Source organism: Scomber japonicus, chromosome 5, assembly GCF_027409825.1.
Source record: "Scomber japonicus isolate fScoJap1 chromosome 5, fScoJap1.pri, whole genome shotgun sequence".
Lineage (NCBI taxonomy): Eukaryota > Metazoa > Chordata > Actinopteri > Scombriformes > Scombridae > Scomber > Scomber japonicus.
In genome coordinates this window covers 18,462,280-18,707,133 of record NC_070582.1, presented here as the reverse complement: position 1 = coordinate 18,707,133, position 244,854 = coordinate 18,462,280, and the positions used below count along the sequence as shown (strand labels likewise).

Below are 244,854 nucleotides of genomic sequence, written 5' to 3'. Positions count from 1 at the left end.
GTGAATTGATGAAGCAAGACAAAATGCAGGTAACTTAACAGAGAGAAATCTGAGAAAACAATATTACAAAGACTCTCAGAAAGAAAAAGGACGTGGGTGCAAGTGTGTGTGTGTGTGTGGGCTAGGAATGGACATGGCTATTTTAACTGTTCCTGTGAGTGTATGAAGGTAAGCATGTAAACAAAATACTACTAACACCACTTCGGTCAGCACTGCTGTGAATAATAGAAAGATGGAAAACAAAAACAAAGGAGGAGAAAAAAAGGACAAAGAGATTTTCTTGTTTCTTGTAGGTATTCATCTTGAGACCCTTGCCCTGATTTAACTCAAACAAGTGAGGAAATACAGCTTGCCTCTCTTTTACTGTGGAAATTTAGATTGTGGTTTAATAATTGAAACTACTGTCTTATGGAATAAACATATGATCCAATATTTTTTTGTTCATTCAAAATATGAACAGATTTATATTCTTCTGCTAAAGAGGAATACATATATGTGCAACTTGGAATACAGGCACATAACCTACATCTATCAATGCTCCCAGAGACACCCCACGGTGCTGTGGGTGAACTCTAGTGCGCGTTCTGTTTGGGGTGTAGTGGGATGTAGTTGGGAATCCCTGCGCTTTAATCCATTTCGGCTTTTCCACACTGCTCCCGGCCACCTTATCCGTAGCACTATCTGTTTCTGTGTGAGAGAAGCCGACTCTTGTTTACAGCAGAGAATCCACGGAGGAGCGGAGACCCACAGCCTGCTTTAACCGAGGGCGAACCGTAGGATTTCAGCCTCTGGATATTACGCGCAACGGGAGTTTTTGGTTTTCTCTCTTTCTTTTTTCACGAGGATAAAGGCAAATACGAGAAATACTCTTAAAGGGCAACTCCTTGGACATATTCTCCCTCCCACCCTAGCCGAGGTCGTCTAGCTGGGGAGCTGGAGACCCATTCTGTTGCGTGGCACAAGTCTGGTATTTTCTTTCAGCTGCAAATCCCGACTGAAGGCAAAGATAAATCCCGACCGGAGGAGCTGGAAAATTGGGTTTGAATAACGACTTCTCTCTCCGGGGCCAGGACAGCTTGGTGGAGATCGGGAGCTTGTGCTTGGCTGAATGGCATAGGCAAAAAAAACGTTTTTCATTCATTTTTCACCCTTGCAGCCACCACCCCTGTGGATCTGGACGCGTCCACCCCCTCCTCTTCTCCTCCTACCCTCACACGCAGTCATTCACACGGGGGATTCTTGCGAACGTTCATTTATTATGGTGGTATTCCTGTAGGCCACTAATAATAACATCTAGTCTGTTATTTTTATTATCATTACCAGGCCTGATCGCACTGTGCGCGCACTGCTGTTTTCAAGAGATGGAGACTGAAGATGGGGATTACCATCATTTATCCAGTAAAATCACTGGCTTGTGTGCCATACCAGCCGACGTCAAAGTATCTTGTGATTGGCAAAAATAGCGAACTGTTTTAGTATTTTTCTTCTTCTCTAAAGGAATTCCCTGTTTTAATTGTCACACACACATTTCTATATATTTTTATAGCGAACCCTGGTAGACAAGCAGCCACGCATTTGCAGGCTACCAGAGAGTAGCCTTTTCTGGGCTACAGACGCATTTATTTTTCCTTTTTTATATTAACGCTCTCCCTTTTTAAGAGCTGGTGTCAACAACCTCATCATTTCATTTCCTTTTTTGTCCTTGCCTTTTCTTTCTTTTCTTTTCTTTTTTTTTAAAAGAAGTGAATAATGTTCAAGAACATGAGATCTGATAAACCTATGGGTAGCCCGACCTTGTTTTGGGGTCTGATGCTGTCTGCCTCCACCATCTGCATATGGTCCACATATGGAGAGGGTGAGTATTTCTTTTTTTAAATGATACTAAGTAGACGTTTTTTCAATCAAGAGGCCTTGAAATGTTATTGTAGCCCAGTTTATCCTCTTATAAAGCAGCCTTTAGCTGACTGTTTTTCTGTTGTTTTTTTAAAACTAAAATCTAAAAATTTAAATAATATTTTTTCTTTCAACTGAATATCCATGTTTTAAGACTTTGTTATTGAATACAACTAACCTGATGAGCTGTAGCGCACAGACGTGTGACTGGTATGTTATATACTATATTTGCTGAAGAAGACCATGTGGTAGCTGCCTTCAAAATGTGAACGCAATAAGCCCAAATCTGCTTTTATTATGCTCAATATCACGTGATGTAACGTAGTAGTGTTGTTTCTTTAGGAACCAAGAGGGTTATCAGACAAATGTCGCCATAATCTTCATGTTAGACACGCAGAAAGCAGAGGATGAAGCCAGGGAGCAGAGCTGAAGGTTACTACGACCATGTGGCCATTTTGCATGGCGTCGCTGCGCATGAACAGCCTGAACCAGACTAATCTTTACTTCTTAAAAGATCATACTGTCATAAAAAACAGGAGCAGGCTTTAAATATTATGATGCAGCTGAATATCATTGTAAATAGTCACCGTGATAAGGAAAAATGCTTTTACATTTTCGGAGGTGCATTCTTTACGTCCAGACCCTTAAAAAAAAGTCCAACTACGTAGTAAGTATGATTTGTATAGGCTGTAATTATGTGGTTAAATTATTGTTAAGGTTTTAAAATACAGGTGAGTGCCCAACCCATTTTTAACGCCATGCTACTTTCCACACACAAATTGTTTGGCACACTGAACAAGAAAAAATGACAAAACTTTTCAGCTTAGTCATGATAGCATATAAATGTAAAATATAGGAAAATAAACATATTGAAACAACAGACATTATATTATATAAATTGTTATAATATATATATTCATTTTGAAACTCATTTCCCCTGCAGGGCTTTCCTTTTAGTGTTTCAGCATTTAATTGTCAGCTATAAAAAAAACCCCAACAAAACAACAATGTTCATATTAATAATTCCTCATTGAATTTTCTGCAATTACAAGCTCTATTCAAAGTAATCGTGTGTGTAATCGTGCAATATGATTTAAACTTCTGCCCTGCCCTGGCTGTTATCTCAATGTTGTTTTTTTATGTTTTACAATTTAAAATGGCTTAATAATATTTCAGTGAGCATATTTAAAAAGCTTTTCTGATCTAATCTTAGGTAATCTCATCTAATAGATTGTAAAAGCAGAGCAGAGCTTTCTATCAATGCTGAAACAGAGGAACAAGTGGAATCAGTGATGGTTGCTTTGCTTTTACGTTGGTCATTATCGTCATTACAATTATTTGCTGTAACTGCTGGTTGATCATATTATTGGCTTTAAAGTACCATTCACTGTTTTAGACAAAGGATACTACAGAGAAAAAGTCCTTTCTGTATTATAGAGGTGTTTTAGTAAAGTCTTTCTATTTTTAGTTAACTTTATAGCAGTAAAAATCATTTGATTAGTTTTTATGATATTTTCTAGTTAAAGCAACAACAGGAACATGGTTTACATCACCAGAAAAGTGAGCTTTAGATCAAAACGTTGTTCTTAGTTCTTCTGGATGCATTTTTGTTCTAATACATCTACAATAACACCACATCAAAGTAATGATCCTTTTTGAAGTATTAGATTTGTAATGTGGTAATTTGACAATATGAGGCTTTCTACCTTCAGCCCAGAGACCCAGAGATGATTTTGGTTTTGCTTTACACAGGTAGTGTGTTAGTTTGCATTTGGTGTTTACGTCACTTCCTTTTTAATCAATGGGACGGTGGAGACAACTTGACATGGGAAGGAGACATGAGGAGGACCTCTCTCCTATTTCTTTGCACCCTCCTGAGCTTTTGAGACACCCATGAACGCAGCTGGGGGCTGGGAGACAAGTGGTTGCTTTCAGATCTTGACGCTCTGTGGTGTATAATGCATCAGTCCTTCCAGAACAAAGAGTTCACATACTAAGACCACCGGTGAATATAAAGACAGGGACCAGTTTATCACTTGGGGATGTTTACTTCACTGGGCTGTTGTGGCTCAGAATTTCCAGCTTCTATCATCACTCAGTGGAAAATCACAGATATCCATTAGGGGTTGAAAACTTTTTTTTTTTGATAATCTATCCACACCAATAAAGTGTAATTAAGCTCCCTTTTAACTCTCACCACAGTAAACTTTCCATGCCATGGCTTCCAAGCATGCAGCAAACAAGTCTCTAAAAGGGAGAGGGAGTATGAGGGAGATGGAGACTTGGTGTTTGGAAATAGAACGTGCAAAAATACACTTGCCAGAGAAACAGACTTGGTTTTGTTGATTGGAAGAGTGGAGAGTGTGTGAACTGTTTAATTGGCTTTTGCTGTTCACACCAAGCGGTCTCCTGTATGGACTGATGCGCCCCTCGCTTAACTTCATCACTTGGCACTGCTACTATTAGAGTTATAAATAGATATGTCACCAGCAACACTGGCGGCGCAGGGGTTGTGTGAGTACAGGCACCCTCTGTCCCGTTCCATGAGGGCACACCAGTGTTCCTGTTCAGTTATTTATGAAAGGACATGTTGCTCCGGAAAACTTGAATGGCGGCATAAATAATCAAACGTCAGCAAGCATTGTGTTTGACAGGCAGCCCTCCTACTTTTCCCTCTGGGGTATGGTATGTTGCAGCATAGTGCTCTATGTCGTGACGGGGCAAGTGGCTCAAATATGACTGCTGTCACTCTACTCCAAGGTGCCCCACTCCATCTTGTGACTAAGCCTATATACAACCCCCCCCCTCCTATCGCTCTCTCCCTTCACTATGCTTTCCCTTCCCCCATTCCTGGATGCAGGAATGCCTTGTCTCACCCCTGGTGAGTAGGTGTAGCAAGTGTTCATGGCCCTATGGTGTTTGTGTGGGCGTGAGTTTATTGTGCAGCTTTCTGCATACTGCAGCAGGACCCAGCGTGACAGCCTGAGTCAGTGGCGTGCCCCTGTGTAAGGATGTGAAAGTGTGTCACTGGGCTAGTTTGTGAGAGTGCAGTCAAATGCTGTCCTGCAGCTTCTCCAGGCTGCCAGCTGAGGTTTACAATGCTTAATTAAACACTTTATTTCAAGTGGCCCGTCATTGGATTTGCTCAAATGCAGTCTCTGGCCAACTGCACATACTACATCATCATGGGCTGCCGGTTTAATGGCCCGTGGAGTATTGTACAATTTGTGAGATGATTGTAAATGTTAGCCCTGTTAATGGATGATGCGTGCTGTATCAGTTGAAAGCTGTTCATCAAGAAATGAATCTGTATTAGAATTAATCAGCCAAAGATTATTATTGTCTGAGGTGTTTCCAGAATCTTAACAGGAAACGTTTTGTGTTGTTTCATGCCAATCATTCAGTCATGACTTGGTCAAATTAAAGTTTCCAAATAAGCTATTTACTGTATGCATTGTAGAGCACAGGCACTTATAAAGTATAGCAATATAGCAGTAATGTCATGAAAGACAGCAAGTAGATTTGTCTGTATCCTCAGATTAAGGCATTATTCTGACAATATAAATGCTTTTGTCTGATTACACACTAAGCTTACAGTCAGTTTAGCATCAATTTATGCTTCATATTTCAATTTACTTTGTTTTTTATGGATTTTATTTATTTGCATATATGCCAGATGACATGAAGTGTAAGAGTGGCACAACTAGCAGCTGTGGGAAAAATATTTTTAGGATGACTCCAAAAAAGGGTTGAAACAGTTAATAAAACAATCACAATTTAAATTAAACCAATAATAGCCTTCCATTTTTTTTCTCCTATTCTTTTTCGTTTCCTGTAGTTTCTCCACGCCTCCCTACAGCTATCAATCAAACAAATAATCCTTTAAAAAACAACCTTTTTGTTACATTCAAACAGTCAACTTGATGTTAGTTATTTAAAGTGATCAGGTTATAGTGAGCATGTAAACCCTCCTCTCCCTCTGACGGTGGGGGGAGACTTTGTGTGAGAGTTGTTATGATGGGAAGTGTAGTGTTACTGTTTGGGGTTTTGGTGATATCTGAGCCACAGTGTTTGAAGTAAGAGTCCACTGAGGGGAAGCGGCCCACCAGACCGCCGGTCAGATGACTTCCAGTATGCTAGGGATTAGGGCCAGTTGATGTGGCAGGTGTGAGGGGATATGACCGCACAGTGACCAGCTCCCTCAATGTTCTGACTAGAGCTGGAGTTTAGTGGAAGATTTTTGGTGCTAATTGTGCTTATAATGGTCCAGAATTAATACATATTCCAAATATGATACATGTCTTTGTTTTTTAGAGTGAATACTTTGCCATGTGCCATCTACATGCCTCCTAAATTAAAGCAGGTGCTCTGTGATTGCCCATAAATTGGAACTAAATGCGAGGACCAATTAGATAATCCAATTAAACTTAATTTAAGAAGCTATTTACAGATATGTTGACACCTTAACTGTGCATTACAAATATTACATAACAATACACTAGCCTTGTTTTTTGACATCAATAAATATCTTATAAACAAGAAATTGTCAGTATTCAGTCTATTAGTTTTAATATGATTTCAACTGAGAAAAAAAATCCACTTTAATACATGGAGCTCTCTGTGCTACATACTAATATAATTAAATGAAGCACCAAAATGATTAGAAGTTTTATGAATGGACAAACTAATCATTTAGAAGGTATTTTTAAATCAGAAATTGATTAAAATAATTTCTCCATTAGGAATACTAAACATTTCCCCACATCTTCCTCTATGTGAACTTGTTTCTTTTTCTACTTTATATTATAATAAGTAATGGAAATAATTATTAGTTGCTCCCAGCACATTAACAACTCTACTGGGGTCATGAGAGTTTTAGGCTGCCAAAAGTGTGTCACAGGTCAGAGGAGGCTGAGAAACACTGTCCCTAAACTAATCCCGGGATAGAGGAATCTTCCTAATTACCTTCCTGGAGTTTACAGCTGGATGTGTGGAAAAGGATACAATTATGTGTTTTCCCACAATGCTCCGTCTGTGGCCTCTAATAAACAGCACGACGTGTGGTCTGAAATCCCAGACTGTTCAATGTTATGTTTTTGTCAGCTAAAACTCAGATTATGTTCATTTACATATACAATCAGATTATATTTGAAGTCATGGCCATTAGCCTTGGCTTAATTTGCCTAGATTTACAAAGGGGTCAGTGTATGACTGTGTGTGTGTGTGTGTTTGTGTGATGACATTTCAGCAGAGGGCCAGGGCAAGGTTTATCAATCATAAACATGAGCCGATGGATCCCATTACATTGTGGAGATATGTGTGTTTACTCAGCAGTGTGAAGAGCAAAGAGAGACAGGAGGGAGAGACAGACACATTTATGCAGGCTTATCCCTCCTCTGTGGACACATCTGAAATCTTTGCATCACTCCCAGGCCATTATTTCCGGTTCTTTAATTTTGTTTCCACGTCTTCCTGTTTATGCAACGATGAATAAAGGGTTTGGTATCTTAAACCTTATTCAAGCATTGTTGCCTACACAACAAATGGATTGACTGGAAAGAATCAAAAGCCTGGAGGCTTAGTTTGAGGCAACTTCCCACTCAATCCTTTTCCAAGGAAGTTATTCGAATTTTTGGTACTTAACATGACTAAAGAGTAGAACAAGAGAATCACAAAGGAGTTAAAAAAAAAAAAAAAAACCCTTTCAATTTTTTTTATTGGTACTTCCTTTCTTTTCTACATTTTTGAGTATAATTCATTTTTTTGGGTAAAGATAGAACACACAGGAATATGTTCTTTGCATTTACAACTCCCAGATATACATTTAATGCAAAAAGCAGTTTCTTTTTGTCATGGCTTTACACCAGTTGGCCTCAGACAGCTATGCTGGGCAGAAACCTTATCTCTCCCTCGCCACAGTATCTCTTTGCTCCCCCCCCCTCCATTCTCTGGCCAGACGCCCCCTGATTTTATTAATGCCCTCATCAGGAAGTGGGGCCTAGAATTTCTCTTTACTAACAAACAAATTAGTCTTTGTATTTGAGTGGCTCCACCCCCCTCCTCCCTTTCTCTCCGGCTGCTGGAGAAGCTGGAAGAAAATTCTCAATGAAACAAAGAAGACATGCAGCTCGATGGCTCACAAGTGGAGCCCAGGGGCATTTGTGTTGATTGTAGAAAGCAAATACTATTTTCTACTGGAGTAATCATTTCCGTTCTAAATTTGGAGAAGTGACACACCCTGACAGGAGCAAAGATAGCCCATTCATCCTGATAAACAATGCCGCTTCTTTTTTTTGATGGAATAATCTGAACAAAGAACGTCAAACATAGGCTTTTTTGTCTCTGCTGAAGTGGGTTTAATTTACACAGAGGCATTTTAAGATTATGTACACATGCTGTTTGAATATATGCCAAGGAGAGGTCACAAATCCAATTTTGGTGTGTTTTCTGCAGGCATTTTTTCATTATATTAGTTGTCTGATTATTTGGCTCATTGCTTTATCGGTAGCCATGGTTAAACAGCTGCCTTGCACATTCAGGAGTATAATAAAGGGAGGAGGTCCACGCAGCAAGTACACAAATTATTTACTAAAAATGACTCACCGTAAACAAACTACATATTAATAGTTTAGGGATAGGTGCTGGGTGCTAAGAAACTGTTGATGCTAACCTAAACTAATTGTAACATGAACCAAGTCTAAACTAAACTCAATCAAAACCCAAATCCATTGGTGACACCAATCCATGAATTGAGGTGGGAGGGGTCAGACCATCAGGCAAAATCTGAAAAGACAACAGTGAGGATAGCAGACAAAATAAGTGTTTTTACTGCAGAGGTTAGTCAATGGAGCCACCAAAATGGAGCCACCAAAACTGCAGTAATACCTGACTAGCACAAAGAATGGCATTAATTCTTGTTTGGTTGCTGTCACAGGATATTACTCAATGGCCTTCACCTTAGCCTGGACAAGACAAACTTCACCCTGGCCTACAACCTTATCCAGATAGATCACTGGGGCTTTAACAAACTCACATATGTTTTATTGACAGTTAAATTTGCTTCTCCAGTCAAATACTGCATGCAGATGTTGAACATGAGCTTCCCATGTGTCGCTGAACACAACATCATCATCCAAATAAGCTGCACACCCTGTCAGACCAGCTAACACCCTGTTCATAAGGTGCTGAAATGTTCCTGGAGCGTTTCTCTGCCCAAAAGGCATTACAGATCAAGAAAACAATTCCCATGGTGAAATGAAAGATTGAATTTCCTTGGCTTTGCTATCAGTGGCACCTGCCAATAACCTTCAAAGGATCTAGCTTAACCACAAATTTGCATTTCCCGCCTGATCAATGTAGTCCTCCATATGAGGCACTGGATAACAGTCAGCATTAACTTTTCTGAAATCTATGCAAAATCTGTCTGACCCATTAGTCGTATCTGCCAACAGATGTGGCCCAACCAGAGCATGCTGGTTCTGCTATCCCATGTTTTATTATGTACTCTACCTCCTTTTCCATCTAAAGGCACGACTCTGTATACAACTATGTCAATCTAACAGGCGTGACATATCCTGGCTGGATCAAACCTTACATTTGTCCTTGGAACGTGCCTCACCACAAGATTAGGTGGCTCAAGGGCAACTCCTAGAGACTTACAAGTTCAAGGAAATGAACTTTTAAACTGTTCCAACATCATTGAACCATCCAAATCCTCATAATTGTCTATCCTAATAAGCAAGGCAAAATGAGCCAAAATATCTTGCACCAATTTGACATTGCTTTGCTCGTCCCCTTTCTTTTAGTTCCTGAACTGCTTCCTGTATGCTTCAGGAAGCAGTTCATATGCTTTTAGAACTGCACATTTAACCTTAGTATAAGCACCACTTTCAGTAGAACTAACGGCAGAAAATGCTCTCTGGGCCTTGCCTGTGGTAACATATTGCTCCATCAAAGTTTTATGACTAACCAGCCATCCTCTAACCTCTGCCACACACTCAAACAATGCAAAAAATGTGTGTGGGTCATCAACTTTAGGTAGAATCCACAAGTTCTCAGCAATATCAAAACCAGTTTACACACCTGTAGTTTCACTTCTTCTACTCATGGCAATCAATGACTTATGTACTCCAATTTCATTTGCTCTACTTTTACCTCCAATGCTACCTCAACCCTTATTCATCCAACTAAATCTGTAATCTCTCATTCTCTATTTTTGCTCTTTCCTTCTCTAGTTGCATACACTGTTCAAATGACAAAGTCTTACCAAAAAGCTCTGAAACTATTGGAGCCACTAGAACGAGAATTACCTCTAAAAGCCTGGCAGATACAGCTAGCCCCTCCACAATGCCCCTTGCTCAGCCTCTCTTGGCACCTTTTCAATTTTTTCACCAGCCCAAACATTCTGCCAACTCAACTAAATCTGCCTTTGTAAACTGAGTTTAAGTACTATGAGACAGTCTTTTTAGAAACTCAGGGACCAAAGTATTACTATGCTCAGTATAAATGTTTAACTACGTCAGGTTGACTACACAGCCAGAGTAAAATACATTAAGCACACATCCAAAAAACAAAATAAGGCAGTCTGAGTCACACAATACACAGCCACAGGGAGACTGAGTAATTATGGAGCGTCCCCTCCTATCTGCCTAGAACAAACTGACTAACTACACCCTAGTCTTCATGTCCTCACTGGCACTGGGTACTTGTGGATCTAAAAACTGTCTGTATTGGGGAAGACCAATTTCCCCAGGCAATACTACAGGGTGCTCCTGAACCAAATGCTACTTACCAAATGGACAACACACACGCACAAAAAAAATCACCAGTGAAAACAAAAAATCAGCCACTTCTCCTTGTGACCTGATTCCTGCCACCACCTATATAGGGGAGACACAAATGGCGCAGCTACCCAGCTACAATCATCCCCGACCGTATACTGCATAACCCACACTCACTGTTCACTTTGAATACAAAGCTTATATGCAAGTTAATACAATTGAGAACTGTACTGTCCCAAACCCTACTTGCTTAAAAGTTGAATATGTAGAATATTTATTAAAAGCTATATTTTTTTAAAAATAATACAGCCACGGGGCATTTTGAGGGGTACAGAATGAAAGTATTGCTTTTCCATAAAAAAAAATATTTAGTCTGAGTTAATATTTTTAAAATGTTTTGACGGGTTTGACAATGACGTTCTGTGTACACTGTACCAGCCAATTAGCGGCAGGAATTGCGGGTTGCCAGGGTTATCTGTTGTTCCGGCACAGCTACTGTAGGCTGGCACTGGGTGAAATGGAGTTGTAAACAAGCAGAGCCGTGTTGGACTTACTAAAACCAGCGTTTTTTGCTCTCAAGTACAACTTTTCATCACAAAACTTCGAAGGTAAGACAGAATATCTGTTAGTCACTGCTGGTTCACTGAGTTTTTAGCGCAATAATAGTGGTATTGTTGAACTCGCCAGGGTCTTAGCTTTCATATGAGATGCTATTTGTTTGTGTACCATGAAGTATCAAAACGGTAGAAATGGAAATGTGGAGAGTGGGTTGACTTTCTGACGCTATTCGGATTTTGATATTTGATCATTAAAGACCGTGTAAAGTGAAAATATATTTGTGTTCTGAGTTAGTCACATCACAGACAGATGTGTTATTAACCATCCTTCCAAATTTGAATGCTAGAAAAATTGTCTAAGTATGTAAAATTATCTTTTAAAATCATGAAAAATCAAGCACTTCTCTGTGCTGCCAAACGCTGGGGGCGTGTCTGCTGAAGGCGCTGGAAACACACCCACGAGCGGAAGGGGGCTGCCTCCGTGTAACATAGCAACAGTAGCAATGGACGCTAGCGCTAACAACAGCATTGCAGTGACCCAGCCCTACATGTTTGAGCCATCAGAGCCAGATACTGACTCGGAGTCAGACAATGAACATGCACAATCTCGTGCCTCACAGTCTGCAACAGAATGGTAATGTATTTCTCCTATTTATGCAAGTTAGCAATATGTATTACTGACTATGGGAGTCTACAGTTAGCTGAGTTAGCCGCCAAGCTAGCAACCGAGTTACGCTCCCACTGACTATTATAGCCTAGCAAAAACTTTAGGGTTTCATGTAATGAAGAATTGTGATTGTTTTGTCTGTTCACAGATTAAACAACACTTGACTTTTATTACTGTTTCGTTAATTTAATTACTCCTTTTGTTTATACCTAATAAAGGTAGTACTAGTATTTGTTTTAGAGTGTAGTGGGTGGTAAACCCAAGTAAATTCAGTTTGTCCAGCTTTGAAAGGAGGCAGTTTACTCGTTTTTTCAGATCACATTATTCAACAAATGTGGGGAAACGCATTAGGTAACTAATTAGACTACAAAAAAGTAAAATATAACACTAGCCAGTTTCACTTAGTCAGTTACTTACTTGTGTCTTCTGATTAATTTGTGGATTGCTGAATGTCATCATTACATCACACAGGCTGAATAAGACAATATGCTTCAACTGATTAGGTCATTTTGCTGAACCAGGCTTCATACTGAACGGACAACTGAAATGGTTAACATTTGTCACACTGTGATTAAAAATGTACTTGTGCAGGTGCACATGTGGAGAATGCAGAACAATGCCCACAGAGGTTGAACATGTCTGCTGCAAGGAGCTGAATGCTGTATGTAAATGAAAACTGTTTTTCACAATAATAATTCAAATAATGAATACATAAGCAGCAGCATACTAGATGTCTAGCACTAAAACACCTATTACACATATTCCTATAGGTTCAGAGTAGATGTGGAGAGCTGCCTGAAGAGCCACGCTGCATGACTCTTCATCCAGGCTTGGCTGAAGAACCCCTACTCCCTGCAGAATGCCCTAAACATTTATCAGGCAGATCATGGACCACTGGCGGAAAAGGAAAGATTTGGGTAACGTAGACAATATAATAATTGTTTTACTGATTTCGGATATTTATAAATTACACTTGTGTTGATCAAATGACATGCCTTTCAAAGAGAGGTAAGGTTTAGTACCCGGGAATAAACTTACATCATTTATACAATCATATTATAGTTAACTAATGTATACAGTGTATTTCATTTACACTTAAAGCACATGAGTGATGCTTGACTGTATCCATTTTAATCCTTCATCTTCCTGAGCTATATATAAACTCTCATGTTGGACAGATAAATACTGGTTCATTCTTTAGCTGTTTTTCACTACATAGTAAATCAACCAACATGTACATCACCTTGATATATAGATGTATAAACTGAATGCACATGATTGGACATTTATACAAGCAATCATAGGTTTATTATTATTATTAATTCTGAAAATGTAGCTGTGTGGTCGTGGAAATTCTTTGGAATAAAAAAACTGCTGTCCATTTTCTTGTCCATCCATTTAGCCAATATGATGAGGTAGACTGCAGGTTGATGAATCAAACTCATCTTCCGAGGTCCCAATCTGTAAGACATGACAAAAAATGTGGAGGGAAAGGCTTTTGTTTATTACATCAATCAAACAAATAAGTTCAGTTTGGTTTGGGATAGGTTCTTCTAAAAGACAACACATGTCAATAATGTTTTGTGAAAGACAGCTCCAGTGTCAAATTTGATTACACAGAGGACAACATACCAAAAAGAAACATACATAAAAATATAAATCAAAGTATTTTTCTACATTTTTTATTACAGGCCTGCTCGCTATCTGGCCTACAGGAGTTTTGTGTCCTGGTGCTGGGGATACCTGGGAAAGGACAACCGGGTTGTCATCCCCTCCTGTGTTGTCCTCCGCATTCATCAGGAGTACCCTGATGAAGATGGGGAATACACAGGTTTTAAACCTCCCCTTTAGATTGTTTTATTATTTATAGTTTATTGCTTGCTTATATTGTTATTTGTTTATAAAATGTGTCCAATGTAAAATAAATGTATTATTGAGTAATGATATATTTGTGTGTGTCACAACTTACTTCTTTTACAATGGAGGCTGGTGGAGCTCTGGTCCTGAGATTGGCTGAGGCAGGAGTAGGCTTGGGCGGTATAAAGGTGTTGCAGTATACCAAGGTGCTTTCTGAGTGCTTCATACTGTTATAGTGGTTTAATTTCAAATGTTTTAGTCACCACGGAAATTAGTCTCCAGAAATGTGTAATAAATACCATACACTAAGGTAAATGTCTGGAAGCTATGAAGGCTTGAAAAAAATATATATACCGCCCAAGTCTAGGCACAAGGTAAGTCACAGGAACAGTGGCTGCCAGATATGCTGGAGGAAGACACTGAGACCTGTACATGGGAAAAGAAAACAGGAATAAGGAAAAGAGACATTAGGCTGTCATCATGACCACTGCATACATACACACAACATACCTCGTGGGTACCTCGGAAGCCACTTTGACGCTCATTTTAGGTGTCCCTCGGTCCATGTTTTACATTACACACAAACGTAAAACCTCAGTCTACATATAATTCCTTGTCATAGCTATATTGGTGCACATAAAATATTACCTGTCGGTTATCATTGTGTTGTCGGATGGATGACGCTCAGGGAATAAGGCCAAATTATGTCACGATTACATGCATGCTAACATTACACGGGCATGACAGGGTGCATGATTTAAAATCACTTTCAGGATTTGCACATTCAGCAAAATGCATTTAATTGCCTAAATGTACAGTATTATAACTTATAAGCACATAACGTTACTTACACTCTCTGACGGGCACATAATGCCGGTGGCGGTGATGATGGCACCTGCTGTCGGCGGGATGGGAGGATGTAAGCGGTGAGGGAGACGGTCGGTGGCGGGCTGGTGGCGGTGATATAGGCACCTGCTGCCGGCGGGATGGGAGGATGTAAGCCGGGGAGGGAGACGGTCGGTGGCGGGCACGTAATGCCAGTAGCACCTGCTGCCGGCGGGACAGGGGACGTAAGCCGGGGAGGGGGACGGTCGGTGGCGGGCACGTAATGCCAGTAGCACCGGCGGGACGAGAGGACGTAAGCCGGGGAGGGAGGCGGTCGGTGCGGCACCTCTAACCAGACACAACGGACTGCTCAAAAATCCAGACTTCCAGTGAAGATGCACACACGAGGAGGCGTCATGACTAGTTAGCTAGCTGAAAATTACTGTAATTGATGCTATCCAAAACGCGAGAGTGAGCTGGAAAACGACTGAGGCTAATGCGCTGAATGTATTTATACTGCAGCAGCAGCAGGGGCGGGTTTATGCTAATCTGGGCCGCGTTACGTAACGCGGCCCTGATTTCAGACCCGCCTACTAAATCCTGACACAGAAATCTGGAAACACAGTTTGTGAAGCCTAGCTCCACAATTCAAATCTAAATGGTTGAAATGCTTTTTACACCTTTTTTAGAAATACATTTATGACCTATTTAATGTGTTTAGAAGAAAATGTCTGATTTCACTTTACACGGTCTTTAACCTCTTAACGCACGCTGTTCCGTTCACGGGACGGGACAGATGTTCGGAAGTAGCCACACGTTCTTCTGAATGTTTTAAACACCAACCCTTAAACATATATATTCATGCCGTACATAGTTGGAAAGCTTAGATTGACCTGATTCATTCAAGACCACTCACGACTTATATGGTTGCTCACAGCCGTAATAGTATTAGCGATTAGCTCGGCTAGCCCCTGAGCTAAGTAAGAAAAGCTATAATGCCTACATACCTTCAAAGTCTTCCCTTTATCCACAACGTTCATCTTATGACTCAGGACTTTCTGTACAGCTCGCCAAGTATCCATTCTGCTGAAATATGAAATCCGTTTCCTTCTAACCGGAATACTTTCCTCAATATGTCAACATGTATTTAGTCCAACACGTAATGTAATAACACAAATAACAAACCATATACGGTCCGTTTACGTCATTTCCTGACCTGCACGTGACTAGATGTTTACGACCGTGAGCTTCTTCTGCTTCTGACGACACCACACACAAGCCAATCAGTGCTTAGGATTAGGCAGTAGATGCAGAGACATTGCTGCTACTCCCACAATGTAATGTACCTCGGTGGTTTCAAGTCAGTTACAGCGAGGGTATGTTCGCTTCCTGTTTTCAAAATAAAAGCACCAACTCTATCGTTATGGTTTTCTTAATAATAAAAGGCAACGGGTGTTTTATTTTGTGAAAATGACCGGAAGTGCGTTACTCGCTACGGCTAACTTGAGCGGCTCCGAATTCGCAGGAACAAAACTTTAAGCAGATGTTATTTGGACAAATTAGCGTCACATTGTGGATCTAAAGGGCTACTTTCTCACCTAAAAAGGTTAGACATGTGGATAAAGTGGTACATTTACAGAGTTAGAGCTAAAATAATATCCACCGGACCTGGCAACCCGACTGCTGGAATTACTTTTTGGTTGTTGCGACTACGATTTCGAGACATTAGATGGCGTTGTTCTGCTCATTCTACATATTCTACCTTTAATTTAAACATAATGAAAATTGTCAGTGTGGCTCTCCCAACACAATTACACTAAACTCATCTATAACCACCACTTCTTATGCCTGGTTCATTAAAAAGCATGACACAGGTGCAAGATCCACACAGGAATAGCTTAAGTAAACAAATAATCTATTAAAGACCGTGTAAAGTGAAAATATATTTGTGTTCTGAGTTAGTCACATCACAGACAGATGTGTTATTAACCATCCTTCCAAATTTGAATGCTAGAAAAATTGTCTAAGTATGTAAAATTATCTTTTAAAATCATGAAAAATCAAGCACTTCTCTGTGCTGCCAAACGCTGGGGGCGTGTCTGCTGAAGGCGCTGGAAACACACCCACGAGCGGAAGGGGGCTGCCTCCGTGTAACATAGCAACAGTAGCAATGGACGCTAGCGCTAACAACAGCATTGCAGTGACCCAGCCCTACATGTTTGAGCCATCAGAGCCAGATACTGACTCGGAGTCAGACAATGAACATGCACAATCTCGTGCCTCACAGTCTGCAACAGAATGGTAATGTATTTCTCCTATTTATGCAAGTTAGCAATATGTATTACTGACTATGGGAGTCTACAGTTAGCCGAGTTAGCCGCCAAGCTAGCAACCGAGTTACGCTCCCACTGACTATTATAGCCTAGCAAAAACTTTAGGGTTTCATGTAATGAAGAATTGTGATTGTTTTGTCTGTTCACAGATTAAACAACACTTGACTTTTATTACTGTTTCGTTAATTTAATTACTCCTTTTGTTTATACCTAATAAAGGTAGTACTAGTATTTGTTTTAGAGTGTAGTGGGTGGTAAACCCAAGTAAATTCAGTTTGTCCAGCTTTGAAAGGAGGCAGTTTACTCGTTTTTTCAGATCACATTATTCAACAAATGTGGGGAAACGCATTAGGTAACTAATTAGACTACAAAAAAGTAAAATATAACACTAGCCAGTTTCACTTAGTCAGTTACTTACTTGTGTCTTCTGATTAATTTGTGGATTGCTGAATGTCATCATTACATCACACAGGCTGAATAAGACAATATGCTTCAACTGATTAGGTCATTTTGCTTTACCAGGCTTCATACTGAACTGACAACTGAAATGGTTAACATTTGTCACACTGTGATTAAAAATGTACTTGTGCAGGTGCACATGTGGAGAATGCAGAACAATGCCCACAGAGGTTGAACATGTCTGCTGCAAGGAGCTGAATGCTGTATGTAAATAAAAACTGTTTTTCACAATAATAATTCAAATAATGAATACATAAGCAGCAGCATACTAGATGTCTAGCACTAAAACACCTATTACACATATTCCTATAGGTTCAGAGTAGATGTGGAGAGCTGCCTGAAGAGCCACGCTGCATGACTCTTCATCCAGGCTTGGCTGAAGAACCCCTACTCCCTGCAGAATGCCCTAAACATTTATCAGGCAGATCATGGACCACTGGCGGAAAAGGAAAGATTTGGGTAACGTAGACAATATAATAATTGTTTTACTGATTTCGGATATTTATAAATTACACTTGTGTTGATCAAATGACATGCCTTTCAAAGAGAGGTAAGGTTTAGTACCCGGGAATAAACTTACATCATTTATACAATCATATTATAGTTAACTAATGTATACAGTGTATTTCATTTACACTTAAAGCACATGAGTGATGCTTGACTGTATCCATTTTAATCCTTCATCTTCCTGAGCTATATATAAACTCTCATGTTGGACAGATAAATACTGGTTCATTCTTTAGCTGTTTTTCACTACATAGTAAATCAACCAACATGTACATCACCTTGATATATAGATGTATAAACTGAATGCACATGATTGGACATTTATACAAGCAATCATAGGTTTATTATTATTATTAATTCTGAAAATGTAGCTGTGTGGTCGTGGAAATTCTTTGGAATAAAAAAACTGCTGTCCATTTTCTTGTCCATCCATTTAGCCAATATGATGAGGTAGACTGCAGGTTGATGAATCAAACTCATCTTCCGAGGTCCCAATCTGTAAGACATGACAAAAAATGTGGAGGGAAAGGCTTTTGTTTATTACATCAATCAAACAAATAAGTTCAGTTTGGTTTCAGATAGGTTCTTCTAAAAGACAACACATGTCAATAATGTTTTGTGAAAGACAGCTCCAGTGTCAAATTTGATTACACAGAGGACAACATACCAAAAAGAAACATACATAAAAATATAAATCAAAGTATTTTTCTACATTTTTTATTACAGGCGTGCTCGCTATCTGGCCTACAGGAGTTTTGTGTCCTGGTGCTGGGGATACCTGGGAAAGGACAACCGGGTTGTCATCCCCTCCTGTGTTGTCCTCCGCATTCATCAGGAGTACCCTGATGAAGATGGGGAATACACAGGTTTTAAACCTCCCCTTTAGATTGTTTTATTATTAGTTTATTGCTTGCTTATATTGTTATTTGTTTATAAAATGTGTCCAATGTAAAATAAATGTATTATTGAGTAATGATATATTTGTGTGTGTCACAACTTACTTCTTTTACAATGGAGGCTGGTGGAGCTCTGGTCCTGAGATTGGCTGAGGCAGGAGTAGGCTTGGGCGGTATAAAGGTGTTGCAGTATACCAAGGTGCTTTCTGAGTGCTTCATACTGTTATAGTGGTTTAATTTCAAATGTTTTAGTCACCACGGAAATTAGTCTCCAGAAATGTGTAATAAATACCATACACTAAGGTAAATGTCTGGAAGCTATGAAGGCTTGAAAAAAATATATATACCGCCCAAGTCTAGGCACAAGGTAAGTCACAGGAACAGTGGCTGCCAGATATGCTGGAGGAAGACACTGAGACCTGTACGTGGGAAAAGAAAACAGGAATAAGGAAAAGAGACATTAGGCTGTCATCATGACCACTGCATACATACACACAACATACCTCGTGGGTACCTCGGAAGCCACTTTGACGCTCATTTTAGGTGTCCCTCGGTCCATGTTTTACATTACACACAAACGTAAAACCTCAGTCTACATATAATTCCTTGTCATAGCTATATTGGTGCACATAAAATATTACCTGTCGGTTATCATTGTGTTGTCGGATGGATGACGCTCAGGGAATAAGGCCAAATTATGTCACGATTACATGCATGCTAACATTACACGGGCATGACAGGGTGCATGATTTAAAATCACTTTCAGGATTTGCACATTCAGCAAAATGCATTTAATTGCCTAAATGTACAGTATTATAACTTATAAGCACATAACGTTACTTACACTCTCTGACGGGCACATAATGCCGGTGGCGGTGATGATGGCACCTGCTGTCGGCGGGATGGGAGGATGTAAGCGGTGAGGGAGACGGTCGGTGGCGGGCTGGTGCCGGTGATATAGGCACCTGCTGCCGGCGGGATGGGAGGATGTAAGCCGGGGAGGGAGACGGTCGGTGGCGGGCACGTAATGCCAGTAGCACCTGCTGCCGGCGGGACAGGGGACGTAAGCCGGGGAGGGGGACGGTCGGTGGCGGGCACGTAATGCCAGTAGCACCGGCGGGACGAGAGGACGTAAGCCGGGGAGGGAGGCGGTCGGTGCGGCACCTCTAACCAGACACAACGGACTGCTCAAAAATCCAGACTTCCAGTGAAGATGCACACACGAGGAGTCATGACTAGTTAGCTAGCTGAAAATTACTGTAATTGATGCTATCCAAAACGCGAGAGCGAGCTGGAAAACGACTGAGGCTAATGCGCTGAATGTATTTATACTGCAGCAGCAGCAGGGGCGGGTTTATGATAATCAGGGCCGCGTTACGTAACGCGGCCCTGATTTCAGACCCGCCTACTAAATCCTGACACAGAAATCTGGAAACACAGTTTGTGAAGCCTAGCTCCACAATTCAAATCTAAATGGTTGAAATGCTTTTTACACCTTTTTTAGAAATACATTTATGACCTATTTAATGTGTTTAGAAGAAAATGTCTGATTTCACTTTACACGGTCTTTAATGATAACTCAGTGTAAGCAAACAATTGGTCACAACTAACATAATCGAAACCCAAACAAAATCATGCTGCCTTAAAAGCATCAGCCTTCAAGGAGGTAGAGGGGGGCAGCCATCTTGGAATAATCCAGTGACACCAACCCAAAATTAGGTGGAAGGGGTCAAACCATCAGCAAGAATCTGGAAAGAGGAAAGCAGAGGCAGGCCAATACAGATACTGTCATGAAGCCTAGGGGTGTTACAGTGTTTTGACAAGGATCAAAGACTTGTATTGAAGACATGCCTGTTTGTTTCATTAGACAAGGCCCTGTGATAGTGTCACTCACGGCAATGGCATCCTAAGTCTCTCTAAGAACATAACAGGTTTAACTGAGGAGCTCATATGTCAAGGAATTTCCTGTGCTGATTGTTGAACCGTCTTTAACACAGTTCAAAATAATATGCAACCTGTTGTTACAAAGTGCGCCCTTTTTTGTAATTACATACACAATTTATTGTTTGATAAATCTTCAACATGATATATGGTTAGGGAGTTTAGGTTTTGTTTGTTTTTGTTTTTTTATCTGTTATGTTTTCAGCTTTTTGGCTGCATTTGCATAGATTCCCAACCAGATGTACTTGTATTGTAGGGGGGATTTCTACACTTGAGGGTAGATGTAAAGATTTTGAATTGAATAACCAATTTAAAAAAAAAAACAACTGATTTACAAACATAGTTAACAGTAGTGGACATATGGTTACAGTATATAATTGGAAGTAATGGATAAACAATTAAAATAGCTAACAGTAATGGATAAATAATTGACAATTTCTGAATACAAACTTGAGCAAACCAACCATAAATATTGATAGTTCAAATGTATAAAAAAGTGTTAAATAACATCCAGTTTAACATAAAATCTAATGAACACTGTTGGAACATGACATGTGGTGTGGATGAGGGGCACTTGAGTTCATCTGACATGGCTGCAGGGTACATCAGATAAGAAGCCACTGCATTAGAACACAGCCGTTATGATAATACTTCTATCATTGATTCCCACGTAGTAATTGATAGGTACAGTTAAAGAGAGAGTTTATTGTCATCAATAATAAATGGTGTCTTTTGTTGTTTGTGTGTGTGTGTGTGTGTTTGTGTGTGTGTGTGTGTGCGTGTGCATGTGTGTGTGTGGTGTCAGGGATGCTTTCAGGCGTGTGGTTTCAAGTGTTGTTTTCCGAGTACAGAGGAATGGCTTATTCAAGCGCTGGGGTTATCTGAGGTGACAGACAAAACATTTTGCAGAGGAATGCGGGGTTTGAATCTGATATGACTCATGCAGAAGGTGTATCAACATTTTAACTTGTGAACCTCCATGTGAAACTAAATAACAATTTCCTTAATCATCTCTATATAAAAAATGCCCCCCTTGTTACAAAAAATAAATGTGTGTCACTGCAGGCCATCACTCAAAGCAAACACTAACTTGTGAAAGTAGATATAATGTTAATGTAAAACTATGGTATCATGGCACTGTACACTGTCTGGTATTACCTGTATGGATGACATGTCACCAGCTAAGCATCTGGACAGGATTATATGCTTCAAGAAGACTATTATAATTAAATATTATAAATTCAAAATGATCTACATGCTAATCTAACACAGTACTGTTGTATTCCCCACCAAACACTAGTACATTAATTTCTTATATATATATATATATATATATATATAAATAAAGTAAAATAATTCTTTAATACTTTATTGCATACTGTACGTAATGCTTTTTTAGATCACATGTTTCCTGATTGAGAGATGCAACCTCATGTGTCTCTCTCTCTGTGTCTTCCAGTCTGTGGTCCAAGTTTCGACATCCGAAATGAGATCAGCGAGTTCAAGCGGCTGGAGAACTGCACGGTGGTCGAGGGCTACCTGCAGATCCTCCTCATCAACGACAAGACCAACAACATCCACCAGGAGGTCTTCCGCTCCCTCTCCTTCCCGAAACTGACAGTTATCACTGACTACCTGCTGCTGTTTCGTGTCTCGGGCCTGGACAGCCTTAGCGTACTCTTTCCCAACCTGAGTGTTATACGCGGGCGCAATCTCTTCTACAACTATGCCCTGGTGATCTACGAGATGACCAGCCTAAAGGATATCGGCCTGTACAACCTGAGGAACATCACCAGGGGAGCCATCCGGATTGAAAAGAACCCTGAGCTCTGCTACTTGGACTCAGTGGACTGGTCTCTTATTATGGATGCTGAGTTCAACAACAACATTATCAATGGGAATAAGAAGGCCAAGGAGTGTGACAATGTCTGCCCGGGCGTCATGGAGGATGATGCCCCTTTGTGTCGACAGACAACGTTCGGCAACAAACAAGAGTACCGCTGCTGGACCTCCAACCAGTGTCAGAAAGGTAACCTGAATTCTATCTTGTTTATTTTATACTCCAGCCCAGAGGAGAAATGTGTGGAATGCTGCAAAATTGGATGTTTGCTAAATTGAATTTAATAGCGGAAATGTTTGTGCGATATTTTGTGATACAAATACAGTAAATGCAGATGTGTCTTTGATCTACGTAGGTGGTTTCCAGTCTCACAAACATTCTGAAATTGTGCATTTCTTCACCAGTGAACAAATCCCATGAATCTATGCAGTGTTTTTCCTTCATTTCCGTCAGGCTGCAGGATTGTCCACGGGCCAGTGCAAACATTTCCTCTCTGTTCATTATAGAGACCTTGTCTTTAGATCAGGCTATTTCTGGAGTGAGGGATGGTTGCAATATAGAGCACCAGGTATTAGAAAGGCATACTCAGTTGAGGTTAAAGTTGCTCTGCCAAGAAATGAGCTAGTCTACCTGTCTGGACCATGTCAGTTAAATATTTGCCTTAGGGACTTTTTGCAATTTATAAAAAGGGGTATATTGAAGAATCTGGGGGAGGGTCATCCTTGTTTAACTTTGGTTCTGCAGTAGGGTCATACATTTTTTAAAACAGTTCAGAGGAGGGTCATATCATTAAAATTTAAACACCTCTCAGTCTTTTCGTTTGAATGAATTCAGTTTTGTGTATTTGTTGCTTCTGATTAGTTTGTCTCAGTCATCAGTGCAGTATTCAAAATCAGGGTAACATATATCCACTGCTCTTTTCCCCCAGATTTCAGAGTGAGAGACAGACAGTGTGTGCTTTTTGATTGGAAAAATTGTGCAAGCTGTCATCTTCAAAGCTACAGTAGAAGGCAATTTGAGGCTTTGTAATATACTCTCACAGCCAGGTTGACACAGAACAGACTAAGAGAGCACAGATCTGTTGATTAAATTTTGATAGTAATATCACGTTGCTTTCTGACCATTTTTATGGTTTTGTGTCATGCTTCTCACCCATCATTTTTCATCCAGTTATTTTAGAATGATCAAGCTTTCTCAGGCCATCCATGCATTATTTTAAACATTTTTCTCTAGGGTGCAAGAGGGCAGGGTCATAAATAATTTTTTTTAAGGTTTCAGGCTGGGTCACATACATAATTCTTCAGATACAAAAAGCACCATTGATGTTTTTATTTGAAATTCAAATTCCTTCACAGACAGCACACAATAAACAAGCTCTTTCTGAACAGTTGAAATTTCAATCATAGTAATTTAGAAAAGGTAGCTGCCATATATTTAAATACTTAATGATAGTGATAGTTAACATGCAAAGAAAATTCAGTGTGTCCTTATAAGAACCCTCAAACTATGCAGTATATAGTTTAGTGTGAAGAGATTTGTTGATTGTGATCCTTTATCTTTTTGCTGCTTTGTTGTGTTTTGTGTATGTGTGGGTCGGAGGGTGACGTTGGTGCCACAGCTTCAGCATTTCAGCAATTTTCAACATGTTGTTGTACTTGAGAGCGACTGGCAGTATGCTATTCTCTCCTCCTAGAGTCTATATATCCATACCATATCCCATATCAGTGCTGAATCAGAGATAGATAAATATTTTTGTCTTGGTGAACTTTCTGTTCACTGTGAGCTTCTCTTTGCTCTCATATGTGTGAAATAACGGTGGGAAAATTTTCTCTCAGCCTTTTTCAATTGAAGACCTGTGTATAGCTCCCATGGTCTACTGGGAGACTCAAACACCACCCTCCTCCACCCCTCTGGGACCCTCAGAACAAATAGTGGTAATCAAGCTTGCGTGCTTTCCCTAGTGACCACCTCTGCTTCTCTAGAACAGCTCTGGTGTTTACTGTTGTGCCTCTGTTTATTCGTGAATGCACTGACCTCATGCACTTATTAATTTGCTTGATCCATATACAGTTTAAAATGTTTAAAAAACAAAACTTGTTCAAAGCCTATTTTCATATTCACAAAATGCTGAAAGGTACAGTCATCTGTGGCATTGGCAAAACAAATCTGGCAACGACCTTTAAGTCACGTCTGCAGATACTATGTAGCGCTATGTGGTGAAGTGCTCTGTTGTTCTGTCACGTCACACTTAAGAGGCAGCGCAGGAGTATTGTTTGAACCAGTTCACTTCTCTCTGAGGCCCAGGCTGAGGTCAGGCTGAATACGTTCATCTAGAAGGCCTTGAGGTCTCAAGGCTGCAGATAAAGGCTTTTGGATCAACACAGTGGAAAAAAAGGAGGAGTTACTGAAGTAATAATAGGACAGAAAGAAGCTTGGTGATAATAGCAACAGAGCAGGTCTGTGATGTTTGTTAATACTGAAGGTTTAATGCACAGATAACATTTCCCACCATTTCTAGTAGACCTGATGTGTCTTCCTCTCTTCCCCCCTGCTTAAGATTCTTCTCTCCTCCCTCCACCTTCTCTGCATAATTGCCTTGTTTTTCTCCAGTACAGATGTTCCTTCAAGGGCATGCAGTGGTTTTTTAGTCAATACGGTCCGGTCTCCTCTTTAATTACGCTACATGAGGAGGGAGTGCTGTCTGCCTAGCAGCCTCTGGGCCTCCTAGTTCCTCATGGAGCGACAACAAAACTCCTCTTTCCACACGTTTATCCACTCACCAGATACTGTTTCCCACAACAGTTTGGGGGGTGTGAATCAGCCCTCTTAGAGATGCCGGACAGATTAAGCCAGGTTAATGCTGTACTTGTGGCTGGGTGGAAGAGAGTGGGAGTGACTGTGAAGGGAAGTGCAGATTGGAGCAGAGGTTCTGGGTACTTTTTAGTAGCAGGCAGCGATGCGTGGAGAGGCCCCGACTGAGGAGATATACGAAGGAGGAGGGGCACTGAGGGGAAATGTCAGACAAATGTCAAGTATACAAGATCAACTGCAAGCTCTTGGAGAGTTGAAAAAAAAAAGCTCTCCTCCCCATCCCTCCCCTTGTTTTTCATCTCTCCTCCTCCTCCTTCTTCAACCCCCCTCTCTTCCTCGTAAATCCTCCCTGCCTTCCCTACCGCTGCTTTGTACACATTTATCCGTTTCTTCCTCTCTTGCGCTCTCCCCTTCACTTAGCCTCAACCTGGATCTCATCCCTGATTGTCCTTGTCAGCTGTTCTGCTGGTGTTTCCTCCTCTATTTTCACCTCACTCTTTTCTGCAAGGCTTATCAGGGGCTGTTAACAGCTCCGGCTGTCACATACCTCTGTACTGTTTACTTGTCGGAGGCATTCTCTCATCACTACAGTGGTGGCCAACTGGCTTGTTTAGTCAGGCCCTGGATCCTTTGACATCTTACGCTGTTTGCTTTGAGTTTTGGGGATCTCATGACTAAAAAGTGTCTGGCCTGCTTCAGATAGTCCTCCTCAGGTCTGTGTTTGCTGCAGACAGGCATGCCTTTAGCCATGGAATGGAGCCAAAGCTAGATAGACAAGAGGCTTTTACAATTAGGCAAACAAGCAGAAAAGCATTCTGCTGTGTCCAGGCCCAGTCTCAGGGCAGGTTTGTCTTCATAGCTCCACAGGGAGGCACACACTCACACACTCGTTAGTCCTCACATAGCTAACATGTCTCCAATATGTGATAGAATATTAGCTTACAGTATCAGTATCAGTACAGTAATCTTCTGCTACCTAATTTTAAGGAACGTCATGTTCCATGTATCCAAGTCTGTTGATATTGATAGACAGATGTCAGAGTTCAAGTTTCCCTCTGTAAGTTAAATGAAAGAAAACTTTAACATACTGAAGCTGCCTTTGTTTTTCTGAATAAGTGAAACTGACTTGTAACTGGGTTGACAGTGGTGTGGTGTCGGTTTGCATTTTTAGCGTGTGAGCTGCAGTGTTGTAAGGTGAAATTTGACGTAACGAGTCCCGCTGTCCTGCTATGCCACAGACAGGCTGTGCTCTGTGTGTCCTTGTACTGAACCCAGAAGAAACTCAGCAGTGCTAAAGCATTTTGGAGCCCTGGCAGTTAGGAGAGCTCTCCGCTGACCCGAGAGACTGTTGCATTTAATAATGTTTACTCCCTTCTTGCCAGAGACCCACTTGATATCTCTGGTCTGAGTGCTCTGACCTAAGCCCACTTTGCAGCGAGGGTACAGAGTATTTTTTTAGAGGACAAAACTATTGGGTTAACTGGTTCAGACGGGTGGACAAAACTTTATACCTGTTTAAGATCAGCTCCACAGTTTTATATTTTTTGTAGTTTCTTCTACTGCTTGATTTTTGCTGGCAATTTTCAAACTTTTTTAAAATTGTCAATAAATCATATGAAAAGGTCAAAACCAAGAAGCATAAACAGTCTACTCCATCTGTGGCACACATACCAAATTCAAAACCAAGTTCTTACTAGGGGACAGTAGGAAAATCTATTTGTGGAAAGTATATCAAAATACTTAAATAATGGCCACTCTGAATTTTGAATTAAAAGCTGCTAAACAAAACTACAGCCACCAAATGAGTGAATCTGGAACAGGCTGCTAATTCTTATTGAAAAAAACACTCATGTAAGTGTGATTTTTTTTTTTTACTCACAGAACTCACAGATTTGGTGTGCCAGCAGGTATTTACAGCAGTACAGTGCTAACATAAAAAGTATATGGCACTCAGTAATAAGTATATCAGAGTCTGGTTGCACAGACGACACTAAGAAGAGTAAGAAAATATAGAAAATTATCACAAACAGGGTTCCTCATACAAAGTAATACATATTTTACACATTTTCTTTACTTGTTTTTGTGGCTCTCAATGCTAATGTATTTAATTGAATGAATTTGAATGATATTGAGAAGAAAATACATATTAATCAGATAGAAAACAGAATGCAAATCCTCATTTTCTCACCTCAGGCATTTGTAAATTGATTTCTTGAGCTTCTACATAGCTCATACTTCTTGTTGTCAAGATTAGTTGTAGAAAGATCGAACGGTGTAGAAATGATGCTCTCTTTGTGCTGGCTAAGAGCTAGATTTATTGACACTTAAGGTATAAAGAATGTATGTTAAGCTGGATGGAATGAGACTGCCCCTTCAAGTATATAAGGTAGAAATTCCTGCTGGCTTAGTCATTGCAGTTCTGAGGGGATAAAGAGGGGGAATACACAGCACAGGCTCTGTGTGCAGACTACGTGTGCTCAGCCATACAGAAACTATTTGTAGAAGGAGCTAAACTGATAGTGATGGTATTGATGCAAGTGTGATCTATTTCATGTTTTTCTTAGGAGGGTACTTACACGATGGGCGGAGTATATGATCATCTGCCAATCCTTTTTGTTTACCAAACATCCCCGATGCTTGTCCCACAAATATGTGGTAGCTTTTGATTATTTAATGGTTTTTCTGACGCTTATTAAAGTCCTGTAGTTATAGCGACAAGGAGCAGAAAAAGGCTCATGAGAGTCTGGTGCTTTCCTGGGGGCACACTCAGCACCATGACTCAGTGTCCATACATCCGTTGTTTCCAGCCAGCATGAACTACTCGCCTGCGCTCTGCTCCATTTTGTGCAAAGCTTAGGCAGTGTGCCAGAGTTAATGCCGAAAAGATGGCACTCATGTCGATCAGGGTCATTCGTTCCTGCCATCCCCCATCCAGCAAACTAAAGAAGGAATCATCAGATCCATCGTCTTCTCTACCGCTGTGCTAAGATTTTCGGGCTGTTCAGTGAGTGACCACTAAATTGGGTTTGTGCATAGTTAGTACCCAACACTTCTACACATGTGCAGTCTGTATGGCTAAGGTTGGAAGAATCTCTCTTACACGTCATCCTCAGTCCGTCAGTTAACTCAGGCACTGTGTGCATGTGTGCACGCCCTTGTCTCTATTATTTCTTTGGAGGACTGGGCACTATTGATTCACAATGTTACAACTCCATGGCGTCATGGCAGTCGTTGGTTCTCTTTGTGTTCTTGGATGCTCACTGTTTTTTTAAACAGTGGTCCAAGACAAGAGACAACAGGCTTTAAAGAGGGGTCTGTCTGTGTGTGTGTGTGTGTGTGTGTGTGTGTGTGTGTGTTTCTGTTGTCATTCTTCAACTGTTGTTCTTGCAGTTATGGTATATACCTTCATGGGAAAACTTTTTATCTTTATTTAGGGACATCAGTTATCTACATTTATATAATGATGCTATTATGAGTGACTCATAACACAATCATCTTTTTTTTACACTTTTATTTTATATAAAGGGAAAGATAGACAAACATTTTTATAATTTTAGTGAGTTACTAGTATTAAAGAAATAGTTCTCATTTTGAGAACTATTATTTGCTTGTTTATATCTGTCTGATAAATATAGATCTACAGCTAGGAGATGATTAATAACAGACTGTAAGATGGCTCTCATTAATATATTTTTTATTTAATCTGTACATAAAAATTTGGTGCAAATATGGTTTGTGGTTTTTATGTCACTCTGCCCAAGAAACAGCCAGGAACCCCTTTAAAACAACAACCTTCTCTTTCTCTTTTCATTTTCTGTACAGGTTAAAAAATGAGGAAACATTTTAATTAGTGAGTTTTAGAGGTGCTGATCACAAGTTATTTTAACCTTTGGACAGAACCTGGCTAGCTGTTTGCCTCTGTTTCCAGCCTTTAGACTAAGCTAAACCAGCTGGCTGCATTTGTATAAACAGATAAACAAGCAAATACGCATATTATTTATAAAATGTAAAATATTGTAGCAATGCAGTAGAGTGGTTGTCTAAAGTCATCTTGGCAAGAAAGCAAACATGCTTATGCAACTATTCCTTTTTTAAATAAAAAATCTTAGATTTTTAGATTAGATTTTTTTTTTCAATTCAGAAAACTGCAACTTAATTGTTTATATTTGTGTGTGTGTGTCTGTCTCAATACATTTCATCGACATCTCTGCACCCTCCCTCCTTCTTCTCTCCTCTCCTGGCCTTTGCCACATTTTCTCCCATCTAGGTCACATTCATAAATGTCGTTCTCAGGAACTGTTAGCAGCCGATGTTAGTTTATTCACCCAAAACAGAAACCGTCTTCACTCAGTACCCAGAACCTGAGCGCTCTTAAAGCAAGGGGGAAAACTCTGTTTGGTTACAAATAGTTTTTCTGCTCAATTGGTTTTATTGGTTGCCTTTGGACTTTGAGAGGCCTGGAGCACGAGTGGCAAGTGTGATTGGTCAGAATGGAATCCTTTTTGCCTCATGCTTTAATTTGTTTTGAGTTCCTCCCAAACGCAAAATTGTAACATATTATATTTGCCTCACTGCTTGAGCAGAGTGTGGTGAAACTCATGAAAAGCCACAGACACGTGTCAACTGCCATTGCTAACTTTTAATGTTACCAACAGTGTCTTTCTTGGTCTAATTTCAATTTGATTGCAAGTTAGCAAAGTTCATTCATGATGACATAGTTATACAGTGTGTTATTGTCCATGTATGAACAGCAGGCCTTATTCTCAATTGATGGCTGGTGCTGTGAGTTTATCCGACTCCTGTCCTCTGTGGCCTACAAAGGACTCCTCTCAAAGCACTGACAGATTGGCCTCTTTTCCTAGGTTTACTCTCATACACTTGATTGACCAAAATAGGACCTGTGTGTCATGCTGCAAAGAGACTTGACTGACACACTTGCACTCATATCAAAACACACAGGCACTCATGCACACTCACACACACACACACACAAACTTCGCCTCTCTCACGTGCCATCCCTCTTCGTTTACAGAATTTCCTTGACTTGTGCCCACCGTGACTGTGCCTGCTGTTTTGGTTTGTGAATATAAGTGTGCCTGTGTAAGTGTCAGCCCGGTGTGTAGTGTGTTTCCAGCCTGCTTGATGTCTAGTTGAGCCACCCAGTGCCTCTGGTGATAGGCTGCCTGCTGCCTTCTGGCTGTACAGCTCGGAAGCGGTGACTCATCCTTTGCTCTCAGCACTCATTCATAAATCTGTGTGAATACTATAACTTCCTCTCCCTCTGACAGAGCTGTGGGGCCCCCTGGCTCTGTGGTAGGCTCCCCTCAGTCCTGCTCTAAATGACAGGAAGGATGAGGGCTATCTCCGCCTCTTAGTAACGCCTCTTAGAGAGGTGAGAGAGACGAGGGCCCACGCCTGCTGCCTGTGCCTGCCAGTGGCGCCTGAGTCGTGCCTCTGTCTGCCTCCGTGCCTGCCTGTCCCGGCTCTATCCCTCCATATAGTGCAGGCCAGACCAGCCATTTACTCACTGCTGGGCTGGCTTGGCAATGCTTCCTGTGAGATAATGTGCCATGCCTGCAAGTAAGCTCTGAGAGCACAGGTTAATTCCACAGAGGAAAAAAAGAAATCTCCTGCTGACAAATCTCTCCTGCAGAGGTGAGGATGTACACTGGCATACCACAGAGAGAGGAGAGTTTCCTGCTTTGCCAGAATAGTTAGTCGGGTTTACTGAGGTCACAGAAACACTGCTCCTCTATTTTCTTCCCCTGTTATGTGTGTGGTAAGGAGGCAAAGGGGGGGAGGAGGGGGTCGGGAGGATCTGATCCCCCTACCTTTCCCTCCACACATGGCTGAAATGTGTGTGTTGTGTGTTTCTTTGAAAACAGATCCACTTCCCAGGCAGGGAATGTGCGTGTGTGCAGATGTGGGATGTGTCTTGTTTTTAAAGCTTTTGTGACCAAGTGGTTCAAAATAAGCTGGCAGGTACATACTAAGTCTGAATAGGGATACATCAACAGGGATAAAGTTATTGTACAATAACTAAAGGAGAGTTGTTGTAATAATGATAACAATAATAATAGTAATAAGTTAAATTTCACAAACCCAAGGACGTTTTACAGAGAAAAACAAAAATCAAACAAAACAGATCAAAACAAAACTAAGCAAAGAAAGAGGAAGAGAAATATTCATTGAAAAGAAATGTTTTTAACTCATACCATTGTATCCTGCTTAGCTAAGGATGAGTCATGGAGCTAAAGGGTGTGTTGTGTGTGGATTTTGTGTGTGCACTATCTATAAAAGAGATATCATGCAGGCCTCAGCGTGCCAGCGGTGTTTTGCCGCCTGTTCCTTCTTTGAGCATGTGCACAATGAGGAGATGAAAGGGCGTCATAAAATTACAAAGGACATTTCATGAATTACACAGCTAAATGAAATGTCTCTGACATCCACACACTTCCCCTCAAACCCTTTCTTCAAACTCCCTGTAAGCCAGCATGAAGATTGACGTTACATTAGTTCCAAACAAAGTTTTAATCATGTCAGCTCTTTACAAATCTTCCCCCATATAGCTTTCAGTGTCAACAATCCATAAAGCAACCTGGCTTGTCTAATGTCATTACTCTGCATTCTGTCAATGACTAAAAAATGACCTTGACCCTGTCTTGTGCATCCCCTTCCTCTCTCTCCTCTGCTTGTTTGGGTGGGATCCCCAGGGCCCAGTGCAGTTGTCAGCACGCAGCCTAATGGGCACAGGTGGCTGGGGCTCCTCTGCCTTCTCCAGCCCTCTTGGCATGGCACTCTTGGCAGGCCGGCAGCTCCTTGGCCGGCCGCCTCAATGGGCCACTCCAACACAGCAATCACCAGTTGGTGCTTTGTTAGCGTCGGGGTGGCCCAGGATGAAATATGGCTCCTCCTGTAAAGAAATCCAGCATCATGTGAAGTGCCACCGATGAGCTATGCAGTGACGGAACTATTGTATTTCTTCTTCCCTCAGACAAGGACGCGCATGTGATTTCATTCATGACTGCTCACAAAGTGATGACACGTTGCTAGGTCATCCCTGGTCCCCTCATCACTGGCCAATATGGAGCAGAGTCCGAGTGAAAGGAGGGGGATGGGGTGATGGGCTTGGATGAGGAGAGACTGTACAGCTGTACTGCACCATGCAGCAGTCAGACAGCGGCTTGTTACTGTGTCAGATAAATATAGAGGTCTCTGGAGCTCCACACTGCAGCTCTATCTGTGCTTGCTGCTTGGAGGAAGGGAAAGGCTGCGTCACCTGGGAGCTGCCACTATCCTCATTCATCCTCGCTAAATTGGCTTTAGACTCACAGGACATTAAAGATTATTGTGACTCTATGGTGGCAGATAGGGTAAGCTGAGGTGACAAGACAATTTCATCACTGTTTTCCCGTAACACCTCAAGGCGTACACTGTACATGTCAACACAGTGCTGAGCCATAATGAGATCATCAGACAGATTGTCATTTAGGCTTAGTGATTTGCTTGAATACATATAATTATGTAAATAAAATAAAATAAAACATAAAATAGCATGACATGTCTCATAAATATGAAAGAATCAGATTGATAGTGAAGATGGAAAAAAATAGGTTCCAAGACAAAAACTCTTTATTGTGTAAAAAAACTTAGGTAACCTTTTTAGTTTTTAAAGGATCAGCTCACTCAAATGGCAAGAGAAACAAACAAAAAAACCCAAAACAAACCAAAACATTTTTTTATTTACATCTAGTAGCATGTGCAGGTAGTTGTGTGGGTAGTTTTAGTTAGATGTACCCAGGTTTTGAGATAACAGTTTGATGCACTTCCATTGTGTTGGGACAGAGGCAAATATCTCAAAACCTAAACATATCTACCAAGCCAAACTATTTACATGGCTACATAGTACTAGAGGCAAATATTATTTTTGACCTTGGAAACAGTTGTTACAAAGAACATTTTCAACTCATGATTCTCTTACTGGCTTTTTCCGAGGCTCTGGAGTGGTTTTGTCAGATGTTTTGTTTTGGGGTTTTTTTTTCATTTTGGTTTTGACTCTTTTTAATAAATAATTTGGACAACATGTTTTTTGTTGAAACGATAACACGACAAAATCATATCGTCACAATACAGTTAAAAATTAAGGATGACCACCCAGCACTAATTAAGGCCTACTGGATGTACAGTATGTTTGACCATCCCCAGTGATGACTCTGCTGTTCAATGATGAGCTTGCTTACCAGCTTTAGGAACTGAATTGACCCTTAGTTTGTGTGTGTGTATATGGTGTGTGTGTGTTGGTGTGTGTGTGTGTGTGTGTGTGTGTGTGTTTTTGTGTGTTTGTGTGTGTGTGTGTGTGTGTGTGTGTGTGTGTGTGTGTGTGTGTGTGTGTGTGTGTCTTGATACTATGCATCCTCCTGTGGTAGACTGGCTTCCCGGGTCTGCTGCTGATTTAGCAGAATGGATGGTTTGATGGGGGATGGAGGTGGAGGTGCATTAGCACTCCTTTCATCCGTTCCATCTTCTTGTGTCTGATGAGAGCACATTTTGTTGATAAGCGTCCAGCAGGCCCTTTGAAGTCCCAGTCTGGACTCGTCCCCCTTCAGTCCAACGTCATCCCCGACCACCCATTCCCATTAGCGCCTCAATTACAGAGACAAGGCTTGTGGGGCTTGTTTGCACTTGAGTGTGCGTCAGGATTGGCATCTCTCTCTCTGTAGCTGTCTGATAAACATGACAGACACTAGCCCACAGCCTGCATGTAAACACCGCCCATTCTCATTCATATTTTATTACTCACACTCATTTGCCCAATGCAGCCTCTCCTCTCTTGGCCCACGCTGCGGCCAGCAGCTTGCTTTAGCTTTTGTTCTGTTACACCCCTCAGATGAAAATGCCATGACTTGCTGTTGATGAGTAAGTCAAAATTCAGCAACCCACCATACGATGAAAAATACATGAGTCAACACTTGTGTATTTGTTGTGATCTGTATCTCAGCCATCTCCAGCAGTTAGACACTGTTTTGTCCTATATGGACTTTCCAGACCAGACATGTACTCGCTTGTAAAAAGCTTGTTTTTGCATTCCACCTACCCCCCTGCATAATATATGGTATTATCTTCCAACCCTTTCCTTTTCTTCTCCCTTCCTCCCTGTTGGGTAATGACACTGATGCTCCTGTGTAGGAAAGCTCCTGGAGTTTTATCCAGCGTTGACTTTGTGTTGTTTTGTGAGCCGGTAACAGAGGGACCGCAAACTTTTCTGTTTATCTGCTGTTTATGCTCGTAGCTACAGTATGGGCGCACATTGAAAATATCTGTTTTCAGTGGCCAGGAATGATGCCATAGTGTGGTATGGAGGCAGAAACATAGAAACAGATGCATGGTCCAATTTAAAAACATGACAGTGTAGTTCTTTCTGTACAAGAAAACAGCACAATGAACTCTTTTACATACAGCCAAATGCGACATTGGTGGAGCCCCTTTTTTGTAACCTTTAGTTAAAGTTGAGAGAACTAGGAAGTCTTTTGTTCCTATCCTTTTGTTCATGCTGTTTTTACGAAGGCAGAACTTTTTTTGCCACTGCCTTTTATTTCCTGTATGTTTTGTTTACCGTGCAGGGTGAAGAGTTGTTGTTTTTTTTCTTCATTGTCTCGTTTGAATGCAGCAAACTAACTTCCTATTTAGGAATAACACAATAGCTGAATTTTAATCTGAATGGTTGTTTTGAAATATTTACATTCCAGACATGCTTTTAACATTTTTCTGTTTATAAAGCTTTATCCAAATCGGATTGCAGTTCATAACTCTGTTTGAGAGCTCAAGCACAAAAGACCAGTTTTCACCACCATAGCACGACCTTTAGTCAGCAGCAATTTTTAAGGAAATGAAAATAACTCAACATACTTACTGGTACTTACTTAAATTGATATACTCTACATTTAAATGTCAAAATGTAACTTCAGACGCGTGTCATACTGGAAACGAATCAATGTCAGGGTAGTGTATCCGGAAAGATGTGTCATTGCCTGTCGGCATGTGTATGGCATGTACTCTATGTACTGTATGTATGTGTCTGCATGCTTGTTGCGTGCTCAGACACAAAGTGGTTTTTGTTCCAGGAGCTGTGGTATTGTGACGCTAATGTCATCTGCACTGCAGACTACAGTTTCCTCAGGCTCCAATTTATTTTTTCTGTTCCCGTACTTCTGCTCCATAGCTTTTTTTAAATGAGTGACTAATTTTGCTTACATCCAAATCATTAAGGAGTGTCATTAGCTTGCCAGAAAGCCAGTGATCGAAGTCCAAAGGCCATTTGCGCTATGCTACACAAATGGACAATTGTAAAAAATGATCATCATTAGATTGAACATGAAACAAACCCCCACTTATATATATTTCATTTATTTGTTAAACACATGTTCTCTCTCTCCTATGTCTGTTTGTGCTTAAAAAGTTGTTTTTCAGAGAAAATTAATGTGAGATGAATTTCATCTTAACCAACTGCATACAAGCCCACAGACTATATTTTAACATTGAGCATGTATTGACAGAAACACAGCTGACCCATAACAGGTTTTGAGAGTTCTGGATGTGTGTGGTCCATTATGAAAGTTGATAGAAGTTGATTCAGTAACAGTTGAGTAGACATGGCGCTTAGCTTGAGGCTAAACAGAGAACAGATGACATCCACAAGCCTGATATGTCCGTGTGTGGTGGAACTGTCGCTGCCTAAAGCATCACATCACAACAAGCTCTGTTCACAGGCTAGTTCAGGGGAATTAAGATAGATCCACCTCACTGTTCATGCTACATGGTCTGCACAATGCCTAATAATTCAGTTTTAATTCAAGCAATTAAAAATATGTAGTGATGGGAAAATTGCAGGGACTACTGCACTTTTCATACATTTAACCAATATATTGTGCTGCATTTTGCTGACATGATATAATTTATAGCCTTCAGTCTGTTTATATATACTCTGAAGAGTTGTTCTAGATTGTTTTGGATTATATGGAGTGGTGTAATACGTGGATGCTACAGTATGTATTATTTACTTCTGTTTAATAAAACACAAAATCTAATCTAATTTATATAAAATTAAATAAGCTGTCTGTTGTAGTTATCAAAAAATGGACAGGCTTCACGTCATTTGTATATTGCAGCAATTGAAGACAAAAGCCTATTTTTGGTATCAAATCCATCATTTCACATTTGACAAATTGACATTTGGAGCACACTATCAAGTTTACTCTACCAGTTGACCCTCACCTGGCAGTAGTCTCGTTCCCTGACACATTATGACTTTGTACGTACATGAGAGCAATAGAAAAAAAGAGTGTGGGAAGTGGAGAAAGTGTGATGCAAAGTTCATTTTATCACTGAGGTGTGGAAAGGTCTGTGAATTGCAGCATTAGCGCCGGAGAATCCATAACTCATCTTGAAGTACGGCGATGAGAGCGGTGGGTTCAGGGGGAGCACTTCGTTGAATCATTATGGATTATGGCTGAAAATGTGAACCCTTCCTGGCAGATTCATGTGATGTTCAGAAGCAGGATTCCTCTCTTTGTGCTTAAGGACAGTCCTGAGTGTACAGACTGAGCGGATGAGTCAGATTGTAAGCTGCTCTGGGTTGGCACCATTGGCATGACTGGCACATAGAAGAGCAATTAGATATGCTAGACTCTGTTCTACTCTGTGTAGCGGTGGTATTATTAGCATCCTGTGCCTCTGGAGGCCTCCTGGTCATAAAAACAACCCAGCTGCCCCTCAACCTGGTGAGGGGCTGAGGTACCATATAGAATCACAGACGTGGAATGCTCTTGAAGTTTTTACACCTTGTGGTACACTGGCCAGTGTTTTAATTAAGTGAAAACCTAAAGTGGCTGGTGTAATTACACACATGTTGGCTCAAGTAAAAGAAATATTTCAGACCACCAGGGACGCTTTTGACTTTGACCTTTTCTAGTCATTGCTTCTGCTGCTACTTTAGTTTAAGAATTAATAACACTTGGAATTTGGGGTTTACCATTTTTTTTTATGTCAGTAAGGGAATTAAGCTCTAGTTTGTGCGTGTTTTCTTTTTTTAAATATTTTTTTTTATTTTGTGAAAAATCGACTTTATAAAATGTCACTAGCCCACTGCTTAGCACTCAATCTGTGTCCGCTCCGTTGACAAATCTTAACACTGTATATTTAGATCAATATAAGCGATCTCTTACTACAGTATTTGTTTCCATTCAAGCCACATGGCAGCACACACTAGCCTTTTGTGATTTTGCATTGGAGAGTATGGTATGTAAATATCAAAGGGGGTAGCTATTTCCTTGCATGCAGGTACGTGCTCTGCCCAACATGCTCTTTGGGACTGCCATGGAGACATACACCTCTGCATTCAGCACGTGACTTTGTGCCTGCGGGTGTCAGAAAACGCTGCACACAAGCATGTGTTTAAACTCTTGGCTCCAGTGCAGTGGGAGGAAGTGGCCTCTCGGGGCACAGCAAAGAAAGGAAGCTCGGCGGCCTCTTTTTAAGTGCAACGACGGAGACGCCGCTCATGATTTATGGAGTGAGTATGAGCTGGGCGGGTCATGTCCTGCCAGAGAGGCTGGCTACTGGAGGAAGAGAAGGAGAGGGAAAAACACAAGAGTGAAAAAGAATTGAGACAAAAAAGAGAAAGGCGGAGGTTCACATAACCCCACCCAGCCATGAGGTCACATCCACACTGACATCTATATAAGACAAAGTCAAGATCAAACAAGTCTGTCACCCCCATGGTCCCAGAAATAACCCCACAGCTCTGATCTATGACCAGGCCAAGTGGTAAAGCTTCCCCTCAACTATAATCACCACCAGCCTTGGCTGCTGAGAGCAGAGAAGGAACTAAAACATAACAATGTAAAATGTTTGCCTGAAAATGGGAAAACTTGTCCTTGGCTGTATCTGTTTTTGTGTGGGTTGCATTTGTGTGCATATGTTTGTGTTTGACTGACTGAACTGTGGTATAGGGCTGTCGTGTGAGAATGACACACAGAGACACCAGTGAAAAGCATCTCTGTGTCTGTCATGTGTCTGTAATTGCAACAGAAGCATTGTTCTGGGAAGTGCATTTGTCTGTGACATTATTTCTTTCCCTCTCCTTTCTTTCTTTTTTTGTGTCAACGAACTGACACACCCATACCAGGAATCTCTGGTGGTTTCACTGACTTTAACTTTCTCATGTAAAGACTCACCCACTGAATGGCCCAAATTAGGGTTATCATGCTTTAGATTGATTCAGGAAATTGTCAACAGGCCACTGTGGGGATGGTCTGCAGCATGGCGTTTTTTCTGACATAGCTCAATGGAAGAGGTCTTGCATGTCTGGCTTTGTGGTGGAGGGGGGCTGTGTGTGTTTGTGTGTACAGACGTGGAGTAGGGGTTGGGGGGAGGTGGGGCCTAAAGAAACAACGGGGACTGCTCTTGGGTCTGTCGCCTGTTCCCTGTCTCTTGGCAGTAAACTTGATCAGTGAAGAAAAATACACGCTCTGCCTTTACAATGCAGGCCTTTGTCTCTGGTCGGCATCGGAACCGTCAACCATTTTAGAAATAGTTTCCAGCTTATTAAAACACTTCCAGACTGTGACTGTTGAACCAGTGAGTTTTCCAGTTAATTGCTTGGCATCCTTTCTCATCCTAGGTCTGTCATGGGCATCCTCAGAGAGTAAAGGCTTTCTGATTGAGATTACAATGCAGAGGCTGATGTTGTCATCTCTCTGCATGGAGGAGGATTGGCAGAGCAGCTTTGATCTCAGACTAACAGGCACACATGTGCTTTATTGTTCCAACTTTCTCAACTTTTTTTCACATCTCCACCCCCTTGCTCCCATGTCTCTAATGGACTGTGAGGATCATAAATGAGTTTGAGTGAGGCCTTGTACCCTCATCAGTGCCCAGAGTCATTGTTCTAACTGAGCTGTGCTACTCAGCATAAATGAATTAGCCTTTTTGTGCCAAAGGCCTTACACAAATGGCCATTAATAGTCAGTTAGTTTAGTTTGGACTATCATCTAAGTCAGTAAAATCACAAACTATGTTAGGCAATGCAATCATTCTAATCTAGAGTCATTCCACTTTCTGTTCGTATTGGATACACTGGACACATCTGACATGGGGCTACTTGGATTACCACCCAAGTCAACATAGCTCCTTGTTGTTTTCTAAATTGACAGGGGAATTGGGGTTAAATCGAGAAAGTAATTAGATTTCTGTGTTGGAATATTGCATATTGTGCTTTATTTAATCTGAGTATCGGTTATCATTGCTGCTATCACCTCTGAATTGATCCCTTCGTGGTAATAGGTGCATGGCCCCTCTGTTATTGGATCCAACACTTTTAATTGCCTTTTCTCTTTGTTAACTGCTCCCCTCTCTTCTCTTGCCGGGTTGAAGGACCATAAATCTGCTAATTGAGTTTTCAAAAGTGTGCTGCTCCATTAAATCCATGGAAGAAAATGTCTTGACCAGAAATAAACAACAGCATGTGTTTTTGAAAAAAGGCGGCAGTGGCTCAGGAGGTAGAGCGGGGTTATCCACTAATCAGAAGGTTGGTGGTTTGATCCCTGACTTCTCCTGTCCGTATGTCGAAGTGTCTTTGGGCAAGATACTGAACCCCAAATTGCTCCTGATGGCTGCGCCAGCACCCTGCGTGGTAGTTTGCTGCCAGTGGTGTGTGAGTGTGTTTGTGAATGGGCGAGTGAGCAGCAGAAACATTGTAAAGTGCTTTGGATAAAAACACTGTATAAGCAGCTATTTACAGTACCATTTATCAAAAGAAAATACTTAATACTTCAAATACTTAATACATTAATACTTCACTGACTCATTTTTCTGCTCAATGAAATATTCAAAGCCTTGACTGGTCACTAGTGGCTACTAAGGTCCAACAATCAGTTTCTGATTACTGATGGACTTTATAGTTTTTTACACATTTCATTGTTGAACTCTAAACACTGCCAGAATCTACCTCTAGCAAATATTTTAAAAAAGAAAAATCAACATTTACCTCTTCTCTGTGAAATGAGGTTTTGGCAGAGCTCTTGAGCTATGACTGCCCTCTAACAGCCCAGGGTTACTTAAGTTCAGTCTTGTGGCTAGTCTCCCTGCTGGCATTCTCATTGCATACTGAAGATTCCTCTGTCCATGAGAGAGATAAGGAGATATAATTTTAATGAGGAATGGGAGGATACGCAAGAGGGCAAACAATGGGTAGATTCTGTTAAAATGAGCCAATTGGTGTTGACTCAGGCTTATATTGTCTTACTTATTATCATAGTATTTTTCACTTGGTGATGTCATGTCTGCCCCATGAAAATGTCTGTTGTTCTTAATGCCCAGTATAGGCCTTAGTTAAAGCTTGTGTAATACGCAGACAGTGCTTTGCTTTAAATGCTTTTGTAGGGCACAGCATGCGGGGGGTTGTTCTTTTCACTGTCTGACCCTCACAGGGAGAACTGGAAGAATGCCTATTGTTTCCTCATCACTTGCTTTGTCTGATAAACTCTAGACCAACTCTATGGCTGAAAGCTGTCAACACTCCATCACCATATCTCCTCCCTGTGTTCTCACCCAACTCCCGTTCCCTCCTTTCTTCCTCATCTGTCCTCCTCCTCATCCTCCTCCTGCTTTCCCTGCTGATCTTCATAAGAACAGCTGCCGAGCTGGAAGACCTCCTCTCAGCCTGTGGGCACTGTTGCCCTGCTTACCCAGGATAAAAAAATGCCTCAGTCTGGACAGGGATTACATAAAAGACTACTGTCTTTGCTGTCAGTACAGTTCATTTCCACTGTTATAAAAGGATAACACCGGTGCCTTTATGTAATGTCACAGACAGAAAGAGGACATAACCCTTGTCCTCCTAAAAATTTCTCAATCCACCACCTCACAGCTTGTTCAGTTGTGTGGCTGCTCAGCTGCCTAACTTTCCTTGTAACCCCCATTCATTGGATCAGTTCGGTTACACTGAGTGACTCATTACTTTTTCCTTGTGTCATTTTGCTCCAGTATACCACCAAGTGGAAAATATGGATGGGTCCTCCAAAGGCTATCACACTCTTTTCTTTGTAGACACCAGAGCTTTTGGAGGCTTTGTAAAAAAGGATGTTTGGCATTTTGTGCAATGCACCGGGCTGGTAAGAGTCTAGGGAAATGCAACTTTTATTCAGGTTTAGCACAACCTAGTAATCTCCATTTAGAGACCTGTTCCCACCATATTTCTCAGTATGTGTTTATGAGGTTACCTAAGGCAATCAAAAGGGACACAGCTCAAATTAAGAATGCATGACGGTAAGTGATCCGCTGAAACGTCACTTGCACTCAGCTCAGCTTCTCCAGAATGAAGTGTTTAGCCTCTAAGACCCCAACAAATCTGAGCATATTTAGAAAATTCCACTCCCTCTTAATTCCTCTTTAAGCTAGCAGTGATTAGCCAATGACATATACAAAGCAGGATTTCTATTATTTTTCTCTACTTAGGTAGTAATATTGAGCTGTGTTGTAAAAGGCCATGTTAGGTTGGTACCCGGCACTGCACTGCAGTCTACATGGGCACACTGTTAAGTGGTGTCACTTTTACTGTAAATGAAATATTATCTATTCTCATGTTCTCTGCTGATGTCACACTACCCCGTGTTTGAACTGGTTCCAGTTGAGCACATCAGGCGTAGTGTTACCCCTTTTCCACCAAAGCAGTTCCAGTGCTGGTTCTGGGCCAGTGCTTAATTTGGAACCGGTTTTCCTGTTTCCACAGACAAAGAACCAGTTCCCGGCCAAAAACGAACCACTTACGTTAGGGGGCAGGGGGCGGGGATATTGAGACCAACCACAACAAACAAGACCACAGTGAATAGATAAGGAGTGAATTATCCCTTCAACATTTGACTGATGGTGAAAATCAGACACATTTGCGTTGTGACTTAGCTGTGCTCTGCCGGCTAACGTTAGCTTACAACAAAGGCTGCCATAACCATCTCAGTCCTGTCGAGCAGCACAAATACGTTGTATCTGTCGGGTTTGGATGCCAATGAAGCCTCGTAGAGCCAGGGGCAACAGGTGTACAAATGTGTAGTCTGCCATAGTTGTTGTTGCTTCTTCTTCTTTATATTATTGGTGCTTCGAAGTTGGCGTGAGTCTTTATGGGAAAACAGCAACGTAACTGATGTATACAGTGACGTAATGACCTGGCTCCCTAACCACCGAGCAGTGGAAAAGCAAATTGGTTCTCAGCTGGTTCGCTGTTGAACCAACTGTGCACCAGCACCAGCCCAGCACCAGCACTGAAACTGCTTTGGTGGAAAAGGGGTATGTGTGTGGGCTTGGCTCAAAAGCTATATGGAGTGCTGATGGTGTCTATATGAAGTCTGTGATGGTAATTGTCCAGCTGTAGTGCTGCTGTTGCTTTTGGCTTGGTCACCTACATTCTTCCCTAACCCCAGAGATATACGATCATGTTCTTTGGATGTCATGCCACTATGGCATCTACTACAAGACTACTCACTGTCTCTTGCAGTCAGTGCCAGGTTGCCTGCCTTTCTGCAATTTCCCTTGACCACATAGCCAGTCCTCTAGTCTAAATAAAAAATTAATAGTTGAAGATATCTCTATCTTTCACATGCCTCAGTCTCCAGTTTCAAGTATTGTGTCTGTTTCATCACAGAATTTGATTAATGGGCTCGAAATCAGGTCTACTTGTGGGTCAAGCTCAATTAAGTATGTTGAATTCCACACATTTCTACAAATGTTTAGACTGTTGAATCCTTTGAAGTCCCTGCAGGGTTGACAAGAAGCTTTTCTGTTCTCCTTGTGATCCGACGATAAGTGGGATGGATGCCTTGGAACCATTTCCCTTGTTTAAATCTGTAACTGGATTAGAGGTACCCTCTGGATAAAGGTGTCATAACGATACAGCACTGCTGCACAACAACACATGCAGTCAAACCCTACCTGCATTTTCTCCTTCATAGTATGCATGCCGATGTGATTGGATGACAGTGAATCTTAAGATCTCCCAGATGTGTAGGTGAGGCCATGTATCATGGCTGGACACCTGTGGCTGCTGTGACACAGGTGTTCATTGCACCACTCCACTGTTGTGTGCATGTATCTAATAGTGTGACCATTTCACAGCTCAGCCCCCCATGGAGAGATAACGATTGAAGGGAAAATGTGTGTGTACAACAGTGAGGGAGTGAGAAACTGTCTCTCCTCTCTGGAAACAGGCCAGAGTCCTCTGGGCCTTCCCTGACAGCTTCAGGAATCTAAGAGCCTGAGGTGGAGTTGTGTTTGCCTAACGGGGACTCACCTCTGAAGAAAGGGGAGAGCAGGAGACCAGATGCAGTGGGTTAAGAGCCCGCTGCCATGTTGCATTATAAGCTTAATTTAGAGCAGTAGACAGTGGGAGCAGAGGGACAAATAGCCCATCAAGCATGGCCCAAACTGAAGCAGATTTTAGGTGTTTCTGCAAATGTGTATACAAGCACATTTACGGACCAGCACAGACACACTTTTCCCTCCTATGCACAAAGCAGATCCCTGAGCTATCAAAGACAATTAATGTAGTCATTCATCTTGCAGCACTATCTGGTTAACACCAGAGGAAATGTAGGCCGGGGAGGGAGAGCAGGGGGGCAGATAGTACACTGATGAGAGAGGTCTAACAAACTCTATCCCACTGAGTGAACCTGCTCTTTGCCAACCTCTAATGACAAGAATGTGGAGGAAAATGCAGTGCTGAGGCAGAAGCACACGCACACTACAGGATGCACTCAGACCCAGACCCACTCATTACTGATAGTTCCAGTCTGTCATGTCAGAGCTGCAGCATTGTAAAATACTCTCTAAATTCTTTGTAGTAATAAAATCCAGTGCAAAATAATGCACAAAGCTGTGATGTTTAAAACATGTGAGCCTTATTCTAGGTTTTGTATCTTCAAGACACTGAATCCAAGAGATAAAATGTTAAAATGATGCATAATGTTAAACGATAAAGATCCATATGAAAATACAATGATAACAAACATATAACTGATAACTTGATTACCTTTCTTATACACTTTGATGTGTCCTTGCACTGCAGAGGTGTGAATTGGCGCAAATAAATGTGTGTATTTAATCCTCTCAGGTTTTAACGGGGGAAGCTAAGCACAGGTTCTTTGCTGTTGTTGTGATTTGATTTTGGCGGTTGGTGCAGCAGATGGGGAGGGGTGACCGGAGGTTGGAGTACATTTGGTTTTCCCTCCCTCCAGTGGGTGGGTGTGTGTGCGCGAGGTGCTCTCTAGTCTATCTTCAGGCAGACAGACAGCTGGTCAAACAGGCTTAGGAGAGCAGTGGGCAGTCTGAGCTTTGACTTAAGCCCATTAGGCCCTCTTTACTCCTCATTGGTCAACAGCCCCAAGTTCAAAACTGTTTTGATGGTATTGGGGACTGGGTGCCAGGTGGAGCTCTGTGCTCTTTTGACCATACATACATTCCTGCTGTGACGTCTAAAGCCAACAGATATTCCAAAGAAATCAGAAAACATTAAAGTCTATGTAAAGTAAGAATAAATATGTGTTCTGAGTCTGACATACCACAGAAAAGTGTGTTGTTAACCACCCTGGCAAATTTGTAATGATTAAAAAAATTACTAAATATATGAAATTAGGCTTCAAAGTTGTGTAAAATTCAGCCTCTTTCTCTGCTCCCAAACACTGTGGGAGTGGCCGCCCAGTTCGCTGAAACCAAGCCCCCTACCAAGTGTCACCTGTCAATCAAAGTCACCACCTCTACCAGAAACATGCACGCTACTCTGAGAGCTTTCTGCTGCTAACTCAGCTGCTAGCCCGGCAGCTAGCTCGGCAGCTAACTCAGCAGCGAACTCAGATAACTGGCTAACGGTAGACTATAATAGTTGTAGTGTGCGCTGAATGTATTTATACCTCTACAGCAGCAGGGGCTGATTTGTGCTTATCACCGCTGCGTTACGTAACGCAGTGGTGATTTTCAGACCCACCCACTAAATCCTGAACACAGAAATCTTGAAACACAGTGTGTGAAGCCTAGCTCTACAATTCAAACCTAAATGGTTGAAATGCTTTTCACACCTTTTTTAGAAATACAGTTATGACCTATTTAATGTGTTTAGAAGAAAATGTCTGAATTCACTTCACACGGTCTTTAACGTTTTCATGTTTTGCCCCGTGCCAGAGTGTCTTCAGGGCTATATGTGTGTATTTTTTTGTGATTCAGTCTGACGGGGTGTGCTGTGAGAGTGTAGGGTCCCCCTCACCCACCCCTCTGTTTGTGCACTGTTGTGCGGTTGTGTCGTGTAGCACGTAGGCTTATGGAATGCCGGACCCTTCTCCCGCTCCCCTCATGGCGGGTGGCCTGGGCGGGTGGAGCCAGCAGAACGGGTACCAGGAAGGTGCAGGGGCGACACAGTGATTGATGGAATGCGCTCTGGAGTTGGCATTTGTGTGTCTGTGTTTGTGAGACAGAAAGAGAAAGATTTCATTTCACAGAGAAATCTACTTTTTTTTTTTTAACCTTTTGAGACATTTCTCTGTTTTTCATCCAGTCAGAAAACTCAGTTAGCTCAGAATCAGGATGTAATTTATTAACCAATATGATACAACACTAGCCATGGCTGTCTTTGTTACCCTGACCTGGTCAGAGAAAACAACACAGAACATTGTATTACACAAGAAGCACAAGGAACAAAGGAGAATATTGACTTACATGAAGTCCTGATTTTATTCCAAGAAACCTGTTTATCCAATCTGACATGACATTGATGTACCCCTGACTGGTGAAATGATTTACTTTTATTGCTTTCTCCTTTGCCATCTGTATCACTTCCCTTTAAATACAAGCCAGCAGCTGCTGGTCAACCAGACAGTTCTATTTTATTTGAACACTGGCCCTACTGTGGGCACCGGGAATGCCTCAGAGTTATTTGAGAGCAGACGCATAATTATACCATTACAGTAACAGTGATGCTTGCTGTGAAAAACTGTTTCATTTTGCTTAGTCTAATCAAAACTAATCTCAATTTCTGTTTTGGGGGGCTGTGACATCCGCATCTTGCTCTCCTCCTCTCCTCTTTCGTGTGTGTGTGTGTGTGTGTGTGTGTGTGTGTGAAACCGACTCATTCAGTTGCCCGGTCAAAGCACACATGTGCTGACGTCACACGGGCTGCTTGTTGGCTGACGTTGGTGTTCAGAGTTTAGCCATATCAGAGGGGCTAAAGGGCCCCAGTCAATGTGCCTGCCTGGTAGCGCAGTTCACAATGGCTCCTGTTCAGACCTCACTTCCCACAACTGCAAACAGCACCCATGTGCAAGTATGTGTGTGTAAGGTAAGGTAAGGTAAAACTTTAATGTCCCGGTAGGGCAATTTGATTTACAGCCAGTAGTGAATGAATACACAAACAATAAATGACAACACTTAAACAGCATAAATGTACAGCATACATCCCACAGAACACCCAACAACATTCAAGACAGAGCAACTTGACCTGGCAATCAGTGCCCATTAAGAGCAGCTATAAGTAGATGGAACAAAGGAATATCTATACCTGTGCAGCATTTGGGGGGAAGCAGCTGAAACTTGGCATGTTAAGGGTGCAGAGGGTCAGACACAATGAGCCGAGCCTTAAACATGAGCTTCTCCTCATGTAGCTGTAGAAGATTTATTAGGCTAACCAGTAATCGTGTGTGTGTGTATGTGTGTATGTGTGTGTGTGTGTGTGTGTGTGTGTACGTCCCTGCGTCAGCTATCTCATGCCAGACATATCTGATGCAACAGTGGATCAAGGGATCAGTATGTCATTTCTGAGAATACTCTTCCCTATCCGTATCCCTTCAATGTGGAAGAGGCATAAGTGTGGGATGATGGAGCCAGATGTGAGTAGATTAGCAGCTGTCCACAGCCTCTGCTGTCTGCTGCGTCATGTCCAGTGGCTGTAAGAGCCTTACTTAGACAGAAGGACAATCACAACAAGCAGTCACAGGGGGAGAGGAGAGGGACCATGAACTGATAGACAGACGAGTACCTCCGTCATTCTAACTTATTCTGGAGGGAGATATCGAGAGTCTCCTGCCCTATCTTCCCTCACTAGTCTTCACCTCTGCATCTCAGGGAGCTAAGCCTGGGGATTGATGATGTGTCATTGGATCCTCTAGTGGATCAATGGGCTCATAGCCCACTGGGGGCTGGCTACTGGCAATCCATCATCAGGGGTCACAACACATTTAGCCCTGTCTCACAAGCACTCATTGTCATTCAAGTGCCATGTTCAAGCAGGGGGGTTCGAGGAGAGCAGTGCTAAGTTATGTTAGTTGGCTTGCTGAGTGGGTCGCAATTTAATCTTTGAAGCCTATGATGGGGCTGCGACCTTAGCTTGTCAGAAGAATGATTTTTACCTTAACCACTTCATCTAATGACTCACCCATGCAGCAAGACCAGGGTCAATGAAATATTTATATCCTAAGATAGCTCCAGAAACAGATTCAGTCACCACAGTTCTTTTATTTGACCTAGATGTGTGTTTCTTTTTGAATGAGTGTGTGTTTATTTACATGTGGTTGTTTTTTATATTAAAAGAAACATTCATTATTTTCACTCTCTGCTACAACAGCCAATTGTGCTGCAAATATGTGCCCTGTTGTTACACTTGAATGCAATCTCATCTTTGTCCTTGTCATAGTGGCCTGAAGTAGCTGTCTCTGAAATGACAGCACAGTAGCTCTGTAACAACAGAACTTCCGTTGGGTCCAGGCTGCCACCTTTCAGTTGTGCTGCTGTCTGTCCTTCCTCTCACATCTGGATCCAATAGGAGCGGCTTCCTTCTCTGAAGGAGGGACACATATAAATAGCAAGGCAGCTGTAACCACACTATGCAGCACAGCCTGGATGTTAGTCCATTCTCACTGGTCCTCTTTTGCACTGCCAGCTCAGATATGGTGTCTGATGTTGCCATCCCCCTGCACGTACTATACCCCACCCCTGTGTCCCTCAACTCCACCTCTGATCCTCCGATCCCTGGGCTGTGGTGTGACTGACGCACGTACGCTCACTGCTCAGCGCACGTCCACACAGCTCTGTGCCCATCTGTGGAAAGTTTGAGTGGAGTGGGGCCAGGACTGAAAAACAGGCAGGCAGAGGGTGGGTGGTGGGTGGGCTGAAGGTAGCCTGCGTGGGCTGAAGCCTGTGGGCTGAGGAGGGGAAATGCAATATCCTAGTTGTAGCTGAACAACTAAATGTGCTGCTTTCATGAGATGCAAAACACAGTACCAATAGTAGTACAGGGATTATATAATCAGATCATACCTTTTCTTCTACAGATATATATAGTTAAGTCTGGTGTCCTCATTTCAATGTATGATGTAGAAAGAAGAGACGTGCCATCTGTGAGGAGCTATATGCAGCACAGAGTAAACCATGTGGTTAACTCCTATCCCAAGACTGACCCTTGTCACTGTGTCTGCCCTAAGCGTGTGTATGTATATGTTTGTGCATGCCATTGACTGAACACATGCCCCTTTTTGTATGGCATATATGCTTGTCCTACCACAGAGGCCCAGGCCCAGCCCCACCCTCCCAAATTAAAACTCCTTTCCTTCCTTGTGCCCTCGTCTGCTTGGGTCTGCAGCAGCAGGAGAGAAGAGAGAGGGATGGATCGAGGGGGGGAGGAGGCCAAGTCTCTTGGTTGAGTGAGTTTTAATTTGTCTGCTTACAGCAGAAGACGCTGCAGAGTGGCGTAGTGGGGGGAACAGATGCATTAGTGCTCGTGCACTCATTCACCTCAGACTAGATACACACACCTCCTCCGCACATAAAAGTACACACACAGTGACACCTATTATTGCACCCAGTGGTGTTATCTGAATGGTTCTGGCACTGTAGTCTTTGTTTTCTCCCCTGAATTAAAGCCTGGTGTGCAGTCACTGTCTGATTGATCAGTTTATAAAACTCTGTGGCAGGCTGGAATGAGCTGCTCACGGACACAATCTATTTGTTCTGACTCATTTTGTCGCTGCTTTGACTGTCCTGCACAAGTACCACCTTGCAAAATGTTTGGGTATAAAAAAAACGAAAAATCGCCTCCTATTTCTAGACTACAAAGAGTGGGGGGGGGGGAAGCAAACGTTACAGCAATGAATCTCATGTTGCTTTGAAAGCATGCCTCGAGAGTCTGCATGTGTGTGTGTGTGTGTGTGTGTGTGTGTGTGTGTGTGTGTGTGTGTGTGTGTGTGATGTGGTAAAACTGCAGAAACATGGAGGTTGTGTTCCAGGGATGGAACTTGAGAATGTCCCCGTTCCCCTCTCGCTGGCCTCTGAGGAGGAGCCACCAGCGCTTGCTCCTGCCCCCGCTCTCCTCTGCGCCTGCTTTCCCCTTCCAGACGCATAGCTTCAGTTTCCCTCCCAGGCCATGAGGGTATCAGGTTTGTTTTGGAGGGGAGGGGAGGGAGGGAGGGAGGGAGGAGGAGGAGGAGGAGGAGGAGGACGACGAGGACAAGGATGAGGATGAGGAAGGCTGGCAAATGTGAGGAAGAGAATTAGGCAGACAAATCTCAGCATTGGTGAGAGATTGAAGAGTTTACACTGACAGTGAAGGGCACATGGAGAGATGGAAAGGAGGAGGAGGGGGGGCGGGGGAGGAGGGGGGGTAGAACAAACAAGTCCCTCCTGGCCCGTTGCTGCCCCTGACCCCTCATCCATAAATTCCATGCCAGCAGCTGGAGTTGTGAAGCGGCCATTTTATGAATGAGGGTGGGAAGGAGAGACGGGGAGAAATAAGGAAGGAGAGAGAGAGAGTGAGAGGGGAGGCGGGTCAGGTTGTGTGTTGTGTATGTGTGTGGGTGGGTGAGACGCGGCTCAGAGGCGCTTGTGGTAGAGTCGGTTATGTGTATGTGTGAGTGTGCATGTGTGTATGAGAGACTGTTCAGGCTGAGGAGGAGCCTGGGGTAGGCCCACACACATACACTCTTGCCTCTTCACAGGCTTTGTGTGTTTGTGTTTTGTTCATGCCTCTGCTGAGACACTGTGCAGTCTGGAACAAAGGCCCAATTTGGGCTTTGCTTCCGCCCGAGGCTGCTCGCTTAGCAGCCACGGCAGATCAGTCCACAGAATCAGGAGTAACAGAAACACCGCAACAGTTTTATAAAGTCTTCACCAGCTTCACTGAGAGAGACTCTTCTTGCTTTTGAGTTGCATTTGTTTATCTGGGAGTTGGGGATTGTCTGTAAACATTGTTTTTATTCTCCCCGGTTTTCCCAGTCGCACCATCTAATCTCCCCCACACTATTATTTCATTTAAACCTTCTAGTAAATACAAACTTTTTTTTCCACTTCCAAATAATCACAATACCCAGGTTCCTTCTTTCCCACAGAGAGGGTTGTTGGCGAATACATATTTATTCACGTATTACTTTCTAAAAGAGTTTTGATAGACACTGTTTCTGTTGGTAGCAGAGACTAAACCCAACAAAACAAAATCGTACAGACACCTCTTTTTTCGTGAAGACTGTCACATTCTTCTTTTTGTTGCCTTTGAGGTCACAGAGAGTGTATCCTCTGTTCTCCTTTGCTGAGGCAGTATATTGCATGGATGCTCATGACAAGAGGCGTTGAGCTGCCAAGATGTATTGATCCCTCGTTCCCATTGCTGGGCCCACTTGCGTCTAAACTTAAACCGCAGACACAATGCTGGCACGGTTGTGGGTCGCTGTGGGGAGTTAGGGATGTGCGGCTCCATTTGATGCGTGATGGGACCAGAGGGGGGGTTCTTGTGTCAAGGGAGACGGGTTGAACGTTTAAACCTGATCCACCCTTTTTACTTATATTTCCCACAGTGCCGAACTGCTATCCAAATAACTTATGACTGTTGATGAATACACCAACAGGACCTTTGTGATGGCACTGAAGCAGAAAAGGGTCGGTCGCTACAGAGACAGTGTGCGTGAAGAGATGACACTTTGATTATGCTTGTTTGTATACTGGCTGTAATTTAGTTTAAGTTTTATGTTTGGTGGCTATGTTTCAAATTGCTTCCCTTTTATTATGAATAATTAACACAAGACTTAGATAGCTTACTCATGTATTATCAATAAATAATCAATTGCCAATATTTATAAAAGCCAGTCAGCCTACGTGAGCAAGGTCAGGGATAGTGCAGACTCTGCATTGTCATGGTGATCTCAGCCCCCAACTGTCATACATACAGCTGTAGGTAGCAGGTGCCATTAGGCAGTTGGTCACTCAGTCAGTCAGTGCTGGTCGTGTAGCACTGCAGGTAATGAGAGCTGACAGAGTGACAGCGCAGACAGGAGGACATGCTGTCACTGCGGCTCAGGGACACGAGGACATCCTCTGGTGTTGTTTACTCCTCCTCATTGCGTATATTAACTCTACTTGCTGGCCTTTTCCTGCTTCTTCTTCATTACCCCCCCTTGAGGGTATGAAAAAGGAGAGCTAGGTGAGCTCACTTGCTCTCAGAGCAACTCTGTGAACTTGTGCCCCCCCCCTCTAGAACAGGCTATGCAATAATAACATGCCTCAGGTGTGTCTGGCATTGCTGACATGTAGTAGGGATGTGCTCCTGCAGGCAGAAATGGCAGAATCCTCCTTTCATCCAGAGCTCTATGTGATACTGCCACAAACTCTGATATAGTGCTGAAACAATCTGCCATTTAGAAAGTGGATCAACAATTTTGATCAGTTAAAATTATTTATAAAAGCTTTATATTAGTTGAACTACCTCGTTGCAGCGATATCATAATCTCTCAAATAGTTACTCAAGTAACCAGGAGCTACACTCTTTACTCTTAATTTTGTTAATGAGACTTAATTACAACAATTAATTAATATCTGATATAAACAATCAATAATATTTTAAAACATTTGGTAACACTTTATTTTATTCTTCTGTAATTTCCTATTTTCAGGAAGTAGTGAAGGGAAATATGAATGTCTGTGAGACAGCTGCTCTACTTAACCCAAGTAAACATTAATTCATCAGTATTTTATTATTGGAAACTTTTTTCATCATATTTGTTGAATTCTAGGTTTGCTGACCTTCTGTGCAATGACTAAAAGACTCTTTGATCAATTAAATTAAATTAGTTGTAAGTGTACCAACTGAACATTGCTTCTATCCTTTCCAGAATACTTTTTGAAAATTATTATAAAGTAGTCTGAAACTACGGACCAATGAAATGAGCAGATGACTCAAAAATCATTAGTTGTAGACAGAACTTTTGTGTTACTATATGATTGCTACAGACTCCTCTACGGCCTTTTCATAACCTCTTACTGTCTGAGAGCTCGGCAGAGTACAGTGAGGCCCCAGAGCAGTGGGCTAGTTAGGATAGCAGATAACTGTTGTGGTGCAACAGACTGTACAGGACACACACACACACACACACACACACACACACCAACTCCTCTGAGAGGGTCAGGGCAGAGTAATAGTAGCTCTAATCAAACCATCACAAGACAAAGCAGTGCTTGGAAATTTGGCCATGGAAAAAGGCCTGGAGTCAGAGCCAGCACTTTGATGGCTTTCTTTTGAGTGGTAGTTAAAGGATATGGTCTCCTGTTTCCTGTGTTTGCTTCGTCTCGCTGTGTGTGTTTGATTGATGGCTCATTGATTGAGCAGCATGCTCCCATTCCCTCTCTCAGCCAGCTATCTGTCCCCTGGCTGTCTGTAACCAGCCGGCCCAGCACTGGCTGTTAGAAAGTATGTGTGTGTGTGTGTGTGTGTGTGTGTCTGTGTGTGTGCACATTCATGTTTGTCTAAGTGCGTTCTTGGGGAAATCACTGATCTAGCAGGTGTGAATCCTCCTCTCACTCTGATTTCTTGTCATGGTCTAGATAAGGTGTAGATAAGGTGTAGATAAGGTGTAACTCAGAGAAATATTTAGCACCTGTTCATGTAGTTAAGAGTTAAGATAATATTATATTAAGAGTTTAAATGTGACAAAGGGCTCTTTGTATCATCATCTGCACAGCTTTTTGGTGCAGTTGAGTTTTAGATGCACAAGTGTCCTCTGCTTGTAGGCGTAGGGATTTTTTATGAACCAGTTCCAGAGTTGCAGCAGTGCTACCCTGAAACAGTAAATATAGCCCCGGGCCTTCCATTTGTTACAGTTTATGATGTGCAATTTGGTGGCTTTCAGACCAATAATAGTTAACAAGACATTTATGAAATAACTCCAACAAATTACTGCATCTGGGGACTGCAGGGATACAGTAGTTCTAAAGTAAATATAGAGCTGTGTGTGTGCAGTGTGTGCGACTGGTGCAGTGTCCTTATTCTGCAGGTTCCTTGTATGTCAGAGGAGTAGAGTTATTTCTTAATAATAACATAAAACTGAGGGAAAGTGGTCTGTTTCAGTAAGAGTGAAACTGAGCTGGAGGAATGATAATAAGGCTAAAATATATATTATCATGAACAAGACATCAGACTGTGAAATTATTATGAAGATTGTTTGTTGCACTTGGGGTACATACTGGATTTCAGGTGTGTTCTGTGTGTGCACTCTGTGTCAACTTGTATGTCATTTATTGCTGATGAGATGCCTTAGATTTTGGGTCATAACAAGAAAAAAAAAAGCTCCTCAGACTTGTTTTTATGTTCTCAGTGGATGTGTGTAACATGTCTGCAGTGCAGCATGCCTTTCCTCTGAGATCCCATGGCTGAGGCCCCCTGTTGGTGCACTTCACTGGTGCAGCCGGGACCATTAAGTTGTGTGAGACAGGAAGACAAAAGCATATTTTTCTGGGCAGGGGGCTCCAAAGTGGGTTTCAGTGTTGCGTGCCCCTTGTCTATGTCCCAACTGAAGGAGAAAGTTGTCCGTGGCCTGGTCGAGAGAGAGAGAGAGAGGGAGCGAGGGAGAGAGGGAGGAGGGGGAATATCGCCCACTGTTTTCAAACTGTGTCTCTATGTCTCCCCTGACTGTGAGTGTGCCACAGCATTTCACAATGGAGGCCATTGTTTGTTTGGGGGAGAAAGCGTGGGTATTTTGTTTCAATCATTTCTGGAAGTCTTATGTTTGACACGGTGGGGGCTTAGCACTTCCTGTGGTTGGAGGCAGGCTTGTTCTCTGTGCCCATTTCTCTGCCTCTCCTCTGGCGTCTGTCCTCTATGCCCTCTGTGTCGTCTTTTGAAGGCTCTAATTTACAACATGTTCACACCTGTGGAGGCTTGCAATTATGTGGGTCTGACACATGCTGCAAATTTTTGGATTACCTTCATAGTAGGACAAACAAGAGGGGATTGAAGGAGGTTTTGTGCTCTGTCATGCTGGCCTGGGCTAAAGGGTGTTTTAAAGGGTCTGGTCTTTTATGGAGTCCATCCAGAGCACAGCAGATTCTTCTCCATCTGCCTCAGTGCTAGCAAACCCCTCTGCCCCGTCCCTACTCCTCGCCGCAGCCCCCTTGATTCCTCCTGCAGTGCTGCGATGACATTTCACCTCTCCTATGTGCACTGACTCCTCCTTAATCCGACTAAGAGCTAATCTCTCATGGGGAGCTGTGTGGATCCTGGACTGAAACACTGTATCTGATTGTCACAGAGCAGAGGAAGGTCAGCTGACTGGCAGACTTACACATCAGTTTGCACTTCTGTCACCTTCCCTCCATCGTTTGCCTCGACCCTCATCAGATATGGAACACCTGTCTGGAACAAAGATCGATCCCTGTGAGACCTCCCCAAAGAGCCACATCCCTCTGTTAAATGTCTGTTTTAATACGGTGGATAAATAGATGCACTGATTTCTCTTTTTCTTCCAACACATCCTTTTTATATTAAGCAATTATTTCACAATATGCCTCTTCCTAGGGTCTTTCTCTCTTTCCCTTTGAGCATCCTTTTTGTGTCATTACTGGAGAAATATCAGCATGTTTGTGAAGCCAAGCTGGTAATTTAGTGAGCTGTCTCCTAGTAAAAATGTTAACGCTAGACTTTCACAATAAGATATCATGAAACAGAATACAGCAACCGAACTCCTCTCTTGCCTAGTGCCAATTAAGAAAGGCTTGCTAGAGGCAAAAAAAATCCTACCATATGTGTGATTATATTTGTATGTGTCTGTGTGTGTCTCATTCTGCTCCATGCTAGCAGACCACACACTGACCCATCAGAGCCCACGTGGTGGACATTAATGGTAACCAAGTGTGATGTGGCAGAGGGAGGAAATTATGAAGGGTACACTTTGCAGCCTTGCGTGCATGCCATGTCCTGTGAGTGTCACAAACACAGCATGTAGTTTCCACACACCTCCGTGAAGAGATAAAGAGAGAGGGTTTGGGGGGCGGGGGGTGGGTGGGTGGGGGGGGGTTTAGCCAAGCCTCATTACTCTGTGTACTATGGTTCTTTCGTTCTTCTTTCGTTCCTTCTTCCCTCATTTCCTCTTTCTTCCCCTCCTCCTGAACAAGGGTGGCCATGTGAGCTGTTGAGGTCCCTAAAAGGGGCAAATGAAGCGGAGTGTTTGTGCGTTTGTGCGTGTGTGCGTGTGTGCGTGTGTGCGTGTGTGCACGTGTGCGTGTGTGTGATGGAGAGACAGAGAAAGAGAGAAAAAGTCTGGTTGAGTGGAGGGAAAGAGAGGAGGAGGAAAAACTGAACTCTCCACCCCTCAGAGTAGGTGAAAAATGGGGATAGAACTATGATGTCACCGTCAGCCAATAGGAAGTGTGGGCTGGGGACTGTTTAAGGCCCGTCAGCTGTCCTGCTCCATCCACATCGACTGCCCTCTTCTGCTGTTGGTACAGTAAGGGCAGCCACGGCTTTATCCATACTCTGCCCCGTCTCTGGCCTTTGACCTCCAGCCTCTGGCCTTTGTCCTGTGCCCATAGAATTGAGCCCCATACTCCCAGTCTCACGGTCCACGTATATCATATCATGAGCCCAGCTCTGTGTAGTTGATACTGTGGCTGATTTGCCACCGAAACCCTGCCTCTAAACTAAATATGGTAGAGATTAGATTGGGGGCCTGCAGTCTGTCACTTGTATGGTTTCCACGCTCTGACTAGAGTGTTTGTGTTTGAGACTGAAAGTGAATGGGAGACCTACGTCATGGTAAAATCTGATTAACACTGAAACTTAGGCTGAAACTGAGGAGCTGTGTCTGTGCTGAGACTGTAAGCGAAACTTACTGAAGGTGACGTAACCCCTAGTTTGTTCAGAGATTTGTAAACAGTGACGTTTTTTACACTCCACTGCACAGGCTTTGAGCAACTGCCATATTTGGTGCCGTTGTTACCCAATTACTAATGAGGACAAGCTATTACAAGTTCACTGCATACTGAAACATAATGCCTTTTTTGTATTATCTTTGCACACAGTAACCTATACCAACTGTTTGATTATCACCTTTGTTTCAACCACTTGGAATGAAGGAGAAGTTTAAAGTAGTATAACCACGACATATATTCAGGCAAAGTCTCTGGTGTAAAAGGATCAAGTGAAAACCAGTGCATTGTTGATTGCTGGTCCTCTTTGGCCTTATCAGTGTGCAAACATGAAAAAAAGGCTGCAGTAAGTGCCTTTATTCCTCTGTGAAGTACCTGTAAACTGCAAGGTTTTATCTCCCTGAGCAAACAAGCAAAAGGTTTGTGTATATGTATAAGGGAAAGGTAAACCACTGACAGGCTTCTTTTATGTGAAATGAAGCTTTGTATACAACAGATACCGGATCAATGCCTTTTTACTATGATACCATCTGGGAATGTGGTATCTTATCAGACCATTACACTTGAAAGGATTAGCCTAAAGTCTCAGCAAAGGCTCTCCAGTTGGAAAGAATAGTCTCAGTGTCCCGTTGTAACAGATGTTAAGGCACAACTGTCCCTGCTGAACCCACAGCTTTTCCTTTTTAAGGAACGAGTGCAGCCTCACAGAAAGGATACTGTGTGTACCCTCAAGAAACTCACTGTGAAAATGAAATGAAATGAAGGGAAGAGGAAACCCTAAATCCAGATGTCATATTTGAAGTGGCTAATTGGACCGTACAGAATGTCGGGCTCCACTGAGGTGGCAGACACTGAGGCGTACGTCCCAGAGAGAAGAGGGAGATGCACTGTAGAGACGGGCTGAGCAACAGCATTTCACCGCAGTCTGACTACGTGTGCCAGCAACCAGCCACTGTCACCTGAAAGACAAGGAAACTTCAGTCAGACAGAGACTGCAATGTAAGCCATTATGACAACCTATCATATATGATACACACACAAAAAACTAACACTTGCACCCACATATAAAATGTAACCAAACGTAGTTTCAGGATTTACAGTCCACAGGCTATCAGCCTAGTAATCGACTAATGGCCTTCTCAGTGTTTGCAAAGCACTCCATTTTAACCTGGTAGGAATGCTTGCAATGAACACAAACGTTTCCCTATCAGCTTTTTAGCTCAAGGCAAATGTTGCTATGCTTAATCAGGATTAGGGTCTCCTTGAAGTCAATGTGAAATAAAGATGTGTCATTTTGAGTCCAGACGTCGTACCAACAGGGAGAATGTATGCCGGATGTCGTGCCAGGACGAAGTCTGGGCACTGTGTGCTGCAAAGCTGCAGATGGTCATCTACAGAAATAGGCCTTGGCATCTGAACCACTACTATTCTGATGCTATGATGATGACAGGCTAAACCAAGTTTGGGCAAAGAGTAAAAATGTTACACAAACCACTTCAGATTGTTGCTCGTAGCATTTCACAGGTAGTGTAATGCAGGGATCACATTTTTAAAAAACTAAGCTGTGGAATACATTTAATGTGTGAGAGTCAACATCAGTCCATATGGCTGGAGGTTCTCTCTGGGTAGCTGCCTGTCAGGGGATAGGTGGGTACACAGCCAGGTGTTAGACTGTGTCTGCAAACATCCAGCACCTGGGACAAATGAAGGAGCAAGGTGTTAATTTCACATGTAAAGTTTTTTTCTCTTCCAGCATTGTGTAGTGAAGCTTGTGTTTTATAAAAAGCATGTTCAGTTTATACACCAAGCATTAGTCTTCAGTGATTATTTTCATGAATGTCTCCCCTACATTCAAAAGAGGGATTAGAGGAAGGCTGACGGGATGTGAGGGCTTGACACGTTCTCACTAACCCCAACCAGTCACCCAGATAGCAAAACAGCCAACCAACACAGCTCACCAGCCAGCCAGCACAGCACTGCCAGGAAACACACTGTATTTAATGAAGCAGATCTAGGAAGTCGAGTATTTTTAGAAGCCACTTTTAGTGAGAGGAAACACCTCAGAATCTGTGAAAAAAAAAACATTGCCAGAGTTTTCCCTGAAGTTTTTTTTCCCATGCTAATGTCTTAAAGTCTGACTTGACAATGCAACTGACACGATGCCTGTAACTGGCAATATGGTGTGGATTGTAGTATTTTCCTTTCTTCAAATGACCAGATCAGTATCAGAAATGTAGCAGGTGATGGCTTTCAGTGGGTAATAAGACAGAAAACATCTCTTTAACAACACATGATTTTTTTCACTATTTTTCTTTTCTTTTTTTCTTTTTTTGCCTTTGTTAGACAGTTATTGGCAAATATGCCAACAGAAAACTAGAGGAGGTTATGACATGCAGCAAAAGTCTCTTGCCAGACTAAAACCAGAGATTTGGTGAATTTGTGGCATGCACAGTAACCATTTGACTACAGGGATGCTCCAAAAACACCTGGTTTAAAAGGGAGTTTTTTCTTGCCACTGTCGCCAAGTGCTTGCTCATGTGGGAATGTTGGGTCTCTTTAAAATGAAAACCTGAAGAGTACGGTTTAGAACCTGCTCCATCTATGTGTAAAGTGCCTTGAGATGACTGTTGCGATTTGGTGCTGTACAAATAAAGATTGATTGATTGAGATGTGATGATAAAAGTAGAGCTCCAGTGATGCAGTGCAATACATTTGTGTGATGGCTTATTGAGCAGGTTAATGCCACATTTCAGCAAGAAAAAAGATAAAAAGAGAGAGGCAGAGTAAAATCTCATCCTGTTTTTTTACAGAAATCATGACAATTACATAAAATCAGTGAGTGCTCAGAATCATTTAATGTGTAAGATTGCCACAGAGGCTTGTCTTTATGCTACAAATATGACTCCAGGGGTTCTTCTGTCACGGAGCTGGGAAGTTAGACCAACAGGGATTCATAAGTTCAGTGTGGGCCCAGACTCAGTTCTGGAATTTGACCTCACTGATCATTTTTACACACGACTGTTCAGACTCTCCCAGAAGTTGCTATTTTTTTCAAGGGATCTGAGCATGATTATTTGAACTGTTATGAGCCTTCATGTCCAATTTTTCTTTCAGTATCTTTCTGCACATGCAACAATTATTCTTTCAGTAATTGTATGTTGTGTCCGTTTTAACAGACAAAAGTGAAAGAATGAAATAGTGAAAAATTCCCATCACAGTTTCTCAGAGACCAAGGTAAATGTTTACCTATCATATAAAAAATGTTCATAACCAGAATAGGGGTTTATCAGGGCTATTTACTTTTATACGATGCTACATAATTACACTGAACATTGTATGTGGTTGTGCTGGTCAAATACTCGTTCAAATGGATCTTCTTACCCTCTTTTTTCCATTCTTGCTTCCACATGTCTCTAATAGCTCTCAGACCATCCTTTACCTCTTCAGTGATAAAAACACAAAGTGTTTTCATATGTGACGGTGCTGCATACCTGTGTCCTGTTACTGAGTGCAATCAACAACAAAGCAACAACAACAGCAGCAGCAGCAGCAGCAGCTGCTGCAGAGTAGACAGAGGCCTGAGGGTAGAAGGAAGGGGTGTGTGTGTGTGTATGTGTGTGTGTGTGTGTGTTGTTGTGACTGAACGCGAGTGAGGGGAAATGCCACGCATGCCTGAACACACAGACCAGCACATAGTTGTGTGAAAAACACATTGCTGGTCTTTAGTGGGCATGGGAGTGGAAGAGACCCAGAAACACTGGAACGAGGAGGAATGGGCTCACACACCTTTGTGCACAGGACTGAACAGAGATTTAGCCAAGCTTGCCTGAGCCAGGTCTCTGCGTGAGAAAATCACATCATGACAGTGTGCAGCGTTCCCCTTTTACAAAAAAAAGAAGCTCTGATCAGCAGAACACCCGATCTTGCAGAACACGCACAGTCAGACGCACTCTGAAGAGGTGAAAAACACCACTTTAGATTAGATCACTTGAGACTCTATCGCTGCTGCAGTAAGACAGCCCTGGAATCTCTGATGTGGTTTGTCTTTGGCTGTGAGTGGAGGAAGCATCCTCTCTCTGGTCGTCTGGGCTGATGTGGTTTAAACAAGTGTCTGGAGTGATCCAAAGGGGTCTCCCAGGGAGGATCGGGTTGCCGGATGAGGATGTGGCCTGATGGAGCTCAGGGAGCTGGGGGGTCGGCCTGCGATCTGGGCTGCAGCAGCCCCTGCTAGGCCTGCCTTCTGCTACTGTACTCCTCTTAAGCTACCTTACTGTCTGCTACTGCTCTCAGCTCTGTTAACCCAAGCTTACCCGCACTGACTCTGCACAGAGTAGGAGGCATTGCATCCCTACAGTGCAGTGGATTACTATAGTGTGCAGGAGAGTGAATACTTCGGTAAATGGAGGTGATGTAGAGATAAATTTAATCATGTCCTATTGGCGCTATGGCCTCATTTATATTGCGAAGCAGAGGCAGCCAGCATGATTGACACTTAATGTGCAGCCACTACAGTACCCTCCTTCATAATCATGCAGTAAAGCTATGTGGTGGTTCTTATTTTCCTACACAAACTGAAAAAAATGCAGATTTTTACTTTACTATAATTATAATCTTGCATCTAACTAAACTGTCTTGACAAGCTTTACTTCCAACAGAACACTTTAATTACAATTTCAGCTCCTGTATAGCCCATTCATCTTGGTATATTAAGTGCCTTTCCAGTTAAGGGTCAGCAGTGTTTACAGGAATAATTTTAGTCAGGCTTGTTGTTGAGTAAGTGACATCTGCACAGGTTTTCCCTTAACTTATGATTTCTCTGAATCCGTGGAAAAGCCATGCTTAATCACTATGGTTACGACTCCCCCTCCCAATTCCTGCTCAAGAGAGGACTTGTTTACCATTTCTGCTCCAGACTCAATAACATGTCAATCATCAGGATTAGAACCTCCCCTGCCTGCCTGCCATTGGTCCAGCAGACAGCTCCCAGTTTAACCCCCACCCTCTACCCCCTCTCCGCCATCCCTCCTCTCCAAGCCCCACTGTGAATAATGAATGATTTCCCAACTGTCTGTCACGCTTCCTACTTATCTTCAGTGACACAGGGAAAACATACTGCGCTTTGATATGTTACAAAGATTTAAATATTTCATGTTTTATTAGATCTTTTTTATTTAAAATAGTTTTAGCTAAGATTGGTTTGGGGACATTTGATCAGTTTACCAAATTTCTTTTTTTATTTTCACACCATACTTCATTTTCAGAGGTGGCAGTGGCGTGCTGGCAGTAAACGTGTCGCCAGCATCCCAATGTAAACAGTGTAGTAGTCTACTTACACAGCGTGCTCTCTAGCACACTGGACATGACTTGCATTCAGATGAGAAGCAGTGCTGCACTGCAATACTCTTCCTCTCAGGCACCAACATTTTTATTCAATAAGTGATGCATTTGTTGGAGAATCCAACTTTGAACCCTTTCACTTGTCCTCCTACCACACACACATGCACACACATAGGGGAAATAAACACTCTCCAAAGCAGATTTGTTGAAATCAGGCCATCTTGTTATCTGATTGAAGCAGTTTTTTTGTTGATACTGACTGTGGGGAGAAAGGAGGGGCAAGGCATAGTTGAAGGGCTCTAGGTCACATGACCCTGAACCCCCCCTTTTGCATGCTCCGCTTTAAGAAGGCAAGGCCAGGAATAAATTTAATGCTTGCTGCCTCTGTTGCTTTGCTGCAGGCTCACATCATTTTTTTTCTGCCTGAAAGTGGTACTTACATCTTTGCATGTTATGTTTAAAAAATTTCAGCTATATGCTTCTCTTTTATTATCTCACATCATACTTCATGGTCATGTTTGTGGCCAGAATGCCCTCCTCTTCTCAGGTTTCTGTGTTGTTGCAGCAGAACAAGGGATTAACATTCTCCCCCTTGAATCCTCTGCAGCCTGGAACATTCTGCAGATTCTTCACATAGTCCAGTGACTGGAGGATACCTTTTGAACAAAAAACAAACAGTGCACGGCACTTGTCTGTCTCTTGGCCTGTTGATGCCTCCTCCTCCCCCTGCTCCTGTATTTAATGGCGGGTGGAGGGATGCACTAGCTGCTCTGAAGGAGACTCCTTGGTGCTGATTGTTGTCTCGTTTACTACTGATGAGATGGACCCAGCCACTCCTCGTGTCGCAGTGCTCTGGTGAACAGAAGGGGCAGGCCGGCGGTTGGCTATGGTGTCTGACCTTACTGTTTGCTCAGGGAAGGAGCAGGAAGGAGGGGGGTTGTGCAACTACTGTATGAGAGGGACAACATCATAAACCTCCCTACCCCCACTCTTAACAGTTTGACTTGTTTGACTTTGCAGACTTATTTATATTATAGCCAGTTTATTTGTTCTCTGCAGCTTTGTCTTTCAATAATTGCTTAATGTGATACAGCGTATAATTCAATTTGGTCCAATCCCAATCTTCTGATGTGTCTTATTAGTTCCTGCTCATATTAAACGTCCACTCAGGAGACTACAAGGATGATGACGACTTATCTTAAGAGGAGCCCCTTGTTAGGTAGTCCCTTTCCTTTGAAGTAGTGGAAACCCACAATGCCCTGCATAGCTATGTGTGGAGAGCAGCAGCGTGGAAATAGGGCCGCATTAGGAGCATCTATAAATAGAGGATTGTATCCTTGATACCATGGGTTGTTTGGTCACACAGTGAAACCGGGTTGACTTATATGGATTTAATCCCCCCCTCCTTGCACTTTCTTCTAGTGGAAGGTATGCATGTTTGGAATTTCTCTTCATTGAGGAATCTTTTAAAATCATGCAAGGAAGGGACCTCCTCCAATAAGGCTCATTAGAGTTTGCTTTGGCTGCCCCCTTTTGGTAGAATTCCAAGAAAATGAAGCCTTGCTGTTTCTCACTCTTTTTTTTCTGTTCAGTCTGCAAATGTGCTACAATGATCTGCCTGCTTTCACCACACTAATGTCCGCATCATATTTCCAGTCAAGTCACAGCTTTTATGCGAGAACTTGTGTGTGTTGGCATTTGATGTTGTAGTTTTAAAAAAAGATCTTTGCCATTTCTTTTGGACTAGATCCAGAATAGTTAGAAACACACAGATGATGAAGTACTGCAGGAACAGTCAACTCCTGGTGTGGCAGAACATGTAGCGTAAAGCTATACATGGCACAGAAAAGGCCATATAATGAAATACTGTACTCACTCATGCTATCAAGAAACACTGTAACAGCTGTATAGTGTCTGTGTCTGTTTTTATCAGGAAACAATTCTTGGAAATTCCTGAAGGAATATCCAAAATTTCTTTAAAGGAAATAGATGTTTCATTTTTTTCCTTTTGTCATAGAATCTTGAAGGAATTTTCCAAACAGACCATTTCGCCTCCTTTGAACTACTGGATTTAACTAAGTGCGAAAAAAGAATGACAAGTATTTGAGAAACTGTCGAGTCGGGATGGTCATTCCCCTTGTGAAGCAAAACTGGAGTTGGCACCGTGGGAGTGTGTGTTTGCTCTGCAGCATTGCTGTGGTGTACTGTCACGTTATTAACCTACACAGATGTTTTGTAAAGCAACATGAAATATTCATCAAGAGATTAGCTTCGGAGCCGGCTTCATTTCCTTGACTGATTCACAAAGCGAGTGCTCTGACACCCGCATTTAATTTAAAAGCAAATAAACAAGCAGAGCTTCTTTCCCCTCTCTCTTGCATGTGCACACATGTTAGACACATTCTTCAAGTGTACTCTTATAAAAGTGTGTGTTAATAGGATAGCTCAGATGAAGACATAGATGACAAGGAAGTAATATGTGTAGTTTCGGAGTCTTGCAAATTATAATAATACACATGAAAGAGACTGATAAAATGTGTGTGTCAGTGTACTTTTTGTCTGGGTGTGTATGGTTGTGTGTGTGTGCACATTTCCTTCCAGCTCTGGCTTTGCACCAGGAGGCGGTTGCTAAGGAACCAGGAGTGCTGTGCCTCTTATTTCAGTTCAGTTCAGTTCAGTCCAGCGTAGTTCAGTTCAGCTTTATTGCCCCTATGGGGAAATTTGTCTTGTAGCAATAACAAAGAGCATAACAACAAATAGTAAACACTTAAGGCCCCAATATACAAACAACACAAGGTTGGGGGAGGGGGAGGGGGGGCAGGGCTTTACTGTCTACGTAATTTCAAATAAGGCTGAGTTTTGCAGGAATTACTGTATGATAGATTTATTATCTGTAACTCATTTTCCCAAAAGACACATGAACCTCAGCCTTTTCCCAGAAATGCTCTTGTCTTGCCTAGAGCAGCTTTTTATCTATACAGAAACTCCTCAACCAGGGAACAATCAGCGGCTGAAAACACCTTGTCACCAGGCCATTCATACAGGTTCTCCAGGTGCTTTTTCTATGCTGTGGACTCGTTTGAAACTAGGACAGCCCTACCTGCAGTGTCTCAAGATTAGTTAGCAGTGGGAGTCATCTGCTTTCTTCTCTTTACATCTGCTTTTCGTGTATTGCTTCTCTATAAATAAGCCACAGTAAAAAAAAAATGCTTTTGAACATTAAAAACAGACGCCTCCCATGTGTCTTTTTTAAATTGTGTCACTGGTAATTTAGGTGTAAGGCAGTGGAGTGATCATAAGCAGTTGGTAAACAAGCTAAAAACAAGCACCAATCTAATCTCCTTGTGTCCTGTTACCTATGACCTATTATTAAGTACTCCCAGGTGTCTTTTTTTGGTGGGGTGTTTGGACATATTTACTCTTTAGAGACAATGACTGACACATTAATGGTCATTTTGCAAGCTCTCTGAGATAATTTGTCAGGAGGTAAAATCTGACAAATGTCTGTCCCAAGCCACTGGAAAGTGCTATGTGTTATTGATAACACATTGCCATGGGTTTGGGTCCCTTACTGATGCTCAGCAAACAATGAGACACTTCTATTATTCATGTTGCTCAAGCTTAATTTGAAACACCCCACACAATCATTTTTTCTGTCGGTATTCTCACAGCCTGCAAGGACGTGCAGTAGTTTGTTCTTAGAAGCTGCAGTGATAGTGGGAGTGAGGGTTTTGTCTTTTCCACAATTATATAGCAAAATATTCATAACATAACAAGATAGATTTGGCTTAAACAACTCAATGATAAATCTGCTACCATTAATTTGTTTTTCGCATTGCTGTCAAAGAACAGATGATACTGCTGGTGTGATGACATTACAGATGATCTAATTAAGTAAGGTCAGCTCTGCATTTTAATAAAACAGCTGGCACAGACTTTCCCGTGACAGCTAAACATTTGTATTATTATTACGTATTACGTTATTGTTGTTAACGTACCTAACAATAATACATCTTTATTATCCATGCCTGCTTTTCATCATTTTAATATCTTCACATTCTTCTTCATTTGTACATGACATTTAAACCACAGTCTGGGTTTTATCAGCATTAATTTAGTGTCTTTTTGACCCTTATCATCCTTGGTTTTGTTGTAATCGTGTCCAACAATGCAGACTGTTTACACCCACCCAAAACTGACCTCTTCCCCATCTTTCTGTGTCTCCTCCAGTGTGTCCAGACCACTGCAAGCATGCCTGTACAGACAAGGGGGAGTGTTGCCACAGCCAGTGCCTGGGCAGCTGCACTGAACCCAACAACGACATGGCCTGCTCTGCCTGCCTCCACTACAACCACAATGATCGCTGTGTCCCAGACTGTCCCACAGGCACTTATAAGTTTGAGGGCTGGCGCTGTATCACCTTGGACACGTGCTCCCAAGTGCACCTGACAGGCGACCCCCACTTTGTCATCCACAGGGGAGAATGTATGCCCGACTGCCCCTCCGGTTTCACACGCAACGAGACTAATCGGTAAAGACGTACCCTTCACTTCTAGTTTAGGTCCTGATGATTTGGATATGCCGTGCCAGATGAAACACTGAATGTACAAAATATCTGGAAGAGCTCCTTAAAATGAATCGTTTTACAGTGTCAATGATTTCTAAAATATTACTCTTTAATGTTTGGTACTTTACTGAAGTGAGGTGTTTTAGGTTGAATTTGTACGGGATCATAACCTGATCTTTTACACAGAAAGATCCAGGAATGCTGTTATATTTTCCTAGCTATTGTTCTGTTAAAAGCAGTGTTGTTTCCCCTCAGTATTCACTGACACTAAAGCAGCTTGTGTTCACTGTGCATTTCTGAATTATCCTTAAGCTGAACTTCACCTGACCTGGCCCTTCACAGGTTCATTTCTTAAAATAGGTCTCAAACTGGAAGGGCTAGAGGTTAAGAGTGTGTTAGATTAACTTTTTAGATTTTAGAGACTACTACTCAAAGGTTGTAAGAAGAGACTCAGCTGAAGTGTCTTAACTGTCCACATTTCCCCCACTTGACTTTTATCTTTGTTTGATATTAACTTAAGATAAGACAGTGTCTTTTTACGTAATTTTCCTCCCTGTTTGGACTCATCCATTCCCAAACTTTCCATGCCGACTCTCTGTTGCTTTATATTTTTTGGCCATAACACTGCTGTTTTGTCTCTGAGGTCAATACAGTGAGTCACACTCTCACGAAACAGAGTTCAGATGAGGGCCCATAAAAGATTAAACTCTCAGTGTGAGAGGTGACCTTGTATCATGCAGTAGATTTATTTGCCTGAATCCTTTGGAATGCTTGGGAGCTAGGGAGTGGACAAATGATTTCAGGGTGAAGTAAAAAGGTTCACATAAGATTTAGCTCACAGTTTTCTACTTTTTTCCCCCTTGTCTCCTCCCTCTCATTCACTCCTTCCCTCTGCCTCGGCTGTCTTCAGTATGTTATGCAATGCCTGCAATGGCCTATGTGATAAGGTCTGCTCATCCCCTGTCATCGACTCTGTGAATGCTGCTCAGTCCCTGAAGGACTGCACTGTCATCTCAGGCAATCTGGACATCAACATCCGCCATGGAAGTGAGTGCAGCTATGCAGCAGTGCATTGCTTTTAACACCACACTTACTATACATTTAGACAATGTAACTTTGCTTAGTAGACCAGAGTATACTGCACCCCAGGAAAACTACATCAGCCACAACTAAGCAGACACAGTAGTAGAATTTCACTAAATAAAATATTTAAAGGACAAGTTCACATTTTTAAAGTTTTTCTTAAGTCAGGTGCCCAAGAAGAAATCATTACTCCTGTTCATACTGGTCATTAAGAAATCCCTTCATAATGTACTTAAAATGTAATTGATTGGGGGCAAAATCCACAGTCCTCCTGTACAAAAATGTATTTAAATGTTTATTTGAAGCTAATACAAAGCTGCCCAAATTAGTCAAACCAATATCTTCAAACGTCTTTTTAGTGCCAAATTCCCTCTTCTTGTTGTTATCCTTGTGTATCTGCTTTAATTGACTAAATCAGATGGCTGAAGTCTCATTATCTTCAGCCTTTAAAGACACTTTTGCTCAGAACGATGACTGTGGATTTTCTTCCCCAGCACTTAGACTGAAAGTGAATTTTGGAGGGGATCTTCTGTTGGTCTGTATGAACTAGATGAATGATTACAGCAAGAAAACCTGTGTCAGTTTTAATCTGGGCACCTGAGTATTGTTTTAAGACAGACTTGACAACTAAAAAAATCGTGAACCTATCTTTTAACTTGGCCACAATCTACTGCATAATCCTTTACTGACTACAGAACTTTACTGCACCATGTTGCACTTGACCACTGTGCCCCTATTATAATTACTGAGACAGACAATAAAGCAGAAGAGTCTGCTGGTCTAAGCTGCTGGGATGCACAGTGACAGCCACAAAATCAACATTACATCGGCTTCCTGCAGTCTAATCTAATTATCCCATTATGCTATAATGCTATTTATTTGTTCAGATGACAATGTGGCTCACCAGCTTATCTCCACATATGATCAAGCTTATACACATTACAGTAGTGCTCAATGGAATATCTGCATTAAGAGCTAGTCTGGTTTAGTAACTGTTGAGGTCCATGTGGATTTTTTTAATGTGGCTTTTTGCTGTTTTGTATCTCTGTGTGTGTGTGTGTGTGTGTGTGTGTGTGTGTGTGTGTGTGTGTGTGTGTCTCTGTGTTCGCACGCGTTTATCTCCTGTCCCCAGATAACATAGCGTCTGAGCTGGAGAGCTTCATGGGATTGATCCAGACAGTGACGGGCTATGTGAGGATTCGACACTCCCACGCACTTGGCTCGCTGTCCTTCCTCAAGAGCCTGCGTTACATCAATGGGGAGGAGCTCATGGACAAGTATGGCTTGACTGCGCTGTTTGTCTGCACTTTCTGCCTGTGAATGTATGCATGCGTGTGTGTGGTAACTGGGGGAATTAGAGGACATAAGCAGACCACAGCCCAGCAGGGAGTTTGCCACCAACATTTCATTGAAGTTACATAAATGTCAGAGTGAATTCCTGTTGAATGAGTGTGTGCCATGGACATTGACATAAATGGGGAAATCTAAATATAATCTTTTGGATCCTGTGTCTCGTGACACTGCTTACAGATATTTCTCTGTCATTTTAAAAATGATTCACAAGGTTATTCTGACAGGCCAGATAAGTATGTGTGGCTGCATAGCTGAATGGACTGCCTCAGGTCCATCAGTCCCCTCTTTAAAAGGGATATCAGCAGCAGTCTTAAAAACTTTTGGTAGTGGCCAATGGGGTCATGGGAAAGTCTATCTTCCCTTCTTGTTGTCATTTCTCCTAGTGTAAAGTTTCACTTGGGGGAATGCTGTTGAACATGGCAGGCATTCCCGTCAGTCTGGAGGTGCTCTTCTATGTCACTTGGATTGCTGGAGCTCAGAGTGTTGGCATGACACTGTTTCTGTTTCATATCGTTTGTAGAAAGCCCTGCTCATTGTCGGATAGGCACAGAAATCTGAACTCATGTGATGTTAGTGTTCAACGCTGCCACCAGATGGCAAAAAAGCTATTTTTAGCCATATATTCCTGACAACTCCAGCTTCCATGAAACATGTTCTTATTCAATAAAAACACTTTTTTTGGATCCACATGAGACTATTGTAACCTCCTCCTGATCTCTTTCCACTATCAGAATATACTCATTCTCCTCCATCAACAACCAACACTTGCAGTACCTGTGGGACTGGAGTCAGCACAATCTGACTATTCGGACCGGACGTCTGTTCTTTAGTCTGAACCCCAAACTCTGCATGTCTGAGATCCATGAGATGTGGAAAAAGACAAACATAACGGTGAAGCCACAGGAGGGTGATTTCCGCAACAATGGTGAAAGAGCCAGTTGTGAGTATAATCATGTGAACTTTGACACATTTTTGTTGTGAGTCACCTCAAATGAAACATTCAATCTGTGATTTTTGTATTCATTCATTCAGTGTATCTGGACATTTAAAAAGTCATAATATGTTTAATTTTGTATATATGTCTCATTAAAGGTCATGCTCTGTCTCAACAGGTGAAAGCCATATGTTGAGGTTCTTGTCTAACAGCACAACAAGCTATACAATCAGGCTGACATGGGAGCGCTTCGAGCCACAGGGCTACAATGACCTTATCAGCTTCGTAGTCTACTACAAGGAGGCGTGAGTACTCAGAAGGAATCCTCCATACCACAGTACCGTATCATAAAAATAGCTCTGCATTGGAGCTGGATGAAACGTTTTTTTAAAATGCAAAAAACATGTTGGACATTCAGAATTTTCAAATAATTTTATGAAAACAACATCTTAGATGATCATGCCTGTCTGGTTTTGCATACTTTACTTCAATTGCTACTTACACTTCACATTACTGCAAGCCCTTTTCCAATAAGAAAAAAAGTCAATTTTTGAACTTTTGGATTTGTTCTGCCTTCGAGGCGCTCTGATTTCAGATGACTTATCTTTTAATTCACTTTAATGGAAAACAAATAACCAAATTTACATCATCCATGTCTGCTTATTGTTTGAGATCTGGGTTTGATTACCTAACAGATCTTCATATTGAACTGGTACAAAGCAAAAGAAATGGCTGCTCGAAGGTTGGCAATCATGCAAAAAATTGTGGGACATGCTTTGGGAAATACAGAAAGAATTGCAAATAATGAGTTAATATATGCAAAAACGTTCAAGATCATGTGTTCAAACATAACCTAGTATGTGTTTTACTCATACCAAACAATCAATTTTAATATGAGTAGATTTCTTTTAAAATCAATATCACAGCCATGTTTTGTGTCTCTACCAGCCCTTTCCAGAACATCACAGAATTTGATGGGCAAGATGGCTGTGGCTCAAACAGCTGGCACATGGTGGATGTGGATCAGCCTCCAGATAAAAACACAGACCCCAAAGTCAGTCTTCAACACCTCAAACCATGGACCCAGTATGCCATTTTTGTGAAGGCAATTACCTTGCAGGTGGGGGACAAACACATTACTGGTGCCAAAAGTGATATAATCTACATTCGGACACGTCCATCGCGTAAGTCTGACCATCACTCTGTTGGCACCAATACTGTAGTTGTTAATTAATGTATTTCTGATGCCTTTCAGTCATTACTGTACATAACCAGCTAAACATTTTAATATAACAAACCATATAACAATATTACTTTGGTCCTATTGCAGTGCCGACTATGCCCAAAGACCCTCGTGCCTACGCAAACTCCTCAACCAAGCTGGTGGTGAAGTGGTCACCTCCAGTCTATCCCAACGGTAATCTGACCTACTATCTGGTCCGCTGGCAGCAGCAGCCTGAGGACAGGGAGCTCTACCAACATGACTACTGCTCTAAAGGTTTGAATCACTCATTTTACATAACAATCAAACCTTATTTATCGTCTGAGCTTTTCTACTGAGACTTTTCTTGTCATTTAAACAAATAGTTTGAGATTTCGGGAAATGTGCTTATTTACTTTCTTGCTGAGAGGTAGATGAGAAAATTGATACCACTTTCCCATCTGTACAATTGATATGCCACAAACAGTAGGCAGTTAGTTTAACATCTGTACAATAATCTGAACAAAAAAAAATGAAGTGCTCAAAAATAAAAAGTTTTTTTACATTAAGGACAGAGCAATGCCACATCTTTCCCCATCAATCTTCTCAACCAACTCTCGCAAGAAAGCTATTAAGTCCTAACTTCTCAAAATGCTATACTGTACCCATAATACTGAAACATGACTGCATACAGGAACTTAACTATCCTGCTTTTTGCTGAAACAGAGCTGGGGGTCCCAATCCGGATCCCAGCATCAGGATTCTCAGAAATGGAAGAGAACAGCAAGCCCACCAAGTCAGACCTGTCAGGGGCAGATAAAGGTCCGTGCTGTGTTTGCCCGAAGACACCTGAGGAGAAGGACCGGGAGAAGGATGACCGTGTCTTTCTGAAAGTTTTTGAGAACTTCCTTCACAATGCCATCTTTCTGCCAAGGTATAGTAAACACAGACAGAATAGAGCCTCAAAGTGATCTCCTTAAAATGTTTACAACATCATAGAGCTCAGCCTGTTTGTGTTGATGTGTCAAAATGTGGAATGAGTTTGTGGCCCATGTGCTACGACGACTCTGACGGGATGCGAGCATGGGGTGCGTAGTTGGACTTGACTGCCCGCCTGCTGGGCTTGGCCCTTTTGTTGGGTGGTGCAGATGAGGAGACATGCTGAGCAGGATCCAAAGCCTTCTTAGCACTCTTGTGGCTTTCTGTTGCCGTGGCAATGGTGGCACGGAGGATGTTAGGACCGAGCAGGCAGCAATTTAGGCAACACAAACAAACCCAGGAGAGGGAGGTGATTAAGGAGTCTGAAGGGCCTAGTTGGGCTGCACACTCTTAGCTTCTTAGGCTTTTGTTCTCCACAATAGCGACTGACATCTGTGTTGTGTTATCATTTAACTTGCTTGTGGCTATGAATGTTTCACTGTTTCGAAGACTGCAGCTTTATTCTCCTCCTGCACTCCTTTATTTTCATATAGACAATCACACACGATCTATGCGCAGATGTGTTTGTTAAATTGGTGATCTGTTTCGCGGTGTCGTCCATCACAGTGCAATATGGAGAGCTTTAATATACTTGTGGTTTCTTACTAAGAACACTCAGCAGGTATATCATAAATCCATATTTTTAAACGATACCACTGAGCCCCAAAGTTCACTCATTCAAGCAGCAATATGGTGCCCTTCTGCTTTCCAACCCAGTGCTATTGTAGAATTGGATCGATATATCCTTGGAGAAAGAATAATAAAACATAGCTTACTGTTGCAATTTAACTCATACCCCCCCCCCCCCACACCCTCCTCCACTTCCTCCTCCTCTCTCTGTCTGTGTTGATTTGTTATAGTATGGCTGTCTAGGAAACAGGCGGGTGGCAGGTCTCCGGGCCCGCAGCGAAGGGCTCAGCCTGTGTATGCACAGACTCTCCACTGTAACAGAGCCGGCATTATTACACACCACTCCAGGGAAATGGCTCCAAAATGGGGAGGTTTTTTCAAAAGTTCAGGGTTTAGACCCGGGGTGAGGGGAAAGAGGGCAGTTGAAAACAGAAAGAAGAGGAAATGTTTTCCATTCTGTCCCCCTCCACTCGGCACTCCACTCTCCTCCTCCCCTTGCACGCTCTCTTTGTCCGGGCCTCTTTTTTTTGTGTGTGTGTGTGTTTTTTCTTTTTTTTTCTGGAGTGAGACAGCTGCCAGGAAATGTACAGTGAATCCATCTGGAATTTAAATGAATGAGGGAAGAGCCTCATCACATTGGCTAGTGAACACTAGAAGACAAACAGAAAAGTAAGATAGGCAGACGGATTTACTGGAGGAGAGCAGGATGGCTGCCAGGAGACGTTCTGGTACAATCCAAAACCTGTTATCAGCTGACTGGAGCATTTATTTACTGTAATCACCTGCTGCTGAAACTCATGATAAATACACACAGATGAATTGATAAGGACTCTGGGGAAGTTGCCTCTTTTAACGTCATATCCAGAGATCTGCAATATTGCATGTGTTACTGCAACAAAGGTGCTAATAATGTGCCCTACTCACTACCAACTGAATGTGTAGTCACGGCTTTCCTTGCGTAAAAGGTGGATCTTTTTTTAGCAGGCGAGGTCAGGACTCTAATTGTAGTAACTCACTAGTTATAAGGTCATGCTTCAGTCAGCTGAGGAGCTTTCTCACAGGACTGCCCTGCTTAACCCAACGCTGTTATGGCACAGTAGATTAGAGCTCTCAAGTTCTCTTTCTGGCCTTTGCCACCAATTATCAGTGTGGTCTATCCATATCTATTCCTCTTGTGGTCACTTATATTACAGCAAATTAGTCTAATGCATTTTTGTCTTTACATTAAATACCACTGTCAGATTATATTTTTGATATATTGTCAGTATAGTTTTTTAGCACAAGATTTTGACTGCACCACACCAGTCATAACTGTCAGAGAGGAATGTTGACATGTCTGTGCGAACTGGTCTTTCCCACGGATCTGTCCATGTCTCTCCACTCCTCCTGTCTGCTCAAACGCAAAAAGATAAACCTTTGCAAAAAGATAACCTTTGCTTAGTTAACTCTGCATTTTTAAAGGCCCAGTTGAGCAGAAACAATTAATCAACTGATGGAAAAGTAATCGACAGCTCTTTTGATAAATGATTAATTGAATTGTTTCAGTAATTTTCTTAAGCAAAAAATCACTTGGCAAATGTGAGGATTTGCAACTTTTTTGTCTTATTGTATGTGATTGCAAATTGAATATATGTGATTTTTGGACTGGCATCACCGCAGGCTTTAGGAAAGTGGAATGGGCATTTTTCACCTTTTTTAAAAAAAAAATTTTTTTACATCATCTTGTTCCAAACAACCCCTCTGTAACAGCTCCATGTACAGTAGATCACATAGGTTTGACAGGTAACTGTTAACTGTATGGTAAGCATACCCTGTGCCCTGTGGCATCTGTTGTGCCTCTGCTGCTGCCACAGTCACAGCTGTCAGCACCTCTTTGCCCTCAGTAATGACAATGTCCAGCTTCAGACGGCTCCACAGCTGCACGACAAGACTGTGTGTCCATTCCATTCAAAATTGGTCAATATGATTCAACATTTTTGTTGTTTATTTGGATATGTTGGACAGCAGGTTTCGTTTTTTTTTTCTTAGTCTGGAAAAATCTCTCTTGTTCTCTGTCTGTCCACCTCACTATGGTCTGTCTGACCTCATCCTGCTACATATCTCCCCAGGGAGTAGCATGCAGCATCTGGACACACAGCACACACACAGTCAAAACACACACTCAGTCTGCCTGGTCGAGTGAGACGATTCGGCTTTGTGTAAAATGCTTTTGGGAGCCATAAACAGGCAATTGTAATTTGCTTCAATGGGATTTCCAGGACATTCCTTGTAGTGTTTTGTTTTTCTTCATCATTTTAACAGTGCTCACTTTATTTAAAACAACTTCATCATAGTAATTGCATTGATTTTTCCCTCTGTATTTCAGACCTCCAGATCGTCGACGTAGAGACCTTTTTGGTGTGGCTAACAACACTCTGATGCACAACGGTAGAGGGAACACCACCCTTGGCCCAGGGGACAACAGTACAGATGGCATACCTCCTATCAGGGAGTACCCCTTTGCAGAGGAAAAGAGCACCGCAGAAAGCTTAGAGATCCCCAACCTGCGGCCCTTCACTGTCTACCGTATTGACATCCATGCCTGCAATGAGGAGGTGGGGCGCTGTAGTGCTGGAAGCTTTGTCTTCTCCAGGACCAAACCAGCAAGTAAGAAAAACACTCATCTGGATACAACCTTTGATGGAAATGATCGAAGCATCGTCATTATAATATTTTTAACACTGTATGTGTGTTTCCCAGGTAAAGCAGATGACATTCCTGGAAAAGTGATCTATGAGAAGAATGAGGAGGTTGAGGGTTCAGTGGTGCTGCACTGGCCAGAGCCCGCCAAGCCTAACGGACTCGTCCTGATGTATGAGATCATGTTCCGTCTGGGGACTGAGGTGAGTTGGCAGGAGAAAATTAAAAGTCTTAACTGTCAGCTCATATGGCATAAACCCCAAACAGGACACTCCATACCTGAGTCTTTTCTATCCCTCCCTCTCAATAATCACAAAATATTTGTTTTTCTTTCAGCCTGAAAAACCTGAGTGTGTGTCACGTCAGCAGTACCGTGAGCACAGAGGGGCTCGGTTGACCAACCTGGGCTCAGGGAACTACTCTGCCCGTGTGCGCGCCAAATCTCTAGCAGGGAACGGCTCCTGGACGGAGAGCGTGTCATTCTACGTACCTCCACCCAAAGGTAATGCGACATGTCTCACACATTAAATACTATATTTACTTGATTAAAGTACAAATTACACATTTAGTCTTTGCTGATCACTTTTATTGTTCTGCTCTATCTGACAGAAAAAGATGGTGTTGCGTTCTACGTGATCATCATAATTCCCATCTTAGCAACACTTTTCATTGCCATCCTTACCACGATTCTCTTCTTTGTCAACAAAAAGAGGCAAGTACTTACATGAACAGGCTCATTGCCAAACTAAGTTACTTGATTGTTTTCATTAACATTCCCCTGTGGTAAAGAGAAGACTTCCGATAGAGAGTGTATATATACATATATGTATTATGTATATACACCATCCACAATCAGAGCTGGCTGCTGGCTAACTGAGATGTGTTTGTGTCAACAGGAATAGTGACAGATTGGGGAATGGAGTCCTATATGCTTCAGTCAACCCAGAGTACTTCAGTGCTGCTGAAAGTGAGAGCCATTTTAATGCAAAATTTCAAATAACTATATACATTACATTGCAATGTGTGTACATGGTGTTGACCTGCTGTCTGCTGTGTACTGCCAGTGTATGTCCCAGATGAGTGGGAGGTACCAAGGGAGAAGATCAACATGCACAAGGAACTGGGTCAGGGCTCCTTCGGCATGGTGTATGAAGGCATCGCCAAGGGAGTGGTCAAGGATGAACCGGACACGCGAGTGGCCATTAAGACAGTCAACGAGTCAGCCAGCATGAGGGAGCGCATTGAATTTCTGAATGAGGCCTCTGTCATGAAGGAGTTCAACTGTCATCATGTGGTAAGAGGGACAGAAAAGGGCCTAACATGTAAATCGTCAGGCACCTGAAACTAATGTAAATAAAACATCACAGTACGGTTATAAATAAACCAACACACAATTACATTGAACACAGTCGCAAGTCAGGCCTTTCGATTATCATTATTTCATAATTAATCTGCATAGATGTAGAGAGAAAGAGGCTAGCAGGTCACTACTCAGGGAGCTGCAGCCTGAGGCAGGGCTCAGCCTCCTGCAGATTGTGTACATTCTCTCATCAGCGTGATCACAGCCTTAATAACTACGTTAAACAGATGTGCTTAAGATTTCCCCTTTGGAAAGCTGCAGTTACAACCTTTTCATAAAGTCTGGCTGCTAAAAAGCCAAACACTCTATTATTAAATTCAATTTGAATAATTAAAAAGAAACGGATTAAAAAAAAAATTCAAAGCAAGTTAAAGACATGCTCTTTTCTTTTTTCAGAGTTGAGTTATGCCTGCTGACCTGTGCTATATTGTGTTTGGTGTAGGTGAGGCTGCTGGGTGTGGTCTCTCAGGGACAGCCAACCTTGGTGATTATGGAGCTGATGACTCGTGGAGATCTGAAGAGCCACCTGCGCTCTCTTCGCAAAGAAGTAAATCTCGCTCTCCCACACCTACATGCACCTTTCCACACACTGTATCCATCCCTCACTTTGTAGTATTGAACTGAAGAAAGCTGAGAAAGATGACATGAAGACTGTGGGGTTTTTTGTGCCCTTTACCCTTTGACCTCATCTCTTGTTCCTCCACAGAATTCCACCAGCCAGGTCCTACCCCCACTTAAAAAGATGATCCAGATGGCAGGGGAAATAGCCGACGGCATGGCGTACCTAAATGCCAACAAATTTGTCCACAGAGACCTGGCTGCCAGGAACTGCATGGTAGCAGAGGACTTCACTGTGAAGATCGGAGGTAAGTCAAGTTAATATGATGCCTCCAGCCACCCCTGGTTGCTCTGTGCTGAACCAACTCTGCTGGCCTGGAAAATAAGTACATGGATTTCAGCAAGTGCCTGAGGCAGTTAATGTCGATGGACAGAGGGAGGGAGGAGGTGAGAGAATGGATGAGCTCTCAGGAGCTTCCTCTCCCACACAGAATGAGTGATATTTAGTGGCTTCCCCAACCTCTGTTTTTGCTTTTTTTCTGCAGATTTTGGCATGACCAGAGATATTTATGAGACAGATTACTACCGAAAAGGAGGGAAGGGCTTGCTGCCTGTCCGTTGGATGTCTCCAGAGTCGCTGAAAGATGGCGTGTTCACTACAATGTCTGATGTCTGGTATGAGAACACATCACTCTCTTATATACACACACACACACACACACTCAGAGAGCCTGCATTATACATGTATAAACCTGCCCTAATCCAGGGGGCTTGCAAAGTATTTCAGAAATGTCTGCATATTGTGTGTGTGTGTGGATACTCTAAAACAGTTCATGCTGTGGAGTCAAAACTGCAAAAACATACAGATCACGGCCCATATTTGTAACGACATTCTTTACTTAGCAGTTAGAACATGCATTTCTTGTCGTCTATCATTTCTGTGTATGCCATGACAGCTAGTAGTACTTCCAAAACTGTCAAAATCTTTTTGTTTCTAGCGGGCTCCCTGGAAATTCTTCTCCTCATGAAAAAATATTATAGCAAAGGATAATCTTTTTTTTCTCCTGACACCTTTTTTTATGCCAGCTTTTGGAGAAGTCTCAGCATTTTTCTATCAGGCGCAATATTATTGTGGAGAAATAAAAGTGTTTACTAGCTCCCTTGCAAGTTTTTGTTTCCCAACTCCAAGTGTCCCACGGGTCAATCCCAAAGAGTGGGCTTAAACTGCTCCAGATGTTCTCAAATGAAAGGTTACAGTGCCAGCACAAACCCACCTCCACATTGCATACTATATCATCCGCTTTGATGTTGTACAGACGAAGTTTAGTGTAAGATGAACCCATTCCAGGCTCCTTAGGAATCCATGAGTAGGTGACTTTTTTTATTTAGTTGATCAAGAAAAGCTGTCTGAATGTGGCTTTGTCTGTCAGTGCAAGACTGTTTCAGCCAGTTATACGCAGTGTTGTAATAAGGCTGTTTTAAAGTCTGTGGAGTGTACTCTCAGAACTCATGCCAGTGGAGAAATTATGACTAGCACGAGTGAACAAATATTGTGGTCTTTCTTAGTCAAGTTAAGAATTTCTCCATGAACAGTTTCATAGCAACCTCATTGCTAGGGGGCTTGAGGTAAAACTGAGGAGACGTTTACTGTAAATACTGTACTAAGGCTTGTCCTGCAGTAATGAAATCATTACAATTCACTGGCTGGTACACTGATACACAACCGACATTATTCTTAATACTTAATACAAGTCTCACATAGTGTTGATAAATGAAAGAGAAGTCTCTTTTGAGCACTGATTCTTTGTTTTATCTCACGTCATTCTCTAATATCTTCTCCTCGTTAAAATGATTTAACAGGTTACTTATATGTGTAGATAATGTAAGAATTTAAGACTGCAGTATTTAAAAAGTGTAATATATTTTTATACGACACAGTTAGAATGTGCTTTACACGGTTGAAGCAGGATTAAAACATTTCAGGGCTGCAAAAAGAACCATATCAGTATTTTTTGCTAATTTCATCAAAATATTTTGCCTGTTTTCGAAATAAATAGGAAAGTGAAGAAACAAAGAATCTTGCATCTTTTGACCACTTATGCTCACTTTATTTTATATTATGTATATATATAGATTTCCATCAGGTAAAATTGATTACACTTCTATTATACTCATTATCCATTATTATATGTGATTCCATTATACTATCCATTGACTTCTACCTGCTGAAGGTCTGAGGGCTGAAATGTCATAAATGAGCAACAGTCTGCATACTTGTTTGGTTCCTCAGTGTTGGTGTGCAAGAACATTGTCATAAAATGCAAAAACACTGTTTTATTTAGATGTATTAACATGAATAACTGTCCATGGTGATGTGAACTGACAGAATTTTTAAACCTTTCTACAGATGCTAATAAGAGGCTAAAACATAAGCATATTTTATAAATTTGTTCTCATCCCTTGCAACAGGTCATTTGGTGTTGTGCTGTGGGAGATCGCCACATTAGCAGAACAGCCTTATCAGGGCATGTCCAACGAACAAGTGCTGCGCTTTGTCATGGAGGGAGGGCTCCTGGATAAACCTGACAACTGCCCTGACATGCTGTAAGTCTTTGTGTATCTGTGATCAATAACTGTAATTTTGCTGTTTTAGGTCCTTTAATTAATGCTGCAGCACCATTGAAGGATGTATTGTTTTATCCTCTACTGCCACGTTCTTGCACTATGTGTGTCCCATTAATATTTTGCCCGGTGTCTATTTTAAGTTGTGGCTCTAAGTGTGTAGCATATCATATGGTGTGTCACTGAGGTAGAGCCAAGATGAGGCCTGACATTAACGTCACAGGTTAAATGTGGGCCATTGACGACATGGCCCTGGTGGTCAGCTGGCATTGAGAGGACTCCTCACCCATCTGCCTCGGCCCATAGAAGGGATGCCACGACCCGTGTGTGAAAGATGCCCCTCATTCCTGCCGTTACCAAGGGCCATGATGACGGAGATGGTGTCTGTCTGTAGGCAAAGGGAGTGAGAGAGACACAAAGGATTCATTAATTCATTTATAATTCATTAATGAATCACCACAGCTGTTAGAGAAAACACAGCATAGCCCGCTTGTCTGCGTATGGTGCTGCATACCGGTATATGCATGTCTTCTCTCCCATTCTGACCTCAATAAGAAGGCATTCTGCTCTCTCCCCTCCCACTCTCCACAGCTGACCTCACCTTAGAAAGAGCGTGAGTGAAAAAAAAACAAGGCTAACTGTTATGCAGACACAAACCTCCAGTTTCTATGGCAGCCTGACTGTTTTGCCCTGATTACAGGAGTGTGTGGATTGTGTTACAGAGGTGGTGGGTTTGGGGAGGTGGGGGTGGGGGTGGGTTGCCTCCTGGTCTGTGAGAAACACACAGGGAAGTTAGGCTGCTGCTGGTCGCCTCTGGTATAGTGACTAAATGGAGATTTCCAGAAGGCTGCTAAAGTGTAGTGAACTCCAAAGTTCACACTAAGCCTGGATAGACAGATACAAGAAGAGGAAGTGAGCAGGATAACAGAGAGAGAGAGAGAGAGAGAGAGATTAGATCATATTTGGAGAGCTTTGAATGCCTCTCCCCTGTACGGTCTTTCCCATGGTCAGGTAACTGTGGGTCACTGATTGGATTACCCATGTTTCTGTCTCGAGTTTCCTATAGACAAAAGTGCATTTTCTCTTGCAGGGTTGGAGCAAAAATGAATGACAGACTCATATTAAACATCACAATTTATTGTGGAATGTGCAGTATCACTTACAGTGCTATTATACATCAAGGTTTCACCACACTGGGGACACTGAATGTGTGAAGTTGTGCAGTTCTGTTGCAAGATTCGAGATGCGAGATTCCTGTTCAAATGTATTAAACCTCCACTATTGATGTTTGGAGACTGCTCTGCTCTCACACTTGGCCTGAATATGTCTGTTTCTGATTTGATCAGTTTTTCAAGGTCTTTTAGTCTATCTCTTAGTCTGGTGAAATGTTGGCTATTGTCCAGAGCAGTGCAGATTTTTGTAGAACTGCCTTGACTGCCTCCAAATCCCATTTTGAAAGCAATATTGTAACACTTTTGCAACTAGATATTTGTTGGTAACACTCAGCATTTAATGTTTCAAAATAAAATTGCATACAAGGTTAAGCTCAGTTAGTTATTTGTGCAGCATATTTGGAAGATTTATATTGCCTTTAATGTATCAAATAGAATAAACAGAATAACAGAATAACAGAATAAAGGAACTAACATGATTTGAAATTAAGAATGTAAACATATAGTATAACACAAGTGTATAAAGGTTGTGGTTTGACCCGTCTCTCATGCCAAATTTTTAGTGTCTGTAACACTGGGAGTTGTTACATGTTGACCAGTGTTGCTAACTGATGATCTTTCAAGTATAAGTAAATGTTGCCTAATGGCAATAGCATCTGTCTGTGCATACCATGATTGGCATGATGCTGACAAGAAGTCAGGATTTACTGCAGTGTTTGTTTTCTAAATTTGCATCAACAAGCCTCATGCACAGCAACAGATGGCAGAGGGCTGAGTTTTCAGCAGGGCTATGCAGACAGGTTACTCTGGAGCGTTGGCCCAGCTCCAAGCATTACACGTCTTTTTCACGGGAGGTCTCACTGCCTGGGTTTGGACATCTGAACGTCAACTTTAAGACACTTGCTGCGCCCATGAAAAACAAGTCAGAGCAACCCCCCTACTGCTTCAGAGTATGAAATGAGGCGCGTGCTTTGGAGAGCTCTACCCATAATTCCTCAGTGCAGAGAGGAGCTGGCACCCAGCTGCAGAGGCTGATGTAGACTGAAAAGAGACCGCTGGGAGTGAGGGAGAGAAAGAAAACAGGGGAGAGGGAACAGCAAGAGTGGAGGAGAGATGGCTGAGGTGTTTATGTCAGTGGGTCTTAGAGTATTCTTAGCTTGTTTGTGTATAATTGAAGTTGTGGTGTGTGGTACAGCACCACACAAAACTGTAATAATTCTCCCTTTTATGATGTTGTTTTGACATTCCCATAGCTCGGCTGCTGGCCTGGCACAGTAACCTAACGCGTGATTTACTGTGCTGCTGTGTACATGCTACATCACTGATTTTAATCGGCAAGTAGTAATGTAGCAATGAATCTAATATATGCAAACTTCAAATGTCTCAATTGAACTTGACATTAAAAAATAAAAATATTTAAAAAATTAAAAAATAAATATATAAATAAATAAATGAATATATATATATATATATATATATATATATATATATATATATATATAAATAATACGCATGCACTTTTGCTGTCCACTATTTCACAGAATTTTTGTTATCGAAACATTTTACTGGATGCCATTAAATGATATTGCTTGTTTTCCTAGGCTGCCTGGCAACAACAAATCTCATTGCAAAACATTACATTCACACCCACTTGCACAGGGAAATGTGAAATATAATAGGTGGGCCTGTTACTGTGAATGTAACACTTGTTTTTATTGTTTTTTTTAAATTACATCTGGTTTTACTACACTGAAAAGCACAGAAGGATCTCCAAAAGGACAACAAGGAAGTGAATCAAAGCATCAGCAATGTACTGTAGTTAATTCATTTAGTAAGCTGCAGTATATTTGTCTAATTTACTGTATACTATGTAATGTCCCATCTGCTGTTTCTCTTTCAAGATCAATATAGTTAACCTATTAAAGTGGCAGGGAGCAATGTCATGTGCTTAAACCAGTGTCTGCCACCTGCTGGTGAGAAAAAGAAACAAAAAAACAACTTTATTTTTAACCAAACATGAAGTCTTCCCACTCTTAAGTTTTACAGTAAAGTGTGTGCTTTTTTTCTCAACTCTGTCTTCACACAATAATAGTTAATGTTTGTGGTAATTGTTCCTCCTGTCCATACTGGCTGTGAAGTGATCCCCTCCAACACAATCACACAGTAGGATTTGGGGGACAATATGCACAGTCCTCGTTCTGAAACTAATGAGAGAGCCAAATCATGTAATTTAGTACAAGGTTGCAGTTTTTTAGTGCTAGATTCCACCTTTGTGTTACTTGCTGTCTCCCTCAACTTTGCAAGGAAATATTGTATGGGGATGTACAAATAGGGGATTTTGTACTAAAAACTGCATGTTTGAAAGATACCTACCTGATTGGCAAACTGTGACTGCTGAAGTCTGTGCTAAAGAATACATTTTTACACAGAAAAAGACTGAGCAGTGGAGTCGGCAAGTATGGAGAGGAGGGATGATTACAGAGGAAAATTACCCTTCCAATGGTCATATGGTACACTTGTCCATCAAAAGTATTGAATTAGAATCCAAATGCAACCTGTATTTACCTTTCAAACCATTTGTACATCACTTGCAGATTTGAGCTAATGAGGATGTGCTGGCAGTACAACCCCAAGATGCGTCCGTCCTTCCTGGAGATCATCAGCAGCATCAACGATGAACTGGATCCTCCCTTCAGGGAATTGAGCTTCTTCCACAGTGAGGACAACAAGCCGCCGGACACTGAGGAGCTGGACATGGAGGTAGAAAACATGGAGAACATTCCATTGGACCCTGCATCCACCAGGCAGCCCTCTGCTGCCGTTGCCCCCTCGTCGGGGTGCACGGGAGGCACACCGCCTCCTACACAGCAGTTATCACCCATGCAAGGCCCTAGTACTCCATTGCTAGGACCTGTGTCTCCCTCTTCCCCGGGCCCGGTGGCCTCAGCCTTGGCATCTCCAGGCCAAGCCTTGGACAAGCACTCAGGACATGTGTCAGCCAACGGGCCTGTGGTGGTGCTGCAGCCCAACTTTGATGACATGCAACCCTATGCACACATGAACGGGGGCAGAAAGAACGAACGGGCGTTACCACTGCCCCAGTCGTCAGCCTGCTGATATCAGCCCCCTGTGGCCAGACCAGCCCTTCCTCCTCTTACACAGGGTAACACAAACCTCTCCTCCATCTCTTAAGGAGGGATGGGTGAGGTAAGAAATGACATTCTTCTACTGTGTGCCAGTAGATGGTCTCTCCACTCCTTTAAGGTCAAACATAAAACTCTAAAAACTAAAGAATAGCACAGAAACCTGCTAAAGCATTTGGAGTTTGATGGCTCAGACTCGACACTGGGGAACTCCTTCCTGTGCAGCCTGTATTGTGGTCTTTGTTACATAAGTCCTTCAAGAAGCAGATCAATACAGGCATTTATCCTGACTTACAGATTTAGGAAGACATTCATTTTTTTAGCATATCTGCCAGCAAATCCAACAGAAGAGCACTTTTTTTTCCTGAAGATTTCAGAGAGGATGTTGTGGATATCCAAGTGTGTATTTATACAAACACATGATTCTCTCTATAACATGGTATAACTCCATTTCTAAAAAGACTTTCCATCAAAAGACACTCTCTCCATGAGCAGGCTGGCTCATGTTATATGAGGATTTCTCAATTAAATATTTTGGACTGATATTGTTTTGTTGATATTTCTGTGGTTGTAGATCCTGTCAGGAGTGTGTCAAAATGGAAGAGGAGGGCCTATTGTGTATCTGCCAAACTATTGCCAAATCAAGCGTTTTCCTCAAATTTCATACAGGTCTGCCCTTCTTGTTTAGGCTGTGGTTCAGAGTTGGAGTAAAAGTCTGTCTGGTTAACTGCATCCTGGAGCAGCTGTGGTGTGTGTTGTAGAGTCATAACAAGACAGACTACAGTGTTTCTGTTGAGATGTGCTGCATTCACACTTGCAGTCAAATTTCTCTCAGAATATGCTGGATCTGCACTGGAGGTGGAATAAATCTAGCAAGCCTTGTGATACAAGAAATACATCATTTCCATCAGGTGTAATACATAAATGTTAGAAATATCAAAGTAGGCAGATTTGAAATGCAACACCTGACACAATATTAGAATGACTTGATGTGAGGAGGATTTCTTTGAACAACGGGATCACTTATTAAGTAGAAAAGTTAGTAGTAAAGTTTTCAAATATCTTTTAATAAAAGGTGAAACAATTAGTCAACTAAGCATTAGTTTCTTTAAAGAAAATGTAACTACTTTTCAAGCAAAACTGCCAAAATGTCACTGGCTCCAGCTTCTCAAATCTGAGGATTTACATGATGGACATGTTTGGGTGTTTGTCAAACAAAATAACCAACTTGAAGCCACTCTTTGCTATTTTCTGACAGACAATTTACAAATAACTTGTTTTGTAAAATAATAGTAAGAGTAATAGTAATATTCAGCCCTGTATTTTCATATGATATTTGAAAAGCAAGAGCTGTTTAAGGTGTTGGGCTTGCCAAACTTTCTTTAGTACGACCCAAATCTATTCAGATTTACCCGTTTGATTTTGTAATATATCTGAGCAAAGTCTGACTTAAATCTGCCAACTCTGAATCACAGTCTCAGTCTCTTTGTTTTCAAAAAAATCCAAACTTAACAAAAAAAAATCCAATCTCACTCTGCAAATCACTGAACTTCACAATCAAGGGATACAACTTTGCCTCCACTTTCATTATATTCAACCTTTATATGTCATTTATTGGGTGTGCATTTCATGTGGGAGGTGAACATCGTTGGCTGACAGCGCTGTTCAACTCAAATGGCACCAAACAGAACAGAATCTAAGACCTGAGATAGAAAATGAGAAGGCGTTGGATTGTTAAGATTTTAGTAGCCTAGAGACAATTTTGAAGACACAGCTGGTCTCTTTTAGAATAGTCATTCGTTTCTCTACATTTCAAACACATATAAAGGTCTTACAGTTGTATTTTAGACTGCAGGATCGTTTTTATACACATCATTGGTTTGTCACTTTTTTAAACCTTTTTACGGTTCAAAATGTTTGCCTCTATGTCTGTACAGAACAAAGCTGCTATTTTATTCTTTTCCTCTTTTGGATGTTACAGTATATATATAAAGAAATCCTTCAGGTTTGGTATTTTATGGTCTCCACTACAGTCCATTTCTTATATCCTCAAATTCTGTTAAAAATGAATAAAACAACAAAAATAAGATGATTTAGATATAAACTGTTTTTTTTCTGTTATCCCAGAAGGTTATCTGTAACACTACATTTTGTTCATTGCCTTTTATTTTTATGAAAAGTTTCCTTCTGTATTTGTTTTGTGGATGTCTATATTATTATTATTATTATTATTAATATTATTATTATTTGGAATGGACACCTTAGCTCGATGTGTGAGCGTGTACTTTCTGCACCCTTTTTGTACTTGTTGTCTAGCACTGCGCCTAGCATTGCCCTCTAGGTGCGACTCAATCTCAGGTCAAAGTAAAGGCTTTGCTTTCTCCACACATTCTCATGATCGTCCTCTACTTGTCTCCCCTCCTCCCCTATCATGCTTTATTGAGTCCAATAGTGCCCTCTCTCCTTCCCTCTGGCCCTTCACTGACCTCTACAGCATACTGTACCTGTTCCCCTTCTGTGCCTCCTTTTTGAAGTCAGGATTAGTTCCAGCGCTCGAGATATTTACTTTATACCAGATCTGGTATTTTAACCCATCCATTTCCTGCCTCCTCTTGAATCAGTAGGGCTAATTGGGTTGTCTTGTTTACCTTAATTATGCCAACCATCTCTCATCCATCTGAAATCAGAGTTGTTGTTTTTTTTTTTTAATGACTTCAACACTCTTAAGCGCAATACTACACCACTTCAGCTAATATTGACATGTTACTTCTTCAAAGTGAGAACAGGTCTTATTTGTTTGTCTTCATAATCACTGCTTCTGAAAACCAAATAAAGGATGGGTTAAAGTCCAGAGAAGGGAACACATTTCAATGTTATGAATAGGAAAAGGTCTTAAAAAATGGAGGCTGAATAGTGAAAAGTGTTTTGAAGGATTTCTCCTCATCTTTTTGGAAATGTTGCTTGGTGATTATTATTATTATAATTATTATTATTTTTTTCCTTTCTTTTAAGTTTTTTTTCTGTAGGAGTGTTATTTATTTATTTTTTTATTTTCCTTTTGTGATATCAGTTTAAATCACTGTATAAATGCCCCATGATTCAGTATAAAGTTGGATTTTTTGTATGTATTTTCTTTGGTGTCATGACTGGGGGACTTAAAAAGGTTTTTTTCCCTTCAAGTATATATCTACCTCACTCTTTTTAAATATATGTATGCGTATGGAAAACAAGTACATCTCACTCCTTCTCATCGGCTTGTACAGAAACCTCATCATCTGGATAAAGTCTACAGGGTTCTAGTTAAACCTCACAAAGCGGACTAGAACAGGAGATGGAATCTCTGTGTGGAGGTTCAGCCCAATGCTTTACGGCCTTGTGATTTACAAAAAGTACGTTTATACCTCTGAGGATACAAATGAAAGATCTGCATGTTATAATAGAGGCCTTCAGTACAGTATGGTCTCGTTCTCTGCAGAATCAGTTGAAATGATCTCCATATTTATGTGAGAAAAGATTACATAATTATGACAACTTAAAGTTTATGTTGACAGGATATTTGGCAGTGTTTTGTGGCTCGGAGCAGGTGCAGTTCAGTGTGAGAAATGAGAAGAGGCCGGGGCACAAATCCAACATCAGACATTCCATCTCTGCTGACTCCCAACATGCTGTCACAACCTCAAATCCTCAGCAGACAGAAACCTTCATAGTCTAATCTAAAAATGCATTTATATAGAAAACGTAACAGTCATAATGGGGAATATTTAAAAAAGGGAAAATATTTTATTGACCTCCAAAATTCATTAGAGGGGTTTTTCCCCAATCCTTTACCTTTTTTTTTTTTTTTCTTACCATTTACTTGCAGCCTGTAATACTGCAAGGTTACAGTACCACTCCTCCACTTCAACAACTTAAGTGTATTCCAAACATCCAGAAGTAATTCAAAAATACATTTTGTTATGCTAATGGTCAGTAATGTGAATGTAACATGGATATTTCTGTACTTTCTACACAAAACCTTCATAAAGATAGCATTAACTCCAACTCTTCAACTCTCAGTAAGAACTGATAAATGGACTATTTCAATGATTTGTCAGTCAATGTTGGAATCAAAGCAGCAGAAGAAACCTTGCTCTTGTCACAAGGATAATTACAAATAATCTTTTTTTTACCCCATAAACTCACTGTGGTTTATATTAATATCATCATATCTCCTGTCCACATCTACCTGCTGAATGCCACGATGTTACAGCTCTAGTGATAGCTCAATTCCGCTACCATCAGGGTGAATCTCTTTGAGATTTTCTGTCATTTTGAATCACTCGTAAGTAAGCTCTACTTACAATAATGCTGCTGGTTCAAAGAGTCGCCTCAGTGGATCTTATACTGTCATCAAAAATGTTGAGTGTAAAGTTGGAAAAAGTGATAATTTTTTACATCTTGAAGCTTCTAATAAGACCTCATTTCTACTTTTTACTCACAGAGGCTACATGGAGAGCGCTGTCTCGATGCATGGGCTCCTTGGCTGGAGATAAAAATGGAAAATTCAGCAAATAATTTGATAATTACATGTTGAAATGATTTCAAAAGCAATAAAAAAAAATGTGACTATGAACAGGCCACTGGGTAACTTCTAATGTGAAATTTGGGTGCTCAATCAAGGTTCTTCGCAAGCATTTTATCGGTGCATGATTTAAGAGGATAAAAATCCAAGTACACATCTTTTGGTTGAAAAACAAGTCAGCTGCTGAAAATCACTGACAGGCAAACAGTTAAAGTAGTTACTTAACATATCTGCATTTCTTTTTTTTCCAGTTTGAATGTATGTAATGATGCAGGCATTTATGATATATTTCAACTTTTTGAGTAGACACTACATTGACTTGTTGTGAGGTAAATTACTAGTTACCATTAAATCACAAACATGTCAGAACTACAGCATTTAAAATAAACACATGGACATATATAGAACAGGGATGTTGCCTAGATTACGGGTAGTCATTGTTAAGTGTAAACAACGCGACTAGAAAAAGATGATAGGTTTGAGTTTACAGTTTCAAACTATTTGCTTTTTTTCCCTCTTTTTTTTTTGCGTTATCAGATTTCCAGCATAAATATACAGTAAATAAACAGATTCTTCTTAGTCATTGTTATCATCTTGATACTTCAGAATGTTATTCATGCGAACGTCAGGATAAAGAGGTTCACATGAATAACTGCAATTATAGGTTTAAGGTTTATCATTATCATGCCGCTGTTTTTATGATTTGCATTCCTATACCTTCAGAAGGGGGCCTTGGTCTACTACTATTACTTTTATTAACTTCTACAAAATCTCTGTGTTCATTACCTGATTGGGGAAAGAAATCATCAAACATTCGCTACACTCTTGTCTTCTTTCAAGTTCTGTATCTGAGGCCTCAAAGTTTTTTCACACCTATAGCTGAGATGGTGTATTTTTGACATGCCATCTCCAAATGTGTATCTGAGAATTTCTTGTATTTTCTTTTTTCTGAACTTTTGAATAAATAAATGAATGAGGACTATGACTCTGCTATTTTATTTCCCTTGAGACCTGTGTGGTGTGAAAAAAGGTAATATATTAGAAGCTCTAACACACTGTGACTAGTAGCTTGAGGAATCAGTTGTCATCACCTCTTCTCAGGCTGTTTGTGAAGGGCCCTCCAGCTGGCCAAGCATGCTCTGAATGATGCTCTGCAGAAGAGGTACCAGTCTGTCAGCTGAGGCCAGGCTGCCAGATGAGGGTACATGGATGAGGGCCGCTCTCCTCTGGCCGTGATACAGTGAGCAGTAATATGCAAAATCACACAGGTACCTGAAAGGACATAGAAAGCACTTTCTCAAAGTCTTTAGAGGATCTGTCAACACACTGTAGAACAGTTGCTTACCTGCCAGCGTCTCTGGAATAAATTACATCCATCCCTGCTTGTTTGAAGGGTTTGGAGACAGCCCTCATGTTAACAACCGAGTCCAGTTTCTCCGGCCCTCCTTCCACACAGCAGTGACTCTCAGGACAGAAGCCACACACGTCTCTGTCTCTGTATCCACTGTTCTTCCCTGTTTGCTCTAATATGACGACTCTGGAACCTCTGGCGATACCAAGATGAACAGCAAACTGCAACACACACAGATACAGAAGGTAATGTGAGATATTCAGCTTCACATACCTTAATCAGAGAGTATTTGTGGGTTTCAGCACAGAGCCCTAGGTAATTGTATTTCCGAGAATTTGAGTTTTAACAACTGGTAAAGAGTTTACATTCAATTAAAAACTAACTCCACATATAGCCTATTTTATGCTCTGGTTCCATTGTTTTTAAACTAAATATGTTTAAAAGGGAAAACATTCAACAAATTAATAAATAAAGGATTTATAGATAAAGAACTATCTGGGTGAGAAACTAATAATTTCAGTATTATTTCTAAAATTATGGCTTGAATAAAAAATAAGTGTAGACCTATTTTACCTTTGGTTTAAGAGTTTGCCAAATCTCAGCGATGATCTGCTGGGTTTTGATGTAACTCACTACTACCTCCTTGATGTAAACATTAATCTGCTCTCCCAATCCGACCAACTTCAACCCCTTGAATGAAGAAATATTAGTCATTTTGAGTCTATATGGCTCATAGCAGACTTGACGACACGTTATTTATTTCAAGAAAACATTACCTGTGCTGCCTCCCAGCTTGGGTTCACTAAGAACTGCCTGAAAGGACCAAACCCTTACAGACATAAAAAACAAAAAACAACTTGACTGAAAACAAACAAACAAACGAACAAACAAACAAACCGCTGGTTTCAGAAATTGGTATTAAAGAGCAAAGTCGTGCTTTACCTGTAACGACCACAGTCTCGCTTCCATTCATGACGCAGTAAGGTTTACACCGCCAGAAAGAGAGAACAGACGCTGTTGCGCATTTCTTAGCTGGACATTAGAAAGACGACAAACCTCATTTTGGTTTCTGCAACTCGTGTTTTGTCCGCTTGGTGGCGCGATTCTCCGACGAATGAGTAAGACCGGTGGGAGACGACGCATTCAGGGGCCTCCGGTAAATTCCACCATCCAACTCAATTTCCAAGACAAATCGATGCACATTTTAAATAAGTGGACATCGCGTTCACTTCATTTTTTATTTTTTACTATTTATGACTATGCATGTACTCACTGCATTGCTTTACACTTTATTATACTTAGTGTCTTTGGACATACATTACAGAGTATTTACATATCCGACAGCACGCAAATGCATCATACCATATGCCAGGGACACGGACGCGCTTGGGACGATCCGCTAAGGCAGGACCAGGACCCGCCCTCCTCCTGCACTTGTCAAAGCGCTCTGATCACAAATTACATTACAGTTTGCCGACAGACTCACACGCAAATTACACCGGGACCTGAACCATAAAGACGGAACTCCTTCTTATTATTAGATGCCACAATGCTGCCTTTCAAGAGAACATTTGAGAGCGAAAAACACCAGCTGAAGGAGCTCAACAGCAGACTTGCCAAGTACCTATCCAGAACCAAGGAGCTGGAACAGGAAAATGAGCATCTTATAGCCGAAATAAATAAACTCAGGCATGTGAAGACGGCGGAATGGGAGCCGAAGTACAAGGCTGAGCTGCGGGATTTGAGGAGAATGGTGGGGCAGATCTCGTTTGAAAAGTCCCAGGCTGAGATGGAGAGGGAGAAGCTATGGCGAGAGTTGCAGATGGTCCAGTCTCTGTGCAGCGAGCAGACTGAGGTGTGCAGGGAAGTCAGTGGCGAACTGAAAGGCTGCGAAAGTGAGCTTCACCTCGCTCACAAGACCAACAGTGAACTCCAGCAGCGTTTATTTCAACTAGAAAAAGAGTATAACGGTTTAGAAAATGTGCACAAGCAAGAAATTGACCATTTACGACGTCAGGTGGAGTCCTGTGTGGTACCCATCATTACGCAAAGTTATCGCGGGCCTCCGACGGCCTCCTTGGAAGAGGTGGAAGAATATGCACGCGGACTGTCCGAAGGATGGATTGAAACCTTTGAAATGTACCAACAGAAGGTGGAAGAAATGGAGCAGTCGATTCAAGCGGACCAGGCCAGGCTGAGTGACCTGCAGAGGGAAAAGATGCTGTACGCCTCAGAGTTAGACAAATTACGCACAGAGGCGGAAAAACAAGGCAAGGTTCAGATGCATCTCGAAAATCAACTGATGCATATGCAGGAAAAAATCCGTGTGGACTTCAGTGAATATCAGGTGAGGAGAAATCTATTATTACTGAGGGAGAACAGATTTATATACCAAAGACCGAGTTGAAGCTAGAAGTCAGGTGATTTGTTTCAACTAACCTACAAGACATTGGAAAACGTGCAAAACTGTATGAAACAGAATAAATACCCACTTACAGCGCTGGGCCTTGGGAGAGGGGAGAGGCTGCTCCCTCGGTGTGCCACACCCACTGTCTTTAAGGCACTGATGGAGCAGTAGCAGCCGCTATAAAAATGATGAAGTTCAGTCTGGATCAGTCTGATTCTTGGAAATTAATATTAATATAAAACTATATATGATGTGTGGCATACAACAACATAAAAATGAAATAGATGTTGGACAATCAAATAATATGACATTCCTCCATAATAGTAAAGGGATGCCTATCAAGTTTGTGTTCCCATATGTGCCAAAAGCATGCATCTCTCTTCCAACACTTGACCTAGGAAAAAAAGGATTGGATAGCCTGATGGCAGCCCCCCCCACCCACCCACACACACACACACACACACACACACACACGCACGCACACACACGCACATACACACACACACTTCTTCATGGCTGCTAGATTACACCAGCCACTTAAACCAATTAGCTGTCAGACTGACAAATCCCTTTTAGTCTCCTTATGATGGAACCACAAGCAGGTCATCCACTTGCAACACTGCTCAAGTACTGTAGGATTGCTTTCAATATTGTAACAAAGACACATTTAGCACAGGTTCACATCGTTACAATTTAGAGTTGATCATGGTTGATCATTTCTTTTGGAAAAGGATCATGCACAAATCATGAAAACAGTCACTGGATTAAGCAGTGCAAATGATTAGTACAGTCTGTTAGTGGCATCAGATATGATTTTAAAAAGAATGTTCAGCCAGATGACTATCTTTCTTTTTCTATTAGACTGAAACAAAAGTAAGTGGTGGAGACACTGAAGGCTGCAGTAAAATAAAATGTTTAACAACGAAGCTGAATGATTATAGTATTTTTTTTGTTTAATTGCAAGAACAAACAAAAAATAATTGAGACACAGACTTGTGAAATTACACTGTGTGCAAAGTGTTAATTTACTGTCTTTTCCCCCCCAGATGATTATTGATCAGCTGGAGCATGAGAGGAACATAATGGCTGACACTATGGCACAAAAGATGCGAGAACATCAGCATCTTCTTCAGGTCAAAATGGATTTGAGCATGGAGGTGGCTTCCTACAGGTGATCATATTTATTCTATCAGTTTTCCAGTCTAAAAAATGTTTTAATCATGCCTAATAAAAAGACAACAGTTCTACATGCCTTGTAAAAGCAGTTTTTATTTAATTCATTTTGGGAAATTTAGCCTTTCACTAGACTGTCGACCCTAGAGAGATGACAAGAAATGAGGGATAGACTGGCCACACAGCAGTTTATGGTCTAAGAATTGGTTCTGGTGTCTGGTTCAAGAAGTATGTCCTCCTCAAACTGTCTTCAATGAACAAAATGGTGCTGAGCTCAGTAATGAAAAATGGGATTATGTTTTTTTATTATAATGATGAAAATACATTTTGAAATATGTGACAAGAAAACAGCTTTTTGTCTGGTTAAAAGGCTGCAGTAATAGCTATCTTTTCAGTGATATTACAATGTGCTTGTTCAAGCAAACCCTGACTCCCTACATTTACTCTTGGTTTGATTAGTGATAGTGATTAATGCTAGAGATTAGAGATGTACTGATATCAATATCAAATATCAGACCAATGATAACTCACATAGCTGGATCGGGTGTCGGTGACAATAGGACGATCTTATGTTGGATATATTATATGAAAATAAATAATAATTCAGTAAATTTGTATCTATGTATTTTACAAAGTTAGAAAGACCAATGTTTAAGTCAAGCCTGATGTTGCCATACATGAAAGAAAGATCCCGGTCTCCTCCACACAGTAAGACATACAGTTTATTAGTTATACACTGGTATCGGATTGTTACTTGGTATGAGCAGATACCCAGGGCCCAAGTATCAGGACTGGAAAAGTTAAATCGGTGTATCCCTAGGGGAGCTCAGCTGCTTGCTTCCCTTCCTTGTTTGCCACAAAGTGCTTTCATCTCAACTCTCCCCCTTCAGTTCAGTTCTCTAGAAATAAGTTGCTCATTTACTGTCTTATAAATATAGAATATAAACCCAGTAGGGTTCTGAGATCTACTGACTCAGGTCAGATAGTGGAGCCCAGAGTTCAAACTAAACATGGTGAAGCAGCTTTTAGCTGTTATGCTGCACACAACTGGAACAAACTACCAGCAGAACTGAAATCAACATGTTTAAATCCAGTTTAAAAACACTTCTCTTCTCCTGTGCTTATGATTGAGCTCTTTTAAAGCACTTTACAATTTAATCTTTCATTTGCACTCTATGTCCTTTTAATGATTTTAAAGTAAATCAAATGATAATTTGATGCTACAACCTTATATTTAATGCTCTATTCTGCCTATTTCTCTGCACTTTGTTTTTATATTTATTTTTTATTTTTTTATATTTTTTATTACTATTAGTGGGGTGGGGGGGGGGGGGGGGGCTTAATTGTATGTTTTAATGTTTGGGTTTTATTTTTATTTCTCAAATTACATGTTTTTTGTTTACAATTCATACTGTTAAATGCTTGTTTTATGTAAAGCACATTGAGTTGCGTATGAAATGTGCAATATAAATAAAGCTGCTTTGCCTTATAAAAACAAAACAGATTTTAATAGGTTTCTTCAAACTTTCTCTGTGGTTTATTTTAACTGTACAGGAAGTGCAACAAATTATGTCTGGCATTTCATATCCTGTTTTAGCTTGGCATGCCTAGTGGTCATGCTCCTAGCACAGCTAGATCATATGTGCTCACATAGTAACAGACTATTTTTATTGAAAGGCAAAGTCATTTACAAAGATGTTAATAAACATATTCTTTAACTTCATATTCTTAAGTTTATATGGAGTTGTTAGGCACATCTGGTTCAATTTGAATTATTGGAATAGACAGAATACTTTCTCAGAGACGTGGCAGTGGCATGTGTTTTTGTATGTGTCACGAGTCAGCTTTTGCTTTGGGATTCCTACGGAAGTATGGACAGCCCCACAATGTAGCTGTTATTTTTAGGTCAGTCTTTTTGAAAGCACTCTCCGGAGAGGTTGTTTCTTTTTGAGGGAATTTGGTTTGCTGTTGTTTGTTTTGTTCAGTCATAGTCAAGAAAAGGTGAGGCATTTCAGCAAATTACTACAAGGTGTTTATTAGATGACAGTGGCTTGTTATGTTCATGATGGTTATTACCCTATATGGCCAGGTTCTGGGTTCATACCGTCTTGTAAGCCTGATGCGTTTAGTTTGAGAGGGTTGAGATGGCAGAGCTGAATGATGTACAACGTCTTGTCAGGTATTTGTCTTCGATCATTTTTTATATACATGGGAAAGTAATTATTGTGGAATGGGAAAATAAACAAACAATTTTCTATGACTTATTTGCCCTTGTATTCAAGTATTTTGTCTTTTGTTTTGTTTGTTCAGGGCTCTCCTGGAAGGTGAGAGAGTAGGCCTGCCAGATGCTCACAGGAGGGTGAATCAACAACAGAGAGAAAGAATAATAGGTACTGTATTGAAATTTGTTCTTGTTACATGTTGATCAAAATAGTACGATGTAAGAAAAGTTTGAAATTATTTGTCTGAGGGTTTAATCAAACATATATAAGTTTAAATTGGAAATGTGGCTCTTTCATGCTCTGCCTCAGATATCAAGATGCCTTCCCAAACCTACACTCCAAGACCACTCACCTCAATCAGACAACACATGGATATCAGATACACACACCCAGTTTCAAACCAGAGGAGATCTCCTGTGCCTCACTCCGGGTCCATTAGTCCTTCGAGGGTCATCCCCATTTCAGTCACAGCCCGAGCTCAACATCAGAGTCCCGCATCCAGAAGGGACATGATCTCATTCACCAAAGCCAGGGCTGCTGCTTCTGCCCCTGCTCCCACTGCTACCAAAGATAAACAAATTGGTCAAAATGCACAGAAAAAAACAGAGGAGAAATATGTTAAAATCACACAGGCCTCTCAAGTAGAGAATAAAATCAGTTCCGTCAAGTCCTCTAGTGCTGATACCACATCAGTGAGAGTGGTGTCACCACCAATGATGAGCCTGAGCATGAAAACTGAGACAGAGAACAAAAAGAAAGTGCCAGATGAAAAAGAGAAAGGTGATGTTTGTGATGGTGCGTTCAAAGCTAAATGGGAAACACCATCTATGACAGGCCCAAGTGAGAAAAAGGTATTAGACTCAGTGTCTGTTGAGGAGATCATTGAGAAAGTGATAAAACCGGCTGGTTTGGAAGCTAAAGTTTGCTCCTCTGGAGAATCAAAGGTAATCTATCATCTGGAGAAAACTGAGCAGGAGGATGGCACAATTAAGACACAGATTGTGCTGGAGTCCAAGGTGGAAGAGGACCTGGATATCTCGGAGGATTCTGCCCTGGATGAACTACTGGGCCAAGGGGTGAAGAAGGTGTCACTGGAAGACATCAAGGACACAGCAACAGGAAGCATGATCAAAAGCCTGCTGAGTGGCCTACAGGCAGGTGAGAACCTGACAAATAAGTCTGTCAACGTGGAAATTATTGAGGAGCCAGTGGAGTCTTTCAGTGATGAGGAGCATGAGGTTGAGCAGAAGTCCAGATCTAGTTCAACATATTTCCAAATTGAGGAGCTAGAAAATGTCCCTCAAGTCCAGAGTGATGATGCTATTAAAACCTTAATGAAAGAGACAGTCCATTCCCAGGGTGGATCTGTTCAAGTTCAAGAGATCTCTAGGGAGAGTGAATCTCCATATTTCTCCCATGACCAAGAGCCTGATGAATACTTTGTCTCCACACCAGATGACAACCTTTCTGAACCTGAGGATAGTGGTGGTATCACCTCATATGGCCATTATGGTGTTGTGGATGACCTGTCAGATGAGAGGTATTATCAAGATGAAAGTCTTCCACCAAAGAGAGTGATTGTTGAGGAAAGTGACGAATACAAGTTCATGTCAGGTGATCACTCCTTTGTCAAGGAGAGTATTCCAGAGTGCATCATTGAAGAAGAGATTCGTGTTTCCCCAATAGTGCAGGAGTCAATGCTTGAGGTCCTGAGAGGGGACACTATGGAGCCTAAAGATCAGCTGAAGGGAGCTTTAGAGAAGTTACAAGGCTCAGTGTCAGGTCCACTGAGAGAGGAGTTGGCTTTCTTCACAAAAGTGAGTGGTGAAAATCCACAGAATGTGGCTGTCGATGTCAAAAAAGTGCAACAGTCGAGTGACAATGGAACCATGACTATTGTGGCAGAGCTGAATGTCTCTCAAACACTAGAGGAATCTGGGCTTTTAGACACAGGAGATGATCTATCTGAAGAGCAGATCATGGCAGCTCTAAAGTCTTCTAATGTTGAGAAAGCCTTCCAAGGTGGGGCCGGAGGAGGGTACAGCCTCAGAGTTTCCAAAGAAGAGGATGCTGCATATGGAGAAGAGTTTGAAAGCTTCACTAACAAAGAAGAGTCTGCATTTGAAATAAGCGAGAAACATATCAAACTAGGGCCATCAGAGAAGTCCTTCACCTTTCCGATGGATGTGCATGGCAGTCATGCTGAGGCTGCCTTAGAGCAGGAGCAGCAGTCTAAATTCTTGGAGACCCCAGTGAAGAGTTCTCATGAGAAAAGAGTTGCCACAGTTATCCTTGAAAGCCCAACCGATGATTAAGAAAGTTTTCAGTGAAAAATGTTTTCAAACTCAATATTTGCCAATGTATCACTTCAGTGCACACATAGAGCTTGTTCTGATGCAACAGTCACATGGCATTAATGCTGGTTGCATATACATAATTTTGTTGCGCTCTTAACTTACACCTACTGTACAGTATGTCACCCAATATTTTGTGTTCATAACTGCTCTTAATTAAAACTAAATTCAATTAATCAAGTAAGCATAGTAGATTGTTACATATTTTGTGGTAATTGAGGCGGTGCTACATAGTCAAAGATACACAATGCCAACTAATAAGGGCTAGCTTGAGTTAGAATTGTAATATCTAGCCTACATTGTTTTTCTATTGGTAGAGTATACAGATGGAGTGTACTGCTGGTGTGGGTTAGCCTTTTTATAGTTTGCAGTATCTTTAAACTGGTTTGTTAATGCTCTCTAGATTTCTCTATTTTTGTACTAACCTGTGCTGTACAGCTTAAACATCCTGTTCTGCAGTCCCTAGCTCCTATCACCCTGACCATCACATCATGGCCTTTTTCTATTATGCTGTTAATTTAGTTGATTGATTTCTTTGAAAGGGACAATGCATAATACTTACATTTCTGAAAATATGCCAGAGTTAACCAAAGGCTAATCTTCTGTAGTCTATATTTAATGCAGATGAATGTCTGACAGTTGCGAGTTACGATGTGCTGTGTACAGTATTTTAAGGTTGCAGGCTTAATTTTTTTTCCCACTTATGGACTGTTACAAAATGGAATGATGTTAGTATACACTGTACACTAGAAAACGGCAGGTTATGTTAACCAGATGACACTAATGTTAACGAATGTAGTTAATCTTATAGTGGAGGAAAATATACTCATGTTTGCTGAGGAAGTGGAGAAAAAGATGGTAATTTGTCTTAACAAATACTGCAGGTTTTTGAACACGGTAGGGGTAGAGTGCAAGTAAATGTGGCACTTAAAAGTGGCTGTCATGTAGAATAAACATTTATGTATTTAGGATTTACCCTTCATCACAAATAAGTATACATTATATATTTTTAACAATTGGAAAAAAACTGCCCAATATATAATTATTATATATATAATTTATATACAATTAAATTTATGATACATGAAGCTACAATTTTCTAAAAAAAAAAAAATCTATATCTTTACTTGGTATGTGTCAATACCATGTTTTCATTTACCCAACAGTAAATATTTTGACCTGAACACGTGTAAGGAAAATATCAGTTTCAAAGGCAGGTGGTATGACGCAAGAAAGAACAGAAGGTAGAACATTTATGAACGAAAAATAATGCAGCGATAGTGTTATCAAAGAAAACATAATCACATCTGGGTTTAATGTATGTCTTGTCTAAAAGCTGTTTGCGTGTACACATTGGTTTATCACAGCTTTGACTTGAAGGATTCACCTTTGCTCTGACATAAGAGTGTGTTGATGACCACTACTATTTTTGGATCATCAGCTTAGTGACACTGAGTGTTCACCAGGGTTTGTTGTGTTCTGTTCTAGTTGCAGATGCAGAAATCTTCCAATATGATTACAGTGTGGTTACACATGTTGCACGGATGCATAATTTACACTTACACTAACTACTGAGCACGGTCTTCTCAAATTGCCTCTTTGGCACTATCATTTTTTGAAAAATCGTGAGTTGACAATTAGCATGTTAATTGTAAATCCATAAAATGAATCAAAATGAAACAATGTTTTATTTTCAAGTGCCCACACAGCATATTTTCATACATTTTTCTGGTCTGGAAACCAGTAATTCGAACAAAAAATAAAAACACCAGTGTACTTCAATTGTAGCTAAATAAGGACATTTTCTGTTAGACTTTTTAATATGCACAGTATGTACACAATGTAATCTGGATACTACTGTTTATGTCATTTCATAGCATTAACATATTAGTGTACATGAGCATACAGAAAATCTACTTATGAATGAAGATTGTTTAATGACTGGGTGTTTACCCTGGAGAGCCCAACATTATTGTTTTTATTGACATAATGATTTACATTGAACAAATAACATCATATCTTTTTCTGATTAAGATTCTTTGGAAATTGTTTCACATGGTAACATAATTAAAAACTGCTGTGGGAATGTTTTCTGAGCATGAGTATTTCTTTAAAGTCAAGTTTCCATTTCATCTGTACAAAATGACAACCAGATCATATACTTCCAGTGACAAAATTTGAGCAATTCTTGAGCAAGACTAATTTCTTGATATGAGTAGGTCTTGGTCCAAACCATCAGGATTATTTGAGAAACATAAAAGAGAGAGGATTATTTCAAGAGTTAGACATGCTACCCTCTTTTCCACTGGATGGTAGAGCTGAAAACATGTGAGATTTTGTCTTCCTTCTACCTTGCCTCTGCAGGCTCTCGGCCACCTCTGGTACTCTGCAAAACATACAGAACATGGTTGCATCACTGAAACAGAGAATGTATGTTATGTTTGTTCTTCCAAATCAATTTGACCTCTAAATTCATCAAAACTATTTAATAACACCTGTTGGTTGGCAATTTATCATTAGACAAATCAAATGCCTTGGTCTTAATATAATTTAAAGGTATTTTAATTAATGACAAATATAACAATTTTCTGCAGATTTACCGGGCCAACATGTCTGCAGCTTTTTGTGTAGCTTTTGTCTTCTTGTGCTGAGGGCCATACAGCAAACTCTGGATCTCCAGGCACTAAAAGAAAAAAAAGAAATTAAAAACAGCAGAGTGAGTGATCAGTGGAAGATGAGAGGTGCAGCTTCATACTCAGAGGGGAATAAACACTTCCTAGCAACATGTGAATGCACTAAACATCCCAAAATAACCACTGTAGCAGACCAAGGTTTAGATAACACCTGTGCTGACCAATCGGAGTGTTGAGTCAACAAGGGAGATCTCCTAGATTTATTTTGAGGGCTCTAAACAAATAAGACAGTAACCTGAGGTCGTAAACTCAACAATTTAAAGACACAGTTTGTATCACTTTCCACTCAACATTTAGTTTGCTGAAACCAAATGACATGAATGAGCAATGACTACTTAGCTATGAAAATATTACCAAATTAGACAAAATCCAGAAAAGTCTATATTTTTACACTAGAAGGACGTGTGATTATACAACACCCACAGTCATGCGACAGACACGATAAAAGCCTGCCACCCATTCCTACAATCATCAGTAAGAGATTTTCATTAATGCCGGGAAAGAAGTAGGTAAAAGTTTCCTGCCTCACCAGGAAAAGTTAAACACTCCATAATCTGGAACAGATCCATCTGGCCTCTTGGATGTTTTCACTGTTGCTAAGGTTGATGTAATGGAAGATGTTTTTTTTCCTCAGCGGCACAACTAGAGGAAGGGGGAAATGTCAAGTGTGTATCTGTGTCTGTGCCATTGTTCTCTATGTTTTGGGTTTTTTCTGTAGGTCTTATGTAATATATACTATATGAACCAGCTTTCCTTTGGAAAAGTTGCTCAATCGGTGTGCAGATGGTGTCATGATGACAGCAGGGAAAAAAGTCCTGGCATATCTGCTCTGTGTCAGAGTACTTCAGGAAAGGTTAATAGTCAAATGTAGTGGAGAGAGTGAGACTTGATTTACTCTGTCACACTGAGACCCCCTCTGCACTTAGCTGCAATAACACAGCAACAACATAGCAACCAAGCTTCTTTACTTTCAGGCATGTCAGTACTTGCATGAAAAAATCCCCCTTTCGTAATTTAGTATGTTTGGTCGGTGGTAGAATTGACCTCATACAGCACACATATGCAATCATTTATGGAAAACAAATAATACTCATTACATAAGGAATAAAGTTAAGCACTAAAAGCTCTTGAGATGGAACATTAAATCAACTGAAAGCTGCTGTTTATTTAGTGTATGTGTGCTGAAAGACATATGCATGCCACTTCTTCTGTTTCAAAGGACATAATGGCATACAGCACTAATTGGGGTCAGTGTCCCTTTAATTGACAGCAGTTAGCTAACAGCCAGTCTCTCTTGAAAGCTGTGTTACCCATCTGTCAGGTTCCATCCAGCCTGAGGAAACACAAAGTCACTGTGTGATATTGTACACCAGGGAGGACGACTCTGCACACCGCACCCTTCCAAGATTAGCATGCGACTCTGATAGCGTTGAGCCTTTAGAGAGGATGGCGGAAATAGCTCATCTCAATATTACACGGACTCTTTGTGTGTGTATTTTGATCAAAGCTCTCACCCTATGACTGGTATAGGTGGTCTTACTCCATGACTCTTGGCCTTTAATAAAATCCTCCTAAATTCCTTGGCAGGGAAATGTCATTTTGGATGACAGTTACTACTACTCTGTCCAGCATTTCTAATACTAGTGCAGTGCCCATGCAAAATCTGTTTTTGCGTGTGTTTTCTCTGTTTTGTTGGTTTGATGTGTTTAAATGCTCATTGTTACAATTACACAACAAAAGTTCAGTTACATTTTTATTTGAACATGGTAGAACGCAAATACTGATACTGACAAAATGACACAATAAATATGGAAAATTGAACTACATAGTTGTATAACAATTGACAGTATATGACATATAGTGCAGTGTAGACAGTAGTATACAGTTAATCAAGTGGTATGGTTTATAGTAAGGATATGTGCATGTGTATTAACAGTAACATTATAAGAGCAGATTAAATATGGACATAGAGTATGAACAGTATAGACAGATATGTACAGATAAGTGCAGTGTAGTAACAATAACATTTTAAGAGTATATAAGAGAATATAAAGAGCAGTAGAATATGGGTATGCATAAATGTATTTACGGCGATTGGTCTAACAAGCAGCAACACAGAGCTATCAGGACACTTTGCTCTCACACGCGCTGCATTGATAGTCACATACACACGCTTGCTCGATCCAGATTCCGGGAGATCGTATCTCATTTGCAGGCGTCAAGGAGCCGCTATCAATATGCGGGAGAGTTGGGATGTCTGGGTGTGTATTTACTACAAAGTATTCTGGGCTATTCGAAGTGTTTTCAGTTTCATCCATTTTTTTGAGGGTCTGAAGTGTATTTCCCATTTTAGCTGCCAAAGCTCCGCTGTCTTATACCCTCTCTTACTCTGGTCCTGCGCTGTGCTCAGTGTGCTGTGCGAGAGGGGGAGTGGCCAGCGGCTAGAGCGGCAGCAGCAAATGTATGCTTCTTTTACCGATATATTTATCTATATATTTTACATTTCTTATCCAAACAATGTCAAACTTGGCACTGCACTTACTCGTGCCCGTAGCAAGACACCCGTTACATTTAAAATCAATCGGATGAATGGTTCGAGAGATATGCGAATAACAGACGTTCCTGTCATTTATAGATAGATGTATTTACAGGTTGTAACCAGGATGTGATTTGTGATTACCTTTGTCATGGTCCCGTGAGCCTGCTTCATTCTTCCATCACTCATTTCCACACTTCCTATAAGCTGAAGGGTGTCTGCTACCTCAGCACTCAAATCACCAAATGTAGATTTCTTTGAAGTGACAGAGGCTCTCTGGATCTCCACACATCTCTGTATAAAAAACAAGTTCAAAACATCAGCAGGCAGACTTCCACCCTTCCTAGCACGTGGAATCATTCCCTTGACAATTACAAACTCTGACGAAATGTTTCCATGGTTCTGCTCTAACGACAAAAAATGTGTTAATACTAAAAATCAGATGTCTGATGATACACTGTGCCTGAAGAAAATCATTGTGTGTGTGACATAACCTCTTGCTGTCCATTGAGGAGGAGAAAGCGACAGAAGTCATCCTGGGCAGCGAGAAAGGCTGGATCCTCCACACCTACAGAGTTCTGGTATGAACTTAGGCTCTGCTCAAAGTGGTGACTTGCAGAGTCTACACCAGCATGGAGAAAACACACACATTATGCATGTTAACTTAATATATGGCATTAACTGAAAGAATAACTGATAAACAATATGGACATAATAGTTTCCCACATGAACTCTTCCATTTTCTTAGTGTCCTGATGTTATGCTTTACATAAATCTACAGATCATACATTTAATCTATGATTGTTGACAGGGATGATTCATATTGATATGGCTGAATCTAGACATGTCTTCAATACGGTTATTATGAGTCTGGTTTCCGTAACCGTTTCCATGTAAAAGAATTTGACATATAGGAAGACAGTAGGTGATTCAAACCCTAATTAACCCCTTGTGCCTATCACTCAGGCCTAGCTAGCGTCTGAACAGACTCACCATTGTGGTGGGGCTCTGCAGTTGCAGAAAAGATGAGGGCCAGGCTGTGAGAGATCTGAGCCCTCTCTAGCTCCTCTGGGCAGTGACTCATAGTAATGGCATGAGCCTAGTAGAAACAAGCCAGTGAAATAAGACAGATAGCACATCACCAAATAAGAGGTGTAGGAGCATTACCTGACAACATAGCTTGACATTGTCTTAAGCTGCCTTGGTTGTGTATGCTGTACTTGAGTTTTGTGTATGATGTATAAATGATGTTCCCCTTGCCTTAGAGAGATGCTCTATTGCTCTGTCCAAATGACCCATGTCCTGTTCAATGGCAGCCATGTCCCTATAGACAGAGGTGGTCTTTTCTGGCTTACCACAATCCTTAAGCAATTGCAGGGACTTCTCACACTGGCTCAAAGCTTCCTCTGGTCTGTTCTGTCTCTTATGGACCCTACAGAACAAAAATAACATATAAATAGGCAGGCTGTCAGCAATGGCAAGATGTACATAAGGACAAGTCAGTCTAGCCCACTACACAGTTGGCAGGGTAGTGAAAATTGGCATTACATTTCTCCTGTAGTATGTTGAACACACTCTTCACAATAAAATGTCAAAAAGAGGGGAATGTGAATAGACTTTTAAAATGTCTGCACACATTAATAAAGACTTTATTTTATTATTAGCTGTATAAAGTATACACCTATAAGTCTGTTAATTCATTACTATAAGCCTGTTTTATATAACTGAAGTAACTTGTTTGGTTTCTCGCCAAAGCCAGTGCCTGCAGAGTGGTGAATGCTTTGGCTGATGGCTGCAGTTGGAGTGCACACTATAATAGGGAAAGCTTGCACATGGCCCTTTATCTGTTTTTGGTTACATCCTTTCACCAGTCTCTCTCCTCTGGGACTGAAGGTTACACAGCTCCTAACCCTTGCATTTTAACTAGAGCCTCTCTGAGTCTGACAAATAACTCCTGCAGTGCGTTTAATAACCAGTGTGTCTATATTAGGGGACGTTCAGTGGAAACCACCCGAGCAAAGCTGAAAATCTAAGCATGGTCATTGATGAGACATGGGTAGCTCAGATTCCATCTACATCAACAAATTCCACAGACTGGTGACAATTAAAGGAAAAACATGAATGTGCAGGTGCTTCCACACAGGGCACAAGAGGTCACTGAATGGTTTTGTAAATGTGGTGAATACTATGCCAAATCTAAACCCAGCTGAATACCTATGATAGATTTCGGATTGATATGTTGGACAGCACTCTCCACAGCCGTTGTCAATACATGCATTTATGCAATGAGGGTATATGTTCTGGAAAAACTGTGTTTATCCATCCATTAGAGCTCCATATACATCAAGACAAGGAGCCCAAAAGCTGTTCTGCAGGCTTGTGGTGGCCAAGCACCTTACTAAGGCACATTAGTCTGGTGTTTCCTTTCATTTGTCGCTTATATGTGGCACATGCTTCCTGTTATTCTGCTTTGAATTGCTTTAGCTACTAAAGAGAAATCAGGGTGGGCGAAGGAAAGTGAGAGAGAGGATGTAACCATGGCTGCATTATCCACTGCGAGGACACTGGATCCATCAGGCAACTCTGCGAACAGCTTCAAACCATCTAATGGACTCTAAATTTAATTCAGCTCTCCAGTCAAGGAGATGGCCTGTTTCAGAGGGCACTACTATACCATCTCTAGTTAACATTACTGTCACACAGCAGTATAGGAAACCTCTTTCACAAATAAGTCTTCGCAAATCCGCACTGTTCAGACTGTAACTGTACGTGGTTATTTGGACAACTGATCATTTATTTATCTATGGAATAAATGCTGCAGTCAATTTGTTACAGCATGCCATTTGATTTAAGGCTTCATCCAAGGTGCCTTCTAGTATCATGAGTACATACAGTAATTTTAGCACAGACAGCCTCTCTGGAAACCAAAAGTCTAAGCTTGTTAGTATTCTATCATACTTGCATCCCTGGACCTTACAAAAACATTGTGATGGCCTTATTTCTTTAAATTTTCCCATGAATCCAAGATTATTCTAACATGTCATGATGTTTAGATATGGAGTGCCCCACCCGTAAGTGTTTGTAAGGCTGACACTTTAGGTCCTTTTAGGGCAGCACCAATGGCTAGAGCTGAGTTACATTCCAGCATGCCTTGAGTTCTGCCATTCTGCTTGCATCGACAGACAGACACAATACCCTCTATCCTCTCATTCACTCTACATCCTTACACACTTCCCGGCAGAGCAGTAATATACCACATCCCACTGAAATCTACTAACAGTCCACAAGGCAGGGAATTATTATAATTAAGGATTTGTAGAAGTGTTGCCAAGCAAGCCACACAGCCCTCTTTTGTAAATGTTTCCAGAACATGGTTGACGTAAGTTTGCTCAGAGCTTTCACTTGGAAAATGATACAGTAAGGCCAAGCCAAAGTGAAAGCAGCAGGACAAAAACACAGCAGCCTGCTCCAAGAAATTTGTGTGTTGCTTTGAATTTGACCGAATAACACTCAGAGTGAACTTTTTATTGTGAGCTTCAGGTGGAGTGAATGAAAATTGGGAGTAATCTAGAGTATGCACAAGAATACTAAATACCATGTTCAGGCATCATCTAAATCAAAAGCCCTGCAGGTTTTATTTCAGTCGTCTAATCAGAGACTATTTTTTTTTTTTTTTGGATTATTTTATTTTCAGTTTTGTATAATATACCAACAGTATAGACATAGATACAACAAGAGAAAAAAAGAAAGATACAGCCCCCCAACCCTCTCCACCAGGGGAGGAAAAAAAACAAGAATAAAATAAAATAAAAAAAATAAAACAACAACATACAGTCAGTGTGTGAAGTTAGTACAAACAACTACATTAAGTACTTGGTGCAGGAGATGGATCGATATGGTCTAAGTATGGCTGCCAAATTTTTAAAAAGGTGTCATAACGCTTTCTGAGACAATATGTGATTTTTTCAAGAGGGATGCAATTATTCATTTCCAAAGACCACCCATCAATAGAAACACGGGCATCAGATTTCCAAGACACTGCAATGCATTTCTTTGCCACACATAGGGCAACACCCATAAATTTGAATTGAGCATTGTTAAGAGAGTCTCGAATACATGTAAAGTTTCCCAATAGACACAGTTCAGGGTCCATTGGAACATTGACTCCTGTGATCTTGGTTAAAGTGGAGCAGATATCATTCCAGAAAGGCCTCACTTTAGTACATTGCCAGGTACAGTGCAGAAAGGAACCCACTTCCGTTTTACATCTGAAGCACTTATCTGACAGGTCATTTTTGAACGAGTGTAGCTTTTCTGGGGTAAGATAAAGCTGATGTAAAAAATTATAGTTAATCAGTCTATACCGGGCGTTGATAGTAGCTGATGAGCTGTTTTGACATAAATCTGCCCATAACTGCTCATCAATTGCAACATTAAGATCTGACTCCCATTTCAGTCTAGACTTATGCAAGCCCGGTTTCTGACCCTTATTCATCAACAGGTGATACATTTTAGAAATGAATTTACATGTGTTCCCTTCATAGAGAAATTTCTCAATATCATTCATGACAGGCAATATCATTTCAGGGCCTAGATTAGCCCTCAGGAAGGATCTTATCTGAAGATAATCAGAGACTATTTTGATTGAAATTGGAGTAATTGTAATGAACCACCTTTTTTCGAAAGAAAACTAGCAATCTGTGGATCTTGATAATCAGAATACTACTAGTATTTTGAGGGCTCATTTTTTGTATTTCGGTCTGTGAATCCAGTAAACAGCCTCTGTATAAACTGAGGGAAGTAAGGCCACTGATTATCTCAACAGCAGAAACTCCAGAGATTAGTTGCATAAAGTTAGTTATCAGAGTGCAGTTCAATTAATATGATGCATGAACAGGAAAATTAAGTAAGAGTGGAGAAAATATGGAAGAAATTATACACACACACACACACACACACACACACACACACACACACACACACACACACACACACACACACACACACACACACACACACACACACACACACACACACTCTCTAGCAATACAGCTTTTGCCTCCTTGTAAGGAATATCTAATTTGGCTGATTACAAGTGCACACCTTGAGTGTGAACCTGAAACTGAAGCAGAAAGTTTGGACCGGGATCTATAGGAGAGCTGAGCTTACTTTATTGTTCCAGGCTTTGGTGGGAACATTCCCCTCCACCACAACAGTGTTGACTGACAGAGCTTTAGAAGCATGCCAAATTCTTAGTCATCACCTAACAAAAGAGATTTAGCAAGCTTACACACTAGCCAGAGTCTGCACATTTTTTCAATTACGCATATCATGTCAACAAACTGACTCTCTGAAACAGACCAAGATGGCATCATCTATGAATTCCTTTTAGTGTAGCTCACCTCGGCTGCTGATAAGGTTTGTATATGTGCTGCAGTACTGCTTCTCTTAACCTCGCTACTGCATTTGTTTTAAGGCAAAGCTTCCTAATTAAAGTCTAAGAGTAGAAATATAAAATCAAAGCTTACTTGTAGGATGAAGCCCTGTGTTAAAACAATGCCACTATGGACTTAAATAAAGATTTATAAGAATGATATATTATCCCTTCTAAAACTAAGAAAACAACAATATGTATTTTCTTACATTGTGAGGATGTCAAATGTTTTTAAGGTGACAAGCTTGTATTTTGACTTTATGTTTTTCTCAATTCAACAAAGCTTATTGCACATGTGATATTTGCACTATACCCACATACAATATATGTGAGCATTTCTTACTCAGTTAGAATCTACGGTTAATATTTAATGTATCAGGACTGACAAACAACAACAGTATAAAAATAAAGACATTAGTGGGGTGATCTCAACTGAGGTAAGACTACACTCCAATTCCTGATTGAGCTTCTAAATCCAACCACAGTGATCTAAGTTATGACAAGTAGCTGCTATTTTTTATGTTGCCAGGCCACAGTTCCGGTAACATGTTATCAATCTGTCTTGCACTCCGTGTCTGTGCTTGGTGCCTCTACCATGATCGTCTAATTCTTTAACTTTTTCTTTAGCATGTAGTACTACCCTTGGGACCTTTGTTGTCAATACCACTATTAGGTTACAAATGCATATTTTGAAATAGGAAAACAAATCAATAATATGTAAATGATAGAGGGAGTAAAGTAAATAAAGTGACTGACATTGTGTCTGTGGATCAGGGGAAGAAAAGGCTTTGCAATATTTCAAGCACTGAACCATACAGTGAAGTGTGAGATGAGTGAAGATCATAATTAGGGAGATGGCAAAAGGTAGGATTAGAAAATATACACATAAAGCAGAGGAAAGTAAAAAAAAGTAAAAAAAAAAAAAAATTTAAAAGAGCAGTATGCTTCTCTCCCATCTGTGCCTCTGCTTGTGTAGTGACTGGATGGACATGCAGAAACCCCACCCAGCTAGTCTGTAAGCATCACTACAAAACACCCACGCTTACTGCTGAGTGGACTGCACAATAACATAGGGGAAAACCCTGATTTAATATATTGTGTGGTTTCCAAAAAATATAAATGAATGTGCAGGATATATCGCCATCTTGTGGTCAAACATTGATCTCTCAGAAGTACTGTTGCTCAAATTAGACTTAGTTACCACGTTTTGCAAAATGTGATAATATTAATATCATTTAGTTGTAACAAGTAACGTTAATGTAAAATGCTCTTCAGTTATACTCTGAAACCTAACTGGACAGATGTGACCTCTTACCATTTAATGGGGTGTGACGGCCCCAGATCATTTATCTCAGCTTGAACATGATACTATATGTCAGAGGAAATAAATAGAGCAAATGACCTGATAACCAGAGAGCACTCCTAAAAACCAAGCCTTCAAACCTCTAATCTACTGTATTACTAACCACCTGGTGAATTTACTATATTATACAAACAAAAGAAAAAGAAAAAATATAACATAAAAAATATGTTACACTACTATACCTAGATAGACCAGTGGAGATCTCCAGTTCAGACCTGATCTTCTCTTCCTCACTGATTCCTCCGTGTTGATGAAGCTCTTCAATAATTTGTTTCGCTTCCAGATAAGATAATTCTGCCTCCTCGAGAGTTGAAAAGAGTCAAGGACATTGTCTATTGCCACTAAATGCAACATGCTACATCTAGTCTGTTTCTGAGTTAATATTAATAAATCGATCCCACACCTTTATTGTTAAACACATAATGGCAAGGATATTTAGCAGCAAGCAGTGCAGCACCCCCCTGTGTAAGACTTATGCTCAGCAGACATGAGAGAACCTCTAGTTTTCCATCTCTGCAGGAGGAGATGGAGGGGCAGAAAGTCAACAGCTCTCTGGCCAGCAATGAGTGCTCTTGGCCCTGCAGTCCCCAACCTGCATAGACAAAGAACAATTGTTGAGTTTGACATCTAAAGATAATATTAAAATTTTGTACAAGGTGAGGCAAACTGCCATAAGTGGCCATAACAGCAGATGCCTGAATTGTTGCTACATCACTTAAACACTGCCATATTCTTTGCATATTGGTCTTAGATGGTAATTTACACTGTACTCGGTCTTTCTGAATTTACCTTTAAACTGGAAATATGCTTTAGCCAGTCTCGCATGGGCCTGGGCTAGTTTCAGGTGTCTATCCCCATATACCAGCCTCGTCAGTGCCACACAACGCACCAGGTCCTGGATGCAAGCATCAAACTGAATGGATAAATGTCTGTCAGTATCACTTGGTAGCCCAATGTACCATGCATCAATATACCACATCAATAATACTTCAATAGATTGCATTTATATAGCACCTTTCTAGACTGGTGGTTAACTCAAAGCGCTTTAAAATACGTGCCAACATTCACCCATTCACACACATTCACACACTGATAGCATGCTGTGCCAACCTGCTCATCAGGAGTGATACAGGGCCTATGTTTCAATGCTCACCATTTACACACAAACACTACTGAGATCCATTTTGGTGTTCAGCAACTTGCCCAAGGGCCCGAGGACTGGACATGTCTAGAAGTGAAACACTGACCTTTACCACCTAGCACCCCCTCTTAAAAAAATATCATTCACAAGAACTTGTATAGGGGTCAACGTTACTTTTTAACTGTTTAACCAGAGATTTGTTTCTCTAATGTCAGTTGTGTGTACAGCTGAAATTATTAATCTATAATTGATTAGTTCACCAATATAATATTAATAAACAATTTAATAATTGTCATTTAAGTAATTTAACAAGCAAAAATAGCAATCCATCTTTTCAAACTTAAAGGGTGCCGTTTTTCTTTTTATATCATCGCACACTGCAAATTGCAAATCTTTCAGTTTAGAAACTGTGTTGGACATTTTCCACTGTTGAAATTTGATGAACAAAATATAATTTCTTGAGAGACATATTAGTTTCAGCCATATGTGCACTCTGTATAGCTTATAGCCTATTTATGTATATGCATCAGCCCTGTAAGCAAGACCAAAATCTGCAAGAAAAGCTGTAAAAGCACTGTACATCTGAGCAAAACTGAGCGAAATCTGTCACTATACTTTACCCACTTGTTGGTTATCTTCATGGTCTTGAAATCTGCTTTCAAAGTGTCTGAGCTTTTCTTCTGGAGTCATCATCATAAATTCCTTCCTAGCACATCCTATTTGTGAGGGACTCACCACACCTGAGTCACAAGGAGAAAACGCCTCCATGCCCCTGGTGTTGCCTCCCATGCTTTCAGGGTACCTACAAGTTTGTTCAAACAAGGTATAGTAATAAATTAGTATTTAGTAACAGCATACATTTTAGTAAACTATTATTTAAGGCTACTGAAAACTCCACAAACAAGCGCAGCGCTAACCCTAACACAAGTGTAAGTTGAAATCACTTACGACTCAACAGAATCGGATGATTTGGGTCGTATTTTCGACACACTGTTGTCATCATCATCCATTTTTACAACCAAACAGTGTGGAAAGCATGAGATTTAACACAGTCTATGTAGCTGATCCATAACCAGCAGTCTGTTTTCCTTAAAGACCGTGTAAAGTGAAATCAGACATTTTCTTCTAAACACATTAAATAGGTCATAAATGTATTTCTAAAAAAGGTGTAAAAAGCATTTCAACCATTTAGATTTGAATTGTGGAGCTAGGCTTCACAAACTGTGTTTCCAGATTTCTGTGTCAGGATTTAGTAGGCGGGTCTGAAATCAGGGCCGCGTTACGTAACGCGGCCCTGATTATCATAAACCCGCCCCTGCTGCTGCTGCAGTATAAATACATTCAGCGCATTAGCCTCAGTCGTTTTCCAGCTCGCTCTCGCGTTTTGGATAGCATCAATTACAGTAATTTTCAGCTAGCTAACTAGTCATGACTCCTCGTGTGTGCATCTTCACTGGAAGTCTGGATTTTTGAGCAGTCCGTTGTGTCTGGTTAGAGGTGCCGCACCGACCGCCTCCCTCCCCGGCTTACGTCCTCTCGTCCCGCCGGTGCTACTGGCATTACGTGCCCGCCACCGACCGTCCCCCTCCCCGGCTTACGTCCCCTGTCCCGCCGGCAGCAGGTGCTACTGGCATTACGTGCCCGCCACCGACCGTCTCCCTCCCCGGCTTACATCCTCCCATCCCGCCGGCAGCAGGTGCCTATATCACCGGCACCAGCCCGCCACCGACCGTCTCCCTCACCGCTTACATCCTCCCATCCCGCCGACAGCAGGTGCCATCATCACCGCCACCGGCATTATGTGCCCGTCAGAGAGTGTAAGTAACGTTATGTGCTTATAAGTTATAATACTGTACATTTAGGCAATTAAATGCATTTTGCTGAATGTGCAAATCCTGAAAGTGATTTTAAATCATGCACCCTGTCATGCCCGTGTAATGTTAGCATGCATGTAATCGTGACATAATTTGGCCTTATTCCCTGAGCGTCATCCATCCGACAACACAATGATAACCGACAGGTAATATTTTATGTGCACCAATATAGCTATGACAAGGAATTATATGTAGACTGAGGTTTTACGTTTGTGTGTAATGTAAAACATGGACCGAGGGACACCTAAAATGAGCGTCAAAGTGGCTTCCGAGGTACCCACGAGGTATGTTGTGTGTATGTATGCAGTGGTCATGATGACAGCCTAATGTCTCTTTTCCTTATTCCTGTTTTCTTTTCCCACGTACAGGTCTCAGTGTCTTCCTCCAGCATATCTGGCAGCCACTGTTCCTGTGACTTACCTTGTGCCTAGACTTGGGCGGTATATATATTTTTTTCAAGCCTTCATAGCTTCCAGACATTTACCTTAGTGTATGGTATTTATTACACATTTCTGGAGACTAATTTCCGTGGTGACTAAAACATTTGAAATTAAACCACTATAACAGTATGAAGCACTCAGAAAGCACCTTGGTATACTGCAACACCTTTATACCGCCCAAGCCTACTCCTGCCTCAGCCAATCTCAGGACCAGAGCTCCACCAGCCTCCATTGTAAAAGAAGTAAGTTGTGACACACACAAATATATCATTACTCAATAATACATTTATTTTACATTGGACACATTTTATAAACAAATAACAATATAAGCAAGCAATAAACTAATAATAAAACAATCTAAAGGGGAGGTTTAAAACCTGTGTATTCCCCATCTTCATCAGGGTACTCCTGATGAATGCGGAGGACAACACAGGAGGGGATGACAACCCGGTTGTCCTTTCCCAGGTATCCCCAGCACCAGGACACAAAACTCCTGTAGGCCAGATAGCGAGCACGCCTGTAATAAAAAATGTAGAAAAATACTTTGATTTATATTTTTATGTATGTTTCTTTTTGGTATGTTGTCCTCTGTGTAATCAAATTTGACACTGGAGCTGTCTTTCACAAAACATTATTGACATGTGTTGTCTTTTAGAAGAACCTATCTGAAACCAAACTGAACTTATTTGTTTGATTGATGTAATAAACAAAAGCCTTTCCCTCCACATTTTTTGTCATGTCTTACAGATTGGGACCTCGGAAGATGAGTTTGATTCATCAACCTGCAGTCTACCTCATCATATTGGCTAAATGGATGGACAAGAAAATGGACAGCAGTTTTTTTATTCCAAAGAATTTCCACGACCACACAGCTACATTTTCAGAATTAATAATAATAATAAACCTATGATTGCTTGTATAAATGTCCAATCATGTGCATTCAGTTTATACATCTATATATCAAGGTGATGTACATGTTGGTTGATTTACTATGTAGTGAAAAACAGCTAAAGAATGAACCAGTATTTATCTGTCCAACATGAGAGTTTATATATAGCTCAGGAAGATGAAGGATTAAAATGGATACAGTCAAGCATCACTCATGTGCTTTAAGTGTAAATGAAATACACTGTATACATTAGTTAACTATAATATGATTGTATAAATGATGTAAGTTTATTCCCGGGTACTAAACCTTACCTCTCTTTGAAAGGCATGTCATTTGATCAACACAAGTGTAATTTATAAATATCCGAAATCAGTAAAACAATTATTATATTGTCTACGTTACCCAAATCTTTCCTTTTCCGCCAGTGGTCCATGATCTGCCTGATAAATGTTTAGGGCATTCTGCAGGGAGTAGGGGTTCTTCAGCCAAGCCTGGATGAAGAGTCATGCAGCGTGGCTCTTCAGGCAGCTCTCCACATCTACTCTGAACCTATAGGAATATGTGTAATAGGTGTTTTAGTGCTAGACATCTAGTATGCTGCTGCTTATGTATTCATTATTTGAATTATTATTGTGAAAAACAGTTTTTATTTACATACAGCATTCAGCTCCTTGCAGCAGACATGTTCAACCTCTGTGGGCATTGTTCTGCATTCTCCACATGTGCACCTGCACAAGTACATTTTTAATCACAGTGTGACAAATGTTAACCATTTCAGTTGTCAGTTCAGTATGAAGCCTGGTAAAGCAAAATGACCTAATCAGTTGAAGCATATTGTCTTATTCAGCCTGTGTGATGTAATGATGACATTCAGCAATCCACAAATTAATCAGAAGACACAAGTAAGTAACTGACTAAGTGAAACTGGCTAGTGTTATATTTTACTTTTTTGTAGTCTAATTAGTTACCTAATGCGTTTCCCCACATTTGTTGAATAATGTGATCTGAAAAAACGAGTAAACTGCCTCCTTTCAAAGCTGGACAAACTGAATTTACTTGGGTTTACCACCCACTACACTCTAAAACAAATACTAGTACTACCTTTATTAGGTATAAACAAAAGGAGTAATTAAATTAACGAAACAGTAATAAAAGTCAAGTGTTGTTTAATCTGTGAACAGACAAAACAATCACAATTCTTCATTACATGAAACCCTAAAGTTTTTGCTAGGCTATAATAGTCAGTGGGAGCGTAACTCGGTTGCTAGCTTGGCGGCTAACTCGGCTAACTGTAGACTCCCATAGTCAGTAATACATATTGCTAACTTGCATAAATAGGAGAAATACATTACCATTCTGTTGCAGACTGTGAGGCACGAGATTGTGCATGTTCATTGTCTGACTCCGAGTCAGTATCTGGCTCTGATGGCTCAAACATGTAGGGCTGGGTCACTGCAATGCTGTTGTTAGCGCTAGCGTCCATTGCTACTGTTGCTATGTTACACGGAGGCAGCCCCCTTCCGCTCGTGGGTGTGTTTCCAGCGCCTTCAGCAGACACGCCCCCAGCGTTTGGCAGCACAGAGAAGTGCTTGATTTTTCATGATTTTAAAAGATAATTTTACATACTTAGACAATTTTTCTAGCATTCAAATTTGGAAGGATGGTTAATAACACATCTGTCTGTGATGTGACTAACTCAGAACACAAATATATTTTCACTTTACACGGTCTTTAAGTGTTGCCGTTGGATACACTGTAGCTAATGCGCTGCAAACAACCGCTGCTACTCCTCTATATTGTTTTCTTGGGAGAATTAAACGTTTTCTCTCAAAATAACACTGCCCTAGATGATACACTGAAAAGCTTAATATACAACTCTGACCGAAGCTGTAGCTTAATCAGGCTAGGTTTTGTAGTGAGCTCCACATACGGAACTGCGTTTATTAGTAACCATGGCTGGGAAAGCTAGTCTTGAAGGTACACCATCCAGTTGGTACGCAGACGGAAGCGGGGTGCATTCAAGAAAAACAAGTCTCGCATTGAATTTACAATTTCCTCCAATAATAAAACAGAAATAAATAGACTAATGCTGAAAAATAACTCACCCCCCTCTCGGCTATTAAATGATACACTTTGTACAGCTTCCCTTTTAATTTTGCAATTATGAGTTCTTGTTCTTGCGTTGTTTTAGACTTCTGTAAAGTCGGTGATTGAAATGAAGCTTGGTGTCATCCTCATTTTCTTTTTGGTCGTCAAGGCTGGATTTGTAAAGCTAGTAACTGCTTTGACAGTCTCTCTTTAATAAATGCGTACTCTGGCCCCGATAACCTCATTAATCTTGTGCTGTACGTGGGCAGACACAAATGCTACTGTTCTAGTGGGACAATTTACACAATTTACATCTTGGTACAAACACACACACACACACACACACACACACACACACACACACTTCCTCAAGAGGTGTATTCCATTGTGACTACACCTCTTACTACTAACTTTCTTACTAAAAAACTAGTGAAAAAAATATCATTATTATAATTATTATCAGTAGCAGCAATAGAGTTCGTAGTTCATAGTTAAAAGGAAGCACTGGCACAAAATATATATATACCTTAAAACCAGGATTTTTTTTCCTCAACACATTAAGGGTACTTTATGTGCAGTTCCTAACACGTTTTAGACATATGAATTGTGATATTCTGCTAGTGCCATAAGGTGTCAGTATAGTAACACAGGAGGAGTTCTCCCATATATGCTGTAGGTTTTACAGTTGTACTCAAAGGATAATTATAATATTGAGCTCCTGGTCAGTGTTTGGCCTCTCTTCAGGCCATGCACCCTTCAAAGTGTTTTTTTTTTATTGATTTTGACTTATTATTATTATTATTATTATCATTATACTATTATCCAAATTGCATTTTCAGTATTTATCAGACCATGTATTTCATTTTCTTGGAGTTTTCTTAGACCACCAAAGATGCAACTTATGGTTACTTACTAGTGATGTGCTTTTGATGTTATGTGATAATTTATGAATAGGCAATGCTCACACGTTACAGACTTGGTGAGCTATAATCAAAAGCATCATCATCAAAAGAAGAAAACATGCAGCGCTGTCAGTCAAAACCAAAACCCTCCTATAAAGAAACTGCACCCACACTTTCTCTCTATCCTTATTGGTTAAAATATGGGAGTGGTAACAGTGACCTTAAAGTTGTTCAAAGTCAGCTGCTAATAGCTCATTAGTTTTAATGGGAGGCTGTTAAATGGACTGAAGTCACTGTGGTACACAGGTTCAGAGGTACCACTCAGATGAAACGGTAAACAATGAACCTGAAAGACGCTTCTCTATGTTTTTTTAACCCCAAACTTAAAAAACAAAAACAAAAAAACAAATGTTTCTATAGTATTTTCTAATTGTTTGTCTTAAATTACACTGCCAGATATGAAAAATGATTAGGCTTTGTCTTCTGTTTAAATCTACTGTCAATACAACTGAATAAATATTCTACAAAAACAGGCTTCCCCCTCTATTAAGTTGTTTATTTTGTAAGAAGGAGTTTACATTCTGTTTCACTGCTGTACAATGTTTTCCATTTATATAGGGCCTACAGTTTTGCAGTAATCAAGAAAATCTGAATTGCAAGTGTATGTGGAGATAAGGAGCTACAAGGCTTTTCAAGTAAAAAACAACAAAATGAATACCGATAGCGAATACATGTGTTCACATCATTCTGTACTTTCAGACACATGAATGCTATATGCCAATAGCGAGTAGAGGAAATGTACATTTCCTTGTGAAAATATCCTTTCTTACATCAGTGCCCAAAATCCATGCCAAATAAACAAGAAGTAACGTCTCTGTGGCTGCTTTGAGAAATTGGTCTCCAGAGACAGCTTTCTAGGTTAATTTATTCTGTATCGGGCTGGCAGTATGTGTACTGTCACCACTTTTAAACTCAGGGCAGGGCACATTTTGTGTGCAAGACTGCCTAAGATAACTTCTTATGTCTCCTTGGGATGGCTGCTGCCGGTTGATTCTGGCAGGCCATGAGACAACCCGTTTATTTGTTTGTTTGTCCCGTGAGTTTTTGGCTGGCCGTTCAGGGCTCTCTTTGGCCCAGGTCCCTGTTGGGCTTCTATTTCTGAAACCCAAGTGGCTCTTAATGAAGCTGGTAGGGTTGGCATGGGCCCTCAGCAAACCCAGGCCTGATCAGACCCTTCTTCTTCTGCCTTGGCAGCCACACTCCATTTGCTCCCTCTGGCTTCCTAATTTAGTAACGGTGGGTAAAAATATGCGCTAACGAACAAGGTCTGGTATGTCAGGCAGGCGTCCAGAGAAGAGGGAGAGAGGGGAGGGGGGTGTGGAGGAGTGTGTATGTGTGTGTGTGGAGGGGGTGTTTTCACAGCAGGCTCCTAGTGACAGGGGTAGAGTCACTCAGACCTCTCTGACATCTGTGTGTTTGTGTGTATGTGTAGACATTCAAGGGAGTATGTGGGGGTGGTTGATGAGGGGTAGAGAGTGAACACTTAAAATTTCTCACCCTTGCCAGACTCCATTCAAACACTTCTAATCATTCTTCTGTTGTATTCAAGCCCCTCTGTTAGGGTACAAAGCAAACCTATACAATGGAAATGTATTACAGACCTCAATTATCAAAAGACTTGAATTTGCTATTTAATGGTGCTCATACCATCAGTTTTAAAATATGTTCTCCACAAACAGTCATAGCATAAACTGAACAATACAAACTGTCAAAACACTTTTAAAAGTGATTTTCTACTGGTATTTATCCTCCTCCAGTGTAACTTGCTTTGTCTTTTTATCTCTCATTTTAATTAATCGTGATGGCCCCTTCCATCTTACTTTATGGAAAATTTCTGCAGATGAGTAAAAAATCCAGGTATTAACAACTCTGACAGCTATAAATAACATTTGGGGTTTTATGCCATGTTTTTGAGTTGATCATCATGCTCGCTGTGAATTATTTCTGCACATTTGTTCAACGTCTGTGATGGTTTACTGTGTATGTAGGGTAACCCTTTACATGTAAGATACAGAGCATACTGTGGGTATGCACAAGCCGTACAGCCAGCGGAAGAAAAACATGTTTTTAATGTATGTTTACTCTATACACCTCAAACTTTCAAAGTTCTCCATTTTCCATGGACCCATTCCAGCAAACATAAACAGTGAATAACTTTGTGAAGCCATCACTTTAGTGAAAGACACAGGAGAAGTGGTACCAGTAAACTTTCTTGTAATCATACAACAACTCTAAATATTTAATTCTGCTTCATTCTTTCCTCATAAAATAACATGCGTGCTCAGAAATGATGCCAACGTTTTAACCCTAACAATGCAATGTGTTGGTAATAATACAGTTTAATTAATTGTTTCGTAGCCTGGAACGTACACTACCTGAACCAAGTCCTGTGTTTGAAATTACTCCATTTTCATCTGTCAAGAACACTCGACCATAGAGATCTGCCCTTAAGCACTTTAGCACTTGCCCTTCTTGTTCACAGTTTAAGAGGCTCATGGAAACCTTGTCAACTTCACTTGTAAACCCAGAGTTTTTGATGAAAGCAGAAAGCCTCCTTGTATGTTGGAAGGTGGCAGCAGCAGAACACTACATCAACAGGCACAATAATAGATGTACTGTTACAGTAGATTTTTATCACTTCATTTAAAAGAAACCAAACCAAACATCACACGATTAGTAACCAGTGTCTTGCTTGTAGCTGTACATGTAGAATTTGGGTAAAGTCCCCAAAGTTGTTCTATGAACTTTCGGCACTGTGTGGTCACACAGGGTAGGTAACAAACCGCAGCTTGTGCTGGAGCTGTGTTTGCAGCGTACATCATGAACTCAATGGGTGGTGAGACTCAGTTCACTGAACTAAATGAAAATGAAAGAACTACACAACACAATTAGAAGTGATTTTTTATTTTTTTGATATAATTGTAATGCATCACTAGAAATTTAAATTCATAACTTGTGTATTTCATATTGTTTTAATGTTTGTGCTCAGTTAAGTATTTTTCACATTTATACATTTGCAAAATTATCTCACCAAACTAGCAGTTTCATTGAAAGACAGTTTGATGCATGATTGTTCACATTTAGTATTGGGCTAAAAAAGGTAGATGAGACAAGTTATTATCATGTCTTAATGTAAAACTCTACTCAGCACAGTGCTTTACTTGTCGACGCAGAGATATGCCACTCATGCACATCAGACAAATGATTTATGTGTCAAATTCTCTGGCAAATGAATGCTTATAATCTCTACTCTTTTTGGGGTCACATTCAATCAGCAAAAATCGTCAGTCATATTATTTTCATGCTTGACAGATATGTCACAGTTATTTGTTAAAACCACAAACTAGCACCTTTCATTTATACAGCTGTCCCCACTTCCTGTGTTAGTTAAGCCACAGACACCCATCCCTCAGCGATAAACATATGCCCCTTGTCAAAACAGTTTAGAGTAAGCGCTGATAGTATAGATGGCATTTAGTAAGAAATATACAGTACAGTACAGTTTATACAGTATATTCTTAGATTATGATTCATTAAATAGTCATTAGTCATTAAATAGTATTCAATTACTGACTATGGAGCATTCCATAAGTTATAATCACCTATCTGTTATATTCCTGTTTTATATTTGAGAACAACATAGTTCATTTATTTTCAAGTGAAATTCCAAATGTAGGAAAACTGGCACAATCCTATTGCCGTTAGATTGTATAAGTGGTTTACCACTTTAACAAAGGTATTATATTCTGTCTCACAGCAAATATGCTAATGTCTTCACAGCTGCTACACTTCAGATAAAGCGTGTTATTCACACATAGAATAAGACATGTGCTTCAGTTCTGTAATCAAAGTATTTGTGCAAGTAGTGCTGCTGTTGAGAAGTAAAAACAAAGCCACACACTTAAGCCAGGCACCCCTTTCTCTGAACTGACTGAAGCTGTCCGCAACAAAGACATGATAGTTACAGGACGATAAGATAAGCTTTCTTTCCATCCAGCAGCATCGTTCCATGCCAGTGCTTTGTTTAACAATAGTTTGGCATTCAAATTTGAATTGTATTCTGCTATAGATTTAGAAGGCTTAAACTTGTGTTTATCCTTACCCAAACCTTGGCCTAATTTGAAGCATATGCAGAAAACAAATCTACTATTGTTTTGCCCCTAATGCCTCTTCTCTCCTTTCTATTCAATGTCAAAATCAAAGATTACGGAGAGCTTCGGAGGTGATATTGCCATTCTTTGCTTAGACAATGGCCCTCTAAACCAATAACTGTGTTTTGTGTGCTGACAGCATGTACATTCCATCATAATTGCAGTTTTAGCAGTATTGTGACAGGAAGATATGTTGCCAGTTGCCCTGCAATCAAGCTTTAGCTTCTAAAACATGGATCAGCAACTGTCTGCCAAACATATCCAAAAAGATGTTGAGTGGTTTTTCTGTATCCCTGTACCCTGAAAACCAAAACACACACTCTCTCACACACACACAGAAAGATAACACTGCCAAGGACAAACTGCAAACGATGAGAGGATGGTGCAGCTCCTTGTCCTTAGCACACTGTGCTTCTGCCTTGTACCCTATGCTACCTTGGTGTAAACCAGAGGAAAAGCTGCAAGACCACTCACTTAGAGTCAGAGAGTTAATTTTGCTTACTGTAGAGGGATAGGAAAACCTAGGGAAACAAATCTTTCACTTGTTTCTTTAACAACGTGTAAAATGTGTGACATCTCTTGTGGAAGAAGAATAATACCAAAAGACTCTTTTTTGCAGTTACTGTATGAAACATTAAAACATTAAATGTTTTTATATTAGTTTACATAATGTAAAATCTGAGATGCACGTTTAATGTCCAAATAGTAAATAATGTTTCAGACTCATTTTTCCAACATCCCAATAAGAAAAGCTTGTAAATATGGCACTTTCTGTACAGTCAGTGCACTTTGAGGAGGATGCTGAGTGCACAGGAAATGTATCCCTTCTGTTTAAAGCTGAAATGATTTTCTTAGGTTTAAGACCTGACCAGAACATTAAGTTAACCCAGAGCATCACGAATATGGTTCATATACAATACCAATATCAAATGGGCTTTTTTTGACTGTGAATGTGAATGAGAGGCTAAATGTCTGCCTGTGGTTCTCTGACCTTTTTGGCTCCTCTTCTGACTTGGTTCAGGTAAGTGCTGGATGTGTGATGCAGTGGTATCAATAATGTAAGAAAGGCAACCCCCCTCCCTCTGATGGCTATGTGGGTCAGAGGAGGCTCTCGGTGGATACATGAGATTGATGAAGAGCACCGGGGAGAGGTTCGGAGCACCTACCTCACAGCGGCACAACCAAGGCTGCTCCCCCTGCACTTGTTCCGTGGCCCCCCTCCTGAGCAGCACCGCCTGGCGCTCTTTAAATGACCTTCAAATTAGCCTTATTTTTCAGGGCTCCAAACCCTTCAGGGACCTTCTTGGACGGATGGTGGGTCTTGTTCTCACTCCTCCCCTGTTTTTTTTTTTGTTATCCTCCTGTTGACTACCATGAATTAGAAAACAGCAGAAGAGTAGAGTTGTGTAGCAAAGGTGACTGATTTTCTCTCCTGTTGTGTCTCTGATGTAATCAGACAATTGAGCTGTATTTTTTGATTATGCAATTGCACACACACACATACACATACATAAACCCCTTCATTACACCCACACTTTCAAATAATTAATTTGCCACACATCCTAATTTCAGCAAACCCATGTAGTGTTTTTTGGGGGGGGTTTGTGTGTATATGATGGTGTATGGGAGTCACAGTGGCAGCCTTCTTCCACTACATCACCGAACAACACTGTTGAGCCATCCATCCATCACTACAGCTGTGGTTTATGTACACACAGCAGGTCATGCTGGTCCTCTGTCCAGGCATGATGCAGAGCTCTTGATTATCCATTTGCATTAAGAGAAACACCTCACTCTAATGGAACTAAATGACTCAGATGGCTGCAATTTGTAAGGCTATGCGTTGCTTTTGGATGGAATGGCGATCTGTAAGGCTTTGATTGATGAGCTTTTTCAGTCATTTTCAGGACAATTTGCTCACAATTTAGATTTAGACAGATTCACTAATCTCATCTCTCAACACCTGTGACAAAATGTGGAGGACAAAGAAGCTCCTCACAAACTCACCTCACCTATCAACAAAAATTTGCAGCAAATATAGAAACAATCATGTGCACTCACTCAGGCTGCTAAACTGTTAGTTGATGCTTAGCTAATATTTAAAACGTACCTCTTAGCTGTGTGCACAGTGTAGCATAACAGCCTTAAAGGTGACCTCCTACAGGACAGGCATATGTTGCACCCTTTTGGGAAAAGCTTTGACTTTTGTTTCGGTTTTATTACACTGGGGTGACGCCTTATTCTCAAGAAGACAATACACCTCCACACAGTACTGGCATTATATATGTTATGTGCAAGTAGCAATTTGTCATGGAAAGCTTTTTAAACTCTTCTTTTTTTCACCAACATTTTGAAGAATACTGTATGGAAATGTTTAACTTGTGTAAAGATAATGTAGTGTCTATACAACAATTACGCCCTCATCACATACCTGTATTAAAACATCTTTTTCACGATAAATATCACTGATAAAGGTAAATAGCCACAAAATTAGGATCAAAATTTGAAGCTGTCTTTTTTCTCTTCAGGTTCACCCAGCTTTCTCATGACAGTCTGCCAAACATTTGGAGCTAATTCTCCAGCTATCGTGATGGAAAATCGGCAGACGGGATTGTAACTCATTGCTCAGGCAGTGAGAGAGTTAGAGCAAACATCAAGGGGAATCAAGTTGGAAAACATAATAAGTCATCGTGTTAGCTGTGGAGTGAAAGAGATGGTGTGAAAATAGACAAGAGGACAACCAGAGGTTGGGCATGACTGATGGCTGGTAGGATGGGGGCTTGTTGCTCCAGAAGGGCAAACCAGGCCTGATTGATTGGCTAGTATTTCAGAGAGGCCCCCATGCCCATGTGCTTGCGATGCTGGAATGTTTTGGTAGCATTTGGTAGGAGTAAAGACAAATAATGAAAAGCAGCCAATGTGAGATGAAAAATCACTGAGGGTGAATTAGGAGAATGAGGGAGTAGCCATGCTGGTATTAATATTATTAAAGCAGAATGAATACTGTTCAGCTCCTGAATGCTACCATATTTTGTCAGTCTTTAATTTCAAGGAGAAATGAGCAGATGTTTCATGAGTAAAACTCAGTCTATTTCAAATCGGGTTAGTCTGTTTGGCTACTTTTATGTATGTAATTCAGATATTGTAAATTGATTATATATTTTCAATAGAGGCGAGCAGTAAAAAGAAAATGAATACATCTCAAATCATCTTTTTTATCAAGAGTTACAGCAATTTAAACAAGACAAAAAATCTTCAGCCGTGCTAGCAGCTCTGCAAAAGTGAGGCTGTTCTGTAGTTTTGCAGGTATTTGGGTATTTGGGTTATTTAAATTGATTTATTCTCAGCAGGACATGAATTTGTAGCAATGTATCCAAACGTTTTTTGAGACATTTCACTCAAAACCACAAGTATTGGTACAACTTGAAGACGAGTAAGGGGATCACCATTATGAGTCATTAAGAGAATGAAAATTTAGTGCCAATCCATACTGTAGAAGTATTTAACTAGTTAAGTAAAACTTTGACCGACCCACTGGTGGTGCTGGAGGATAAGTCAGGATCACCAGTCATTAGGATTCTTCCTCTAGACATCACATATGTCTGTACTATATGGCTATCCAATGACTGTGGAAACTTTTCACTAAAAACATACATATCAACCTCATCTGATTGTACTGTAGATAAAAAGTCAGTATAAATTGCATCATGAATCTGTATAAATGTTCATGGCAATCCATCCAGTATTTGTTGAGATATTTCAGTCAGAACCGAAGTGGTTTACCAACACCTACAGCCCGACATTGCCATCCTTACAGAAAAAGAAATAAAGCTACATATGGAGAGAAACACTAACCTTTACATTCCTCCCAACTGATTAATTTTCTTTAGCAGCACTCCTTCATTATGGTGTTACAGAGAGAGGCTCATTGTACTTTGAGGGTTTTACTGCATTAAACTTCATATCTAATCTCCCCAGTCTCTCCTGACTAGTGCATGGCTCAGTTCCATGAACTACAACAGAAAGAAACACTTACTTTTGGAATGTGCTTCACTGAAAAGCTTTTCTTCATCTGGATAGTGGGATTGCTGTTTCCTGGCTGTCTAATATCTATCCAGAGAGGTTATTACAGAGAGAGGGATATCATGGTGCATTATCCACAGCCATATAAAACAATCATGGAAATGTACTGAGCACTTTGTAAGAACATGACCAGCTGTTTGGCGCTTTTAAAGGAGGACAGAGGATACATGCTGCTTCCACGTTGCGCTTTTCCTCTGCTTTTGCCTCTTTGAACCCACTTCAAACATTAGTCAATGTGTGTCTAGTGTCATGCCAGCCATGTGGATGGCATATGCTAACATTGCAACTGGGCTGGCTGGTTATAGGTGTGTGTGGTGACCAGTAGCTCGTGGCTAAGTCCCTGAGAAGTAACTTTGATGTGAGGTGGTGAAGAGGTGATGACTAAGGTAAACGTGTATATGGAAACAATTCAGACGAAAGCAGTGTACAACAGTAGCCACATGAAAGGCCCCTTTGTGGGGCTTTGCTACCTTACAGATGGTCAGCTTCCCTCGTCCATTAAATAATAACAGTTCCTCGATCTCTCACTGGGCCAGATGTTCTGAAGCTGAATGATGCTAAATGGAAACAAATCAGCCAGGCTTTACTCTTTAATTGAGTGCTGGAGTGTTTATTTTCTTTAGACTGTCATTAAAGACTCCAAAAATTGAAAAAAAACCTAAACTCTGAGGGCAGATTAGCCCATTTAGCACCTCTAGACAGCATTTTCCACATGAGACAAGTCTTAAGTGCAGTTCTGCTGGTGGTAAGACTTCCACACGGGACTGGCCGCATCTTTAGTCACTCCTTATTTCTGCCCTGTGATTTTGCACTTAAAGGCACCCCTTGTAAAAGCAGTAGTCGCAGGGAGGTCGCCCTGACATCTTTATCATAATTGCCCTAAATACCCCCATTAGAGAAGCTAGCCAGTATCCTCAATAACACTAGTCATCCCTGGTAGCGCTGGTGCATCTAATTGCCTAGGCCTTTTTTGAAAGATTGCCTGACATCAGCACGGCTCCCTATGGGCTGGCCCTCTTCATTCTCTGCCCAGCAAAGCATATCGTTATCGCAGCCAGCAAAGAGACCCGGCCTCTCTGCTCCTGGATAATTAACTGTCTGGCTTAACTGCATAATGGAAAAAGGAACATTGGAGGTATGGTAGTTATTCAAGCAGGCCTTGGAGAGAAGAAGTATAAGACAATACCAGGGTCATCCATGCTCGCCATTTTTCAGTGGGATGGGTGATAATGTAGAGGGATAGGAAGTCATATTGGAGGCAGAGACTGGATATAGAGGATTGGTTTCATATGATAATTAGGCCCATATGCTAATTGCTGAGGAAGCTTGATGAATCTCCACTCCAGTGCTGGAAATCCTATCAGCTGTCCCCAACGTATCCCACTTCAAAGATTCGCACCATCTTTACATAGCACTGAATTTGCTCTGTCTCTATATGCTTCACAACAACAACAGGCCCTATCATTGTGTACCCCACCTATGGAAAAAAAACAGAGGAAACAAGAACAGCAAGGGGAAGTAAAGGGGTGTCTGCAGTTGTTTGACACTTACAAGTCTTAGTGAAATGCATGCTGCACATCCTTGTGAGTGTGTGTGCGCAAGTGTAATTAGAACACGGTAGGCATGTGTTTGTCTTTGTGTTGTTGTATGGTGGAGGTATCAAGGACAAGTGCATTAATGAGCACCTGGAGAGGAACAGCTTGTGTCTCCTGGTTAGTGTGACCGCGAGCAGGGCGCAGACTCCTTCACTGACTCATATGACGTGACTGATGGAGGGGGAGGTTTCTGTCAGATCTGGGGCACTCCCAGGAGCTGCAGTTTGTCTCGGCTGACAACAACGCTCACCAAAGGGCCCCCCGTCCCACACATCAGCTGGATAGTTGAGAGAGGATGTTGTCCTTCCCTCTGTACTTAAAGTCATATTGTTATTCCTCTCTTAAATTCTTATATCTTCTCTTAAACATGCATCTCTTTCAGTATTATTTATATCGGTTGCATGTTCATGACATGGATGGAGATAAAACAAATTAATCAACACTTTTAGATCAAAAATTTAATGAACAAGGACTACTATCAACATTTTGGCTTACATGATAAAATTTGGTGGCTGCAAAACAGCTGGATGTCTATAAACTGATCTATTGACACAGATGTTTGCTCTGTATTCTAAATCATCAACATTTGAAATACTTTTTGTTTTAATCAAGTCAGGCAGTCAAAGTCAAACCATATCATCATGATATCTTTGGTCAAATAAGGATGAAATAAAATATCTCCCAAATGTCATATAGATATTTTGTGAATGGCAAAAGAACAAAGAGGTAGAGTCATATACTCAGTTACATATGGATTGAACAGGATGCATATGAGACCAGAGATATGAAAGAAAGCAGCTGGAATTTAGAGTTTGGCATTGCTTGAAAGTGTGCTGAGATACTGAGTCCAGCCCATAACAAAAAAAAGAAAAAAGAAAAAAGAGAGCATGCAGTCATCTATGCCACTTTACAATCATAACACTGTGTTTGTGCTGTGACATTGATAATAGCAGTCTTATTAGATTGGCTCTGTGGTTTTACATGGCAGTACTAATAGAATTACATCTGAACTGCTAATAGCATTACATTCATTCAAGTATCTCACACCCTTTTCAATGCACGAAACAACAGTGTCATGTCTTGCACCTTTACTCACTAACAAAAATGATAGAATATGTGCATCAGGACAAGCATCCATAGGTATAAAGTGATATTGATAGCATTAGCCTGAATTTGCTACAGTGCAAGTATGAATGAATGACCTACTCATATACAGTACAGCACTTACTAGTGCTACAACTATCTCTCATTCAAGTTGTTTGGTGAATGGCAAGATACTGATGCTTAAAAGTTCATGCCTGACCTTGGAAGCAACAGCTGACAGCAAATGATCACTATAAAGATCACATGCTGGGTTGAAACCTTCCAAACAGCTACTAAATGATATTTGTTGTTAAGGTTAAGGGTTAGGGGTTAAGGGTTAGGGTTAGGGTTAATTCACAACCATTTTTTGTGTTCACCAAACTGAAGTTTTACAAGTTTCTAGTCACTGATGGGTTTTCCAGGTTCCAGTCTGCTGGTGACAGAGCTGTGGATTTTATAGATACAATGGCCCTCAACAGCCTTAAGCACATGATACTCATTACAGTAGAGCATCTCTTCAACTATTAGGAAAAAAATGAAGCTTGGAAAATTGGAGCAGCATACCACACAGTCTTTCTATTCTCTGTTACTTCTTATTGCCTGCTTCTAGTGTACATTATTCAGCACATTTGCCTTTGGTGAGCTAAAACACTGAAATAGGAAGAAAAGGTTCAAGGTGTGGAGATTATGCTCTGAGACAGCCTTTGAACTAAGTTCTCCATCCAGTCAGACTTACTTAGAAGTTGAACCTACTACCACCATTCTGAACACTAAGAATGTTCACAGACTTGATAAGGTTATCGATACAGTCCTCCCAGCAGTTTCTCTATTGAAAATCCCCAGCCGAGCCCGAGGGGACATTCGTGCCTGTGTTGCAGCTGCCCATGTTTACCATCCTCCACCTCAGGCTCTTTCCGCTGAGAGAGAGATGCTGGCTAGGGTGCAACTCTGCAAATCCCACCTGGATGTGGCATTTGTAATAAACAACCTAAGGGCATGGCTGCCACCCTTTCTCTTTTCACTCCCAGCGCTCCTCTTCAAGCCCCTTCAACACTGTTCACAAGCTCCCCAGCAGCCTCTAATTTGTCTCTTGATTAATGCCGTATAAATTGCGGTGTGTTGTTTTTTATGTCACTCCATGGGTAACACGTGACATGGCTGTTTCACCGCATGCGTCTGCACTCTCTGTCTCTCTCTCTTTCACACACACATGCACACTCACTCTTCATCACAGTGATAGCACATGAGGGAGAAGATATAGTTATTCAGGGAATTATCTGCCTCATTGGTGCCATATCTCATCCCGTGCTTTTGTGCCAAATGGCCATGTTTCCATGGAGCCTGCCTGTGTTTACTGTGACGTGCCATGGCAGGGCCCTTTCTGGTACAGAGGGACTTAGCGCACAGCAGTGGAGGGTATTTCAGTCCCCGTCTGGAGTTTTGGGGCTTACTTCCCCATCTCTCCCCTCTCCTCCCACCTGCTCTCCTCTCTGTTTCTTCACTGGGTGCCTGTGTGGCTGTGTGCTGGTGCTCCTGGCCTTGTTCTTAGACAGACAAGGCTAATTGAAAGGGAAGGCTGCTCTCTGCTGATCAGCTCTGACAGCAGTGTCTTGCCAGAGGTGGGTGTGCCACCCCATGCTGAGAGTTTTCACAGCAAAATAACAGTGCTGTTGTGAAAAACACAGACCGTGCCACGATTACACGGGCAACTTGCCAAAGGAGCCAGATGAATTTTGCGGACAGAAGAAAGAGGGGAAACCCACTTTGTCTGCTTTACGACTTCAGGGAGGAGAGCTGTGCCAGCGTTTAGTGAAAACTCTAACAGGCGTTCTCTCATTTCATTCAGGGTTAAATGAAACCACATCTTTTTTTTTTAAAACAATGCTACAATGAATGGTCATGTTTGATCACAGATGTACAGTCTGTCATTTGTGTTGCTTTCCAATGTTACAGAAAAAATGGAACTGTTCATCTGTAATATTCAGTGAATAACTTGCCCCCTTGTCGTCAGAACTCCACTGAAGTTAGAACAAAAAATAAACATACTAGAAGTTTAATCTCAGCCTCGGGATTACAGGAATAAAAAATGATTTCTCTTTGGTGAAAAGACTAATATTTACCTTATAAATGCCAGCCAGCTACATGTTTTTGGCCATGTATTTGTGGAGCTGTAATGAGATGAAGGCCAAGGGCAGAACTATTGTGTAGTGTATTAGAAAACCGATAATAATATATATTAACTTAGTACTGTTCCTGTGAATCCGAGTTTGATTGTCTCATTCCAACATATCATTTTCATTTGCTCCAGGTTGTCAGATAAACAGCACCTCTTTTAAACTTTTCTGTGCTCTCTCACTCCGCTTGCAGGTCCTTCCCACTGCCCGTATCCGAGGTGCCACAATCCAGTGTGACTTGATGCACCAGGACAGGCTGGGACCCCTCAGCAGACCCACAGTGGACAGCTGTGATTACTGCTGACAATAATTTATGGTCCCCTCTGATTGAAAACATGAGAGCTGGAGATAGAAGGGCTGGTGCAGAGTCAAGGCACCACCTTAAGATATAAAACTGAGGCCGCAGCTGCTGTCAGAGGCAGGACTCCTGCCAAGCTCTGCAGGCCTTCTGCCCATCCAGACAAACACTCATTTTGCTCTCTTTTCTCTTCCATTATATTTTCCTTTCTCCTTTTCTTTGCCTGGTCTAAGTCCAGTCTTCCTCAACATTGTTTCTTTTATCATTTCTATCTTGCTCATACCTCTGTTCTTCTCTATTTTTAAGCTTTAGTATAAATGTCCATCTTAGCAAAAATGTAATATGTAGCAATGCTGTTTGTAATAAATGTGAAATCAAAGAGGAACAAAGATTTATCCACCCTGGCTGATCAAGAGTCTCTACAGTGAATGTTTCCAACCCTGAGATTACCATGCTAATCCTAACAATAGCACTGTGCAGCTGGTTTGAACAACTATCTGCACCATTGTTTATGTTGTTATCCCTGCTGGATTGTACTCACGAGGAGAAACCATTTTTGTGGAATTGCAATTACTATTCCAATGACATATCCAGGGATGAAGATCCTTTCCTCTGAAATTATGTTCTATTTACAAAGAGGCCTTGGACTAAAGTGAAGGGGTAGCAAAGCTCTTGCGGATATGAAACCGAAATTTGAAAAAAACCCTAGATTGAATTGAGAAAGATTTAAATGGAATCAGATGGGATGAAATCTGAAACACACTTGACCAAAAGGATTTGCTTCTAAAACATTTGATCACAAATTAGATTTGGGCAGAATTTAGTATACGCTCATATGTAAAGTAATGCAATCTTATACACATTTAGAAAAAAAATCATTATACATTTAAAGCACTTTAAAGCTACCACACCCTGGTAATATTTATATCAATTGGAAATGTATTGGAATTTTGTTTACCAACTGCAACAATATACTGTTATGTATGTGAAGGGACTTTGTGTGCATAAATATTGTGTGCTATATATGTCGAGTTTCACCAATGGCTAAGTGCTATTTTTGTCCGAGTGAGTTCTAGTAAAGGCTTGTTCAACATACAGTATTCCTCTGACTCTCTACAAGTGTGTTGGCTACCTGTCTGTTTAAATAGCACCTCAATCTAAGGACGGAAAAAGTTTCCTCTCAGAGCACAATGGTTTGCAACAGCCTCCAAGTTATGTCAACAAGAGAGGGACTGGAATGCCCCCAAAGTCAAGGCGTGCTACTTTGTTGGTGTCCAAAAAAATTAAAAAGCCTTGATTCTCATGATTAACAAAACAAAGGATAAACATGTATGGAGAAATACAACAATATCCTATCAATGAATATAACAAAGTGAAATTAAACAACCAACAAACCAAGTTGGAGCCTTGTGATAGAATGGCAACATGTTTAGTGTATTGTGTACCTTCGTCCAGTGTGTGCTCAGTTGCTTCAGCCCCTCACTACCCTGAACAGGAAAGGCTGGTATAGAAAATGGATAGATTAAGGATACCAAGTATAGAGCATTGCCCTTGAAAAGTGGGAAACACTCACACACAGAATCCCACCATCATCATAATACAAAAGGTTAAAATAAAATCAACATCATTATGAGGCAAGGACATATGGCCTCAAACTGAATGTTTCCTGGGTTGTTTGCCCCCATTCGTTGGGTGTGTTGGGTGTGATACCAATACCAATCTATGATGAGAACAGAGTGGTGACATATCTAAACAGTGCTATCTGCACATCATGAAGCCCACATCACACTGTTTAATATGTTGTGTGTTTCAATTCTGCTGTTATTGCTCTCTATGAGCCACTATATCTGCTGCACCAATGCTTTGCAACAGGACGATCAATACAGTACCATTGGCACTTTTGAACAATGTCTTGCTATGATTTGACAAAACTGAGCGTGACCCGCACTGATGGATCTCTGGAGAGTGGGAGGAAACCGTATTAACCCAGATGAACACAGGAACTCTAAACTGAAGGGAGCGGGATTGAGAACCAATCCAAGGACTTTCTTGATAGCGCCAGTTTATGACCTCAGACAAATAAAAAATAGTCATTATCAAGAATCCTTGGAGCTCAAAAATAAATAAGACATTCTCCACTGTTAAAAGCAACTATTTTATTCATACATTTTTAAGAAAGTTTTTTTCTCAGATTTTTTGCAAGTTTCTTTTTTTCTCATGTTTGGCTTATTGATACTCTGGGAATGAGAGGCTGAATTCTGATTGTTTGTTTTTAAGATATGCTATACAAAAGCATAAAATAAAACAGTTATATGAATACTGAATATTTTTCATACAATCAGTAATCAATTACTTGAAAAGAAAATAGCATTGGTGTTCTTTCAAACAGAATCCACTTTGAATTTGGAGTCATTTTATGACCTGTTTACACAGTCTTTCTAATATGATTATGCTGTGTTATAAATCATTACATGCACAGTTTCTTTGTGGTGTGGGTCAATCTTTGCACCTTACATGTCTGAAGATTGCTTTTTCTTATTTTTTTATAATTACCGTTTGCCACTAGGTTGCAGTTATTAATCCATCCTTCTATTGTGACTGACAATAATTCTTGCACTTTGTCCCAGAGACACCACAATCATTCATCACTCTGTCACCTTTCACAGGGGAACCAGTGGTGTCCATTTATCCACTGGATAAACAATTCTGACTCTGGAGTGTATGCACATACCACAGCAGCCATTACTATGTATGATAAACTAGGAAAAAAGCAATGAAAAACACAGAGAGAAATAAACATTGGTAATTTAAACTTGTTAGAATGGTGCAAGATAACATATTAATGATATATCAAATATCCATTAGACTATTACAGAAAAAAGAAGATTCAGAAGCCAACATTATGGCAGAGTTGCAGATTTTTCATGATGGTTGTTACCGGTTTGCTTGATGTTTTTTAGCTCACAGAAGGCTGATACTATCAGCCTTGCTATCTCTTTTTCTCTCTCATCTCTTTCTCTCCCCCTCCGCCTTCCTCGTTCACATTCACTCTCTGCCACCTGCACACACTCACATACGCACACATCGATGACATAAAAAGACTGCTTTCTGATGAATAAATTTGTATATTTTAGAACCTATCCCCGTTTCAGCAAGTATTCTCCAGAGGCCCTGCCTTCTTCTCTCCCGAGTTCCCCTGCAACCCAGTGGAGTCATTAGTCTGCTTGCTGTGTTGAACTCTTTAATCATCTGTGTGTTACATAAAAAGAGGACTATTCCTCAGTGACACACAACGGCATGCTCAGCTTGGTTGGGGCTTGCTTTGATGTGTATAGGCTGTTGTGTTGTGTCTGCACTATAGGCTTCTTCAGACTCAGTTTTTCCATTTCTCTGTAGAGGTGAGATAAGATGTCAGTCTTCCTCTTGTTTCAGTAAAGACGTGGCTGCAAGTATAGTGTTTGCTACTAAATAGGAGCATCAGGCCTTTGTAGACATACTGTATGTCCTACTACAGTATGTCTACAAAGTTTCTTCGTGTGCCTATGGAGCTTGGATCACATAGATTGTTCCTGTATGATGAGTATGTTTACATCCCCTGTGTTAACCAACACTTTTCTGAAGAAACCAAAACAAAACAAAACATGTTAGCGATACAGTATATGGATATGTTGAAAATGGCATACAACAGCAGTCACTTATAAATTATTTTTCTGTGTGAATGTAAGTAAAATTTAATGTACACACACACACACACACACACACACACACACACACACACACACACACACACGCACACATACACACAATATACATATACATGCTGCATCAGTGTTCCATAGGGACAGAGGCAGGCGCCTGGTGCCATGGTATCAGGTTGCAGGTCTGTCAGACACAATGGTGAGGAGTTGCCCTGCAGCTCGGCCTGAGAGGGCAGAACAATGGAGCCGCAGCGCAGACGGAGCAGCAGAGGGCACGTCGAGCTGATCTGTCAGCCTGGCAGAGCTGCACAGGCTACTCCAGCCCCGGACCCTCTCCTCACACATACAATGGAGGGTGGGAGGTCAAGAGCACGAGGAAATGGAGGGGAATTCCCAGCATGCTGTGATAAAATGGAGCCCTCTATTTTGGTGACTGGAGGAATAGGACAGAGTTAGGCTACACCCAAAATACATCGTAACTTTCAACAATTACAGTGAAGTCATTTCAGTTGGTCAGCATACAGCTGAATATAATCAATTTAAGGGTCAGTGGTTCACACTCTTGGACCACTGCTCATTGCTTTTGCATTTAAGTAAATTACTTGTCTGGCTAACAGCTGAACTTGTACCATGAGGCCTTTTCCATGTTGTCTTCATGGTCATCAAAAATGTACAATGTGGTCATAAAATACATTTTGCAATTTAAAAAAAGTTCAATAAAATGCACTTCCTGAATTAATAATGGAATACTGTTTAGCATTTGTGGTGCACATCTAAAAACAGTAGGCAGCACAGTGTGTTGAAAAATATATAAAAAATATTTGAATCAAATCAAGCCATGACATCCAATAAAGTAGAGTGTGTCTGATCTCTTACACTTACAGGGAGCGAGAAAGGAAGAAGGATATCACTTTAGACTTGTCCTGCTCTGAGTTTATACAGCACAGCCTTTTCTCGCCTTTTATCTATTAAGCACGTACACTGCCCCAATCTGTTTAGGGGGACTTGGCGTTTAGTTGGAGCTGTGTTGAAATAGAGGTCCTGAAGACTGCTGCCCTCAGAGTGGTGACTAAAGGGGGGCTAGTGAAAGCCAGATTTTGTTAAAGCTCTTAATAAGGCACAGTGTGATATATAAGCCCGCAGGCGGCAAAGCTCTGTGTGCAAACACTTCAACCACTCCTGTGATAGGGCAATCTGTGTATGGAACAGCGGATGGCCTAACAACTCTGTTATTTCACACGCGACCCTATTTGGCCTCTCTGATATCCTTAATTTGGTAGCTGAATTTGATATAGTGCTGCAAATATTTGCTTAGGCACACATTAACTCTGTTTGCCTGGTATGTTACGATAAACAAACCGCAATGGTGTACTGAATGTAATAAATGTTAAACAGTAAGCGCAATTATATACTTCACATATCTGGCCCTCCACACTGAAAGCGTGCTTTGTGGACTTGCACTCTATTTTGACAGATCGTTATTCCCCTTCCTGACCACCTAGGGTTACATTCAAAAATTAACTGTTTATGAGATGCCTAGGGTACATGTCAAAATTTAACTCATATTTCAGTGTGAAGAAAATATAGATTTTGACGTGACAATTTCACAGTTAGGGAGCAGAGCATAGGCTACATTTAAATACAGGGAAAACTGATATTGGTTGCAGATCTGACATGCTTTAGATAGATATGCATGCCATAATTAATAAGGTTATTGTTTTAAGCTTTGCTCTGCTTCCTGCCTTGCCTCTTCATTTATTTTACTTATTTTTTTATTTTCTGCCCCCACCATTACGATATATCCAAGGCAATGGTGTATAATAACATACTAATATATATATTTAACTTTAACTATCTTTATACACATTTTTTCAAAACACAGTTACAGTGCTTTACATTTAAAAAATCATGCTTGCTAATGTGAGTTGATGGTTATATCAAATCTTTATCTCCTCTGTGAATTTAATTTTTCCACCATTACACCAAGTCTTTCAAATGCACTTTTCTTCCTGCCATAGTATCATCTATCACCCCTATTAGGCCAATAAAAACCAATAAAAATAACAAAGATGAAGTTTTAGTGTCAGAAGGTTTGGTCCACTTTGGCTATGGACATTCAGCACTCATTGCATCTAAAACTATTGTGGAGATTACAGGTACAGTAGTTAAACATTTCCCTTACCAACACACTCTTAGGTGTTTGTTTTTTGTAACGGATAGACTTACAGTTTTAATGGTATCTAGCTCTTTTTACTATGAAGGTTGAACACACTTGTAAGATGCTTTACTCTAAATGTATACAATGTAAAGCCAACCATGTTTTTTCTTAATGTTCATCCTACACTCAAAGATTAACTACTCAGCCCCCAAATAAAGACTGTCTATATTTAATTCTACTACCTCAGATTCCAACTCAGAAAGGAAGGCATGTGTGAGAGATCGGAATTAAGTGGGGCATCAGAAGTCAGCTGTATTTGGATTATAAGTCAACATGCTTTCAGCCATGCTACCTGCTGATTTAGCTGTTTCTTCGTGAGGATAGTGAATGATCTTAATCTTGTATATCCAGGTAACCTTCTCTGAAGGAGGAAGAGTGCAAGAATAGTGTAGACATTATAGTCAGGCAATGTCTAGATAAAACCAGAGCATATGAATGTAACTACTCATACATACGTTTATGATCTTTAGGCTTTATAGTTTTCTTTCTTGAGTGAATGTTAGGGATACTAACACATGACAACTATGAGTTTGTGCAGAAGAAGATGAGTGAGGGGTAACCCTGTTTTAATTGTAAGTTCATATCTTTCTGTGTGAATACACATATACCCTACTGTTTCAAAAGGCAAAGGCTGTTTCTCTTACTTCTTGATAGTTGCTGTAAAGTAAGCTTTTCTCAGGATGGTGACAGCTTGCAGCACTGGTGTGAGAGGAGGAGAAGACAAAGCACTCTGTACTCTGAGGCTGTGTGTGATTAATGACAGAGGTGTGTGTTGCAGTGGGCACCCTCGAAGCAGCTACAGATCAGTCTTCCTGTAAGACAAATCTGACACTCACCAACCCACCGTCTCACCTGCTACCCCCTCACCACCATCAAACCCTCAGCTCCTCACAGCCAAGTGCACCCAGCACGACATCACACTCATAAATCATCCTAAACAAAGCATGTTTAATCTGTGACGCGCAGGCCTGACACGCAAATTTATTACCTGTTGTAGGAAAACTGTGTGTGCCCCACTGAGTCAAGCCTCTATTTACCTTTCAGAAACCAGTAAAATATTGGAAAGACAAAGTCTGCAACAAAGGAAGTTGATGATGGCAGTGTCTTTCAGGCTGAATTCAGGAGACAAAGCCCTGCTTTACTCCACCATCCCACTGCCTTTTCATGGTGGATGACATGCTTGCACGACTTCCTCGACTGCACTTGCCAAAAAGATTTAGGGATTTTTCTCAAGCACATTTGTAAAACATGAATACCAAATTATCTCTTGTGGATTAGAGTTGGATAGCTGCTCTATGCCTGGTGTGAGTCATAACGCTTAGGGAGAACTGGGCACCTACTACCTACAATTGTGTGATAGAGAAGGTTTTTAGAAATCAGCCATGCAGTAATAGAGCATTGTGAGGGAATATGCATGTAATACTGTGCTCAGTTCAAAGGCAGCAGTGTAGTAGCAATTCACTGGATGTGATAGCAAAAACAAAAGTTACTATGAGGAAAAATGTTCAAGTCTGTTTTAAAAAAAGAGGACTACTACACATATATTTCAGCCTGGTTAATGTTAACATATCAGTTAAAAAAAGTCTACAGAAATAGGATTTGGAGCGTGGAACACTGTCTTCTCTAAATGCTGCCTGCAGGTAAACAGTGACAGTACATCCAGATATCTTTAGTCTTCTTGCTATACAGTCTGACAAAATAAATTACAGTAGCATTAGTTTGATGTGGAAACATAGCGAAAATGCCAGGGAGAACTGGCTGAAAGGCAGAAATTAAAGTGGTCTCTCCCACACATTCCCTTTGGCAGACGCTCTTGATCCTATTCGTCCTCAACGTGTCTTTATACTGTAAATGGTGGGAATGAGAAGTGATGGCACCTGCTGACTGGCTTTGGCAATGTCAGATACTCACACATACACACACATACGGAAACATGCAATCATCGCTTATGATGCAATCATCAAGTAAGAAAACCTGTGAATTACGCAACTGTGAAAAGTACAAAATGATTGTTTTGCTTCATAGAATATCAAAGTTTTCTCTCATGTAACAACAGGAATTTAGAAATGGCTCTCATTTGGAATATTTTTTTCTTCGAAGAAACTCACACAAATATGTTTGTAAGTCAATAGCACTCAAAAGTAATGGAGACACCTGACCATTCTCTTGAATGAGAAAGTGTATCCAAACCTTTAAATGGTACTGTTTGTAATTCGCTAATATCACCTAGTAACTCATGACATTGTGAATTATTTGAGTCATTCCAGGTGATTAATTAAATAATACTTGAAATTAGGGACAAAATGAATAATGGCAAGAGCAGTTTCATTCCTGACCTTGTTCAATTTTTAATGAGCTCAGTACAATGGAGACTGCATTTTATAAATCGAGCTATAGGCTTGTGTGAATATTGGACATAATTAAAGAGCTTGTGTTATTATTGGGATCTCTGTAAATCTGCAGGAGAAAAAGGGCTCCATCAAGCAGACAAGGCAGGATGGATGTTTGGGCTACTACACCTGGCAGTTAGTATGTGTTCAGCAGTGTGATACACAGAGAAGAATACATTAAAAAACCCAAGAGACTAGTAATCTCAAGAGAGATCATCATCTCATCGGAAGGACCTTTGTATGCTGCCGTTTTCTATCTCAGAAGGAACACAGATACTCCACAAAATCTACTACAGTGTCAAAGTTATATAGAAGTGAGATATAAACAAGAGAAAAACATCACATCACTCATTCCTGTCATTAAACCGGTATGACAAATACGCTGCATTGTCTTGATTTACACAAAAACATTTGACTACAGTTGACTATGAAAGCTAACTGGACACCTTCCTACTGACCCACATTCACTGGAGTTCTCATAACTGTGTGTTATCTGCTCCGCTTTCCACAGCGAGCTGATATCATTTTCATTTCAAGTGTCATTCCTTCGCATTAACAGTTGTGTGCTATTCTATGCTATTTGGAGCTGGCATGCCTTGGTTACTTTTAATTACAGTGGGTAATGAGAGAAGAGATCCAGACTGTGAGACATGGAGTATTTTTAGATCTTGATCTTGATTATCTAACACATAGCTGCGGTCTTCTCAGATACGACTTTGTTGGAAGACTTTTGTACCATCAGTATGATTAAAACTGCTGTGGATGGAGAGTTTTCGTACATTTGTAATTAATCAATCAACATATTTCTAAACACTTAATGTAACAACCCTTCAAAACTTGCTAACACCCCCCTCCCAAAAAAAAAATTTGGTTATGTAGGGAATTGACGCTATAGAGTATGTAATGAGTATCATTAGATTATCTCAAAAGTCTCAAATGTGAAACTGCTGTATGGCGTTTTTTAGCAGTGTTTATCCCCTGACTGAATATGCAGTGAAAGGAAGATTGGTGAAGGGTGTTGAGGGCTTTTCAGAGAGGCTATTTTAATGAGCCTCAGATAATGAAATGTTATTTCAGAGCTTGGCGGTCAGATCTCTGTCTCAGAAAATTGTGTGACTCAGTGGTCTGTTTGTGCTTTTCTCATTTACAGAATAAACATCTATTTCTTTCCTTGCTATCATATTGTGGATCAAACTTGACTTATATAGCCTAATAAAGCTTGCTTCATGAGACGCGTGTTTTAGGCCCCTTTTTTAATTGGAGAGAAAGAGTGTCTGGGTCTATTTGTGGTCTGGTGCAATGTTGGAAATGCCAGCTGTCGTGCATCAAAGCCCTGCTGGAACAAACCGTTATTTGACATATCCCCACAACTTGTTGAAATACATCACTTACTATGTCATACATTAAGTTTTCCTCCTTAATTTAAAAACACTAATTAAATCAAGTTTTGATAAAACACTTTAACGTATAATTCAGTCTCTTACATTTAGATACATACATTTTAAAAAGTTGGCCACTACTTAAATAATATAAATAATTAATTGTACCACTAAAAGCATAGTATCAACCATAAATAACATAAGCTTGTGATGATTTTCCTAAAACTGTTCACTGTGTTGAAGAAAATGACATATTTCCACACTTGTGTGATAGGAAGGAAAATTCCTCAACACCTTCTGGAGTTATGATTGACAGCTGTGGCTGGTCCAGAGAGCCCAGAGCCAAGCCCCATCACATAACGCATGCCCGACATGTCTATGTCCATCTGGGGTCCTACCCTTCAAACCACAGCCCCCCTTACTCTCTGCCGGCAGAGAGACCAAGGGACAAGAGGAGGAACAGGGTGTGAAGTCGGGCCTCTTAGGGCTCGAAGAGGAAGCATTCAAAGCCAGCTGGTCTGGCTTTGAGGTAAATCAATGGGCAGAGTGAAACAAAGGCAACAGACAGAAAGAGAAGAGTTGTAGACAGCAAGAGATAAAGAAAGTCAACAGGGAGAAGAAGTGGAGATTGGATCAGCAGGTTCTGTGAAGGCGTTTGTGCAGCAGCAACAACAAGCAGGTGAGAACACAGGTGTCAGGAAAGGTCTTGATTCCTTGCACATGGAAATGGATGTCAATTAACACTAATGTATTGTCAAGTTTGATTCAGGTGTTTATAATGAATCCAAGATGAGAGTTTAAATCTTATGTGATGATCTGGATTTACCACATACAATGTAGCATCATGCTCAAGTGAGACTCATTAGGATGTAAATCACTACCTTAAAGTTGGTTGTACTTTTCCTAGCAACACTGTTTTTTTGTTGCTGCCATCACTTTGGGAAGATGGGAGGGGTGTGTGTCGACACAAAGATGCTGCTCAGGGGGATGCTGAGAGCAGTTTGGATCCACACTGTTGTCAGTTGGCATCAATCTGAACTCATAAACAACTGCAACAAGGTAGAAACTTTACTGATGGAGAACAGGTGAAGACTGTTTCTAATTGTTGTTTTTTTGTCACAAGTATTGTTATACACTGAATAATAAACAGGAATGAGCAGAATAATGTGTGCATGTGTATAGCTGGAGTTGAAATCCTGACTTGTATTAGGTTATTAGAATTCAATAATACATTAATGTGAAATTAGTAAAGTTGAGGAGCGCTAATGCTAAATAGAAATATGTACATTTCTGCAGTAAAGAGCGGACTCAACTAAGAGATTCATTGAAGTGTACTGAAGTGTGTAGACTAAATATGTTGAGAGAATTGTAAACAGGGTTGCAATCATTAACATACCCTCACATGATGTTGAAGTAGTATTAGTGATAGGCCCATGTCTTAACCTGTAGATAATGAGAAAAGGGGTGAGTGCTGAGTTTCAGAAAGCCAGTTATATACAAATAATACAATAATATATTTTATTCAATAGAGTGCTTCACATGGTACTCAATGATGCTTTTACCAAGCAGAAAAACACATTACAAGCAATAGAACATCTAAAACTACATTACGTAGCAGGGGAGATTAAATCAAACATTGAAAAGGTGAGTTTTGAGTAGTTATGAATATGTTCTGGGAGACTTTTAGGAGGGGGTAGAGGCAGCAATTGACAAAACCTTGTCAACCCAGGTCAGTTGCTTTACAGAGTCTGGAGTAGCGAAAACAGTGATCAGAGTTTTCTTGCAGTTTTCATTAAGTGGCATCTCTCTAGGTTGCTGTCAAAATGAATTTGGTATAATTGTATACAAGCATGAAAACCATTAGATTAACAGATGTGATCAAAATAAATGTGCCTCTTTATTGTGAAATACAATTTGCCTGATCTCTCATTTGGTACGGTTGAATGTGCCATAATGTTGCTAAACCATTGACCGCAGAAAAAACAGTTAGCCAACAAAGAAATAACAAACATGTTGCTGTAAAACAAAAACTGTGCATTACTCTACATACTAGCTGCTATACTATGGCATAAGAAGATTGGTGAAGAGTGGTGTATAAGTGTGAAACAGATAGGAGTACTATAAATCAATCTTTACTGTAGTGAGAACGATAACAGTATCCTTTTGGTTTAGTATATTTTACATGTTTTTCTGTCTCTTTGAATGGACATGTACTGTATGTGTAATGTACACATTCATTTAATCTGGAGTCAGCTTCAACTGGCACAGATCATAAAGAACTAAATGACTCTTATACTGTTTATGTACTGTTCTGTAAAAACATGTTGTGTAATTTCTGTGTGCCATAATTGTCCTTCTGGAGCCTGAGTTTGCACACTGAAGCAAAACAGGCTGAAGCAAACTGCAGGAGGAGCCAGCCTACATTGCCTCGTGTGGCCATAAAGCACGCCCTCATATAACTTGGACTGATGCATGACTGAGAGCCAAGAGCAGGACAATGACATGTCCAACTAAATTTAATATATTTCATGCAACTATTGTTTAAATTCTACCAACATTACAGTTTACTGTAAGAAATGATGACACAAGAAGAATGTAATAAATACATTTAACTTATTATACTGTATATACTGAAGTATGGTTAGTAATAGTGCCATCAAATCACTGATTTTGTTTACACAGAAATCAATTGTCTTGCCAATTTTGAAGCACAGAAATACATCTGAGGATATTCAAAACTTAAAGAGAGTTAACCTGGTGCCAGTGCAGTGCATTTCAAATATCACCTGAGGTAATCAGTTATGTGTCTAAGAAGTCCTGTGACCTGACTGAGGAGGTAATGTGATATAGAGGCAGTCATTAAAAAGCAAAATGCCATGCCTTGGTCTAGAGACAATTAGTAGCCTAATGTGTGAAACTTCTGTGCAATTTTAATTACTCCTCTGAGCCCCCACTGACACAGTACCAGGTAGCAAGCAGTACTGGAAGAAGGATTAAAATCCTATACTTGGCAGGATACAAAATTAACTTTTTTGTCTACTTGCCAAATGGCTAGTGATTGTTCAAATTTTACCGACCACTCAACAGATTATAGTTGTTTTCTCAAACTGGTGTTCAAATCTATCGCCGACTTGCATATTTTACCATCATTAGCGACTAGTGCCAATTTTGTGGCCTGGTACTACTATCAAAAGTGAAAGTACTCATTCTGAGGGCATAATAAGTCCCTGTCAGTGTCATTTTTAATTATTAGGATATTATTAATTTTAATTATTATTTGGCTACTGATGCACTAATGTGTAACCAGCATTTTGACGTATGGTAAAGGTGGAGTTAACCTTAACCACTTAAAATCCTGTAAGATAAGCAAAACATCATTTTCCAAGATCATCTTAGAATTTGTATACATTTTAAAAAGTAAAATATTTTCATCTGAAATATGGTGGCATTAAAGTAGAGTTAGGTTTCCAATGCTGGATACTTGCACCTTTTAACATCAGTAATAGCTTTAAATTAAAACATGTAGCTCCTAAACCTGGTCATGTGCTCACTGTGTTGGGAAGTAACTAGTTGAATGCAACTATGTTATGTTATTGAATTACAACATAAATGTAACTGTAATCCGTTACAGTTACTGAGACAACATGCGCAATTGAATTACAATTACTTATGAAAATGTTGATGATGATAACAAAGGAGGTAACATCTGAAGTCAGACCTTAAAGATTTAGCTTACAAGGGTTTTTTCCTCATTTTTAAATATTTAACCTGTTACTGAATACATTTATTTCTGTTTTTAATTCTTTGAAATCAATATTTTATAGTATGTAAATAAATCATGACTGATATTCAATAGGTACATTTACCCTATAGATGTAAACAATCGTTCGAAAATTAGAAAAGTAATCAAAAAGTAATCAAATGTAATAAGTTAAACTACTTAAATTAAGTGTGCTAATTGAAATAGTTACATTACTCATTACATTTCAAATACGGTAAATAGTAATCTATAACCTGTCACATTTCCAGAGCAACCTTCCCAACCCTGCGTACCTATCCCATTTACATTTAACACATAATCGGACAATTGGGCCCGGTTTCTATCACACCTGCCTCCAGACGCCAGTAACAACAGTCCAACCACCACACCTCCTCTGATCCTGCACATACACGTGATACGCTCATATGTGAGTCAAACAGGTCCCACCTCCGTCCTCTAATTGGCTTCTTGACAGACGCTGCGGGCTCCTATTGGATGAGGGAGGTGCCACTAAAACAGAATTCCATCGCTGTTGTCTTAGAGATATGACGTCAAATATATCTAATGTAATGAAGCCCGAGTAATTTTGGGAGTAAGTAGTTGTCCAAATCTACTAAAGTTAGGCTTGTAGTTGAAGAACACAGCATGTACTGTGGCTGACTGCAGTTTTGCGGTTTTGTCAGTTATTTTTTTCCCCCTTTGCCTGTTAGTTTCTGTCAAAGTTTCCGTAAGTTTAGTCTGTTTTTACTCTGTAACAGAGCCGATTTGGAGGCTAATGTCAGGACATCCATGTATACACATAGTCTAATCAGTAAGATATGTGTTACAGTTGTATAGCTTCAGCTCTGAGGCATTTCTTTTAAGTTTCTAATATATACAGACAGTTTTCCAAGTTGTTCCTACGTTTTGTTGGACTGTGTGTGCTTGTGTGTGTCTGTGTGTGCATGTGCGTGCGTGCCTGTATGTGTGTGTGTGTGTGTGTGTGTGTGTGTGTGTGTGTGAGACAGAGAGAGAGAGAGAGAGAGATAGAGAGAGAGAGGGCGGGAGAGGGAGGCAGCTCGTCAGATAAGGGGAGGAGTCTCTCGCTGACAAGAGGGAGACTGGCTTTTCTGAGTTTGTCAGCTCCCCCTAAAATAGCAGTCAGCGTGTAAATGTGAACTGAAATTACGTTTATCCACTGGAGCAACCGATATAGAGTGTCTATATACAGCAACTGACTACGGAGTAAAGGTGAGTAACGGAAATAGAAACAATGTTGCGGGAGTGTGGCAGCGACAGCGACAGTAAGTGAGAGTAGAAAAGCGCAAGAGGGAGACGTAGAGTGGATTTGGGAGACGGGAGACATTTATCAGTATCTTTCGTCGGCGTAAATGCGGAATGTGGGATAATACACGAAAGTAAAAGCCGCGTCGTGTCAACTAACATCTGTCATGTCAAATCATCTGTCAGCTTTTCACGCCGTAAGAAAATGTCCTAGTGGTCTGTTTAAAGGGCGCCGTCAGACGCACGCTCTGTTGCTATCACTAAATTTGCGGGAAACTTTTACGCATTTCATGGTAAACAGTAAATACACCGGTGACATTTCTTAACTGTGAGCCCCTCCAGGAGGTCCCGTTTGTGAGTTTAGATTTGTAAAAAGTCTCTCGGAGTTTATCGTGGGGTCGAAAGTGTGAAATGTTTAAGCTGCACTTTGTGAAACAGGCGCATCGTTTCGGGCAAAACAGTAATCAGTGTGCGTTTAATAACATTGTTGAGCCGCCCACCATAACAACAACAGGCTACATTTCACTCTGTGACACTATCCCGGTAATAAAAGGCTCATATTGTGTTTACTGAAAATGAACTTCAAAATGTAAACACGTCCGCCTCTCTTTACTTAACCTGTAGTTGATAATTATTTACTGTAACTTTCTTCTTTAAAAAAAAAATATGAGTGCAGAAGGTTGCCAGTTCTGATAACAGTTGAAGAAGTCTAGATAGTGCTGGTAAGCAAGTGCAGTGTGGCTTCTTATTGTCACATACATGTTGCCACCAATGTTGCTTGTATATCCACAGTACAGTACAGTGTTTAATTTCAATATCTGTCCAGCTGCAAGCATTTTAAATATTTATAAGAGCAAGGTGTGTAATATAAAGTCATGTAACTAATTTACCAGTTATTGTGGAACTTTAACAGTGCTTATGGCTGGCAGCTATCATCTGGTTATAAAGTAAATCCAGTCATGCTTTATTTAAGGGAAATTATGGGGATACGAATTGCCAGTTAAAGATGAAAAAAGGTCAGCTGAAATGTCAATAATCAAGTCAAATAATGTTGGACGTTTTGGAAGTACTATTTCTCTTGATAAACTCTTCGCTGGATAAGCAGATCCCACTTTTTATTATTTAAAGTGAAAGGCTATGGGATAGTACATTTAGGATACCGTGTGTGTGTGTGTGTGTGTGTGTGTGTGTGTGTGTGTGTGTGTGTGTGTGTGTGGAGGGTTTGGTAACTGAGCCTGTGAGAGTGGATCTTCGCTGCGTAGTGGTTTGAAACCTCTTGGACTCTTGTGACCTTAACCCCTGGCCAGAGTGGGAAATGACCAACAGTAACCCGACCTTCTCAAATGTCACTAGTGTAGGGCACCGTACACGTCTCATTAATGTGTGTAAGTTTAATTCAATTTAAAAACATAAAAACCTTCAGTTTTCTTTATAGAACTTCTTATAATTGGTATGAATCCAGACTTTGGGTGTGTTGCAACTTGTAAAGTTGTTTTGTAGTGTTGCGTAGATGAAATCCATCATATATATTTATACGAATCCATAATAGTTGTGAATTCAGTAGATTGTTTAGTTGCGTATTCTTTAAAATGCTTTCACCCTAATCGTAAATAATTTACTACCTACAGTACAACCCTCAGTGATCAGGTTAAACCAATGACACATTTTATTACTAGTATAATTAATCTGGGACATGAGTTGTTGCTGCATTTTTAGAGCACACTTGTGTTTTTCACTGTCAATTTTATGTTCCCACTGTTTCTGACGACATGTACATTACTGTACCAGTTGGTTGCCAGTGATTTCAAAAGCAAAGCAGTAAAGCACCCTCCAATCTGCAGTCATTAGCTTCTGTGCTGCCCCAGGTCTTGCCAGTAATGGGCCTTGTTGCTCATGATCCACATCACGTGAGCTCTTATGTCTAATGTGTGGGTGAGGGATTCTTTCAATGCTGCTGAAATGAATATCATTTGAACAATTTATGTCATATATTAGTGAAGGGAATGAATAAGAGGTCTGTGAAGGTACAGATAGAGCCATCATAACCGTCTGTCTCTCGTATACGGTGAACTGTTGCTCTAACCTCAGAGACCCCAAATGTTCTGCCTTTGCCATTATGCAAACACACACAGAGAGGTTTGATAATACATCTATTAGATTCCACCCTGTATCATTTAATCAAGGATGGGATGATGTACTGTAGTAATGGCTGATTTGTCACAATGACTACCACTGTTTATTAAACATTTTAGCCTTGTTACATGTTGTGTGCCCCGCATGTCTCTGTAAATGTGCATTAGTATGTGTCAACGTCTTTGTACAAGTTGTCAGTGGAGAGGGAGAAATGAGAGGTGGTGACGGTGTGAGGAATGGGCAGCTGCAGCATCTTTTGCTGCACTCCTCATCCCACTTCAATCTCAGCTTCTCCTTCCAGGAGAAATGTGGAGTGTGTGGGCGAGTCGGATCTGCAATTAATGCTGGTTGTCAGAAAGAGAATGCTGGCGTTTACACGATGCCTCTGAATCACTGAGCGAAAGTCTTTCTCCTCCACTCTCCTCCTCCCAGGACATTTTTCCAAGGAGGACAAAACACCAGAAAGCTGAAAGCCAGGGATATATTGACTGAAAAATAAGCGATAGAGGCTGCACATTCTTGGTCCAATAAAGAGGATAGTGTTTCTTTGATTGTTTGGTAAGCCAAGATGTTCTTTTATACTGCAAATTTAGCTACAACATTACAGTAATTATGGATAATACATTGCATTACAGTTTTAAATTGTTGTGAATTGTAATACTGAATCTATTTTTTATATTTTTATTTTATGTAATCTTATTTTGTAACATTGAAGTGGCATCTGAAACATATTGGTTTCGTGTCTGTACATTTAGAAAAAGAACTTTAAGTGCAGTTGGGATTCGTGGCATATAGTTAGACAGTAAACGCTGAATACAGTTTTTGTTTGGTTTGGTTGGTAAAAAAAGTTTGCGGAAAAAATTTACCAAGTGGATTGAAGTGTAATAACTGTAGTAGTTGTCTTTGTCTAAGTGTAGTAATTGTCTTTCTCTTCTTCATACTTGCAATACTTTCTATAATCTTTTTAATATAATGAGAAACAAAGATCACTGGCATGATAGCACTCAGTATCACTCAGTAAGCATTCAGCCTTCCCGTTGATTAACAAAAGCATCTTGGTAACATGATTCATTGTTTATTGGAGCTCCATCATCAATATGGAGATTCCAGCATCCTCCTGTGAGACCTGGAGGTTGGATGCAGAATCTTGAGCCTGGCAGATAATGTTTCAGACCGCAGTTAACTGTAGACTATGGAAAGAGAAAATACATACCTCTTTTTTGTAAACAAATAACTGACCTATTAATATGGATCTATTTATTTCTCTGTATATCATTTTTAATAGTTTGACTTATTTCTGTTGTTGGTCAGTCAACCAACAATCATGCCTGAACTATACATTTAAATCTGAAAAAATCTAAATAGTTGAAGATTAGATTTCAAATTGAAAATTGTTGTGTTCTTTTGAATTTCCTTTTTTTTCTTTCTGAGTTTGGCTAATGCTAATTAGGTCAATCTGGTGCCTGAAGTGTGGGCGTCACAGTGTGCCTTTGGTAAGCAGTGGTAGCTCACTGCAAGGAGGCCCTGGGTACAAGTCTGGGCCCCTTTTTTCTGTGTGTGTATTTGCATATTCGATAGCTCATTAATGTGCTGTGATCATTATCCATTGAACCGGACGTGAGTGTCCAGAACTGGCACTGGGTGTCAGGTAACGTAAAACTGGTAGATATTAATTACTGTTTTACATCCAGTGGTTGATTTAAAGTTACAGCATTTAAAAAAAAAAAAAAACACTAGTGTACCCTTAAATACACTGAAATGTATTTTTTTATTTATCACTGAATTGACTGATATAGCTGATACAGAGGTTATTTTTTTTCAAATGCTTCTTAAAACTTCATATAGGTCTGTAATTAAATGACATCTGTGAACGTCACCTGCAGTGAGAAAATCTGTTAAGAATCTCCAGTGTTGTTAAGGCACTCTAAGAGCCTGATTTAAGCTCAGAGGGTGAATGTATTGCTCACTGAGGCACTGTTTGTATAGCAGGACAGCCAGCAGTGACCTTTCAACTGTCCTGCCCTTGACTGAGACCTCTGGTGGTAAGCCACCCCGTTTGGCTCACTCAGCACATGTGCTGCTGAGCAGGGCAGAGCAGCTTAATGCTGCACCGTCTTTTCCTGTCTTCCAAACGAGGCCTGACTGGAGGTCTTCTCACCTCGTCAACCTGGACCACACAGTAGAATCAGCAGGAAGATCCTCGAGCAGAGCCGCACTCTAAATCTGCTGTTAATCTGCTTTCGCCCACTATGATCCTAGTCTGTTTCTCAGTCAACATCCATACTTGTTACGGACTGTAACTCAAACAAACAAACCAAGCTGTCATGCTATACCTATAACTATAGAATCCTAAAATAAAATCATAGTTACTTTTTATCATCAATCTTAATCCCTCAGTTGCTGCTTATTGTGTTAAGTTTTGATACATTATCTTTTGTAATCTGCAGAAAGAATAGCACATGCACACTGTGGTTTGGGAGGGCAGACTGTGGAAGCATGCGGTGGAGCAAAGGTGATGACTTTGTGAAGTCAAGTCATTTAGCGCCTTTCTAAGATGCCACCTCCTTCTTTGGGTTTCTGGCGTGCAAAATAACCACAGAATCACACTGTGCATCATCTCAAAAGTGAGTGGGCTACCTTTAGAGGACAGACAACCAAAATGTGTGTGTTCTGTGGTTTGGTTAGTCATTGTTTTTTAGCTTATTTTCTAATTGTTGTTTACAACAACACGTATTTGCCTGCATGGAGACGTAAGAGCTGGTGACTATACTGCTACACAATACTGTGGTGATATTATTCAGTTGAATCATCTATAAAGAAAAAAAAGGAAGTTAAGAAAGACATCTCTTTGCTGAGTTGCATTTTAACTGAATTTTAATGAGACTTAGAAAAAAAACACAAATCAAAGGAATATATTATAATCTAATTTACTAGATCAAAAGATCTCCCATGATTGCTAATATACCCAACTGTATTGAATTCCTGATGCTCTACTGTAGATCTTAAAAAGCATCTCTCACTGGAGATTTAACTTCTCTGGCTTTGTATAGAGTCGATTAAGTAGGAGCGTTGTGAACAGACAAAGAATTGAATTGTGTGCAAAGTAAACTTTCTTCAAAGTCTGATGAGCTCTGTGTGATGAGGCTGTTTACTGCATTGTTATTGAGTGCTAAAATAGAATAGATGATTTGAAACATCTGTTACAGCCTTTATCACCATTTAATCTAGCCTCCAATTATGTTACCCAAGATGGTAGTAAGAACAGTCCATGAAAAAGTGTTTATCAGTGGTAGGTGTAGTAAAAACAGCTGTGAGACCTGGGTGTCACAGTTCCTACAGCGAGCCCATTGACTTATTCCAGTGGCTGCTGGAAGGAAGAGCTGGATCCCCTGCAGCTGGGCTGGCCTCATGGCCCCCTGAGCTGCAGGAAGGGGGCTTGGCTTGCGATATCCTTGTTTTTCTGTCTGTCTGAGAAGCCCTGTGAACAAGGACAGCTGGGGGGGATGTGATTCCTCCCATTATTCTGCAGCACACATCGGCCATATGAACAGGGAAGGGAAGTGACCCGGTCCCCCTCTGCTCTGGAAGCTGCTCCAGTCCACCCCAGGGCTCTGACTTGCAGTTCAAAGTTGTCTTTCTTGCTGCTGTTAGGGCTGTGCTCCAGCAATGTGAGAGCGCAACATCCAATGCATGCTCTTTTATAGTTAGACCACAAGTTTACAAACTGTTGTACATTAGGCGGAGATACAGTATGTTGAATGTGCAGATTTAGGATGGAAAGAATATATTTTTGAACTTGTTCACTTTAGGGGAAGTTTAAGCCTGGTCAAGTGTTATTTTAACAAGCCATGATATTATCTCTAAGCTCACAGCTTCAAAATCTTAACACTCTGGCTCTGGCCATTTTGAAACTTTAATCCAGTTAAAACTATTATTTGAATCAAGGGCATTCATGAAGTGTTGTCATTGTAGCTCCAGTCACTAGATACCAGCTCTCTGTAGTGTGACTGTGATTGTGAGTGAGGTGTTGAGTCTGCCTGCTGTTTGTGTGTCTGCCCGTCTGTCCTCTCCCTTTCTCCCAGTCCACTTTCCATCTGTGTGCTATGGGCTGCAAATCTAGGTGAAAATGGTGTAGTGTTTCCAGCAGTTAGCTGTCGCCAGCCTGTATTCATGTCAGACTGTGTTCTTGATTTTGTTTCCCTCCTTCCCTCAACCTCTGTCACTGGTCCAACTGCCAGGGGTGTTCAGAGCATATATGGGGGTTTTGGGGGGAGGGTGATGGGATGGGGCATTCATCATCAACCGTTGGCCCTGGGACTCAGGACCAGAGGCTATCAGCAAACAGTTTGACTGAAAAAGATTCCTGGAGAGGCAAGCAGCAGGGCCTGTGGGGGTCTCTCTCTCTCTTTCTCCTTCTCTCTGTCTGTCTCCCTCTCTCTGTATCACAGTGTTTGCACACAGTGTTCATGTGACAGCGAGCACACATCATCTGATTTGGGAAAAACTGTGGACTGTAGCTGTAGAAATACCCCTTTGATTATTTGCTCAGTGAAAGCCGTTCAATGATGTCAATAGATTTTCGATTTGAGAGACGAGAGAGAAAAAATGAATTCCCCATCTTTTGGGTTGAAGTTGAAGTCAGTTTAACAACTAGTATCAGTGATTAAAATATTACAGTAAGCCTAGTCTGTCCCTGTGTAAGTGGAGGGCTTTCCTTGTTGCTCCTGTTTACTGTTAAAACACTTAATTTACAAACCTGATTCAGAAGGTGCACTTGTTATGCAAAACGAAAACCGTCTGTCACTGTGATGTTACAGAAACCTAATTACACCTAACTTTATACAAATCCCATCCAGTCTGCATGTGTCATTCAGTATTTTCAGAAATGAGCAGTTATTTTATTTATATATAATGAAATGTGTGAATAACAGGCATCTGTGGGATCATTACTAATTCTAAAACATAAAATTGTAAGAAAGAAAAAAAAACAATGCTACTTCAGCTAGCCCCTTTCACTGTTGTTATGAGTCATGGCCATCCTCACTGCTCAGATTGCATAAACCTTTATGTAATGGAACACTGTGGGAAAGAGGCATCGAGTGGAAGATAAAAATGGGAAGAGAAAATCAAATATTTATTCTGAGCTTTTTTCCCCCATTAAAATCAGACATTCTCTTAAGGCAGTCAGACAGTAACTGTAATCCTAAACAATATGGACTACATATATGTGTACCCAAAATCTGTTGTCTTTCCACAGAACTTACTGTTTATTTAGTAAAATCTTCCTGCTGATCATCAAACACTAGGGAAGTACTGAATATCTGGAATCTTGGTGTCTAATCTGGATCCTCAGTGTTTCCAAAGATGCGTTGAGATCGGGTAAAAGCACTGCTGCTGAGACACATTATGCATGACGTCCCTAATATCCTTACACTGTGGATTCCCCCTGGAGGAAGATCTCAGTTCATCTTTGCTGTTTACCATTTCTGAGTTGCGGTCTGCGCAACATCAAAAGGCTGCCATGGCACTTAACACAGCTCGCAGGGTTCCTGGGAGGGTGGGGGACTGTTGCTCCCTATGGTGTTGGCATTATTATTGTTCCCTGATGAGAAGTCCATCTGATGATAGACAACCATGCAAATGGACACATGCCATTGTACCATACCAGACCTCAACACAGCACTGTAAACGCTATGCAAATTCATAAACCATTGTGTGTCTAAGTGTTGCTCTTTCAGTTCACAGCAAATGATCTGACAAACCAATAAAACAAAATGAATTGGTGAAAACTGAGAATAAAGGTCACTTGGATATATCACGTATCTTTTTCAGCAAGAGCAAAGTATGACACAAGTGTTCAACCATACACACTGCTGAATCCTGATGTTGTGCCGTGTCAAGACATCGACTTGTTAACTGACATACTGTCATAAAGAATGTTGGTGATGGGGGGCTTTTGCTCAGAGACATAGTTTGTTAAACCAATGGCATTAATATGAAGTGAGTAGTTAGCCATTAGTCTGTCAATTGCATTTTACGGATATAGCATGTCATACTGTAGATTAGCTGATGAGATATTATTTCTAAGGGTCAGGTGGTTAACCTAATCGAGAAGTTTCTTGAGTCACAGTGATGCTTCACTCCTCTGAGAAATATTCAGTGACCAGTCGAGCCGGCTTTGATTGTTTGTTAAATGCACCACTTCGCCTTATTTGTCCTGCAGATTGACTATTGCACATGTGCACATTGCAGTGTTAATGTTGAAATGATATATTGTTTAGCCCTAATTGGAGCTATTTGCTTGTTTATTCTAAAACATTTAAACCTAAATACTTCAAACTAGGGATGCTCGATATTGACTTTTCTGCCGATATCCGATAGTCCGATATTGTCCAACTCTTAATTTCCGATACCGATACCACCCGATACCGATATATGCAGGCTTTTTACACCAAAACTGTTTTTTTATTGTGATACCTGTGCAAAATAAGAGAACAACTTCAACTTAAGTTATGGAAAAAAGTGCCAATATGGCTGCCATATTTATTATACTGCTTTGCAGTCTTTGCAAATTGCAAATTTACTATCCGTAGGCCACACTTAGAAATAGTTCCAAACCTCAGACATAAGCCTCGTTTCTGGTTTGTGTGTTTGTGTACATGTCAGTGGATGCTATGAACTTTTTAAGCCACGGTTAGCCATGGTTAGCGACCCACGAGTCTAGCGTATTGTTTTTGTTATACGTCGTCAAGCGTGCACTGGTAAATGTCCCGTTATTTTTATAATTTTAAATTTCAAATTAAAGTCTGTCCTTGTTTGACCTTGATGATGACCTAGTAACCTACAACCTCCTACAATTTATAAATATTATTTCAAATATGAAACACAAAAGTCTAACCATTTCCTGTGCTGAGCCACCCAATTTGAGACTGTTCTTGATGCATTCTTGGTTTTCGTGGTTACTCTCCCCCATTTTAAAAACATTACCAGGTCCTCATTGATCATATCAGAGTTTATATTTATTTATTTTATAATTTAATTGCACAGCTTGGCTTAATTAATTTATAGCAAATTATGTTGAAGAGCCCTAGGCTATGAGACCCCACGTTGAGAACCACTGCAAACAGGTTGAAACTCTGTTGGACACTAGCTCCAATGTATTACCATTACATTTGCGTCAAACAGCTAAGCAAGCATTTTCTGACATATGAATGTCGATCTTTGAAAAACCCACAAGGTCATTCTGAATGTTTTTCTGCAGCTCCCATCTGGATGTTTTTTTGTCTGCTGCTGCTACGATTCTTTTAGTTTTTCAAATTTCAACTGTATTTTGTGATCCAGGTAGCTCTTTTTGTGAAACACAAGAAAAACACGAATACAATATTTTGTATGAAAGCATAAATTATTTGAAAGAAATTATCTCAATACACTTTAACCCTTAGAAAATAAAATCGTTAAAATAATTTTCATCCAGCTTTTGAGGATGCTCTTGTGTAATGACTTGCTGGGTTTTTAAACGATGATTGGGTATATTTATGTTCCATACAATCTGATGCTTAGCTCTGTTACTCGAATGTAACTGTAAAATAAGAGAGGCACCAAGCGGGGTTATTAGGACATTATGGAAACTGTACTACATGTCTATGATTTGTCAGTCGTCAAGTGCATTCATTTTTAATGAGACATAATTCATCACCCTACTCTTGCATCAAGGAAGTTACCATCATTTTCTTTGTTCATAAAAGTTTCACTAAAATATGCATCAAGGGATTTACCTTGAGAGGTAGTAGCTTTTCTACATGAAATGGATATAACTGTTAGGAGAGGGTCATCTCTTTATCCTTGAGAAACTGAGAATCCATTCATTGGCTGGGCTTGAAAACCTGACTGACGCAAATGGATCATTGGGAATAGAAGTGTCCCAGCAGTAATTATGTTACAACGCCGCTGCCGCACACTACCACAGAGGTGGGATGGGATGAGCGTGGGGTGCTTCTTTTAGTCTTGTTTTCCTTACATCTTTCCACATAGTTAACACAGTCATACTGTCTTCTCTCTCCCACTCTGTCTGACTCTGCATCCCTTTCTCTCTCGCTCTTGTTATCTTTCTGCCTCTCTTTCATACACACACCTGCTATCAAACCCAAACATACGTGAAGTGTAGTGGAAAGTTTCTGACTAACATTTATTCTACTCTGGTGAGCGAATGTCTCGTACCTCTGTGGAATGACTCTTAAAGGAAAAAGTTGGTGGCTGATCATGTCACCTATTTGTCACTGTTGTCTTTGTGGCCTCTAGATTCCTGCTGTCTGTGCCTTGAAGCTAAAGCAAAAAATGTCTGTTTCATTTTTTTCCTGCTATCCAGGGCTCTGTGGCACTAAGTCAGTTAAAAAAGAGACATGAAATTAATGTAATGTCAATGGCGTTTTCTCATGAAACCCCAAGGCACTTAGTCAAAGTCACCTTGCATAGTCCTCTCATCCCCTGACAGTACTGTGAGAGTGAGATGGAGGATGTCTGTCTGGTAATGCTGTCAGCATATGATGTCCTTTGGTTATTGGTTGTTATATCCACTCATCGTCATTCAGATTTTGTAGATTGGATACATGTCCACTATTTATCTGAAGAGCGACTGAATAATGTGGCCTACAGTGAAACATTTTCTCAGTGAGGACAGGTTCTTCCTGTGGGGTTTTCTTTCCTTTTGATGTCATTTTGGAGGTGATAAGTAGCTTTCTGTCTCTTGGTCCCTGTCTTACAGCACCATCCCCCAGCCCAAGCAAGGTGCTAGCAGCATGGAGGATTGTTTGAACTTGCATTGATCCAATGTGGGATTACAGCTGGGTCATTGGAGAGTTGGACTGAGCTACCAGTCATCGAGGCAGATTAACCACTCGCTGTCTGCTTGGCTGCCATTTCAGTGCAGGCTCTCACTGTTGGCTTTGTCACTGTCCTTACTGTGCAGGTCACTGTCTCCATTTGAACAATACATTTTTATATCTTAGTTGATTGTGTTAGGTTCAGACTGATTCAATATGTGGAGAAAACATTGCTTAATGAAATAAGACAAGAATGATGTTTGATGACCTGCTTACGTAGCTTTAAACCTGCAAACAATCTACTAAAAAGTCTTAAATTTACAGTCTGACTATTTCAAGATTGTAGCCTACAGGGGTTTCTTTTGTGTGAACTATATGTATTTGATTTTCCTTCAACACCTTCAAGGTATTCATATCATAATCATTTTACCCCCTTCATTAAATGTTATTTAATTCATTCTTCAGTACAAGAAATGTCACCCCAAGCAATGCTTTACAGAGGAAGGGGAAGTGTTGCAGAAAGTCCATGTTTTGCAGACTGCTCCACCTCTCTCTACATTTCTCAAAGCCTCCTTTTTTCACTTTTTTGTTCGCATGCCCTTGCAATAGCTCTTATTAATTATATCTCATTAGTTGCCTTGGAAACTGAGGTGAGGGAATGGATAACAGGAGTTTAAAGAAAGAAAGAAAGAAAGAAAGAAAGAAAGAAAGAAAGAAAGAAAGAAAGAAAGACAGGAAGAAAGAAAGAAAGAAAGCTGAAAAAAGCATTGGAGAAAGTGGTTGTTGAAGGATCAGCCATGTGTCAGATTAGCATCAGGAGACATTAACACTAGTGATGCTGCTGGGGCCACAATCCTGCCTTTCACTGCTGGAGAGGGAGATAAGCACGCTCTCACAAAAGGGAAGAGGGAGAGAGCGTGAGAGGGCTGGTTTACCTCCACTCCCCTCTGGCCAACAGCCCCATTTACAGGTACAGCACCTCCTGATGAAAGCAATAACAAAGAGTTGGATGTTCATTTCCTACTGCGCTGGTGTCAAGGCTCCACTGAAACAAATGGGTAAAACTGTGGATTTAGGCTGCTTCACTTTGTGTCTTCAGTCTGCCAGAAACTAATCATAACCACGCCAGAGCGTTGACACTTGGAGTGTGATACACTTAAGAACGTTGTCAGGGATTATTTCACAGAATCCTCATATCAATGCACATCAGATTACTGTATGGGGCTTTTGCAAGAAATGTAGCTCTGTTATAATCATGTTGTTTCAGTGTACATTAACTTGTGTTGTGAGAGCTGTGATTCATTCTTACGTAACCAGTGGAGTGTTTGAATAACAAGGAAGGGTCCCTGCCTACTAATTGTAAAGTGAGTGTCTGAAAGCAGCGTGTGCATGTCGTCCAGCCAGTGTAATGATCCTTCCAGTAAACATAATAAGCACACAAAGTGAGGCCACAAGAGATGAACCTCTGTTGTTGTTTAGTCTCGGACTTACAGCCAGGACGGTAATAAGGGAAAGGATCAGAAGGGAAGGGTGTCCCCAAGGTGGTCCCTCCCTTTTTTCGTCCTCTCCATCTCTCCAGCTCCCATTGACTCTCCCACAGAGGGCACGCAAAAGTGTCCTGAATAACAGGAAGTGGAGAGGCAGGAAGTTGAGTCTTGTCTGCCCACGGCCTGTGGTAGGATACTGAAGCTAACACTGCCTTGCACAGGAAGTGCAACTGTCACGGCTATGCTCAAGACTTTGGCTGCTGTCCATCACCTTCAAAGAAGTGGAGGCATGCTTGCTGCACACAGCGGGTGCTTCTTTAACGCAAGTCAGATAGGATTTTCAAATAACCTTTAATATATTAGATTTCATTTAGTTGCTTCGAGTGTAGAATGAGTATAGTTGAGATTATAGTTGTGTAGATTTATTTGATTCAGTTTATTACACCACTAACTTACAGAATAACACTGGCCTCATTTTTTGTTCATTAGGTAAACCCTGTAAGATAAATCTAATGTTATTTTATGTTACCTTTTTATATAGGACAACAGTTGAGGGAGTAATGCCTCAACTTTGTGTGGAGTGAACACTGGCTTATGAGTAGAGGAGGGGAGGAGGATGTGCTGGATTCAGTAATTACACTGGGAATTGAGCATGTTTTATTGATTGTGAAAGGGCCAGGCCTGTCACCAGGCCTCCCAGTGTCTCAATGGTCTGTCTTAAGGGAGGAGGAGGCAGACTGGCCCTCCTGTCACTTTACAAGTCTCACAGCAGATCAGCATGTCCGTTGTCAAAAACTACTGTAACTGTATGCTTATCTTCTTGTATAGATACAGTTGGTGCTGGGTGGTATACCGACTGGTGTACCGCTTTTATTTTACTGTATGGTTTAAATTTTTCATACCACCACGCCAATGCATAGCTGAAACAATTTCTGTAACTCTTTCAATGAGCAGCCAAATAGGCCTGCAGAATCGCTGCAAAGAGCGCTACAGTCTGGTGGACCCCTTTCAACTGGGCAACCTTCTTACTAACGCTTATAACTTCATAACACAACAATTAATAATAACCCACAACTAACTCCCTTTAACAAGACAAAACACAATGGCACAAAACAATTTGTGACACATACACAATCTGTGACACTAATAATTGTCCGCTAGCTGGGTAGTTCTGATATTGAGATTAAGATTAAGACTCGGATGGATGAGACCTTGTGATAATGGCGGTTATCAAGGCAACCTTCGCCAGCCTCCTACTGCTTTAGAAATAAACATGATTTGTGACCCTTAACAAAAGTAAACACAGGAATTAGCTTCCAATTTCTTTGTGGAGGTGAAACAATCTGCAGGACGACTGTCGATAAATAAATCCATGTGTGGTAGTTACACATCTGGGATGGTTCTCATCTGTGGGCAGTTAGATTTTCTGAGTCTGATAGCAACAGGTCCAACTACAGAAAAAGTTTTCCTCTTCAATCTTCAGGAGTGAAGTCACTGCAGGAACACCAGCAGTTTCCTCTATGTGTAGTCAGGCTCAGATAAATATGCTTCACCATACAAAGTGACTGGGGACAGTCTGTATTCCTGACAGAAGAATAAGCCAACCATGCCTAAAAGCAAAACAAAACAAAACAAACAAACAACCAAACAAAAAAACATGGTACACTGTGAAACCACCAGAATATGAAAATATACCATGATACAAATGTTTGGTCATATTACCTAGCACCAGATACAGTATATGCCAAAACTGCATGTTTAACTGTAGAAAGCACAGTAAGGCATGGAGTCATCATGTTAGACATGTCATATTGACTTTCTTTCAAGCTGATGTGGTTGTTCCCATGGCGACATATTTTCTGCACATTGATTTATGCGTTACAAATGTTTGGTAAGCATCTTTCAGAAGTGCTGGACTGGTTTATATTGAAGTGGTCCAGGTGTATCATATCAAGGTCTTTTTAAAGAGAATGAGATGATATGCTGTTGTACAACATTCCACAAACAAGGTTTAATGACCCAAACTATTATTTTACCTGTCATCATTTGCAGGATGATATATATGTCACTTACTGAGGTTGAACTTTTGCAGCAGGGTTCCTGTTTATATAGAGTGCACAAGTAGCAGTGTTGGTCTGCTCTTGCTTCTAGGCTCATTTTGTGCCCATTACTTTTGTCTTTGTATGTTACTTTTTTCTCTGTCTCTCACACACATGCATGCATGCACGCACGCACGCACGCACGCACGCACACACACACACACACACACACACACACACACACACACACACACACACACACACACAAAGAGCACATGATTTAGGCAATAACAGTCCTGTTCTAACACTCAGGAGAAGCCAGTGTCACCTCATAAACATGTACTCTGCTACAGTACAGACATTGTTCTCGTTTGTAATCTGACCATCTTCTGTCATGTCTATCTGGGTAGTGGTGCCAGCTTAAAGTTTCCCACTTAGTTCTAGAGAATAAAATTGTGTTATTCCATGTACAGCAAAGTGTGTTGTGATATGATCAAAGCCACAGTATTTGATTAAGTGGACCCTGAAAATAAGGTTTTGTCAGCAAGATGTTACAGTATAGCTTTTGACTAACTTTTGATGAATGTGGGCACTATGTTGACATCATGGCACACCTGTAGTCTGAAGGCCCTCTCAGCTTGTCATTTCATATCTGTGTAAGACAAATGTCATGACACAATCTATTATGCCTCTAGACTTGAACTGTCGTGCTGTGACAGCTCCTCTGTATAAAAACAGGAAAGGATGTGCGCATGCATGCGTATGTGTGAGAGTGTCTCAATTCTTTCTGATCTACAGTTTTACTGGACTTTGATAAAATGAGCAAGGCTACAGTGTTTTAGAGGAGCAGACAGTTATTGTAGGTAAGGCAGACTGTTTACACTCGTGGGGCTGCAACTAACAATTATTTTCATTTTTGAATAATCTGCTGATTATTTTCTCAACTAACAATTAATTATTTGGTCTATAAAATACCAGAAAATAGTGATTTTTTTTTGTCTAGGAGTCCAATGTGACATCTTCAGATGTCTTGGTTTGTCTGATCAATAGTCCAAAATCCACAAAAAAGTTTCAAATCATCACATTTTAGAGGCTGCAGCAATTCTTTTTCGCATTCTTGCTTAAATTCTGACTAAAATGATCATTTGATTATCAAAATAGTTGTAAATTAATTTTCTGTGGATGCAGCGCTATGTTTATGTCACAATGATAAACATGCACACATTCATGTAAGCACACTTTCCAAGAACAGAATTTGTTGTGGTTACTCCAACTCAGACCAGCTCTCAACACCAAATGCAGTAAACTAGCATGTAGATAAATAAAGCTATGATATGACCACAAACACATATGTAATAGCTTCACCAAAACAGATCACATACTATATAAAAAACTGAGAAATGACTATCTCATTATACAAATCAAATATAACATAGTGGCCTGCTGTCTTTAGCGACAAGCTTTGATCTAATGTGTAAAACAGAAACTCTGTTTTTAAATTTTGTTTTGAAATCTGAGGGAGGTAATCTTTTTTACCTGAAATGTACAAAACAAGATCACTGGAGAAATTTAAAATTTCTGTTATATAAAGCCATACTCTTTATACGTTTCTGAATAACATGGGATCATTCAAAAATAATCCCGTATGACCCACTAGAATGTGGTATGATGAATGTGTGGTGGTAGGGCTGGACGATATGACAAAAAAATATGATCACAATAATTTTGATAATTATCTTTATGACACAAGTGTAAGTGGGTAACTAGCTTTTCGTTGCCGCATTGTTTATTAGCTCCGAGCTTAGCATAGCTTAGCAGTTAGCTTTTGCAGTCAATGCAGCCTTGTTAAAAGGATAGTGTATGATGCCTGTTAGTTACAGACAGGATGTCTCTTCTAGAGAAGTGTCTCTGTGAGTTAGAGCAACCTTTTTTTGATCAGCTTTTCAGTGATCAGCTTGCTCTGGCATTGTTGAGCAGAGGAGAGGCAGACTTTGTATTTACAAACACCAACTGACAAATTCTGCATTGTATACCTTTAAAGAAAAACACTGACTTTTAACAGTGAATTCACTTAATAAGTTGATATAGCTATACCAATAAACTATAGGTCGAAAGATAAGTAATTATCCCTTTTTCTAAATGACACAAATACTACTGTCAGGGTGGAGGAGCTGAACTTCACTCAACTCCCTCTAATTCAAACACTGCTCTGTCAGTTTGTGTGTTAAATGGTGAATGAACAAGAACTTCGTCATTCTCTCTGGCCTGTTGTGATGTGGTTTGGGGAAATTCTTTGCGGGGGTTCAGGCGGTTACTTTCCTGGCCCCGACAGCCATGCGTGGGTAGTTAGTGAGGTGATCTCAGTCAAGTTTGCCTACAGTGGAGCCCCATTTCAGACAGCCAGACACCATAATGCCAGTCCATCTGTAACCCATAATGATTGTGTGCCACTGGAACTGGTCATTTTCGTTTTCACTGTCAATTCGGCCCCTGGCTTCCTCACCTCACAACTGCTGACTGCATCTAATGGCCTGAGTTGTTAACCTTTCTACATTTGTACTCATAGGGGAAATGTAGTTGTTTAGACACTTTCTATTTGCTGGGTGTAAGTGATGGATGTGCCTCCGGGGAGGGGGCTATATCTCTTCTTGCAGAGAAGCAGAGACAGGACAGCGTTAGATGTTCCCCTGGGAACAGTGTGGTCTGAACCACTGGCCAGGTTACAAGCTCATGTGGGAATATAACCCCCATCCTTCTAAGCCCTCACCACCTCCCACCCGGCTTCTCCTCCTGCTCAGGAGATTTCAACTACTGTCAACCACAGACTGGGTGCTCTCTTAATCATCTTAAGAGCAAAGCTGGTGGGTCAGCTCAGGAAGGGCAAGAAAATGTTGCTGCTCTGTCAGTGCAAGAAGAGGACTGTAGATAAACTTTCTCTATTAAGGTGGACGTAGATTTATAAGGCTCACAGCATAGGGATTAGGTGAATCTAGTTTCATTATTCAAAATATTAGCTGCAAACACAGCCTTTTATTATTATTTTGTTATGCTCTTTTTGCTATTGTCTGAAGTAATGCATTAATTATGTATAGTTCTAATATGATAGCTGCTGCTCTGTAAGTGTGAAGCTGTTGTTCAAAAGCAACAGTAGTGAAGATAAGGGAACAACATGTGGGTCTCATACTCTGAATGTGTTTTGAGAACAGAACACAGAGCTCTGGTGCTTTGAAGTGCCTAAGGAGACATTGTTGAGTGTCAAGTTAACTTTCTCTTTTCTCCCGCTCTGTCTCTGTCTTTCTCTTTTTGTCCTCTTGCAGATCGTGCTGTGGTCTGCTGAAGAGCGGAGAGTGGATTGAGAAGAGTAAAAGAGTGTATACTAGAAAAGAGAGACTGTTGCACAATGTGCTAGGAGAGCGGCGGGAGACAGTGTGTTGTTTTTCTGATATTGTCGAAGTGTCAGAGAGACGGGAAAGGACGCAGCAATGGGGCGGAAGAAGATACAGATCACCAGGATCATGGATGAGAGGAACAGACAGGTGAGTGCAAAAATTTGATTTTGTACGCCAACAAGAAAAAATTACTTTTTTAACAGGTGTTGAGTAGTCCTATCAGTGTATAAAATGTCTTATTTCACAAGATCTTATTGTGTCTTTCTTTTGTGTCTGTTTGAAAAAAGTCTGCTCTGTACCTGTCTGAAGGTTATAGTCTCCCTCCATTTCACTTCCTGTCTTGGACCAGAGTTCAGCAGCTGTCATGGTGTGCCTGGATCTAAACAGACATACCTCCCTCCCCAATGTCCCAGCCAGCTGAACAGGGACCATGACATTTCTTTGTCAGTGCAGTTGTATTTACAGACATGATTCCCCTGCCACCCTGCAATTTCAGCCAGAGAAGTTGATGAGGCAGCAGGAGCGCTGGGCTGCAGTGGGGGCCTCATGGCGTGGGAGTGAACCGAGGGTAGCGTGGAGCATAGCAGGACGGCTGTGGCCTCCCCACACTGTTGGGCTTGTCCACTGGCCTGGCAGTATGGCTGGGCCCCTTCGCTGTATCCCTATGTGTTTGCAGCTGTTTGGTAGTAATTAGGAGCAGCCACTGCACCACAGAACCCTCTCATTTGCAGGGTGGGTCAGCAGGACACACAGCACCCTTCTCTGCCTTGGCTACACTGGTCTCGTCTAGCCACAGAGAAGCAGAGAACTGGAATTCACTCTGTCTGCTCACATTAAATATAAACTCCTAAACAGCAAAACACTGTACAAAACAGCCTGGGTCTGTTTGAAACAAGAATAACAGGCTTGGATATCTATAGCATGGAGGCTGGGTCCATTTATTTTTTAGCTATACTCCATTTGATTTAAGAACTAAGTTGAGGAACGGTGAGTTCAGTTTTTGACAAATTATACTAATTAATGAAGATGAAGTTTCGCTTGGGAAAAATAGAACGCATTTTGTTAATGCCCCCTTAAAATATCATTTGCATTCCTTCACAGGTGGAACAACTTTTTGCTGTGAACACAAAAATGTAATGGAGGTAGAGCTTTCTCTCCTGAGGGATATAACGTGATAGCTCACCGCACCAGCCAATCGGTACTCCGACCGTGTTTGTGTCTGTTACTGTGAGGCTAGCAGTTCAGCCAAGTGCGAAACAAAAATCCACACTGTGGGCCAATTATCAGTGTAACACCTGGCTCTGGGTGGGATCCAAACAGGAGGGCAGGCGAGGAATAACTCCTGGCTCATTTCTAGTATCTACACTGTATGCAATGACCTGTGACAGCAGTGAAAAAATGGAAATAGAAGAAATTACATGGAAACAGGTTGTCAAATGATCGCTAGGTGAGCAAGTTAACCCCTCAGATGGTCCATTCTTTTTAGTTCGTATATGAAAAGAATGACATTTTTCCCTATTGTTGTGCAAAAAAGTGGGGCTGCAGAGAGATGTTGCCTACTATTAAAGTGTCGCCCAAAGTCTAGTGTTTGCATCAGATTTTAAATTTCTCACAGTGTAATTTGTGAGAAAGTTTATCAGCAGAGCACACGCACTTCAGCATGCATATAGTAGGTTTTAGCTGGCTCAGCAGAGACTCTGCTACGACAATAGGCTGCTGTGCTAAAATAAAGCTATGCTGTAAAGTGATGTATGCCTGTGTGTGTTTCTCTTTTTTTCATGGGCCATGAAGCACACAGTGCCATCTCCCTGGGGCATGCTCGTAACCAGGGGGGAATAGCCATTAGCATATGGTCCCCATTGTCGGGAGACAATTTGAATCTTTATCTATGTTGCTCTGCTGCTAGTTATCCATACTCATAGCATTAAAATGAAAGAATTCAATAAGTGGGCTAATTAGATAGTATTGCTGTACATGATGTTTTATGAAGACAGTGGGGACTCCTTGCATTATCACTGCAAGTGCTTTGGGAGGGCTGTTCACCTTTCAGGATTTATGACACATTGTGGCACAGGCTGAGAAGGTCTGTTATTGCTGTCAGGAACTGTGGGAGCAGAGTTGCGACAGGCTGTGAGTTCAGTTAATATTTTTTATTTTCCTTCAAGCCATTACCAATAGTTAGATGTGTTAATAATCACAACACAATCTACAATTCAAATAAAGAAGTATATTGTACAAAAATAACAATTAAGATAAAAATTATGGGTTTATACAGTGCCTTGTGTGCACACAAAAGTATGCATCTCTGCTGCAAGGTGTACAGAATGAAACGAGAATGCAGCAGAGGTCCTTTCATGCATACTGTAAGATGGTAAAAAGCCAGTTCCTGTGCCATGCCCTGCATAAGTGATGGTCCTACAACACAGCAGCAGAGTCATCAGCCAGACTTCACATGCTGATTGCAAATGAATGCTAGATAATAACCAGACAACAGCACCTCTCTAGATGATTATATGATGATTTATAGTATTCACAGCAATTATTACCTTTTGAGACAGATGCACATATCACACACAGACTCAAACACATTTACATTTTTCATAATCTCTATGTCCTTCTTACTTACAATATGCAAAGTACAATGTCTTACCAGTGGATCTCTGAAATATGGCCTTCAAAAAGAAGAGTATGAGGCATCGACTCATGAACTACAAAAAATAATAACAGCACAGCCAGTGGCCCCCTTTGAGCATTTTCAGGGTCTTTTGCCGACTTCTCAGAGTCAAGCTCATTTGCTGTTATGATTTGTGTGGATAACAGGAGATATGAAGGTGGTAGACATTTGTCTTCTAAGTTAATGCAGGGAAGAATCTGGTGTAACCTAGTGAGCAGTGTATAGTGACGTCCTCTGGATGCCGTTAAGCAGGCTCACTGGGGGTAATTGCCCAAGTCATTAAAAGTTTGATGATTTTGCTGCTGGGTGGAGGGTTGCCTGCCCTTGCTGGTGTTCATTTTAGATTTTGCTCTGGCACGTCAGATGCCTGTAGGCACAGAGCAGCTCTCTGTCTCTCTCTTTCTATTCAGAACATACCTCCCCTTTTTCAGCCTTCACCTGTTCCTGAAGTTCTGAGCGGCCATCTTTATATTTTGATAGGTAAAAAGCTTGTTGATAAGCTTGTTGATAGACAATGGCTGGAACAGAAAAACTCTGTTAAATGTATATGTTCAAGATAATTATGTAGTTTCCATAAAACTACGACGAAGCAACAAAACATGAAGTCGGAGAAGGTGATGGTGATTGTATTTGTTGCAGTTGGGTATCGTAAAGAGGTTATGTCTTGTGATGTTTCATTGAATTGCTGGTGCTTTTAGATGATGGAAAATTATTTATTATTTTACGGATGAAGTGCACTGTCTCTTGTGACAATTTCAGTTATCAATAAGTTGAACAATGTTTGTATTTAAGCTGAATCATTCTTGTTATTGATTAGAACTGTTTCTAGGAACCTACTTATGTTTTGTTAACTACCATGTCATCCTCTTTACTAAACAGGATCAGTCTCGGCTACTGTAGGTTTCAAGGTCAATCCCACCCAGTGGACGAGGCCTTTGTGCCCTCACTTGTCTACATGGGGATCCTGGGGCTGTCCTCTCTCCCAGGGAGAGCTGATCCAGCCAGACAGTCGCAGTGGCCCTGGCCTGTCTCCCAGGCTCCGCACACGCCGGTGCTGCATAGCCAGGGCAGCAGCCACAGGGCCCGGGTCACTCTGCCAGCTGGTGCCAGACCTCTCTGTCTCTCAAGCCCATTCTCATGTCTGCCATGGGGGCTGTCAGAGGTGACATGAGATTCTAATAAGGCCGCTAGCTCCTCACCCCTCTGAAGGTGTTAGTGACTCAGGCATCTCCTGCCATGCCTCAGTCACAGCTGCACTCGCAGTCCCAGATGTCTTATTTGTCATCTTGGCACCTCTGCCTGAGGACAGACATTGATAGACCTTTTGATTGACACATCAACTCTGTGTGGTTGTGTGTGTTGGGTTTATTATAGCATATGTTATTATATACAATATAATTTTCAATGGCAGGGTGTGTCTAGAGGAGGATGAAGACAATAAAACACAAATTGAATATAGCAGTAAAAGCATGGGTGACAGGCACAAAGGCTCTTGCTATAGATTTTAAATGCATTTTCTCAGGACGAACTGCAATTTTGCATATAGATAGATGACCCAACGCTGTCGAGTGTAGATAAATAACATGATTTTCTCTGCTGTTGTACAACATATTGATTTAGACTGATATGATGGGTATGTCTCTTTACAGAAACACCTTGCATAGTGCAGCTTATAATAAAATTCAGATTGTAAACACATAAAACTCACACTCAAAGTGTAAAAAAAAATGCTTATTAAAAATGAATTTCTAAGCTCAATTAAAGCACAGTAAAAACAGGTTATGGTGGTGGAGCACTTGGGAAATAGTTGGGAATGCAGAAGGTGAGAGTTGTGAGCAGAATTAACAGCTCATCTTGACATTGTGAGAGCATCTTAAAAGGTCAGGGTTTTCAGCCTGGCACAGTCCAAATGAAATGCTAGTACAGTCACAGATCTGTCTGGTATTGTGTGAGTTGTTATAATGACCTTATCAAAGGCAGAGAAAGTTGGTATCGCTGCAATTTATTGGAAGTTTAAATGTGGCTTCCCTATCTTTCATTGGATGTCTCTGAACAGCTGTAAGATACACTGGTACAGTATGTAGTACAGCAAAGCTTTACAGTACAGCGGAGGCTAATCCTGTCATTCAATTACATAAATTAGTCAGGGTGCTACGCTACATGTGTACCACATCTTACTATAGGATCGACCACATCGACTGTCTGACTTGTGGGTGTCTTTGACTTGGTGAACCATAGGAAAGCTCTGCCAGTGAACCTCCTACTTGACCTCAAGGATGTCTGTGGTTTTCCACTGTTTCACCAGTCACCCCAGAAAAGATGGGGGTGGATGTAGGTTATATATGAATGTATTGGTCCTTTTTGCTCTGTGCTATTTTGTGTCGTGGTTATCAAATGAAGCTGCACTTCTTAGAAATCATAACAATAGGAACAAAATAGGGTACAAAATACCCCACTTCTTTCTCTATTAAAGGAAAATGTGTAACTACAGATGAATAATGTGGTTGTCACCTTTAATGGTAATATGAGCAGCAGCGAGCTTTTGTAGAGGTTCTGTGTCTGTGGCTGGGGCTGGGGCAAGGACCAAGTCTTGATGCTGCTGCTGAGGTTGAAATGAAGCGGTGCCTGGGTCAGCAGCCCTGCACTCAGCACTCTGCCACGCATCCAGGTGGAACAAAGTCCTCGCTCAGCGTCTCATCCTGGGCTTCCTGCTGAAAGGTGACATCTCCCTGGCTTAACAGCCACATTCATCTGCTAAAGAGCATACAATTTGTTAATCATTTTCACCACATGACAGGCCCTACATTCTGGTTGATTAAGCAAACAAACAAATCTGCAAGCAGGCAAATGAGCGAGAGGGCGGCTGTGGTGTTTAGTCAGAGGAGACTAGTATCAGCTGGTTAGAACTGCAGGTGCTCTAACTTGGTACAAACAGTCCAGAGATTGGTCATAGCATATCCTCTTGTCTGCCTCCATGTTGCTACTCACCTCGGGCAAATCATCAGAATGACATGAAAACCACACAGTGCTTTTTCTGTTCAGCCACACTTGCTCAAAGGCTTTATGTGACTTCGATTTGCAAGAAAACATGTTGTTTGATTCAGCTTCTTCTGTATTTAAACCTTGTCATTTCAAGATATGTCATTTTAGACTTTGGTTTGTCATATGAGCTTGAGTAACATCGATGCATTGAATAGAAAATGACACGAGGACAGGTTCCTCCATTTCTACAGCAAGAATAATGGTCCTGTATAATTACCTGTAGTGTGGAAGATTTGAAATTCATTTATCACAGTTGGAGTGACCCCACTGCCTGAGTGGTTACACAGACACTATGCAACACATAGGATTATACTGCATTATACCAGTTAAAATGAGGGTATAGCCGCAAGCTGTGACCAATTAAAGTTGAACAAAGCCAGCTCATCTGCTCAACTCCTCTCTTAGTAGGTCAGTGAAACTGATGGAGAATACAGACACATGCACTCCTCCGCGCTCTGAGCACAGCTTTTACTAGCACATTCACAAGGCATGTAGTATGATACACATTAACAGAAAAGACACATGCACTGAGGACAAGCATACATTTGAAGCCAAATTTTAAACTGTTTTCCAAAAAGAAAATTAGAAAACCAAAGGAAAAATCATCTTCCCTCTTTGTGCATGATGTTTTTAGTTTAAGAAATGAGTGTAGCATAATGTAAAGAGACGGTGTAACAGTATGACATGTGTGTATGGGTCTGAAGCGACCACAGAGACAGAGCTGCAGAGATACAGGACATAAAGTCACTTTGCAGAGAGGGTTGCATTACCATTGGAGTGATGTATGACCTGAAGTCCCATCTGAGAGCTCATGTTACAAGGCTTATGCTGCACTACAGAGATAGCTTTCCGTATATGGAGTCAGGGGCTACAGTAATGTATGGACCCCTATTGTTGCCAAAGCTCTGACTCAGCTCGCTGACTCGTGCCTCTAACCCTGACCTCTGGCCTGATAACTAGATGTTTCAGACGTGCACTATGTTATTGCAGTGCTTTGTAAAGGAGGAGTGATCTTGTTATCTGTCACCTTGGTTACACTAACATTGTTGGAACACAATGAGACTGTTCGTACAGTATTCTCCTGGTTTAACCTGCACTTTACACACTCAGATAAGTTTGAGTAGCACAGATTTTAAACCTGAGCAGAAATCTTTATCCATACATTTTATATAAACATTTGACAAAAAATGTACATTTTCTGCATGAGCATCTCTATAATATAATTGAGCTCATAGGACTCGGTTTTACAATCCCGTAATATAATCCACAATCATTCATTGAATCAGGGTAACGGAAAATGGTTCAGATGGGCACTCTCTTTCCTTGGTGTTTTAATGAAAGGCCCATGCAGCACCAGAACCTGAAGAGGATCAGTTGAAACTGGTTTCTCCTGTCAGTGAGTCTGTCCTGTTTATGTAGACTGTAAATCATAACCAGCAGCAACAGAACTTCAGGAGGATCAGTTGAGCCCAGGTTTCTTCTGTCAATGATTCAGTCTTGTTTATGTGGACTGTAAATCATAACCAGCAGCAATAGAACCTCAGGAGGATCAGTCGAGACCAGGTTTCGTCTGTCATTGATTCAGTCCTGTTTATATGGACTGGAAATCATAACCAGTGGCAACAGAACTTCAGAAGGATCAGTTGAGTCCTGTTTATGCGGACTGTAAATCATAACCATCAGTGGGGGTAGATATAGAAGCTTCACTTAGGTCATCAGGTGGGCATCTTCCTTCAGAGGATGGTGACACCTGACGTCCCAGCCCCCCTGATGGCTGATGGACATCTTGCCACCCAGTTCTTGTTGGGTTTTTTTCAGCTAGAGCCAGTTGCTGCTTCACTTGGCAGCCTCTGCCAGTGACTTGATAGCCTGTTATAGGGCCTGTCTTTGGACTCCAACCCATTTCAGCAGTCTGCTGGCTGACATGGCCAGAGAACCACTACAGCTGACCTCCACAGGGAGCACCTTCATTTGCTAGAGTGGGGTACTTGGTTTTTTTGTGTTTGTGTACTTGTGTACCAGCTGCATCCTCCCATGGCACCATTGCGTTCACAATGAACAGGGCCTGTTTATGAGGCTGACCGCCAGATCAGATCCGGCCTGAGATCAGCCTTCATCTTCCAGTCCCCGGCTGTATCCAGTAAGCTTGATGCTTTTTTGCAGTTGACCTCTTTAGTGCATTTCCTTCTGCTTCAAAGGCCATGGTGTCTGAGAAGCCAGGAATTGGGGAAGAGAGGGCATTCTTGTTAGTCCTCCTTTATTCCACTAGTGCCAGTTGCTGAAGAAACTGGATGTGCCTCCAGGTGTTGTGTCCTTGGATGAGGCTGGTCTTGCAGCAAATAAGTACTGTATGTGCTGGTGTTTGGCAAATGAGACATGATGGGTCTATCCCAAGTGACTGGTTCAAGTTCTTAGCACTGGGAAGAACATCATAGATGGCTCTGATGATGTGGCTAAGTCTGCCTCCTTCCGTTTCCCAGAGATCCTTCTGGCAAAGTTCCTGTGTACAAGGTTTTCTGATCTTGTCCATTGGCCCCGTTTTGCTCGGGAGACAATATTTCCATGCTTGAGAAGGGATTTCGTCTGCTGCACTACCTTGGATGCGTTCCACTTTCTGCCTGCTGCCACTCTGGAAGCTGCCACCCATATTGTGGCATCTTGAGTTTCTGTCAGGGTCATGTCCAGCCTTACCTTGGAGAATTTGTTGAGCTAGTGATGGCCCCGTTCCCCAACAAGCCGATATTGCTCAGGCATCATAGGAGTCCAAGCCATTTCTTGATGTATGTACTGACAGTTCTTTCCAGCTTCTTGACTTTGGTCATGGGAACGTCATACATTGTCAGAAGCCACATTTTAACTTTACCTGAAGTAAGGCCTTGTCTACATTAGCAAGGCTTTGATGATTTCTTCTTTTAACTGCTTGCTCTGGTATGAGTCCTTAACGCTTGTATTTTATCATCATCCTAAGCTTTTGACTGGTTTCTCTGATAATATAACAATAATGTAATCCATACAGTAATATAAATTATATCACTAACAGGAACCTTTCTGTTGCATAATAAGTGTTTTTCCTTTTAGAACTTCTGCCAACAGTACTTTTGTACCTAAGCTCCAGCTTTAATGCAATACATTTACTTAGAATTAAGTATTTTTATACTGTGGCAATGCTATGTTTACTTGAGTAAAAGAGGATTAATATGTTTTCTACCACTGACAATTGCACGGTAAGCATCGAGTTAGAGAAATAAATTACTACTTTCCATCATAAATAAGAAGGCTAAATCAACAGTTACTCTTCCACAAATTGTGTCTATTGTACACATTTCTGTTTTGTTCACTTTCATTTGATTTACTTTTTAATCATGAAAATAGTTTTTTCTCTAATGAATAGCTTTGTTTCTCTCTGTTCCTCAGGTTACCTTCACAAAGAGGAAGTTTGGTCTGATGAAAAAGGCCTATGAGCTGAGCGTACTATGTGACTGCGAGATTGCCCTCATCATTTTCAACAGCTCTAACAAATTGTTCCAGTACGCCAGTACAGACATGGACAAAGTGTTGCTGAAATATACAGAGTACAACGAGCCCCATGAGAGCAGAACCAACTCTGACATTGTAGAGGTGAGTGACCGTTGCTTTCTTATTTTGTGAGGGGAAACGTTCACATCATACCATTTCCCTCACTGTGATCAATTACTTTCTCTTCTTTGTAATTTATTACAAAAAACTGTCATTCAAATATATGAAATTTAGGCTAAATGAATTATTTTAATGCTGGAATTCAGACCATGAAATGTTCTTATTCAATAAAAAACATTAGCCTTTGTTACTGGAAATGCTGCAGTGATAATGTTTCAGACATACGAAAGTGAGGGACAAGTAACAGTTTCCTTTTAGTCTCCATTCAGATAGGGCATAGGAGGTCTGCACTCTCTGATAAGTTCAGCTTCTCATGTGCCACATTAACTGACGTGCAAAACCTATCTCTGCACACACAGTAGCTGCTGACCACTGGGATGACCCTGTTTCCCATAGATACTGTTTGTACCTGTTGGGCTCATTTCTCTAGTTATTTCTTAATGACAGAAAATTTGAATATTGCTGTAGTATCTTGTGAAAATACAGTGTTGGGTACATTCCATACTGCTCTATAAACTCAATAAGCACTTGGGTGTTGTGGCAGCTACTGCCTGCCCAGTGACTAGCGGAAGAGTATGCTACTTGTTATGCCAGCATACAAAATTGTCAGCCAAAAGTGTAAAAGCCAAAGTAAATGATTACCAATGATTACGAAAACTTCCTGTTCCAAACATCGTTCACTGGCACATGCGTGGTTTCTTAGCTTATTCAATATCTGCTTTAAGAGGGTGATATTTTAAATGAAAGCATATACAATGTATGTAATGTCTATTGGTAGGATTGTGACACCACTAGTATAGTATAGATCCATTTTATAGCTATTATTTTAAATAGGGTCTATTTCAAATAACAGCAGTAAAAAGAATGGGATTAGATTATCTTTTCTGTTCTTGGATGTTTTTATTAGACAACACATATTGCAATGATTTTACTGCCACCTGTCCACTGATACGTAGACTTTTGAAAAAATTACTGCTGCCCCATTAAGAGATATTTTTAAAAATATATGTGAGAATGTACATTTTCAAGAATCCTAGCTGTCTCTTGGAGAAATTAGAGAAATTACATGCAGCATAAAGGAGTCAGCTGTGGCCCATTATCTTTTATTCATGCTGCTGCTGCTTGTGAATTACCTGCTTGGCAGAGCTGCAGAAGAGTGCTCTGGCATCCAGTAGACTCACGCAGTCACTCCTCCATCAGGGGCCCTCTAAGCAGAGCAGGGGCTCACCTGCATAAAAAATACATGGATACATTCCTTACTTATGTAACAGTGACCACAAATTTGTTTTTGCCGTGACTCTGGAAGCCTTCTTATTTTAAGCGAGACTTTGCTGCAAACACAACACCAATGATTTAGAATCATTATGGGGTTATTCATTGCCGATCAGTTTGGCCATGCCCCTCAGGCTGTTATATCACATATATATGTGATGTATGTTTGTGTTGATAGCATGGGGTAATTGGAATGTACATCCTGCATAATGTAGCACTAGTGGTCACATGCTAATTTCCCACTTAGCCCTTCTGGCTACTCTAAAGAAGCTTCCCTGCTACACAAAAGGCTGTTGTCCCCGTTCACTCGGCCAGCATCTTTGCAGATATGTACAAAACCCCTTCTGCCTGCTGGCTACGTGATCAAGGCTCAGAAGTGAAGAAGCAGAGCAGAAGTAACCAATCTAGTCCACTTCACAGCATCACCACACAACCTCACTATTCACTTGGCTTGAGAGCCAGTGTCAGAGGTGGTTGATAATTTGTTGAAGCTTTGATTTTATCATTTGATAAGAGAAATCTTGTTTTGCTGACTGTCTTTTCAGCCTTTGCACATCTCAGCTATACTGGTCTTAGTACACTGCATGGAGGAGCTGATGCATTTGTAATGATGGGAAGAATCCACCCCTCCCCCATTTATCTAGAGAAATGAGCCTCACATGAGGACACTTACTCTGGACACTTATCTAAATTTTTAAATTGTGTTAAACCAATCTTTGCCATGCAAACAATCATGTGCTCATTTGTTCGAGTTTGGGAGGCCAGCAAACCCTCTCCCACTTTTCATTGGGAAGCTCGTTCCGTGTGAGAAAGTAAATCAAAGGTCACATTCCTGCTCAGTAGTACCATCTGTAGATAAAGGCTGAGCTGTGCAGTGTTGGAGAACAGTCTCCATGTTTTCCACAGATGGATGCATGCCTGGGCCACAGTTTGATAACCCAGTGGAGGGCTATGGACTTTGTCTCAAACTTGGCTCGCAGTCCAAAGCAGAGCAGTAGGCTCAGATTTTTCCTTTATGTGTGTGTGTGTTTGTGTTATGGTGTGTGTATGTGTCTGTGTGTGTCGGTGGTCTTAACCTTACCAACACTCCAGGCGACAAGTGGAGCTGTTGTATGAAATCTCTCTCTTTATGTATTCACCTGTGTGTGTCACACAAACATTTGTAAACTATATTAAGGTGGAATTTAATTGTTTTAAGGCCTCTTTTCATTTTTAAAATTACTTCATAAGTGAATACATAGTGTATTTTGTGCCAGTACTGTACAAATCAAAACAAATTCTATTTGGAAGTAATTTTATGTAGTTGTGTCATTTTGAAAAGAAGTGGCGCATTCATGACTGAAAGTTTTATGATGTTGTTTCTATTGTGTTTCTTATTGAATTCTGTTTATACCACAAATGAAAATGCTGCCGTTAGTCATTACATTAATCTAATGATATTTACTCTTCCTCCCACCCTAGTGAAGCTAATGAAATTTTGCTCATGCTCCACTATAACCTCACACCATTCTGCTGCAGACAGAAAGACCCCTGTCTCCAGGAGCAAGCCTTGAAATCAGATAGTAACTTCACAGGCACCTTTCAGCATGTATCTGGCCTGTCTTTGAGCATTTCAATACAATTAAGGTATATAGTTTAGATTAGGATTAATAAAGTTTGCAGGAACACGGAATCAACATTAAGTTAACATTTAATTGTAATCTTATAAAATCAGGGCTGTGAATTGGTTTAAAGGGACCAGTGTGTAGGATTTAGTGGCATCTAGTGATGAGGTTACAGACTGCAACTTACTGAATATCCCTCCCCCAACCCTTCCAAACAAGTTTTAACTTTTCTCGTTAATAAGTGTGCCATAATCAACAATAAGTTAAAACATTAAGTTAAATTATGACACAAAATACAAAAACATCCATATAGGCCACATGCAACAACATTATCCTTATTATAGTGTGTACGCTCACGTTGTTGTCATTGTAGTTATAGTTATCGTTGTTAGTGTGGATGGCCCTTAAAACTTGACCTTCGACACACATTCTCAAAACAAAGTTCACGTTGAAAAACAAAACCAAACTCTTCTGTCCATGAGGAGTGCCCTAACTCTAGTTTTCTTAGCTAGCCGCGATGCCATTGGCTACCACATCTGAACCGTGGGCCTCTGTGGGAAATATGGGCGGAGGCGCACGCTGTCAGTTAAACTAAAGAAGACAGGCCACATATAAAAGCAGGTACCATGGTTAATGGGCGATTTTAAATGCTGCTGATATGATTCTCCTTTTGCCAGTGTACCAATGACTATGCTAAGACGTGCCAACCGTTGCACGCGTACCTAAGGTTGCCGACCCCTGATGTAGAAGAAAATATATCGGATGTGAACTCTGAGAAAGCACGAAAGGCCATCTTTAGAGCCAGTGTTTGGTTTGTCCTTTCTAAGCTACTGTAGGAACATGGCAGTAAAACATGGTGGGCTTCTTGCAAGAGGACCTGCTCTATTTGTAAATCGAAAAAGCTTATTCTAAGGTTATGAAAAAACACAACATCTCTTATTTGAGATTAAACATGAATGAAAACATACTTATGATTATATTCCATATATGCCTATTTTTCTGCCAATAAATCTCCCAAAATCTTAAACACTGGTCCTTTAATCCAATTCAAGAATATAATTTTAATCATATAACAATGCCATGTAATTGTAAATAACTATACTTCACCAAATGCAAAGAATTGACTTAACTCTGCTCTTTTGCCAGTCTTTTGCGCTGATGATTTTTGAGAGTAAACAACCTCATTCATATGGAAATTCTACTTATCTTCCTCATGATAAAGAGGGGTGGCCACTGTTAATGTGACCTGGGAGAAACAGATAATTCCTTCTCTATTTATGAAGGAACAGTCTGCCTTTCATAAGACCACTACAGTGAAAGGAAATGGGCATAAAATTATCATTAAGTTTTATTTCATGATTACTATCAACATTTGTTATGAATGGGGCTGTATTAATCATTCAATAAGATATGTAAATTTTGACCATTACAGAATGTCAGGCCCTGCATGCATTTCTTCAGCTGAATCATACTTTGCTTCTTACGGATTCTTTTGTAACTGACTTTAACCACTGCCCTTTGCAGATTTTACTGTCACACAAGCTATTTATGTATTTATCACTAAGGATTCAATTTGTGATGCCTCATAATTTGTAGGTCTGATTTACTTTTTGGAGGCAGTCAATGCATTAACAGAGCTGGTGTGTTTCAAAAGTGTATTTTTAATGACTTAGTGAAGCTCATTTCTATTACCAGCTATGGAATGATTTCCTTAAAGAGCTTTGGGCTGAATGGGCACCAGGAGTTTAAGACAGGGGATGTTTATGTTGTCAATCAAGGGCTCAGCAGTGATTAAGACTAATTTCGATCTTAATGAATGCAAATCGGCACATCTGCTATGGTGGGCTAGCTGTCCAGACTCTTCAATTAGCATGATTGATCAATTATCCTCCTGCTGGTAGCTCTAGAAATGGAGGCTGCGGAACATGTGGGGGGGGGGAGCGCGGGGCCTAGCAAGAAAGATGAAAGAGCATAAGAAAAAAAAAATCCAAATCTTTCACTCAGTGAATCACATTCTTTATTTGAGTTCAATAATGGCACCTCGTTTAACTCGAGAAAGGGCTCTAGTTTTAACACACATCTCTTAAATAGACAGTGATGTAGTATTATTGAAAAAAACTGTCATTTTATCTTTGAACCGTTATTCTACTTTTTGACAAAGATAATTATTTCCAGGTTGGTACCCAAAAGGCCAGTTAGAGATCAGATCAGATCCCCAGATAAAAATAGTATTTCACCAACTAACTTACTTCATTTTTTTTAGAAGTTTATACAGAGCTGAACTTGTAATTATGACAGTTTTTGGTTTTGTTTGTGTTCCCATTCTGATACATGAACTTTACATGAACAAAACACAATTTACATCTTGAAAGTGTGTCTGAGTCTTTGATCAGAATTTCTGATCAAGTATTCCTTTGAGAAATGATCTTCAGCAATGCAAATATACTGTCAGTACTGTAGTATAGTGTGCAGCTTGTTTGTGTTGGTTTTAACATGTTTTAAGCCCGAACACTTGAATATCAAAGCACACTGGTGAGACTAGGCCAACTACCAGAGGTAGGTTGTTCTGAGTGTGCATTTATAATTGTGACAAAAAATACATAAAAGGATGGTCAAATGAAGCTCATGGCTGTTCTCATAGAGTATTACATATACGTCAGCTAGTATACACTAGTTATCAAGGCAATATAGGGATGTGGTAAAAAATGATATGATCAGATGAGTCATCCCTCACCATACTCAAGTAGGTGAGTATATGCAAGGTGTACACCAAGAGAATGGTGCAGGCTTGAATGCAGGTGGAGAAGTCAAAAACACATGACCCTCACAGTGCTCTCTGATTTTTCCAGGTGTATGTAGCCACAGGTTAGGAGGTAAAGATGGCATACTCAACTCTCAGTTGGGGTTGGTACGCAAACTGGAGAGGGTCTAAGAGTTGCTTGACCACGGGTCTTCATTATGTGGGAGGTCAGTGCCACCAATGTGAGCCACTGGGACATGGTGTCTTTGGCATAGGAACAAGGCGAGATGTCTTCCACAGCACGTGGACTCTTTGAAGACTCAGGCTCATGATGAAGATGTGGTGAAGCACTCCATATAGCTGGGGGACACTCGACACAGCACTCTGTGGCTGACACCATTGGGGCCTAGAGTCTTTCTTAAGTGGAGTCTCATCAGCTGTTTTCAAACATGGGGTGGAGCCATCAGGCTGAAGAGGGCAGTTAGGCTGTTTGTTTCAGACCAAATTAGGCATTGCGGCACACCTGCACAGGGTTGTGTTGAGGTGCAGGGTGGGGATGTGGACATGTTTATTAGTAACCACTGTGAAACAATCAGAAAATAACGTTTTATTCCTCTCATTCAGCAGCTTTCTCGCTACCTCCATTTGTTCTCTTCATTGACTCTCTCACTTGCTGGTGCTCTCAGCTCACTTGAGCTTTCTCTCTTCTTTTATAAAATGAGTTGGGATAATCAAACAAAGATAGATGTCCTCCCCTCTTCCTAGTAACATGTTTGCACTCCCTCATGGCAGCGCCATATTGCTCTGATCAGTCTGATTGCTGCCTGTGATTGGCCACTACAACGTGATGTGGAGTGTCATTTCTCCAAATGTTGATTTCTGGTTCACTGTAACTTTGAAAGATATCTACTGGATTTGACTAATTTGGATGGTTAAAGTTTCATATTAACCTCAGATAAAATTTACATTTTCTCACAGAAGGCTTGTGGATTTTCTCCCTATCACTTACATTGTAATTGCATTTTAAAAAAAAGATCTTCTAATGGTCAGTATGGACAGGAGGAATGATTATGGCAGAAAAAGAAAAAAACATTTCTGTGTTCATTTGAGCACTATTGTTTTAAGACAGACATGAACAAACTGTTTAAATGTCATTTAATACATTAAGACCAAATAATAATAATTATTAGTTTTAATTAAGTGTTTGGTTAGTGGTTCAAGTCTCAAGATGAACATGCTTTTGTGTTTTATTATTTTATTCCTTTTCACAAAAAATAGTCTGCTGCCATTTTTAGAGAGGTAATATAGCAAATGAATGAAACATTTTTATCTAGGGCTGATTACACTTGATGTATTATTATAGTTATTTAAGAAAGCTAGATGAAACAACAAAATACAAATTAAGATTTTTGAAAACATTTAAATCAAATATCAGATTGGAAATATTTTAATTTCACTCCATTGGGACCCAAACATTTAAAAAAAAGAGAGAGAGAAAATGGTAAAGACAAGCAGAAAGTTGGTCTGTTAAGAAGTGTAAATGTTGTCTTCCTTATGGTGTAGAACAAATATAGCACATATATATTTTAAAGGTTAAATTACTTCATTGTCAAGTCTCTGTAACACCATCACCTACACCACCCGCAGCTCTTCGGCAGTATCTCTATACTTCAGTCTCCCCACTACTCCATTAGCATATTGCTATTCTCCTTTTTGATATTTCACCATTGAGCTCATAGCAGCAATGATGAGAAATCCCTTTCAAGCTAAATCAAATGTCACTTCTATTGACATAGTCTTATTGGGTTGATGTTGATTTTCCAGGTCTTTCCAATATATGTATATATGAAATTTTCTGCCAGCCCATTTTAATATTATGTGCAGTTTTGGGCTCCTGTGATTTATTGGAGTGATATTAATATGGTTTTCCATATTTTTATTTTGACTTTAGGCCACATACAACGCTGTAGATAAGTATGATGATATTATGTTTGGGTGCTTTAGTTTTTAAATTAATGGATAGGCAGGTTCTCTGTGATGCTGCTTTGTAATGAGGAGGAGGTTGTATCCTCTCTGTGTTGCCACATGAATATGAAGCCTGTCAGTCTTCAATCTGTTATCTCTGGAGGGGATGGTAAAGTAACAGCACGGGCAAGCATTAATTTGTGTTTCTATTATCGCCTCTTCATTCGGTGCTCATATAAATTCACAATGTTATGAAGAGGAGCTACATCCTATTTCTGCGTGTGCGTACAAAGTGTTTTGTATACCTGAAATCAAGCACTTAACATTTGGGACTATGTTTCAGATCATGGCCCTATTCCATAAAGCAGGATTACCAAATAAGCCAGGCTTCTTTTGGTAGTCTGGCTCATTGTTTTTTGTGATCATATGTTTAAATTCACTGTAGAAGTGTGCTGGAGACTGCTGCTTCTGTGTGGCTCTTTTGTGGTGGATTTTGTCATTGTGAATCTATTTGATCTGTGTTCGACATCGTAGGCTGCTCATGAATAGCGTGCACACACAATTAGTCTGAATACTTGAGCCTGTCTTCAATTAGTTTGATTGCGTGAATGTGGATCGGCCTTTATGGAATCGCTTTAGCCTGATCTCATTTGTTAGGCTCATTCAAGTCAGGTGTTAGACAAAAAGCGCTGCTTTTCTGAGCTTACTTTATGGAACGGACCCCAGGTCCAGAGTTCTAGAGCTGACATGTGTTGCTCATCAAAACAAAAAAACTGGCTAGCAGCACCTATTTTCAGAGTGATAGTGAAAACAAAAAGAAATCATGACAGTCATTTTTAAGCCACATCTGATAATTTTGCTACAGTTATTCACACACTGCTGTAAGCCACTTTGAGCCATTTTCAGAATAACGAAATAACAAGATAAAGCCTAATGATGATATTGCTTGTTATCTATTATGATATCTCTGATGGAGTAGTCTGGTGAGAGTTGTCTGAAAAGTCTTTTCAGCCTTGCCTCAGTGAGGGAAGCAGTATTAATGGTTCTGTTGCTAGCAACATGCTGGGTTTCAAAGTGCCCCTTTTTATAGGACAAGGACTTCTTTTCCTCTGGGCTTTTAGTGAAAAAGGGTCACCAGTCCTCTTTTGTAGTTTTCTGAGTGTAATGAAACAGTTGTGGTAATGTTCATATGAGTGTATCACAGACTGTTCTGTAATATGTGTCCTCTGCACTGAAACTGATATACAGTAACCGTTACCTGACTGCCAAGTAATAGCTTTTGATTTTAAAACAGAAACATTAATTATGATTTTTGGAATTAAAATGTTCATAACCAGCAGTATCTCCCAGTCAACAGTTTTTCTTGGAATTGCTCAATGGCTTAACTCCATTATAAAATTGAGTTTTTCTGTGCATTTTAAATCCACCTCGTATTACATCTCATTGCTTTATGATGTCTCTGCTCTCCAGTGTGTGACGCTTGTTACTTGGTTACTGCTAACAGATTTTTGCTTTTGACACAGGGCTTCATTGACGTCAGAGCTTGATTTTCACCTTTTTATCTATGTTGCATATGTCTCATTTCATGTCTTTATAGAGTACATAATGAAAGTAGACGGAACAACAAAAGACCACAATGGTGGCTTATTATGAATATTAATTTCCATTGACACTAATGAGTTAATACTCTAAGGTCTAAAATGAGATATACTGTATCCCAGGATGGAACTAACAGTTTATTCACCAAAGAGAAAAAGAAATGATCTCTTTTTTAATGTTCTCTGTGTTTTCTACCTATTCAAAGATTGTGCATGTCTGTTTTAAAAAGATGTGAAATATCTCACTTCTATAGAGCATTTCCTGGAACCAGTACTTAGATGGCAGTTGTAGATGGTAGTTGTAGTTGATGGCAACTGCCATCAACTACAACCACTGCATTTGAATTTAATTATTTGGAGCTTCAGCATTGCAAATAGTGTGAAAGCAACTAAACATGTCTTAACCATGACATAATAAACCCAACATGACTGCAGATAGAAAGACAAACAATGAGCTGTATCCAACTGTCATACATGTCAGTTTTCCTCTACAGAAGTTAATGTTTGTTCAACATGATGGACATAGTTTCTCTTATCCCACATCATGGAGAAAGACTGAACCTCCACACCAAGCACAGCAGAGTTTGACCTGGCTCCTTAAGTTTTATTTATTTATTTATTCATATATTTTTTCAAAATCTGTTTTTCTCAAGAAATCTGCTTATATTCATACTGACACTTCCGTCAGTTCAGAGTAGAGAAAAAGTGGGCTTTTTCATCTTTGTGAGACAGCTCCACTTGTCTCACAGAAATGAAGATGTCTTGACACATCACTTGTCTCCCATTGTTCGTACTAACAGAAAAAGACAGTGTACAGTGAAGCTCTGAGGTTCAGTATTTTGTTTATAGTTTGCAAATTGATGTTGTTAATGTTTACATAAATTAAACTTGATTATCCTTTACAATCGACGTTACATGGAAATGCTTTTTATTTGTTTTGATAGTTTAAGCTTTTGTGATCATATTTAAGACTGCCTTCTTTTTCTATATGCTAATTGTTGCTGGTTGTGAATGTGCTGCAAGGTAATGAGTAAATATTAGTACATTATCTGCTCTTTTAACAGAGAAGTGTAAGCCGCTACTAAGTCACTGATCTGGCATGTTGGCTGTAACATGCAAGATATTCTTTGACCTCAATTGATTCATTGATGTAGTACTTGTCGAGATACAACTAAAAGTAGATGTCAAAGAAAGAAGACAACAATGTGGTGAATCCAACATTAAAATTTGGAAGTACTGTTTCATGCATTAAAACTATTGCAACTATTTAAGCAAGCAATGTGTGTTTGTTTATAGTATATTTTATACTATAAGCCAATGGATGTAGCAGCATTGCAGGGCAGAACACAACATCAAAATAACTTTCTGCGGTAACAACGTGTTGGATGGCATACTACAATATGTAGCCTCTCAAACTGACACCCAACCATATACCTGTCTGGTATGAGCCACATGAAATAGGTCAGACACTGAGCTGACCTAATTTGGTTTTTCATTACTGTTTGAGCCACAGGTATACTAGTTATGTTAAAGATCATTAAAACCACAAGCCAAGAGTCCTGTGTTTTTCTGTGACCTTGTGGGCTGAACGGCAGAAATGAGACCTTTCTTTGCTGCACAGCGGCTTCTGTGAGTTAGCTTGTGCAACAACCAGCTTGCCCTTGTGCCCCCCTCCTCCCACTGTGCGTGCTGTGTGGCCAACCCCTCCTGCCCAGGGGCGAGGACAGAGCAAAGCCTGCTGGGATAGGGGCTGGGGACTGGGGGTTAGCTGGCACCGTGCCACCTTCCCCTGGCAGCCTGGCCTGACTGGGGGCAAAGAGGGAAGCTGCTGTGTCTCAGATTGATGAGGACAGGTCTTGGTATAGAGTGTTGCAGAACAGACATCCTGCTGGCATACCATGCCCTCTCTGCCGCACGCCCCCCAGCCCTTCGTACTTGCCTTATCGGAACTCCTAATTGTCCTTATGAATATTTTAGAGGCGAGCAGGAATGGGAGTTCAGGGTTGGGGGTATGGTTTCAAGGGCCCTGACAGCTAATGATCCACTCAATGACCAGAGAGAGAGAGGGAGAGAGACAAAGAGACAGAGTAAAATGGTCAGAAAGGTTTTCAATAATGTGCATGTTAATGTTTTTGTCTGGATTGTAATATCTTTTGATCAGTTTTTAATGTGTGCCACCTTTTCTGTCTGTGGAGTGGGACAGAGTCTGCGTTCTCATTCCTTTTAATCTTTAGATAAAGATGACATTGGTTTGCCTTTATCCTCAATTTGTAGTTTAATTCCCTCTCGTCTATGACTGAAAATATGCTGTCCGCTGATTGAGACTGTTCTCTCTGACTGTGGCAGCTAATAGCTTTGTCACATCAGTCATTCACCACAGTCTCAGAGCAGAAAGCTCTGAAGGGACTGCTCGCTGCACAGCAATTGCCTCTTATCCAGTAAAATGGGTGGGCTATATTTAATTGGCAATCTAGTCGGTCAAATGCAGGTAATCATTTGAAGTATACAAAATGGAATAAGATGAGTTTGCTCCCATATGTATCACTCCTTTAGATTGAGCAAGCATGACTCACTTTGGATTCATGAGCCAGTCTGACTTTGAGCTCTGGGTCCATTGTAGTCTGTCCATTGTCATTGTAATGTCAGATGGGATCCAATCTCACTATGTATATTGTTTTCCTAACAGCTGCAAGACAACAATATTAAAATAAAATACAGACAGTTGAGTTGAGAGTTTGCCCCCTCCCACAGCTCTTCCTGTACATGAGTATCTAGACAATAGAGTGAGCAAAAGGAAGGACATGAATCCAGCCTCATATCCTGATATCAGTCCACTCAGTAATGTGTAATGGTCATGAGAACAAATAAGATATGTCTGGGAGGTTCTTTATCTGATAGTCCAACTCACAACATGTGGAGGGAAATGGTAGAGAAGCTTCCTACATTACAGTAACCTAGTGCTGGGCCATGGTGTACAGTGCCTGAAGACCACCATGGTGGTAGTGAAAATCTCTTAAGATGTTATATAAGAGCAGAAATATTCCTTAGCAGATAAAAGCTTTCCTATCAGCCGCCTCCCAATGCTGATTTCCTAGTGCGTTCACACTCAAAGAAGCCCTTTGATAAGCACATTAGATGGAACTGCCTGGACACAATAGTGATGTCATGAGGATTAGCACGCTACCTTGCTTAGTGTAGCAGCGGGCACAAGGGCTAATTCACAGCCCTGCAGGGTGAGAGGCTAGGACTCCCGACTGAAATGAGGTGAAGGGAGGCAGCTGCACAACAAGCAGTTATATTATAGTTTCTATGTACTTTAGACTGGAAGGCTGGAATAAACACAACATGCATTAAACTTTCATGATGTCTCCACTTTTGGAACATTTTGTGTCATTTCCTGCTGTATTGCCATTACATTAGAAACTGTGTTGCTGTTGAGGGGCCTGTAATCAGAGCTGTGGTGCACCAGTCATAGGTCAGGTGGTGCTCTACCACTGGTGAAAGCTACTGTAAGTATAGCCTTTTGCTGTGATTCTGGCACACTGGAGAAACTATAGAAATAGCCTCTTCATGCCTTCCTTTCAGCCATCTCCCCCACAATTTTGAAGCTCAGCTTTTATACCTAACCACTATCTTTCTCCTTTTCACCCTGCCTTCAATTCACGTACACTACTGTACAGTACATGAATAAGTTAAATGCAGAAAGCGCTCTTGACACGAGAGAGGAAGAACATCACAGTGAAATGGTTTTCCAAGACACACAGCAGAGTAAATTGCATGGACCCATTCCACTGAAAGTACTTCTCAAGGAACAGGTGATGTAGGTGGCTTATGCAATGGTTTTAGATTTATTTTTATCCATGGAGTAGTGTTTGCTTCAGTATAAAAAAAATAATAAAGATGTGTGTATGACGCAAAGTTTTAATGTAGGATCCAAAAATGGACATAATGTAGGCATGTTTTAAATATTGGAACATCTAAAAGTGCTGTCATATATATATTATATGTGTGTTCGTTGTCAAGAATGATATTTAATAGAATTAACATTGACAATGTACATGGTTTGTAAGCCTTTTTTGTGCTGTATCTTTCTGTACTGGACATACTGCAATTATTGTACTGAATGTTCCCCATGGTTACAGCAAGGTTAATAGTCAGGGCTCAGGTGGAGATGACAGATAGATGTTTTCTTCAGGACAAGGAAGCTTCAAGGCCCTCTGCAATAGAAACTGCTTTTTAAAGAGAAGTAGTATTACACAGGCAAACTCACGGACACACATGCATGAATACACACATGGGCACATGGACAATAGTGCCCAGTTGGTTTGACGTCAGCCACTCAGTCTCATTTTTATTTGAAGGGCCAAATTTCTATCAATACAGGTTTGGACTGCTGTGAGAAAATAGCAGCTGGCCTTGTTCCCACTCATCTTTGTGTGCCTCTCAGAGCCTTGTGAATAGATTACACAAGTTCCCTTGTCTATATGCTCTGCAGCCCCCCTCACACAACACACAGTCCATATCTTTCATCAGAAATGCTACTGAAAATCCCAACCTCAGCTGCATTCACATCCAGCCAACTTCACTTTACAAAGTACAACCCCCACAGCTTGATCCAACATTTGAGAGGTGTTTTGAAACTGCTATTGATGATGTAAAAAGAAGTTGTCTTTTTCTTTTGCATCTTGATTGTATAGTAGGTTTTCCCTTTTCTAGGTCAGAACTGTAATGTCTAGTGAAATCTGTCGCGCTGTCATGTAAGAGTAAAGTTGATCTGAGGTCAGGCGGCCTTCAGGGCTCCATGTGGTCCCTTCTATGGCTATGTCTCTGCGCGGCTGCCTCTGATTGGCCGGCATGGGGAGCCAGGTCTTGACAGGTGTTTGGAAGAGAGACACCTGTTTGGCCATGTGCTGATTTAGTGATCCATTTACTGGGAGCTGTGGGCAGTGTCTATGGGACACCCAAAACATGCCAAGTCATTTAACAAAGAATTACAGCCATGCTCTCCCAGGCCTTCAGTTTCTTATATGCATAAAAACACCATTGAGATGATTAACTGTTTTATTTTACTAATGGACACCAACTGTCATGTATACAAAACACCTTGCATCACAGTCTTTTTTTAAGATAAGTATTGTCATGATTCGAGTTGTGTGTCATGGTGTAGATCTGAGTGCTGGCTGTCCTCATCTGCTGCTATCTGGTTCCCGCTTACCCACTGTGCTGCTGCAAGCCCTCCCTAAATGGCTAGGGCCAGTGGGTGAGGCATATTGAAGGCTGGCCAGGCTTGTTGTGAAAGTAGAGCAGCCCTGCCCATCTCGCACACAGCCGTGCCCGACCAGTCCAACCGACATACTCCCATAATGAGCAGGTTGGAACTTAAATTTGCAGGTTCAGATCAGATCTTTGGCTCATTGGTGGAGAAAGTGCATAGTTTAACCCCAGTAAACACAGGCCTTTCACGGCCTGAACTAAAGAGGGCTCGTTCTGTAAACAGGAAATGAACCAGCAAGGCGTTTTCTTAGAATGAGAAGAATGCCACTGCTTTGTACCACACCAAGCTGCAATGCATCTGTGGTACAGTGCTGGCCATTCATTACCCAGAGGACCTCTCTCTCTCACTCTCCTCTGGGCATTGTGGACACTTATGTCTGAGGAGATGTGGGCGCTTCTCTGAACTTCCTTATTTCGGTGTCAGCTGTGCACAGCATCACATTTATGTCTGTGCAATGTAGATTAACAGTTTTTGTGCCCCAACATATACGTTTCTCAAATATTTTATGCACGTAAAATGTAGGACACAATGAGGGATTTATTGCCTGATTTTAATGATCAATAATACTATGCAGGGGTCTCATAGAGCTATGGCAGTTTTAGGAAATGTGACTTACACTGAGGTTGTGGTGAGCAGCTCTGGGTTAGCCACATTGTCTGCACAGACCTAAACGTACTGTCACACCGCTGTCAGAGGATGTAGCAGCTGTAGAAATACCCCCCTCCCCACATATACACACACACACCAAAGTCACACACTCTCACACCCAACACAGTACACATTCCTACACCTATAGTTTCTCTTTCTCTCTCTTCCTCTTTACTAACACACACTCATATTTTCTACTTTGTTGAGTGATGGAGACAAGAAACAGAGAGTAAGGTCTCATTAGTGTGTGTAGGTTCCTCTCCTCTGGCTCACACTCTGACCCCTACATCCACAGGAGTCAGTGACCTTCCTGTAGACACAAGGCCTTCAAGGCAGCCCACAGACAGGGCAGGGCGCTGCTGTGGACCTGCAGCAGCCTGATAGAGGAACCCTGAGAGCCACACATAAATCATGTTTTGATGTACGCTGCCTTGATATCACAAGCTGTCACATGCTGTCAGCGAGTCTTGTTAACACTGCTATTCAGAGCTGTAATGAGGAGCAGAGAACAGCCTGTATGAAAGTGAGCAAAAGAGCACACTGTTTATTTGTTTAGTTGTATGACGTTTGTTTTAGTTAGAATAGGCTCTTTATAACACCACATCACACCACCCTATTTACTTATGAGCACTTTGCTTTTACAATAATTGCACAATTTCATGCTCAAATAAGCATCTTTGACCACGTCGTTTGATAATCCATTTTATTCCCCACATGCATTAACTTTGATAAGATCAGACGAGTGATAACCGTACTGAATTACAGACTGGAGCTCACAAAAATGCTCTGCCGTAGGATCTTCTTATGCAGGGGTTTCTTTCAGCAGGGTGGCTTATGATAACTGAAATATAATAAAAAATGCGAACTCACACACACACACACGCGCACACACACACACACGCATAAAAAGAGAAGGAAGAACACAGAAGGACAGAAGCAGGACTGAGAAGGAGAGAGAAAGAGAGGAAAAGGGAGGAGGACAATATTTTGTTTCTCTGAACACTTCTGAAGGGTGAAAGGATATGGAGTGACATTTCAGTTTCCCTTTGGTAGAGAGCCATGTATTGAACTACAGTTTAGCTTTGCATTGGTGTAACAGCTGCTAATGTTTTACTGTTATGAGAAAAACAATGAAGGACATACATGTAATAATTGAATAATTGCTTGATTTATATATTTTTAGTAGTAATGTATAGGCAACAACACAAAAACACAGCCACATCTTGTATGCTGTTTCTATTCAACTGTGCAATTTCATTTCAGAAATTGAGAAACAAAGGCCATAATGACTGTGCTAGTCCTGATCCTGATGACTGTTTTGGGCACAGCCCCCTCATGGACGACCATTTCGGCAAACTAAGCGAAGAGAGTGATTTAATGTACAAGCGCTGTGGTGTAAGTACTTCCTTTGTCCCCTGCTATTTTGTGTTGATTCCTGTCTTTATGTTGATGTTCACTACAGGCGCTAAACAAGAAAGAACACAGAGGTTGTGATAGCCCGGACCCCGATGCCTCATATGTCCTCACTCCTCACACAGAAGAAAAATATAAAAAAATTAATGAGGAGTTTGATAATATGATGAGAAATCATAAAATCGTAAGTACTGTAAATGCAACATTTTTGCTTGGCTTTGTGGCACAAAGGATTCTTACTCTTTTTTCATTTAACTTTTTCCTCTTTTTGTTACTCCCCCCGCCCCCAGAACCTCTGTCAACTTCTTTCAGAACTACTCTAGCTTAAGATTAATGCCCCCCTCTTCTGGGTGTGCATTTGTTTCTTACGTTGATTTGTTCTGCAACTGATATTTTGGCACACCCTGATAAGATCACATTTCATTAACAGGTGAAATGTTGCATGCTTCTGCTGGAAAGATTACACCCTACTATCATGGTTATGTTATCATAAATTCAACAGCAGTTGCTATTTAAACACATCAGGAGATTACAGTAAATACTTACTCATGTAGTGGTTATCACAAAGATCTGCAGGTTCTGTTATTTAGGGGTGGGTTTTTTTCACCTCATAGTGTAACAAAAATAAATTAACACAAATGATTCATTTTCACAGTTCCTTGATAATGTAATATGTAATATGTAATGTAATTTCCCCCTTTAAATCTTTCTATCACCTCTCTCTCAAAGTATTCTAGCATTAAATATCTCCTTTTACTCCTGAACTGTTCCAGCAGCACTGTGTTCACAGAGCACAATAACACTACACTATCATTTAGCATCTTCCCTCTCCTTCATCAAATACCACACTGGCTCACTCACTAAAATACCACAAATCTTTTGTGATCTTATCATGCGTGACAATATTAGAATCGTGCAAGAACATAGTGCTTACTAAGCAGTAGTTTTCTCTATGTTCCTGACATGAAGAGCATCACTTTGCCATTAACAAACTAATGATAACACTCGACTGGCCCACTGGATAATGCTATGATGAAATGTTCTTACTGCCACCTGTCATTCTCACTTATGCTTTGCACAGTCAGCACTTTTTTTTGAGGTAAATGCAAGTGAGTCATGATTCTTGTAGCTGTGAATCCCCACTACCCTTCTGCTGTGCTGAGAAATGTATTATACACTAGTGTTTCAAAAATATGTTGTCAGTGCTGACTGCTGCAATGCCAAAGTGATCACCTAAATGCATGTTTTTGGATTTTTGTTTTTCATGTTTTGTGTGTGCTGCGGTAGCACTGAAGATTGTGTGTTTTCTGTATGTATGCTGTTAACCAGAATAAACTTTTTTGAAGGTTGTATGGTGTCACTTGATAATCCTTAAATGTTTTTAGAATATTATTTTATATAAATAAACTGCAGAGCTTTAAAACATTCATTTTTAAAATATGTTGTGTCCCTTTTACAGGTTTTTGTGTGATCTGTGTGATTATTTTGTGAATCTATTTATTTATTTGAGCTTACCTTCAAGGGTAGCTCTCTGTTAATGATACCATGACAACCGCTGACCTATCATCATCAGGCCTTGGATTCTGTGTGAGTTTGTGTGTAAATATCTGTGTGTGTGTTTGTCTCCCTTTTGCAGCCCACAGCATTGCCTCAGCAGAACTTCTCGATGCATGTGGCAGTGCCCGTATCCAATCCTAATGCCATGTACCAGCCAGGAGGGACTCTGGGCAGCCAGGCCCTGGCAGCAGCCACAGCCTCTCTGAGTGACAGTGGGATGCTATCCCCTCCACAGGCCTCTCTGCACAGGAATGTGGGCTCTAGTGGAGGTCCCCAGAGGCCCACCAGTGCAGGCAGTGCAGGTTAGTGGACAACAAAGCCATTCAGTTGGTCAATGTGTCAGACTGAGGATGATCCAGACCACTCATCACTCAAACAATTAAAATTAAAATTTTTGTTTGTAGTTGAAAGCTGATGGTGGTTAACATTGTTTTCTGCCAAAGTGTCTTTTTTTGTTTTGGGTGTGGCATATTAAGAAAATTCAAAATCAACTTATATTGGAATAGTTTGCCATTTTGGGAATGTTTATTAACTTTTTAAATTAAGTAAGCTGAGAATAAGATAAGATACTTTATCGTCATGATATGCACACAATGACATTTTGCTTGGTGACTCTTAGACCAGCGGCAATAGGCAAGGTAAAAGGTTTAAAAAAACAAGATAAAAACAAGGACAAACAACATTTAGTAGAAATAAGTGAGGTGGCATGTTGATGCCACTCTCATGTCTGTACATGAGAGTGGCTCTAGTAGTATAGCTCTGCCCAGAGGTAATTAGCCTAGCCTTGCATAAAGCCTAGACGCAGGGGAAACCGCTTACAGCAGCCTGACTCCATGCAATGCTCAAAAATGTAACTTCTCTAAAACTCACAAATTATCACATTTTATCTTGTTTGTACTCAAACAACAGTGTAACAGTGACAATTTGTGGTTTTAAAGAGTATTTTATCCTATACTATAACTATTTTAAAAACTATTAACAGTTTGTGTGCCCAGCACTTCTCTGAAAATCTACACTGATTGTCTAGCATGTATACATAGGGTCAAATTGTGTCTTGAAGGTAACTTTTTGTGTTGTGTCCTATGTATATAATGTCATTGACACTTTTTACAAAATTGCATTAGATGTAAGGGACTTACAAGTTAAGCAGTCATGTCATACTAACACCCTTTAACTGGTATTTGTGTATATATATTTTTTTCACACCCTCAGAATTGTTCATCATCACACCTTTTACTGTATCAGCACTGCGGAAAAATGATGTCAGTCTCTGCTAGTACTTGTATGACTGGTGACTCAGTCAGTCCAGATGGCTTTTGCAAGATTCAGCTCCACTGCATATGAGGCACATGCAAAAAGGTGTGAAGTGCCTCATTCAAATCTAACCACAGATCAGAACTGGCTGACACCTTCTCACTTGTAGGGGGTTTACTTGATGATCACCATTATTTCACAATAACATCTCATTCTTGATTGTTCACTGCAAGGTCTTAATTGTTTGTTGTTGTTTTTTAGCATATTTTAAAATATGTTAGCAAAGATTTTAACTTCCAGGTTCATGTGAAATTGTAGCTCTGTATGTTTTGATTTAAGGATGTTTCTTGAAAGCGTTTAGTGTCATGGTGGAATATTCTTACAACAGTTAATAGAGGCTCTGGTCAATGCTTGATTTCCAAGAGACTGTTGCAGGTGCTCATAGAGGAATGTGCCATTTTAAACCTTATAAACAAACACCATGCTGAACAAAGCTTGATGTTGTTCTATTTAATCACATTTTGAACATTTCCCCACCATGAGGACACTTGTGAGGGAACATGCCTACCTTTTATATACTCTGAAGATTGATCTACATGACATTTTCATGTTTGGTCTGGCATCTCCATCACATGCTCTGCTAGTTTGCAGAAGGATGCAGATGGTTAATCATATCACTCTGTGCATCTCATTAAGTGGCATGCTGGATACCACAGACCTTTGAGTGCCAAGTGGTGCGGGCTGCAGCCCAGCGGGTAAGTCCTCCCGGAGAGATTCATTAGCTCTCTGTAGCTCTGCCCAATAGGCCTCCTGCTTTGCACACGAGCTGGATAGTTGCGTATCCATCTGTGATTGGTTCAAGGCAGTTGTCATTATCATTTACTGATAGTGCCTTTGCCTGACTATATTTTCGCTGCATGCTAAGGGGATACATCCTCTCAACAGAGGAAATGTATGATATGCTTGTTAAATGCATGCATGAGAGATGGAAAATGGTTCAGCAGCATTCAGACCGTGAAGTGTTTGTGCTTGAAAAGGGTAACCAGGCGAGGCAATTAGCTGTCCAACTGACATTGGCAGGTAAATAAATGCAACGTTTCCTTTAAACTTGTCACCTCTACGCAGCCCTCCCTCCTCCTGTTTCCTTCCCTCTATTGACAGGTGCATCTGTTTCTCCCCCGCTACCCTGGCAGCCCTTATAAGGCTGGAGAGGGTCTGTAAGATGCCTAGACCAGCATAACCCTGTAGGTATTCGGGCCATGACATCCCACTAAGTCCTCAGTACACAATGACCGGACAGGCTGTCATGGCTGCAATGTGCTGTGTGAGAGGCCGAGGCAGGTGGAGTTTAACCCTTGTAGCTTATGTTCTCCATATAGTATTTCTGACTAAATGCACAATATTGTTACCAAATGGTCCATCGCTTTTGGAAGACCACAAGAATGGTATATTTTCTTAGGTTTTGATGACACAGCAGAAGACCACTTTCGTCAGTTTGCAGTTAGCATTATGAGGAGAGTGCAGGGTAAGTTTTAAGTTTGGGGTGTGGTCCCGGGTCAGGGCAGAGTTAGGATCCTCTGCCAGTGGGTGTCAGCGTTTGGCACAGTATGAGCATGCTGCAGCTGTTGTTTGTACCAAGTGTGTAGAACAGCAGAGACTACAGGGAGGAGAAACCTCTCCAGCCCTGCTGTCAGATGACCATTCCTGACATAGCTCTGATTTTTCACAAGTTGCAGCTCTGACCACAGCAGAAGCCTTTCAAAATTGCCAGATGGAAGATGTGTCGTGTGATATCTTCTCCCCTGTTCGATGGTGTCCCCACAGGGGGAAGATTACAAACACGTACAGTAAGGTGAAATACTGACCACTTTTTTAAACATAACACAAATAGGAGGGGTATTTTTTTATTTTCCACACAACTTCTGGCTCCCTGTTAAGAGTGATGGGCAGCGGATTGGGAAATTGCCCGATCTGCAAGCTCCCATATGTCTTTGTCACAGTAAACATTATCAGAGATATTTTTCAAGCAAACAACTTTCAGTTGTTCTTTCTGAAATAAGCTATCTGTTGTTCTTATCTAGCCTATGGTCAAGACAAACCAGTCTTATTCTATACAGTTACCCCTGTTTGCAATTCTGTAATAGATATTTTCCCTCAGTGACCCATTAGAACGAAAGTTATGGTAAACAAGGAGGATTTAAGAGAATACTCTCTGTTATGCATTATGACTGCAATTTGTGCATATCCCTTCATTGATAGAGGAGCATTACAAGCTTTTGAAACACAAGCATGTTTGTATGTTCAGCAGATCACATTTGGCAACAGAATAAATAGTAATGTAATTAAGTCCCTCAACAATGTATTCAATGTTGAGGGATGATGATGAATCATACAAATGGTAAAGAACAAACAAACCAAAAATAAACAATAATATGAACCATCAACTACAGTTTAAGGAAAAGAGTGAAGGGCATGAACAATTATTTACCTGGTTGCCATCTGTCTTTTGTCTTAACAAATCACTCTCTGCACATCCTGGCTGGTCTTTTTTTCTGAAACACAACAATAGGACTGTGCATGGCATCTATTATTAGAAAATTGTTCTCTTTTTGGAGGCACTTGATTTATATCTTTTATTTGTTCTCATTCATCAAGACATTTCACTTTTGCCTAAATCTGACGCACGTGGGATTTTGGGCACAATAAGTCACTGTGGGGGTTTTTTTTCCATTTATTGTGCTCCAAATGAAACAGAATGTTTCAGTTGTAAACACAAGACCTTACGTAATGCCCCTTCCCACACCGTGTTAATAATTTAGGACAAAGAAAAGAAACCAAAGTGCTTTCAACATGCACAGGTTTCAGTCAGAGATGATTCACTGGCAAAACCAATGTTCGAAAAATCTGTACTGTGAGCGGAATGAGGGCAGGCATCAAGAAAACCCATTGAAAGGTCCCTGCAGAAAGGCTGGGTCTCAACTTGTGGCTGTTATCTTGGCACTAAATTAATTTTGTGGTCTAAGTATGTGTTCAAACAAAATGATTTGAAAGAAATGTGGGATTTACTCATCATCAGGCATCTGAAGTCATAATCAGAGGCACATTCCAAAGATATGCAAGTCAGGTGGGTTAATCCAAGTCTAAATTAGCCCATGAATACAGCAATGAGTGTCTTTCTGTGTCTGCCCTGTGATGAACTGGCAGTGTGTCCAGGGTATCGCTTCTGCCCAGAATATATTGGTATCAGCTCCAGTCCTCTGTAAATAAAGTGGACAAAGAAAATGACTGAGATGTCAATGGATACAATGTGACTATCTTCCTGTTCCTTTCGTATAGTATAATGCAAAATTAGCATGCTGTACTTTTTCACACTACAACAGCTTTAAGCACAATATACAAAGGTTAAAATTCTCAGACACCATGCCTCTTGTCAGGCATAGAGCAGTTTAAAATGTATATAATATGCTATTCAATATATTTGTTCACATTTACTCCTGGACAACTTGTCAGACTCACAAATATTTTCTTTCTTTATTTGCTTAATTGCTTTAATCTCTAAATATAATTTATTGGAAAAATGTTGCGTAAGCTTTAGATTCATGCTGTAGAGATGAACAGCAGATCTAGTAATTTTCAGATGAAGAGATTTCTTAAAAAGTTGTCAATGTTTTAAAAAAGCATTTTGAATGTTAAAGTGTTACAGTAAAGAAAATGCTGAAATGTTACCATGCATGCCACAAAAATGAGTCTCTTGTTTCATGTCATACCCATTTGTCTGACCTTATTTCCTATCTGCCTCTCATTGATCCCTGTCAAAAAAGGCAAAAATACAAAAAAACACATTAAAGAACTGTGAACAATAGAAGTACACTATTGACATAGGTGTATTTGACTGAGTAATTTGTGAGTTAGAAGTGATATAGTCCTTTTCACAGTTCGAAAACAGATTTAACTGCTAGCCCTACAATAAGTAGATGACTTGCTGAGCAGGTGTGTACAAAATCTGGGTGTGACTTGTATGTACTATGAAAAAATGGACACTGCTTTCATCATTCCACTGCTCAAAATCACACAAAGCAGTGTGCTGCAGTTTGCATTTTGTAAATGCTCAAATTATGCATAAAATGCACAAAAGTTGTGTGACTTAACACTCGTCAGTAATGATGCAAATTCACGATTTTTAAGGTTCCAAATCTCAATTTACTTCCCCACCACTGAGGAAACTAGTACTGAGTTCGAAAACAGTCAGAAATGCCTGTTGTGAATAAGGCCTTTATTCTGCTTTTCCAAACAACAGCTTTATGGTTAAGAATCTGTTTCAAAGTCGAATATCACAGCACACTGATTGTAATCAGAAAGCTCCTCACATGCCATATTACTACACTGCAAATCATTCCTTTACATGAACATCTCATTCTCACTGAATGACATCTTCTCTGCTTTTAATCAGGTTTGCTTTTTTTAGGGCCTTGGACATTTACTTTGCTAATTCTGTAAACACTGTTTTCTCAAAGCAGCCAAGTCTTGTACGATCAAAGCCAGAGCTGATGGCGATAGCTGCTTGTATATATTGTTGATTCAGCTGTGAGATACTATTGTGGGTTTCATAACTGTTTATTTGACCATCAATTGTTGGTGTCCTTATCTGTAGTCAGAGGGGCTATTGTTCCATTATGTTCCTACGCAAGAGTCTACTCGTTGTGCACACACTTTGTGTTTCACTGGGATACACTGAACACAATGGAGAAGTCAGCAACTTGTTGAAGTGTTACTGATCTGTTGATGCAGTGCTAGATACCATTTATTTTTTCTTCCCCTCTCCTCTTTTTAGCATTTCAGCATGTTTTTCATTATGAGTATAGAGTATATTGTAAAAGTATAGTTTTTACTCAGGCTCACATGAAGTAAATTCAAGTTAAAATTGAAGAGCACTTGAAATATCACTTTTGTTTGTTTGATTTCATTACAATTCACTGTTCCATTTTTATTAGATTGGATGTTTGGAATTTGCAGAATCCCTCTGCAGACCTGGTTCAGATGAGTCACACAGTATCTTGCAAATGAAAATAAAGGTGCTGTAGGTTGACCAAACCAGAAAGAGTGTACCTTTTTGTGAAACCTGTATTTAATACTCTTGAAAATTGTTAGAGCACTGCAAACTGCACCAGTTTGCAGTGCTCTAACAATTTTCAAGAGTTCATTTTTGATATTGTAGTGCTTCAGAATGATTTTAATTGGCAGACTACCAAGAATTAAATATTACATCATATTATACAACACAGTATCTATAAACATTGTCACAATCTACTGATCTACATAGACTAAGCACTTGCTTAGTTTATTGCACTTACCTTATATATTATAGTGCGATAAGTATTTCTTGTTGAATAGCAATAATCTGTACCGATTGATAATATGTCCTTTGCATGGCATAGTTATCCTGCGATGCAGTGGGCGTGAGGACGATGGGAGTTCCTAAAATAAGTTGAGGTAGACACACTTTTTGAAGAAAGGAAATGACTAGTGACCAAACACATCAAGGTGTGACTGTTGAAGGGAGGCTCTGAAACTTTGCTGTTATTTGAGTGCACAGTATAAAACAACACAAAGAGGTTTTTATTGTTTTTATTCAACTGTAATGACTTCAGCTATTTCTTTTAAGCAGTCACAGTACATTTGTCAGTGAACTGCTTCTCATCCCAAGATGCAAAGAACTGACTTTGATGTAATCATTCACAATAAAAATAAAAGGCTCATCAATTTTGAAATGGACATTTTATTTTTGTAAATGTGCAGGATAATTATCCAAGTCTATTAAAACTTCCCAGAGGGTTGGAAACACTTAACGCTGCATGCTGCAGCAAGCTGGAAAACAACACAGTACGAGAGGTTTGCTTGATGATTGGGAGTGTTGTCAGTCACAGTCCGTGGTTTGATGATGTGTTTCTGTCGTTGTCTACCTCTGCAGGGAATGGTTTTGTTAACCCCAGGGGCTCTCCAGGCCTCCTCAGCACACCCAGTGGCAATGGCCTGGGAAAAGTCATGCCCACCAAGTCTCCACCACCCCCTGGAGGGAACATGGGAATGGGAAGCCGCAAGCCAGACCTAAGGGTTGTTATCCCTCCATCTAGCAAAGGGATGATGCCCCCACTGGTGAGTACAGAACACACCACTGCACACAAGTACCGCTAGCTGAAGTACCCATGAATATCTCTGCTGCAGGGCAGAGTGGAGCATTGTTTAGTATCTTTATCCATACTTTCTTTGCAGAAGGTTTTGTAGGACTATGCCTACACACGTTTTTGATGTTATCACATCGGTGTAGCATGCCATGCTAGTGAGGTTGTCAACTCACTGAGAACTGTATTTTTCTACAAAGTGTGACTCACTTACAGTAAGCAGGCCAAATCTGAGCAGCGTTCCTCTTGTGCTGCATGCTTCTCACATCGCATCCATTAACCGAGCAAAGAATCTACAGCCCAGGTGTCATAACTCTCACTCAATTACTCACATTAAAATGAGAGGCTTTCTCTAATTATAATAATGAAGGTGTAGAGTGCACTGACCACAGTGATCACCTGGGGCTATGCTAGACTCTTCCATTCATAAATCAACATTAAAAAATAATGAAAGTATGTAGAAATAGGCCAGCAAATTTAGTATCTCCAACTTTGGTTGTTGCTGCTGTTGTCAGCAACAGGAGCCACTCCAGGAAAATGATTCTGTTTGGTAAATACACTTTGGGTTACTGTGGGTGCTCCTCTCTTGCCAAGCCTCAACTAGCATGAAACAGTGTTCAAACAACTGTGTGTTGCCATGTTGGCATGTGGAATCATTAGAGGAGGACCGGTTGTGTTGTAAGAGGTCTGAAACAGGTTAGGCAGTTCAGTTTTCCTCTGAGCCATGAAGTATTTTAGACTGGTACAGGCTGTAGAGGGTGCCGGCTGTGGCAGGTCTGCAGACAGCCTGTCATTAGGCCATAATGGTATTAAATTAATCACATCTCAGTGTGACAGAGTGTAGATGAAGACTTAATCAGGGGCCCAGGGTGTGAGCCAGATAATATCTTGTCGCCCTTGTCGTGTCTTCCTGCCGCTATTGATTGAGTGTGGGTATTAAGACAGCCCTGGCCTGGTCGCAGTATGTCCCACAGCACAGAAAAAGATGGAAGATGGGCTTTTGGTTCCAGAACAGTACACCACAAGAACAAGGATGATTCAAAATGTACAGTATTATGCAGTCATTGTAGGTAAAAAGATAAAGAAATATCATCTGTAATTTTTGATGATTATAAGTTGATTATGGAGTTGCATTCAAAATCTGATAAGTGTAAGTCTCACTGTACTTTTTGTTCCTGGTTTGACTGGCTTTTCTCCAAGATTTTACTTTTTCTTGGTTTACTGGTTAAAAACTTTGTTGTCTACTTCAGAACTCATCATTCACACATTGTTAGGGGATTGTGGCCACATATTGAAGATAATCTGGTGCTTATGCTTTGGACAAAATGGTTCATGAGTATCAGACACAAAATGAGTGGGTTTTAACAACGACTGCAGCAGTCATCTGCACTTTTATATTCCTTATTGTCCCCTTTTAAGTCTAGACAGGTGGAACTATTTTCCAGAGCGATTTACAGCCGCTCTGCTTCTTTTCTGTAACTCTGCCTCTCTTCTTTTCTTCTGTTGAGGGCAGTCGGAGGAGGAGGAAATGGATTTGGTGAGTTGTGACAAATGCCTGGGCAAATGGCTGAAATGTGAACATGCTTCCGGTAATCACACATGCTAGACTAAAGGCAGTGCTGAAACCGGAGATTGGCTCTCAGAACTGCCAGCAATAATAAATTTTGAAAAACGTTTTGTCACTGCATGTTTTGGGTTTGGCCTGTGAAAATTGCCTCAGCCTGTTAAATTGGCTCCATTCCCTACACGTCAATGTTGGTCATATACCACAAGGAGTTTGTGCCTGTGTGAGTGTGTGTGTGTGTGTGTGTGAGTGTGTGTGTGTGTGTGTGTGTGTGTGTGTCTGTGTCTGTGTCTGTGTGAAAGAGAAAAATATAGTCAGCGCTTTAATTCTCGTACTACTATATTGTAATCACAATCTGAAAAGTTTTAGGGTTAAAAGACTGTTGAGCATGAAATATACATAATTTGTCTTTTTTCTAAGGAAGAGAAGATTACATCATCTTGAATGATGTCAGTCTGTGAGATACTTGGGTTTGGTGAAGTCATCTGGCTAGAGAATGTTGGAACAATACAAGGAAGCCATCAACTAGATCATGATGCCATGCTGTTTCAAATGTAACCGTTGGCAGCAGCACATATGTTTGTTACATTATATACTGAGGATTTGCCTTAGTATTGTTCTAAGCCACATCTGTGTTTGATTAGTGTAGTTGGCGTGTGTGTGTTTTTCTAGCTCACAACTTAGTTTGCTGCATGACCACACCGTGCTGTGTAGGTGTGTTTGTGTGGACTGCATGACAGTCACTGCACTAAAAACCGCTAGAGATATACGTCACTGTGGGAAATGTGCAATTAATATGATCCCTTTGTACCCTCACAGTTACGAGTTGTTTAGCTGATCACCAGACTCACTTGATTCATCTCACTCTGAATGGACACTGTTTGCATAAGAAGCTAGCAGACCTGTTTTCTATCGCGGTGCACTGTCCCTTTTAGCAGTATCACTTTTTGAGTCTAACAAAGATAAACTCATTAAGTATATTGTAACGAAAAATAGAACAAACTAATCCATTGTCTCTAAAGCTGCATATCACACACTACATATGTTGTCCACTTTAGATTGATTGAATAAATGAAATATTTATTGTAATTACTTAAATCCACCTAACTATAAGTACATGGTAATCATTTGATGCAGGGTAATTTCACAAGTATAGCTGCTGTTTTCTGCATACGTATACATATTTTTAGTGAGTTGTATTTCTGAATACATAATTCCCCTATGAAACCACAAAATCCCTTATTTGATATTTTGTCCATTATTTTTTTATCATCTATTTTGGCATCTTTGTCAAACCACGTTTTTATTTTGTCAACAACATGATCAGAAAGATCAGAATACATGTATTGACTGCCATGAAACTACATCGCCACCTTGTGGTAACACTCATTATAACACTCTCATCCCTGATTACCTCAATATATATAGCAGGTACCAACAGGGAAATTAAAAGAAATTGCAGGCTTTCGAATAAATACCATAAATGATAATAAAACACATATTGTCAGGTATTATTGTGTGGTATTGTTTGAATACTGTAATTTGGGCTAATGAATTTTCTATTGGTTTTTTTTTGTGTTTTGCAGAACACCCAGAGGATAAGCAGCTCCCAGTCCACCCAGCCGCTGGCCACTCCAGTAGTGTCTGTCACCACCCCCAGCTTACCCCCACAGGGCCTGGCCTACACAGGCATGCCCACCTCCTACAACCCTGCTGGTGAGTCCGGCCTCTCTTTCCCCTCAGACTGAAAACAACGGTCTCAGCAGTGACTTTTTGTACAACACACTGGTGGTTCCTGTTCTTTCTCAGGGACACACAGTATTGTAACTTAAATGTGACTGAGTTCTCACTGTGTGTGGCTGCTTTTGTTTTTACAGAGTATTCCCTGAATAGTGCAGAGATCTCCTCCCTACAGGGCTTTAGCTCTCCTGGGCTCTCACTGGGCTCCATGTCGGCATGGCAACAGCATCAACTGGGCCAGGCAGCTCTTAATTCTTTGGTGTGAGTAACACACATCCAAACAAAGGCACACTATCCAGATGCCCTCACATAAAAGCAACACCCACTATGCTCTGTGATATCATGCTGAATCACACATCTACATATTCCTGGCTTTTCACATTGTTGCATCTCACTTGAGTTGTCTCCTTTTTGAACTGAACACAAAATGTTCTGCTTATCTTTTCGACAGTGGTGGAGGTCACCTACCTCAGGGCTCCAACCTCTCTATCAGCACCAGCCAGAGCATAAACATCAAGTCTGAGCCCATTTCACCGCCACGGGAGCGTGTCACCCCCTCTGGCTTTCCCCTTCAGCAGCAGCAGCAAGGGTCCAGTCGACAGGAAGTTCTAGGACGTTCACCTGCTGACAGCCTCAGCTCCTCCTGTAGCTCTTATGACGGCAGTGATCGTGAGGACCATCGGCCAGACTTCCACTCCCCGCTGGGGCTGGGCAGACCTCCGGCTGGATCTGAGGACAGGGAGAGCCCATCAGTCAAGCGCGTGCGCATGGACACATGGGTGACATAAAGAGCCCTGATCAAGCCTCCAGTCACCAGCCAGTTAGAGAGAGGGAGGGGTTAGACATGGAGATAAAAGAAAGAGCAAGGGTCTGTAGAGCTATCATTATGATACTATTATTCAACTCCAGTTCAATTTTTAAGACTGAGTGGAAAATGTAACAAGAAGTGTCAGGACATATCTAAAGTAAATTCTCAAACTGATACAGTAAGATAAAACAAATGTCACTTAGCTGGGCTGAATTATATGCACAAGCAGGTGGTATCAGGTACTTGGTGCAATTCAGATGACGTTTGCAGAAGAAAGTTATTCAAAGAAAATTGTTAAACAATAGGCGGTAGATTATTGTAGTCACTGGTCTAGTCAGACACTTACATGTAGTTGCTGTTTTGCTGTTGTGCTCGCAAAGTTGCAAACAATCAGAGAAAGTTGTGTTGCTTTCAGGCTGAGGACCCTTACATATGATGTTCACTGCAAGAACTATCTTCTAAAATCATGCTGTAACCATACAAGACCTTTATCTCAAGTGGCCTCTTCTAATTTATTGATTCAGTTGATCAGGAAATACAGAAAACGTGGAGTTAGTTAATCTATATTGTAATTTGGATCATACAGTTGAGACTACTTATTGAGTACATGAAACAATACTGTTGGAGGTAAAAACACCATAGCAACAGAATATATTGCAATAATGACATACTATTCATTTTATAATTTAAAAGAGTAGGATATATAAATGTGCAATTCAAGATAATGCGGAAATGTCCAGTTGAACTGGTGAGAAAATCAACATGTTCACATTTGTGCAACAGTTCATCAGTAATATAAGCCAAAGCTGTTCTTTTGTGTTGTTTTGTACAGTTGCTATGGTTTCCTAAAAATTCACTCAAATGCACCATTTTTGTCATTGTTATATTTTCTTTTGTGCTTTATTTCAAACTGTGTAAAATCATATAAACCAGATCTTGAATCAATATTGAAAGCCATGAACATTTGCTGTTCTGTTTGTACAATTGAAAATTTGAGCCAAACATTTTCTTCTGTTGTGTAAATAGCGACTTTAATATATATCACCGGGGTGTGACTACATACTGAATGTACTGTACGATCACCGTTTTCAAGAAAAGTATATTTTTGTGGATTACAGCCAAGTTTACAAGTGTAGACCCTTAAAAAGTAGATCATTCACTGGTCAATATTTGCTATTTTGTTAATGTTACTGTAATCTCTCCTAAATTGAATTATCAACAAAACCTTCTGTATGTTTTAGTTCCAGGTGGTCAATTTGTTTTTTCTCTCTTTATTTGTGGTGACTGTTTGTTCTTAAGACATTGATATAACAATGCTGTGAGGTTGAAGTTCCACTATTTTCATATTTGTGAAGAATGATCACAAGGCTAGGGGAAATAGGGTTTCTTCCCTCCTATTGTGTTAGCTTGTGTTAGTTGTATACCAGCAGCTGCTGAATACACTGCCAACATTCAAATCCAAGGTCCCAACCCCACATTGAAAAATAATCTATTGTTAATGCATGTAGCTCAACTGAAAGACATGCCATCTCTCAAGCCATTTCCACTACCCTGTTTTTTGTTCATTCAATTTAAGCAAAAGACATAAACATGGCCGCAGACCTTGTCACAAAACTGATCTTGCCTGTGCCCACAGGTGGTTGTAAATATTACAGTCTACTTAAAATGTCAGTCATAATTATGTACAAAAGTATTCATGTGTTTCCTCAATTGGCTCCAGAAATTGTATCTTATATCCATGCCCTATTACTAGTAAGAATCCTGTATGCCTAGGAACACTTAGGAGCCAGAAAGTCAAAATCTGAAGGCGTTAAAGTCATGTATGCGGAAAGTTTTGTGACTGATGCCTGTGTTACATCACACAGAGACAGAAGGGGAAAGGGGGGCTATGACTTGTTCTCTTCTCCATCGTCACAGAAGCAAATATTTCAGCAGCTAATTCATAAAAACAACAACGCAATGTCATCGACTTCAATCTCACTGCTGGATTGCACACATTTGTATGAGAAGTTTGCTGTACATGGGAGGGTATCGCTTTGCATTTGCCGTGATGTATCTTGTGTGTTTCTGAGGTTTCTGTCCCCTCCGACCCATCATCAGCTCCATGGTTGTTTTTAAGTATACGCCCGTAATGATCTATGCAGTTTTTACCCCAATTCACCTGACGAGTACAGAATATGATGTCATTGCCATTCATATTCAGTCCACTAAGCATTAGGAGGAAGTGCATTTGAGGGTAGACTGTTAGCCTCTTATTCTTAAGTGCCACAGCTGGACTACAAGTTACTATATAATACATTTTATTAACTAATTAATTTGGATACCCAGGGGCAATCTGCTCATGTTCATATACATTGGTAGACATTCTCAACATAATGTATAGTAATGCATAATGTAATGATGTTTAACACAGCAGGTGAAAATAGCAATAACAAATCAATACAACAAAAATTGTCTGCCTGTCTTGGCAGCATCACCTCGTAGTTGAGCACATACTGTACTTTAGCACTCAATGACATATCAGGGAATTTTGTAGTTTCTCTATCTATATGCACAGTTAGAAAATGCCTTATCCCAAAGAAAAAATGTACCACTTTTCTTTACTCTTTACTCAGTTTATTGAAAAAAAAACCATTAACAATGCAGATAATCACACAAACTTGACCAGACTTGCCTCTTCTTCTCAGAAAAGACTCACACAAGAACATGCACGGGAAATGCACCGTGTTACACTTTGCTCTTTTGGTCTATGTCCAAATTGTGCACAACTAATGAATGTGAAAGGAAAGGGTAATCAATGAACCTTTGTAGAGAACTTTCTTCACTTTGCTGTGCAAGAGTACACTGCTTTGCTTCATGGCTTTTATAAACAGAACTATGTGTTTGGTAAGTGTTTGTAGTTTATAGTTCACTTAACTAAAGAAGCTGTTTTCGGTTTGAATGCTCAGACCGTTTGGCGGCACAAGCTGGACTTTGTTGCCAATAATGAAATTATTTGTTTCAAAAATCAAAAGAGATTTTAAGTTAATCTACATTTTATTTCCCTTGAATGTGTTATTTTATTTTCATCATACAATAAATATTCAAGTGAACTTTTTATTAAACAATTAAGATACTATGCTAGATATTGTTGTACAAAATTTGTATTCTTCACAAAAGTACAAATATTGGCTTTTAATGTGTAATTTAGGTTATCTCTCTTATTCTGTATAAAATGAAGTAAACGACTCTTACATAGAATTTGTTCTCCTGTGAAGTCCCAAACAGTAGAAACTGTCAACTTTATTAAACACCTCAGTGTATGCTCAATCTGAACTCAGTGTCTATTCTCTTTGAATTTTCTACAGTTTTCTTAAATCAATTTTCTTAATCATCATCATCAGTGTGCCGCTGCCATTGAGTGATTGTGATACAAGCTGAAAAGGGATGCAGATTTCCACAGCATTGAAATGATTCTATGAAAGAACAATATCTGTCATATTACAATAAAACCCACAAATACAAAATGTATACAGGTTAAAACACATTTTATTTAGTTCAAAGTAGACCGTGTCTACTCCATTACTAATAAATGTCCATTACTAATAAATGTGCTGCATCCAAAATTCTACCTACAGAAAGTAGATACAAGTATACTTTTTAAAGTGTTATAGTATTCTATATTTTATTGTTACATGCATGAATGTAAGCAGTTTTTTTAGTTGGCTGAGTTGGGGCTAATTCACACTGCTAGGCTTCATGTGGGTTAGATGTTTTGAAGGGAAAATCTGAATTGGCACAGTGGTTAGTAGAGCTGCCAGATAAGTTAAATAACAACAGTAATAATACACTAGTTAAGATACACTAGTGTCTTCAATAAAATGCATAGAAGTAACTTCAGTTACAATCAAATGGAACTGGACTTTCCACATCTGTCAGCAGCACTTAGCACAAGCCTTACTTAGGCTATTTGTAATTTTAGTCAAGTTTTAGCCTCCAGTTGATTAACTTGAAATAAGAAGACTGTTGAACTAATGTTTCAGACTATTATATGAATGATAGTTACAATGCACGCAACACACAGGATAAAAAATGTGTTTCACCGGTGACATCTAGCGACTTTTCTTAAAAACTGTGCTTTACTAGGATCCCAGTGTATTTCCACAGTATCGCCAGCAGAAAGCGCTGTAATACAATGAATGGTGAGCAGAAGCTTGCTGGCCTGTTGTTGATACATGTATCTTTTTGTTGAAGTAAAAGCAACTTAGTAAACCTATAGCCTACTGTTCACAACTATTTTAACAAGCTAGTTAGCAGCTAACGTAGCTAAGCTAACCGTCGTTTGGTTTGTCTCATGTCCCATGTGATTCATTATACACAGAGGCCCAGAGTTGTATTTCAATATGAAAACGGTAAGTTTAACATTTCAAAATAAACCATTTATAAACTACTTACCAGGTGTGACTTAGCGTTAATACTGTAAAATGCCTACATTGTAGAGTGAGATAGTGTTTCCTTTGGGAAGACTTTCCAGTGAATTTCAAGGGAAATTATTTTACTTTTTAGTCCTATATGTGACGGTTATACGTTCGGTAGTTGTTTTACAATATGATTTTATGTTGAATAAATAAATATTATGTAGCACTGCTGTAGTGGCAGTCCCCAACAGTGATGGAAAGGTATGTTATAAAGCTGGGTAGTTAGCAACTGTTAGGCCTATTGGTTTAAAAGTACATTTTACTGTTTTCCCAGGTTGTATATTGAACGCTGGGCGTTTAATTGTCTTTTCCATCGTGATATTGCTACTTGTATGCATCAGCAAACAAGACGAACTACATTTTCCACTGCAAGACAAAAGGTTATAGGTCAGCTGTGTATAGTTGACAACCTCTATCTTTAATGGATGTATTTAGTGTGAAGTTTTGCATGTGCATTCCCTCTATATTTGTCCTCAAGTACATGCTCTTGGCTTCCTGACCATCAGACCAGCTGTGCTGCCGGCTGGAACAGGTCCAGTGTGCATGTGTAGAGTAACCAAGAAGGGTTTTGGGCTGTTTGAGTTGTTTGCGAAGAAGGGCGACAGGCCACCTGCCATAGGGGCTTGCCCTGTTCGGATCCCCAGCCCCGCCTTTCAACTGGAAGCCAAGTTGGGGTTCTTTCATGTGGGCCTGATCGCCTTAAGACATCAGCAAATATTGAACAAGACTTGGTCCAGACTCAAACACATCTGTTGTCATATAGTCTCCACTGTTAGGCTCAGACAAGGAGAGAGAGTGAACGCCAGTGGGTCTTTTGCATTAGCGTCTATGTGTGGACAGAAAGCTATAGTTTGTACTTTGCCAACACAAATGCTCACTTTTGACGAGCTTAGGCTAAACCATGTTCCACTGTAAACAAATATGGGGCTGTATGAAAGAAATGCAGTTTGGTATGACAAGGCAGCTACTCAATGCCAGAGCCGATCTGAAGATCAGGGATGAGATAAGACGAACAGATAGCCAACATATCATATGCCTCAATCATGTTGCAGAACAGGATGGACAGTTGTACTGTAGAATTAGGATAGATTATAGCATTAAGGGTTTTTTTATTTTTCAAAATAACACATTTTAGAGGAAGCATGATGCAAACAAGCTCCTAAAACCTACAAATAGCCTTAGAAATTCAAATAAGCAGTCAGATATTCAAATAAACATACAAGCTGACAAAACAGGCTGTTCAACTTACTGTACTCTGGGCGACTGTTTCATTATAGCTTCAGTGTGTATTCAATCTCTTGCTAATATGTCTAAATACACTGTATTTGTCATCAGATTATTTTTTTCAGATTTCACATGAAGTCACACTACAGTATAGCTCTATTCAATGTTGCAGAACGGGTATGGGACTCACCATTTAAGTCTTTTACACTGGCATTCTCCTAGTCATTGAAACTCACCTTGGTAGACTGGTATGGCTAGTTTCGCCCAGTTTGGACTCTCAGGGTTTCCACCAATCACTTGTTGTCAGAGTTGTCTTTAAGCAGGAAAGTGCACTGACTATATGTTGTGCTGCACTTCCTCTTGTTTGTCATAGTCAGAATAGTTGGGCTGCCTCTTGGGAAATTTACTGCTGCTCTCAGTGGAAACTGACTCAACGTGTGGCTCATTCAGGCTGTTCAATAGAGGTCTTTTGTACAGGTATAGTTGTATGTTTTCTTTGTCAGAATTTAACTGGAATAATCCAGGAGGTGTATGTCATGTAGAATATTAATGTTTGTGACATTTGGGCTCACCATTAACGCTAAGCTTTTATTATTAATCATGTATATTAATAATGTAGCCTGACAGGCACTTTTGTTTTTGCTAATTTAGTTACCTATAGGCACTGTTTGTGTTTTTTTGGTCTAGACATAAAATTGGCATAAGTAGTTATGGTCTGGTGTAACACTAATTTACATGGCAGACAAACTGTAGAAATGTCTTTGATATTGTCTGTGTATAGGCTTAGTGATAAATCCTGTGAAGCACTTAATCGGCCACCGTGTCCTACTGCATATCTTCACCTTCTTTAAGGCTAACACAGACAACTGATTAATTTACTGTATTTCCTTGAACTGTCTACCTCGGACACAACAGGCCTGTATACATGTAAGAGATCTTGATCTCGCTGTTCTTTTTATCAGGAAGGTATTGCTCAAAATGGATGTCAAGAAAAAGACCTTCTTGGAGAACTTGCGTGTGAAAACAAAGTTTCCTAACCGGAAGAAGCCAGGTAAGAAGCCACTTGCCAAGCAGGGGAGGATGCTGGCCCACCGGCGCAGTAGCTCTGTACCAGACCTAAGGTTTGTGCCAGGTGAAGCATTTTCAACAGAGAGCGTGGACACTACCTCTGATGCCATCTTTTTCGGCATTTCCCCTGGTTTCAGTGATACTGATTCTATTGCAAGTGGCTCAATCCCTGATGGGCCGCTTTTCACAGAAAAACTGACCGAATCAGTCCCAGAAACTAGACTCAGAGTTTCCACAGATAACAGAGCTACAGGGTTTAACAGAATAAGTGCACCAGTAGAGGCATCAACCCTGTATGAGGAAATTGATGATGCGATAAAATCAGGCTCTCAGACAAATGTGAACTTGACTGGAGAAGCCGTGTATGCACAGGTTAATAAAAGAGCCATGGAAAATGCACCAAAATTTACTTTTGAGCCTATTCCTGCACCAAGATCTGTTTATAAAAATGCACAAGTCCTGTCACCAAGACCAGACCTTGGAGAGAGAGAAAATCTCTCTGGTGAAATGGTTTGCATCCCTGAAGAAACCCCAGCAGACAGAGTGCCTCAAAGTTCAATTACTGCAGCACTGGCCAGAGCAAACTCACTGGGAGATCAGGTGAGCCCTGGCATAGAAAAGAAGACCACAATGTTGGAGCAAAAAAAGGCGTCATTTGAAGATGTGACTCCAGCAATCAGAAGAAATGCTCTGGTCACGGATACTCTGGGTACACTTCAGGAGAGTGTAGAGCAAAAAAAGGCGTCATTTGAAGATGTGACTCCAGCAATCAGAAGAAATGCTCTGGTCACGGATACTCTGGGTACACTTCAGGAGAGTGTAGAGCAAAAAAAGGCGTCATTTGAAGATGTGACTCCAGCAATCAGAAGAAATGCTCTGGTCACGGATACTCTGGGTACACTTCAGGAGAGTTCAGATGGCCTCTCTCTGGACTCTTTCTGTGCTACTCCCAATGAAGATCGAGTCAACATGACCTGGACAACAGACTCGGAGGAACTCGAACGAGAACTCTTCCCTCCCTCAACGATGAAAGAGTTAGGCATGGAAGACACTCTGCAAGGAGGCCAGCTTGAGGATCCCCTGGAAGAAATAGCAGAGGTCAGTTCTTGTTTTTCCGGGGGGGGGGGGGGGGGGGGGGCGACATGGTGATGTCTTCAAGTGTCTTGTTTTATCTGACCAACAGTCTAAAATCTAAAGATACTCAGTTTACTATAATTTATGACACAGGAAAGCTAGCATTATTTTGGTTAAAAATAATTAAAACAATTCGTAGATTATCAAATTATTTGCTCTGTGGATCCATCAATTAATCCACTGATCACTGAAGCTCTAAAAACATGCTACTTGTTACTAACATAAAGTGAATAAACAACATAGTAGCATGCAATATATTCTTACCACAGTCACAATTGCATGCTTTCATTTCTCCTTCACATAGTATGGTTTTGTGTTCACACAATAGCTGTTATGCTAAAAGGCGTCCTCAGCCTCATTACATTCCTTTTCCATATTCACAGCATATCCTATATATGTATATATGCATTGTGACAGTAACTATTCATTCTACTGGTGCAACATATCAAAAGCAGCCTCAGATGGTTTGTGTTCCATGTAAAGTGACCACCCGGGATTTGGCGTTATACAGCCCTTGGGTATAGTTGAAACTAAAGCTATTCTATACTCTTTTGTCTCGATGCCTCTGAGACACGAAAACCAGTTGAAAACCTGTGTTACAAGTTAGAGACACATGGCACAGATAGTTCTACAAACAGTACACAAAGAGGCTGATAACAACTCTCTTGGCCATAAACTTGATACTTGTTATCATTGTTAGAATTGTTACCTTTTTTCTAATTAAAGCTATCAAGTAGACCTCAAGAGCAGTAGACACATCCATAAAGCTAAGCTTAAATTTTTGAGGGTTTGCGTTGTAATGTTTCATAAAATTGTACTACATTCCTCTGTAGACTACCAGTGAAATATTTGAATATTTTGACGAAACCATACAAGATCCGTCAGAAAACTTGGTGAGTAGTCACTTGTGTGCTGTGCCCATTGAAGTATGCCAAGCACTTGATATGAAGAAAACATATAAATGTGAATGGTCCTCCACTGCAGGTTAAGGACCCCCAAGGACCTGTCCCACTCCAGAGGTACCTCCTGAGCATCAATCTAAAGCAGGGAAAGAACCTGGTCATCAGAGACAAGCGCTCCGGTAGGTCAACAACTGGCAGCTGATCCATAAGCCCTGGCCTTTCACAACCTGTTAGTCGATAAAGCTGTCTTGCTTAGGTCCTGAGAAGATAATTACTAGCTTTTAATAAGCAAACATCAAATTGTTCTCTTAACAGCAGGCATTTTTTGAAACACCCTTGGATGAATCAGCACTGATCAAGAGATACCATATCAGTGTTCTTGTGCACGCACATGAACTAAAAGAATGCAGTTTTTCTATGTGTTTGTTCTTTGCCACAGCTGAAGAGTGAGTCTTTGATGAAACACGACACATACACACAGTGCGGGTGCATTTTGTTAATCTTGTTGTGTTTGTAAGCCAGGGAAAAGTAGAGAAGAGGAAATGATTTATTGTGTATAAAGGAACGATGGGATGTGTTCAGTTAATGCTTTTGTTTACTTGTGAGAATGACATCTCCTGTCAAGCAGAGTAAAGGAAAAACACATGAGAGAGGTATGCAGTCAGACCAGTATGACATAAGACAGATGGGGCTAAAGCAATCGGTAGTAATTACAGAGAGCTCATGTTATGTACATGAAACCACTAATATTTAATCAAAATGAATATATAATTGAAATGGTATGACAGATGAAATTTGTTTATAAAATTTAATTGAAAATTAGATTTTCATTGACTGTTGGGATTTCTAGTAATAAAAACACACGGCACACAAATTTCATAGAGAAAATGTTATTATTGCTTATCCAAGAAAGATTCCGTATTAAAAACGGAGGTAGTTTTGCACTAAAATTCTTTTAGGTTAAATGTTGAAATTTGTCTACGAGAGGAGTGTTGAAGTTAGAAGATATTTTATTAATGTGATATAAACATTGTGCAGTAGTGCACTTGAATCCATACATACACATAAGAAGACAATGAGTACTGAGTGAGTACCTATATTGAAGTGTGTGTGTGTGTGTGTGTGTGAGAGAGAGAGAGAAAGAGCGAGAGAGAAAGAGAGACAAGTATGAGACACATATCTCCACTTGTGTTTTTTCTCATTCTCATCTTGACCCAACCCAAGGGCCCCTTAGACTTTACTGTGGGAAAGCAGCGACCTCAAGTGGTATTAAATGGAACTACAACATAAGAAAATGTCCATGTGTGGTCTCATTATACATGGTTACTTTACTGACAATCTTTTGACATAAATTTTTTGACTTTTATAATTTGTTCTACTTAAAGTACAAATGCATTTCAGAGCAACATTTTGGGATATGAATATATTTCAAAGCTACATTAATCTTATCTAATTGAAACAGTAAAGCCTTAGGTGATGTAGTGGTTTTAGCCATTATTAAATTTAGCTCTGGCTCCTGTGGCTTTGGGAACTCACCTCAGAGCGCACTGAAAGGACCTTCCTAAAATTATGTTTTTTATTTTCACTGTCTGGTGGCAGGAGACCCTCCAAGCCTAGTGCCCTACTCCCTGCTAGTTGAGACCTTACTTTCCCTGACAAGATGGCACCATGATGATGCAATCCCCACACGCCCCCTGTCTCTCCACTGTTTGCCCAACAATCAACACCATGCCAAAGGCTCACCAATGGCATACATTGTCATTACATATTCTGAAAGGACCCACGCCACCAGCCCCCACTCCTTGGTTTTTGTTCTCCCCTTTTTTCCCATTAATTTCCATCGTCACCGTTCTCAGTCATGCCAGAGCTTTTCTCCTTGCTAGCTGCCACATTCTCCTCCTGTCAAGTTGCCTGGAGGTTTCCCTGTCACAGGCTGGCAGGGTGGAGCTGCTGTGGGTCCTGCCTGCCTTTGCGAGATGTTCATTTGGAGTGGGGAGCTGACAGGCCTGACAGCCCATCCCCACAGGGCCTTTGTCATGTGATTCAAGCCTCCCTGCAGGCTCTCTCAAGCACCCCTTTATTCCCCTATACAAATGAAGGCATGGGACTGGCTTTCATTTTTTGGCCAATCTGCATGCAATTGCTGAAACAAAGAAGTCCCATACCCCCACCCCACTCACAGACAGACTTTCTTAACAGGCTTGGGAGATTAACACTGGTTGCTTCTAGATTTTGGTTTCTGGTTGCCTCATGCTGGCGAGTGTTTCTACTCTTTCACAATTAAACAGCTACATCCCTCTGTTTTTGCAATGTGTGGGGTGCACCTCCTCCTCACATATTTCAGTCTCACACAACCAGCATGGGGGAAGGGTGTATATGTGTTCATGTGTGTGTTTTCATACACGCTAGTTTTTAAAGTGACAATATGTTTCATACAAAGTAAACATAGTTTACATTAAATAATTTTCTTTCACCACAGATTACTCTGAAATTAGTGCTTTTACGCTATTGCTGTACAGTATTTTAACTAAACCAAGGTAATTAATACTTGTCATAACATTGTCTTGCTGTTTTGCATTTTTTATTTAAAGGTACCAGCGATCCTTATGTGAAGTTCAAACTCGAAGGAAAACAGTTCTACAAAAGCAAAGTGGTTTATAAAAACCTGAATCCACGATGGAATGAGTCATTCTCTTATCCTCTGCGAGACAGAGAGCATATTGTGGAAGTTCGGGTAGGAACGCTGTTAGTTGTCCTAAAACCTCTTTGAATAGAAATAAATTATCTAATGATACAAAAGTGGTCTCACACAAGAGCACACTGTCAAAATTGTATTGATTTTTGTAATGTCTTGTAATTTTTGGCAGGTCTATGATAAAAATCGAACAAGTGATGACTTCATGGGTTCCAGCACTATTTCACTGAAAAATCTTGACTTGGACAAGTAAGTGATATGTATGTATCCAATAGATTGTCAAAACAATATCCATAAGTGGTTATCAATTATAATATTCGTGCCCTTTTATCTCTGCACAGAACCCATGAAATGGAGTTGCATCTTGATGATCCAAAAAGTAAGGAAGATGACATGGGAGTTATTCTCGTTGATGTCCGCCTAATGTATAGAGATGCCACCATCAAAAGAGGCCCTGTATATGTGCGTATTTCTGATATAAGAAGTCTTTGTTTATACAAATCTTTGTTCCTGATCTTCTTTGAATTATTTGTACTGATTCATGTAATTATTTTCTCTTCATAGAAATGGCAGGCAAAGAAGAATAAGGTATGGATTTTGATGTCATCTTATTTACTCTTAAAATGTCCTAATTGTGTCCAATATGCCATTATTTTTACATTCAACTATGTCGTTTACTGGGTGCTTATGGTTACCCTGATGCAAAACACTAGGGGGCAGTAGCTCACTGTACTATGGTGCAACAAAGAATGAAGTGTATGCTCAGGACTCAATCTTTTTTGTGTAACCTTGGTTTCAGCACAGCCTATTGCTTTTGTGGTTTTATAGTGAACCTTTTTTGCAATGCATATTATTTTCAGTGGTATCATTTGCTGGGGAAAAGTATGGTACGATATTACGCTCTGATCAAAATCAAAATAATAATGACCAAATATGTTGTCATGAAAGAGCTCTTAGATGAATATGATAGAGCAGTATTTGGTTTTGTAGTAAACAAAGTTCCATTTCCTCTCAAGTGGTTTTCAATTTATTGCAGCTGTAATTAGATTGAGAGTGAAATAGGTGGATTGTGTCTCACGCTGCAACGAGTGGGTTTATATTCACACCTATGTTGTCACTACATCTGCCACTGTTCAGTCTCTTGATGGTCCAGTAGACAATATCAATTTGAAATTAGATGACAAAGGAATGAAACCATTTTCATACACATAGTAGGTTATCCACTACAGATGGTTAAAGATACTCAAAGGGAGACAGAAATGTGTGATTGGACTCTGCACAATGTTCTGCCGCCTAAATCACAGTGCTAATTTAAAAAATGTAACAATGCCATTTTTTCCCATTTCATTTTTGACAAACGTACAGTACCTTATTGCGTTTAACACCTATCCTGGAAGTGCTGAATACACAGCTCTTACAGCTCTACTCCCCCTCTTTCAGAACATCGTTTTCTCCCTCTGTGTTACCACCGCAGAGACAGGGAATGGCAAGTGCCTTAGTAAAACTCTGCTGTGTGATAGTGTTTCAAACAGGAGGGGGGTGTATGGGAGAAGCAGGAGGGGGACTCTGCTGTTCGAGGCATGTTGCCAGTGTGGGATGCCTAAGATCGGCAAGGCTGATAATTCCCAGGCATAGCGGGCAATAACCCAGATGTTAGGATGTAATATCACAGCTGTGGATGGACATTGCTGAGGTACCAGCCAAATGGACCTGGGTCTGAGCTCATCATGCTTGTCCCCATGCTGTCCCACCATATGGAAGCAATCGTACAGCCCTTTTAGGACCAGGAATAGATTCTCTTTAGGGGCCACTTACAGTTAAGTGGAATTGTTTTATTGGCCGCTGAGATAGAAATGTGTCCAAGATAAACACTTGGGATGACTTGGCTGAGGCCTGTTTTATATCGCTCCTCCACTCCCTCTGTTCTTCTTCTTTTGAAGGGTCTGATATTTATAGGGCTGTGCCTGTGGTATTCCATGTTAATTCAGGTCCCTGAGATGTGCTTTGATCCCCTCCGGATTGGGTGGCAATGTGGGTTGTGACCCTGTAGTGAAGAGGAGGGGCTGGAGTGGCAGGGGAGTTGTAGTGGGGCTGTTTGAAGCAGCGTCGGCGGGGCAGCCGAAGGAGCTGGGCAATCAAAGAGGCTAGAGCAGATTACGGTCCTGCTCTTTAATTACAGTCAGCCCTACACAACCTCTCTGCTGTTTGTTTTTACAGCCCTGGCCTATCACCGCATGGCCTCACGGGAACTCGAACATGGAAACATATCAAGGCCTTTCTCTCGCTCACTCCCTCTGTGACACATGGCAGGAGAAGTGGATTATTTGCTGGGCTTGTCCTTGATTTCCAAGTTCTCATATGCACAACATCTTTGCTATTTTTGTAGTCTCACCTGAGAAGAAAAGATTTGTTATTTTGCTGGTTAAATTAAAATTGGAGGAATTTGCCAACAAGCAAACTCTGATGCTGGCCATACATACAGCATGTATACATAATTTGCTGATGAGAGAGCTGTGCGGTTTGCATCATTACTCACTGCTGCCTGCTGTCTCTGGTGCAGTATGCCAAGTGTCCTGCCTCCCCACACTCAGTCTGGGAGCCAGTGATGAGTGGGACTGTCACAGCCAGGGACATCTGGCTGCTCGCTGACGTCCCTCTCTTCCTCTCTCTCCAGGAGCCTCAGTGGTGTGGCTTGCCTGTCAGAAGAGATGTGCTAATGTGCTCCAACAGAGATGTGCTGTATAGTGTAAACCTTTGTCCTACTTTTATGCACTCTGTGAACATGATGAGGTGCCAGGTTGAAGCGGGAGCAGGTAAACAGAGGGGAGCGCACAGAGCTTCCACACACATAGTTCTCCCTTTTTAAAACTGCAACTGTCTCTGTGTATTATTATAACCAGGCCACACCAACTGGGCGTCCAGCTGAAGTGCAGAAGAATCAGCTAAAGAACCAGATGTGGACTGGAGTGCTCAGTATCACCTTGGTGGAGGGACTGGATCTGCCGCAATATGGTCATGGGGACATTTATGTCCGCTTTCGACTTGGTGATCAGAAGTACAGGAGCAAGGTTGGACTTATTTTTTAAAGTAGTTCTTAAGTCTTTCTCTTACTTACTTACTACCTCTTCTACACCCCCCTTTTTCACATGCTCTTCTGTCTTTTTAATGTCTGCTCTTTATACTTCAAGTCTTTCTTCCCTGCCCCTATCTCTTACTTCCCTGCTTCTCTCTCTCAGCGGTACCTGTCAGTGACTCACCTCCACCTTGGCTCACTGGGCCATGGCAGAGGCAGCTCATTAGACTGGGCAAGGCTGCCACTCACTTCACCCTGTGCTTTGTGGGGCTGGGCTTCATTGCCTTCATTTGCATACCCAGCATGCCCTGTTCATCTACCTGTTCTTGTTGGCCTCCCCCCTGATGATTCTATGGTGCACTTGTCTTGTGTTGTCGTGTCATTTCTTTGTAAACCTCTCTGCTTTCCTCTCTGCTTGTTTGTTTGTTGAACAAAGCTGATTCTAATTGGAAGCTGTCAGTGTTTACAATCCCAGAGTGGCTACTGAGGTGTGCACATACAAGCACACACAAATAGAGACACATACACAACACACCTCTCTTTCTCCTCTCCTGCCTCGTTCTGGTTGGACTGAATGAGGACTTAATCCACCTGTCATGCAGGAGCTGCTCAGTCTGATAATGCATTAAATCTGACATCACGTCCAAGTGTGTGTTTCCACATTACTGTATGAGCTGAATCTGTGTCTTTATTGCCCTCAGAACCTTTGCATTCAGCCCAATCCCCAGTGGAGAGAGCAGTTTGACTTCAATCAGTTTGAAGATATCCAGGAACCTCTGCAGGTGGAGGTGTACTCTAAAAGAGGAAGGAAGAGTGAAGAATCATGGGGGATGTGAGTATGTCCTGGTGGCTGGTGTTAATTTTGCTCACATTGGCTCTTCCACAGAACCAGTTGGCCTTATGTGTTTCAATGGAGCAATCTTCCTTTTCCTTCAGGTTTGAGATTGACCAATCGAGACTGCAGCTTAATGAGAGACAGCTCTGCACTCATGCATTGGATCCAGGAAAGGGCAGACTAGTGTGTTTGGTCACTCTTAGACTCAGCTGGGGAGTCTCCATATCTGACTGTGGGACAGCTACCTTGGAGAAGCCTGATGAGAGAGACAATATAGTGGAGAAATTTGTTAGTACATTTTTGTATTTTGTTAATTTTTGCATAAAAAGCAAGTCCCCAAATATTAGTATAATATTCTATTGGCATTTCCAGTTTAGGAAGGATTCTAATTTATCCAGTTTAGTAAGGAATGCAAATAGTTAAAAAAAATATTATTGCTATAATATTATGCTATTATGTTAAAAAAAATATTATGCTATAAACCCATTTTCAATGACACTGAAATTATTCTGCTACATGCCAGGTGTTAAGAATACAATTTTATGTGATGCATTTATTAACCATGCTCAAAAAAGAATAACAACTTTTTTATCCTACCTGTTTTTTCAGAGCTTAAAGAACTCTCACAAGTGTGTGGGTGAGGTCGGCTTCCTTCAGGTCAAGGTTATAAAGGCAAATGATCTTCCAGCAACAGACCTCAATGGTAACATGTAGCAATTCACTACTTACACTCTGTTTTCTATTCTCATGGTCATGGCCTTTCTTTACATTAAATAATAACACAAATGTATCACTTGCAGGAAAAAGCAACCCCTTGTGTGTTATTGAGCTCGGAAACAGCAAACTTCAAACTCACGCAGTCTACAAGAACCTCAATCCCGAGTGGAACAAAGCATTGACATTGTATGTAGGAGATATGGAAAAAGAATCAAAACATCTGTCCTGTTTTAACTTGAATAACGTATGTGTTACTATGATGTTACAGCCCAATTAAGGACATTAATGATGTGATGGAGTTGACTGTCCTGGATGACAATGGAGACAACATATTGGGGAAAGTGGCCATTCCATTATTGACTGTAAGTCTGTTTATAATCAGCCATTTTGTTACAACTGTTAAAGGATTTAATTTATTTCATATTAATTTTGGACATAAAAAATATGAAGTAGTTGTAAATTATAATTATCAATGTACTGTGTTTTTAAATTCCTAAAGGTTCAGAATGGACAGCAGATATGTCTGTTCTTGAAGAAAGAAGACTTGGAAAGTGTGTCTAAAGGAACCATCACACTGGAGCTGGAAGTTGTCTACAACAAAGTCAGTATCAAACTACATAAGTTCAATCTTTTTAGAAAGTTGAGCTTTTTCAAATGCTGTGACGTGTCGAAAGTAAAAAAGTAACTGAAGTGTGGCGTTTCTTTTTTCTTTCTTTGTCCTAGGTCAGAGCTGGTATCAGAACCTTCCGACCAAAGGAGGGAAAATTAATGGAGGAAAACCCAAAGTTCTCCAAGAAGGTTGTCTGAGTTGATGTTTTTAGCTGATGCAACAAAAAGGCTCCCCCTTTATACATACCACAAAGTAGCCACAACAAAGCTACACACGGTCATAGTTTGAATTGGTCATATTCAAACCAATTAGTTTAATTGGCTTTAAACATTTAACTTTGTACGTAGGAAATAAAGGATTGTAAAGCTGATTCAACCTCATTGCACAGTCATAAGCATTATGTCCAGTATCAATTGATACTAACTGGTGTTTTGTTCCAATTATTTCCCATTAGCTTCTTGCCCGGAATATATATCGGGTTCGAAAAATCAGCACAGCAGTTCTGTACACGTTACAGTACATTAAAAGCTGTTTTCAATGGGAGAGCACACAACGGAGTCTAATAGCCTTTCTGGTAAGTCATTGCCTCACGTTAATGAACTCTCTTTAAGCCTTAGGGCGAACAAGTTTTGTCCCGTTTCACTGCAGCCCGGTTTTAACTCTTTCATTTTATGTGAATTAGATGTTGAGGAGAATCTTCGGTTTAGCCATTTTCTCTCTCTGCTATTTTTTTTCCCATGAAAAACAATGGCTGGCTTCTGGTTTTTATCCCCTGCGTATGTGATGGATGTGCTTTATCCTTTAAATCAAACCCCACTTGGCTTTCTTTCAGTTCTGATGACATTAGAGTGTATTTGAAGGGGTGGGGTTTGGGCGTTTGTACATCTGACTTCTTAGCAAAGCCTCCTAACCCGGGGCACGGTGTAAGGAGGATCACAGTCTCAGCTTCCTTGGGTGGAGGAATGACAGTCTGCCTCCGAGATTTGAACCTTGTTTAAATGTCTCTGTTTAGCTGTTTTTAATGAGGGTATGTGATCTAAGGTCCTAAGCTTAAATAATCTTAAATCACCCTGTGAATCCCCCTCAGTACAGCACATGTAATGTCATGATTAAGAGTGTACACTTGCCATGAAAGCCCTGCCAGCACCGTGTCAGGGTGAGGAAGCGGTCACAGACAGGGTGTGTGAAGAACTCTCCTTTCACCACTTTTCTTCTGTCTGCTCTGTCTCAGGATGACATGCAATTCATACCTGGTGTATTCTATAAGCCTTTCTCACTGATCCTGAGGTGCAAATCCCCTCAGGCAATGGCCAGGCTCAATGTATCACAACCTTTAGAACAGCAAGGCATACAGACAGGCAGGCGGACACACAGACAGGAAGACCGAGAACAATGCAGGCGATTGTATAAGGATAGAGTGGGAGGCAGGCTGCTATCTGGGAAAGAAAGTTGGAGTGCAGAAAGAGGAAGACAGTTCAGTGAGAGTGCGGTATCCGAAGTAAGATAGGGAGAGACTTGGAGGCAGGCGGGCAGGCAGGGATATGGGCATGAGAGCAGGAGGATAGGCAGGCTGACAGGTGACAGGTCAGCGGGATGGGGCCATCTTCTTCCACCTATAATTAGATCCTCCGCAGGCGATGGGAGTGAGTGGTGGCACACTCTAATCTTTCATTTCCACTTCTACTCCTCCTGCTGTTTAGCAGTGTAGCACACAAAATAGAGATCTTAGAATGAAGGAAAAGGATCTCACACAAACAGTTTTTTCATCAAGATCATCATTGTTACTGTAATGGAGTGGTTCCCAATCTTATTTTTGTCAGTTGTATGTTGCTGCCCATCAGCGAAGATTGTAATTCTGACATCGACTCTAGCTGTTTTGTCATGCTGCTGTCCTTTTATTTGAAAAAAACTGCTCAATGTTTTCAGACACTGGCACCAAAGCGCTGGTTGATATTTTTAAAAGCAGACAGTCACAGAGTAGTCAGAGTACGCCTTTGTCTGCGATGAGGTGTGCTTCAAATAGTCTAAGTGTCGAAGGTGCATGGTGAGAATCGCCCAGAGTGAATCTTCCACTGTGTATTCATCACCCACTCATCGGCAGACTGAGAGGGGTGAAAAGTTTGTGTTTTTTTTTTTTTCAATGAATAAATTCTCAACAAGCAACAAGCACAGCAAACATGCAAATGACATGTAAATATTGCTTAATTGATAGCAACAGTAAAACCCTTGCATTTGCGCTACTGTCTGACAGTCAGTAGGGGTGACAACAAGGTCTTGACTGACTGTCATTACATGCCACTATCTACACTAGTGCCCCTGCCCACTCCAGGGCCAGCCACTGTACATCATTTGCAATTAAGTTAGTGTTTGGAGCTGTCTAAAGCAGCATGCCACCATGTGCCTTAATGAAAGCAGCTCCCACTCCTATCTTTATATCTTTAGGCAGTGGTAATAAGGTAACTGATTCAGACATTGACAGATGGCCTCTGCTTGCCTCTCAGATGTGCATAATTATACCACTAGTGTCTGCTCTTTTCCACAGTGGAAGGCAGCACACGGCTTCTCAGGGTATGCCGGTAGGAAATGCTGCAGTGGTGGGTCTAGCTTTAATATACATTACAATACATTATTTATCAAGCAGGCAGACCAGTCCTACCCTTTTACACCATATACATCCTGTAATGCATTACTGCTGCTGTGGTTTCTATTGGGACTGCGGGATGCTCGCGTAGTGCTTTACCAGGAATACTTAGCCATTATATCACTCAGTCCCACAGGCCAATTTTTTGAACTCCACACAGCATGCAGTCCACATTTCTATCCTGTTTATGTAGATTCATGTATGCATTATGAAGTGGTTGTTGGTGTGTGGTGTGTAAGGTATTCAAATTTTGCATGAGGGATCACTGCTTCGGTCCACGTTAACCAAGTAGATTGTAATGTGAAAAAACAAATGTTTTGTGGTGAATTCTTCTTTGTTCATATCAAGATAACTTTTCTCTCATAAGTGCAGTAGCAATCAGAAAGCTGCACAAGCAGGAATATATGATTTCAGCATTTACAGATTAATAGTTTATTTAGTTTTATGCTGCTACTGACTGTTATTGTGTGAGAGACAACTCTGCAATGAATGGAAGGACTTGCGGTATTGTAACAGTGCAGGAGGTTACTTGTCTTGATTGTGAAATCTCATCAGTGCTTGCTGCTTGAAGTTGCCTTCGATTTTCCACCATTGGGTTGCAGTTTTAAAATAGAGTCTCTCTAATTAGGTAATATAACAAAAAGAAGAAAAAAAAACAAGAAAAAGAAAAAAATATTTCTCACGCATTTAAACAAAGTTCTGGCAAATCCTCATAAACATTTTCATCAGGGAGCGGAAATACAAACAAGAAGTTTGGATTTTTTCCTCTGCTTGTTTATGCTACAGTAATGAGCCTAGGATCTGCGCTTTTCAAGAGTTTGACAACAGCATGTTCCTTTCTCTGAGAGAGAGAAAATGTGACAGCTAAAATCTTCATAAAATAACGGCCTTTAGATGTGCTTTTCACTAAGACTGAGCGAGATGAATGTGCTATACATCAGCACTGACTGCAGAGGGGTCACCCAGAGTTCTTTGCTGCACACAAGAATAGGACCTGTAGATGGAGCTACAGCACTGCAGGAAATGTGAACGGAGGCTCTAAGGAGATCAGTTACTTTTCCCAATAGGAGCCATTCGTGGGAACAACTTGGAGTGAAATCCTCCATTCTGTGCATTAGACCAAGAGACACAAGTTTCTTCCACAAAAAAGATGAAGGAAAAAAAAAAGCTAAATGAGCATGTATTAGCCAGCCAAATTAATCTGTTTCAGAAGTTTAAAGTTGAGAACAATTTTGATTTAGATGAAATGGATGAAAGTTAAAAAAAGAAAAAGGATAATTTACACTTGAAAGCTGATTTTGAGCTTTGCTGTCATTAGACCGCTTTAAGTATTTAAGTAGAATTAATATTTAAACATATGAGGTACCTCATCTGTCAGGAGTTGGACTAGAAAGAAACCTGTATACCTTATGTGAGTATTTGAACCATTTTCTTTTTGACACTGCCAGGTAGCAACCGCTTTAGACATCATTTGACAGCCTGTGAAATGCTGATTGCCTCACATCACACACTGTAAAGATGGCATTTGATGAATGTTTGATGCGGTGCAGCTGTAAACACACTTGGCAGCTGCAACGGGCGCTTTTTTGGGGGCTGATAGAATCATCGTCTCCCCAGATGAGGGCAGGACAGGGTCAAAGCTGGCTCCAGAGGCCTCAGGAGACCACCTGTGTAGAACCATGGCAGTCGGGGCCATTAACCAGAACACCAGCCCGACTGAGATCAAAGACATAATCAGAGTTGTCATAATTGTTCTTGTTAACACTGTTCCTGAAAATGAGATGCTTTTCTTGGATCTGCCCGTTTGTGGTTTACTGCATTGCAGTGTAGCCCAGCTTTTGTGAGAACAGTGAGAGGACTGTGAATTGTCTCCTTGTTTCTGCTTTGCATCTGTTTTCTCTCTGTTTGAAAAAGTTGGAGGCCTTAAAGGAGTGGGCTTCTTCAGTCTCATGGGGTTACACTCTCCCTCTCCATGGCTGTGGGAGTTCTCACAGACTGTGCAGTGGGAATGTGTCTAGTAGGGAAAAAACATGATGGCTGTGATGGTGATGTGTGTATTTGTGGTTTTGAGTCTGCAATCTATTAATTATTAAATTATAAGCTATGACTGCTTGCAACATGCTCAGCAGTGCCTCCTGATTTAATATAGTGTTAGTATTTAGTTGCCATGAATACAAATATGTTAGTTGACAGCTCTTGAGGTTGGCTAAATGCAATGTGTAACCTTGAAACATGTCCCCTCATTAGTCGGATTCATAACTTTTAACTGTTAATATTCACTTCATTAAGACTGTGAAATTGTTCACATTTAAATATATTTTAGGACATGAATTTCAGTTTTGAGAACACATTTGATACCATTTAAACAACCAAATTCATTGTTTTTATTTAGCATCATTAAACAGTGTGAAGTGTTAACAAGTAAAGTGTCTTCAGATTAATAATAACCAGCTGCACTTGATAAGCATATTGACACCTGAGAAGGCATGGTTTTATCTGTGCATCTGTTATACTTTGTTGTTTTATATTATACGGGTTTTCCGCCTAGATACAGCATGCTCTGTGTTTAACCCCGCTGTGTGTGCCGTATCATAATGACTGCCTTTAACATACTCACCACCTTACTAGTCACAGAGGACACCTTTCCCCAGGCAGCTGAGGCGGTGACCTGTCCGCCCCTGTGTGTGGCTGTTCTGTGGCCGGTCTTGGCCCCAGCACGTTAACGTGTGTGTGAGAGAAGCTGACAGGGAGAGAGAGTCCATGCCACTCCCTCCCCACCTCCTCAGGGGAAAAGGCTCGCATGGCAGAGCTGTCACCCAGGAGGTCGCTCAGTGTTAACGCTCCCGACACGGATTAAACACTAGTGGCCAGTGCCGGAGTGCAGGGTCAGTGTAGCCACCACTGACAGGCACCATGGGGCCCCTGCTGACTGCCCCGCTCCAGCCTCATACTGGCGCTACTCTGGCCCTGGCATGTGTCAAACAGGCGGGAAGACAACGGCCAGAACTGGCCCTGTGAGCAAATGCTAATGCGTCGCCTTGCACGACTGCTCTTCCTGAGTGCTTTGATAAAGAGCTGCTATCATTGTTGCTCTGTACTGTGCAGATGTCCTTAAAAAACATGACATATTTTTAATTCTTTTTATATTTACCAAATCACTGAAATTACTGAACATCTAATTCAGAAAAATGTTATTACATAGTGTCAATTTTTATGGTTTAGTTTTGAATTTGTTTAAAGAATATTTAAATTAATAACATTATTTATATGTGTATTTAGTTATGCTTGTAATACTAACATTTTTACTTTTGTTGTATTTTGTTTTCTATTAAGCTATAAATAGGAAGAATTACAGTAATAATTTAATCAGAGTGGAAAAATAACCGGATACCCAAGTACATATCAATATTTGTGCATATGTATTTGAATTAAAAGTGTAATTGTAAATTGCATCATACTTCAGATATGGCACAACTGACTTCTCCCCGCTGAAGAGGGACGTGAGATATCCCTCTTATTGCTCTCACTTGAATGTAGCCTCTCTCTGTCTCCCTCTTTCTCCCCCTCTTCCTCTGTCTTTCTCTCTATCTCTCTCCCTCCCAAGTCGATAAGACTTGAGCTGAGCGTATGTGAAATATTTATTCAGCGTTAGCTCAGAGCACCATGGCTGCCCACACACTCTACCTGCCCCGAAGAGAAATCTTATCTGTGCTTCCTCTGCCTCCGTCACCCCCTGAAAGCCTGTCCCCACACTGGCCCAAGCTCAACACAAATTACATGTCTCATTGCTCTGCGTTTACAGCTACTTTAAAGCCTGCCGCTCCTGTCCCCAACATAAGCCCTCAGCCACAGATTCTGTTTCAGCGCGGCTGGAATAAAAAAGACCTGAGTGAGCTGAGCTGCATTTGATTTATTACTGATTTTTTTTTTGTATTTTAATTGAGGAGGTGATACAGATTAATTTTACTGGCCTTGATTTCACCCAAAAAAAGAACATCACTATCAAAGTAAAGGCTATTCAAGGTTGTGTAAAGGCTCCTATTTATTCTTTAAAATATGAATTGTTTTAACTGCTTAATATTTGTATAACCTACACTTCCTTTCTTTCACATACAGACACATACATACACAAACCCTGCAGTCTGTAGTGTTAAACTCTTTCAGTATATGTTCACGTAATCTGGCATCCATCCACAACCCCCATGACTGACCCTCATAATGCTGGCTGGCGCTCTTCTCGCTTTGTTTAGCTTTCCAAGTGGAGTGCAACTGAGGAGAAGCAATGAAGATGCAGCCAAGATTAAATCTTTAGTGTTTTTGGGTGGTACATAGTCTCAAAAATAAGGGTATTTTTTGAAATGTACCATGTAAAAAAAAACCAAAGAAAAACACTGGAACGATTTTAGTTTGCTATTTTTGGTAATGATATTGTATGGCCATGTGATGTGACATTAACAGTATAATGTAGGTTATACTGATGTGGTGCCTATATTTCTAGCCCATTGTCTGCAGTAGTGTGTAAGGACAGCATTTGGCAGCCTTGTAGTCTGGTGGTACTGTAAGTCTGGCAGTCAGTAGTTTGGGTTTGTAGACTGGGCCGCCCCCTTCTCTGTTAATCAATTTACAGGATGGTAGAAACTCTTATAGAGCGTGTCTTTGTCCCTTTGTTCCTGCTACGATCCCTTCTCCCTCTCCTGGGAGAGTGTGGGTGGTGGGAGCTGCCATGCTTGCTCAGCTTTAAGTTATTTTATTCACACTTTTAATCGCTGAGTGCTTTATTATTAGGTGCTGGATTCTGCTGGCCAGGGGATCTGCATGAGAAGGCGCAGAATGCATTTAGTGGAATCATATTAATGGCACTATAAAACAAATCTGTCAGGCTGTTCTTAACCCTGCTGGCAGAATTGCTCTGCCCAGGGTTGCCCCCTTCTCCAAGCGCTTACAGGTGGCTAAGGAGAGTGCATCTCCATCATCTACTCCACCGTGTGCTAATAGTTTTATTAATTCATTGTTTTTTTTCTCCCTAGGCACCCCATGCATAATCATACAGACATTTTTCAGCTAAATGGTGTTTGTCAAGGGAGGTTTCCTACATTAGAAACACTCCTCCCAGACATACATACTAACACTAGTTCAATAACAAGTCGTTCGTTATCTACTTCTGCTGTGTGTAAACCTAGAAGCCCAGGTATATCATTAATTATTACCCACCTTTTTATGTGTTTATTGCTGTATATCCTTGGTTAAATAAATGACTGTTTTACTGCTCATGCAACGTATTAGCATTGTTGTGTTAAAAAAGTTCAAGGTTTTACTTGTCGTGCGTAGTTTGTTGACGGATGAAAAATATACAGTTAAGCCTTTACAGTTGAAATGGAGCCTATCTTTGATGGCAATTAAAATGTGGATTATTTTTTTATACAAATTTACACTCAAGCCTGAAAGGTTGCACTTTGTCTAACATGTCCTTTAATCACTCAGCTCCTTGCTAATAAAACATAAACCACTTAGTGGGGAATTGGTTCTGTCTCCGTTTCACAGAAACTCTAGAGAATGTGAGGAGACAAGGGGAAGATATAGTCCTGCCTCTGCTCATTATTGTGGGATATCTGACGGCAAAGTCTCAGTCTGTGCACCTGAGTGAAGGAATCTGAGAGGTTTTCCCAGATGTTTCTTTCCATCGTTTTTATTAGTGTTAAAAAAGCATGTAAATCCTGCACACATGGGCTGACATACCATGAGGGAGGAATTGAGAAGATATTTCTGACAGTTTTGGTTTATACCCTCATTTAAGCACTCAGTTTAGACACAAGGCATTGTATTTCTGTAGGCTTTTATCTTGTCCACTGAGCCAGAACGCGGTGAGCAGAAATTTGCATTAGTGGGCGATTATGAATACCTGTGACAGATTCTCTCTGCCGGCTCCCTGGGCGGAAATGAATTGGCTCCCTCTATTGACTTGCACAGGAAGACAGAGACCAAGCAATTAGACTTTAGTGGTTAATGTAGCAGCTTTTGCAGGGAGGGCAAGGAGGTTCAACATTCCTGCTGGGCTCATGTCAGTTTCCAGGCACATTTCCCCTCCTTTTCTTTTCCTTTTTTATGAGAATACTGGGAATATGACAAGCTACCTGTCCACCAGCCAGCTGAATTCCTTTGGGGTGAGAGAAGCGTCGCTTTAGAATTGCCTCATGGGAACTGAGGTGACAACACATGACGTAGGTTATTCATAACAGAGAGGAGATATACTGCAGCTACTTCGGCAAATCATGCATATTCATTGTTTACCTTTTTTATCCCCCACCAGCTCTAGTTTGTTGCTGTAAACGTAATTCAAATGAGCTCTTTAACAAATGACCATAACATATTGTTCGTTTCTTCACATCTTGGTCATCCCACTGTGTTTCAACATGTAGCTTGGGCTCATCACCATGTCCCAGGTTGTATTGAAACAGTAAAGTGGTGAAGCCTAGGGCAGTCGGGCCACAGTGTTGTCTGCATTACTCATGGTTCATGTTTCCCTGGTGGCTGTTTGAACCTAGGCCTGATGTGGCAGTAGGTAGACTGCCCCCCAGAGCAACATACACAGACACTGCATGGTTGCTATGACAGGAGCAGTCTGCTGTTTACGGGCCTACTATTGAGGCCTGAAGGCCCCAGTGTTTCACATCCTGTCTCAGGCTTAACTCAAACATATTGTTCGTACTAAACAGCCTCCAGCTCTTTGAGCCTGGACTGCACAGTGGTACCATCATGTGAGCTCAACATAGCAGATATATTCACACTTGATATGAAAAACTTGTTAAGAAAGTAGAGTCATTAGCCCCTTTTACATAGCTTTTTCAAGGGGTGAATGTTACACTATTATTCCGCCTCGCTGTTCTGTATTAAAAGTACAAACACAAAATGGAGGGCAGGGCATTTTTTTCCCACCATTAAGCCAGAAGTAGAAGTAGTCACATTGCGTGAAACTACACACACTAGACACAGACACTGTTGTGTTACATGTCATGCCATTTGCATCCAGGACAGGGTGTCATTATACCAGCTTTGTTTGGTTCAGTCTAAAAAAGCAGTAATATTGCAGGATCTCTATATAAAAGGGGCTACTTTTATTGATGCAAAGGATGCATTAATTATAGATGTTGCATATAAAGTATGAAGGAAAAATTTACATTGTGAAAGATGTCTGTGGTAAATAGAAATGGACCATATGTTGGGTGTATTGGCACATAATCACACTATAATAGATTTTAAGATTCAACTTGCTGTGGGGGACATTTTTATTTCATCCCTGTCAACCTGCTGGTGTGATCCTCCTCACACATTCCTGATAATTTCAGTTGGAGACAGACTCATTAGGGTGTCACTAAATGGGTTTAAATGCAGCCGTCCAATTAGTGCTCTGCTGTGAAATGCAGTGGGTGTTGTGCAACGTGCTTAGCACCACTCCTTTACAGAATTATGAGGGATTACTCATTCAGTGTGATCCATCTTATTTCTACCAGGGGTCTTGGCTTTTCTCAGTATCATCGCCACGGAGGGGGTAAATGTTGCAAATGCTTCTCCAGTTGCCATATGTGCCTCGTCAGAGAGCCTCGCTGCTTCTGTATCTAAGAGGATTTGATGTGCTAGTTAAAAGACAGCATACCATGCCTATCCATGTCATACTTTCTGTTCAGCAGTAAGGCACTCTGCCAGCGCAGTGTTATTGGGGTATATAAATAGGATTTCAAGATATTAAAAGTTGCCCCTGAATGTCTGTTACTTTCAAACCACTAAGAGTAAAATCTGTTGCCATCGGCTGTAAATCTCAGAGGCTTTACAGTCTGTAGTGCCTTTCATGAGATTTAGGACGTGGTTAAATCCATTATATATTTTGTTTTGGGAACAGGCTTGCTGAGATTTGAAAGCTGGGTGAGGGTGCTATAGCGTGATGTGCTTTGCGTTATGCTGTCACGTTCTGTCTCGTCAGATCTTCCTGGTGACGGTGTGGCACGGGGAGCTCTTCATGCTGCCCCTCTTCCTGCTTCTGCTCATCGTCTGGAACTACTTCCACCTCACCAAAGGGAAGGCCAGTTCCAACCAAGACCTGGTGAGTGACAAGGACCAGAAACTCTTCAGTATTTATACATCTAGAGTACAATCTAAAACTACACTGAAAACCTAATGTAATGAAAACCTGTGTGTTCACATGGACAATTTGCACATTTTTAATATTAATAACAATTGCTATACAATGAAAATTATGCAATGTGCAGAAGGTATTCTATAAAATTCTCTGCACAGTACAGTTAACTGGTTAGATTATTTTCAACTAAAATTAAATCACTGTAAAGTATAGCCTTTAGTCTGTTGATATACGTATATAAACACACAATCTCACCACATCCGTAAAGACAGGACTATTGCTCTCTCCTGAACATACCATTGTGTCCTCTATCTACTGTTATGGAAATTATGTTTGCCCTACACATGTCTGTGAAGGTTAATGCTGTTCACACTTTTGACTGCCCCCCAATTTCACTGTGTTGTAAGCCTTCTCACCGGCCAGCCAGGGGCCTGGCCTGCTCACACACCCTCCCCAGAGCTACATCCCCAGCCTAGTGATTGTGTTTATGGCTGCTGGCAAAGATGCCGTCTTTGGGCAATGTTAAAGCCCAGGCTCACCCTCATATCCAGTGTGGAGACTCTGTCACCCCTCTGTGACCCTCTGGCCAGCAATGACACAGCTTCGTTCCCAGGCAATGTCACAGTGTGTGCCACAGTTGGGTCAGGGATGACTTGATATAAAGTGATCTAGGCAACAGCATCCAAATTAAATGTGTTTTTTTCTTTCCTCTTTCTGTTTTTCTGTGTGCTTATATTGTGGAGAAATGAGATTGCTTTGGTGTGACAGTGCTCTTGTGAGGAAGGCCCTCTTTCACCTCTCCTTTTGTGTGAGGTCACCCCTGTGATTCAGTCTCTATGGAAACAAGCCTCTCCCAATAGGGGTGAATGTACTCAAAGAAAATTTCATTACTAGGTGTTTGTTAAAAATGCTCCAGTGCCCACATGTCCCGTTCGTTTGAAATCACCCTCTACCCTTTATTTTCTCTTAGGTGAACATGAGCATTGGCGACGACGAAGAGGAGGGCGAGAAGGTATTTTATCTTGTCTCTTTCTGCCATTTTAGGGGATAATATGTTTTGGTGGAACATTATCACCTCATAGTTTTCACTATAAATATAAATATTTTAAGGTTTACCATAAACACTGTCTGTTTTTACATTTCATAGTGACATTACTCAGTGGCTTGTGTAAAAAAACATTTTATGGCTTATCATAAGTGTGAGAACCTAAAGACCTTTTTTTAAATAAAACAAATTAAAAAAGAACATGTCTGCATGCTTCTGGTGGCTATAAATTCATGTTTTATAAAGTAGCTTTGATTCTTATACAAATGGAAGTCTAAAAAAAACCCAAGAAAATATTCTACCAAAGTAAAGATCCATTCAGCTTCTAGTTGAGATTTTAGCATAGTCACAATGACAGAGGTTCAGAAGCTCTTTTTCTAACTAAGAATAGAATATTTTCATGCATCACAAATGAGTGTAACATCTATGAAACTTCAACATTCTGTTCCTGTGGGTATTCAGTGTCACTCTACAAATGCACTCCGCTGAGATACCGCAGCCCTTTGAAAATCTATAAATCAAATTTAACCACAATCATCAATTAAATCTTGCACAGCTGTTGGGGACGATATCAGTAGATTTTGTCTATCATCATTGTCTAAATGGGACACAAATGTTGAGAATGACCTTTACTAGCAGAACAAATGAACAAAGTACAATAACACAACAGTAAACTTTATACTCTGCCCTAAAGGTTATGAGTCATTCTCACTTGTTCATTTGTGAGATATTGTAAATGACGTTTATTAATATAACTCTCTTGTGTCTCCTGAAAAACCAAAAACAACAGGAAATATTTAAGTAGCTTGACAATTATACTTCCCCACAGCACATAATATTCAATTACACTCATCCCACTGTTTTCTGTAAAGAAGGAAGAATTAACTGGGATGTATATTATTGCTTCATGGCAATGAAGTGTGGAACTAACACAAAGCCTCCAAGCAATGACCCTTGTGCTGCATGTCTAGGCCCAGGATTCATATCCATAATGCGCTCAATATATTCTGTTGTGACGACCTGGGGCTACGAAAAAAGCCAGCTCCTTTTAAAAACACAGGCACATCCACCAAATCCTGTCTGAAAGGATGGGCTAATTCACAGATGAAACTCACATGATATGTCTGCTCACACAATGTGGGAAGCCGTACTTGCTATCTTTGCTAAGAACAGGCAAACTGGTAGAGCAGCACTGATACAGAAAATTCAGTATTTTAGTTGATATTGAATCGGACAGGATTAGCTTTATTCACTGAATCTAATATTGTTGCTTCACAGAAGGATTATTACATTTGTCTTTACCTTGAAACCACAATATACTGTACGATAGAGGAATGCTTACTTTTTTAGTTGAGGCAATGGCAGTGTCTTTAGAAAGATGTAAGATTTTCTCAATACACTGCATGTGTTTTCGGAACTTCAGCCTTCGCCTCTTAAAGCTTTTTGAAAGGTTTCCATGAGCCTCCTAAGCCCTTTCACACTCTGAGGAAATGAAATATCTCCTTTCATTTACTAATTAAGCAGTCACCCATGTTTGTTTTAAGCTGTCAGCTTTAATTTAAAGTGGCTTATTTGAAAGTCTTGTTATGGTCTTGCTGTCACTTGAATGTGATATCATGCAGTTAGATCAAACAGTGTAGATTTACACTGCCTATCAAAGTCTTCTTTAAAAATATTTGGGGTTAAAGAGTGATCAGTGTTAAATTTGAAGACTTCAAAGCCTTTGCTTTTTTCCCCTACTCTTTCCTCTAACATGTGAATAAAGGCTTTTCCCTCTGAGAAGGTTATGATTACCACTCAAATATGTTTTTATCCCCCATTTTCCCCCCTTGAGGAAGGAAATATGTAAACCTCAGGCAGAGCACCAAGAATGTGAAGGCATGACGTTAAAGAGAGACGAAAGGCAAGCCAGTGTTACAGCAGGATAATACAGAACAGATTCTCTGCCTGTGAACAAATCTGTCCTCAGGGAAAGAGACAGCTTACAAATTATGTGTGTGCAAAGTGACTTCCCTTTGGCCTTAGGTATCAATTGTGCAGATAGACAATATTTAATCATAACATAAAGAAACAGAGAGGCAAAACAAGTCCATAGATCTCCAACAGAATAGAGGGAAGATGAAACAGCCCTTTCATGCCCCCCGGCTGGCAGAGCTGGTCTAGGGTTGACTTGCTCCCAGAGCCCAGCCCAGGGGAGTTGGGGGGAGCAAGAGAGGTGGTTGTGGAGGTGCTAGACTGGGCTTGGGGGTTACTGCATCTCTCACCCGATAGTCCACAGTAACCGCTGGTTCTCCTTGAGCATACCAGTCAGACAAACTGCCCATGTTATCATCTGTGGCGTGCATTATGAGAGCTACTGCACACGAACCGACCAACACATTAAAACCTCTGAGAGCATTTTTTGTTTTTTTATCCCAGCAAATTGTTTGTTAGCTTATTTTAGTTCTGTATGAGATAATTTGCCTGGAAAACAGGTGTCTTTCATTTGGATGTACTTCTTATCTTTGTCAAAAAACTCACTAGAAAAATATTCAGTCTGAGAATTTAAATTTGGCACCGTTTACTCTAATTAAAATGATGCTAAATGAGCTTTTTCCAGCCTTTGATAACACCCCACATGTCTGTGAGAGTATGTTTACCTTTGTGCATGAGATCAAATTGGCTCTCCATTACTGCACCTTAAAAGGGAGCTTTTACAATTTTATCTGAAATGAGAATATGATTTCACACAGGTTTTCTAATCAGTAGACATTTAGGATTCATTTAGTCCATCCCCCAGTTTAACCATCTTTTTCCATTTCAGAAGGAGATTCTATTTATTTTTGTTTTCTGTGCACTGCTGTACATGCCGAAAAGAGAAATGAACAAAGATAAAGAATATCATCAAACGATTAATGTAGGAAGGACTTCAGTGTTGGTCACCAAGGAGATGGAGGATTTCAAGAATCTTAAAGGAGATGAATAATGATAATCATAAGAGCTCTGTCTCTTGATTCATACTTCACAGTGCATCTATTTGTCTGTTGTTTTTTTTTCCTTTTAGAAATGAAAGCCAGTATAGTTTCTCTTTTTTCTGCCAGAGCTATATTTCTGTCTATATTTACCTCGCATGTGTATTCTTTGCAGTTAAGTAATGCTTCATGTCACTTATTAGATTTTAAATTCTAAACCATGTAATTGGGTCGCTTGGACAAGTTTAAATAGAAACATGAAAAGGAATGTGAGACTAACTGATGAGGCTCCATATCGAGTGAGCTATCATTTCTCAATGTGTGGCTCTTAAGGTCCATCAGGAGCTCACTGACATGAGTTGTAATGGCTTTTAGCAGACTCTAACTGTGTTCCCTGCTTTCAAAATAAACTTGGGATAAAGAGCTCAATTAACACCTGATGTGGAGTAAAAGACACACACATGAAGGCTTGCCCAGCCCCCTCAGCGCATTGGAGCAAGATGACACATAAACACTGATAGTCATCTTTCCCCATGATGAGACCATGAGATGTTAATCCCAAGGAAAGCATATTTGTGATACTTTTTCCTTTTTTGGACAGTGCTGAGCCTCCAGTGTCTGTCCAGATCCAAGCCCAGTGGGGGAGGCTCTGCTAGTGTGGGAATTGCTCTCTTCCTGCGCCTTTGGTGGAGGAGAGTGGGCCTGACAGTGGGGAGTCTCTCTGTGCTGACAGACAGTGTGTTCCCAGGGGCTGCCTCATGAGGCTCTGATAAAGGCATTCTGTCTGGACCCTGTCAATGCACACAGGCTGCTGCTTCGGCTGACTTGTAACATAAACATATAGACATCCTCAAGCCTCCTGTTAGGGTCCATCAGAGTGCCCTCCCCCAACACTCTCATTCCTCCCTCCCTCCCTCCTCTCTGTCATCATTCCTGTCATTATTTCCTCCTTTTGATGTGAGGCTTTTCAGCCCTCTTTAGCTTGTGTTACTTGTGTTATCTCTGGTCACTCCTCTGCCTCTGGAAGGCTTCACACTCATCGTTATTTCTTGCCTTGATCTAAACACATTAATTTTGCTTTGAGACAAACCCTCCAACCCCTTCATATGTTGACTTATTGCTTGTCAGGCTCAGTCATTATTACATCAGTGTATTAAAAACAAAATTATTGTTATTTGTGACAGTATTCATAAAAATGCACATCCAGCTGGTTCTCTACGAAGGGTGAAGTGTTTCATTCATGCAGAGAAAGTGTTAAAGCAGGTTAGAAAGACTGGACTGACAGATTTGTAAAAGCATGTTCAAACTTGTCATGTGCAGGCAGTTGAAATGGAATCTCTCCTAAGTTGTGAGGCCCCTGCTCTTCTTGTCTAGGTCGTCTAGTCTGCCTGATTGCGGATGGCCATTTTGTGTACTTTTCATCTACCAGAGAGTCTTGATTGTGCTGCACTTGTGCAACAGCTCCATTGTGTGTGGCGGACAAAAGCTGAAATCTCGCCATCCACATAACAGCTTCTGAGCACTGAGTCTGTCTCATCTTCAAAAGCATAGTCTGAAGATATACAGTGTTTGCTCATTATGGGCCATTCAATAGATACATCACACATAATAGCACAGCAGAGATAAACTGGTCTTTGTCTACCCTGCCCAACAATTGACATACAGTGTACCTCATCAGAGACTGTGCATTTTTTTTCTTTTTCAGGAATGCGGAAAAAAGGGTTTGATGGATAAGATACATATGGTGCAGGAAGTAGTGTTGGCTGTCCAGAACGCTTTGGAAGAACTCTCAAACATTGGAGAGCGAATCAAAAAGTAAATAAGCATTTTGTATTTATCACAGCAGTATTTACTTTATTTATCTTTGCTTTTTTTTGATTCATAGTTTTTGTAGAATCAACATTAATCTGACACAATAATTCTCTCACAGCATATTCAACTGGTCGGTCCCATTCCTGTCATGTCTGGCATGCTTAGTGCTGTTTCTGGCAACAGCACTGTTATATTTTATCCCAATGCGATATATTGTGCTGATATGGGGTAAGTTCTACGTCCAAAAACACTGTTTTATTCATAAAATTGTAATTTTTAATTCTTACCAACGTAACATCCTAACAAAAAGTAGAGGAAACAATGCTTATACCATTGTTGCAACACACAACTGTTGTTCAGTGTTTCTAACTGCAAATCCATGATTTAATGAAGTGCAGGAATTTAAGAACTCTGCCATCCCTACACCTCTGCAAATGCACAGAGATCAGACAGCTGCAGAGGTTTGCTCTGCTCAGTGTGGGCTGATATGGCAGAGCCCAGCAGAGGCAAGGCCTAGGGTTTGTGTGAAAACAAAGCAAAGCAGAGGTAGAGTAGCAAGCTGTATATAATACATGATGTCCTTGGGCAGTCTGTAGGCTCCTGGTCTAGCCTCTCATTATCTGCTGTAGTCATACAGAATAGACAGTCATCTCAGTGGTCAGGGAGATATACTGCCCTTAACAGGCTCTCCTCCTCCAGCTGTAAGCCCACAACCACTGTACTTCCACACTGCCTTCAACACAATCAATACCAAAAAACCATCATATCAAACAAAAACACACAGTCTGAGACACTCCTCTGCCTCCCCAGTTAACCCCCATCTTTGTGGTTGCAAGGCAAGCCTTTCAAGTTGCTTGCACATATTTAAGTCCTTAGGTTCTTTGTCTGCATGTTGAGGTAAGGCAGTACCAAGCTGCGAATATAATGGTCCCATTACAAGACCCCAGAGATATTTTTTCTCTGTGGTATGCAGCCATGTGCAAAGTAAATATAGAAATGATCAGTTTGAAGGAAACAAAAGTCAGAAATAGCTACCATGATCTTGTGCCTGTTTTTCAAATTGAAGTAACTAATAGATTGATAAGAAAATAATTGTTTTCTTCCTATCCACGCTTGCCTCTATTGTATTGGCCATTGTAGCTGAAGAGTATCAACTGAAATAGCATCATATAATACAGAGCTCCATGCTGTACACAGATAGTGTTATACAACTTGTTTTATCATTATTAGTTTTTACACTCTAGAACTAAAACATGCTGGTCAGTATGACACCTTTATTTATTAATGTGTTCTTGTTTTTACAGGTGTTAACAAATTTACCAAGAAGCTGCGCAACCCATATACTATTGACAATAATGAAATACTGGATTTCCTCAAGAGGGTGCCTTCTGATGTTCAAAAGGTAAGGGTCCAATTTTACATACAGATAGGGAGGGAATTCCCTAAAGAGGTCTGCATTATTTGCTGTAACAGAATTCCCAAGTGTTGGGGAAATATATCCTCTAGCTTTGTTTGATTATTAATGAAATCTCGCCTTTAAAGCAGCACTGGCCCAATTATTCCTCAGTGTAATACCATGTAGTCGCCGTTCTGCCTGAGTGAGGAGATGCTCAGATCAGTTCTCAGCCATATTGCTGCAGCCTCATCCGTTATTAGCAATTTTGTCTGTCTGATTGAAGCGCTAGCCTGTGACATTAAAGTTGGTGATTGGCTGAGGGCCAGCAAAGGGCTCCTGACGTCTCTGGCTGTTGTGTCAGCACAGAAACTCTGATGTGGCCTCAGTCACTTCAGGGTGGTAGAGTCAATTAATGTAGTCGTGAGCCCCGGTCGTCTTGCTGGGTGCCATATGTGATTACATATTAGCCATGGCTGATATGTCATTTGCATTTACATCACAGAGCTGGGGAGAGCTGACAGGGTGTTGTAAGTGGTGCTGGGTGCTCGCCGTTCTCTGACTGAGAATTTTGCTCTGCCAGGAAATGAAGTGCCACAGTAGAGCCTTCATCTCGCAGGTAACTCACCAGACAGAATTCAGTGACAGTCTGGATCTGGGAAGACACTCTCACCTCAGTCTGTTTCTCTCCTGCACCCTTGATGTCGTCCTGCAGCAACCCGTTACTGACTTCTCTGTGATGTTGGAGGGAGCCTGTGTTGTTTGAGATTTGGCTGACTGAGTTGGCAAAACAAGGTGGCGAATACATTTTGATTCAGAATGCTTTGTATGTCTTCTTCCCCCATTGGGATACAATGTTTGAGCTTTGAAAATGACTCACATTCAAATCCCATGGAAACAATACTTTTTAGCCTGGTTTAAAAGAGAAACTACATCTTGAAAATAGCTCCAATCATAAAAAAACAAAACACCCTTAAGATTCATCATAAGTACGTTTCATTATGTACTGTAAAAAAATAACCTTAACATCATATACACAGGAGACCCAAAACAATAGACCACATATTTTGTTTTTGTTGACTTAGAACTTCAATCCTCAGATAGGTGTGGACACAAAAACACCACAAAGGCTGAAAATTGACTCCTGTCTTTCTTGCAAATGTGACTTGGCAATTAGTGCCTGCGCAAATCTACAAAGTCTGCCTCAAACGGGGACTTCTGACAACACTGTGTCTGTCCTGAAATAAGAAGCATCTGTCAGTTCTGAGGACAGTTTCATGTTCTGATGCAGGAGGCAGTCACTTTGTTCCCACATTCCATCTTCCATTCTAATAATGGAGACCAGCTAATTAGCATAGAGTTCTTACCTTTATTCAACAGATTCGACGTATTGTTTGAGCTCAGCAAGCATGCTTCAAAAGCAAGTTTACAAATTCTAGCTCTTCTCCTTTTCACTTTACCCTATGATCAGACTTCTTTGGATTATGGTGGCAATTTTGAAAACAAAAAAAAAATTGGACAATTGAATCTAATTTCGTGAATGTCAAAGATAACACAACTTTATAACATATATTTATTTTCTCAATCATGTCAACATCAACACATTTCTGAAAAAAATGAAAGTATGCAACTTGAGTGAACCTGTCTCAAGCTTAATTCTACATTTGTAGAATTAACAAGGAGAAAAAAATAAGGTTGCAGGTTCAGATGTTATATTACAGGTCTAATTTTTACCTGGAGAAATCAAAGTCACACCAAGGATCTGTAAGAGAGTTGATAACTTCTTAACCTAAACAACGTTGGCTTTGTAGTATTCTTGTTCTTTAACAGAGTTTTCTTTAGGGGACATAACTTACAGTGAGTGATTATGCAGTTTGCAGCTCCCTCACTGGCCTGGCAGGTCATCTCAACAGTTGATGTCTGTTTCTAATATTGTGATTGTGGTGCAGAATGAGGGGGGCGTACACTGGTACCGAACCCTTGACTCTTCAAATCCTTCCTCCCTGTGATTAATCCCCTCTGCTCCTGTGTTTAAAAAATGATTCATTACAGGCGAGCCCGCCTCGCTTTCCCCTGCACCAGCTCTCCTCAGGGGAGCCATTACCGTGCGCTCCACTGAGCTCGGATTACCTGCCTCTGACCAAACTCCTGTTTGTTTTTACAGGTGCAGTACAGCGCGTTGAGAGCGCCCACCAGCCAGAGCCAGCCACGGAAGAAAAGGTAAGCTCTACGGACATGCTGGATGAAAGGCTGGTCTCCTTTTGAATACGGTACGACACAGTCCACCTGACAACAATGCTCCAGTGCCAGCAGAACCCACGACCTTGTGCACCTCACCATAGCACCCTAACTCTGCCCCCTGCTGCTTAGGGGCAGCCAGCCGCACTCTGGCTTGTGTGTTTGCCACCCCCCTGACAGGGGCTGTGAACTGCAGCAGCTAGGAGGGCAGCACATGGCGCTGTCAATCACAAGCCTGGAGGTAAAGAAAAGAGAGTGCTGCAAGGCTAAGCCTTCATCTTTGGATATAATTTAAAAAATGAATGAAAAGCTCAGACGTCCACTATTTTGCTTCCTTTTTTTTCTTTACTGTGGTGAAACTGAGAAATTTGCCTTCAGGTAAAGTTAATACGAGCTTAACACTTTATGGAAAACAAATGGCAATATTTTTTCCCTATCCATGTGTTCATGTAATTAAAAGTTAAAAGGTCACGTATGGTATATTGCAATGGATTTTTAAATAATCAGGGATAATTAATGTTTTGTCGAACATTAAACATTCAATTCTACTTTCCTTTTTGTGGTAATAATAACTGACAGCTTTCTTAATTTTATCTCAATAACAAATATATATTCATGTACTGTACTGTATGTGTATTATTATTGGCTCACTTCATTTTTTAAACTAAAGTTTCTGTGTTTTGTTGATTAAGAGAGAGTTTTATTCATATTCAGTTTTGTGTCTATCATCAAATGAAGAATTTGCAAGTATCCTGAATAAAAAATCTTGATCAGTTTGAGCTCCTGTTTTTGCCTGTGTTTTTCAATAACTGCACTTTAGTGAGGAGGGATTACACCACTTCTTTACTTGAATACACAGTAAACACATCTGATTACACAACACAGCCATTGGAACAGAGCTCACACACCGGCCACCGCTGCGCCTTGGTTACCGAGCTCACATCAAAGCTGTGTGGCTCCAGTGTGCTTCCTAATGCATTGCTTTGTTGCCTTCTCACAATAACAGGGTCCAGATGAGAGAGAAAGAGCTCATCTCACAGAGCGTACTCTCTCCATCCTCAGCACTTAGTGCTTTACATTTCCACTAAAATCCCCTAGCCTATCAAATGGTTACGCACACACATACACATATTGCTTTTTTCCATCTGTAACCCCACAATAGTTTTTCCAAGTAGAGAGATGAAGTATATTATCCATCAATTTTCTCATTTATTCTAAGTTTACACACCAAAAATCAATCAGACGCTTTTTGTCATTTAGATTTTTGCAAAACCGCTTAGCCTCTAACATGAAGACGTTTCCTCAAAATATTAACAATTAATACCGTATTGATTCATTAAATAAACTAGTTTACATTTGTCAGTCAGTTGAACTTTCACCACTCAAATTAATGTGTACATGGAAAAATAAGATTTCTCCTGCCGATATCTGATTTCTGTCTTTCTAATAGTAGACAAATGGCAAGTACTCCCATTTGAAATACACATAGTTAGAACTGAAGTTGGGTTGAACTTAGGCTTAGACCCTAGCAATGAGAGTTTGTTCTGACTGATTGGGGGACTGAGCCTTGCGGCCGGGTGCCCCCCTCCTCGGCAGTAGCACGCTGGTGAAAGAGCATCCATCTGTGCTTTGTGAAGAGTTTGATTGGCTCAGGGGGACCTGGTGGAGCCCCGGGCTATCTCTTTTGACAGGCTGATAGAGACATCACTGGGCTCTCCCAGGAGCTGCCACCAGGGGTCCATTTCAAAGTGAGAGGGTGTGGAGGTGACCCTGAGCTTCTGACGAGCCAAATCCCACACACTGGCTGAAACCCTCCTACATTCCTGGCTCCATAGGGGCTGGTGGGGGGGGTGGGGGGTGGTTTTGGCTGTGCTGGGAGGAGGGCAGTACTGGGGAGGTGGGGGTGGAGGGTACAAGCAGATCACTGGCAAGACCCGATGAAGTGTCCCCAAGAGGCGAAACCAATTAAGCAATACTCCCAGGGTACTTTTAATCGACATTTTAACAAACAACCAAATTGCTGCACCAGGACATCTAAATCTCTCTGATGAGACATGTAAAAATAAGAACCTGACAATTAGGAGGCATATAAAACCCAATTTAAATAAAAAAGTCACTTAGGAGAATTGAAATTTTTAATCCAAAATAACATTGTGTCATGGGCAGATATGTTATTGAGGCAAATGCTGCCAGTGACATTATGAGAGGTCATATGGGAATACGGTTGCCTGCCTCCAAGCTGTCAAATGTTTGAATCTGTGGCACTGAGGTTGTGGACTTGGATGTTCCCTGTATCATTCATAGTCAATGGATCATACAGAAGAGTCTGACAGGGTTACAACAATTGTTGAATCGGCTCTGCATGCACCAATGCACACTCATGCTGTCTACTGAAACACACACACACACAGACACATATGAGCCCCTCTTCAAAGAGGTATAATCATATTTAAGGAATTATTTATCAATGTATTTTCTCATGGGAAGGCTGTGAATCTCTGCAGAGGAAGTCACTGTGCAATATGGTCCCCGAATGCAATGGGGAAATTCCCTGGATGTTTTACAAGCTTGCTAATGAACATTTGAGCCACACAGCAGTTAACATTGTCTGATCACATTTTTTCTCCAGTAGTTGTTGTTGTTGTGCATGGTGTGGCAGTGATGTCTTCATCAGGCTGTCAAAAAGGAAGTGCCTGCAGCTGTGGCGGATCCCCCCAGAGCCTGTCACACTTCTTGTTTCCATGGCAGTCCTTCAGGCAGCACCACAGGCAGGCTGTGTGCAAGGACCCATACAACCTGTTTTTTCAGCAGCCGCTCCTGTGATGTTCAGCCCCGGAGCGGGCGTCAAACTACCAAGTGCAGAAAGAGAGAACACTGCAGCCTTTCTCTCTGTCGCAGTTCTACATTGCTTTACAAGGAGATGCATAACGAAAAAAAAAACCCTCCTCATTTAAATAAGCCACAATTCTCAGCACCTCCTTAGTAATTGTTACATGTGCAATGCCATTGACCTCCTCTCTGAGAGACATAATGTGCACAGTAGGACAAAGTAACAAAAGCACAACTCATAGTTGACTTACATGTGTTAAAGCTCTTATGCACGTCTTATTTGCTCTGCTTGTACCACCTGAGAAGCAGGTCATAGAGATCACTTGCTGCGCTCCAAGTACCAACTGGCTTAAATTAGAAGTACAGAGGTTATAATCTGCCTCCAGACAGAACCCTGACACCAATAAAGAGCAGGATTTACTGAGCATCAACTCATAGGGAACACAATCTAAATGACAGACCACACTGTGTTTGCTACAGTTACTGATTGTTTTCTTTATGAGAGTACATATACCTGGCTGCATGGGGAACACTTAGAATTATGTTATAGCCTGCTTTTGCTATTTGTTCCACTTCTTAACTTAACCAGTTGATTTAGTCTTTCACAGTGATAGTAGATATAAATCATGGTAACAAGGATTGATGTCGTCTCGGGGAATAGGGGTGAAAATATGTCTGAGATAACAACAGAGAGAAAAATGGTCGCTAATAGCAGCTGTTTGCAGTGGCTCCAGTTTACTAACAATTCATTTTGTGGCCCACATTACACACTGGTGTTAAGACATGGCAAAAGCCATAATTCTTTGTAGCATCAAGAATAGAGGATGGCCTTTAAGAGCTGAAATTAAATCATTGGCCTTTAAAAGCATCTCTCTAAGGGGCAAGCTGCATTAATAAATTCAACTGATTCTGCTTTAATATTATTCAGAGTGCATTAAAATGAAGACAACAGCTGGGATCATGCCTTGGGAGTATTGCTTGGGCCGGCGAGATGCAATGCATGTCTGAGCGCAACCCTGCGCCCTGTGGGAAGGGTGGGGGGGGGCAAGGTCTCAGTGTTACAGGTGCAGGCCTGACAGTCCCAGATCAGAGGTTGTTGGGTACTGACACTGGCCACAGGACAGCTACTGCCTGACTCAAAAACAATGTCACATGGGACCAGACACGCAGCCACCCAGCCAATCAGGGCAGCTCCTGTCAGAATCATGACGTACTGCTTATGAGAACTACAAGAACCTTCAAACTATTAAATGTTTTCATAGCCAATGTGCCTATTACTCACAGACTCACTTTGTTATGTTGAAAAATGGATAAACTGTAGGAAAGTGCTTTGTGCTTTGAAAAAAAAGAGGGGCAATAAAGTGTTAAGCTTACTAACATTTGGTGTTACATCAGTGCTCTGTAGTTAGCAAGAGCACACGCATCAGGAAACAATACAAAGAATAATTGAACTGCATATATCATTCTAATTAACAGTGATATAACGCAATGTGACTCTCAGCCTCCTGAGAAAAGAGCACTGTATTTTGTATGATGAATCTGCTAAAGCCACTGCTACTCTCACCACTAACCCCTGGGGAATCAGGTATCATTAGAGATAGGAACAGATCTGCTTTTTGTCTCGGTGAAAGAAGGGGAAAACATTTCTTCAGTGCTGGCACATGGGTGAATGTGAAAGTGTTCAATATTAATAGCCTTTCATCAAGGACACAATTAGGACACCTCTATTTGACACATTCTATAGGTTCTGAATGAATATGGATATATGGTCCCAAGGAGGGAGCCACTGGCTGAATAACAAAGTGAAATCTCCAGCAAACCCGCCGCAATGAAGAATGCACAACATGACAATCGGGAGCTGATGTATTTTGATCCAGTGTGAATTTAAAAGAAGCAATAGACTAAAAGTATTATTATTAGCCTGATTTATAATTCATGGCCCAGGGCAAGATGTATATTTATCCAAATTAGCATACATGTTGCCGTACAAACACAAGTCCTGTACACATATGAAAGTGGCCACATTACTTTTATCTAGTGCAAGTATTACTCGTCAGACTTGGAAAGAGAGTTTTTCAGTATTTCTGTTGCTTTCAAGAGAATTAGAGAAACGATTAAACTCTAACACTGGTCATCGATCAGTCAGAGGTTCACATGGAGCAGATTTGATTAGTGGGTGCAGTTTAGGATATGTAATTTTCTACACCAGAGGTTTTTTGGTGCTGACTGCAAAGCTAAGGTGTGAAGAGGGCTGTGGTGAAATGAGGAGACTACTCACATGTGTATCACCCCTGAGCACTGTCTCCTCCAAGCTCTGCCACATTATGACACCAGAGAGTCATGTAGCACATGAGCACAGTTAGGCCCATTAACCAGAGCGGCTAATTATCGGCTCCTACAAGGTCTTCAAGCTCTCAGGCAATGCATGCTCTCATTTCTGATTAAAAACATAAATGCATGCAGGAAAAAAAGGATCAATTACAGTGAGGCAGAA

At 40.7% G+C, this 244,854-nt stretch overlaps 6 protein-coding genes across 11 annotated transcripts; 4 read left to right on the top strand and 2 right to left on the bottom strand.

Annotated features, from left to right (window-relative positions):
* The first annotated feature begins 1,749 nt into the window (after positions 1–1,749).
* Positions 1,750–84,574, top strand: igf1ra (insulin-like growth factor 1a receptor). The gene is made up of 21 exons (XM_053318585.1): positions 1,750–1,855; positions 22,175–22,744; positions 66,140–66,440; positions 67,387–67,523; positions 68,692–68,836; positions 69,644–69,852; positions 70,025–70,151; positions 70,795–71,030; positions 71,177–71,344; positions 71,774–71,981; positions 75,021–75,301; positions 75,395–75,537; positions 75,671–75,836; positions 75,944–76,046; positions 76,231–76,301; positions 76,399–76,628; positions 77,137–77,241; positions 77,401–77,560; positions 77,798–77,927; positions 79,722–79,856; positions 83,641–84,574. Exons 1-21 carry the CDS (start codon positions 1,750–1,752, stop codon positions 84,161–84,163), a joined length of 4,254 nt encoding a protein of 1,417 aa, XP_053174560.1. The 3' UTR covers positions 84,164–84,574.
* A 3,492-nt stretch (positions 84,575–88,066) lies between these two features.
* pgpep1l (pyroglutamyl-peptidase I like) lies at positions 88,067–91,153 on the bottom strand. The gene is made up of 5 exons (XM_053318584.1): positions 91,044–91,153; positions 90,878–90,930; positions 90,675–90,791; positions 90,096–90,322; positions 88,067–90,022 (listed from the first exon to the last, which is right to left on the bottom strand). The coding sequence occupies exons 1-5, from the start codon at positions 91,072–91,074 to the stop codon at positions 89,848–89,850; spliced, it is 603 nt and encodes a 200-aa protein (XP_053174559.1). The 5' UTR covers positions 91,075–91,153; the 3' UTR covers positions 88,067–89,847.
* Positions 91,154–91,650: 497 nt separating this feature from the next.
* synm (synemin, intermediate filament protein) lies at positions 91,651–98,218 on the top strand. Its single transcript, XM_053319915.1, has 4 exons — positions 91,651–92,448; positions 93,555–93,679; positions 95,992–96,005; positions 96,213–98,218. The coding sequence occupies exons 1-4, from the start codon at positions 91,651–91,653 to the stop codon at positions 98,216–98,218; spliced, it is 2,943 nt and encodes a 980-aa protein (XP_053175890.1).
* Positions 98,219–100,531: 2,313 nt separating this feature from the next.
* ttc23 (tetratricopeptide repeat domain 23) lies at positions 100,532–118,682 on the bottom strand. The gene is given in 12 exon segments (XM_053319914.1): positions 100,532–100,643; positions 100,858–100,940; positions 103,631–103,780; positions 103,981–104,108; positions 104,480–104,585; positions 104,747–104,918; positions 110,466–110,591; positions 110,719–110,875; positions 111,073–111,196; positions 112,049–112,226; positions 112,373–112,448; positions 118,604–118,682. Coding segments are annotated over 12 exon segments (1,491 nt in total).
* Positions 118,683–145,613: 26,931 nt separating this feature from the next.
* mef2aa (myocyte enhancer factor 2aa) lies at positions 145,614–205,914 on the top strand. Of its 6 annotated transcripts, none has more exons than XM_053318808.1 (11): positions 145,641–145,736; positions 148,335–148,460; positions 163,565–163,783; positions 172,767–172,970; positions 189,553–189,687; positions 191,140–191,362; positions 198,283–198,467; positions 200,007–200,030; positions 201,644–201,773; positions 201,935–202,058; positions 202,249–205,914. In XM_053318808.1, the coding sequence occupies exons 3-11, from the start codon at positions 163,730–163,732 to the stop codon at positions 202,583–202,585; spliced, it is 1,416 nt and encodes a 471-aa protein (XP_053174783.1). In that variant the 5' UTR covers positions 145,641–145,736; positions 148,335–148,460; positions 163,565–163,729; the 3' UTR covers positions 202,586–205,914. The 6 variants fall into 6 exon arrangements, with proteins under 6 accessions (XP_053174784.1, XP_053174783.1, XP_053174785.1 ...); XM_053318810.1 differs by lacking the exon at positions 189,553–189,687 and adding an exon at positions 189,354–189,485; XM_053318814.1 differs by lacking the exon at positions 200,007–200,030 and adding an exon at positions 189,354–189,485.
* Positions 205,915–209,264: 3,350 nt separating this feature from the next.
* On the top strand, positions 209,265–239,535 carry mctp2a (multiple C2 domains, transmembrane 2a). Its single transcript, XM_053319913.1, has 23 exons — positions 209,265–210,452; positions 211,322–211,381; positions 211,473–211,569; positions 213,982–214,124; positions 214,258–214,334; positions 214,427–214,541; positions 215,526–215,714; positions 216,646–216,831; positions 216,986–217,153; positions 217,860–217,990; positions 218,095–218,281; positions 218,603–218,696; positions 218,794–218,896; positions 218,979–219,072; positions 219,210–219,311; positions 219,434–219,508; positions 219,775–219,894; positions 229,937–230,056; positions 231,063–231,104; positions 235,794–235,903; positions 236,019–236,128; positions 237,205–237,302; positions 239,458–239,535. Exons 1-23 carry the CDS (start codon positions 209,265–209,267, stop codon positions 239,515–239,517), a joined length of 3,669 nt encoding a protein of 1,222 aa, XP_053175888.1. The 3' UTR covers positions 239,518–239,535.
* The last annotated feature ends 5,319 nt before the right edge of the window (positions 239,536–244,854 follow it).

Excerpts from the sequence above, each read along its gene's own strand:
- igf1ra (XM_053318585.1), top strand. The coding sequence starts at position 1,750 with ATGTTCAAGAACATGAGATCTGATAAACCTATGGGTAGCCCGACCTTG. Across the intron at positions 68,837-69,643 it reads GGGGAGGAGCTCATGGACAA|AATATACTCATTCTCCTCCA; the intron begins GTATGGCTTGAC and ends TTCCACTATCAG. Across the intron at positions 69,853-70,024 it reads CAATGGTGAAAGAGCCAGTT|GTGAAAGCCATATGTTGAGG; the intron begins GTGAGTATAATC and ends CTGTCTCAACAG.
- pgpep1l (XM_053318584.1), bottom strand. The coding sequence starts at position 91,074 with ATGAATGGAAGCGAGACTGTGGTCGTTACAG. Across the intron at positions 90,931-91,043 it reads CGAGACTGTGGTCGTTACAG|GGTTTGGTCCTTTCAGGCAG; the intron begins GTAAAGCACGAC and ends TATGTCTGTAAG. Across the intron at positions 90,323-90,674 it reads GGCAAACTCTTAAACCAAAG|TTTGCTGTTCATCTTGGTAT; the intron begins GTAAAATAGGTC and ends TGTGTGTTGCAG.
- synm (XM_053319915.1), top strand. The coding sequence starts at position 91,651 with ATGCTGCCTTTCAAGAGAACATTTGAGAGCGAAAAACACCAGCTGAAG. Across the intron at positions 92,449-93,554 it reads TGGACTTCAGTGAATATCAG|ATGATTATTGATCAGCTGGA; the intron begins GTGAGGAGAAAT and ends TTTCCCCCCCAG.
- mef2aa (XM_053318814.1), top strand. The coding sequence starts at position 163,730 with ATGGGGCGGAAGAAGATACAGATCACCAGGATCATGGATGAGAGGAAC. Across the intron at positions 172,971-189,353 it reads CCAACTCTGACATTGTAGAG|AAATTGAGAAACAAAGGCCA; the intron begins GTGAGTGACCGT and ends ATTTCATTTCAG. Across the intron at positions 201,774-201,934 it reads CACCTCCTACAACCCTGCTG|AGTATTCCCTGAATAGTGCA; the intron begins GTGAGTCCGGCC and ends TTGTTTTTACAG.
- mctp2a (XM_053319913.1), top strand. The coding sequence starts at position 209,265 with ATGGATGTCAAGAAAAAGACCTTCTTGGAGAACTTGCGTGTGAAAACA. Across the intron at positions 215,715-216,645 it reads GCAAGGCTGATAATTCCCAG|TATGCCAAGTGTCCTGCCTC; the intron begins GCATAGCGGGCA and ends TCTCTGGTGCAG. Across the intron at positions 219,509-219,774 it reads ACCCAAAGTTCTCCAAGAAG|CTTCTTGCCCGGAATATATA; the intron begins GTTGTCTGAGTT and ends ATTTCCCATTAG.